Raw genomic sequence first — 282,118 nt, 5'->3', positions numbered from 1 at the left:
CCTAATACTCAAAGCTTCTTTATTAGATTTATCATCGAGCCGCTATTCTTCACGTGCTTTGACGCATTCGACATGTGACCTCAGACGAATTCATAAGGTTCATTCGCTGGTAGCTGAAAAATGTAAATGCTCGGCTTTCTTTTTCTTTTCACCCACGGAGCCCCAGTGGCCGGATGATCCTTCAGTTCTGGCTCAGAAGTGACAAGGTGGAGGAATGCCTGATTGTGGTGTGATCTGATGGCCGGTGGCTTGTGTGTGTGAAAGGGTCTCAGCCGCAGAAACGCACCCCCCCCCCAGCCTGTCCTCTCTCCTCAGGGAACGAATGGACCGTCTTGCGCTTACCATCCCTATGAAGAAATGAATAAAATAGAAATGAGACATTCAAGTGACAGCCCCAGCTTTAAATGATGCTGGCAAAAGCCATGAATTGTCAGTGGGTCTCTCTGCTCGCTTTGTTGATGAAATGAAAAATGTATTGTCAGGGAGAGGATGATTTTTTTTTTCTTTTTTTGAGTATAATACGACATGATGAGTGCCCATCTTGAATTTTCGGAATATGTTTCACATAGGGCTGAGAGATAAACAATATCATATCATATCACACTAAATTTATGTTGGTAATGAGGATAAGCTCTGGGCAGTTTTTCTGGATATAGATGAGCTAGTAAGTCTGTCACTGTTTAGTTGCGCAGTTTTATGTTACACAAACTTTTTATTTTAATTTGAGAAATACTACCATGAAATACACATTGAAACTCAAAGTTCTTCACAAAAAACGAACAAAATAAAAGTTTAGTCTAACTTGAAGAAATGACAGAAATGTATTACTACTTTATACTAAAATGTACTTTTCAATGTAACTACAACAATCATCATCATTATATATTTTTAAGAAATATCATACATCCACAATATATAAAAAAACGAATCTCCTGCTAATTATCATATATTCATTCAGTTACATTTTAAAATATGAAATAAGTTCAGTTCAATCAATTTAACTTAATTCACTTTAATTCAATTTAATTTAATTCACTTTAATGCGACATTTATATTGAATCATAAAACACAGAATAGAGAAAAAATTTAAGAGAATACACAATTAAATAACTACAAGATATCCTTGGTGTTTAGTGTGAAGTCTAACAAACGAGAAGAAAATTTCTTCCCTCTTACTGTTAAATGAATAATGTGATAAATCGATATCATATGATATGGAATAAAAAATCGTGATAATACGTTTGTCGTAGTTTCAGGGCTGCATGGTACATTTAAAGGTCCTGGTGGCGCTAGTCAATATAATGTAATTCAAGTAATGTCTGTTAATTCATATAAATCTTGTGTTGCGGGTGTTTGGCCTCACCTGCCAGAGGTGACCAATGGCTGCCCTCTGATCTACCTCTGTCAAGCTCCATAATTGAGTGCTTCCTTAATTTATGAGGCAGCTTCCTCCATTAACAACAAAATCTCAGGAATTAAAGAAGAAACAGACCTTCGAACGCTCGTGCTGTGCTACGGATAAGGAACAAACCGTGATAAATGGCCGAGCGCATCTGCAGCCTTGACTTTGAAAAATACTGTCTCTGAATTTCAGGTCAGACTCTGACAACAATTAGGAGGAGAAGAATAAATAGACAATGACCCTTTTTTTCTGCTGTATTTCCCTTTGCCATAAGATGCAGGAGAACATGATCTGCCATTGACAGGATGTACATATGCAAGGGAAAGCAGTCAGGGCTGCTCGTTGAGCGATCATATCATTAAACTGCTAATTTTGCAGTACGAGGCACAAGGGAGCTGTTTCTGGCATTAGCCTTGCTTCTCACTGTCTCTTCTGTACAGTAAATCTTGTGCTAAGCATAAAGCCCATTCACTGCTACTAGTTACTACAGTATCTTATTATATTTTTAAAATGTCAAAATTGACATTCAGATCCTTAATTCAGATCCTTTGTCTTTATTGTAAAAGATTAATCAGTGCTTGTTAATGCAAAGAACAAAAACTCTGAAACATTTGTCCTTTTATGATGAAGTTATCCAACAGTGAAACATATACTGTTGTTTTTCGTAGTTTTTTTCCAGTGTGAACATGCACTAGACAGATGATTTTAACTGCTTAGCTCACATCTTGAATGCTACTTGCCCATGACACAACGTTCGAAAAACAAATAATAAATAATAGTCTGGTATTTGACCAGAATGAATACAAGACTGTGAAGTCATAGCATAAAAATAGTTTTGAAAGTTGTAAAAATTGTCACGTTTTGTCCTGTCTCACATTTTTTTTTTATTGAAAAGCATGTTGTGTCATGAATGGTTCATAGCGAGCAGTTTAGTGTGATTCACAAACAAATGACTCTTATGAACCGGCTCATTTGAATCCAAAACACACATTGTAACCAGATTCACAAATTAATTACTCAACATAATTTTTTTTTGTGAATCAAACAAATTATTGCACCTGACATTTTTTTATTTAAAGTTGAAAAAATGCGGTATATTCGGTATGTCACACCCACTATTCAGTCAGCTGGTAGAAAAATTCAAGTCCCTTTTTCCCATTGATTTTTTTTTTTCTTTTTCAGTTGGAAGTACATGCTGTATTTCCGTAATGTGGTTAAGAATAGCAATTCACGTTAACTTGTGCCTTTTTCACATTTTATTATGTTCATTTTTTGATAAAACACACATGCAATCACACATAGCAGACCATAGATAAAGCAGTACATTTTCATGGTTATAGGTTATGAGGCCTATCTCTTTTTTTGATGAGAGCATATTGATTTGGGCATTTCTTGTGGGCTGCAACTTAATTCTCTCTCTCATTTCAGAAAATCCTCAAATTCACTGCTTACAGCAGCCTTTTAGCAGCCACAATCCTCTGCCTGAATAAATGACATGACTATAAGCTTCCCTAGATGCCATGGTGTAAATGTATTAGCTGCACTAAGAGACCTACTCCTAGTATAATTATGTTAGGAACCAATAAGACAGCTTGGAAATCAATATGCTAAGACAGACAGCGAACAGGGCATGGGCAGTGAACTGGGGATAGATTAGGCTTGCAGGTCCCTGGCTGAGCATCGCTAGCATTTAAGCTAAGTTAGACTTATCGTCTTGTGCAAGGAAATCATCTGGGCTTTTCCCTTACAATACTCGGGGCGCTGGATTAGGCCCTGTGAGCAATTATCTTCCTCTTTTCTAATTACACGATTTTGACCAGTTAAATCCTGCTCATTTTAATTTCCCTGATTTTTAACTCCCCCCTCCTTGTAATTCCAATCAATATGCAGTGTCAGTTCCCTGTAAGTAGTAAAATGTTCTGCTCCGGTAATTAATGCATGCTCTTCAATTACTTAAATTTAAGCCGCGATTCAAGTGCCGCCTCTCAAAAAATGAGCTAAAACTCATAGATGTGATAAAAACAGATATTTTAATCAGACGTGCTATGATTTTCTTTTACCCTCGTATTTGGTTACGGGCGGTGGAATAAGTAGTGCGATGTGTTTAAAAGGCTCTCTGTGTAAACAGAGACAGAGCTGTAATTTATATTCAACTAGAACTAAAATAAAAAGCAGTAGCCGAGGAAACAAAAGCTGTCCTTTTCTGGTACAGTACATCTGCTCAAACCCAATCAAGCTTTCAAAGACATGGCAGCGAACAATAGCCCCCATCAGCCAGGAACAAAGTCACAGACATAAGTGGTCCGAATAAGTGTGCAATTTCTGCCCATATGACTGTCCTGACACAATTGCCCTAATTTTCTTCCTTTGAAATGACTGATAAAAGACTTAGGTAATTGCTATGGAGACAGCATTTCTTCTATCAAGGAAGGAGGGAGGGGGGGGGGTCGCAAGTAATATTGCCTCAGGGCTTAGGGACAGAGTGTCAGTTTCTGCACAGTCTTATATTAATACTTGTGTCCTCTTCAGCCCCACTTCCCAAAGATCGTATTAAGTGATTGTGATTCGCCCTGACGCCGTATCGGAAATCACTCAATCAAGCGAGCCTCGGACACGCCGGAAAATATACAAAAACATGCCGGTCTGATTTTCCTGCGGTCACGTGACCGGACAATGCCCCGATGTGTCGCTCTCACATGGCAAATGACTTGTGAATTAAAAGGGGGTCGAGGCATCCATGCTCATGAGGAGACGACTCACCCTGATGCTAGCTCTCTGACCTGTGTCCATTCAGCGCCTGACCTTGTCCCCTGAAATCAAACTTCATTTATCGGCCTGATCTCTGATTATCTGGATATTGCACCACGCGGTTTGCCTAGTCGGCAAGCGGACCGCTAATGGGGAGGCTGAAACCAGTGCAGAGCATCATGGGAGCATTGACATACAAACTAATTGCTGCCATGACCTCAGATTACATCTGTTTATTGAAAGCAAAGCCTTCCTCTCAATTATGTGCTTTCTGTAAAAACACAAACACTCTTATTATGAGTCATTTTTTGTACATCTTTTTCGTGATTATTTCTGGATTCAGACCCAAGCAAGAAGCAGTTTTTTTTAGTAATGCATTATAAATATGTCTGTTATTTTATGAATACGCATGCGTGTACATAGTCTTTTAATATATGCTTATGCACATTAGTATATTTATTTATTGTATATTTATTTAGATTTGCTATATTTCATATATAGTAAATACATTTTGTTATATATTTAATATATACATAAACTAAAATGTCACATTAAAACACGATTTAAAAAAATATTTTATCATTAAAATTATGCATTTATTGAAATATTTGTATTATTATTATTTTTAAGAATTTTATAGATTATTTAGCGGACTTGTGCAGAAAAAGCTGTGTTGATTTGTGGCCCATCAATAAATTCCAAGTAACTGTGAATCAGCAAAAGACACACATTCACACACACATTCAGGAAATGGGACCTCTTCTGTCCTAAACTGTTTACCCTCCTTCTTCCCTTGCAAGTGTCCACAAGCTTCCCTCCTCGGCCACCTCAAACTGACAGGTCCTAAGGTGCTGACTTTAAGCACAGTCCAAGCCCAAAGCAAGTGAATAATACACAGTAATGAGTTAATCAATACGTATTATGCTTTGGTTGGTACTAAAGTGAGAACAGAACCCAGAGAGCACAGGAGCACCGAGTAGCGAAGGGTTGGGAAAAAATCAACACTGCGACTGATCCAGATAGCATCAACCCTCCCCCAGGGATTTCCCTATTCAAGAATCCAATTTACCATGGCTGATTGACACGGATTGGATCCCGGGGAATCGCATAACTCTTTTAAGGCCCTAATAAAAATCGAATGGATTTCTGCGCATCTTGGACCGATTTCTAAACTTTTAATAAACTGTACTGGTCATCCGCAATTAGCATTCGCTGGCTTTGTGGGTAATGTGGTTTGGTTATCGCTCATGGAGTCGGTGCATGTGGAAGAGTGCTTTTTCCTGATTAAACCTACATGAAGACACAGTGTCCTTCCTAAGTGCACCTTAATGCTCTAGATGCACTTTGAAAAGCACCAGTACTTCCTCGTGAGCCACAACAGGCCGGTACTAATTGCAGGGAAAGAAAAAATTTACAGTATGCCTCAACATACACTAATTAGACCATAACAGACAGAACAAAGAGGTTTGCCCATTTGTTTGCTGATACACAGTCTGATGCATATTTTAAATCTGATTGGCTTATGCTATGCTCTGTGTTCCTGACAACAGATATAATATATAAAAAAGTATATGATGCGTTTACTTATTTATTCGCTTATTTAGTCATTTTTGTGTAATATTTTATATCAGACCTTATGCCGGTTACTTGATATTGCGGATGTGTTGACACAATGTCATTAAACAGACTGGCTTTAGGTAAAAAGTGAGCGGTAAAATAATGTGAAGCAAAGGTAAAAGTTAAGTCAATATAAAAGTTTCATCCATATACATGAATTTCCATTGTTTCAGAGCTAGCTCTACATTTTAACTGAATAAATATAATTGCTCTCCTAAAGAACAGATTTATTCTGATTCGAAACAATTTTGATAAAAAAAAACATTTTGACATTGTTTGAATAAAAAATATTCCACAAAACAATTGAATTTAGTTATGACTGACAAATATGCATCACTTTATGTTTATTAGTTTGTTAAAAGCCATTGCTTCGGCCAACAGAATATATTATTGATCAATAAAATAATTATAATTTAAATCTGTTGACCTAGCCAATATGAATATGACAACATTGTCATGACGTTTATAGAAAATGCTTGTTATAAGAACAGTTTTTGACTCAAAAGCGCTATAGTTACTGAATAACAGTCTTTGTGACAACTAGTGCATGTGACAAATAGCTCCGGTTTATCCTATAAATTATTTTGCTGTTATTTTTGGCCTGCTTAGTGTATGTTTGCTGAATTAATGTTACGTCGGATGGTATTTGGATTCTGTGCTGAGGCGATGTCTGCTTGATCACGCCATCAAAATAGTTTTTTGTTTATTCACTCCTGTTGTTTACCACATTGCAAAAAACGTATCTTGGATTCAAATTATAGTACATTTTACATTGATTCATGAGATACTTGCCCTTTGCATGGACGTTAGCACATTGTTTGTTGTTTCTCGGTGTTCTGTGACAAGGAGGCAGGTAAAGATGGCATAGTGGGTTTTTTTGGTCCGATTTGAACCTGCTTTGAAAATAGCAGTAATCATTGTATTTATGGTGAAATGGCCTGCCATAGGGGCATAAGAGAGGGAAGCACAGTCTGGGGTAGAGATGTAAAATAGGCTCCAACAAGTAATTTTATGTGCTACGTTTTAGCTTGTCATCATATTACCGGCTGCTGTAGTGGGAACGCTGGAGCTGGAAGAGTAGAATACAGAGCCTATCATTCTGCACGCTGAGCTGGGGAGGCAATTGGGAGGGAACGCAGCGGGAAGCTTTGATGTAGATTGACAGATTAATCATTTCCAGCGTCCTGTGTTCCTTCCGACCTTGACAGCACCAGAGACTCTCAGAAAAAAAGACCCCAAAAGGAAGAGAGAGAAGCAAAAGGGTACAATAAATTCAGGCATTTTCATCCTATAATGTCCAGGAATTAAAAGCAATAGAAGTCATGATAAGCCGTTCTCAGAAAGACTCTTTCCAATTACTCATTGGTCTTTTTTTTTGGTATAGTGGCTTTCAGTTCGTATCCGTCGGAGGCGGGACGTGATTCGTGTTTAATACGATGTGATATGTTTTAAGGTGCAGTTTCCATTGTCAATGAACATTTTAATCTTTAAAAGTAGAGTATTTTTTCACCTTATGCATTCACGCAGATGTTTGGTTCTTCAAAGAGTTGGCTTGAATCATTTAAAGACGAAATATTGCTCTTTAAATCTTTCCAATTTAAAGGAGATTTTAACGGTAATAAAAGTTTCTTACTGGCAAAGAAATTGCACTGTTTTCCTTTAAAAAAAAATGAAAGCACTGGAAACATGAAATCATAATATGGTCTTTTAAAATTCTTTAATAATTATAATAGTAGTAATAATAAAAAGATGAAAGAGAGATAGGATATGCATTTCTGTTATTATTTTATATATATATATATATATATATATATATATGTATATGTATGTGTAATACATATATATATATATATATGTGTCTTTAAAATATATATATATATATATATATAATATGTGTATATGTAGTATATATATAAATATATATATATATATATATATATATATATATATATATATATAATTATTGTGTGTGTATGTATATGTGTATGTATATATATATATATATATATATATATATATATATATATATATATATATATATGGATATATATATATATATATATATATTTTTTCTTTTTTTTTTATTTTTTTTTTCATTTATTATTATTTTTTAAATTTATGTTGTTTTACTTTGCTTTTTACTTTGACTTTGACTTACTGCATGTTGATAATGTAGTCATGAGGTGGTCACAGGAGATGCATTTGACATGCACACCTGACAACTTGTGATCAGCTTTACCTTATGTATTCACATTTAGCACTTTGCCAGTCACCCTGCACATTAAAATAGTTTCCTTTAGCCACACAACATGCTTTATTTTGCTGGGCTAGTGACCCCATTTCCCCTTTTTTCTTACAGTGGACCAACCTCTGGCACCATAACCTTTGACAGGTATTCAATAGCAGTCTTTGAGATAACAAGCCAGGGGGCACTACACTACAGGCTGGTGCTGGACTGCTCTGGGCGAGGAAGATGTCATGTTTAGTTTGTGTTTAAGTAACCTCGTGCTCTCCTGTTGTGATAGATGGCTCTTTGGGATGTAGACACATGCCAATATTAATGGAAAGCAGATCAAGACCCTTCAATATGTTGGATATGTAAAGCTCCCGCTCAGGGCAAACTCATCAAGGTTATGGATTTTAGGTGAAGTGCGATGCTCATGCCCTCGATTGAGATTTCATACGATTTAACACGGCCGATGTCAGACGTGTTGAGACGGATCTTTATGCGGGCCATTGATTGGGGGAAGTCAAACAGTATTGAGTCGTACACGAGTCCTTGTGAGCCTTGTGAATGTTATAATAGAGCAGCGACAGTTGAGGGAGAAATAAAGCCGGAGAAAGAACGAGCGCGAGAGAGGGAGGATGAAGCATAATTGACTATTGCATTTGTCCTGGCCCCGGGTCCTCGCTCTATCATTAAGAATCAGTGCATGTTAGTGTCATTATGCAAAAAGCTGGCAGATGGTGGTGATCACTGCCTGGTGTGTTTGCCCAAACAAAGAGTCTATTAAAGCAGACTAAATCACTCACTCACTCACTCTCGCTCTCCGACACACACACACACACACACACACACACACTCACACACACTCACAGAGCTCCTCGGAGCTGCCAGCAACAGCCATCACCCACTACTTCCTAGCTGTGATTCATAATCTATATTGATGCCTCAGAGACAGCAGGCTATTGATCTAGCCCTGTCTATAATCCTGTACCATATCCACAGCTTGTTAGACATCTGTGGGAATATAAACCGGGTTTTCCATGCAACTTAGAGAGCCTGGGCAAGTAAGAGGAAGAGCGGCATCGGGGTGGTGTGAGAGACGCCCACCCCATCCGGTTCAACGCCTCTGCCATAACAGAAAAACTTATCCTCTGTCGAGTGTTTCAGGAAAATAGGATATCCTCCAAAACTCTTCATTCCCGCTGAGGGAGAAGTTTCAGTTCAAAACTACTTCTAGAGAGATATATCGCAGATTGGCTGTGCTGAAACTGTAATGAGTGTGGTAATGTTAAAGAACCGGATCAGAGAGATGGACTTTCATACCTGCCATCGTGAGAAATGATTCAAATCGACTGTGAATTTGAAGAATGTGTGGATCAGAATAGAAATGGTACTTACAAACGTCATGCCATTTTGTCTCAATTTTCTATCTTAATATATATAAAAATTGCATAACTGTTATATTTGGGGTTTTAAATATTAAAAAATTTATTTATATATATATATATATATATATATATATATATATATATATATATATATATATATATGTGTGTGTGTGTGTACATGAATATTTTATGCATACATCATATTAATATTAGTGTACATAACGTACACATATATCATTTTTTACTTATTTTTTCAATTGCTTTACATAAGCATACATAATTGCATTTTTAAATGTTTGCATAGAATTTTGATATTCACATATTACCATACATTTATTATAGTATTACCAATATATTTTTGTTCATCAGATATTTGAGTAATCAGCCTGTAGTGTCCTTTTTGACTACATTATTCCATTCTTCCTTACATAGAAATATTGTACTCAAGAACATCCTTTCCCTTTGTGTGTGCTGTACTCATTAACTCAGTGAAGGGACCATATTAGCAGTTGTTTTTATCTGTGAAGGGTTAGTGCAATGAAAATGAAAGTCCTATGGTTGCATGCAGGGTAAAAGCAAGCCCATTGTTCTACTGTCAGACTATAATTTCCTCAGTCCACTACAGTCTAAAGACAAATGATGAAACGGGTCGAACGAGGGTGCTTAACCCAATCACATATAGAGCTCTGAAAGAAGAGTGACTACAATAGTGACCTTCATTAAGTGTACAAATAATTAGTTGACCTTAGCTAATAAGCATTTCCCAAAATAACACAGGCTGTAAAGAATGAAGTGAAAAACTGCCTGACACACCACGTCAACACTGTAAACAACCACCGGAGTGCTGAAATAGGGCTTTTAAGGGTCTTAAGCTATAATGAAAACCAAATATTCTTAAAGGAACAGTTGAGGCCAAATGGAAAAACCTGTCCTATACTCATATTCACAATGTCATTCACAATGTTATTATTCTCAACTCATACCTGTATGGGATAAATTAAATAAAGCTAATATTAAATTAATTACAAATATTAATTATAAGGACCTTTAGTTTAAGTCAAAATGACTAAAACTGAAATTAAAGTACAAAAATAAAATAAAAGATAATTTTAAAACTAAAAATACAAAAAATAAAAGGTATTTAACAAATAATGGTAATACATTAAAATTCAGTGCTGTACAATGTTATTTAGGCCCCAAAGGTCTTTAAAATGTATTTTTTGTGTGTGTGTTTTTCAGAAGAAAGAATTGCACAGATTAAAAGTTTGGTATGACATGAGAATGAGTATTTATGAAAGAATTCCATTTATTTTTGAGTGCCCTGTTAATTTTTTTTAGAAGAGGTCCAAGCTTGTTAACCAAGTTAGTTTAGATGCTATTTTTAACATTTGTCTTTTATTTTACAAAAAGTAATTGGCCACACTTCACAAGACATTCATTTGTTTAATTTCAGAACCGCAGTATGACATCAGGCATCGCTGTCTCTAAATTCTCAGATGATCCTATGAAGGGTCCTTGGAAACTTGTGTGAGTGCATTGCCTTATTTCCCATAAGAGGAGTAATTGTCTCTTTGAGTTGGTTCTGTTTTCATGGTTCTTAATTAACCAAATAGACCTTCCCTTCCTCTCTTCTCGGAAGATAATTTGATAGGAAAAGTGATCTGTTCTAGTTAGGTCTGAAAACAATTATATGAAATTGCTGCTTTTGGTCCACATTTGCTTGTCGCTACTTCTCCCCCATGCCGATCCAATCTAAGACCATCTGAGCAAATAAAATGATATTTACCTCATCTTCTGTTACAAGCTTTCAAAATTACATGGCTTCAGGAAAAATCAATACGAAATAGCAGCTTAGCTGCTGATATATACTTAGGGAGCATGCTAACTTTTCCTGTGTTTGTTCTCAGTCTCCCAACTTGGCCCCGCCCCTGAATAGAAGGAAAAAAGGATTTACGCCATAAAAAGTCTCTCAATGACATGCCGAGGAGATGCTTATAAACTACCCACGCTCGCTCGCGTAAAGCGAGGCGCCTGTCCAAGCGGCTAACCTTTAGCATAGGAAGGCTGCACTACACGTCTCTCAAAGTTCAGGCAGAAGAAGGGCTGCCGACCCGACGGATGATTTGAAGACTCAAATACCACTTTCATTTATTATTTATCCCCGGCAGGACGAGGGGGAGGGATGGGATGCGGTGGGAGCATCATACCTGAGCTGGTAATGTAAAGAAATGGCCATTTCTGGGAGGATTGACCTCAGGGAATCAAATCCCGTTAAAGGCCTAGGAAAATTGCTTAATATCCAGGGCTTAAATAAGTTGTGGATCAAAACATTTGGTCATGATGAAGGGGAAGCAAGCAAAATCTTTCCCCCAAACACTTATTTTTACGCTCAAAATGTCGTTGATAGTTTAGTGAGGAGTAAGTAGCTGCTAGGTACATACAAGATCTACATACTTCAGAGAATCTGTTCAATTTTAAGGATATGAAATGTAAAAACCAGCCATTGTTTTGTTTCACATCATACCTTTAGCCCACGGGCACCTCTGGGTGTCATAAGATGCAATTATCTTCTCTCTCTCTCCATCTCTTTCTCTCTCTCTCTCTCTGTTGATGCTCTTGGGAAGGTAATGAACCTGTGTAATTGCGGCAGAGTGTAATGATGCATGTATGTATGAGCCATGGCTTTGTGTTCTCTGTTGAATTTTTATCAATAAGGGAGATTGGATTAATATTTCAAAGTTAATGTTTTTGTTCAAGACTTTGCACGAAAATAAACATGATTAAGTTTCACAGACGCTTGTGCAAAAATAACAGATCTTTTTAATTATACCCTTAATAGCTTTATAGATTTTTGAAAGATAAATTCTTATTGGCATTTTTGTAATTATAGGTCTTTATTGCTTTTATGAAAATAATGGTCAAGGCTCATTCACTCTTTGTTAAGTCCATGGGCAAGAAACATTTCCATGTGTCCTGAGCAAAAACAATTTCAGTGAAATGATTTATTCATTTGAAGATAGCATTCCCTATCCCTATTATAAAATATTTTTAGATATAGAATTTCATTTAATTTAAGCAATCTGCCTATATTTACTCAAATTGTGTTTTGTGGCGTGATTTTCAGAATGACTAATTTAATGTTAACAAATACATTGAGACTGTGTGTTAATAAAAAGAGAGAGTTGGGTAGATTAATGATTACTGCTTTCAAATGACATCAAGACAACTGTAGTTAGCAACATAATACATTTTGTTACACATTTTTGGGTAATATAATCAGACTACTTTTGGATTACTTTTAGATTACCTAGATCAGATTGACCTAACTTTTTTATCACATTGATTTAACTAGAAAAAAATCTTGTACCATATTGACACAAAAAGTATATTCCACTTGTTATTAACAACATTAAATGCTTTGAACATTACATTATGTTTAGGTTTCCCAAACTTAGCTTCATGAAGGAACTGCAGAGGGGTTGTGAGTTTAATGAAAAGCTCAAAATTAAATAGCATAATTAAATCATAAATATATAAAATTGGAACTATTTTAAAACCACGCGTTTACCCGCGTGTCATGTGTAGGTTGATTAATGAGCATTAAAAATATGAAAAAGAGGAATTAAGGACAATTATTAAATGTGACTAATATGTCCATACTTTCTTCTGCACTGGAAGCTTGTTGTCAAACAAGTCAAAATACTCGCGTGCGTAAACATACATTTACAAAACATAACTACACGTATTTTAAAATGTAATGTACTCTAGTTGCGGTTTTCATTTTTACGTAATCCAAATGACATGTAATCAGTTATATATAAGACCACAAAAAAGACCATTTTAAAGAATCCTATCAAGAAACAACACAAAATATTTAAGTTCATCCATCCTTATGCTCAGCTATCAGAGAAAAGAAAAACAATTAAACTTTGTATCGCTGGAATGAATTTAACTGAGAGGGAAGTATGCATTGATTTAGCCCTGAACTCCCTGATGAACTTGGTTTGGCATCCCTGTTCATGTATGTGCGGTTTTCTAGCACGTTTCCAACCCTGCTGCTGCTGAATTCAGCTAAAATCCCAATATAGACAATCGCCGGGAAGTGTTTTAGACCATTATAAATAAATAAATGCAAATTCCATGCTCGAAGAGACCATCTGGTTTATCTACATTTTTAACTGCTGAGATCCGCAGTCATGAAATAGCAAGCCGGGTTTCCTTTGTTTTCCTTCGCCAAATTGGTGAAACTAGCGGTCGGCTGGCACTTAAAGCTAGCAGAACTCATAGTCTGTTCTTATTAGCATTTATGCCTTCCCTTCGCACTAAAGGAAATGTTTTCCTCATAAAGAGCGCCGAGCACCTAGAACGAGTTGTATTTAATGCCCCCATGAGATGTTTCCTGTGTTTTCCCTCGTTTAATCCAGAACCATCCTTCCTGAAAACCACCAGCTTCTTAGTTTGTTGTCTTTTGTGTGCTCAGTGTATCCATGCGACCCAGTGCTCCACATGTATAGCATATAATGTATATTACAGCGCTGTGTTTTGGCCAAACGTGTCTGGCAGATGTTTGCTGGCTTCCACCGAATCGTCCTGATTGCTCTGGCCTCCGGAGGGAAGTCTGTGCCATACAGTAGCGGCTACAGCCGGTGCGGTTCTGTACGGGTCACGGGAAGGTTGAGGAACTGAAAACCTGGCTTCAGTGTTGTTTAAATGCACGTTCTGCATCCTGCTTAAGGAAAACACTATTTCTTAAAGAGATTTTCTCGCGGTGACATGAACGCATCAGAAGCAGTAGCAGGATTTCTCCATTGCTGTCCAAAACTGGCTGGAATATGGAGGGAACTGTTAAGACTATAGTGTAAATACTGCTTTAGAGGACAAATCCATCCAAACCGCAGATTGTAATGAAAGAAATATGCTTGAAAACGTTCTATAAAAGAGACGTACGGCTACACGTAAACCGCGGGACTGTGTGGTTTGTTATTTTATTTCTCCCAAGAATTTAGAGTAGGAGGAGGGCAGTTTGAAAACACATGAAATGTAATTGTTCCTTTAGCCCGTGCAGCACTGTTTTCAGATTGGACTGCTTGACTGACGCATATGTTCTTGTGTAACTTAGGTTTATATTCAATTTAGGCCCTTTATAATCAGGAACATACAGGGTCGATGTTGAAAATGGAAAATGTACCGTGTGGGATAAGAGAAGGATTTCAATTGGAGCAAAGTGTTTAATTTCGTGCCACATGTGTAGGATGACCAGACGGCCCCTTTTTTTCACTGTACATTCAAAATAGCCCACATGGTGAAATAATACTTGTCAAGTTTTATGCGGTGATTATTTTTACCAACAGAGGGCGCTGCTTGCTATATCAGCTTGAAGTCATCTTATTATTCGTCTTGATCTAACCATAACTTGTTCGCACTGCTTTTGAAATTGCGACTGGACAAGATTGAATTGCCACAGGAGTATCCGCATTGTGTATTGTTTAGCATTTTTAAATGTTAGATGTGGAATAGAAAATATCACTGATATAACTCACTAATAAGTTATTATACGAATTATAATTACATTTCATTGCTTTTTATACAGGTAGACAGAGAAAGCAAAAGTAGATGATACGACAATGTAATTAACATTCATTATCAATGTAATTGTTTGACATCAATACATAGTATATGAGCGCTTACTATGTATATAAATACACACATTTATGTATATATATTTTTAAATATTTTTGTATATACATGTAAATATATAATTTATATTATTTATAAATATATTTAATATATAAACATAATAACTTTTTCTTTAAAAAATACATGTGTTTGCATTTATATACACATAAAAAATATACACAGTATAAACACATATTATGTAAACCAAATTTTTAGTTTCGGATGCGACTAATCGTATGACAGCACTAGTTTTTGTATGTATGTGGTTTTTGGTTACTAAATTTATCTCATTATTCAGTCATGAATTTAAATATATTTTAGTGTGAACTTACTGATTAATACTGATTTTTGTGTAAAAACATTTGTACACGGTTTATTTGCACGGTTAGTGAGTGAGACCCACTGTTTTGAAAGCGTCACAGCGTTTAGGCGTTTGGCGGAAATCAACCTGCAAATGGCTTACTTATAGTTGTCTCTGCAAATTAAGTCAGATAGGAAAAAGTATTAGCACATACATGAGCTTTAAATTCCTCCCTAAGCCATTTGAGTGAAGTCATCGGTGTTGAATACACCTCTTGAAGAGTGAAAACCAGCGTGTGTTTTTCTTTTTCCATCAGTCGGCGTTAAAATGTCAGAGGCTCGTTCAAAAAAACGCCTGAAATCACTGTTTGCTTTGTGCATGTTAAGTCTTGGACGAGCACAATCACAAAATTTTGGTTAAATATTGACATTTGCACACATGTGCCATATGGATTTGCTTAGAGTGAGTCAGACTAACTAAATAAAATGTTCCGTAATTTTTCTCCCCCTTCTTTTTTTAAAGCAGAGTGCATAACAACCTGGATTGGGCTCCATTGTAATTGCTCCATTTCAAATATATATCTGAATGCTGTAAGGAGGCTTTGATCAGACACTGGGGATCATTTGTGCCTTTTGCCTTTATGTGGTAGTCACACAGTGTAAAGTGCAGTCCCTTTATGTCTTGGGCTTTGCTTTTCAGATGGATCTCTATATAAAAGTCATTCTCAACATGAAAGCCTCTGTTACCTGCCAATTGCGCCCATAAGGAATTAAAAGCGTATTGGTCTCTCAATGTATTCTGGCAGAGGCTCGGCCTGGTTATTTAGATTCCATTCTTGTCTCAGGTATAATGAATGCTCCCTTGTTAGCCTCTCTTGGAGTCCAGCGCTATAGGGAGCAGATTGTACGAGAGAAGTACTTGCTATTTTTGTAAAGCTGCAGTAACTTGCTGGACTTGTATATTATTGCGCGAAAGACCAAGCTATCTTGGGAAGGGTTAAATATAAAAAAATATATAATTTTCTTCCCAATCTGTGCTAGTGCTTAAAGCAAATTTGCTTACCCCCCCCCACACACACAGACGTTCATTCATTCAATCTTCCTGTCCATCCAGGTCTCATTTGTTTGAGATCCATAATTCATTTGTATTAGCTTTGGACATGCTCACTAATGAAACCTCTGTGGCCTTGAGGCCAGAGGGACTCCTCTGAGTCCCTCGGAAAGGCAAAGACGCATTGACACTTAGCAGTCGCCGGTGCGCGAGCCCCTAATTGGCTGGCGTGCCTGGATCTATTTTGTCATTTGAATAACTTGCTTTCGTAAGCTTTCAATTAGCTGGGAGATTGGCACAGCACTTTTGTCAGAGATAAATGAGCTGATATATTAAAGAGTATCCTTGGATGACAGAGGCTTCCCGTGCCACACCTCAAGGCCTGCTGCCCATTGATTCTTGTCCTAGTAATTCATTGGGATCATATATCTGGCGGATCACTACTTCTTAAGAAGAAGAAGAGAAAAAAGATTTTTGCTTCAATTATTTGTGAAGTTAGCTGACCTTTTAGGCTAAATTATTATTTTTTTATATATTTTTGGGGGTCATTGACTAGGATATGAATGTTCATGTCATAAATATCTAAAATATTTATATTCTGGTTATGTGTATTATGCTACAAGGGTTTTCCAGATTTTTATATAGCTATTTTTTCTTTCTAACACTAAAATAATAATAATTATAATAATAATAAAAATAAAAATAAAGACAGTAATGAAGTGAAGTTTTTTTAAATAAAATCTTAAATAGACCTCTGCTCCAGGGATAAAAATATTTTGCTTAGTCACTATATGCTGTTGGCAATTATATTTAATAATTTAGGTATCATGACACGATGAACATTTTATAAGCATTTATTTTTCATTTTGTTTTCATTATTTTGTATTTTTAATTATTATTGTAATTTTATTGTTCTGTTTGGTAATTCATCAAAAATTATATGGCTCGTTGTTAATTAATTTTCTGTTCTTTATAATACATTATTGCTTTTTAATTTAACATTAAAACATTACAATCAAACATTAAAACTTTAGACATTGACATTAACTTAGATTATTAAATGCTATAAAAACATTATTCATTATAAATTGATGATGCCTAATGCAATATTATTACATTTTGTAGTAACAGTGTCGTATTATTAGTGTTACTTATAAATTACATATTGTAGTCAAGCTTACTCCCATGCTTAGCATCATATATTATGTAAATTTTTCAGATGCTCTGACAGAACATAAAGTGAAAATGTCCATTATGATAAATTGCTACAGTGACTACCCTGGTTGTAGTGTTACTGCTTATTCATTCACAAAAGCTTTGTTGTTTTACTGTCAACCAGTAAAGAAAGTTGTAGAGTCCTGTTGTGAAGTTTGCAGGAGTTCTAGGTCTAGGTGAAGGTGATAATGCGTTTAGAGACCACCCCATAATGAATGACAGGTGAAAGGGTCATATTCCGGTCAAGAGCAAGTAAGCACCATTGTCTTTAAAGGTCTTCTGACTTAACCTGTCCCAACTCCACTCCTGTAAGCCATCCACAAATAAAACAGTTGATTTAGCCAGACCCTCCGAGTTTGATTCGAAGACGCAAGGAAACTTTGCAGGGACCTCCAAAGATCACACTTTATTCTGTCAGAGTAGCAAAATTAGATAGCAGTTCAAGTTTTATCGACTTTTCCATTGACTCTACGGCATGAAGGGCAATAGAATCATGTAGTGTCGACTGTAGCAAGAGCAAAACAGCAGCTCAGTGGGATGTCAAGATGAGAAGCGAGGGATGCGATATCAGGCACCATTTCGTTACACACAAATCCTCAAGACAGAACCGTTTGGTATAAACACATAGAAACGCTCCCATTTGCATGATAACCCTTGATTACAAGCTGTCACGGCGTGTCCGCTGGCGAAACATGTTGGTATCTCAAAGAGCCAGATTATTTTCAGACTATACAACAACCCTAAACTTTAAAACTTGGTCGGATGAGAATTCGTCGTTCCTGTGCGGCTGAAAGCCAGTACTCCAAAATGTAATTTTCCAACAAAGAAAATAAGCCACAAGTAATCTGCTCTGTAATACCTTCCAGTCCTTAAACAAAATCCCCTGCTTTTATGACATCAGCTAGACTTTTTCACCTTTCTAATGGGATTTTGAGGGAAAATGGCTTTCTGGATCACCTCTTTCAGTCTTGCTTAGAAATACCGTACGTTTTTTTATTGAGAAGCGCTTAATTGGTTTGAATGACTGATGATACATGGGTGGAACCTCGAGCCAGGTAAAATGGTGGAGAATGCGGGCAAGCCGCTGTAGGTGGATGGTGATGCATGAGGTCCACTGGTCAATTTCTCCCTCAGTGACACTTCCCTGACTGACTAGATTTTACCCCTGATGAATTACACTTGTCAAACAGCAGAGAGAAGATAGACCTGGAGTCTCATCCCTGATTAAAAATGAATTGAATTATTCAGAGCCCCCGTACGTAACGTCCTTACCGGATTTGTCTTTGTCAATCAGATTTTTGTTGGATTTAATGTACGACAAATGCTGTCTGTTAGCGTGTTGTTTTGGCAGAGGGCCTTTTATGCTCATTTTACAAGAGGAAAGCAGAGTAAATCGTGCTTGTTTGTTTCTGCGGGTCTAAATTGACGTCCTTTCTACAAAAACAAAGCCTCGGAACATATAGATTTTAAATTCCATTTCAAACAGGCTACTGACACCAGCTAACAGCCGGCATGAGCTAGTGGTCTTATGTTCCACGTGCAATAAGTCTGTAGACCGTGGACCCCTAGGACGGGTGGAAGGTAAACCTTCATAAACAAGCTTGCTGAAAGCATAGCGGGGCCTTTGGGAATGCCAATAGCCTGTCCAGTAGTCTCTTTTAGCATGTCGCTCACTCTTCCAATGTTAAGCCAGTGTCTTCATTCAGGGATCTCAGTAGTGGAAGCAGGTGAGACGTTGAATCTTTGTTCTTTAAAAAAAAAATAAAAGCTCTATGTTTACTGGTGTCCACGAGGCCTCTTTTTCTCATCAGCACTGAATATTTGATAGCATCCTTCTGCAGGTGCAGAATTTGCAGATGAAACCAAATAAACAGTTACATTTATTCCCATGACATCAGAGAGAGAGTTATTAAGAGGAAGGGAAAATTAGCATTTTTTGCATTAATTCAGACAAATTTGCCTGTGTGGAGTTTATTTTGTACGTGTTTGTAGAAAAAACACAGTACAGCGCTTTTAAAATGCTTTGCATGTTTTATTAAAGCTGCACCTTTTAAGAAGGAGGAAAAAAGAGGTGGATTTCAAGTTCCCTGCAGGTATGTTACTCATGAGATTTGTCGATGTTACCGCTATGCCTTTGAGATGTGCTATTGAGTGTCTGAATCTATCTGTGTGAGTGTTTGGATTCTGTTTATTCTTTTTGGTCCCTTTTCAGGGAAATGAAGTATGAAGCTTAGAATCAGACACACTCATCCAGATATTCTCTCCTCAGAAACTCAGAAGGGCAGTAGGAAAAAAAGATCAAAGAACGCTGCCCGAAAACCTCTCTACAAAGTAAGGAGCTTCAGAAACAAAATGTTCCGCTATAAAAAAGGTATACGAACACCTCTCAGATAAGTCAGAAAAGGTGGATTTACATTTGAGGTGGAATAGATATTCGTTTTCAAAACGACCTAACACATGGAGGCTATATGAGCCGTATAAATGTAAAAGATGATATAAATACAGAACTCATCTTAGGTCTTGCTTGTGAATGAATTTCATGCAACATTTTGATGCCTAAATATCCAAGCGTTTTTTTCTTAATTCTTTTAGAAACTTATAGTGTTTTGAAAAATATGCCCTCCCACAAAGAAAGAATATTTAATACCAACAAAAAAAAAAACATAAAAGTGACCCATACAGTTATCACTGAATCAGTTTTGTTATGTTCCATATAATATGACTTTTTATACGATAACTTTTATATGATGGCTTTTTTAGTACTTCATACTATATTTTTGTCCTTTATGGAGCTTGAGAGCCATGCTGTAAACTGCAGATGATAGATGGCAATCTACCATTTAAAATAACTATCATTTTAAATGACTGTTTTCTATTTTAATATTTTAAAATGAAAATTTTCCTGTGGTGGCAAAGCTACATTTTTAGCATTATAACTCCAGTCTTCAGTGTCATTTGCTGATTTAGTGCTCCCGAATCAATTATTATTATCATCAATGTTTAAAACATTTGTACAGGTTAATATTTTTGTGTATTTTCTGTTTTTCAGGATTTATTAATCGAAAACGGATATATATAATTTCTAACATTTTAAATGCCTTTACTGTCACTTTTAAGCAAATGTTTTTGCTAAATAAAAGCGTTATTTGTTATTAATTTCTTGCCTCAAACTTTTACATTGTAATGTTCAGTATGTGAAAATCTAGTCCTTAACCTAGTACTCTCACCATGACCTTAAATGAACAAACTACCTATAAAGTAAAAAGCTTATGGGCAGCCAGGTCACCTCAGGTCCTTGTTTTACTCATCAGAAACAGGGCCTGAGTTTTTAACATTTCTTTTTTTAGACTGTTAGATTTGAGATTTTATATATCATTGTGCATGGCATTATCATTTGTGTTGGTTGACTCATGTGTTGCATTACCTGCCCAGTCAGACTAGCTCTGATACCACAGATGTGAGCACTCATTCTATATTTAATATCTGCGTTTTAGTCACTGCATCCACTAAATAAAATGTGAATAAAACTGTGAAATGTTTACATTTTTCATTCAGCGGTTCCTGAATGGCTGTTTCTGGAATTGTGTGTGTGCATTTTGGTGGCTCCAGAAATGCATTTCTATGTATGAAATGTAATTGTGAGGAACAAATACCTCTGAACTATCAGAGAAAATCAAAAGTAAAGAAATAAGAAGCCCATTTTTCACAGTTAGGATTGTCACAGGCTGGAATTGGCTTTGCCCCGTTTCCAGGATGGAAAGGAGATCTGTGAGCGCTCTGTCAGACATTTATTAATCCAGCAATATCTATTGGTGTGCGTGTGTGTGTGAATGTGTGTGGACTCAATCAGTGTGACGTCTGTTACCATGGTGCTTGGTTACAAAAAACTTAATTCCAGATCACCTGGAGTTCTGATTGCTGTGGCAGTGTTGTGGCCTCTTACAAAGACGTTTGCGGGGTGAAACATTTTTCATGTTTTTTGGTGTGGCTCAGTGTCCTGTGTGTTTTAGAAAGACTTTTTTCAGGGGCCTCTGCTTCTTTTGTATACATAACATAGCATAACCCTGAACCACAAAACAAGTCATAAGTATCAGTAGTATTTTTTAGTATAATCAATAAATCATTGTATGAGTAAAAATGATCGATTTTTTTCGGTCATTTTTCTATCATAAATATAACAAAAACAAAAATTTTTATCGGTAATATGCAAGCTAAGAACTTCATTTGGACAAGTTTTTTTCTCAATATTTCGTTTTTTGTGCACTCTCTGATTCCACATCTTCAAATAGTTGCATTTCGGTCAAATATCGTTCTAACCTAATAAACCATACACCAATGGAAACTTGTTTATTCAGCTTTCAGATGATGTATGAATCTTACATTTAAAAAAAATATATCCTTATGTTTTGTGGTCCATGGCCACATATAATTTAACATATATAAAATGTCCTTATAGCCTATCTAATTTATATTTTACATAAAATATGTGTAGTTAGGAAATATACCTTTGTAGCCATTCAACATTACAGTTAAATTTGTAAAATTAAAATATTCAGTAATCATATTTAACATTTGTTAGGACTATTTAATGAATATAATATATTTTAGTAATATAATGATGTTTCAGTCTTTATAGTATCAAAGTTTATTTTGTGCATTCATTTTCACAATGAGAAGAAAATTGCTAGCCAAAGCATTTAGTATCAATCAGACATTACCATACCATTACTACTTCAGGAACATGAAAAATAATACATTTTTGAATTAATATTGTTAATTATTTAAACATTATTTTTGACAGCTCTAATAGTTAATATTCAAAGAAGTAAATTCATCAATGTTATATTGTCCCATTGGGTGAGTTTTAGGGGCAAAGTTAAATTTTCTGGCCGAAGATCACAGTGAAAACAAGCCTTTTGGATTAGGTGCTGTATCAGGTGCTGCCACCTTGTTGGTAGAAAAGGGGCAATAGTGAGGACAATGTGACTACAAAATTGTAAAAAGTCAAAATTTGCTTCTACACTCAGACCTGGCAAAGTCTCTCCATTCCAGGGTTAGGAAATCTAAACAACCCTCAACCAATATGATAAATTCTCAATGTTTCTCTTTGTTTTAATAACCTTAACAAAAGCCAGGCTCTTTCTGAGCAGCATAATAGACAGTCTGGAGAGTGGGATGTTTCCCTCCCCCTCCGTTTTCTCTTCTTCTCCCTCTTTGTGCCATTTTTAATTTTCTCTCGTGTTAGATTCAGCTGCTTTAAGCTATTTTGTTTTTCCAGGAAGATCCGTCGCGCTAGTCTTTCCAGCTCCAGCGGCTGCAGCCGCCATCCATTTTCCTTCTTTGCTCGACTCTCATTTTCTGGGTGCTTCATTTTGAATCTCACCCCAGGCACGCCGCTGTGCCCTGAAGCACTGTCATTGCCGTTGCTTTATGTCCAGCGCTTTCTATTAGATCCCCTCCATGCTGCAAGAACCCCTTTTTTTATTCACTGGCCCCCTCATTTACATTTTATTTAATGAGGAGCCTGATCACCTGAGCACATTCATCATTCCTTCCTGCACATGGGACGTGCTCCTAGAACTGGTGCATCCCCTCCATAACTCACACACACACACACACACACACACACTTACAGCCCAGCCCCACTGCACACATCTCAACCCTGTTTTATTTTGTAGGTCTGCTCAGCACCAAGGCTTTTATTGGAACGAGCTGCACTTTCTAATAATGTTCTTTATGTTCATCTTTCAGCCTCTGGGAACATGATGAGCTACACAAGCCATATTTGTAACCAGACATCTATTCAAATTATTTTTTATTTTTTTTGCTCATTCCTCATTTTCATACATATCCACTGTGGTGTGGTATTATGTATATATACATGTACATACATACCACATCACAGATATATCAATATGTGTGTGCATTTTTTTTTCTTTTCTTACAGTTATAAGTATTCATTAATATAACTACTAATCTTAATACTCAATACTTTATATTTTTATATATATTTATTGTTACTTAGTTCTTTTCACTCAGTAATTTTTTTCCACTCTATTTTTCTTTGCTTACCCTTTTTTTTTCTTTATTGTGTATTTTGGTACCATAAATAATGCTATACAGTTATTGGTGATTTTCTCTTTTTTTTCATCCTTACCCCTTTCAATTCATCTCCCATATGGTACAGTATTGTCTGAGTGCTTTGGCTTGGTCTTATAGAAGATATATAATATTTATGAATATAGCTGGCTTATATATTCACTTACAGGGGCGATAGTTACGGGTGTCTGTCTCCATTTACCTTGTGTTGGATTCACATCAGTCCTCAGAGTCAGTAAAGTCTAACGCCCCATCTCTAGACGCATAGCCAAAGCATTGTATTGTAAATTTATGAGTACGTATTGCACAAAAATTCTCATGAGAAACTGCAATACTGTAAAATAGTTTTCCTTGGACAGCTTTCCATCATTTTCAGTCCTTCGTTTCTTCTTTTTTCCAATTTTTCTTGGCCCACCTTTACCTGTTTTTCTAAACCACTTATTTATGTTATTTCAGACTGTCTACTTCGCTCCATGGACATTGTATTTCATGTCATAATGAAAGACCGCAAAAATTTAAGCCGCACGCTGCAAAGAAAGAAAGACTGATTCACAAATAAACTAACTATGCATAATTAGGCAATGGATACTTGTTTTTTTCATGCTGTGTCTTTGATTGACATCCATGGATAAAAGTATTCCGGGCAAGACTTAATTGCATTTGTAAATATAATCAAGTTGGGTAGTAATTAGCGTTGGCTTTACAAGTAACCCCTAACAAGTCTAAATGAGTTTAATAGAGGGGTTACTTACTGTCTCTTTTACTTTCTAAACTGCAGACTTTTTTTGCTTGTATATATTGTTTTATCTGTGACCTGTGTCGTGTTTACCTGATGTGAGTATAGACTCGATGTTGAAGATCCTTAAAAGTAGAGACAGTGGGAATGTTTGGAGGAACGCATCTAAACTTATTCCACATGTTATCGTCTGGTCCTGGTGAGGGGCGCCATGGTTACCTTGGAACTTTAACTTTAAACAGCTGGAGTATTTGGATTGTGAAATTGCATTGCACTGCCTAAATTCACTTAAGATGAAAGCCCTCGCTTGAACACGGCAGCTCTGTTTTCTGGCCTCGAGTCAAACGATAATTTGAACTTTTTGTCCGTTTATGAGAAATGGCTTTTGTAGGTAGCCTGTCAGAGTCCTATCTGATGAGATTGTGTAGGTCTTAAGCGATCATGCACATAGGTGGGAAAACGAGACAAATGCAAATTTTCTAAACTGTTCTGTACCGTTACTGTTAATTCACCCTGAATGAAAAACACCTTCATGTTTTTCCAAACCTGTGTGATGTTTATGGACCCTTTTCGTAGACTGTGATCACACTTTTCCAGTTATTAACATAAACAAATATTTTTTTTTCTTCTTTTTATAGCTTCGTGTGTATTTCTTGTAAATGTATTGCACATTTTAAACCCCATATTTGTGTACAATTTAATTGAAAAAAAATATATATATATATATATATATATATATATATATATATATATATATATATATATATATATATTAATTGATACTACTAGTTATTTGCTGGTTGCGAATGTGTCTAGTTCAAAGTTCTAGGCTTAAGGGAGTGATAGCAAATTTGATACGTAATAGAAATACTATTGTGGATTTTATTTTTCTAATGGAGCAAGAATGCACATAAATAAAATAAATAAAAGATTATATATATATATATATATATATATATATATACTCAGACTCGGAAGAATAAAATATCTATATATGTTTTTTGGGTTTTTTTGCTGTTATTTGTCCCAGTGGTCTCAAACTTTACACTGACATCCATAGGAATGGATGAAAAAGTTTGTTCGCTACTGCTTCAAAGCAAGGTGTATGTCTGAGCTTTTGTTTTGTTTTCCCAAGCTACACATGCATAAAATTGACATTCTTTAATGAACTTCTAATTTTTGATCTAATTGTTCGTACAGTATCAGTGCTTCATCAGTACCATCAGTGTTTCATCGTTGAGCACTGAGCCGTTGATTTTGTCTTATGTCTGTAGAACAAATGTTTGTTGTTTTATCGTTTATTTAGTTTGGATGTACTTTTATGTTTGTTTTCGTAAAACATCTCCACAGTTGGCCTAAAATGCACGAGTAAACATTATTTGTTTTTCTAAGTTGTAGTTACGGAGGAAATGACACGACACAGCTGGTCATGTGATCTCAACATGGCGGCGTCTTTTTCTTAAAAGTACTATTCATTCGATTTATTTGATTGGTTTGTTTAAAGTGCACCCAAGTTGTTTTGAACTTTGACTTTTCAAACAGTCAGAATCGCTTTTGAACAGGTTCTGCTCACGCTCCACGGTTGTGTTTTTACACTATTCGCAGAGGCATTATACATCACTCCTCGCTCTTTTAAGTAGCCTAAAACCCTCGCAGGTAAGCTGTCTCAAAGTATGCCTTTACATCCAGCTGAGATGTCAGCAGCAAATTCCTGTCTTTTGAAATTCAACTCCCAGACAGGGCTAATATACTGGATGCCTTCTTATTGATTGAAGGGGGAGGGCTATTTGACTTAAGGTGGGTACAAATCCGCATGCAGGGGTGATGCCGGAGCTCCAATCAGCCTGATTGTGATGCTGTGAAGCTCTGTATGGCTCTTTATACCGTTTCCATCAATACCCAATGGGCTTTAATCAAGCCTCCGAGGAAGCAATCATTACTTTTTCAAATCAAACCTATGAAATCAATAATTCTGCAAGTTTAGATGACAGTAAGCGCAAACATGCATATCGTCCAAAGGTTAAGGCGCACTGTGCGCAAACAGAGATCACAAGAATTTTAAAAGCTACGTTCGTCCATTATTAGTGCTGTCATAATGGACAAAAACAGATGGGGGCATTGCAGCTGCATGTAAACAACTGCTCTTCCTTTGTGTCTGAAAAACGTAAATCTAAAAATGTCCCAATTGCTCTCAGCAGATGTAATTGGAGCTGTTTTTCAGGCTGACAGCAGCGCGAGGTGTTTGTTGTTGTTGCTGCAGTAATTTGCGTTGTATCAGCCTCGCTCTCTACGTCTGAAAACATTAAAAACCACACCAGGCATCAGAGCTTATGGAATGGAGATTCATCCCTTTGAAAACACACACACACACACTCACCCTTACACATGCACACACTCGCAGTGCATTAAAATGGAGATCATCACGCATAGTCTCCAGGACTGGAGGGACCAAATATTTGTTTTCTCTCCCCTGAAGTGCACTCTTTCACAATGGCCATATTTACAATAATCTCCATGAGTGTGACCTGCGTACAAAGAAGCATGCTTGCACAGTTTCTCTTTTTCTGAATCTTTAATTAAAGAGCTCTATTGGCGATAAAGGTTTATGGTTACTCTACCATAACCATGTTCATGATAACAATTCACAGGCTTCATTTGCATTATAATTTCAGGCTGCGAGCTGCTGTCTTGCGCAATGGCAGGAATCTGGTTTAAATTCATGAGGGTGTCCCGCGGACACAAGAGCCAGATTGGGCGGCATAGTAGAGCCGGGCGGGAGCGGGGCGAGACAGCTGTGTCATAACACTGGTGCTCTGGGGCTAACTGTGCCGAACTGTTGAAGCCATGTTGTCATAATCCGTGTTCACTTCACTGGGAATATTTGCTGTGGCTCGTGATGTGAAGTACAGTGTGGGGACTGTTTGAGTAAACTCCTGGAGATGGAAAGGCGTTTGTACTTTAAATGGACTAATGTGACTAATTTTTGGTTTTTCACAGATGTGTCACAGGTACTTAAAAATGTCAAAAAAAAAATCTGAATGGAAGAGGCGTATTCTGGTCATGATATCTGATGAATTGCATTTTTACTGTATTTTGGAATATATTTAATATCAACAAATAAATAAAAAAAAATAAGCAGCACATCAATAACATATTTGTTTGTGAAGTCTTGGTTGTACCATGAAATTGTTGGTTCTTTTTTGTCAGCGTGATTAGAGTGTAAGGCCAAACAAAGTAGATCTTACCCCAACCCTTCTCCATCCAAGCTCAGATTGGTTTAAAAGGTAAGATACATATCTTAAATGGGTTCTGTGATGAGTCATTTAACAGACCTCCACAAGTTAGACAACAAGATTCATGCCAAGGATCCATGGTACTCAGAAAACACTTCTCATTTCCCACAGTGCACTGTGCGAACATGTAGAGATTAGGTATATTGAATGTTGCTCTTTCGTTTTATGCCATTTCTGAATAGCACTCTCACGATTATTTTCCCTTTAGATTTCAGCAAATCAATCAATTACCTTCATAATGGCTGTTCAGAATGCTCAAGGTAGGACTAGTTTTCTCTCTGTTATTATGAGGAAGTGTACCGTTCCTCCTCTGGCCTTTCAAACCCTCACAAATACGTTTCTAGTTTCTTTCCTCCAAAGAGTGGGATTAAAAAAATAACACTGCGTAATCCTACTCTCGGGTACACATAATAGCTCCTTAATGTCATGTATTGAGAATTCTCGCTAGGTTTCTGCCTTGAAGGTCTCATCAGTGATCGAGGAGTTGTTCTCAGAGGGGGCTGATTTATCAGTTTACAGGAGGTCTCATGTGCCTAGAGTGGACTGAGGTCCATATGAGGTAGCGTGAGATGTTTGTTTTGCTCTGCGGGATATCTGTGACTTTGAAGGATGATTTTGTAGTCTAGTGAGTGGAGTAGGCTGTCATCTGCTCATAAGGATGTAGTGCAATAGACATCCTTCATCCCTACTTCTGATGCAAATGCACAGATTTATCTTGGATGAATCATGCGAGATGAACATGCTACAATTTGCAGCATCAGCAAAATTTTAATTTTTTTTTGTCCAAAATAATAGGCATTATACGAAATGCACGTTTTTATTTTATTTTTTATGAATTAGATATTTCTCATAAAAGATATTTCTCATGTGTAAAACATCTTTTATGTGAATGATATCTTATTCAGGTTAATGCTAAATAAAAAAAAAAACATGCAGTTTGTATGATCCCTCTTATTTTGGTCAAATAATTAACATTTTGCAATCACTACTGTATGTGCAATTTCTTTTTTTGCATTTTGAAATATTGATTTATTTGTATTGATATGTACTTATTCGTGACGCTAAAGCAAGCAAGCCTTATTTATTGGTGATGGATGACTTTTCTTTTTTGCATTACGTTTGTGTATATGATTTTTCAATTGTTCTTTATATAATAGATCTGTGCCGTTTTGTAGTCAGATTAGGTTATTTGTAATAAAATAAATGTGATGGCATTTTATTTTATAAAAAAAAAATTAAAATGTATAATAAAACATAAATTGAATGTTTCATGAACGGATTTGTAAATGTTGTCTAAGCTGTGAGCTTACATAAATGATTCATGTTTTAAATGCTGTCAATATATTGATATTGTACATTATTGATATTGTCTATGTAAATGTATGAAAATGCTTGAACCACGCTTTGCGTCGGAATACTAATGAGATCACGTCAGATATATATGCATTTCCAGGCAGGTCATCGGGAGGACAACTTACAGTGTATGCAAATGAGATGGAAACGCTGGAGAATGGTGGCTTCCTGCCTGCTGTAAGCATATTGGCTTTATGTCACCTTTTGGTGGCACCCGTGTTGCAGACACATCATTTTAGAGCTCTAAATCCTCGTATTTACTTTGCAGATTTAGGTGAGGTACAATGTCTGTGGCAAAATCCCTGTTTTAATGAAAAAGTTGATAGCTTAAACCCCATACTTTGATCTTTCAGATATTGACTTTTCGAGCATAGACATGTGTAAGCAAACATAACATGCATGAATCAAGATGATTTTACCAGTTTTCAATGTCTTTCATGGGCTGAACTCACTTCATAAGACCCTATAGTAAAGCCCCAGCTAGAAGAATGGCTTAGTTAGTAAAAATGTACCCAATTACCCTTCAAGCTTTGAAGAACATTAAATTAAACGATAAAGTCTCCTCTGCATGGTCTCACAGTGTTTCCCTCAGCACCACTGTTGTGTGTTCTTACCCCCCAGGAAAAAAGACAAGCTAATAAACCATGTACACTGTCAGCGAGCGAGGGAATGGATGCCTATGAGCGTTCCAGGTACATACTCAAGTACACAGCTCACATAGCAGTGCTTTATACCTTTAGTGGATCACATTATTTTTCCTCCTCACCAGCTCTCTTCAGGTTGCACTTTAGGTCAACACTCCAGTTTTTTTTTTTCTCCCCCCTCAGGTTGTCTTTTGCATTTTCCCGTCAAAACACACAAAAAAAACCCTGATGGAGGCGTGGCTGCCATTGCTGATTAATTAATCTGCTAAAACAAATTTTTACAACCTTTTCGTCCCACCGAAAGGGTGTTCTTTGGCATTACCGATGCATAAATCAGGCAATTTGATGATTGCCGGCGCCCCAGCTAATGTTATTTCCCTGAAACAGATAACAACAATAATAATATGCACCTCATCTAGAGCTCATAAATATTGTGCTCAATCTCAGCAGAGAGGCTTCATATGCATAAAAGAGCACTTAAAAGATGTGTGTGGATGGGGCTGGTGAGCGGAAAGCCTTTTGTTGAGAGATGAGTTCAACATGGTGACCTAGCCGCTGCCTAGCTATGCATATAAAAACAGGAGCCGGCATTAATATCTTCCCTAATGACCTTGCAAAATGAAAGACCATTACCATGATGATACCACCATGGAGGCCTTGATGTTTTCTTACATTCTAAACGAGCACAGATTCGAAAACGTAATGAGAACACATGTATCGGAATTAAGGTGAAATTATTTGTATTCTTGATTTTAAATGAGCACCGTGCCGGAGTAACATTTCTCATCTGGGTTAGTAAACAAACAGATACCTTTAAATCAGCATGACAAATGCAGCCATTGGCTAAGTTTATTCTCTGTAGGGTATCCAGGGGACGCGGTTCAAACGCCTGCACATTTTCTTATGAGTAAGGAGTGTGGGGTGAAGTTATTTCTCTAATTCAAGGACACATTGCCTCCACGCTCTTTGAATGAGAAGTCAGTGGACTGCGGTCGCATATGCATTAGACGTTTCCAGAATTCCCCTTGCTGTTGAGTGACATTGAACTGGGATGGAGACATGTGACGGATATATATGTTTCCATACAGCGAATGAGGACATCAGCTGCTGATGAAGCAGTCGTAAGCAACATTTGCATGTTACGTGATGTTTTTATTTCACGACGTAGCCCTGACTTACACATCTGACTGCTCTCTCATTATCGGTGCTTATTATAATGACCCTTCAGTCTGTTCGTTTTTCTCCGCCACCATAAATAAGCAATTTATGTTCACATGGCAACCGTTTATCTCTCGGAGCACAACCGCACAGGATAAAAAAATAACCACACAGATTCTAAATAGTGGAAGAATAAGCATTTATTACATTTTTGACCAGTAGTACACTTTACATAATAGCACAAAAATTAAAGTGCAGTCACCATGCAGAATTTAAATGATCACAAGTGCTTGTTCCCATTAGACCTACCTTTTTTAAAAAGCGGAATTCTCATCATCTGTATTTAAAACCCAAAGTACAGCAGCTTTCCTTCACCTGATTACAGTTTTTAATATCCAGGTTGCGTTAAGGAAGATAAATTGCCATCCCAGCGCAATCTGACTGCTAACACAGAGACGATCTATTACAATATCAGCTTTTGTCCACGTCTCGTCTAATTAGATTCTCAAACGGATACCGGATGAATCAATATTTTTAATTTCGCTTGCCTCCTCTTCACCACATATTTGACGTTTGGTTTTTAACGGAAAACAAAACGACAGAACAAAAGGCAGTAATTTATTCGGAACGAGCGCCGGTTTCTGCAGACGAGCTCGGTAACAGACTGCGGGCTGCAGGCTCGCATCGCTCTAATTAACATGCAGATATGCATCACCTCATTGGCAATTCAAATTGCGCTTCCCTGTAATGTACCTCAAAATTGTTCTACTTCAAACATTGCGTTTGATTTGCAAAGCCCCCTGGGTATCCCATAATGTCTCCCTTTATCCAGACCATCAGGCGTTTACTGAACAATCTGCTCTGACTCAACTCCTCCAACAGCTTGTCTTCTCCAAACCCAGCCTGGTTGGTCTGGGACGGGCTTTGTCCTCTCCTTGGCGGGTTTCCTGCATGGCATCCTACGCTGTTAAATATGGTGGCTTTCTGGAAGACTTCATTTCCATGGCACACGGGCAGGCAGGCAGGCAGGCAGGCGGGCGGACGCGTGTCTGTCTACTCAGCACATTATTAGCATGCAGTGCATATCCACAGTCATGAATGCCAGCCTCCCATTAAGGCTCCGTTTTGGTCCCTCCCACGCTCCCGTTTGCGGAAGTTCTGATTGTTGCGTATGGAGCGCACGTGAGCGTTTCGCTCACCGCCGATGGCAGGGGGCCCAGAGGAGCAACAAGTGGCAGAATCTGCGGTGTGCAGTTATTCAGCGTGTTCGCAGCAGCAGGGCTGGCATGGCGCCAGATCTGCCATCTGCTTCCTTCACACGCGCTTTCCCTTCCTGCCAATTTGCTCATGATGTTACGTGCCTCCCATCCTCATTTGCATGTCAGAAACGGGCAGCACGCGTTCCTGCCCCTGCCTCAATGAGGGCTCTCTGGGGGCCAGGTGGCAGGTTGCCCGATCCACGTTGGTCAACGACTACGAAATCACACAGGAGAAAATTTTGCAAATTAATAATACTTGTCCAAGAAAAACTCCTTGTGTTAATGATTCTTGTAGCTATATCCTTTAGTCTCCTCCATTGATGAGTTCAGTGTGAGCACTGAAACGAATCCTGCTCACATGGGAACTTTTCCTGCCTGTGAAGACCAGTATTGTTTTCCCGTCGGGATGCTGCCAGTGTACACACTCAGCCACTAAGCTCCTTACATGGTTGCTCGCTACAGCCGTCTGCTCCTACCTCCACGAGCTCTGCCACCTAGCCAGCCTTCTTCCTGCTTCCAGTCTGCTGCCTGTCTGCCTTCTGCTTGCCCGGGAGAAGGAGGGAATGCTGTGGGATCTAATGCGCACGAGCCGTTTGAAGCTGCGGAAAAGTGAATAATCAATTAAGTATTGATTTCTTGTAAGATTTTGTAAATTTCAAGGCAAGACAAAGAGGATAGCTTAAGGGAAGAGCAGCAGGGACTTGGTGTAAATTAGCCAACAAACAGCGCGGCGGAATAAACTAACGGCTCATCAGGATCAGTCTCTCATCGCTCCTGACGGAATTAATGCTAGTTTGCGTGAAGACAATGACGCTTTTTTAAATGAGGAAGCCTGGCGAACGAGACCTTAACCCAGCCGCGCAGAGCCGGGCTAATTACACTTCCCGGCACAATGGAGCTCATTTGAATGTGGCTATGCAAATCGCATGCAGCTCATTTTTATGGATCAGAAAGCCAGCCATGTCGGGAAGAATTAAAGGCTATTATGCGTGCAAAGCAGTTTATTCCCCCCCCATTACATGAGGGAAAATACTCTTGAAAATGAGAGAAGCATTGGACTGTCTTCATAACTCAACACAAAAGATCACACAAGGGACCTTCAAAGGATTCCTCAGTGTTTCTTCTCTTTTTTTTCTATTTTGGATGTGGGGAAAAAACGTGATCAAATATGCGTGTGTCAAGCCCATTACAACGATCCGTGGATACTGATGGCGTCCTTTCCGATTGATAATTATCGTCGCTGGCACACGGAGCCGCGCCGGCGTGGATGGGGAAAAAACGAGAGGGAAATGTTAGCCGCTAATGATATTCAGCATGCAGAACATGTCATATGCATGATGACAACTGGCAATTTTAATGAAGCCTTCGTTTTTTTCCTCCCAGAAAACCGGTGCGGACTGGGAAGCAGACGAAATGAGCAAAGTTCTGCTTGTCTTTATTCCGCCACAGATTACTCCAGTGCCACCTCGTTCGAATATGCAATTCTGCGCATAAAAGATAAGAAAAAAATAAATACTCTTGAGGCAGCCAAGGGCAATTAATGAGCTGGTGCGGATGAATCAATGCTGGATGTTGCCATGTTTCTCCTTGTTTCTTCTCCCACAGAAGCGGTTCAGGAACCTCCGCGCCGTCCTCCACCGGCTGCCGTCTGTGTGTTTGTGGATTCTCCAGCCTTTCCAGCCGGGCGCGTGCCTCTGTTTTGCATATATGCATACGCTGTGTGGCGCTGGAATGAAGGGGGCATGCTAAACAAGCAAATTTACATGTCTATGCATAATGGCAGGGGGTGCCGAGGAGGGCGCGTGCTGGCAGGGCTGAGGGAGGAGGGGAGAAGTACAAGAGGATGTGATGTAGGGGAACACCTGCACTGAAGGATCTTGGAGGATCTTGTAGAGGAACATTATGACAAGCCCCTGACAGCTCCCCCCCCCCACCACCTCCTTCTCGTGGGAACATACCAGGAGGTGTGGCATGATTACGTCTCCTCGCCTTGCCCACGTGGAAACATACCTCGCTGGCACAGATTGGACAGCTCTGCTGAGTGTGGCACTGACAGTCCTGTGGGAAACCCACTGCTTCATTCACGCTTTTTCTCTCCCGGATCTTGGATGGATGGTAACTGTGACTGTGTGAATGGACATTTATGGATGCGTTGTTAAAAGCTTTCTTCTTTCCGGAAGTTTAAACAAACAGGAAATTACATTTTTTTTCAATAGTGTTCTCATTGAACATTGAAACGCTTTTTTTGATTCTTTATTTGCGGTCAAAATTTTGGACACACTTGACAGAATTTGTTTCCTGTTTTCTTAAAAGAAAACAACACTTTTTTTAATCTTCAGACTGATGATTGAACAAATATATTGGGTCTACATATTTACAGTGAAACACTATTTTTATTATTTTCTTTTTTTTATGGAAAAGTTGGATCAAGCATTGAAGGAAAAGCAGCCAGCACGTGACCAGCACATACTGGGACTTCAATACTGATGTTAAAGCATCCCAGGATGCAACTTGCAAGTTGGCTTAGAGCTGGAATCTGGCTATATTGAGAAAACATAACACTATTTCTGATATGGGAAAATATACTATTTCTGATATGGGGTTTTCCTCCATAGTTCTTTACTTTACTTTACTATTATTAAGTGACATGACTATGGTTATGAACATGACATAAAAGAAGTGAGGAATCGTGCTTCCTAATTATGAAACTTAAATATTACAACTTTACAAATGTTAGTTATTAGTTAACTAGTTAAACTAGTGTCCACAACATATTTTATTTTAATAATAATAATATTTAATTTAATTATACATTTTTTTATTAAAATTATTCTTTGTTTACATAATACATTGGGATTAGTCAACTAATTGCATTTTAACTGTAGTGTCATTACTACTAATAGTAATCATAAAGTATCATAAAGAAGAGTTGCTTTATCTAAATCCTTGACTTGACTGGTACTGTTTGCTTTTAGGAGGATGCAGTATGTATGCTTTCAGTTGTATAACTGAAGTTCCTATCTGATCACAGTATATTACTATACAGTGCATACTCTTGCACAGAAATGTGTGCTACACAGTTTAAAATTTCCATTTCTTCATTCAGCAGGTGCTTTTATCCAAAGTGCCTTACAATGTGTTCCTTCCGAATGAAAACTTTGTCCTTGGCATCATTAGTATCCTGCTATGGCAGTTGAGCTATGTGTGTGCTATGATGTGATGACTTAAATGCATTCCCAGAAGTTTCCATAAAGCGTAGTTTAAAAATCTTGGTTGTATTATAAGTGAATATGAAGTGATACAAACACTACTGTTATTGTGATCAAAGGCCTACTAAATCAACCTCCGCTGTGTTTGTTTTTTTTAATACCAGTTGTTGGTTATGCACAATTATCTGCAGACTGATCATATCTGTGGTTAATGAAATGCAGTCTTCAGTCTGTGGCTCTTGAGATCACCTTTGTGATTCAATCAGTCTTATGTGCAAATGAAAGTAATTTAAAGGATAAAGCAAAGCATTAATGATGAGGTCATTTACAGCAGACTCATTAAAACACTATTATACGCAATTTCCTGTAACAAATTTCATTCTGAAGATACATTACATTGGAAATAATAAACTAGCTTACTGCCGTTTAATACAATTAGTGTAACATAATGCCATTATGAGCCTAAAATAGATGCTGTCGCACAGAAGCAACAGCACTAACCTCTGTCTAAATGAAAGAATATTAAAGTCAGCGGCGGTATGACGTCTCTTTGTAATAGCCATGTCTGGGGTGCAATATGACAGCAGAAATATAATGTTTCATAACTGACAGTCTCTGGGTTTGTGTTGCCTGAGGTCGCATGGGGCGAACAATAAAGAGTAATTTGATTGATGGAAAATTGGAGTGGCCCATCCAACATGTTTCACCCGAGGCCTCGCAATAGCATGTACACTGGCTGATGATGTTTCACGTTTTCAGAAACTCCATTTGTTTTGTTCGGATCTGTTGCTGTATCTGGCGTTGTGGTTCGTCTTTGATATGAGACTTTAATTGTGCGGCACGGACGCATATTAGAGGTGTAATTGAATAGAATGAAAGAAACAAAAAAGGAGAAAGCCGAAGATGGATTGAGTAAGGGCTCTTTCTTTTATCAAGACGCCCAGGGATCTTTTCACACTCTCCCACTCTCTCTCTCTCTCTCTCTCTCTCTCTCTCTCTCTCTCTCTCTCTCTCTCTCTCTCTCTCTCTCTCTCTCTCTTTCAGGCTGCGGTGTCTGGACTCTCTTCCTCTGAGTCAGCCATGACATCAGCAGCAGTAAAAACGGTTGTGAGTGATAAATAGATGCAAATTATCAGGACCCTCATCTCTGCTATCCATCAGATTATTCTAGCATAAGAGGACAGCACGTTTGCATGAGAAAACCTCTCCTCCCGAACAAAAGCTTTTTCATGCCACTTTTTGTGCCAGTAAATATGTTTTTCATATTGAGAGGAAAATATCTTTCAGTGATTGATTAGGAAACAGACGTTTAACTGACCACATGTTGTTCGTTTTCAGCACCAAACGACTGAGTCAAAAAGGTTGTGCTTTTCAACAGTTAAAGTTTTTGTGGTCTTTTGTTGCCTTGCACCACTAAGATTATATTTATACAAGACACGTTAAGGCTGTTCTGTACTTTATTTATTGTTGTCTGAAAAAAGAAAGGTTTTTAAGAATCTTGTGCCACAGATACCTCCATTTTAAGACTGTGTCATGTTTAACTTAAAGATACAGTACAGTATTGTCATGAATTACTCGTGCTTATGTTGTTCCAAACCATTTTTTCCAAACTGAACCATAGTCCAATTCAGTTCCAGTTAATGGGGATTTTAGCTTTCAAACTTCAAAAATAATGCAAATACATCATAAGACCGAGATGCTGCTGCGTTCCAAATAATCTGAAGCCATTTGATTGCTTTGAGTCAGAAGCTAAAAGTTAAACTGTTTTTGGGTGAACTGTTCATTGTTTGAACACATGCGCAAAAAAGAATTTACAAGATTTACTGGGATGACTTTTTCTCACTTTGTTCTGATTCCATGCTGGAGTGAAGTTTATAATATAAAAAGAAACACTTGCTTGGATATAAAAAAAAAATAATAATAAATGTGTAAAAAGACATCTGACTGTATCACAGCAACCTCCACAACACTTGTTCTGTTCTCTTATTACAGAATGGATTTCTGAGGGCAGTAGGAATACAGTTGTATGATTTAAACCAGCAGCATGCAGTATTTATGATGAGGGCTCTCAACTATGTCAGACAAGTAATGGGATTCTAGTCATTTTACTGTAGGATTAAAACGGAGAGCGGATTTTTAACAGGGAAAATGAATTGAGTATTGCAAGAATACGCTTGGAGAAAAAAAAAAAAGTGTGGAAGACGGACTCCCCTGTTTTTGATTTGTGCAGGCTCGGCTGTTTATAGTGGAAGTGAAACCGCTCACATGTGTCCCGCTGCTGTCATGCACCAAGCTATCAGTCGAAAGCTTAGCTGAGTTCGGAAACACATGCCATATCCCGTAACAAGTTACTGACTTGCTCCTCTGTGAGGTCTGAGGTGACGGCAGATTTTCACTTTGAAATCTTTTGCCACACTGTAAATCAACATTTGTTTAACTGAAACTAGAAAGTTGTTGTAACATGCAGTGATTCAAAACTGTAGATACTTTAAAAGGTGTACAAATTAAAACACCCTTATGCCGCACTTAATTGTAAGGTGTAGAAATGAAACCACACTTAATAGTCAGGTGTAGGAATAAACTGTAATAAGTAATAATTCGAAGACATTTTATCCACCATCATTGATTACTTATGAGCTACAACAGGTTTTACGTCATCAGTGAAAAACTCTAATTAATTCTGTTCTTGACAAAACAACTTTAGATGACTTGCAATGTAGTACATGAGTCATACGACCCATAGTGCCTTGTTAGAATTTTTTGTTTTTACTTATGTTCTTGTTTTTTGTGTATATGACTTTGGGGTAAAAAAAAAAATAAAAATCTTCTTTTCATACAAAAATGTATTATATGCATAATATAAAAATAGTGAGTGAACCTGTGTCTGAATTCAAACATCTGATTTTGTTTGCACCGTTTTTGAAAAATCATTATTATTTTAAGAAAGCTAATATAAACACGGACTAAGCTGCAGAATTGCAAAAATAACTAAATGGCTAAAAATGACTAGATTTTGCCTTTAAAATTGCAGCTAGGATCCTGTTAGGCATGAACATGACATCACATCACCGTGGTGTTTGGGAGAGCTAAATTTGTCCGCTCCATACCCGATTGGTTGAAAAGTGGAGCGGGCATGTCATTATGTCCTTAACCTGCCTCTGCTCCGCTCAACAATCTTTGACTTAGTTCTATCAACATGATCCTTTGTGTGTATTGTAAATATAGCCTCTCAGAATAAGACTGCGGTATCATTGCATTATTCAACAAGGATCCGTGAGGCATGTTAAACGCGGCTGCTTTCAAAGCCAGCTCTCATCACTTTACCTGTAGGCATTGACGTTATCCTGCTCACTGAAACATTAAAACATTGAATTTTTGTTTTAATGTTTTAACATTTACTTTAGGTCGAATTTGAGTTTTTGAGTTGCCAGTTCCTCCAGGGTCTTTATAAAGTCGCAGCTGTAAATATTTTAATATGTACTTTTGAAGACATTTTAAATATCTGCAATAAATTACGGATATTGAGTATTATTTAAAATGTTCTTTTGTTTATGCGCTTTTCTTTATTGTGATGTATTACATGCATCTCCGCAGCCCTTTTTTCATTTCAAGTCTGTGGCTCGCTTACAGAAATTGAAGTGATGTGTTTATTATGCAGACAATATAATCCACAATTATGCATTGATTATTGTACTTCATAAATTGAACAAAGCAGGGGTAATTAGTCTCTGTCAGCATGAAAAGACAAAAGCAGATTGAAGTCACTTAATTGTAATTCGATAGTTCTTCATCAGAAGAAGAAAAAAGCAATATGTATTCATAATGAACTAAAGATTCGATGCATTAAGCAAAAGCAAGTAGATAAACTACTCCATGTACCCTAAAAAGTTTAATTCTGATGTATGTAAAAATATTTTTGAGAGCAAACCATTCACAGGTTAATTTCCCCAATTTTATTTTCATTTTATTTTATTCAATTTTTTTCCTGATTGACTAACCGATGGCAGACAAGAAGAGTGTTTGGGGAAACCTGTTTAAAGCAAGTTATTTTTGCATTATTTTTTGCACTTCCGTTTGGTGAAGCTAGTAGTGCAGTTTTGACATATTCAACTTCACGTTTACTTTCATCTGGATTTCTATCTGTATTTCTTCATTTTGCATGGCAGAGGCTTTAACTCTGTCAGATCAAAGGCAAGGAGAGATCATGTTAAAGGTGTATTTCTAGCCCATGTACATCTCTCTGGCAGCTTCAGCGGTCTCCTCAGAGATGGCTTTGGTACAGGCTTTATTTTGACGTTATATAGTGAGAATCTACCAAGCCACGCTAGTGTTCATATTTCAATTTGACGAGGGGCAAAAAATACAGGCGTAATCTGCCACACAAAAGCAATGTCATTACAGATGTGGCACATTATTCCAAAGTGGCGAGTCGTGCGGCGGGGAGACGCAAGATAAGGCAAAGAGAAAATATCAAAAGTGGTGAGTGAGCACTAGAATTCGTCACGGACAGATAAAATGTTCAGCAGAAAATCTTGAGGATGTGCCAATGTTTCTTTTTTCGTTCATTCTCCGTCTCCTCCTTTCTGTCTTTTAAGCTTTATCTGAGACACAATGAATGCGCCAATTTTATCTAAATAGACAAAAGTGTGGCAGCATCTAGCTGCTTTCTGAAGGCTGACCTTGACGGAGGTGTTGCCGTCCTATCTGTGCCGAAACCAACGGCCTCCAAAAGACTGTTGGCTCAGTTCTTCTCTTAAATCGTAGCGAGGTGATGTAGATCTTAAGTTAATCTGTCAATATAACACGGAGAAGAGTACAATCAATCCCACATTTTTAAAGTTTACCCCCCATAGCCGCACTAGAAAGCTGGGCTGTGTTTAATGTAATAACGGTTCAGTTTTGTTTAAATGTCACACTCGCACATCTAATCTTGCTGGTTTATTAGTTCCTTTTTCAACTGACCTTACTTTGTTAAATGCCACATGAGGTCTGGACCTTGTTTTTCACTTGCAATTATTCCATGTGTTAAATAAAACATTATTAAATATGTACAGTAATATACAAGGGGCATATTACACAAAAGAAAGTGTGATTCCTTTATCACTAGCATCGCTAAACTTGTAAAAACAATAACTGTTTTCGAACTGGTTTTCAAGTATCTGTCACCGGCCAGTTAAACAAACAGCCCTGCCCATCAACTCATTCCATTGGCTCAGCTGTTGCTATGTTAGGCTAGACGGAATTATCAAAAAGCAGCATTTTAATAGTTCCAATGTGTTTAGAGTTTTCGAAAGAATCAGCTCACAACTGTTTTAATTATATTTTTCATCACATATTATGCTGCAATACAATAAAGGATTTTAGCTGAAAACTACACACTTCAGCTTTAAAGAGAATCAAATCAAAAAGCTTAAAATGAACTATTCTGTTTGCTAAAATCAGTTTTGAGATGCTCCTGGTGGCTATTGTCCTACTAAGAGTGTTTTATTTTCTTGTATGATTCATTTTCTTAATCCTATCTCCCATGATTCCCCAGGTGGCACATTGGCGGTGTAATGGACACAGGAAGTGCAGGCTCAGCATGCAGAAATTCAGATAAGCACTCTATTAAAAATGGAGTCTTTAATTTATTGATCAGTGAGGTGATGAGTTGGATGTGATGAAGGGGGAAGGAATGTGTGTGTGAGATATTTTAATCTCTATCCGTCACTTATTATTAGTCGTGACGGAGTTCTGCAGCACATTCTATGAGGAATGACAAGTTTGGGCAAGCCAGAATCATCTAGTTTCTTTGTTTCTCACACGCAAACAATTTCTGAGTTCAGACTCAAAGAAACAATTTGTGCTTCCTATTTGCCTTTTTTATGACGCTATTCATCTCTGGTTTGTTTATTTATTTCTACCTCACTTGCAAATTGAAAATATAGTAATCTGATTTTTTTGCCATGTTTTTTTATAATAACCGTTTCGTTTTATTTAAAAGTTAAGACACCTTAGCAGTAGTTTAGTATTTACAGGCCGAACTGCAGCATTTTGGATCTTTGCACAAAATTTTCATCATAAATGTTTGCATGACAAAAAATAAGTATCATTACACTGCCTCCAAAACCTTTGTTTGTCATAAAAAAAAAAATCAGATCGGATTGAACAACTTGAACAGTTTTGCCAATTGTATAATCATCTGAGGTTTAAAACTGACACCGGGTCATCTAATTTTTGCAGTTTCCTATTGGTTTCATGCTAAACACCTTTTGATTTGAGATTTTTCTCTCATACTTTGTTCATTGAAGTCTTGGTCCAGGCCTTGGGGTGTTTATACCTGTTTGCATTTTGTTAGATGCTTAACATGAGATGTCATTTCAGAAGCTGAATAAATGCACTTCCAATTGCAGGACCAGGTGTCTTGGACACATGTCCATCCAGATAACTGACAGGAAGTTTAATGCAGTGACGGAAAACTAAACAAATGAATAAATCGGAGCGGAAAGCATCACAGCATGCCTGGACAAGGCCAGTGGGCTCCGGTCTATCTGAGAAGTGAAACTAACGAGGCTTGGCAAGTGGAGCTTCGCAACTGAGGCACGGATCTACATGCAAAGAGAGAGAGGTCAGCCGAGGCCTTTGCCTCCTGGACTTCGCCTCAGTTGTGACAGTTTATGAAAGCAGCTTTTACGTGAAGCAGAGACAGAAGCTTCTACCATTAATGTGATGTTGTTGTTGTTTTTGATAAATGCTGCACTTACAACCAAACATCACGTTTATATGTGCATTTTTAACATTTAATTTCAAAACTTAAAATAGCCTCTTCTTACTCTTTTTACTAGAGGTTAAAACATGGCGACATAAATGTTAGTTGATGGGGTCTGGCTTTGCAGTTGACGCTCATTAAGGTCAAGATTCCGGTCAATCAGAATAAACCCTTTACAGTAAGGTTTATTTTTAAACAATATTAGGTTTAATGATATATATATATATATATATATATATAAAAATAATAAAAAAATTATTTAACAATTTTCAGCCGCCATTATTCCAGTTTTCAGTGTCACATGATTCTTCTAAAATTTTTACTGTTTTTGTCTCAAAACATTCTATTTAAAATGTTTTTCTAACATGCATGACTTCATACTTGATTGTATTTGCTTGTTAGCAATTGTTGTGGCTAAATTAGCAAAACCTAAGCCATAAGGTGTGTTGCTGCTCATCAGTGATGATGAGATTTTATTTTTTTGTCTTCCATTCATACTTTTTTTCATGCTAATACTTAAAGCTAAAGCTTTTCACGGACAGGAACATGTGCTCAACAGCTTGATGGCCATTAGACTACAGGTTTTGATGTTTCTGTAACACACAGCTGTGGTTGTTAGAGATATCCTACAGGCGACTGATTGAGTCAGAATTAGATCCTTTAATTTGGTAATGTTGAGTAACCAACATCTGGAAGTTTTATTTCACTGCAATTTCAGACTCCGAGGCCGTGAGAATGGATTTCATTCAGCCGCAAATCGGACAGATGCGATAACATTAGGTTAAACGAAATGTGTGTTAATTTTTGAAGACTGGCTTTTCTAAAGCAATTTAGATTTTCTCTGTTTGTTGATATTCTTTTAAATGTGACAACTCTGACATATGTTTCCACCACAGATGGATGAATGTGTTTTTTTTTCTTGCTCCCCCGAAATGGTTTCATCTAGACAGGTGCTTCCTGTTCTACCCTGACATGAAATTAAACACAAGTCCAGATGTGCTGCCTGTAGACCGTCCATAACCGCCGCGCTGGGCATTTAATCAAAGAGCAGAAAAGGAGACGGCAGTAAACCGCTTGCTCATGAAAGAGAAATATGTGTCGCACTAGTACGAGTCCACGTTTGGAAAGTCAACTTTCTCTGAACCCTGCGCGCTTTTGTTTGGAGCTTGACACCAGACAATAAACAGAACTGTCTGTGTTTTTGTCACTAATATGTGGACATGTTTGTGGCGATTCTGTGTGTGAATGTGAACTCTATACTCTTTCTCTTGGGCTTGTCAGTTTATAGTTATTGATATAGTATGTGCACACAAGCTGCTAAAACATGGGAAAATATAGGAAAAGTTGTGGATTGTGAAAAATCCACTGCATGGATGAAGCATATTGAAGTTCCGAAGGTCTGCAACCACACTGAGATAAGTTTAGATTCAAGAAGTAAATTTACATTTGTTATTTTATTGTTAATTTAACATATTCTGGTACATATAGCTATATAAAGAATTTTAAGACTAATAATAAAATTATTAATTAATAGTTGTAGATTTTTGTATTAATTATTATTTAATAATTGTATTATATAAATGTGTGTGTGTATTTGTGTTTGTGCATATATATATATATATATATATATATATATATATATATATAATTTTTACATTTATTATACACAGATATATATATATATATATATATATATATATATATATATATATATATATATATATATATATATATATATATATATATATATATATATATATTCCGAGAAGGTATTTTTATGATGAAAAATGTTTATAATGCTTATATCTAATGAAATTTTAAAAAAGAAAAATAAACGAAAACCATAATAAAAATTCTAGACAATCACTCCTGAAAGGTAAGCGATAGACCATTGTTTAAATCTGGCTAGTTAAATAATGTTAAGAAAAGGGCAGATATAGACTGATAACCAATATGGTTCTGTTTTATCACACATTGCTTATTTTCACTAGTGAATCCCACATACAAAAACATAATACTTGACACAAAATGATCTTTGATTAGAGCGCATGAGTGTATTTTATGTTTGATGAACCAATATTTTTCATTTCTTTTTCTCTCTAAGGGAATTCAGTCTTTGATGTGACTGCTTCTATGCTGGTGTGGCGTAACAGAGGCCTTCAGGTTTCCTTGAACATCCAGTAGGATAATAAAGCTCCAAAAGGTCAGCCATGATTGATGCTTTGTTTGCCTCTGTCATTTTCGATTACTGGACTCTGATGCTCTCAAATGAAATTGTCATATTCAGTGATATATACAATTTTCTGTCTGAATGACATTTGCCCTGTTTGTTTTTTTAAACTGTACAAAATTTAACCACGAACAAGGAGACATGCATCTGATTATTCCCTGTGCTTTTGTACTCCTACATCCTAGTCATTAGCGATCATTTGTAAGAATTATCAATGCGCTAAAACGCCTCGTGCTCTAGAATTACCGTCCTCTGACAGCTCGTCATTCATATTTTTAAAAGACGCTTTCTGTGTCACATATGCGAATGACGAGAAACATGCGCTTTTGCTTTTGTGCCAACGAATCGGGGTCGGAAATGAGCCACGGGGCCATTTAGAGTTTGTTTTGTGCGTTCGAGTATGTGCGGTATCATTCATTTGAGAGCCCGAGAAAAAAAAAAAAAAAAAAACCAAGCACGCAGCAAATGCGAAGGTATTAGTCAGGTGGTTGCTTTGCTTTATGAGAGCAACTGAGGGATATATAGCTCACCATGACTCTATTAAAAAAGAGACCTGTGCCATTTGTGAAAATAGAGGTCATATACGCTAAGGTTGCGTGATACCAGTAAAATCAAACTTTTTTAATAACCAGCTATAGATCATTTCCCCCCCCTCATGTGAATCTTAAACCGCGAGGTCAGTTTAGCAATGCATTCGAAAAGCAGCAGAACGCCTTCAATAAACGTTATATCAGATTTGTGCTGCACGTTCAGAATTATCTCGCAGATTTCTAATCTGAATGACTGAGCGATCGGGATGAAGCGTTATATTTCTCCCCAAGTTTCTTGCTAACATATATTCTTTCTTTATGTCACACATCACCCCTCTCTCTCTCTCTTTTAAAGATACGTACGACTAGCGGCTCTCCCTCCCTGTGCCCTGGGCTAGTATTTTTAGCCCTCATTTGTTTGAGGGGTTTTTAATCTGAGGACATTGAAAAGTTGTGCCCTCTGTGAAGTCGTCAATCATGCCAGGAAGAGAAGTGTGGGTTTGTGTGATTTGTTATCTGTTATTTCCCTCGCTGTGGAGAGAGAGTGTCTCAGTGCCATGCCTGTCCTTAAGGCCATCACTTACAGAGGACCACTGTCTGTCAAAAAGCACCCGCAACTTTAAGGGCTGCCTTTGTTGGCTCGGACAAATGAGGGTGACCTTTAACAATAAAATAGACACCCACCGAGAGGAATGAAACAGCAGTTTAAATTAAGAGCGCCAAGCGGTCATTTCAAACGCTTCCTGTTGAACCGCGCACGGGGCGAACGGAAAAAGAGTTTGAAGTTTTGAAGTTGAACTTAATTATACAACACAATGTGGCCAGCGGCCGTCAATAATGAAATCTACCTGGTCAGATATATTGACGAATGAGAGGAATAAAACTTAATGTGTCCTGAGGCGCTCCGGAGAGCTATCAATTATGAATGCTATCGACAGGGCACATAGCAAAGAAGAAATGGAATTATTGCACTTAAAGGCCAGGATGAGTCCGTTCTTTTTTTGTCTCGCTACAATGAATTACAAAAGGCTTCAAAAATCATTTATGAATATTCTAGAAGGGCACGCGGATGAGATAAGAAGTGACTGCGAGCTTTGATTCTCGCCTCAGATTAATAGCGACTTCAAAAAGCTTTGGAGAGTGGCGTGGCGTGATGCTTATCGATTGTGGCTGTGTTGACAATATTTTGGTGTATTTCAAAGGCACAGTCAACTGGAATCATTGCTACAGCTGTATGGGGTCAGGCCATGCGGGGCTCACCACATTTTTATTTTTGCATTTTTTATTAATAGATAGAAATTAGTATGCAGACTATTAGGATACTGCAAGCATCATTTCTGACTTTCTTTTTCATCTCTAGCTGTGATTTTTTTTTTTTTTGACTTAAAATGGCTAGTTAAGCTAATTCAGTTAAGCTAGTTACAGTAATACCGTTATAAATTTGTGAATCTTAGGATTATTTTGTCTTCTATACTAAAATTGCTAAATGTTTTTTTTTTTTTTTGAGGTAGCAAGTAAACATGCATTGTCAAACATTTAATCGGATGAATTCATTAATAAATTAGTTGCTTCTAAGTTTTAAATAATAACATTTGTATATGTATCATTTAAATCAAAGTCATGCTAAAGTAACACCTGCTCTGACGAGCTCATTTTCAAGCTGATTTATTTAGTTTTTTCCACACAAACGAATAATTGATGCAGAAAATGTTGTATTAATGAGATTAATACCTTTAAAAAAAGGTGTATTTTAATTGAAAATAGGAACTAAGTTGGAAGACTATTTTCACTTAACTAGTTTCGGGCAGATTGTCAGTTGTTTTTATGTTACACATTTCTACAATTTATTAACTATACTACTTTTAATGGTCAGTGTTTTTTTTCTCTCTCTGTTTCATTGTGACGCTACAATACTATAAAGTAAACTAATACTTCATAGTATTAACATATTTTTTTTCCTGGGAAAGGTGGTTCAAGAAAGTTTTATTATTTATTTATTACTGCTAAGACCTATGCCTATGCAAAAATTGCATTCAAATTGAAAATGTATGTAGTACGTGAAATTTTCACTCGACAATTAGCCCCAGCTACCCCTCGGATAATTTTTCGTACTGCTTCAAGGCAGTTGAAATGCTGTTTTCTATTTTAAGAGTCAATTTTTGGGGGGAAGGGTAGTGTAATCCATTTATTATTTCTTTGTATGAGTACACCTCTGTAATTAAAGCCTCAGAGATGTTTACTGGTTGGCCAGCGATTAAGTTGAGCTTGAATGCTAGAACAATCTAGTGGAACAAATAAAGGGCTATTTATTGCAGTCTCTGTTTCTGCTTAACGGAGTGGAGGTAACAGCTTCACAGGTCTCTGGTATGGACCTCAGACCGCTTCCACACGTCTACCTCGCCTTCTCTTCACTTTCTCCCTTTCCCTTTTACAGATATAAGATGAATTATTGAAAGCTTTAAGGTTTCGGAAATCCTCTGAATTTCAAGCACCTTTTCCATCTTTGTCAACTTCAGAGGCCCTTACTGGAGCAAGCTGGAATCTATGTGTAACCTAACACTTTATTCTACTGATGTATGTGTGTGGATGTGCTAGTTGACCAGTGGAGCTGCATGCTTGCTCCAAAGTCTACATTTATTTATTTATTTACATAGATAATTTATAGTATCAGCATAAGTTCAGTTGAAAAACAGACGTCTTCTGCTCTCAAACAGCAGCATGGCTGCAGAAGTTTGTGAATCTTGTGAATCAATTGGAGCAAAAAAAACATCTGACCTTTAGTGACCTCATGGTCAGTGTCACAAAAATGCTTACTTGATTAGTGACCTAGAAATAGTGCATGCTTTATTTATGTTTCTTTCTTGTGTTCAAACCCTAAAACTTTGCTTCCAGTTTTAAATTAGATTTAGAATCCCAGATTTCCAGTGCAGCCTCTGATTTTTGGACCCCACTGTATATGCAGCTGCGGCGAAGAGGTCTGAAATATCGTTTTAGTTGTGATGTGAAATGACGAATGTTCTGTTGGGATTCGGCACATTGCGCCCAGCCAGAGAGTGAAGGTTTTAGAGGTGTGCTATGACGGCAGATTGGATGATACTACTTGGCACTGTAGAATATTTAAAGCGGAGAGCCTCAGCATGTGTGATAATGCTTTACTCATCTGTAAGGCTCCATGCTCCCTGACTCTGCCCAGCACGTCTGCACGTGCTCAAATAATTGAAAAATCATGTATGGGGTGAGAGATATGTGCAGCACAGAGCTGAAGAAATATCATCAGTCTCTCAATCTCTCTCTTTTTTTTTTTCTATTGCTTTCACCCCCCCTTCCCCCCACCTTGCCGCAAAGTCCTTTGTCTGCTCCGGCCTCAAGTGCACGAGTCTGGACGGATGGTAATCAGAGACGGAGTGGGTTAAAGGTTGAGTTTAATATAGCAAAATTAATTTACTTGATTCCTGGAGTCAGATTATAAATCTTACTTATGGTGAACTCCGCCCTTCTTTATCAGAGCCCGAGCTCATTTATCTATCCAATAAAACTGGCCACATGTGTAATAGTTCCCCCTCAGAATTTAATTTTCCCTGCGTGTTAATTGCGAAGAATGGTCCGAGCCGGGTCACTCAAAAAACAAATCAATAGCTCCAAAAGATATATTCAAATGTGACCCAGAAAAGCATTTTCCCATTTTGCCTATTGATTTTTATGTTGCTTTTTCTAGCGCGAGATTATTTTGTGTAAAAAGGGTAGACCGGAACATGTCCGCTTGCAGCTCACGCAACGCTATATAAGGATTAATGCAGAACACTCTTTAGAAAGCATTTGTGTGATTTCATTTTCTTTTCTGTGGTTCAGTGAGGGGTCACTGTTTGTCTTAATCTTAAGCTAAATTTGTTTTAATGCATTCTTATTGTGTGCGTGATCATGGGCGCCTGCCAGATAATCTCTTTTAGTGTCATGTGCAAATATCATCAGTAAAAATGCCATTCTCTGACAAGAAGGGAAACTCAGGGGAATATTTACAAAGAATGAATTGTGCAGCTTATAGTGCTGCTTATTTGAATGCTCTGTGTTGTTTTAGCCACCCATTCGCTGAAGGAAGGGAGTGGTCTGTATAGATTAAATATTGGTGCAGTTTCTCCAGAGAAGTTTGTATTTACTGTTTGGGAAGTTGACATTTTGGCATTTTGGTCGGAGCAATATGGCAGTCTACCGTTTGTACAAAAAAATTTGTAAAGTTTTGCAGCTAAAACTGTACTTCTACAAAATTGTGGATATAGAATGCGCAAAATTGTGCATATAGAATGTGCATATATATATATATATATATATATATATATATATATATATATATATATATATATATATATATATAGATATATATATATATATTGTCCAATAATTGTCCAATAATTTGTCATTGATCGCCACCCATACCACTGTACCACTGTGTTGTGCCATTCATGCAAACATACATACAATCTTTTTGACATGACTTAAATACACAATATGATCATTTAAATACATCTCTGGAATACTTGATTCTGATTAGTCAGTTTTGTTTTTATTTAAGAGGTGTTGATATTTATGTTTTTTTATTATTATTATTTTTTTTACATTTTACAACAAAAATGTATGAAAAAATGGTACTTTGCCAATTTGCTTCGCCCAAACTGGCGTGAAAACACATCTGACATTGTAATTATTACTTCCCACTGTGTAAATATGTAAAATATTACATCTCATCTTTTTGCTAGGCATCTTTTATAGTGGACTATTTTTACTTTTTTTTTGGCAGATATACAAATATACTGCAAAGGTAAGATTATAAAACTAATTTAAAGTCTAATCAATATTTCTTTCTGTTGAGTAATCATAAAAAAACATGAGATCATTTACAGTCAGCTAGCCATTGCGATATATTATTCAATTAAATTATGTTTGCACTGAAAATAAATCAAATGTAAATATTTAGACACATTTAAAGCCTGATCACCGAATATTATGCTGGTTTGCTGTTACTCTGCTCATAAATGGTGCAAACATTTAGTGATACGAAATTTCCCTCTGATTTCTTGATTATAATCTCACCCACTAATATGTTTAATGGATTAAAGCAACAAGCAACAGTCAGCAGTTGCCTTTTTGTACATTTTGGTGTTAGTGGATTTAGCGTAGCTAAAGAGCTGTGTCTAAGCCTGTATTGGCATTAAGGAGCATGATTATCTATGTGGGGGAATCCCAGCATGCACTGCAAGGTGACCCACCTGGGCGCACCGGGTTGGACCACCTAGCTAAATTCTGCTGATGCATCCGCTGAGAAAAGCTCCTCTCGCGCAAAGCACATTTGGCCGTAGTGATAAGAGCGAAAGGGTTCAGGTCGGAAGGATGCCTTTCTAGAATCAGATTCCTCTGCTCTGCCCACATTGTCATTGCTAATGTTTGTCTTGAGGTAATAAAGTGTGTGTTTTGTTTGCTTACCTTACCGCTAATGACGTTAACCTAGTTCACATTCGGTCACCACCCCTCAAACTCACAAAAGAGAGCGAGGGGTACTGAATACCTGAGCTACAGAGAGAATATGACTTCATGTTTCTCATAAAAAGGGAGGAGAAGAATCTTCCAGCCCAAAGCCTCTTGTGTATGTAGGATTACCATGATGGATAAGGTGATTACTGTATGGTTTGCCAATTTCTTCCAGGCAGAGCCTGTGCGTAGACTGAAATAGGATTTCCTCATTCAAATTGTTGTCAGAAGTTCTCGCCTCTAACCCTGAACTCTGTTGAAGTTTGGAACATCTATCAGATTCACCCTCCAAAATGAGATTTCTACCGACTCGTTAATTTCGCGTGCAAGCGTGGCCTTTTCTTTCAGACCTGCGGGCCACTTAGGGAGGGCCCTGTTATTCATTCCTTTTGAGTTAATTCATCTCGCCCTCCCTTTATGTACTTTTGCTATCGATAATTTCCCTGTCTTATTAAAGCTGCAAACAGAAAGTCAGCCATCCATGTCCATGTTTAGCCTCCCCAGATAAAGGGGAGAGTCCATCTGGATGCTTGTGAATATACATGGACCGCTTCCATCCGGGCTGGCCGAGGATGGCCGTGTATATTTGACTCCTTTCAATTGCAAATTGCGAGTGTATTCCTCTAGTGAGGTGCGTCACCTTGAAGAATGACTCCTGCCCCCATGGGATGGTGCCAAACAAGTCCTTCATTCGGAATGATAATCAGCCATAGCTCAAGAAATATCTCGCACCTACCTTTAATGGTCTCTGCTGATTAGGTTTTAAAATGAAGGATCATTTCGTCCATTTAGTTTGGGGGGGAGGGGGGGAAGCAGGACTGAACGCTCTATTCAGTAGCCAAATGAGAGGTCAAATAAATGTGCATTCATGTTTTTCTTCTTCGTATGTTTTTTTTCCCTTATTCTCTGCCGAGAATTAGTTTCGGAATTAGAAGATAAACTGTGATGTTGTCGAAAATTACACAGCTGACGTTTTCAAGGTTAAGTAAGGGGAAAGTTAAGAGAAAACATCTTTTCAGAGTACTTGTTGACCGCTAATATCGATTTACATTCATAGTAAATGCTATGTTTTTGTGTAAATCTGTATTTGCTATTGGATTGCGTTTAGTGTGCGTTTGTGTGTGTGTGTTGCGGAGCGTTTCTCTGGGTGACAGATTGAAGAAGAGCACTGTGGGTTGAATGATGGGGGGAACATGACGACGGGGAGCGTTTGCTGGATTCTCATTCGCGGACAGCCGCAACTGAGAAAATGAGGGCTGCAGCAGCAGCATTGCAGCAATATGAATGATACATTACATGATTGTCTTGGACTGAACCCCGAGAAGCATGCAGACTGCAGATGCTGACTTCCTCCCGTGGTGTCATTCTCCATTTTCAATCTCTGTGTCCGCCCTCCGACGTACTCTGGCGCAGTTCGAGTCAAATATTATTGTATGGTAACAAAGAATATTTACTAATTCTCATGCTCAGAAATGGGTGGAAGTGGGGTTGAATGTTGAAATAAAAAATGATGACTGTAGAAATGAATGTTGTTATTTATATATAATATATATCCAAATACTTTAGTTGCATAAAATATGAAGAAATGTAATTTATTTACAACAAAATGAGCTTATTTACAAGGGTATGACACAAAAACAATTTGCATAACCTGCACATATATATGTGATATCATATTTTGCATAATTTGGATTTTTGTTTTAATTCTGTATGCCATTGAATTTTGCAGAATATTTATATTTCTGATAAATGCTTATTGAACCTTCTATTGCAACTAAACAACTGCTTAAACATTGATAATAATATTATTATATTAATATTATATAATCTTTCTTGAGCACTATATCAGCATATTACAATGATTTCTCAATGATCATGTGACATTGAAAACACGTCATGGCTGCTAATAAAATATAGCGTGGCCATATTAGGAATGAATTATGTTTTGAACTGTATTAACAAAGGTCACAGGTATTTTAAATAATAATAGTATTTCACAATATTAATTGTTTTACTTTATATTTTAGAACATGAATACAGCCTTGGTAACCATAAGAGACTGAAACTGTGCATTATGTTGCAGTTCTTAACAAATGCATTATGTTTCAGTTCTTTTTTTTTTATTTTTGTTATTTGCCAATACCAAATATTACTTGCACTTGGCATTTGGCGAGTGTTCATTTCAACATATTCACTCTTGACTGGAACAGTTATGAAAACATAAGTGCAGAAAAATAAAATGATATTGTCAGGAATGGAAGCAAGCCTATGTTTGATATGCATTTCAAAGGTCTAAAAAGGCCAAAAGTAAAGACCCTTCCCCCCTGCACCCTTCACCCCCTCAGTTAATTATTGAGGAGATGTCGAAAGGATACATGAGTGAGGAGCATTCAAGCTTTCATCACTGTAACCTTTCATTGTATTCTTTTTCTCTCGCCTTACCTCGTCATTGCGGCTAATAAAAAGCCCGGCCGGTGTCTCTGAAAGCCAGAGCAGTAATGAATAGGCCTGATTAGAGAGACTAACTGCCCTGAACTTTACATGCATTTTCAGACAGTGTCAAACAGTGGTGTTGATTGGAAAAAAACCAGCAAATATTCCTTGGCTTAATTTTTTATAACCACACCACTTTTTGCTTGTGTGTGAATAGAGGGCCTTTTATCTCAGACGTGGCCTTTTGATATTTTATCTGGGATTTCTTTTAGGGCAGCAAATATACACAATTAAACGTAATTGTAAGGAATGTGCATTAGCGAAGATTGGACCTGAACGCCCTTTCGCTCTCCGAGTGACTGTAATGGTGAATGTATGTTTGAAAATGTGAACACTGCTCTTGCTTTAGCTTATTAATTGATGCAGCATGCAGAACTGTGGAAGCCTGGGAGTGGACAAAAAAAATGTCACTTCCTTTAGGAATTTCTGCTGACATGGAAGCTTATTTCCACCACGGTATAAAAAAATTTAAGAATTGAAGAATTGTGAGATAAAAACTCAGAATGAAAAAAGCCAAAATTCAAGATGTAACCTTAAATTTTAAATTTGAAGGAAAAAAATTGCATTTGGCACAGAGGTAAGATGAACACCACAATTCTAAATTCATATCTCGCAATTGTGAGTTTCCATCAAAATACTGAGAAAATAAATTTTGAGACAGTGAATGCAGTTCTGAGGAAAAAAAGTTTAAATTGAGAGCCGTAAACCTCTAATTGTAAGTTTATAATTTGCAGTTTTGAGAATGAGTCTAAATTGTGAGAACAAATTACAAACTCCATTTTTATATTTTTATTCTGTGGCACAAATAGTCTCCCATCTTCTGATTTTAACTTTGCCAAAAATAAAAGATGGAAAATAAAATATATATTTTTTAATGGATCTTTTTTAAATGTACAAACACTGACAAATATCGTGCTAGCACACTAGAAGGATTTTGTTGTTGTTGTAACCCGCATCAGACCCCACACACACTTTTTTTTTATGATTGAAACCAATCCCCCCCTCCCTCCTCAGCCCCCAAGCCCACCGCATCATGCTAAAAAGAATGACTGCCACAGACTGATGACTTTCAATATGCCTGCGTCTCCCGCACTAGTGAGTGGGGGCAGGGAGGGTCAGCGGTAATTCATAACTGCTTTAAAATTGTGTGGAGCACTGGCAGCAGCTGTCAGGGTGGCTGTGCAGAGGCTCTGAGTATGTAAATGTGGAGATAGGGAGTTCTCCTCCACAGGCCTCCTTCATCCCGCATCAATCAGGGCTCCTGAATACATCAGGGGTATTTTCATTATACCCTGTTATTTACTACATCAGGACAAATTACCCTGGCAGTCCGGGCTGCTTTTTCTGGGCAGGCCGATGCGGCCAACTGGGCCTCGGCGCTGGAATCTTATTGTAAACATTACGGGATAAATCTCGCGATTGAGCACATCAATCTCACTGTGGAGTGGACGGCGGCCGCCAGCACTGCTGAGATTGTTGTCCACGAATTTTCGGGGTTTTTAAATATCGGATCTCTCTCTTTTGGCCTCTCGTGCTGTTCCTCATCTTCCATTTCTCACCCTTTTCTTTTCTAGAGGACATTTCCCATCCCGCTCCTGCAGTCTAATTGGGATAGAAAATAGATCTCAACCCTATTGGAGCGATAAGGGCTTTTACAAGTGGGGAGTTATGAGACTCAATCCAGACCTCCGTCCTGCCTTAACCAGCGCTAGTTTCTATGCTAATGTTCCTCCCATCACGATAGATTAAGCAAACACAAACACGAAATGAGGCTGGATTTGAAAGTAGACGGCTTTCTCCTTCATTTGTAAGGTGTATATGTGAGATCAAGTGCACCTGCTCTTTTTTTCAGTGTGGGCTCATTCGTTCATCTTTCTTAAACCCCTTCGCCTTTAATAAGAAGCTCAGTCACTGACCTGTCATACTCTCAAAGATAACTGCCTATCTCCATCTTCATCTGAGTCTAATCCAGCCTCCAGTTTGGTGCAGATAATACAATATTTGTAATTAAATGTGACTGCGTCTGCTACTGTGTCACTTATTTTTAATGGACAGTTTTCATGGTTACTGGTATATAGGGATGCTCAATTTCTGTGCATGTTTCAGAAGATTAGGTTGTTTAGGATCTGTTAATAAGCCCTTAGGTTTTGTTTGGGGATCTAAAATATCAATAATAATAATAATAATAATAATAATAATAATAAAACAACATAATTTAAGTAAGTGTTATATTGTCTTTAATAATCTTAAAAAAATTGGCATTGCTGCAGCTTGTGGTCTAAGAGATTTGGATTTAGCATATTTATTTTTTACGGACATTAGTTTCATATATTTATTGTATTTATATAATAATTTAATTACAGTCATGTTTCGGAAAAGTCTACAGCAGGTTAAAGCTTCAACAACATTCATTTTGCTCACCAAGCTGCATTTGTTTGATCAAACATCCCTCAAAATCATTAATGTTGTAAATATTATTACATTTGAAATAATTGTTGTCTATTTTAGTATATTTTAAAATGTAATTTATTCCTGTGATGGTAAAGCTGAATTTTCAGTCGTCACTCCTGTCTTCAGTGTAAAATGATCTATGATTTTGATGCTCAAAAAACATTTGATTAATAGAAAGAACAGCAATTATTCGAAAAGGAAATATTTTCAATTCCTTGCTGATTGTATGGTAGTGCTTGTCATATTGGTTTTGAGCAAAAGATACGCTCAAGCTCTTAAAAGAATATGAGATCGTAACAGAATTGATAAATATTTGTGTTTTTTAAATGGATTCATTTATTTTTACTTATCATGGTTTCTCTGTCTTCCTTCAATCAGTCACTGATTAGAACCACTGAATAAACAGAAGCTATGTGAAGTATATACTACAGTGCATTGTCTGAGATGAGTTCCGATAAGTGAGATGCAAGTCTGATAATGAGACACCTAGCTTTGCTTGGCTATAGTTTGGGGACAAAGTGCTTAGAACGTAACATCTTCCTCCTTGAGAGAATCTGGGAATGCTATCAGTTGAAATAAGATTTTATTTTGGGAAAACACAAAGCAACTTACAAATGATGACAATAGAAGCGATGAAAACCAACATATATTTTGAAGATGGGGGATGATATAAGTAAGTGATATAAGTACAGTAAATGAGATTTTTAGATGAATTGTCCTTTTAAAAAGTGTAGTCTATAGCAGTTATGTTTTTTCAGATTTTTCTATAAACATTTTTATAGAAATCTATGGTATGTCCATATTTAGACATGCAAACGTATGTGCTCATAACGTGCATGAGTCTGTATTATGAGATATAAAATATATTTTTTTCCTGCTACGATTAGTGTCCAAACATCTGGCACTAATTGGCACTAAATTATATCCCCAGTATGAAATGAAGGCCAGAGATCACACAGTCTGTGAGGCAGGTGTCTGAGTGATCAGCAGATATCACCGTCTCCAACAGCCAAGCGAGGAGAGGGGGGAGAACTCGCTAAGACCCTCTCGGGGAAGGGGAAGGAGGGGGGTAATGTCTAACGTGACATAATGAACACTGAAGATATGAGGAATACAGATGGTAGGAAAAATCAATACCAAATGCATTGGATTTACCACGGCACGGCTCTCTGTCATTAAACGTAAAGATTTGCTTTGCTTTGGTGTATGAACAGCATTATTGTGTCCAGAATATTTTACAATGTCCACGCTGGCACTAGTGCGAATTTGTGTTTTTCTCTAGAATTATCGGTCATAATTACTTTAATTTGAATCCAAGCACGATTACGATAAACTGTGCTTTGCCTTTGTTTGTCAGTATTTGGCAGGCCTAACAGCAAACCAATGACACACTTGGAGAAAATAAATACGTGACATACCACACCACACAAAATGTACAGAATAATTTTTTAAATAAAAAATATAATATGATCATTCACACCAATAATCATGACTATAAAAATAACTGCAACGATAGTAGTGTTCACGCTTTAAGAATTGGCGGCTATGTTGCTGCTTCAAATGCTCAAGCTATTGCAGGTTACGTGGATTCTGATTGGCTCTTGAAGCCTGTTTACATCAAGGATGATAGCTATAATGACAACAATAAATATAAAGTTTTAATAATCATTCTGTGGCAATAGAGATTATGACAAAGAGGAACTGTGCCATTTCAGTCACTTTCAGTAATGAACAATAAATCCGTGACAGCCAATCAGAATCCATCCTACTTTAAAGTTATCATTATATTTGTAGTTATCATTCTTTACAGTTAAACTTTAGCATTTGTGCCATAGTTCTCGTCAGTGGTTTGAACAGGTCTTGAGGCTTTGTTGTTAAATTGCGTTTATTTATTTTCTTCAAGTGTGTCATTGGTTTTCTGTTAAGTCTGACAAGCACTGTGTGTGAAGTAACGCAACAGTCTTCATCCCTCATGTCGGTTTGATTAAATCTTCCCGCATTTGATAAATTGGGCCAAATTCATTAGCGATGGGTGTGTGTACGGCTCTGGGTCAGGGCCAGCCCTCGCAACCAGACGGGTGGAGAAAGAGTTCAGAGGTCGTCAGGAGAAACTTTGCTACTTCTTAACTTAATAAATCCTGACAACCTAATCATGGGCCCGCCTTTGTGGGGTTAGCCTCCACAGATGGTGGAGTGCGGGGCGTTTAAAGAGATCTGGAGGGCCGGAGGATGAGAGGGAAGGTGCGATTGGAGCGTCTGGAGAGATCTCCAGGAAGAGAGAGGCCAGCGGGGAGCATCTTAGCAGGGGGGAGAGAAGGGTGACACGGGCGGGGACCACGGGGGAGTCTAAAGCACTTCCATCTCCTGCCATCTCCTGCAGCTTCTGATGGGAGAATATGATAAGGCCCCCGCCAGGATAATAGGCCCCGGCAAATGTCGAGGCCTGTGAAGAACACGAGGCTGGATCAAGTAGCTGAAGCTAACTTCAGGGAGAGAGCTGAAAGCTGGGAGCCGGGGCTCGCGGCTCGGCCGTGTAGGGGGCTCAGCGAAAGGGCGGGTGTGTGTATGTGACAAAGGCCATGGATGAAGGCGAGAGCCACCTACAAAGCCCAGGCTGTCTGGCAGGATTTGGGTGCCGTGTTGCTGGTAGAGATGATGCTCCCCTCTGATATCCTGGGGGAGATTATAGCAGAAGAGAGAAGATAAAAGAAATCTATAAACATGCAACTCCTCGTCTCTGCACCTGCGTGAGCTTCTGCGTCTTGGAAGTATCTTTGGTATGACAGCTCGTGTCTCTTTTTCGTTCCACCTTTCCGTCTTTCCGCTGGCGGATCTTAATAATGGCCGCTCCGTGACACGGGTCCGTGGCCTCTTCTGTTAGTGGCTCATTTGTTTCCCTCCTCCTTTGATGGCTCCGTTAAAATATCTTGTGGGAGTCTCGTTCCGTTTATAAGGTCTATTGATTCAACTCTTGCCACAATCTATTATGCTATTGTCTTGCCTTAAGTGTCTCATCTGTACTATTCATGAACGGTCCACTATATATCAAACCCATGTTTGCTTTAGGAAATAATAGATATGCTTCCATGTTTTTATTTATTTTCAGCCTGTAATTTATGTTCTCTGAATTCGGATCTAAATAGATTAGAGAGCTCAGGCGTATTGGACTGCATGAAGCCGTGCGTGGACTGACCAGACGATTGAAGTTTTCCAGGGTCATGAGATTTTTGAGTGCTTTCTAAACACGTATTGAATCTTAAGTTTTACTGAAGGCAGACACGTCACGTAAACCTTAATGTTTGGAAAATTCCATGTTTTTTCTCAACAGACTCCTCCAACACACAGCCATGTATCATGCTACTGAACATGCTAAATGTAGTTTTTCGAAGGTTATGGTGCAGATTGGGATATCTTTGGTATTTACAATCCAGTGGATTTAAGCATTGTGGTTAAATAAACTGCAGTTTATTCGGAATTTTAGTTGGGATCATGCCAGTGGAAAACAGCTTAATGGGCAAATTATGCTATTCATGTATCAAGCATATAGCTGATTTGGAAGATCTATCTAACTATCTGTCTGTCTGTCATATAACAATGGTGTTTTTATATACAGTGTATGCTCGATACATTCCTCCTAATTTACAGTGTTTTAATTTATGCTTGCAACTATTAGATGCGCCTTTAATCATTCACTTTTGTAAATGTTCTCTTGGTGACAGAGGGAGACTTCATTATTAGTTGCTTTGCATTTGACATTGGCTCCAGGATGTTGTTGGTGGTGGGGCAGGGTTGGGGTATGGAGGTATGACCTCGCTTAAAGCTCTTTTGAAGGCAGTGCTGAAGTTTTGAAGGCAATCTGAAGTCAGGTATGATCAAGGTATTGATTGCCTTGAAGAATCACCTCAGTCAAAATTATTAATGAACTAGCAACTAAAATCATTAATGAGGACAAAATATTGTGGAATAAACAGCAAACTACTTTCCCTAGGCATTATTAATTGATCCTGGAAGGAACTGAGAAAAAATGAAATGTTTGCATAAAAAATAAAGCATGGTTGTGTTAAAATATATACGCTACCATTCAAATTATATATGTGTGTGTGTGTGTGTGTGTGTGTGTATATATATATATATATATATATATGTGTGTATATATATATATATGTATATATAATGTATATATGTGTGTACGATTTAATGTGTAAGTTAATGAAAAGTGACAGTACAAATTACAATAGGTTTCAATTAAATATTCATAAAAATGGTAAGAATTTATAATAATAATAATAATAATAATTTTGTTAGCACCAAATCAGTGTATTAAAATAATTTCTCAAAGATCATGTGGCACTGAAGACTAGTAATGATGCTTAAAATTCAGCTTTGTCATCACAGGACTTTTTACATAAAAGCCATATTAAACTCTAATAATATTTTACAATATTACTATTAATAGAAACAAATGATTTTAATTCTGGAATAAAAGCAGAGTTTGGATTTTCAGCTAAAAAGTTTGACAGAAAGCTGAACGTCTGCTATAGTGAATGTTAAGGGACTCTGTATCTCAGTAGAGATCTAATATATCTGTATTGTATCTCTGTGGTGACCCTTTGGTTCTTCAGCATGAGCTTCATGCTGAGATCACGGCCTTTAAGGTGCCTGTGCACTGTCAATCCAGCCTTCATTAGCCCTCTCTCAGAGCCACGCCATACTGCCCCATCTCTCTCTCTCCTCATCTTTGATCTCTTCATGCTCGCTCACTTCTGCATCTGATGGGGGGAATTAGAGATAGAGAGATTCTGGCCGTTTCGCATGGACCCTGACACAGTAGAGCCAAATGATGAGAGAGGAACAGAGCAAGAGAGATCACGCAGTGCCTTAATCCTCACTGTTTCCCTATATGACTTACCAGCGTTGTTCCTAAGCTCAATGGGACACTGTAGAAATGCTTTAGACTCCCTGTAGATGAGCAAGAAGAAGAGGTCAAAGACATAAAACAATGTTGGTCTTCAGCCTTTCAGCCTTTTTCTGCATTAGGGTGTTTCCTCGGTGGCCACTTTTGGCTCTGTGCACAGTAATTAAATAAATAAATAAATCTAAATAAAACACATTTAAATATTTTGTTTAATTTTAGTAATTGTAAATGTTTGCTATTTGTTGTTTTTTTTCTTTTCTAAAAAATAAAGTGTCATAAGTTTCTTGTATTCTCTAATAGAAGTTGGTACAAATGGCATTTAAATTATTTGGTGAATAAAATTTCTACTTTTTCTGCTCAGGCATCTCATATTTGGCATTTTATGCATTGTTCATAAATATCTTGACAAACTATTGCATTCCTGCAGCTTGATTTCTGGGATATTTTTTGTTTGTATGTTTTTAATCCCATGCCCTTGATGAACAAATACATTAAAATTATTTTTTTAGTGGGATATAATTTTTGTTTGTTTAATACTACAGTGCCAGCAGAGAATGCTTCAAAGCTTTTCAATATTTATTGTGTGAAAAAATTCCACATACTTTTTAAAACAATTTTATGCCAGTATATTGTAAATTATTTGTCCACATTAGCAAGTTTAAACCTATAATATTTATGATGTATAAGACTAATTATACTAATATACTAATTCTAATGACTAATAAATGTTCGTTTGAGACCAGGTAAAAACATTTAGTTTAAAAAAAAAAAAAAAGATTCCATGCCGGTTTATTTTTATCTCCATATAAGAAATAAATAAAGTTTCCAGTTTAATAGAATTCAATTACTGGGACATAAACATGGCTGTAAAGTTAAAGAAACGCACATAAATGAATTGGTGTTAGCTGTGGAACTTTGCCTTTTATTTAGTTAGACAAGCACATTTTCTGTATTGTATGCCTCGGAATTGCACTTGTTGTGAAAAAGAAATCAAAAAAATAAAGCCAGATCGCGTGGTCATGTTTTATGACCTTTCCCCAGCTTGACTGTGACTGGCGTGACCCTTTCGCAGGCTTCATAATACTTGCGATTCTATACATATGAACGCCATAACATTACCATGGCCACTTTTGCTTTTTCACGCTCATACGGCATGCGGATGTTTTTCTTGGTTTCCCTGCCGGGGCGCTCACGGTAATCAAAATAATTCAGCAAATAAATATGGCAATCAAAACAGACGGGCAGAGAAGCACTCTGCCTTATTTTAATGCATATCAATTTGATGCCTAGGAATAGTTGCTGCATATGGCGGCGAGAATGGAGATGTTTATGCCGAATCTGCTATTTTCATCTATGCGATTTTGTCCTTGTGGTGTTTGTGTGTGTGTGTGTGTGTGTGTGTGTGTGTGTTCCCACAGGGTTACATGCCGCTGCCGACCCGTCACACTGAATCACACCTACATCTGCGGCTTAAACGTGCTCCCAACTCAACTTTTCACGCGTATTCCTCCAGCCTCGACCCGTTTGCGGTATGATTTGCGGATTTAATTTCATTCTTCCTTTAAGATCTAACATATATGCTACACGACAAATATCTAGACATCGCACATCGAAGCGGCCGGGTAGCGTAGGCATCTCTGTATTTTGGTTAATATCCTCAGGAGATTGCTTTAGATATTCCTCGATAAGGCAAATAACCGTGGATCAACATCGCCCGCCTGGCACAGTTTTTAAACATAGCGTGCCGCATAAATATTTCACTGATTTGTTTATTTATTTACTCGAGTCGTTTTATTAGAAGGAATTTTTCTTGGAAATGCCACAGCTAATTTCCTGGCGTGGGGCGCAAGATCGAGAGGCCCAGGCAGAGTTATGGCGTACACTGTGCATTTGTGTGATGTGAGCCAACACATTAAACTCACAGGAGAAAACGGCCTCAGACAGAGAAGGAGAGAGAGAGAGAGAGAGAGAGAGAGAGCAACAGTAGCTTTGTATATCTGCAGAGGAAATACCTTTTTTCCTCTTTCATTTGCCTTGCTCGCCTGCAGCTGTTTTAAGCATGACACAGGCAGTGTATCTAAGGAAGAGATATGCGCCGCATTAAACATACAAATCAGCAGCAGACTCCGTAGCCTGAACCCGTCATCGCTTGGATATCTGATGCAAAATTAAAGCAGATATTTATACCGAAACCAACATTACGGCATTAGTTTTCACAATTTTCCCTGAGCCCTTTTCTCTCTCTTTCTCTTTCTCTCTCTGTGTGTGCATGTTGAATACATATTCATTTACTTTTTCTTATGTCAAGAAAAAAACACCTTCAGCGATGTCAAAAACCCAGCGATCACAGGCTTTCCGTTTTGTTTTGTTTTCATTCTTTTTTTTTTTTTTTTCTTCTCCCATGAAAAGATCCTTCTGTTTTTTGTCGGCAAATGTAATGTCATCTTTCTACAAAACGCAGCACGCCCGTTTTTGAATCTGTCATATATCTTAAAAGTGCGCTTGTATTTTATGGCTTGCTCGCTTTTGTGTTTTAAAACAGGAGTCAATAGGTAACGTTCGAGGGGGAGCATGTTTGTCAATTTGCCGTCATTCTTATTATTTGGTTTCGCGTTTGATCTCGAAATAGATGTGTCTTCACGAATTTGCCTGCGGTTCCTTAGAGTGCAGCAAAGCATTGTCTTACAGAAACAAACTCCGCTTACGTAATTCATTCCTTCTCTTTTTCTTTCCAAATGAAAAAGTATAAATTGTAATGATGGTTCTAATTGGTGGCAGGTAAAGAAATGGTAGGGAAGAAACTAACTAAAAACATGTTTCTGTGGCTCAGCTGTTTTTAAAATAATTGTTCACTAAAAAGCCACTTTTTCTAAGAGCATAGAATACCGCTTTTTATTTATTTCACATTTAATGCACGCAGTTTTAAAGTTGAGTGAAATGACACATTCTGATTAAATTAATCTGTTCAAAAATTATTTGCACAGCAGCACTTTTGTGGTACTTTGTTTGTTTATAGAGGAAATTTTAGTTAAATGCTATTATTTCTTGCTATTTTTTTTCGTTATGCACGGGACGTTCTGGAAGCAGTCTGTTCCCAAAAAACAGACCTTTTATTTTTATTTATTTATTTTATTGTAAATAGGCTTGTACAACATCTCGGCGATGTTAGTTTATGAATATAAAAAACTGAAACCTAAAAATAAAGACCGTTTTAGAATGTTAGGATGTTATAACCAAATAAGAACTGTTTTTACTGAGCAGATACAGATAGTTTTTATTTAAATTGTTGTTTTGTTATTCTGATATTAATTTGTATTTTTAATTGACCATCTTAAATAGCTTTATTTATTTTTTTTATAACAGGTGTGGCTAGACTATAATTTAACTCTTTGAAATGATGAGCACTAAAGTGTTTTTTCCCATCAGCACATCAACATTTAATCATAAGCAAACTGAAATTGGTGCAATCTACAGAATGCACAGTCAGCAGGCTGCCATCAATAATTGCCACAAAAGATATGCACAACTTGGACATTTGTCACTATTTTATTGGATCGAGACCGTGAAGATGAGACGTTTAATGATTGGTGGAGAAAGGGAAGAAATAGGAATAGGACGAGATCTGTGAAAACCTGCAAAATGTGAGTGTCATGGCTTAACATGAACGAAAGTACCGCTAACCGCTAGGTCAACTCTGGCTATAATAAACGACCCATATGAACTACTTTTGTGATAGTTTTGCTGTTCGTTTTTAAAGCGTGGCAGTATAAAATCTGTCATTTGTCAACAGGTGGCGAAAAAAAAGTCTGGCACTTCTTCCCAGAAAGTGCATCTTCAAAATCATAACAAGAAAAACAGAAAGGTAAACAAACCACCATAGCAATGAGCTTTGCATTTGCTGTTTATTTCAAGGAAAATGAAGAACAGGCAAAATTTCTGAATTTTGCAACCAAGTCAAGTCATTTGAAGTGTGCTTTTGTGTATGTGTATGTATGGCACGTTTAAGTTTACATCTACTTGTCTTACAGTTGTGTTGTTAAACCACAGTTAAATGCAGCTAAGATGAGAGATCTATATGTGTGTTCACGGTGTTGTCATAGTTGAATTTACAATGAACAGAGCCCTTTGGGTTTTTTCCTATCTACGTACCACTCATTTCAGGTTGTTTCACAGCACTCTCTCTCATGATTTAAGATGTCCCCTACAAAAGAAAAAGGTGGAAAGGTTTGATATTTAGTCAATTTTAATACATTTTCAACATACAATAATAATCGCTATAGTATTTGTAATGATGTTTTGTACATTTGTACAACTTATCTCAAACAAAAACAAACAAAAAAACAATAACAACAACTTGATTTAATATTTCATGGATAATAGCACAATGTTAGACTATTTAGACTATGGTGCAAGGTTTGGATTATTTATTTATTTAGCAAAGATGCATTAAATTGATCAAAAGTGACTTTACGTTATTTAAAAAAAAATATATATGTGTGTGTGTGTGTGTGTGTATATATATATATATATATATATATATATATATATATATATATATATATATATATATATATATATATATATATATAAGCTATATATATAAGCTATATATATAAGCTTTAAAATGATATCTTAGTCAAAGTCATACCTTGAAAGTTGAGAAAATAGCTTTTAAAGTTTTTTACCCATTTTTTGTTTATATCGATTGCATTTAAAGGTGTAAACTATTTATTTTTTAACTTAATTCAATCAAAGACATCTGCATATATAAAAATGCTATTAAACCAGGCTGAAGCTCAAATTATTTAAAAGTATATATTTGAATAAATGTTTTAAAAGGAACTTTTACAAAGATTTACTAAAATCAGAAAGATTGAGCAGAGGTGCTACATTTTTGCTTGTGAGAGGCTGTGTGTGTGTGTGTGTGTGTGTGTGTGTGTGTGTGTGTGTGTGTGTGTGTGTGCCTAAAAGTAAGGTAAGGGATTACTGTTAATTTTTAGGTCATTTAATTACAGCTACTTAAAAAGTACTTGCGTTACATACTGTAATTTAAATAGTTCTAAAAACAATATCGAGTTTTAAGTCTAAATGTACAGTCTAAAGATGAAACTGAATTCAGCGTATTTAACCCTTTGTGCACAGGAGCATTCAACAATATTTGATTGTGTAGTCTGTATGAAAGGTAGCCGAAGTCATTTAAATTAATGAATTCAAATTGAAAAAAATGAATATTAAAAGCATAACTGTTTTAATATAAAAATGTTATATAGCCTAGAATAAAAACAGCCAGAAATCTTTGTCAGCCTTGTCATCACAGGAATAAACTACATTATAAATTATATTAAAATCGTTATTTTAGATGGTAGTAATATTTCACAATGTTCCTTTTTTTTACTATATTTTCTATTTTAAAAAAATGCAGCGAACATGCAGCGAATGTATAACTGCCTTCGAACAGTAGTATATTATTACAGTATTTTACAACAAATTTTGACAAATGTTTGTCACTTAATTTGATTTTGTTCATACGCCGTCTAAAGCAGTAATATATAATGAGCCCTTTCAAAGTGGTCAAGTGGACAACTTTCATTCTCACAAGCACATTCTCCCCTGTATGTGTTTTTATCCTCTTCCTTTAATACATAGAAATACACTTTTTCTTTCTTACACATGTGCACAGATGCTCTCTCGCTGTCTTTAGTGCCGTGATGCTGCTGTTTCGTCCTTGTTTCACCCAGTGCAGCTCTGGATTTTTTGTTAAACCCCCGTGGCCTGAGGGTCAGATGCTGGGCTGTCTGGAAGGAGAGAAAGAGGGGGAGAGAGAGAGAGAGAGAAGTAGTTTTTTGGAAAGACTATCTCAACTACCAAAAGATCATCCATCAGGGAGTATATGCTCCACATCAACCAGACAGGCCAACATAGAAACTCTAAGCCAGGGCTTCCCCATGAGAAATCCTTTGTGTTCTTGCATTTCACTTCCCATTCTTATTACATAAAAATAGAGGTCATAAAGTTTTAAAAAATGTTTACCCTAAAACACAAAACAAACAAATCATATGTTGCTGTCAAGAAATGTAGAGTTTTCAAATTTGCTTTATCATATATATATATATATATATATATATATATATATATATATATATATATATATATATATATATATATATTGATATATATGCATTAACGTGAAAATAATTTGTGCTAATTACTTTTATGGAGCCTCTGAAATATCCCTTTAAAGCATTAAGTCTCACACTTCCCTTTCACTGTATGGAAAAGAAAGCGGCTCAGAGATGAAAAACATTTCCTTTTGTGTTCAGTGAAAGAAAGAAAACGGCATTAAAATGACATGAGGTTTTATAAATGATTTCAAAGGTAGTAGCACCTTGTTTGGATCTGGTTTGGGCTTCACCACCAACTGTTGTGATTTGAGCGGTTCTCCCAGCATTCCCTGCTTGGCCATTTCAAAACTAACACAGCCTGGTCTCGGTATAAATTTCACCCCCCCCCTCCCCAAAAAGAGAAAAAAAAGCCAATCCCTGGCCAAAGGATGATATCGTATTCATGCACGGCGGGGTGCAGCTCCAATCATTAATCTCCGTCCAACATGTGAGAAATCCTAGAGATGAATAACCGGGCAGAGAGTGCGGCGTGACCTCTGAGCTAGAACAATGGACCCTCATGTGCTTTCCAGCTTAGCAGACAGTCCGGAATTTCTGTTTGGAAGCAATAGCTACTGTCTATATAATATTTAAGGCCTATTCATGGAGTAACTGGCAAAGAATAAAAGGGCTTCCGCTGCTCGCATCTGCTGGAGAAGGATGTGGTCCTGTGCCTGCTCCTCCTCTCCTGCCTCTGTGCAAATAGCACAACATAGGAGACAGTTGTTTCTGGCTGCCCCTATGCCTGTCATGGCTGTCAAGAGAAATCCCATGAATTATGACTCTTCCAGATGTAAGAGATTTCTAAGTTGCCTTGAACAGCCTGCGGTTTGTGGTGAGAGACAGACAGAGAGAAAGAGAGCGAGAGAGGAGTCCATACTTTGTCTCATTTGAAATGCTCATGGTCAGTGTTTTTTCCTCTTTCTTTTAACTCTGTGATTTTTATTTCATTTTTCCCTCTTTTTTTCGGTCTGTTATACAAATCTGCCATTTTGTAACACTTAAGCAAAGCTGAAAAAAACCACGCGGTTCAAAAAGAAAAGGAAAAAATAAAATGATAAAATCACTTTATTGTTTCCCAAAATTATTTAATGAGAAGAAAAACATTTTTTTCTGTTTATTTACGGTTTTAGGAAATTTAGAAAATTCATTATGAACACCTAAAGCAGTTTTGTTTTACTGGTTTTGTTTTATTCACACTCGGAAATGTATAATGCAGACGTTAAAAAGCTTTATGTTAAAAACGATTTTCTTTTATTTGCTTATGTTGTAATGCAGTTCAAAAGAAAAGAAAAAAACTATGTTTTAAATCAGTTCATGCATTTATCGACAAAACAATACATTTTTACAAATATAAATATACATGATTTATATCATGTGATTCTGTAACTTGAATTTTCACTTAGGAGAATACTTTTTTTTGTATTTAATTCGTAGTTTGTGTTGGCAACTAAACTAGAAACAGATTCTTCTTTCTTTCTTTCTTTCTTTCTTTCTTTCTTTCTTTCTTTCATGTTCATCAATCCATTTAAACATGTGCACATAAAACATTCACCTGCTCTCTCTCTCTCTCTCTCTCTCTCTCTCTCTCTCTCTCTTTCACACTCATCAATTCATTTAAGTGTCTTTTATAACACACACACGTAGATATTACTCATAACTTTGGCGTTTAGTCAGTGGTGCTCATTAAGACTTTGGGGAAGGACAGTTTATTTGAAATTATTAAAGCATTAGGTTCACTAATGTATCAGTTTAAAACAAAAATCAATAAGTGAAACCCAATCTCGTTCTCGTTGGAAACTCTTCTGGCTGGATATGTTTTCCTCGCTCTGCTCTTAAATGGTAATGCAATTTGCCATCACTAAAACCTTCCCTGTAATTGCTGATTGCCCTGGTCTGAGCTGAACTCACGTATTAGATATGCTCCAACTTCTTCCCTTCCTCATGTCACTCACACTCTTTGATCACTGGAACCTTCTCAAGCACCTGGACAGTATTATTATTTCTCATGTCAGCTGTCACGCTAGTCGTTGCTGTTCCACCTTACTTAGTCTGCCTTAAACACTCTTAATGATGGGCTTAACATCGGTTTCCCCAAACCCTCTCCGTGCATCAGTGTCCCCGAGTCCTGCATGGAAATGAAACGAACTAAATGAGCTTAATTAGGAGCTGGGTGTATCTGTGTGGCTACTTCAACATCTGCTAGCGATTGCAGGGGATTCGTCTGATCAGGGGTCAGGCTACGAGAATCTGGAGGTATAATTGTTTTAATTCAGCAGTGCGTTTACCGCATTGGGTGTTTACGTGTGTATGTGTGTGCGTTTGATTATGTTTCGAGAGTTCAATGCAGCTTTTCTTTCACGTGTGACTCATGAACTTCCCAGACGGGGAACTCTGAAGGGATTCTTAAAGGGATAGTTCACACAAAAATTCAGTCCTATCATCATTTAGAGTCCACCAAGTTTAACTTTCTTTTCTTTTACGGGCCCCAAAAGGATATTCTCGCTTTTCGTGTACTATGTTATAGAATGTACAGTATATAATAGAATATTATTTGTGGGAATTAGCTTTTTTTGGTTTTTATTTTCATTTAGATTAAATTTAGATTTTTAAACTAAAATTTTACATTTAAATTAAAACTCAAATTAAAAACAATAACAATTCAGATATAAATAATTAGATAATAGTAGGTCATTAATATAAAATAAATAATATAAAATAATTAAAATACTAATTCAAATTATTATTACTTGTATAATACTTTGTAATCAGTAGAATTATTAATATTTTAAATTAGCTTTTGTTTTTATTTTCAATTTTATTAATGTGGTTATGCTTTGTCAAAATATTTTATTTAGCCTATCTTTTTTTCCCTTTTCAGTGGCGTTTAAATGTATTCTCTTTTTTAAGGTTGTCTTACTGTATGTTTATTCAATTTCAGCTTTATTTCAATTAGCGAAAACATTTTTAAACAGAATTAACTGATGCTTACATCTCACAAAAAATATCCTATGACTTCAGAAGGCTTAGAATATAGTGCATTTTATCATTTTATGTTGTGTGATGGCATTCACTTTCATTATATGGAAAGAGTGGTCTGAATAAAAAAATGTTAAAAGTGCAATGTGCATTTGGAACAAAACGAGGGTTATTTTTCTGTGTGATGTATTACATAAAAAATTGGGTTTTGACAGGAAAGTGTTTAAAGAAAAATAAAATGGAAAAGAGAGAAAAGCTAAGAGAAACAAAGATGTCAGATTATAAAACATAACATGTTTTATGAACTATATTTTATGCTCATTTGATGTGAGCTTTATGCAGACAGTCCATCCCTCTCCACCTCACAGGTGCCACTTCCTCAGTCCTGGATCTGTCATCGCATTTTTTCATTACAACAAGCAGGATCCTCCTATTTTTCTCAGAAATGCTTAATATATTCATCAGCAACATGTCCTGAAGCTGCGGAAGTAAGTCTTTGTTTCATGTGAATTAAAGAAGCAGTGATGCACTGCAGCTCAAAACCTGCCATGCCCTTGAAAAACTCGACTAAATCAACAGGATTGCGCTCCGGTTCAGCTGAGGAAATGATTCTGACGCTCAGAATTTCAGCGCCATTAGCATTCCGATGGCGGCATTAACTTTAAGGCACAATCTGCACTGCTTTCAAGTTGAAACGGGAACCCTGAACTGAAAAGCAGACAGTTTTGTGTAGCATTAGTGGCACCACCAGACAGCTCACCTTCCTCTGGTCTTTCCTTTAAACACATCTGCGCTTTCTCCACCTCGTACCGTAAAAAAAAAATGCTCTGAAAAATGTCAGGATTTACAAGGTGACAAAAAATGACATTGCGGTGTAGCCAGAGCGCGCGCTTTTGTGTTGATAGAGACTTCCTAAATGGACTTTGGGGAAATTTATGAGGAAATGCAGCAGTATAAATGTATGAACATAGAAGGTGAGATGCTTGGTTTTGTAAATTACTCAGACTAAATTGAACTCAGTTGTATAATTGTAAGACTATGCAAAATCAATTGCGCACATGTTTTTTTTTTTTTTTTTTTTTTTAACACCTAATTGTTTACCAAGGCCTAGCGGTGGTCCTTCTTATCTGCGCTCTCTTTATTCCACAGTTAATTACAATCTGGTATAATGAGAGATTGACTTCATGGCAACACTTAAGGCTTTCTTTGAACTATTTTCTCCTCTTTTGTATCCTGTTACCCCGCGTTTCAGTTCTGTTAATGAGTCTGAACACAATTAGCCCAGCATTCTGACATCTTAATTGCTGCTATTTGATCCGGGAGATCGGGTTCCCTCACAGATGCAGCACTTAGCTTGATCTTATAGATTATTGCACCCGGAAGGTTCTTCTCTTAAATGTAGTTAACAGGTTGAGAATTAATGACTCTTCCATCTTATATATCCTACCATGGCTTTTCACTTAATATTTCATATATGCAGATATTCAGCCTCTCACTGACAATTCTGGCCTTTTTTTTTTTTTTTTTTTTTTGTCCTTTCCCACTCTTCTTTGGCACCGTCAGAGTTTTGCTTTGTTGTCATGGTGCTGAGCCATCACAGTTGTCTTGGCAACATGTGTCAGTTTTCATGGAGAGCATATAAATGTCATGCAAAAAGAGACGATTTGTGAATCAAAGTCTCTGCTGCCAGGAGTTTGTATCAGCTGGGATCCGCACAAGTTGCAACCTCTTCCATAAATACCACAGTGTTAACACACACACTCACACACACCTGTCCTGGATGTGTCACCGTTTTTATTTTCCTACAAACACGATTACAGCATATTTTATGACTATTGCTTTCTCTGCTCTTAATGACAATTGTGATTTATGATTATTATTATCATTATCATCATTATTGTTATTATTATCTATTACCCAATTTCTTAGGATTTTTGTTTATGAATAAAATATATTAGCTATATACATTTTAAATATTTTAGGAATGTAAAAATATATATAAATATAATATCTTGTAAAATATAAATATATATATATTGTAATAATAATAGTATGCATTAAATATTTCATATATATGCAGTTATTATTAGTAGTATTGGTTTTATCTCAGACCACTTTGAATTTACACAATTTCTTCCTGGAAACAAGACCAAAATAATAATTATGAATATGAATTATTATAATTATTAAAATCTAAATAATTTATGAAAGTAACTGATTAAAGTAACTGATTGATTTATATTTAATTTCTCTTTATATTATTTGTTTATTGTATTATAAATAAATTGTGTTGTGTAATAGGTTGTAAAAACAAATAATGATAATTTAATATTAAAAATTATTATTAATATTATTATTATAAAACACTCATACTTACCCTGGCTTGGTTGTTTTATATCAATATTAACATGACCTAAATATAATAATCATTTTAACACTATTACATAAAGCTTAAAAAAAAAAATATATATATATATATATATATATATATATATATATATATATATATATATTTTTTTTTTTTTATATGTAATTGTTAAAATAATTATTATATTTAGGTCATGTTAATACCATATATATATATATATATATATATATATATATATATATATATATATATATATATATATATATATATATATATATATATATATAACATGACAATATAATTATACATTGTATCTAATAATGAAAATTGTGATGCTGAAGTTACTATTAATAATATCATCATCATCATCATCAAATGTACAGTATCAGCAGGCTTCACATCTAGTTTGACTTAAAAATGAGTTTGCTTTTAAAGTTCCAAGCTTTGCTTTGAAAGTTCAGAAGGGATGTGGCACAGTTTGGCACCCAACCATGATGGAAGTAATTATTTTCAGACCGAAGCGAGGATTCATCGAGCATGTCCAGCTGCCGCCTCCACTAAAGCACCGAACATGTAAATATTGGGGACCTCGTCTACTTCCTTTCTTTTCGTTTTTTTACATGTCCAGTGTGGAAACTTTCATATTTGACATAGTTTAATGCTTTTTGGGTTTGTCTCCAATTTACAAAGTGAATTGGAATTTATTATAAAGTAAATTGAAGTTTTTCATCTAAAATGCCACAAGGGTCTGTTATATGTGTGTGTGATAGCTTGACTTATTGATTATGGAGCACGGTGTGCCCAATTTCAAAGAGAAGAGTAGCAGTCGCCATGTAACTTCAGAGAATTCATTTGACTCGCTAAGGCCCTTCATGAGAAACATATGTCTGTATACTACTTCAGGTAATAAGATCTGCCTCCACTTGTAATGAAAGGGCCCTGTACCATCCACACACACAAACACACCACCATAAAGTGCTCCACCGAACAAAAAGAAAAGGAAAAGCAATTTCTATTTTTGCTCTTAGCTTCTCGGTGGAATGAAATCTTGAGAATTTTTCTGGATCCGCCGCTGTTCTCTGTACTCTAATAGTGTCTGTGTGTGTGTGTGTGTTTGTGTTGGAGAGACTGAGAGTTATCTATCCGCGGTGTACAGATTTCTATCCGAAGTGTTGGGATGCGGTACAGTGTATCAGAGAAACACTTGTGCTAATTTATCAGCACATGGTGCGGATTGACAATCCGTCTGCCCCGAGGGCTGTGGGAAATCAGAGAGAGGGATTGAGAGGCAAAGCGTGAGAGAAAAAGTCGAGGATGATGGTGAGAAAAGGATGAGTTTGCATGCGGACACCCTCAGGAGGGCGATTATCTGTGTGTGTGTGTGTGTGTGTGTGTGTGTTTTTTTTTTATTCCTCTCACTGTCAATTCTAGGCCGCGGTCATCTTACAAGGCCCGATTGAGTTTCAGCACCAGTTCAAAAGACATAAGGTCATCCTTTATATTCAATGGAGTGTTCTGTTCAAAACAAGTGGTGATTGTGTTGCATATTTGTGTGTGGTATGCTAACTCATAAATTAGTATTATATTATTCAGAGGGTGTTTTCACACAGTTTCTTTACCATGCTGGGGGGAAAAATCTAGAGAAAGATGATTTGCTGGTTTGGGCACGTTTGTAGTGGATCAGACAGGAAGGACCTGCTGGACCATGCATCTTAAACCTGCGTAGACTAATTTATTTTCATTTCATTTAACTAGTTTAGATTAGTTTAGTTTAGTTTTGTTCTGTGTTGTTATTCAGTAGGATAAGGGGACAAGAAACATATTTAATTTTGGTTCTTTTTAGTCCATGTCATGTTACACTATTGTCCTGCAACCCGGAGCACAAATTATAATAATTATTCATATTTTGTTAAATAAAAATTTTTTTAATTGATAAATTTGTATTTAATCCTTATATTAATAATATTGTTTATAAACAAAAATTATATATATTAGCTTAATAATTCTACGTTGTTGTAAATGTTATTAATAATTAAAAATTGCATATTACAAAACGTTATACAGTAGGAAAAATAGCTTAAAAATGACATTACTGACACTCTATTCTCCTGTTTGATACGGTTCAGTGCTTTGCCACAATGTGCATTGTTAAAAACACTATATAAATAAAGGTGAAATAAAGGAATATATTTTTTATCCTGATTTGTGATGTTGACAGAAGATAGAACGTATTTCTGCATGAAGCTGTAGCAAAACGCTGGATTTTCAGTTTTTTTTTATTTTTATACATTTCTCATTTAGTCATCTCCATAAGTCTAAATTAAACTCATGTCACCCTTCCCTTTGCGGGGTAACAGCCAGTAAGTTTTAGAATTGCACAAATGTGACAATAAAGTGAGCCTAAGAAAACTTTGAATAGGTATAGACTCGAATGTGAAACTAAAGTTTAATATGTGAAATGCTTCAGCAGTTATGTAGATGCGGTAGTCGATGTCTGTGAGTGTGTTTGTGTGTGTATATGTGTGAAAGTGAGGCAGTGGAGCTTGATACACTCCATGTTTAGAGGTCGAGGTGACAGAATGGCAACCTACTCTGTCATGCTCTCTCCCCCTCTGATTTCTCTCTCTCTCTCTCTCTCTTCTCTCGACTGCTCGGCCTGTAGAAGAGATGCTGGTGAAAGATATAAACCCTGTTTTTTGTATGTGCATATCTCTCCTCACCCGTCCCTGCATTTCAAATGTAAGAGGGACAGACAGAGGGGGTTACACACCAGCCGGCTCAGTGACAGCCAACCCATTGTGTTTCAACTTTAATAAACAAAATAATACAATAAACATAACTGATAGAGAGCGCGCAAACATCCTTGTGTCTGAGGAGAACAAAATGGAACTTTCTGAAGCAAAACACTTTTGGTGAGTAAAACTTTCTTTAATCTTTAATAACAGCATTTCGAATCCGGGAAGCGAGTCTCCTCATTTATTCTAACTAGTCGCCCCTTTTTTCCGCATTTTCTAGGTGAAGAGATGTCACGATACTTTTTTAGGACAGAACAACAAATAAACAAAGGCAGGCGTATTGAAAGAGACAGGCAGAGAGAGAGAGTGTGTGTACAGGTAAAATATCTGCAAATGAGGTAACATGTTGTGACAGCTGAGCGAACGGTGAATAGATGTTAGACGCAGACTCTGTGTCCTAAAAGGGTGACGACTCCGCTTCATTTGGGTTTCCCACCCTGTATGATAACACGGAGTGGGATTAAAAAATGTGCAGGTGAGGCCGCGTGCAATAGCGCTCCCTGTCACTGCGCCCCCTTATTAAGATAAATATTGCGATGGGAGGATTTTCAGCAGCGGCTGGAAAAAAGGGACAGACGCATTTATCTTCCCTCTGTTGGTGTTTTGGGTTTGTTGGGGAAATAGGTTTAAGCCCCTTTAACTCACCCCCAATGTATGGAAATGTATGTGCATTTTTAAAGTGGGGGGCTAAATTTATTTCCCCCTACACATTCGAGAAGGAACTGATAGACCCACAGATGGCATGATAGATGGACATGTACATATAGAGACAAACAGACAGCAAACCGCATACATCCCATATAGAGCCCCCCCGTCATCCTGCAGCGTCCCTATCACCTTAACATAATCCATAGTTTTACATATTACTGCTGCCCTGGGCCTCTGAGATAAGATTTTATATACGTGTATGTGTGTGTGTGTGTGTGTGTGTGTGTGTGTGTGTGTGTGTGTGTGTATATATATATATATATATATATATATATATATATATATATATACACATACACACACACACATTACATATACACACACATATAGGAGACAGAATATGGGTATGTGTGTGGGCATGTATATATGTCTATATATATATATATATATATATATATATATATATATATATATATATTTATTTTATATATACATTTCTTTCATATCTATTTGTATATTTGTATAAAGGTAAAACCGCTGTTTAATGGTTTAAAACGATTGTTTTTTTTTTTCAAATATGTTAAGGTTTTGATGCATTATTTAAAAAAAAAAATAGTAGGAAAGAAAAACAGAATGCTAATGATTTGTGGAAAGTTAATTTGGGGTTTGTAATTAAAATCCATTCAACCATTAGGGAAATTCAGAGATCAAACATGTTTATTTGATTTTATGCAGATATTGGCATAAATTGCAAATATTGTTTACCGGCTAAAGCCGGAAATACGTTTCCGGTGAATTAATAGGAACTACATTGCGAGAGTGATATTGCATTAACATCTCAAATTAATCACCTGAAATCATAATGGTTTAGTTTTATATGATAACACGTTGTAGGATTTTATCCGCTCTAAAATGGGAGAAAAAAAAAATCCGTGTTGCCTTCGTTCATTCAAAACTGTTTTATTTTCTTAATAAAAGCTGTTTTGAGAAATGGCATGTTTTTGAACGCGCAGGATCAAAAAGCTAATATTTTCTTCCTCGCGTGTTCTCCGAGCTTTGTGTTCATTCCAGACACATCTAGAATGAACTAGTTTAATTTAATCTTTTTGCTTGGGGTGGGAAATATTTTCTGTTCTTATTTATTTTTTTATTTATTTAATTCTTTTTTTTTTTCCCGGTGGTTTTTCATTTCCAAGCAGTCTGATTCGGGTTGTGAGTCACAGCTAGCCAATTGTCTGTCCTCCATTTCCACTCAAGTAAGACACATGATGTAGATCCATCAACGGCACGGCCCACAGAAAAAGTGTGGGATCTTTTTTTGCCCGCCGTCAGCAAGATGCGTAAAAGAATCACCTTTTCTCCATTTAAGCGGAGAGGAAATTTGCAACACGGCAGAACCCCTCTCTATAACCAAATGTAATGCTCAGGATTTATTTTCATAAGGTGCGCACGTGACTTAATCCCTTTACCGAATGTTTATAGGCCGGTGGCAGAGTGGAGGTTTGTGGGTGAACTAGCATCACAGCGCTCAAAGGTCCTAGGAAATGACCTGCAGTCAGCCAATTGAGGATATCCTTGAACTTGACTGAGGCAGAGAGAGGGAGGGAAACGACAGGGCTGGAGGAAAACAAAGGCGACCGGGCCGCAGCTACCCACAGCCTCAGCACCGGCCTCCCTCCGCAGGGTCGGGGGGCGAGTCCCGCGGGAAACGGCCGGGGAATCTCGTAGGTTAAACCAGAGGGGGGTGGGTTATGGCTACGTAAGACCTTCTGACCAAAACACAGACCCGTCTGACCCAGACCAGCCGAATTTGCTTTTAATAGCCAGAGAAAAAGACAGTCAGAACAGCGGCTAATTGCCCGTGTAAGAAAACCAAAGGTCTTTGTTGCAAATTGGCAGAAAAGCATCTGCCCTGAATTTGATAGGATCCCCTTAGTCACACTTGTGTCTATTATACAAAAGCTTAAGCTATAGCTGCAAAATGTGTGTGTAATTGTGACTGAGTTTAACTGCCACCCGCGTTTCTTAATGCAACGAGAGGGAACCCAGCAGATTCAAGGTAAACAATTTCAGCAAACATATCAAATTCTGTGTATTTTATTGTTGCTGAAGCCTCATGTATTTTAATACTGGTAAAGTCCCGGCTGGATTCCAATTAAAAACAGGTTTTCCTCTGCCCTGAGGGAGAACGGCTAATTATTCTGTTGTGGCGGAGGGGGGTATATTAGCCGTACACAGCTAATATACAGTACACTTTCATCTTTTGTGTTCTTTATTCAATTTTAATAGTGTTAGCTCAAAATAATTGCTTAATTAGAGTAAGTGGGTAGAGACAGAATGGGGATGCTGCTGTCTCTGAGGAGAAACCTGGAACTGCAGAACAGGCTCTGTGGATTTAATACAGCCCAGGCCTGACACTAACCTTGAGAATGTGGAACGCTCTTTCGGCTTTCTTCTGGGGATGGTGGGATTTGGTTGTGTTGTGTGGATTATATTTGGTTTGGTCTTTTTTTCCCCCCGGTGAAGCCCTCAATATAGTGATATACAAAGATCTCATTAAGTATTTGGACGCTCAAGCCACACTTAAAACTTGTGTGAATGTCATTGAGTTAGAAAACAAAATATTAAAGCAGGTGGTATCGATTTGGAAGAAGGGAAAAAAAAACCCAAAAACATATGACTAAAATAAGTCCGATTTGCAGGATAGAGGAAAAATGAGTTGTCATTATACTAAAATAGAAAAATAGGTAACTCTTTAGAATAGGTAAAATTTGTTAACTATTAATTACGACTTTTCCCTCAGTAAATTCTTAATTTGCTAATTATTAATAGATAGTAAGGTAGCACTAATTAATGACTAGTAATATGCGTCCTAATAAGCAACTAATAGGTGTAACCGTAAAATGAAGTGTTTCTGAAAAAAAAAAATAACAATAAAAAATTAAGACAAGTTTAGAGACCAGATTGTAGTCTATGCAAAACAGCTTTGCCACTTTGTTTGATATTTTGGATGCAATGTAACTTTATTCAGACATTTTAAGTCTGACGTAAAGAGTAAAAATACTAATTTTGTTGCTCCAAATTCTTTCTTTTAAGGAACATTAAAGACGTCATTTTGAAGAATGTCTAATTATTCTTCTCTTTTTTTTTTCTGTGGGGTTCAATGTTGTAGACTGGACTAATGGCTGCTGAAAATTCAGCTTTGCATTACAGGTATAAACTGCATTTAAAACTATATTAAAATAGAAAAAGTTATTTTAAACTGACACATTGCACCCCTTTGACCATAATTTTATGAAGAAAGCGTCATCTTTTGTGTTCCTCAAGAAGAAAGAATTAGGTTGAGTAAACACTGACAGAATTCTCATTTTTAAGTGAAGTGGAATCCCATTTGGGGCCACAACATTCTTAAGGTCCTAAAACATTCGGCCCATTAAAAATGAACGCTTGCAGATATGAAGGTAAGTTTAAAAACAGACCATCTGAGATGCCACAACAGAATAATTGTCCGGCCGGCCAATTGAGTGTTATACAATATGTAATATATGGGTATTTTGTACAGCCTCCAGTCACCAAGATGTTTTCAATTTAGCATGGCTCTACGATCATGATATCACTTTCTCTGAGCTGTTCCAGATCAGGATGGCCACAGCCATCCGAGGTGATCACCTCGTCCAACTCAAAGGCTTTCTTGAGGAAGAGTAATTCCACAGTTGCTGAGGTACTGAAAAAGCAATCTGCAAAAATACCCCAGGGTCATGTCTTTGGTCGGATGATTTGTGTGAAATGTCATATATTAAATATAAGTTCGACATTGAGCCACACACTGTAAAAAGTGCTGTTTCCCCCCAGCCGCGTTTTAGGTCAAAGCAAATGGTCACAAAGGAGACAGAACTCTTCCACCGTCACACACACGCACTCCATCTTTCCAATCTTAGAACGGGTGGAGGCCAAAAATGACACGCAGCTGCATTTCATTTGCAAATGCGAGCAAAACTTTTTCTTTCATTTGCCTTTTTTCCCCCAGAATTCACAATTCACTCCAATTGACGTTCTTCCTTTTCCTGCACCTCGGTCTTATCTGGTGTGGGTTTCATCTGCCATGCAATAAGAAAAGGACAAAGCTTGTAACTAATTCATAAAGTCCAGCCGTCTCTCGAGAGGTGCCGGAAAGAGAACGCTGTCTCTGGGGATGTCAGAAAGTCAGTCAAGCCAGCAATCCTGCTGTCCATTCGACTCCATGAGATATGACAGAAGAGCTACAAAGCATGTCGTTCTCAAGAAGGACAATTGATGTTTTCCTTTTTTTCCTCCCCTTGCTTTTTTCTGTCTATGTGTTGTTTGTTTTCGAATAACGTTTTTTTTTTTTTTTTCTGGAAAGTTTACTCTCGAGGCAATTGTGAAAAAGCATTTTGGATGGTTCTCAGCTCTTGCCGTACTTTAGAAAACAGCGTGGAAATCTATTTACCTCATATTACTGTACTTATTCTATTTGAACCGGGGTATTTTGGTTTTGTTTATACATACATAAATACGTTAATGGATTTGCCCTTAGAGTCTATTGTGGGCCTTGCTAATATCAATTAATTGACTTGATGCATTTGTCTAAAACAAACAGGAGTCTTTTTACCCATGCAAATTACTCTGTAATTCCATTTTCCGTTGGTCTCGTACAGCAGGTTTAGTGATTTATCAATTTAACCTTCAAGGTGTTCTTGCACAGGTGTCTGAAGTATTGAAATGAAGCTTTGAACACATGCAAAGTATGTAGGAGAGGTCAGGATTGTTTGTTTTGAAATCTACAACACCTAGACTGTGTAAATTGTCAATTACAAAGTGCTTTTGTTAGACTTTTTTACCACCGGAATTGTTTTCCATGATTTTGTTATTGAACCGAACATTTAAAACAACAATTTATTTAAAAATGGGAATCTTTTGTAACATTATAAATAGCTTTGCTGTCACTTTGAATGCGTCAATGTTGAATACATTTATTAATTACATTTAAAAAGAATTAAACAAGCAAATAAATAAATCAAACTTTGGTTTATGGTAATGTATGTATGACATGTCAGACAGTGTTTGCGTATATGTGTGCTACTTTCAGAATTGGTTGCTTACGCACTCAAAAATGGTCAATTTTTGTCCGTCCAGTAGAAGTAAATTGTAAAAGTAGTGTTAAAACCATATGTCTTACTTTTTTAATAAATAAGTTTGCCAACAAAATGAGAAAATAATGATTACAATTGTTCCAGTTCATTTAAAATGAATTAAATGTAGTTCAGATTAAAAAACCTAAACGTGAAACACGTCTTTTTTTTCTCATCAAAATAGTTTTGAAGTTTTAAATCCTATATATTTCTACACAAAACTTCTATAGTCACCTATAATTTAATTGAAGATTTCATCCCTGTCCCGAAGTGGTTAAAATAAGGGTCTTACAGATCACCCATATTACAACCATCCCAGGTCTCCCCTATATATATGTGCACCCACACATGCTGTAAAACTTCAAAGCAGAACTCAAACTATACTGCCGGACTAGCTGATGTAGGCGAGGAACAGCGTATTGTTCAATTGTGTATGGGAGGAGATGAAACGGAAACCGTCTTGAGTTATTTGTTTTAAATTGTAATGTTCCCAACTAGTCTTTAATCTTTCATTAGTGCTGCACAATGTCTAAATTCGTATGAGCTAAATCAATCGCTACCTTGAGGACTTTGATGAGTGTGTTTTGCTTTATTTTGATCCTTCTTTATACATTTATGAGCATTTTGAGGATGGGGAAAACAGAAATACGCACCAGAGGCATGTGTGATGTGGGCACATCCAAGAATCCATAATGGATCAGACAAGAAGCTCATTATGAAAATTTGCCTTGGGTCAGACTCTTGGTAGCGCAGGATGGCGAATCTTGAACAATGCAGGTCTTAAAAGGGAGAAGGATCAAAGGGCCCAAACAGGCCATCACAATCCAATTGAAATGTTTTCTGGGCATCATAAGGAGGTAATGGATGGACGCACAACAAAAAAAAGGTGGCCATTTTGAATGCAGCCCAAATTACAGTGTGTTGAAGAGTAGATGGAAAATTCACATGACAGACTTCTGCACTTCTCAGCTATGCATTGTGCTGGGAATGAAGCCAGTCATTATAGACGCCCGAATGCATCTCGCACAATTCCGTAATGAGCCTAAAGCAATTTTCTGTTTGTGTTTTAGTCACAAGGATTTGTATATAATAGGTACAATTTCAATATTTTGATATAACGGATCCATTAAATTCTTAGCTACTCTAAACACTGTCATTTTGTGTCTTTTCCAGTCCAAGTAATGTGTCGCCCAGCTTCTACCTGCATCCAGTGGCGGTTCTCCTATCTCCTGTGCAGTGCTGGTTTGTACGAGCGGTCTAGGTCAGGTTGGCGGACGGTCGGGAGGTCATCCTGCCCCCTTCAGCCCCAAGTACGTCCACCTCTCACACCAGTGAAGAATATGTCCTTATGCATATAGACAGCATGTCACACACGTATAACATCAACCTGTACAATGGCATGTTGGGATCGGACAGGTACCAGAAGTGTGTTTATGACATGCGTCAAAGAAAACTATCTGACCTTGTTTAAGCTGCTGTCAAAGAAGTCTAAAAAGTCAATGAAACCAAAATTTGAAATTCTGCCATGCTCATATGATTTTAAATTTGGTCGACTTTCTTTGTTACAGCAGGAATTTGTGACGATGTTGTTCTTTTTCCAGTGACTGAAGCATTTAAACCCAATAAATGTCCATATAATGGCACTAAATATCAAGACTTCTTAAATATAGATAGCTCTGTGTAAGAAACACACTGAAGCTGTAAGCTGTGTGAGCTTCGACCAGTCAGTTGAATTTGATTCATGAATGAATCATGTTTTTGTGAATCAACTGATTCATTGAAAAGATCCGATTCAAAAGAGTGGTCTGTTGGCCGTATGGCTTTGGAAGACTTAGAATCGTATGCCTTGATACTTTTTTGATACTATTGCATCTTTTTTTACATTTTTTAATGAAGTCTAAGGCTCTAGTGCTCATTCATTGTTGATTCAATGGAAAAGAGCAACCAGGACATTATTCACAGTTTGTACAAAGTCATGCGGTTTGGAAATGATAGAATATTTTATTGTGAGCAAACTAATCTTTCGGGCTCAATTGTACAGAATCCTTTCAGCCCAAATGGGTGAGGACACGACCACAATGCGGTGAGAGAGTCTTTAAATAGCAGCGTCTCAGATGCTGTTCTCTGTTCTTACATGTCATTTTGTACAAGTACATTCAGTTTGTCTGAGAAAGACTGAGACAATTTCATCCGGCCATTATTTGCAGAATCCTATCTTTCACAAAGAGCTGTAACTTCAGAATTTTGCCTTACACTCTATTGTAATTTTTTTTTTTTTTTTTTTTTTATGTTAATGTTCAAATAAAATAAAATAAAAAATCAGATTTTTGAGATTGTTAGACATTGTCTCTTGTCTAGGGGTTTGTGGTAACAGGGTTGATGGTAATTTTAAGAGTGAACCCAAAATACGTCCGCTAGTTAGTTTATGGACATTAAGGCAACGCAGATGATATTGGATCACTGCTGTCAGTCATTTCTAAGAAGCGCACACCTTGCGATATGCATCGTTTATTTTATTTTTTGAAGACGTCTGTTAAGGCACTACACATTCAACAGCTCTGTGACCCTGCGACGGAGCGAGAGAAAGAGAGGCACACTCAGTCATGCCTCCTGTGAAGTGTTGTCTCTCTTTATAGCGGTTCTGAGCACATTGATTTTACTATAGTTTGGCATTACCTGCGGTAACTAATGCGCGGGGGTCTACCCTTCGGGAGCAGCTGGACTCTGCGCATTAATTCGGAGCCCCTGTTTGAGTACGCCACAGCATATGCTGTCTTTTGTCTATTATCCTTCTCGTCTGTTATTCCCAAATATTGACATCGGCCGTTTTTATTAGCGCTAACCGCTCGCTAGCCTCCCAGCCTCATGCACGGCTCTATTTCCTGCTATTGATTGGCTTCTTCAAGCCAGCAGGTAGCTGTCCTCTCAGGCTGTCCTGAGGAATCACTTCCAATGACTTTATACGCACAATTTACACGGTGCGCTTTAAAGAGAATATTATCCTCAATCCAAATCGTTGCCCCCTCCTTCCCCCGACCAGGTCAATATCCCACAATGCAGTGTTTTGTGCCCTGTCATGTGCTTGTTATTAAAAGCAACAGAAATCGACATTTCAGCAATATGTCTCTCATAAAATGATGGTGGCGCAGACAGGCTGTACCCCTTACATGTTATTATAACAGAGCACTGTTGTGGTTTGTTTACATAAGACGTTTCTTCGTGTACGTGTGCAAAAAGGATCGTTCGTGATGTGCTAAATATAATGCGAACAAGGTTTCCGAAGTAATCCGTAAGCAAAAAAAAACGCTCTGCGCTTTGGAATGTTTTTGATTACGCTCAATCAGGCGACAGACAACAAAGAAACTTTCATTTTAAGAATATGAAGTGAAAATAAAAGGCAGAAAACATTTCGACCGGCACAGTATAACATTTAACATTCCAAACATGGCATTTTGTGTCTTTTTAGCCCCCCCCGCCTTTCTTTGGGGTTTAAAATGGTTCACATTAAAACCTTCAAAGAATTTTTTTTTTCGACAAAGGTCAAAAGTATAACATAATTATACCGCATAACGGAGCTATAGGAAACATTCGCTTCAAAACACACCGCCTTCAGCAGCAGCAAAACTGTGCTTGTTTTTATGGAAAAAAAAGAAATGTATATCTTGTTAAACGGACGTCAAATAGGCAGCGGAGAGTTTGTTTAATTTATTCAGCTTTCATTAAGCCTGTAATTTGGGTTTGTTTGAGCTGCCTCCCGAGGAGAGTTTTGCTTACAAGTGAGTCAGCGAGTGCAAAACACACAAGCCCACCTGTGAGGAGCAGCCTACGCCTTACACCACGACTAAAAGCTGCAGTTCAGCTAGCTTAAATACCTCTCAGCCGATGGTGAATTCAAAATCAGCCCGTGTGACATAAGCGAAGTAAGCGGAAACAAATAGTGGAGGACGACTTGTAATTCACGAATGCCAGTGATAACTGGCGTACGTTCTGCTGGACTACCTTTTTGCAAAAAAAAATATTTGCACTAGTGCTCATAAACAACTTTCTCATTTCTTGCTTTCTCCTGAGCCGAAATGTAGACTGTCACAAAAGGTGCATTCATGGAAAAAAAAATCCCCTCACCCGGATCCTCGGTGGCAGGAGATGAGCTGCTCGCTTCCAGAATTAAATTATTTTTAAATGCAGCTTATACATTTTACATGACCTGTGCTTCCTATTCCTCTCTCTCCTTCTCCCTCTCCCTCTCTCTCTCTCTCTCTCTTCTCTTTTTTTTTCTCTTTTGAAGAGCACAAATGGGGGAGTCAGGATGTGAACCCCAGGAATCACAGACTTGCTAAAAGTTACCCAGTCCGGCCTTCTCATGCACCGCTCCTGTCCGAACCCACCTGAAAGCCCCTGACCTGCTGATTTACCCTTAGTAAAACCTGTCCATGGCGGACTGATCCGCCTCCCCCCGTCTTGAAAGGACTGCAGAAAAGACAGGACTGCCAGTCGACGCTGCAGACACACAAAGGCAGGTGTGGTAGGCGAACGGCTCGTGTGTTTGTGTTCGAATACTGCGGTTTGCTTTCTGTGCCGTTTCTGTTTGTCTGGGTTTCTCAGTCCCTGTACTGTGAGTGTGTGTCTGTCTCTCTCTCTCTCTCTCTCTCTCTCTCTACAGTCTCCCACCGAGTGTGTGTGTGTGTGTGTGTGTGCGTGCGTGTGTGTGTGTCTGGGGTTTAATGCCAGCAGGATAAAAAGGAGGCTTTGCAGACTAAGGTTTGATGTGCTGTTTGTCTTGGTTTGCCTCTCGCTGAGTGTTGTGGGGTGGTTCTTTTGGATTTATCTGCCTTTCCTCTGTTCCCTCCTGTCGAGGAAAGGCAGAGCAGACGGAATACGGTCCCGGGACATTTAATCTTTAGGGAATTTCATGGTAGTTAGTGCTTGTCATCGATGGAGTCAGATGTAAAATACTGGTGTAGGTCTATGAGTGTTTCGGACGTATCCGAGGCCAGATTTCCGAACGGCGTAACACGTTATCTCCCCGTTCAGAAGATGAACCGGCTTTGGCTCTTTTGGGAGACTTGAAGCTGAAGATTTGAAGGCTTTTGTGCCTGTGTATCTGTTATGTTTATTCGGACCATATGTGTTAGCGTGTGTGGGTGAGTGTTGTTTACATGTGCGTTCGTCGTGTGTGTGTGTGTGTGTATACGTGTGGATGTAAGGATGTGCGCGGTGGAATTTCCCCAGGTCTCTTTTTGCCGTGTTTTTTTATTGCCATTGAATGTCAGGGAAGTAATCAAACCCATCAGGTCAGTCGGGTCTCAGTCCACTGACAGGCGTACAGTCAGGGGCATTCATTTCCAGAGCGCAGCTGCTTCCACACTCTGACACGACCGTGTTAGTCCAAACCCTGCGTCTTTAAAGCCTTGTCCAAACATATTTTAATGCGGTTCATATATTTTTAGGCTGGGTCGCACTGTGTGACGTTATAAAGTTTATGATCTGACAGATGGTTTTTTTTTTCTTATTTAAAATGATTTATTTGGCTGAACGCATCTCGCGGGACACGTATTAAATAAATGAATCGACGGTAAACGTAGATGCACACAAATAAAATGCACGAAAAACATTTGATAAATATGCCCCTGCCTTTTTGAATCCGTACCAAATGCAGGTTAATACAGAAAATCATTTGTTAAATAGAATAATCCCCCTCCTTCCAGAGATGACTCTTAGGCCTTCATAAGTGAGCTTTAATATTTTGACAAGCTGTTCAATCAGATGTTTTAAGAACATTAAATGTGGCAGGCTGTCTGTTCCCCTGGTTTCTGTGAAATGGTGTGTTTTCTGTCTTTCGTGACCCATTTTCCTTTGTTCTGTGTATAAACGTAACCAAGACACACGTAACCCCTCCTGAATGATGTCGAGAAGGATTAGACCAGGACCGGGCCCTGACAGACATGCTCATGGAACAGTAAAAGTCGCCTGTTCAACAAAACGCCTTTCCTTTCCTCTTCCTGCATTCTCAAATAGTTTGACATGCGGCTGATTATTTTGATTCCTAATTACACTATATATAAATGCGAAGTATAAGTGAACCTACTTCTTTGCACTCATAAATAGTCTTTATTCAATGCGTGGATGTGAAGCTTTTATTTTTTCTTAGGAAAGTTTTTATTGTAATTATTTTTTAGTATGTGTATTTTGAGTTGTTGGTTGTTTTTTTTTGCATATGACTACAGATATATTTAAATACTGTACCACATTTAAAGGCATTTTAATAGCTCGACAGCTTATGTTGTGATTTTTCCAGTCTTACGAAAAGTGCTAAAAAGATTTTGCAATTGTTCAGGTACAATCCTGCCACTCGTTTAGATTTTGTTGTATTTTTCTTTTCATTATTGATAGCTGTGATGTTGGATTTCAGTCTGAGGAACATATTAAAATATTTTAAATGAAATTGTATTATCGTTTTAACATGTACACTCCCCACGCATTGCAAAAGTAACAGTCAAACTCAGCTGAACGTGCATATCAGATTTATGTACATTTTCCGTGTGCATGCATCGTATGCGTGCATGCATTTATGTTATACGTGCAACCTATATGATGCACCCCAATTCCCACAGACAATAGGCTCCCTCCCCATCTCTGTGCATCCTCTCATCTCTCTCTCTCTCTCTCTCTCTCAAAGACACAGTCTGCACCACAAGCTCTGTTCTGAGCCCGAGCAGGTTGCTGTCAGTTTAAAAATGACTGTAATAAAAGTGACCATGAAGATGGATTTTGTGATTTTGCGTTTCTAATCAGTCATCTGTGAAGAGGACTTTTGCTTTGATTCAGCAGTGCCCTGACAGGTCAGATTGATAGTGCACAGGGGATAAAAAAAAAAAAGAAGAAGAAGAAGGAGGAGAAGAAGGAGAAGAAGAAGGTTATTAACTGTCTTCCCATTAAAGTTGGGGATCTGGGTCTGTGGCCAGTGAGACAGGCGTGATTTAAGCGGAAACCTCTCTCAGGTGAGAGGAGAGAGAGTCTCATTGTCCAGTCTCACTCCTCACACTTCTGCACCAGCAGATTAGACTCAAATTATCTCCTCTGCAGCCCTGGCGGCGAGAGAGAGAAGCCCCTCGCAGTGCACGAATGACTGCTTGCATGCATATGGAGTATGTATGTAATCTTATGGCCGATGAGCAGGACGATACAAAACAGACTAGTTAAATGCTTTTGCTGTTATTTAGTACCTTAATGTATTTAAAATATGAATATATTAAATTTTTTTAATCATGTACAAAATCATGTATGTATATATATATATATATATATATATATATATATATATATATATACACACATTTGTTTTAAGAATAGAATATGTTATTTTAAACAACAATATTTTGAAATATTTTTATTTCGAAGTCCCATTCACTCCACAGGCTAGGTTCAACTCAGCTAATAAATGCGTTGCTTGAAAATGATTCTAAAAACACGCGCATGAAAGACAGCGCTGGCAGGAGAGACATATCGCAAATGAATTCAAATCGCACAATGTGTTTTGTGCATCTGACATATCATAGGAAGAAATCAAAGCACAGAAATTGCTCGCTTTAGAAACCCCAGCGAAGGGCTGTCAGCACCTCCTCAACATCAGCGCTTTCAAACAAAGCTCACGGACGGGCGCTTACCTTATGCATGACAATCCATCGACTCCCTTTAACCAATCCACAATCACCTTCATACACCTCCAGCGCGAAGAGGAGACACGCAGATTTTATTAACCCCCCCCTCCACCCCTTTTTTTCCAAGTGTCCTTAGTGCTGCCACTAGTGAAATATCAGTGCAAACAGACTCCAGCCTTTTTCTGAGACACCAAGGAGTCGTTCTCAGCTGTCTGGCCCACGGGTGCATTTTAAATGTGAAAAAGCCTGAGATTCTCATCCATGGGGTTCAGAGCCGCCAGCTGACTGTCCACAAACCCAGCGCCGCTACACACGATCCCGCTATAACCACCAAAACAGCAGAGATTTTCCAGGAGATACTTAAACACGTTAGTCACTCGCTTAATTGATGCTTTAGTTGAGTTTTATTTCCTAGTAGCACAAGCTTCAGGCCTGTTAAATATTACATAACAGGCTATGATCTATAAATCAATCGGTAAGCCTTACTGATTATTATGATCAATAAGTCATCTGTCTGGCTAATCAGTTTATCTGACACTTAGACATATGCAGATGACTGTATGGGATTGAATCGCTTCCTCTCGCTTAATACGTTGCTGTTGATCTTAGGTATATTTATTTGGGAATGCACAAAAAAAAAAAAAAGCTTCGCCGTTCATGTCTGATGCATCCTGACATTCTGTTTTTTTGTGACTGAGCGCTTTTAATTTGAGAGCGTGAAATGGATGTTACACAACTAATTATTCAAACGAGCTTGTGTTTCGACAGATTAGTTTATTTGTTAGGCTAATTGCTATGTGATTCACTTAAGAATGCAATTTAATTATGTAGATCCACACAAAGCATTTGATACAAATTTTCCCCAGGTCGAAAATATCACATACAGATATCAATAACCATTGTGTTCAGCTTTATGCATTAATTATTTCATGTTGTGTCTTGTGACTTTTGACATGATAATTAGTATTTTTGTTTCATAAAACAAGGATTGAAAATCACTTACCATCTCATTCGTGCATTCCCTATAATGTACAGTAATTGATTTGTTTAATAAATTGGTCATTAATATTTAATAGCGATATTTTATTCACAAATGTGCAACGCGCACACTATTCTGACACGAAACAATACCGTGTTTCTGCTTTTTCTTATAGGCAAAATTCAAGCCGCTTGACCAAGTTGACTGCGTTATCATCCAGTTTGGCTGATGGGTTTAGAATCTGTCATGTTGCCATGGTTTTGCTCTCTTGCCTTTCCTGTGCTGACCAATGGTAACCAGGTAATCCGCTAAATAGAATGCACCACTACGTATGGGGGAGAGGGCAGCTTCTAACCCCCGGGAGAGGCAGAAGAAAACATCTAGCCATGTTAAAGACTCATTTGAACAGAGAAAGCTGGAAATGCAATTATCTAGCACACAAAAAGACAAATAATTTAATAAAGTTCATAAGAAGAAAAGCACAGTTTCTTCTCTGCTTTAGAGCATTAGCCATAACCCAGTGAAATATACACTCTCCTGAACAGGGGCGATGGCTCGAACTGATATGTGTTCTGAATGATTCTGGTTTTAGTGTTTAAGTGCAGCCCGCTCAGTAGGTGCTCTGGTCCTGGGGGCTTAATCTCACAGAATAGGGAGGGTCCCGGTGCCTTTTCGGTTACAAACAGCAGGCTCATTTGTAATTATAATTAATTAGCTCATTATTGATCGAGTCATTGATTAGATCAATGGAGTGATTTTGCATGCTTAATCATCTTAATCCATGGATTAAAAAATAAATAAAAGCAACAATTATATCATTTTTAGTTTACGGTTATTTATTACTAATAATTAAAACAAACAAAAATATTTTTTTAAACAGTCATTGACGTTTTCATTTATTATTATTTCTTTATTTTTAAAATATATTTAGCATTCAAATGATATACCGTAATTAATACACAAAGCAGGCGGCTGTAGATTCAGGGGCTCAGCAGATGGAGAATCTCCTGCTTTAGGATAGATGGCCGGAGATGCAACTCCTGCCCGTTTGTCTATTAAAGAGGGATCAACAATGAAAACCTCCGCACCACGAGGAGCAAAGGGCCAAGTGGGAGGGGGCAGTGGGGGTGAATGGACTCAAAGAGAGGACCAAGTGTGTCTCTGAGAGTGTAGTTTAGTGTACATTTCCCGATGAGATCGACCAGCCAACTGAAGTCACTTTTCAACCAACCATTTTCCCCTCTCAAACGTCTCGCTAAATAGTCCACAGTCACTCTCATTGATTTTCTTTATCAAATAAACAGAATGGCACCGCGTGCCCGGCCGCCTCCCTCACCCGTGATCCCGGGACCCGGCGGCTGGGAGCCTGTGTGAATTTAGCACATCTAAACGGTAACGTTATAGAACGCTCATAACGATGGCTGTCGTTTAAAACTCTTTCAGAGCGGGGCATCTTTTAGCCTGCCAATTAATTAGTATTATTATTATTAATTTCGTAGTGAAATAGGTAGGGGTAAATAAAATCACACACACCTTTAACGCTAAACTTTATTTTGATGCAAATTGCTTACTGTTGTTAGCAAACGTTATTGTTTTTTTATACGTACATATAATGCAATAAATATAGCTGAATCGCTTATTTATGTTCCTACTGCTCTCTGCCACTTCGTTTTGTTTCTCGTGAAAGGTGAAAGTCGTGCTGATACCGGTCTCATGTCGTATATGGATTTTCGTTTATATAATCGATCGAAATGTCCCGATACATTGATCGAAAGTGCGGTGTTTTACAAACAAGCGTTTGCGAATCTCGATTTTACGTTGCCGGTGATTTTGCCACGACGCTCACAAACCTTGCATTTGTTTGTGCCGCACATAAAAGCAAATTAATAAAACGTTAACTGTATACGAGCGCGCAAAAGCGTTGCGCCGGGCGCTTCTTGCTCCGTTTGAAAATCGCGAGAACGCTCTAATTGTTCAAATCATTCTGAATGACATGTCATTGCGGTATATGAAATTAAAGTTAGATAAGTCCGCATTGAGGGAGGCTGCACCCAATCCCCAACTTATTTCCCATTTTGTGTTCCAGCATCACCGCGCTCCGCTCTTTTCAATGACAATGTGCCAAATCTAGGCATTTTCAAAAGAGTTTCCATATGCTATAAGCGGAGCATCACAGAGACAGAGGACACCGGGATGCCCTTTTATACCAAAGGTACAAGCGATTTATTTTCTTTTTATCTGGCGTTTATAAACAAGAGATGGGAATATGTAATGCTTAAGAAAATATAACGTTTTAAACAGATTGCACGTGAAATATGGGGCTTTAGTGCGACTGTCATTTTTAAAAGACAAAAGGGAGCTGATCGGATACAGATGACGGAGATTTGATTTTTTTTCCCCCCTTATTTTTGTGGTTGATGTTAAGCATTTTCTCCTTGTTTTAGAAAGAGCTCTGAGATTCCAGTGTGGGACATGTTCGAAACGATTTGACTTTTAGGGGAAATTACATCGGTATCTCTTGACTTTGAAATAAATAATTTTGTAGCGTAGTTTGTACTTTTATGGCTATTTTGTTGTTGTTGTTGTTGTTGTTGTTGTTTACTCCGTGCGATCAATTTTGTGAACACTTGCCTCGCCGACTTTACCAAATAGTGCCACGAAAAGCGATTTTATAGCTAATCAATTGTGTTTTAAATACATTTAGATGTTTTCGTTGTGATAATGCATGCTCGGCTACGTTTGTTACAGGCTAACGCGCGGAGGTTTTCCCTTCATCCGCAAATAGGTAGTGAAAACTTTCTTGAAGTGTGTGTGTGAGAGAGAGTTCATAATGTTTAATGGGACTTAATTCTCCGTTAGCAAAGCATTTCGGACAGTGTTTTATGCGCCTACAAAGGGTCAGTTGCTGTCAAAAACGTGACCCCTCAGACCCCAGAGGGCGCCAGGCGGTTTGGACAAACCTTTCATTTGTGGGGCAGGACAGTCATTCACTCATTCAGCACGAGCAAAGAAGCGAAAAAGAAACCCTGAAGTCATTGTTAGACGTCGTGCGTTTTAGAAAGACAATTATAAGAAATCACATGTCGCGAATTGTGTGATGATTGCTTTATTGACATTTCGCTTGAATCAATATTCATGCACTTTTGATAAGTCTTAACAGCCAACGCTAAAAAATGTCATAAAGAAGCGAACAAAGCTCGTGATATTGTTTACACATCCGTGTGTCCGAAAGTGAGGAAAATACATCGCGGTGTGACGAAACACAAACAAACAAATAATCGCCGGCGATAAATGCTAGTCACCGTACGCTGCACGCTAGCTTTTACCGAACAACAAAAAATAGAAATAAAAGGAAATAAATCTCAATATTCGCTCATTTCAGTAACGTGCGGTAACAAAATACAACCTTTAATTCGTTTCATGTTAAATGACACGCGAACAAAGCGGTGTCCGTCAGATAGCCTGAGAGAAAGAAGAGCGGAAAGTACGAGGGTGGACGCGAGCACATCAGAAAGTGCTACAGACTAAGATAAGCACTATATCAGCCACGCAGCTTCCACTTTCTCCATCTCACAGCCCAAAACAGTTCAAAAGACAGCACAACTCTTTTAACTGCGCTAAATGTATCCGTCAAAGTATACTTGCATAAGAGGTGAGACCTTTAAATCAATAGTTTTAAAGTCCTCCGCGCGGTGTGCAGCAGAAATACAGTCGTCACTGGCAAATAAATAACCTTTACTCCGCCGCATTTGCTTTGCGTTTATATGAAGGTACGATCTGAAGCTCTCCGCGTCCTATTGCGAGCTCGTCTCGGTCTTGTTTCTGTTCTCTCGTTCATCCTGCCGAAACACCACTTGGGTCTGGCAGGCACGAGTCCCCCGAGGACTAGAAACAGTGGATCAGGGGTGAAGAAGTAACGCCTCTGTTGACCACCTCTCGCCCATCCAAAGACCCACAGTAGACATGCCAATCCAAGGGCTCGTGTTTTACTGCAAACACAGCTCCGGTAGGCTATAGCATCCTTATCGCGCGATCCGGAAACAGAGCCTCGCTCAATTCAACCCCTTCGATTTTTTCATAAAGGAGAGCCGATCTTTTGATTTTCTTCACGATTAACATCTTGTCGGGTCTCCTTTCAGTGGCGACATTTTAGGGGATCCAAACCGCCTAATCAATGGCAGCATTTGCATGCGCGTTTGAATACGAACTAAAAGCCCGATGACTGAAACAGAAGGATGTAAAGTTCATAAGCCAGGCGTAGGTTACTGTGGGCTTTAACTCCGAGGCCCGTTTACTTTTTGAGGTTTATTTTGCACGCTTTCTTGTCGATAAATATTCCGTGAATTATTAGGCTTTTTAAGTCCAATTTAACGTCACACATTTTTGTTTTGCGAAACAGATGCGTGGTTACACGACGTGCCATTAAATATATCTTAGAAATGCAAAACTCACATCTGAACGTTCTCTTACACGAGGCTACAATACAGTTACTGAAAATCATTTAAAACACATAGCATTTACAAGCGACGCGATCTGCCCATTTAATCTGCTCAGATATTGACATTTTACACGTGTCACGCGGATAACAGTTCATAATAATCGACACCTGTACAGTATTTTTCCTTTTCTCTTCATTTGCGTTGCATTTCATTCTTTCTATTTAGTAGCTACTGTTCTGTGGGAAAAGCAAAAAAAAAAAAAAAAAAAACACGTTCCAATATACGTACATATATATATGTGTACACATATATACATTTACAAATTATTTATTCCCTACAATGCAAACGGATGTTGACGAAACACTAGTGCCCAAATGCATATTTCTGCTTTTTGAAATCTGTGCATTTTCATAAATTCGAAGCGTCTCGAATGATTCATCATTTGTCTTTAACAACAACAAAAAAATATATATCGAGAAGGAAGCGTTGCTAAAAGTACATGATATGCAGGCCGACTGCATTGCAAACAAAATCAGATCTAATCGTGTTTTTTTTAATAACAGCACGCAGATTTTAAAAGTGCCATACTGTAACACGTCGTGTTGAACATTTCTGAATTTATTTGTTTTTTTGGTTAAAAAAAAAAAATCAAACAAACAGCTTTGATCACAGGTATGACTCAAAGTACCAAAAAAATCTCTTATTGTCCCACAAAATGTTCCAGGCCGTTACAGGACGTCTTGCCCACCGAAAAAAAGATTTTCCCCCTATTAGATCATTTTAGGAATCTGGCTCGCGCAGCCCTTCGGCTCTCCAAGTTGAAACAGCGCGTCATTTGCAATGTGGAGACTGTTGATCACCTCACTAATTACGTCTCTCTCTTTCTGCCTCGCGCGCGCTCTCTCTCCCTCCCTCGCGCGCTCACTCCCTCTCTCTCTCTCTCTCATTCCCAGAGTGCATATCGAGAATAGACACACAAAGACATGCGCACTCAACTTAATCAGCCATTTTTTTAAACAGGGCTAAAACGATAATAATTAGCAGAATAAAGACATATCGGATTTTCATTTCCTTACCTCCTTTCCCTTACCCCTCCACAACCGAAACTGCTAGGCAGTCGTCGAGACATCTTTTACACAACCGGACCCAAAGGATCGACTCTTACTGTAGTACTTACGCTTTTTCCAATAAAGTTGGAGGATTATTGTTACATTTTTTTTATTTTTATCCTTTTTGTTACCTACTCGCGCTACCATTGGATGTGATTTTCTTCAGAAAAGCAAATATCAAGAGAAGAAGCGGAGGGAACTGCGGGGGAAGAAAGTAAGTTTTTTTTTCCCTTCAACTTTTATTGAGTAGTTGGTGTTAAATTTAGGTCGAGTATTGATTTTCTTTCGCGACTGGTTCTGCCGAATCTGCGCTATTCCGCTGTCGGATTACGGCTTTATGTGATATAATTTCGACAAATGTCAGCCTAAACATTTTCCTCTCAGTTTGTAAAACAGACGTTTTGCCGAACAGCCCCGAACTGTCAGGCGATGTTGTCCTACCGTATCCACCGTAAACCCTTTCCAGGCTCCGTTTCGTTTCTTTTGCGAGCAAACCGCCGTAAAACGTTAAGTTTCGCTCTATTTTCTCCCGTTATTGGCTAACGCGAAGTAAAAAGTGGACAGATTATGTACGCTCGCGGCTGTTGTGTTCGCCTCAGGAGTTGGACTCGCCTCATCGCAGCGAACGCTAAATAGCAGGGGCTTCCTTAACGTTTGACCAAATCGCGCGCCTCGCACCTCAAACAATACAAGTCATAACATTTCGTAAAAAACAAATCAGTTCGAGAAGGCAGCGTCTCGAGAGCCGCCGATCTATCCCGCAGCAGCCAGAAACGCGAAGGCTTACGTTTTGACACGACGACGCGAGTCGCTCCGGACCGGCGTTTTCCGTCACGCGACGCTATCTCGAGACAGACTCGAAAGCTGCACAGTTCTCCGCAGATAACTAAAAGACGCTTCTTCGTGCGTTTCTGTTACCTGCAACGTATAAAAGAGTCTCTCCGCGCTGCGGCTCGGATGATGGTAACGATAGGAGGGATTGAACTCTAACAGCAGCCGAGGGTCTCCTCTGCCATATCCCGGACTCCTCCGTGTCTGTGGCAGACGTAAAAAACGGAATAAAAAGGACCGAAATCACTCCTATTTTCACCAGAAAGCCCGCTCCGCGTTTAAACTACTCGTGTCTTCTGTCTTGCCCGTGAGTTTCCTTCTCTTCTCCTTTCATTCTCCTTTCGCGTTTTTTTTTTCCTGAGTGAATTGTCTCCGAGTTTATAGCAAGGTCGGTAGATTCTCAAAGTTGAGAGTTTTCGTTGTTTTTTGGTTTTTTTGGTGGTAAAACGTTAACATTGGCGTGGCAGACCGTGGCATGTGTGTGAGCGCTTGGCTTTTGGGTTGATGGTGAGCGTGAGACAGAGTCTTGGCTCCGATTGGAACGCGACAGTGACAAGGGCATCGATCGCTTCCATTGAGAGCACAGAAAAAACACAGGCAGTGGGGAGGCAGAGCACAGAGCCGCGGTGTGTATCGCTGTGTGTCTGCGCTCTCTGCTCTCTAAACCAGCACATTTTCGCTGCCCGGATCTCCGTGTTTGTAGGATTTTCAAGTTGCTTTTGGGGGGTTACTCTGTACCTTTGGCGGCATGTTTGCTTGCTTGCGTATTAAACGAACTGCGTTTGATTTTTCTACGTTAGACATTGTGGATTTGTACGCTTTTTGTATTAATACGATCCTTTGTGGATACCTGGATTTGTTTGCAAATTGGAATCGCACCGGAATTGCATCTGTTTTTTTTTTTTTTTTTTGGATTCGTTTTTCAGTAATATAGTTTTCTTTTTTATTTAGATTTTTTTTGTTACAGTAATAACACACTTATTATTATTATTATCGTGTACATATTTATGCATTGTATGTAAAAGTGTTTTCTCTATTTTGGTATTAAACTTACATTTTCATCTTGAATTATTTGTATTCTTTTTAAAGAATAAAATGCTGCGTTCCATTCGGCAATTTCGATGCTGTTCGACAGCAGCTGCTAGATGTAAAAATCTTATTTTTAAAAAGCTTGCTTCTGAGATCTGCTGTCACAGAAAGACACAAAAGGTTTAGAAAAGATGTGGTTCAGTGCATTCGTTTGCATTAATGTAATTAGAAATGTTTCTTTAAATACAGCCGTTTTGTGGCACCACAAGGCATCTGGATCTATTAAGCATGTTTTGATTTAATATCAGATGTGTTTTGCGTTTTTGCGTCCACATTATTTTGTGCGGTGTGCAGATTGTTTCGAGGCAGCGCGGAATATCGTGAAGCCAACGCGAGGAGCCTTTAATAACTCTTGAGACATGTTCTGCAGTAAGATTGGCTGAGGCTTCTCCTAGGGTCGACAATGTGTCATTTCCATGAAGCCAAATTGCCCACTGCCTATATGATATTAATGTGCAAATCAATATTTCAGGGATTAAATTTCCCTTCTTCATTTTTTATGGTTTCTACCTCAATAAGTCTCAAGTCTAATAGAAGAGGCTGGATGATTTAAAATCCGCCTCTGCGGAGTGGCTTGCTACAAGCCTATCACAGCGTTCTGCTGTTCAGTACCGAAACTCCTATGGCAACGTGCAGAGGTTGACTGCCACTGCTTTGTGACATTAAGACACCCAATTTGGCTAAAAGGCTGAGAGATGACTGCGTGTTCGGTTGAATGCTAATACGTAGTTATCCCGGTATTGATAGTTGTAAAAGAGAAGCCCCATTCAAACACACACACACACACACACACACACACACACAAACAAGCTGATGTTTGCATACACATGCATGTAGAGACACACACACACACACACATATAATATATGCACAAAATTGGCAGCTTCCATCGCTGCTGATATCAGTTTCTTCCCAAAATGCTGCAATATACCTTTTTTTTTCTGTGAAGGCCTTGTACGGGGTAAGACGGGGAAATACGGTTTCTATTTTCGAATGTGGTGATATGAACCATTTAGAGCACCAAGAGCTTCAATTCACCGGAGCACGGCTTGTTATTTCATTGCAGTCGTGGAAATTCGTTGTTGGTCAGCAAAACTGAGAAGAAGCAGGAAAGATTTTTTTTTTCTGTTTTCTTTAACCCTGACATTATCATAGTCCTCTGAGCTTTCTGCTGTCTATCATTAGGTGTTTGTTTTTTATTCATCTTGCACCATCTGGGCTACGCTTCACAGAGCGGCAAGAATTTTATGTGAGATATAATTTTTTTTATTTGGTCTCATCTTAAACCTTTGAACAGACCAATTTAATTTCGCCAGGACAGAAAGAAAAAAAAAATGTACATGGTGCAGGACAAAGGCCTTTTTAATCTGAGTGCGGCTGTATGATTTCTTTTAAGATTCCCTGTCTGTTACGATTTCAAAAGCTTAATGTCGTTGTGATAAGATATTGTCCGTTTTTTGTTTTTTTTTGCTGTCATTTTCTTGAAGTGCTTTTGAATTTTACATCAAGAACAATTTATTTTAGCTCTGTATTTTATGTACTCAAATGTCAGTGCTTGTTGTGGTTTCCCGAGCACATTAACTGTTTAATAACCTCTGTGTGTGTGTGTGTTTGTGTGTGCACTCCTCATAGATAGCATTGAGAAAACTGTCACATTGTTGTTAGAGGAACTATAGGGCTTTTGTTGTGGGCCCAATTGAATTTGGTTCGGAGGATGCAGTACTTGCCCCGGTCCGCAGAGCAGTGGGTGGAAAGCTGAGAAGTCAGGAGCTGGCTTAATGTATTAAGGGGGGCCTTTTTGTGTCAGCCCCGAGGCATTTCTGAGGCAGAAAGAGCCTCCCCTGCTTAGAGGCTTTCTGAAGGGTTAAACACTTGGATGGGGTTCAAGCTCCATAGCGCCTAGGGAAAGTGCATTTGAATATGTACAAGTTTCATGTAATTAGGACTTAATTTTATTAACATATGCAAATTGTTAACTCAGAGGTTTGTTCAGCTGGTGGAGATCAGCTGAGCACAAACGGCTCATTGTTCCTGGGGCAAATAATGGATTTGGAGTCGGACGGTGGCAACGCATAACCAGCTATCTAATTTAAGTCGTACCATGGCGAAATTTCATTAGTAGCCATGGAGATGGGGTTAATTGTGCTGACTAATGGCCCTGACTGTGGCGGTGGCCCCCAAAAAACAGCAAAAGCACGACGACTTACTTAATCTGCCTCGCGATAACACTTGTTTAGACACGTTTCCCTCATGTGCGAATTTGCATATGCAAATCCGGGGTCTTCCTGATCTCATTCGTCATGTCGGGCTGTCAAACGCGCAGAAAGACAATGAAAGCGAGAGCGAAGGCTGTTGCTGATCTCACCACAGAATGGGCAGCATTATTCAGGCCGACAACATTCTTTCATAATTTGTTTCTGATTAATAGACCAGACTGAGGCTCGTTCTGTTCAGGGCTTTTTGCAAAGAGAAGGTCAGGTCAGAAAGAGTTTCCACAGCAACTAAAGATCTATTCTTTTCCCTTTGGCTAATTAAATCACATTCTTAAGGCCTCTCCACTTTTTTTTTTTTTTTTTTTTTGAGGAGAGTGGAAGAGGATGGAAAAAAAAATACTGTTGCAGATAATCTCTAGTTTCCTTCAGCTATAGATGGGGGAAGCCTGGTGCAGTGCTAGTTCTCCTGAAGTAATCCTGTTTTTTGACAGAAATGTAAACTGATATAATTGCTTTTCAGGAAAGGGAATGCAGGGTTTGTACAAGTGTAAAAAGCATCGGAAAAGGATTAGCATTTTTTTGCATAATGCACAGCGGCTTTGAATGGGGCACTGAATGGTTGACTGAGTGACTTAGATGAAAGCGAGATGGAAACGGTGCCTTCTCGTCCTTTCTTTCCAGGCCCCGCTTGTCCCCAAAGATGTTTGTCGAGGACTTGAGACAACAGGCACAGGCTTCATATTCCTGAAGCCTCCCAAGATGCCTGCAGATTTTGTCATCATGTGAAGTAATATGTATGATAATGGTGTCTCTCAACTGGTAAATAGCAGCCCGTATGCTTTATTCAGTAGTGTTCAGGCACAATAGCAGAGCTAGGGAGTGGATTTTGCAGAGATGGGATTTCTTTTTTCCTCTAGTGTCCTCAATTTAAACAGGAAAGGTTTTGATTGAACGCTAGAAATGTGTGTTGTACTTCCTTTTTTATTTCTTTTTGTTCTTTTACAGTCCTCAATATAAACAGGAAGGGTTTTGATCGAGAACACTAGGAATATGTTTGTAATCCTTTTGTTAAAACATTCCAAGCCTGAATTTTTGTGTGTGTGTGTGTGTGTGTGTGCTTGTGCATGTGTGAAAAATAAAACGCTTAATACGGCGCTCATATATTATAGATGAGGCGTTTTGGAGGACGGTCTGATTCTAGCTCTAGTTTTTTGTTTTGGGGGGGAAGGTGCCGGTGTGACGTGAGCACCGCTTCCCGTGATGTCAGCGTCACTGACATCGCGATCTGTTAAATGAACGCAAGCTGCCGCCAGAGACGTTTTTTTCCGTGTTTTGTTGTGTTCTGCGAGGCCTTGATCATCTTTCACTGACCTTTTATAGACTAGAGCTATCCTTTCATATGCAAATGATTAAGGGAAAGGAATTGTAGCCGGGATAAGTGCTCACAGGTTATCACGAACAAAACGATTATTCTTCTTTTCTCTTCTGTTTCTTTTTCCCGACCATTCCAGGGGTGAAAAGCAAGCAGCTTTGAGTCGATTGTGAAAGGTGGCGATGTCAGTCTTTTTAACCCTGGCTCCAAAGAAAAGGATACACCGTGGATGACGCTTCACGTCTGTTCATTTCAAACAAGGCTCGCAGTTAGACAAGTCATGCTTTAGTGTCTGGTTGAATCAGGCGTGTACTGACAAGCTCAACCAGATGTTGATGCGGGCCCGGTTGCCAAGTGAAACTTGTATGCTGTGGATTGTCCCCCTTTCCGCCCCCACCGGCCCTCGAGATGTGCTCTCCTTGCTCCGCAGCTTGGATGTAGTTAAAGCGTCTCTTCCTCTTCCGCGACTTACACCGCCATTCCCCCCGATGTGTGAGAACACATGACTGATGAGGACATGGACATTTCAAACAATCGTAAGGGTTGTTATGAGAAGGACTTGTTATCGTGAGGAAATGTAATTTTTGTCCTCATTGAGAACTTTCATTTTTGAGCGCAGTTATCTAAATGTTTTTGTTGCTGTTGGTCCTCTGCCAGTCAGGATTACATTACTTTTACTGTCAGCTTGCGTCTCATCGGAGAAGGGGATTTTTCCCCTTCGTATTCTCAGGCCTTCTTTGGTTTTTTGTGACGCCTTTGCTACAGGATATTAAAAAAGAGGGGGAAAAAAAAAACAAATCTAACTAAAGCAACGTTTAGGCATTTCACTGGAAAAGGCGGTCATGTATGGAAATCAACAGAATAGACCAAATATTGTGTACAAAGTCTTTTTGAAGCAACAATTTAGGTTACAGAAGAATAAGAAAAAGAAGAGCAGGACATTTAACTTATGTAAACGCAGCTGTGTGCATATAGCCTTTTCTGAGCCGGTGAACTGCGTTTTGACTTCACAAGTTTTTCAGATACATACGTAGTCATTGTTGCAGACTATTAGCAGCTAAAGACCAAAAGGGATATTTTTTGAGCAGGTAGCTGTTCTTTTGTATGAATTTAAAAATATTATATTTTAGCATTTGGCCGTCTGTTTCGTTTTTTACAGACGTTTTTTCGAGATACAGTGCGACAAGGTGATCTCATGTGAAGATTTGTGTCTCTTTAGATCACAGCAACCAAGTGTGCATTAAATATCATACAGAGGGATTGTCATATTGCGCCAGCTGTTGTAAAGCACCTCATTTCATGTCCAAGTGCAATTATTTGGGGAACGGTTGAGCTTAACTGTGACATCCTCTTACGGTTTCTCCCTCAATATGTCGATAAAACTTTACAGGAGCTCCATTCAGACAGATGTACACTCAAAAATGGTGCGCACCCTCGTTGCCGATCTCAGCTGGATAACAAGCCCATTATTAGTCGTCGAGAGAGGGATGAGACCATAATTGAATATGTATGACCGGTAGTGCCTTATGTAAACAGATAAATGAGAGCCTGCCCTCATGAATATTCATGCCGCTTAGTTCATCTGGCCCTGTGATGAGGATATTAACATGGCTGTTCCACCTGTGTGTATGTGTATGAAGAAAAAGCAGTTTTCCAGACATGACACTGGCCCAGTGTTTGTGTTAGTCCAGAGGCTGAGCAAGAGAAGTCCCCGGAGAAGTATTTGGTTAATGCTAGACTTCTCATATCCTGTCTCGCTCTGGTCTGGCTTGTGCGTTGGAATCATCTTTAATTATTTGCTTTAAAGGGGGTTAGACTTTCCATCAGTGCAGATGAGTGGCACGGACTGAAGGCTGGTTTTGTGTGGGCGCTCGAGGTCCCGACGTGGGTCGTCGTCTTTTTAGTTTTAATGACGTGTAGCGAAGGAACGAGATTAAATGCGCAGCTAGCGGAGCTCACGTTAGAAAATCGTGGTCACGAAATAAAAAGAACAAAGTATTGCATTGAGCCGAGAGAAGAAAGATAATGGTGTCGTCTGTATTTTGGGCTTTTGAAGAAACAATGATTTTCTGCCTCACCTTTTTTTTTTTCTGAGGGAGATTTCTTTTAGTTTTATACGGAGACAATGGGGAGCCCTGCTTGCCGTGCCCATAACCATTTAAGTTATGGACAATCAAAGAAAGTGTAATAAAAAAGACCTATGGAAAGCGTATGAAAAAACCATTAGGGAAAATTGAGGTCCTTTGGGGTGTTTCATATAAAATCAAATCAGAGGCCTTTGCGAAGATCAAGCGATGCATATGAACAGTGGACCGGAGGGCTGTTAAATCTGACGATGGATGGGGGCTAGACGAATATTTGAGAAAGCCCAGATTATTTTCCATTTAATGCCTGCGAGTCTGAGATTTGTTGAAACAAATGTATATGTGCCATTTCAAGCGCTCGCATCTGGGCTTTGCATTTCAAAACACTCCCTCACCGCAGCTTTATGCTTATTACTGCATGGCATTTGATAGCAAAACAAATCATTCTTCCCCCTGACTATTACCATTCAGAGCTGTAGGTATAATGTGTTTTCTTTGCTTTAATTAGTTGGCTGTTATGCTGATCCAGAGCTTGTTTTCTCTTCTAGGTTGTCATTGACCTTAAAATACCCCCAGTGTCTTGTTGAGGCCTTAGCGATCTGAAAAGCATAACACAATGTGGCCTTCCCCGCTGCAGCTCGCTGATAATGTTACAGCCGGGCCAAAGCGGCCCATATAGGCTTTCAAATGGCGTAAGTGGCAATAACCACAGACTCTTTTAATGTTTCTCTTCATTAGCACTTCTCACGGATGTTTTTTCGGTCTCTTGCCCTTTTCATCTGAGAAAGAAACAATTTTTGGCTCCCTTATAATATGCCATTAAATTAATGATTTTTTTAATGAGTCAAAAAAAAGGATTAATCATTTTACTACGCGCGTCATTTTGTCTGGTGATTGTAGGAAGCAGACGGAGCGACGTGACTGCCAGATTCGTCGAAATTAACTTCGAAAATTGAATCGGTAGTTTGCGTGACATTCCGTTTATTTGATAATGGAATATTGTGGCCCTAATTTCAGCTCATTCTAATTACATCTGACAGTTGTTTGTTTGGAGTGAAATCCAATTAAAGTGTACACTTTTCAAGCGGAATACTCCGGTTCCTCCTTAAAGAAATAATGACCCCATGATGGCTCTGAAAATAAATGTTTTTTTGTGGGCATACAAGGGTAAACTCACAACAGCTGTCAGAACAGAGTTTGTTTAAAAAGCAAATGCCTTTGGTCTAAAGTTCATTTGGAGAGCTCTCTAATTAAATATAGGCCCAAACCTTAAGTTAATTAGTAATTCTCTGGCTCCAGAAATTAGGCAGATCTAGAGCACGATCTCTTGTACTGCCATATAAGGCATTAGGGCCTGCACGGGAGAACTTAGTTAGCAGTAATTCATGCTTTAATAGATTGTTTGACATGTTTTGTGAAATTCCTGCGTGAAGAACGCTAGGGTTAGCGCATAGCTAGCGGCGCTGGAATGCATGCAGGGATACCTGGCCTGTGATTATGTTTATAATACTAGATAATTACAGGACCGGCAGGCTGGATGCTCCGTCTTTACTGAGCAGCTTGAACTTTAAACTTTTATTGTTTCTCGGGGAAAATGACAGCACGGAAAGGTCAAAATCTGTGCACGAAAAATGGGCTCTCGTTCCAAATGGCGCCTGCTTACCGCTCCCGGCCCACATGGTAGCGTGTCAAAACATTCATCAGGTTAAAGTTAGTTAACAGAGGACGACCGTAGAAATATAACACCTGTCCGACAGGCTTAACGGGGTATATTTTTAGATGGCTTGTTAAACGGTGAATTCACCCCCTCCCGTGTGTTTTTTGGAGGTGAAATATGTGGCCTGTGTTTGACTTTGTGTGTGTGTGTGTGTGCGTGTGCGTGTGCGTGTGTGTGTGTGTGTGTGCGCGTTTGGTCCATGCACCCATCTTTTCTATGTAAGCCATGTTTGTAGGACTTATTTGAAAGCAGCCAGCACAAAGCATGTGATTACATGAGCGTCACTCTTTCGGACAACTTCAATTGCAGGACTGATGTTTTTTAATTCCGCTTTATTTATTTTTATGTATTGGAAGGGGGCAGCGCTTTCAAACAGATGTGGGTAAAACTACGATTTATGTAACTGGTAAGCGCTTTCATATTGTATGTATTGTACTCCACGAGAACATGTTTGACCAGTAGATTAATATTTATTTAGCACAGGGAAATCAAGGGATTAGTCAGTCATCATTTTAACTCTAATCCTGCTCGGCAAAAACTAGACAAAGAGGGTGATTACTGAACACGGACTGGCAAAGCTACAATTAGATTCTCTGCTTTTCTTGTTGAGAACGGGAAAAAAACACACACACAACACATACGCACAAAGGGAAAACGCTCTGAACTTTTTTCCCCCCCTCCTGCGAAGAGGGGAAAAAAAAAAAAAGCAAAGCAGAAAGCAAACATATTCATCACTCGTGCTTGTGCGGACAGCAGAAAGATCACGAGATGAATTCACGTCAAGCCAGTGAATCAGAGAAAACAGCTCTAATTTTAGTCAGTGCCTCCTCGGAGATATGCGCGTTTCTAGTGAGTCGGTGTGTGTTTAGTCATATTCTCTGTCAGTGCCTGTGCGTGTTTGTATTTGTTTGTGTGCCATTACTATAAAGAGGAAACAGCATATCTGCTTTACTAATTAAGCCGTAAGACTCACCAGGGGCGACGCATTGATTTGCATCTGGCTTATTTCTCTTAGCAAAACACACACGGCAAATATGCCTGATGGGTCTCAGGTGGGCAAACTTGCGTGGTTGTCTCTGTGACGCTCTCTAACTGTTGAAGTTAACTTTGCAGAGCTGAAGCCAGAGAGAGAGAGGTGGGGTTAAGGAGATGATCTGCTGTGTCACGTGGACACGGGCACCAGAGAAGATGTGAAACCAGATGTGGGGTGAAAAAAAGGCTAAAGAGGAAGACTAGTGGGGAACCTGCCAGCATACGTTCCCCTTTCCCCTCCTTCTCTTTTTCTCAGTTGAAAAAGAATGTTAATGATTTTTTTCGCCCCCCTGCGCTCCTCCAGAGACACAGCCTCATTGTTTGTCGCGAGGACCTTTTCTTTCAAACTTAATTACCTTCTCCCCTTTTTTCGGTGACTTGGACTGAAAGTTTGCACTGTGTCGGGAGAGGTCGTCACACATTCTTTTTACGCTCCTTTTCATTAATCCGGGGTGTGCAGGCATTTTCTCTCCGTGTCGGGACGGTAGGGGTGGGTAATGGAAGAGCCTCGGAACGATCCGCAGGAAGCTTAAAGCCGGTTAATGCAGTATAATAGTCTGGACATAGACTGGCCTTTGTTTGTGCGGTTCATTTCGAATCAGGCGTAATTAACTCCAGAGTGTTTCCAGATTGCCAGCGAGGAGAAATTGCAGCCTTCTCTGCTTTGAATTGAGAAAAGACATTAGCTATGTAGATTATGTTTCCCTTTGATACCGGCCTCTCCTGTTAAAAGTTTTCGAATGGGAGAGGGAGTCGTATAAACCCAGGCACTCTTTTTTTCCCCTCATTTAAAGGGTCTTTTTGAAGTAATTTTGTATGTAAAACTCACGTCACGTGATGCGTGTTTTTTTTTTTCCAGTTTTCTTTCGTTTTTAGTACAGTAAGATTTTAGAGATTTGAAAACGGGACTTTTTTCGCGCTTAACTTGTTTTGTGCTTCAAATCGTTTGACTCTTTTGTTAAACGCCAGCCACAGAAAGGTAATTTGTACAACAGCTAAATAGTCGTCTTTTTGCTGATGTGGATTTGCCACACCCGACAGTAATGATATGTTGCGTATTGAAAATGAGGCCCTTAAATGTGGTTATGGCACAGGGGAGATATCCTGCTTCTACTGTTACACCTCTGGGCATCGACGGGGTCGGGAAAAGCCTTTGTGAAAAAAGGGTCATGCAAAACCGCTTTTTTTCCCCCACTCCTTTTCTCACTCCCCTTTGCAATTCTCTCTTTTTTTGGACTTAAACAAGAAAGAATTAAGCCTCCTGGTGTCCTTGGAGGCCAGAGAAGCTCTTGATGTTTGGATAATACCACTTTGATGGATTTTTCATCAGTTCTTTCTGCATGGCAACAAATAAACAAGTATAATTAGACTTGTGAAGGCCCATTCATGCCTTTGTTAGGATTAGATATATGTGCAGTTTGCATGCTGTGACTCTCCTTTGTCTTTCCCTAACTCACTATGACATTTTGATAGAGGATTTGGTGTTGAGAAAAGCCCCAGCAGAGGCTGAGGTGACCTTTCCTAAATCGGATATAATTCCGAGGCGTTTTACCTATTTTTCCAGGTTTTTTTTTTTTCGTGCTCGTATTGCAGTTCCACTTCAGTAACGCGTAACACATATGTGCACGCTAACGTTTAACGTTTGTCTATGTCTCAAAAAAAAAAAAGGACGACCTGAAAAACTATTTAGGGAAGAAAGGGTGAGTGAAATCCTTTTTCTTGTGGCTGGGTTGGTTCAGGGGGAGTCTTAGCACTCGGGTAAACCTAGCATTCCTACTCCATTATTCCCGTCTCTTGATCAGATCACATTCTTTTTAATCACTTCACAGGCAGCGTCTCCACAGAGAACCGAGAGAGAAGCCGAGACAGTCTTAATTAAAAAACAGAGGTAGAAACACTGTTTGCCATCTTTTTCTTCTAATGGGAACGGGAGCCATTTCCATGCAATGAGATCTGTCCTCATTGTTTTGAGAGAGCGTTCTTTCAGTTCCAAGAAAAAGAGCTTAGTGTTTGTTTTTTTTTCCTTTTTCTTTTTGTAGCCTTTGCTTTTTAGACCGAATAGAAGGAGGGAAAGTAAGACAAGAGAGAAAAGCTGTTTCACAGTTAAGTTACAACACGTTGGAGGAATTATAGAACGGTGTATAGAAAAAGGTGTTAACAGAGGAAAAATGCAGTCAAAAAGAACATAGAGCCCCTTTTAATAGCAAAGTACGTACTTAAGACTAGTTTCTGCCTTTTGGGTGGAAAAGCGAGTATGTTAACAATTGAGATTGAGCTGGTTTGAAGAAAGATGCCTGCATATGATTCTTTTAAAGTCGTTCTTGTCAGGCATCTTGAGCGCTTGAGGATGTCTGGATAATATGCAGTGACTTTGCAGTAGCAAACAGTGATTTATATATTTATTTTTGTGAGAAGAAATTGATGGGCACACTTAAGTTACCGGGCTGATTGTCAATGAAACGCCTTCTGATGCAAAATATCAATATGAAAGCTAGAGGTGCTCTCAGCATCCCCGGATACTTGCCTCGTATCAAAACAAGCGTAGCTCTGAGCTGTTTAGCTCTTTTGTGCCTTGCTTTATAATTCATAGGCATGTAATGATTCACATGCATAGCCAAAAATGTAGAGACACAGGCAAATCCAGAGGAGGCATCTCTCTCAGCACTTCAAGTGTCAAGAAATGCATAATTCATCTCAAACTGCGCGTTTTATGTCCGGACCCGCATTAACTGATGTTGTGTGTTAAGATCCGAAGGCAAGCAACAAACACGCACAGTTGAACACACAACCTCTGCATAAATTCTATTTTTCTGCTACCTGAAAGAAAGAAAAAAGAGAATGAGGAAGCCGGTTGTATAATTACAGCTTCCATATTGTATTTGATACCCTTTAAAGGCTGAATTCAAACAGAAACAAATCACAGGCAGCCGCTGACAAGGTAGACACATGAGGGAGAGTGTGTGTTTTGTGAAGGTTGCTTGTTTTATGATGTGCAGTGGGTTTTGTGTTAACGTCGTTGGAATGTTGTGTGCGGCTCACACACTCACCCAGCGCCCACAGGCCCTGGAGGCACAGCTGCTGGCTCTGTGATCTTACACCGGGAGATGCAGAAATTATCACAGGAGAACACTGTAATCTAGCCCTCGCTTCCCTGCCAAACGTGTGTTTTTGGAGACGTACATTCCTCTCGGCTTGCATAAATGACCCCCCGCCCCTCTTCGCCACTGCACACATACACACCTTTTTCTTTTCTTGTGTGAAGCTAATTCTAATAGGTGCTAATTTTGCACTAATTGCTGCGTAGTTTTGCTCTCAGGGCATTTGGGAGCAATCTCAGGTCTTTATTTTCACAGCAGTGCATTGTGCAGATCACCCCCACCATTTGTTTATTATACAATTTAATTTTAACTTCATTAATGTGATTGCTTATTTGCATTATTAGCAGAAGTATCCTAATTCTTTATTTCTCTATGCGTAATATACATATGATATCCCAAACATGTTTATCCAAGGCTTAATTTAAATGACTCTCAATATTGCTTTGTATCAAAACAGGTATCTGCGAAAAAAAAAAAGAATTTGCACAGAGCTATGTGGAGAGGGCATGGCTGTAATTGTTGTTTAATTTTGCATCATCTTTTAACCTCGTTTCCATTTAGAAAAAAAAAACGCTTTTCCAAATTGCATTGTGTTCGATAAGCTATTATCAGATTTCCTATATTCTTGAGAATAATTAGAAAATAAAGCCTGGCGCAGCAGACAGGGCTGCCGTTTTAAAATTCTGGGTCTGTCTTGAGTGTATTTCATTTTAATTGAAAGCACAGCAGTTGCAAGCCCGTCATTGTTGGCCTTCACCACAAATCTCTAACTCTTCTGCACACACTGATATCACCCTTAAAATTTGGAGCAGCTGGGTTTTTCTTTGCTCTCTGGACCTCATTCGCCGAGCCTGGGCATGGTAGGCACATACGCTTTAGATCCAACTCTATTTCAGTGTCCAAGCTCTGTCCCAGTCTTTGAATCTGCATTGCCAGCCTTGAGAATAAATTGTCTGTGGTACAGAAGAAAAAAAGTATGATTGAAGGGTTTTCATCAGCAAGGTGCGCGTATGATTTGTGAAAGCCAGGAGAGACCCTGATTGAGGCAGTGACGGTTGGGAGATGGGCAGCCATCCAGGATAGATAACATCGCGATGGTATTTCAAATGGTGTGCTTTATGTGCTTGGGTTTTTGTGGGCTGCCAAGGATGAAAAATGAAAAACAAAAAAAGTGAAAAGAAATTGCGAGATGGCCCTCCCGGGGTGACTGGACTGGGTGTGCTAAATATTAATTTGAGTTTGAGGTGATTGTCGGAGAGGCCAAAGCGTGGGTTAGAATTTGGATGGCTGCTTAATCAGGGCTTGTTAGATACCTGCTGGGGGATCTCTCAGAGGGAAGATTTGGTGTAAGCTGATTTACTGAGTAACATAGGAACCAAAGAAATACCGCCTCTCTCTGCCAAAGTGGTCATGATTTGAATGTGGTTGTCCACACCCCTTTTCTTTGCTTATTGTAATTATATTGCAGTGATAAAGGGGCTCACAGAAACATTTGTGTGGGAGTGGTCTGATTTGAAGGGGAGTGCTGCACGTGTTATTGAAAAACTCTCCTACTTAAACCACTTTTTGTAACAATTGAAACCTCTTGTTAACCTCTGCTACAATCAATGGAGTGTCTGTCTGTGCATTTCAAAATCATATAGCCTTTTTTCTAGATTGGTCTCCTTTGCTCATTTTTGAGCTGATTTACGAGTAATTGCCGCACAGGAATGCTCTCTGTATCATCAAGGACAGCACATGCTGAAGATCAGGTGCGCCATCATTATACACGTTCTAATATGTCTTTGCTCTCTTTTGTTTTTTTATTTATGCAGGTCCCTGACAGGCTGGATGAAATGAGATCCCCATGTAGCGATTACCATGGAAACTTGTGATTCCCCTTCTCTCTCAAGGCAGGAAAATGGGCAGCAGATATCAAAGCTACGTGAGACGACACATCTTGATAATGAGGTGCCAGAGAAAGTCCCTGGGATGGAGCCTGACAAGGAAAACAGCCCTGCGGATGACAACCTGAGGACGGAGGAGAGCCGTCGAGAGATCGTGTTGGGATTGAGCACGGAGAATGCGATAGGTGCGGCCACTAAAGAGATCCCCTGCAACGAATGTGCCACTTCCTTCTCGAGTTTACAAAAATACATGGAGCACCACTGCCCGAACGCTCGCCTTCCTCTTCTGAAGGACGAGAATGAGAGCGAGGTCAGCGACCTTGAGGACAGCGATGTAGAGAACCTGACAGGAGAGATAGTTTACCAGCCAGATGGCTCAGCTTTTATTCTTGAGGACTCCAAAGAAGGTGGCCAGAATGCCCAGTCAGGGGTCAAAAGCCTCTTCTCCCCAGCACTGTTTTCAAACTCCCAAACTGCTGCCGGGGACAAGACTGAGCAGTCGGCCACAACCCCCATGTCCTTTTATCCACAAGTGATCAATACCTTTCACATCGCTTCATCCCTCGGGAAACCATTTACGGCCGATCAGGCTTTCCCAAATACCTCAGCATTAGCAGGAGATGGTCCTGTGTTGCACAGTTTCCGTGTCTACGATCTCCGACACAAGAGTGATAAAGACTATCTTACCATTGATGGCGCAGCCAAAAACTCCTGTGTGTCCAAAGATGTTCCAAACAATGTGGACTTGTCTAAATTTGATGGTTGCATTAGTGATGGGAAAAGGAAACCTATTCTGATGTGTTTCTTGTGCAAGTTGTCTTTTGGTTATAGTAGGTCATTTGTAACCCATGCTGTGCATGATCATCGGATGACCCTCAATGAGCAGGAGCAAAAGCTCCTTAGTAATAAATATGTCTCTGCCATCATACAGGGCATTGGTAAAGACAAAGAACCTCTTATAAGCTTTCTGGAACCAAAAAAAAACAATTCTGTGTTACCACACTTTTCTACTGCAAACTTTATGGGCCCTGATCCAGGCATTCGCAGCCTGTGGAACACCTTTCACATGGAAAACGGTGATTCCCTGCAGGCTGGTTTCGCCTTCCTGAAAGGAAGTGCCAGTTTGGCATCTTCTGCAGACCAGTCGCCCAGGAGTGCCCAGATGCCAAAGGCTGAACTAAACCTCGGGGTTGCGGCCACCTCAGCACGCAAGTCCCCTGTCGGCTCCGTGTCTCTCCAGCGTTCGTCGCCAGGGGCTGGGTGCAGGGATCAGGAGAGCAACTGTGAACGGCAGAAGGACGTTAGCACTTTGCATGCCAATGGTGAGCTCCCCATCAAAAGCGAGCCCAGAGATGCGGCCGACGCCGAGGAGGACGAAGACATGTATTTGAACGAGCTCGATGACGATGGCGTTTGTGAACTTGGGGATAGTACCAGTAGCAAAGATTTCCCTCTCTTAAACCAAAGCATTTCTCCTTTATCGTCCAGTGTGCTAAAATTTACTGAAAGGGGTACTACTTCCTCTGTGACTGTTGCCAATGACCTAGAGAAGACAAAGCAAGCTGCTGCCGGCTTGGACTACAGCAATGACTCCATGAGCGGAGGCAGCAAAGACGGCTGCGACTCCAATGGCGGCAGGGATGGCAGTCCGCCATCTCTTCCTCTCGACATGATACGGCGAGACGACGAAAGCCCAGGCCCTCTGCACCAGCATGCTGCCACTCCCAGCACCCCTGGCACCCCCGGCCCAGGAGAGGGCTCTCCTGGAAGTGGAATTGAATGCCCCAAGTGTGACACTGTCTTAGGTTCCTCGCGTTCACTTGGTGGTCATATGACCATGATGCACTCACGGAACTCCTGCAAGACGCTGAAATGCCCCAAATGCAATTGGCACTACAAGTACCAGCAGACCCTGGATGCTCACATGAAGGAGAAGCACCCAGAGTCTGGAGGCTCTTGTGTCTATTGCCGCACGGGCCAGCCTCACCCTCGACTTGCCCGGGGTGAGAGCTACACGTGCGGCTACAAGCCTTTCCGCTGCGAGGTGTGCAACTACTCCACAACCACCAAAGGCAACCTTAGCATACACATGCAGTCGGACAAGCACCTCAACAATGTGCAGACGCTGCAGAACGGAGGAACGGAAGCCATCTACAACCACGCTGCTCCTGTGTCCAACGCCACCCTGACCGGTTGCGGCACGCCCTCACCCTCCAAGCCTAAACAGAAACCCACATGGCGATGCGAGGTCTGCGACTATGAGACCAACGTGGCTCGCAATTTGCGCATCCATATGACAAGTGAGAAACACATGCACAACATGATGCTTCTTCAGCAGAACATGAAGCAGATCCAGCACAACTTGCATCTGGGCCTGGCGCCGGCCGAGGCCGAGCTCTACCAGTACTACCTGGCCCAGAACATCGGGCTCACCGGTATGAAACTGGAGAACCCTTCAGACCCACAGATGATGATCAACCCCTTCCAGCTTGACCCTAGCACTGCTGCAGCTCTGGCTCCTGGTCACGGTGAGTAGTTTTCCTCCTTGGATATGCTTGTCACTCACTTTCTTTTGTTCTCTGTCTCCTTCACTGACTCTGGTCTTATTACTCCTGTCATTATTGTGTCCTGCTTTCGACCTGTTCTGTGATTTGAGCTGCTATGTGAGAACATGTTTCCTAATTTTCTTAAGTTTAGCCCTCGTCTTAACATGGACTGTACTGTGCAGATTGCTTTCACACAACATACAGCAGCAGTTTTATTCTTTCACTTTGTCAGTCAAGACCAAACACAGCCTTTTCTGCTGTTTCTGAAAGCCGATGATACCCTTGTGCATTAAACTCATGGATCTTTACCTCCATACGTAGTATAAACTGACACATATACTTTATCATGTCAAGAAATGTTGTTTCCACAAAAAACATTGTCTTTCATCCAGCAACTCAGAAACTCTCATCTAACAAAATGCTATATTTGTACCTTGTCTTGATCTTGTGTAATTATTAAATTCAAAGCTTTTTTTTTCCAGGGGGTTGAGGGTATGAGAAATGGTCTAGTTTGCTTCTAAAAGTGCAGAGATCAAAGAACTAAATTACAATTAGATGTAAGATGATCTGTTTTTATCATTTTAATTTTTAGGACTAGTGTTGAGCCAGGCTCGTTTTATATTGATCAGTTTTGTGTCTTTAAAGAGAGAAGAGGAAAAAAAACGTGCCTGAGTACAAACTCAGGAATGCCTGGTAGGAGTAATTAAAGCTATCTGATGAGGGAGTTTAGAACTTGAAAGGGATGATTGTAATTGATCCTGATTCAATCCTATTATAGCTTTTTATAGTTAAGGCTTTATAAAAGCCATACTCCTTACTGGGGTTTTATTTTATCAAATCCTTTTGTATGGGTGCCCTACACCAGTCTCTCAGCTCCTTTTAAATTTCATTTAATAATAAAAAAAAAAAAAACCTTTTCTTTTTTTCTCCTCCCTGTAACTGTGCCCCACCTCTTCCCTTCACCCCCCACCCTTCTCTCTCTCTCTTTTTCCTTGTCTCTCCCTCTCTCTCTCTCCCTGCAGTAAATAATGAGCTGCCTGCGGAGCTGCGTCTTGCGAGTGGTCAGCTAATGGGTGATGACCTGTCCGTCCTCTCTGCTGGGGAGCTGTCACCTTGCATCAACGACCCGCTGCTGAAGCTCTTCCAGTGCGCGGTGTGCAACAAATTCAGCTCTGACAGCCTGGAGGCCCTCAGCGGGCACGTGGCAGCGGAGCGATCGCTTCCGGAAGAGGAGTGGAGGGCTGTGATGGGAGATGTCTACCAGTGCAAGCTGTGCAACTACAACACACAGCTCAAGGCCAATTTCCAGCTCCACTGCAAGACAGACAAGCACATGCAGAAGTATCAGCTGGTGGCCCACATCAAGGAAGGTGGCAAAGCCAACCAGTGGCGTCTCAAGTGCATTGCAATCGGCAACCCTGTGCACCTGAAGTGTAACGCCTGCGACTACTACAGCAACAGTGTGGAGAAGCTGAGACTGCATGCGACCAACCAGAGGCACGAAGCGGCGCTGAAGGTCTACAAGGTCAGCTATGCTTTACTTTGTGTTGAACTGTGTCATGACCCACTGTACTAGTTCTGTGTGTTCTCGGGTGTCACATGGGTTAATATTTACTTTTTGTTTAACTTTTTATTGCATTATATCTATTTTATCACTGTATTTCAAAGAGTCAGGCCATGGTCAGGAGACTACTGTACAAACAGTGAACATTTGTTTTCTAGCACCTTGTTTTTTTTTTTATGATGTCAGATGTCATTAGTCCAGCTTTAAATTTGATTTGGCCTTCCATGCTCTCCTTTTTTCCAGTTTCCTCTACTCTCTTTCCTGTAAAGACAGGAATATGCCAGTCAGCCTGTTTACACGATGCCTTTCAGAAATCAAACCTAATTGAATTTATGCCAGAAATATCAATATTTTTAACAGTTGGCCGCTGTGGTAGCGCTTCACTGAATTTTCACCTCAGAGGAAAGCTGCCCTATCAACCAGTGTATAACAACAAACATCATTTGAACAACTGACAAATTTTAAACACGTGACTGCGTGTTTATTAACATGCATGCATAAGAAAGAGAAAAAAGTTCATATTTTCTTTAGATCGTCCCTGTGTTTAACTTTTTTTTTTCTACATACAAATGATCTTTCAGACATTTCAGACATTCTCTTTCTGATTTGTGGGTCATATTTGACTGTTTTGCTCAAGGCCTAAGGCAGATAACTGATCCACAGAGGTGGGGGTTGAACAGAGGCCACTGCAGCCTCATCCTGTTCTTAAGTGCATTTGGGTGTTGACTTACTGGACTTGTGTGATTGCCTGAAACAATAATACTAACATCCTGAAATCATAGACCAGCATCACATCCCAGACACATTAGTGGACTCCTCTGGATAAACTGTATTAACTTAATGAGGATCTATTGACCAGCATTAGTCACTTTTGACTTGTGTGTGCTCGTAAGCCGGACTCAGCTGTATATTTAGAAAAGTGAATTTAGCAGCTGACAATGGCTAGACTGCAAACAAAATTGGCAGCCTTGTAATGATAGCAATAATGCGAACAATTCATTACTCTGACTCAATTACACACATAGTCATTCAAAAAGGGTTTTTAAAAGGAAAACACAACAACTGTCACTTTCACATCGAGAACCTCCTTAAAAAGAGTTGAGTCAGAAACAAATGTGAAAAAGGCCTTCTCGGAATAAAAAATGGTGGGACTTGTTAGAAAGTGTTAGAAATACAGCGCAAGTAACTGAACAACAAAGAGCAAATCCTCCAATGGGTGAAGTCAGCATGAGGCAAATAAAGGGCTGAAAGAATCGCATGTGGTATTTGGAGGCCTGGCATTAAAGACGCAGTCCATGGGAATGTTTTGAAATCCTTAGCAGTTTAGAAAGGGGTGGGGGGTCAGGGGGCTTGGCTAATTCTCTAAGCAAATAAAAAGGCTCCATGGCAACAGAGAGCATTTCGGATCACATCGAAAGACAAATAGATTGGAGATTAGAGGAAGAGAAAGGCCTAGCTTAGCTATGATCTTAGTAAGTCTGGCAGTAGATTTGTTTCTTCACGTGCACGTGTGGTTGGGTCACTGCCTGATTATTGACATGATTGTTTGCGTTCATCATGAAATGTTTAATTCGAGTTTACCTGTATTTTTCGCAAAAGAGATACATTTTTAAAATCTACACTTTCTTTTTTAGAACAGCAGGTGGCTATGTAGGGCATGTAGAATTAAAATACTCCCGATATTGTAATTTTAATGTTGAACCAGCATATACATGTAATCTAATCAAATCTGTAGTTTTGTATGGTTTTAATTAGAAGTAATTGCTGAGGTAAAAAACTGAAAACATTAGCACTGAAATGGATGCCCACTTTTGAGTTTTATTGGCTCCCACTTTAAGAAGTGTCAGAACAGGTGATGGGGCTGAATTTTGATTGCGAGAGAGGGGTGTCCATTTGACACACAGGGGGTGAGGGGGTTTGCTCTGGCTCTCTCATCTCTTTGCGCCCCCACCTTTACCCAGGGAGAGGGAAATCTGTTCTACAGATGCGGCTTCTAATGCTTTTGGCAGGAACCGGCCCGTTTCGCTCATGTATATTTGGTAGTAAATGTTGTAAAAAAAGAAAAAGAGGTTTCGTTATTTGACCAGAAAAACACCTCATCTTTTATGTTCAAAGGTGAAAGGGTAGCGTGCTAAAGAACAAAGTATTGATGACCTTTCCATATGAGCCCCAGAACACAAAGTATCTTTATAGCCCGAAATGATTGAGGATACAAACAAAAAGCATATTCAGTATTTTTATTGCAGCTTTGTACCTACATTTTTTTAAGGAGGGGAGTTCAGATTTTCCAGACATTAAAAAAGGCCTCAATTACATTAGCAGTGCAATGTATTTTTTTTTTTTTTTTTTGTGAAAGGCTAAGCGGTTTTAAAACTCCCAAGCCCACACCTAAAACAGCCTTGATTTTTTTTTTCACTGTTATGTTGTAATTCGGCTGTTAAAATAAATACAATACACATTCTTGACCTCGTAGTGTTTGGCTTTAGCTTACAATAATGATATATTGTCGTTATACAATTATCGTTAATAACCACTCAAATAAACGCAGATGTAGTCAAGTGTAAATCTGTCAGGGCCTTTCAAAGGCGGCGTAACGCTTGATTAAGAAACGGTGAGAAATGTGTTTTGCTCCAAAGAGCCGATTTGCACTGGGCACTTGGGTCATTTGAAGCCAAGAATGTTCATGGTCAGTGTGTTGGAAGCGGGGGGAAAGCCAGATACCAACCTGCACCTGTTCACCAGGTGGTCCTCGCCATGCTCTTCTCTTGTATCTCCCACTCTTTTTCCCTCCCCCTCTGTTTGTCTTTATTCCCTTCTCTCTCTGTACTTCCTCTCTCCGGAGGCTTCTGTGCAGCACATAAGGATGTCCAGTATGTATCCCCCAGTTGCGCGTCAGGAGCTATGAACTGCTTAATTACAGCAGCCACCCCCTCCCGAAGCATCCGTCATCAGTCAAGCAGAATTTTGTGTCTGTCTGGAGTCCAAGGCTCCATTTCCATATTTGTATTTTCTTCCTCCTCCTTTCTTTTTTTTCTCTCCTTGTCTCCTTTCTCCCCGTTTTGAGCCACAGGGGCCGTGGCACACATAATGCACCTCTCTCTGGCGGAGGCAGGCGGGGAGATGGAGCCGCAGCGACTGGCTTTCCGTGGCCTTGTCCCCAGGGAGAGGCAGATAGCCCATCTCATTATCCATGATACGGATGGCAACACCATTGGTCGGGGCAGGGAAATGAGAGGGGAAATTAAAAGAGGGGAGCAGAGAAAAGAGGGAGGAGGAGAAAATGCGAGAGTGAGGAGACTGGAATTTCAGATTTATCAAAGACTTATCCCAACCCCTTTTTTGACGTGTTTTTTTTTTTTTTATTATTCTCATCCAGAAGGTCAGTATTTCCTCCTCATTTCCCCCTTTTTTCTCTCTGCCTTTTGCTCTATCTTTCTAAAGCAAGATGGCTGCCGGTTGATGGGCACATTATATTACAGCACATTCATTACTGAAGGTCAGCCTCACTCCTTCTCATTTGAAAATCAAATGCCCCATATATATGCAGCTCAAATTATTGTCTGTCATTTCCCCCCGATCTGATGGTAAAATGGACAGGAGATTGAGTTGAGGGTATTTGCATAAAAAGCCATTGTGCTATAGAGGAACGGGGAGGATCTGTTTTGCATGCACCTTCATATAGCATCATCATCATCATTGGCGTTTTCCCTTAGCACACATTGCATTTTATTTTGGGTCTTTTTTCCACATTTTATTAATAAATACGGCTGGAATCAGACCAGCGAGCACCAAAAATTTAAATTCTGACATTTAATCATTCTCATGTTATTTCAAACCTGCATGACTTACTTTCTTCTGCAGAACATTGAAACACACACATGCATGCACATAAAACAAGATATTTGAAAAAAAAAAACGCGTTAGCTGGTTTTGTCAGTATAGTGAAAGAGTCAATTTGGTCCAAAACTTTCTGTGTTTCATTAAAGAAAACTCCTACAGGTTTGAAGCAATAATACAAAATGACATACTATTGGGTGAACTGCTGCTTAAAGTGCTTATTATTTTTTATAGATTTGGTTTATGTAACAGTATTTATTCTAACGCTGTCTTTATAATTAGACATGATCTAGAAAGCATCCAAGCCTGGGAGGATATGAACACAAAAAAAAAAACTGAAAAGTGGACATTGCCTGGTCTCAGCTGTTTGTCAATAAGAGCCGGTGCGCCACAGTACCAGAGGACTTTGCGCAGATTCAAACGGCCTTACGCAAGCCCTCGCTTTACTTTCCAAACGCAAACAAAACCACAGGCTCACAAATGCGTCCGTTTATCCACTTACTCTCTGCAGGCATAAAAGTATGTCAGCACTCTCTCAGCCTCCCTCTCTGACCCAACAGTGGGGCCAGATTATTCAGACGCTCTCGTCTTTCACCTGCACGCGGATTACAATGGGAATCTTTCAGGGGAGGGCGCGAGGGGGAGGGGGTATAATTAAAGCATACAGACAGACGAGTGTGGGTGCAAACACAAAGCCCAGGCTTCAGCTAGGCCCTGCTGTCATTAATCCTCATAGATATTAATAGGTATTTCTCCCATCATGCCCTCCCCGCTTGTAAGCAGATGGTCATCTCCACACCGGCCCCACAGGACTAACGTTTGCTGACGGACAACTTAAAGCATTGTGCCCCAGACACCCCTCTCTGTTCGGTTCTTTCCTGCTTTGCTGTTTTCTTTTCTTTCCGTCTTGCGAGATGAGTGGGGGGCCGCCATATGAGGATGCTCTGATATTAATAACCAGATGTGATCTTCCTGTTGGCCCTGGGTCAGAGAGGCCGGCCAGGTCAGGCCATTTGTCTCTGTGCAGGCACTGTGAAGGCTATTGAGGCTGACAGGTATGGGAACCATGGCAGGGGAAATAAGACTTACCGAGCCCTGAAGGGGAGCGTGGCACTCCCAGGAACAAAGAGTGGCAGGAGTTTGTCATTTTTAGCCCTTTCCTTTCTTTTCCTCGTTCTTTTCTCTTTTTTTTTTTTTAACCATCCTCCTTTTTCACTCGCCCCCTCCACCCGTCCATTTCTCATGGGATTTGGGCCCAGCTTAACAAAGGATGACTCACAGTTCTCTGATAAGGCCAGCCGTGGAAGGACTTGAATTGCAATAATATGATATTCTTGGTGAAATAGCTGGCTGAAGGTAATTAGCTTTGTTTTAACTCTCCAGACACAGACGGAGAGCAAACATATGACTTTGTCTGGAAAGCATTATTGGACAATAAATGTATGCCTGAACATCACACGTTCCCCTGAGGTCTCCTCTGTAACTCAGCAGAGATTTTTCTTCCACTGCTAACCTTTATTTTCCCGGTTATTTTATTTAAGTAGCTACACACGGGCTGCATGTTTAAAAAAAGAATCATCGTCCGGAAGATTATTAGGTCGGTCAACAATTAACGGCAAAGAGAGAGAGAGAGTTTGCAGAAAAGATTGGAATTAAGATCAATATTGACGTGTGTCGTTTAATAAGAGCCGCGGCCCAGAACGGATGCCCGAGTGAAGACAGAGCAGCAGTCATGGGTGGCAGTTTTTGCTCACATTAACAGACCTGAATGCAAGAAAGCATTCCTCAAGTAATTGATTTTAAACATTAGGTGCTCACTGAATAGATAAGTAGAGTGTGATATTCGATTACAGAGCAAAGAACTCATTTAACCTCCTGTTCTTTCCTGGCCAGGATTTCCAACACAATACGATTTACCTCCCCTTAGGTTCAGCAGGATTAGACTGCTACTAGTAATCCTTAATGCTTTGAAATAGATCTGATAGAAGTCCCACTCACTTGTTTGGGATTACACCCATGATTTTTTTTCCACATTTAGTTAAATTAACCCGTCGAATTATCATTTTGATAATTGTTAAAAGCCTTTCCGTCAGATCCGGATGGACTTTTTGTTTAATGCAGTGCACTGTAATTACAAATATTCCAGCGTTCGACTGCTCACCTTAGTTTTTCCATTAATATCATGCTTTACTAAATGCCTCCAAGCCTAATGGTTCACCTAAAGGTGCAGTGTGTTTGAAAAGAAGGCTGCTTGGTTTTTGTGATTCTCGGAGAACAAAGGCAAACATTTCAGTAATCTTCAAAGTGGCCAGTGGTATGTCGAGTGGACCGTGGAATGCAAGCTATGGCTAGGGCTTTTCAGCGAAAAAACAATAGCTTTCCTTTTATGGGTTGTAACTGCATAAACTGTGGTTGAGGCATTAGCTGTATCAGTTGTATCAGCTTACAATACCGCAGTTTGAATTGATGTGTTTATGTGCATTAGAAGCACTAGAACATTTCTATTTGTCTGTATGTATTTAAGGTTCTTAATATATCCCTGCCGGCTCTTGATGTGTGGGTTAGTGGGTGGGTAAGGTGTTATTTACTTAGACGCTTTTGATACGGCACAGGTTAAAAGCGTTCACCCCTACAGGCTCGACTCCTGAAGATCTTCGTAGGCAATATGCAAAGCATTGGACTAAGAAGTGCTCCCATTGAGGAGTGAGAGCAGCAAAGCAAGAGGCAGGGCTCTTTAAACAAGCTCCTCTCCGTGATCCCTGTGCTCTCTTCCTCCCTCCCTCTTTCCCTCCCTCCTATAATAGGATGCAAATCAGAGACCCTCCTCTATGTTGTTGTGGAAGGGGAGAAGGCAGATGGAACATGAAAGGGTTTAATGTTTAAAAGTATGAATAGGGAAAGCACGCAGCGGTGAGCCGGAGCTCATTCCACTCTTATCAGATACACAAGGTGGGAGATTGTCTCATCTTTGCATGGGCTCATTTTAAAGGAAAGATTTCAGCCCGTAGACCATGCATCATAATTAGTCGGAATGCCACAGTCTCGTACTGTACCGGCAGAGGGTCACACGCATGGATCATCCTTTCCTGTGCTTCCCACCTGAGACTATGAGCTCATAACTCTTTGTTTGCATTAAAAACATATGCTGAGATGTAGGGGGAGGGTTCTAATGTATGAACATTTTTACTTTTTAATTTTGTTGCACATTGTTCATACGGTTTAATATATATATAAGAAACATTTTATTGCAGTTGAATAATTAGCTAAATTTTTGTAACTGTACAGTATTTCCTGTGTATTAAGACAAGTCTTACTATCATTATGCTGAGCCACTGGCACAATTTAAACCAAAAAAATGGCAAACTGTACTGTATTTTCATTTTTTTTTTAAATATTGAATTTATTTCATTTAATTATATATTATTAAATATTGTTCATTTATTATTATTACATTGTACAAACAGACATATCAATTGTATGTAAACCATGTAAATTATTTAATTAAATATATTATCGCTTAATTATTAAAAGTGTCTATACTATTAAAATCTTTTTTATTATTATTATTAGCTGTACATGATGTGTTGTATTTAGTCAGACTCTAGTGATACATGTCACATAGTCTTACTCAAAATAAAGTTCTGTGACTTGGATCCGGTTTTGGCTAATTGAGAAACCTGATTTTAGGCTTACCTCTATGCTCAATTGCAGTAAAGCTATTTTTTTGTGATAGAGTGGCATCGAGATGATGGTGGAACCTCTGGTCTTTTTCACCTTCTGATGGAGACAGGCAAAGCTTTTAAGGGTAATGGTAAGGTCAGTGGATTTAATGGGAGAGAAGTGTCCAGGCGACAGATTTTAAATCACCATAATATAAATACACCTCCATTTTCATAGGGAGTTTGCTTTCTTTTAAAGCAATTTGAGGAGCAGACGAACACTCGTGCCTGTCTTAGCGGTTGGAAGGATTAGAGGAGTGAAGATTAAGGACTAGTTCTTAATCTTCCATATCAACTACAGAGGTGAGAGGTGATATGCAAATGGAATTTTCCATTGCTCCTGCTTCATGTTTAAGTCCAGTGATTCTATTATGTAGACACAAGGTTAATTTATCAGGCTACCAATCAGCAACAACAGGATGTCATCACCAGAGTCTCGTGGTTTGTTTCAAAACTTACCTAGACAGCATTCTTGAACATTAAAAATGTGTAGTCCTTTTACAGAGTTGGTTCGCTGTGTTGACAGTCTTTAAAATACGAGTATTCTGACTTTGGTGGTTGTGTATTCCAGGTGCCAGTTAACCCACACTGTTCTTCTACTTCAGGACCTCCATTTGACCTTCGATAGAGTCTGAAAGTCCTGTGAATCAGTGGGAAGATTTAGGAATACCATTGCCTGAACTCTGTAGTTTTTTTTAAAGTTTTTCATTCATTTCCTTCTGTCAAAGGAACATTATAGTAGGCCTAATGATATATGCCAGATCAACAACATTAGCACCACATGGAAATATTTCTCTCCACTCGTCCTTCTTCATCTGTTTACTGTTCAACAAGAAGCGTATGAAACTGTGGCGTGATTGGTTCCCAAAGCCCTGTGTGCTGTTTGCTTTAATAGTGAGTCGACAGGAATTGGCTCTTGCAGCAATCAATGAATTATTGCGTTGTGGATCAATCCACATATTAAAATGCTGGTAAAACACACACACTCAGACTTTGACGTGATTAATACGAATGTAAATGTACATGAGAAGAAAAACAATATTTTCAAAAAAACACACAGAAGTTCTTTTAAGACTTTCCGCAAACCGACTGTCAATTCGCAGATTTATGTGTTTTTGGTGGATTTCTGTTTGGACCACGCTTGGCTGGCCAACATTTACATGAACTGTTCCAAAGTCATGGCGCAGACTGCATCGACAAATGGAAGGCCTTATTGCGAACGGCAGTAGTCACAGCTTCGCAAAACCAGTGTCCTTGGGAAAATGGGGCGTATGTCGTCCTGTCCGGTCCGAGTGCGATTACAGTAAATGAAAGGCTTTGGACGGACGATACAGCAGTTGTGGGTTTATTCATTTTGGAGGGACCCCGGGGTGTGTCCCGCTCTCTTTACTGCGTCTCCACAAGCCACCTCAGACGAGAGTGTGCTGCTGAAAGACACATTGTGCTAATTCACTTATTTAACTTGGCATCCATTTGCAAGGATGATTATTATTATTATATGACCTAAGCAGCTAACCATACAGCCATGCGCTGGCGGAATGTCCTAAGCCATAATTACATACGATGAACCAGACGGATTCGGAGGAAAAAAATAAATAGGGGAGGTAATTTGGGGCTCTTTGATGCATTCCTTGGGATTTGTTGAGGTAGGGGAGAGGGAAAGTAGAAAAGAGATGGTTTTTCTCTCTTGTTTTGTGCCTGTAGCGGAAAAGACAGTGGCCTTGTGCGCAATCTCTGAATGGAATGTAGGGGGCATACCTCTCGCAGAAGAATTTCGCTCAGGTTGCCAACTCTTGCGGTACCCATGATATAACATTACATTTATGTCTTCGGGCTCAATAGCGGTTACTGGTAACATGTGTTTGGACGGTGTCAGCATTGATGGAATCGTATACCTGGCCAGCCTCCAAGTAAGGCTGGAATGTGTTTAAAATGCTTTGAGGAACAAAACAAGCTTTTGTTTATTTTCTCTTTTTTTTCGCTTGGGGTCCGGAAACCAGTGCCTCTTCGAAAGCATACAAACAAGAATTGAAAAAAAGGTGGGAAGAAACCAAAATATTGAGCTGATAGGATTTATTAAAAAATGCTCAAGAAACATTATTATTTCATGAATGTTTTCTTTTGTTGGATTTTTTTCCTTCACTAATGACCTCAAAAAAAATTGAATGCCCTAATTTGTTTTCGTTTAGGAACAACATATTTTTTAACCCTTCATTTTTTTCTTTTCTTGTCTGAAAGAGTCTTGTCATCCAAGTAGAACGGAGCGAATAAACATCCAGTCTCAAACAGCCCTTATCCATATTGTGAATGCCACTAATGAGTCTGTTTTGTCACTGCAGGCAGTACAAATGAAACCAGTCTCCTACTGCCAACAGCAGACGGGCAGAGGGGAAGGCAACGAGAGGTGTTTTGTAATCATTGAAGTCAGCATAAATAAATAAGTCTCGTCAGGTTAGGGAAAAACACGCTCCCTGGGAATTGGGGCCTAGTTTGACAGGTGATGGGGAGTCCCTGGTGCTTTGATTTGCATTGTTTTGGCAGCACGGTATGATGGCGTCTTTGCTTTAGAGTCGCCCAGCTCATGCCTGATTAGGTCCTGAGAGCCCAGAGAGAGCAAGAGGTGGGTGTTCCTCCTCAGACCCCCGTGCCAGGGATCCCGTTCGGCTGGGTGTGCTCTTTGGCATGCCGAGGGGCACCCGGGAACGATAAGTTAGCTAAAATGATTGGACCCCGTGGGGTTTTCGACTCTTGGTTGTTTGCCAAATGCTAATCTAGAACAATTACCCATCAAAGGCGAGAGCGCTCTGCTATATTGTCATAGATAGCCTCTTCGCCACCCACAACAACAGCACTTGGAGCAGTTTCAGAGATTTTCTTAGCGCTTGACAGAACCACCGCACAATTTATCCTCCAGCTTTCTGCTAAACCAAGTCGAGGTGAGAGAAACCAAAGTCTTATTCTTTTTATTTATTTATTTTCGTAATAAATAGGCCTTCTTTTCTTCGCTAGCAGCATCCTGACTTTTCGGTGGGCAGAATCTGCTACGGGATGCCACAAACATTTTGAACTTTGCAGGTAGTATATAACGGCTTTGTGAGTCTGGCAGTACTAAAAATGGTAAGCTTAAACCTCATAAATCAGAAACCCCAGGCTCAAGTCTCTGAACAGCTTGCACCGGTGCCACAGGGGTCTATAAAAGAAGGAAGAAAAATACTCGATTTCAATATAGGTCTTGAGCAAACAAAGCAGGAATGCTGATAGTGAATAAATTAATATTTTCTAGAGTTACGCACACTTTCGGCCTTTAAACGTTAGGCATGTCTGCTCGCATTGTATTTTATTAGGACCATAAAAATGGATACTCGGCTGCGATTGTGATTCGGGATAATTTAAGATGTGCGGTCAGCCCCATTCACATGCAACACAAATCTATTTCATATTAGTATGAAAATATTAGTAATGGAGGCTGCTAAAAGGGGCTACAACTCAGGATAAGATGCACATAAATGCAGTATGAGGATATGAATGCGACAATAGCTAGCCAATAGCCCTTGAGCAAATGCTTGTTTATTAGCGATAGTTATTCATCCTAATGAGGTTTAGTCATCATGCAGAGAAAACAAATTATATTGCTGTTTTTCCCAGAAAACATCTTAAGTCTAAATGGAACATTGTGTCTTTTGTTTCACTAACCGTACGACTACCTAAGATGAATTTGTGATGCAGAGGTTCCATAGACATCTGGTTCTAAATGAGAAATTAGATTGATCTTGTTTAGTTTTTTTGATAGGTCGAGCACATTCTCCTCTTAATTTCCTCACAGAAGAGGCCCAAGATGCTACATGTAGCGGTTGTCCTTGAGTGGCAGGACCCTTCGAGAGGTTTATGTGTCACTTTGGCCGGGTTCGAGTCTGTTTACAAGGAGGCAGTTCATACAAGTAGCCCTGCATGTCTTCGAAGGACTTCCCTTTGGAAAGAAACAAAGATAGCTGTAATTAATGACCCTGAATCTGTGCCAAAAAGGCTTTCCTCTGACAACTTCAACTTAATTAAAGCTTAAGACGTTTCAATGGCCACAGAGAGCCCCTTACGGAGCGCGGCCCTGCAGACTCGTGAGAAAATTCTGCCGAGTTTATGAAAGAAAAGATGTGTGTTACCACTGGTGCCATGACTCTAATCCCTGACAGTCCAAGAATCTGTTTTGTCAAAAGGGTTTTCTTTTAGCCGGCTCACACCTGCAGGCACGCCGGTACTTCCTTCGGGGCTCGTAGAGGGCCGGTTTTGTGTTTTAGCGGAAGATCAGATAATGGAGGCCTCACTCGGCCTTTTGTTTTTACGCATTGTTCATTAGTCTGGGAGTACTGTAGGCACACTTGATATGCTTGGCTTGCCTGGGGAATGGGGAGGGAGGAGGGACTGTTTGCAGGACTGGGGGCTTTGTATGTGTGTTAGGTGGAGGGGAGGCCTACTATGGCCTTGCATGGTGCACTGCTGCACAATTTTAATGCAAAACTTTAGCCCAAATTAAAGTGCATAATTGTCAGGCAGGGCTGAATGCAGGAGCCCTGCTGTTTGAAACACATTAGAGCTGAATAGAACAATACGCAAAGCTGGACAGTTCGGATTTCGCCTACAAAGCACTGTTTTAAATACTTTCTCTCTCCTTCTGTGTCTAGCCTCCGCTTGGAGTCTCTTGTCAGAATTAACAAGCTTAGGAAGCCCCACCAGCTCAGTGTGTGTGTGCGTGCGCGCTTGTCCCTAAAAAGACCAATCCAGTTTGGGTTTTGTTAGAGGCAGAGGGGGAAGGAGGCAGTTCACCTTATTCGTACCAGTTGACCCACTGGAAGCCAGAACGCCAAGTGAAATAAAGCATTTCGGTGCAGTTTAATAGCTGTAAATAGTAGCCGAATTAGCATGAGAAAGTAAACAGGATTTCCTCTTAATCTTTAGGAAAGATTTAACACTTTTGTGTGTGTGTGTGTGTGTGTGTGTGTGTGCATATTAAAGTTGGGGGACAGAACTAAAACTTATTATTCTGATTATTCTAAATGTGTAACAGATTTATAGATTATTAGAATTTTGCATTTTTGAAAATGTTAGAATCCGTCTTCAAAATATTACCAACATGGTGGCAGTAAAAGCACTGTGCGATTCTCTCACACACACATACAGTGGGGCCTGAGTAACAGGGGTCTTTGTGTCAGTGGAGAAGAGAGAGAGAGAGGCCACGCGGGGGTTTAGCTTCCACTCTCGTCCGCTAATGCACCACAGGCCTTCATACGCCTCTCTATACACACACACAAAGCAGCATGTGAATATTTAGACTACATAAACCTGAACTCGTGTGTGTGTGTTTAAACTGTTTCACAGCCCTCCATTCGCCTTTATGAGCAGGATGGAAGCCGAGGTGCCTCTCTCTTACCGAATGAAGCCGCAGACCTGTGGTAGTTTTATGGCCAGGGCCTGGTAGATTTGTTTTCTTATCTTTATCGCTGCACAGATAGTAAATTACCCCCGCCAGATCCCATCTTCTTTCATCCCCTTATCCCTTTCTAAAGTTGCACAGTCCAGACTTAAAAGTTAAGCTGGACTTTTTGTCGCGGTAAATTACTCGTATGTCCCGGATTACGCGATGCCAGGCGGAGACGCGTTGGCTCGTCTCTCCCTCTGCACCTCGCTCGTTCTCCCTCGTCTGTCTTTCCTCATCGGGCAGCCCCTCTAAAGCACTCGGCTTTGACAATCTCTCTTTGTTATCAGTATTTATGTTTGGGACAAAGCTGGAAGGAATGCATTTCATGTCGGGAGATTATTACGGAGGAAAGGAAGTATCTGTTTCATGTAGGTGCTGTCTCAGCCCGTGAAACAAACGATGGCTGTAATTTCATGTGAAGCGTATAGCCCCTAATGACTTTTTCCCCTTCTCTCTCTCTCTCCCTCTCTTTCCATCTGTGCTCGCACCTCCTCCCCTCCTGCAGCACTTGCAAAAACAAGAGAGTGCGTGTAACTCGGAGTCCTGCTACTACTACTGCGCGTTGTGCGACTACTCCAGCCGAGCCAAGCTGAACCTGCTGCAGCACCTCCGTTCGGTCAAGCACCAGCAGAGCGAAGGCCTCCGCAAGCTGCAGCTGCACCAGCAGGGCCTTCCTCCCGATGAAGACAACCTCGCCGATATATTCTTCGTCAAGGACTGCCCTCCGAACGAATCCGGTGAGTACACCATTTAGCCCACTCCCATAGCACATACCTCCTCCTTCAAAAACCCAAACCTGGAGCACCTCTTCTCCCGATGTAAAACATGCCAGCTGCCTAATCTCCCTAAAATGAACATGTTGTTCCTATTACGGACCGTCTTTTTATATCAGTACCACACTCGGCCCTGTACGCAGTGACATCTTTAGCAGGCATGCAGAAGGTTATGAAACTCTACCTTGGGAGGATCTCACAGTGAAATTCTTCCCCCTGGAGTGAGCTTTAATTTCCTTTCTCATGACCAAAGCAATTTGGCTTTCATTTAAAAGTTTTGGAGCTGCCAGAAGCTAATAAGTGTAGCAGGACTGTAAAACATTCAGAGACGTACACCAAAAAAAAAAAAATTAATAGTTTTATTTGAGAGGGACCTGTAATTTAAAACATAAGAGTGAGTCAGGGTCCAATGTATAATAATGCCCACGTTAATGCTGCGCGACCAAATGAACGCTTAACTTGTTTTTGCTTTGCCTGACCTGGCCGAGGGAAACGACTAACACGTTTTCAATGGCATTCCAAAGCTGAATTAATCTCTGTTCCCCAAAGTGTCCTGTTTATATATGAACTCCAGAACCAGATGGGATTAAACGGAGAACCATATGTGAAACTTCAGCTCCAAAACTACCCATATTGGAAATAAACGAGTGTGTTTTACATTTGGCATTAATTATATCTGGATCAAAGGTGCTGCAGAGTCGGGGTGCACCAAAGGACCAGTTAGATAAATCATTATTTTGCTTTTAGAAAGACACACAACATATAGCCTCAGTTCCCTAACCTTCTATCTTTGCATGTGAATATATTGATATTACCATTATTTGTGCTTTAAGTACCAGAAAAACAACATTTGTATCCCACATACTGGTTTATTTTTGGACTGCCGCTAGTAAACACCATATCATGTGTATTTCTTTACAGCATATTCAAATTCAAAGGTTATTCCCAAGTCTCACCTTTCCCTCCTAGCGTTTCCAGCTATAGCTCATGCCTTTTATATTTACCCCAGTCCTTCAGAACGGCGCTAATGTGTATAAACTAACAGACTCATTCAGAATTTATGCTTGCCGTTTAACAACCATAGTTTTTTCCACTTGTACGAATGTCAGACCAAGCAGACGAGGTGGGCGGACTGCAGACAGAGTACATTACAGAAAAGATAAACCCTTTGTCGTTGTTTTTTGGTGCTCTAGGCGGACTCTAGAGCAGCTAATGTTTTGATTATACACAACTACGCTTGGTTCAGTTAAATAGTAACTAGCTTTAATAGGTTCGACCCTCAAGCGCAGCGTGTACGGAGAGTTAGAGGGTGCCGTTTTTTTTTTTTTACAGCTCCAGATCTTAGTAGGAGAGAGATTATTCAGGTAGTTTAACCTCGTAATCCTAATGTTTGAAATGCTTTCAAACAGGCCCAACACAGGCGAAGTTAAGGAAATGGATCGCTGGCACCAGATAAATCACAACTTATTTTTGTTAATTGTTCCAACTGGCAAGTGTAAGCGATAAATAAATAAATAAATAAAAAGTTATCCAAATGCCAGCGCAGGATGGAAGGGAGGATAAATTGGCAGGGCCGGGGGGAGTCTGCCCTCCCCGTGACACAGTGCCCACTGCGTTCTCAGGACCGGGCCGGGTGCCTGCGTGTATGTGATGGTAATAATTTGTGTCTCTGCTCCAGAGAAAAGGTCCTGGAGTAAGCAACATTTCAGCCCTCGCTGAATTACAGCTCTATGTTAAAGGGGGCCTGTAGGTTTTCGTGGGTATAACTCCTTAGTTTAGCATTTTCTGGTCATTAGTCAGTTTCATGAAGAGAGGGAGAGAAGAAAAAAAAGAGATTTATTTAACTGCTGACCTGTATCTTTCTTTTAAAAGCAGCTCTGTGGAAACTCGCCAAATAATTATAAAACCATTTGGGAATAAAGGTTAGAATGCCATTGACTTCATGTACATGTGAATGGATTTCGTTAAACAATTTTGATGCCATTTTTAAGACGTAATTAAGGGGAGATTTTGTGGCGCTTACGATGGTTAAATAAAGGAGAAATGCATTAGTGCCAAAAGCCACACTCAGCAAACTACAGCCATGCCGTAGCACGAGGGCCATATTTCCGACTGCTTATTGTTTAATTAGACTACAAAAGCACGCTGAAAAGGGTTTGCGCAGCAAAAAATTGCCAGCGTTGTTTTTGTTGATAAACGCAAAGCATTAAAACATGGCCATGCACACAGTTTAGACTTGCGTTGCGTACGTCAGGGAGACAAGAAATCGTATATCCTGGTCTTAGTGGCGCAATTTCTGTGGTGCGTGATAATGAATCCGACCTCTATGGGCCCAACGTGCTAAATTAGCCAAACGAGACTAAGTATGGCAGATCTCTCGCAGTGCACTAACAGTAATATACCCTCCTAAAGAGACTATATGAGCCCATCCTCCCTGAGAATCAGACTGCCAAGTCTCCCAGGGTGACTGTAATTCCCTGCGCTCGGGACCCAGAAGGCTCATCATTTACACAAGGTAAACATCATGAAGCTGAGAATTTGGAAAGGCAGTGGGGTTGTGTGGTTAAGCATGTTTTTGAAGTGGCGCCCCTCATTTGTAAATCACAGCCCTGCGTATATGAGGCCCCTGCAAACTCATATTTTACGCAGATGCGCGATATGTAAGAATGTGCAAAACGTGACAGGGTTTTGTTTATTACCTTTTAAATTATATTTACACAGATTATTTCCGTCGCGGAATAACTACTGCTTGGAATTTTCTCAGAAAGTCAAATCGATAGCTTAAGTAAGGATATTTGTGGTAATATTTTACTTATTTTATGACTCTTTACATTATTTACATTCTTTGCATTATATATTTGATATCTAAATATATCTGCTATATAAATATTGAACACATTTATATTTATGATGAAAAGGTTAAATAACAGCAACATTGTCTTTGTGTGTGTGTGCGCGCGCATGTGTGTTCGCATGTATTTTAGCCCTTAAAAAAAGACAAAAGAAGAAAGCACTATAATTGCGTGCGTGTGGAGTGGGACCTATTTCTCTGCCTTGTAGCTTGGCCTGTAAAACGCCTGATGGGCTTGTTGATGCATAAAGGGCTTTTTTGCATCCTTGGGTTGCTTCTCCATTTTGTCGTGGCTCTCGGAGAGGAGATGGGATCTTATGGAGGTAATTATTTCTGAGAGTCTCCCCCGCCACACTTACCCCCCTCCTTCCATGTGTATTAAAACTAGGCAAGAAGAGGAGACCTTTGTCTGGCAGGGGCTTAAACAAAAGGCCTAGCTGACTTTGGAGATGAACAGGTCTTTAAATGCTGCTGCCGGATGGGAGCTGAGAGAGCCCCGCATGTCCCACTCTTTTGTTTCTTCTGAGTGATAATGCTTCAGGAGGTTTGCAACCAGGGCCAAATTACCACCAATGCAGTGAGAACCATTTTCATGGCAGCTGTAGGCCAACAACATGCACTAATGGACATGCTCTCTGTCTCTTTCTGGTATAGATTGGCGTAAAAAAAGAGAGAAAGAAAGGCGTGTTTTGTTTTAGCCTGACGCAAGCGTGTATATGAAGAGGACTGCATGCTTTGTTCAGTTACACTCTGAATGCGATCCTCAAAGCTGCTCTTTGTTTTTCCCTGTGGTCGCATTCTCATCTGCCTGCATTTCAGCGCCATGACAAGATATTTTAACGGTTTAGGTTATTTTTTTGAGGGCACACAAGCAATTATAACAGTTACTTTTCAAGATCGCATCCCTAGACAGTGTTTCCAGGGTTTGTGGCCATAATTTGTAGCCATTACATAAACTGAAATGGGAAAGCAGTGAAGTGAAAGATATGACATACAGCCAAATCGGTCTCATCATTCTGTTAGCCATGGGTGATGTACTAATGCAAGGCCATCCATTTTCCCTTTGATTCCTTACACAAAGCAGGAGGCGCAGAGGCGGCCACATTCCACTGTGATTAGACGAAGACGGGCCAGGCTGCAGGAACACAAGCCTGCGGTGTTTTTTCACTCTCCTGCTATCGTACCTGTGGAAAGTTTTATAAAAAACGAATTCCCAGAAAGACAGAACAACAGCAGATCAGCGAGATTATCGGTCCTGTTTGAAATGACCAAGTTTTTGGTGTAAAAATCATTTCTACAGTAAGCAGTGCCATCGGCGTGATTGCAAAGGAATGCTTTTTCACAGAAAATAGGCCATCCCTCGTGAAACACGATCTTCACCAAGAGAGGCTTTTTGTTGATGGACATAAATTGTCTCAGGAGATCCATAGCCCGACCCCGAGTTTATATTGCTGTATCATTAAATGGAGACAATACTCGATGCTCAAATATTTTTTTTTTCATGTCATAATAAGTCAGTTATGCGTATGTGTGTTATTATTTTTGCAAAGAGCAGTGATTTTACCAGAAAAGCTCAAAACCATTTTTCAGATGGCAGGCACTCAAGATTGAGTCATTTCTGAATAATTCCGTCCAATGCTATCATAATTATTCTGCGGTTTCTGTGTGCAGAAAGTCCAAAATTATTTTCGAAAATAGCCAGTTAGTGCTTTTGAAAAGACATGTTTTAGAACCAGCGTCCCCGTTTGTTTTTCTTTCAATGAGATTCTCCTTCGGAAAGGAGTGATACAAAAGCTAAATTGCTACCTCATGTTTTCACAGGCTGTTGTGGCCACTGACAGTTAAAATTAGCAGAAATTGCAATGATTATTCACATTAACATACCTGACTTTAAACCATTACGCTTATTTAAAGTCCGAAGGACATGTTCTTTGCATACTAATGTATTATTTCACACCATAGGGACTTTTTTGTTTATTTGGTTAGTGGCCGTGACAGGTAGTAAACATCCAGGAATGTGATACCTTTAGAAAAGCATGACAGTTTCGATTTACATACTCTTGAAAAAGTAGGCCCTCTTTTGTTCATGCCAAACAATGCTAATAAGCCCCGCATAGTGAGCAGGCGACTAAAGGGGCCGTGTTTTAGTAAATGTACAGTACACATGACCGCTAAAGGTGTTAGCTGACAGCCTACAGAGACTTGATCTGGTCTTAATTCAAACAGGGAGAGGAAAATTGCGCCGTGGCTTCTTCATTGTGTGGTGACTCCACTGACACTAACCATAGGAGATAGTACAATGCTCTCTGTCACAGGGCATTAGGGGAAACAAGGCATTGTCAAAGCTTGGAGGACGTCACAAAGACAGGCAGCATAGAGCTCTGATAAAGCAGCAATTAACTAATTGCCTCAAGCAGTACAACAGCAGACTAGTGTTATTATTAATGTGTGATAATACGGATGGATCTCTCACACGCAGATACTTCCACTGAGTTACACTTGTGATGAGACTGCAATAGTGTGACGTGTGTGGCACCCTTGTCATTAGCTATCATCTCCGAGAGAGCGCTGGGCCCTGAATCCCTTCACTTCTGATTAGACGGCAGGCCATTGATGACTGAGGCGTCCAGGTGTCAGGGTAAAGTTAGTGACCCCGTCCTCCCCACTGCATCTTGCCTGCAAGTAATTAGTCCTGACTCCAACCATCACCCCTCCAACCATCAGCCCTCTGTTTCTCTCTCTCTCTCTCTCTCTCTCTCTCTCTCTCCTCCCCCTCCATCTCTCACTGTGTCTCTGACCTTGCATCCAAATTATGTGTGTGGGATGTTTGTAAAAAATGACAGTACATAAATTTTGTCTATATATATATATATAATCAGTGTGTGTGTGTGTGTGTGTGTGTGTATATATATATATATATATATATATATATATATATATATATATATATATATAAAAAAAATGTATATGTGAAGTTTATTTGAAAAAACAGATTTTTTTGCAAAAATCACTAAAAAGTTTATAAAGATATCATGTTATTATGTTTTATTGTTTGTTTATTATTATGTTTTATTTACTTTGTTAAAATAATTGAGATCGAGAATAATTGAAATGCACAATGAAAACCATGATCTTTAAGAATTGCTAAAAACTGACTTATCTTTTTTTGCAACTGATCTCTTCATAAATGTATCTGTATGATTCTCTAAGATTTTTTTTAGGTAAAATAAAAGCTTTTGTAATTATTGTAATATATTTTACAATTATTTTTAATCGTGTGATGGAAATGCTGAATTTTCAGCAGCTTTTACTCCAGCCTTCAGTGTCACATGATTCTTCAGAAATCATTCCAATGCTGATTTTATGCTCAGTAAAATGCTCATTTTTTTTAATCAATGTTAAAAACTCTTGTGCAGCTTAATATTTTTGTTGAAGCAGTGATACATTTTTCTCAAGATTCTTTGATCAATAAAACATTTAATAGAATGGTGTTCATTTTAAATACAGATCTTTTGTAGCATTAGAAAAACAATATAAGTAATAAAATAAATATCTTAATGATCATAAATTTTGATTCTATTTTTTGATTATATATTATTGTATATAATAATGAACATGTAAACATAATGTATCATAAAGTTATGTTTAGAATTTATCAACAATTTCTTAACTAAAATGTAAAAAAAAATAAATCATTGTATAATGAACAAGCATTTATTAACTCTGAGCATGTTTTATTTTTAAATGAACCTAGATTAGTAAATACAGTAAATAATGTTGTTCATTTTTAGGTCATGGTACCTAATGCATTATCTAATGTGCATATATGTACTTACACTCTCTGTTTTATTAACACATGCATTTTCAGTCTCTTGGGTTTAGCGTAGATGGTGCATTGGACTGTTTATTATCTTCTCTCTCTCTTCTGCTCCCCGTCTCGTTCTCTGATAGAGACTGCTTTCCTTGTTTCTCCCTTTCCTTTTCCCCATCCACCTCATCCATCACAACAAAGTATGGAATTGATAGGCGGTATTGATTATCCATAGCAGTGCCTAATCGTGGCTAACCGTAGGAAGCTTTACAAATTTAGCCAGCGTCGGCAAGGGCCAGTGATAATGCAGCTGGGAGTTTAGACTTAATGCTGTCATCATGTTCTCTTACAGCGACTGACCACCGCATGTTAGACAGCATCCCCCCTGGACCAAGGAAATGACTTAAGGACAACTTGAAACGCCATTCGCAATGCATTTAACTCCTGTAATGTGACATATTCCCTGAACATTCAGGTGGGAATTGTTGTGAGTTAGGGATGGTTAATATGTTTTCTTTCTTCCTTCATAGCTTTGCATACGTTGGCAGGAAAAAATAATTTTAAAATAAGGCAGTGAATTATGTGAAATATAATCAAGGTCTTTATTAAGACTGTAAAAAGAATAAATTTTTCTCACATTGTATTGAATGTTAGTTCTTAATATGTTCACGGCAACACAACAGAAATATTCAAACACGTCCGTTTCAATCCAATTGCATAAATGCAAACGTTCACATTAGGCTGCTTTTTCCCATCTTTTTTTCCCCCCATGTCTGCTTCCTGCACTGATGAGTAACTCTATTTAATAGGCTGCCATTATGCAGGCAGATTGGGAAGTTGACTGGGAAGTGCTCCTAGCTATTGCTGCATTTGAACCCTGTTAATATATGCAAATTAAAAGGAGTCGGGCCTCGGGATTGGTCCTGTTTTAAATAAAACGCGAATCTGATCAAGGCAATCTGCAGATGGGGTGTTATCAGAGGGAGCCGGAGCAGCGGTTGATGATTCCTCGCCTGTATCTCTCTCTTCCATCATACTGCACTGCATTAAAGAGACATGATTCATCAAGCACAGGCACTAGTATTTTATGAAATTTCGCTCTCTCTAGGGCAAAGGCTTTTTTCCTTAATCAGAAGACAGTGGGCTTGCTTAAGTAGAGTGCTCCACTCCGCGGTCATGCCGGATTTTCATTTAATTTGTTTGTGTAAGGGGGTGGGGGGGGTGGGCATCCAGGGCAGGTGTGTATGAGCGCGTGTGTTCCCCATTATGTTTTACGGTGCATAAACTTTATGCACGCACCTGTCAGCGAACGTATCAACGGTAGAGTTTACTTTTAAATAGGAGGAGCAGCTATTATTTCTGATGGGAATTTAATGCGGTACGTACTCTTAGGAGACTCGCGGATGCGACAATAGGTAGCGTTAAGTACTGTCATTGAGGCGAAGGCCTGTTGATTGTTCATTGACTGTGTCTAGGTGTGCTGGAGTGCTTCTGTGGCATTTGCATAATACATGGGCCAAAAAACCCTGATGATTTCGAGCTCATTTATAGCTCTTCAGCCCTCACAATTACAACCAAGGATACCTGAAACAAGCATCCCCTCCAGGGCTCGACCAGCTCCTTTGTGTGTAAGCGTAGGGGTTAAAACGGCAGAAAAATGTGGCTATTTTTTTTTCATTAGCCGCTGCTAAGGAATATCTTCTTCTGTGGACACCCTCTCACAAACCAATTAACTCGGTTTGAATAATTCATCATTCAGGGGCAACCGTGGTCCAAAAAGGAACAAACTGATAATAAGATCCAGATCCCAGTATGTGCTGTGAAGTAGGACAGCGCAGACACCTCCAAACCTTCAGTATGCATGAAGAATCCGTGCCACAGAAGGTCATTTTCATCTCTCTCTCATTGTCACATGCTTGTGTTTCTGATAATGCCACATACCGTACACACTGATTCTCTCCGCTATAATACACCTCATGCCTCTGTCAGCTCGCTTTCCCATGACCTGCTCTGGAGATCGGCACAATACAGTCACTTCATCAGGGCTTCCTCTCCACCGCCACTGCTTACAGCTATAGCTCCGCTCTTATAATCTCACCATTCTTCCCAGAAACTATTCACTTATGACTTAATTAGTCATAATTTTGAATGAACAAGGAGTCAGGTGATCGGGGCGAGAAAGGAGATGGAGGGATGAGAAAATGGGTGGATTGATGTGGCGTGAGACTGTCTGACATTCCTGCGTGAAAGGATCATCTAACAGCTGAAGCTCGTAATCCAGCCCTGTTGATAGAAAGACATCTTTCAGACCCCCTGGCCATGTTCGAGAAGAACTGTCCGAAAGGCCCCATGAAATCGCTCAGCAACATCCTGTATTAAAGGTATTTCCTATTGAAACAGGAAGTTTTGTGGCATATGTGGTATTGAATAACTTCTGCTATGCATGCTTTTATAATAACATGTTTGCGTCACTATGATTAGCTTAGGCTAATAGCTTAGCCTGCTAAAATAGCACAGAATGACCAAGAAAGACTAGTTTTGGTCATATATAATAATTTATTATGATATGTTGACATTATGACAAAGCATCTGTTTTCCTTGAAGAGTTTGGAAACATTCTCTTTGAAATCTTTTTTTTAAGATCTAAGCATCTTCCTCATCTCCTCCATGTTTCTTTCTTCCTCCTCTTCTCTTGCCCCACCCTACTGGAAAAGCCATTAAGGCGTTGTCTCAAGCTTGTCAGATCATGGCCAGGCAGAGGGGAAATATTCCATCTGAGCGGCACACTGTCTTCAAGTGCTGCAATTAAGAGTGTCAGTCATGCGGCCACAGTCCTGTCTGACTGTGAGGGGACGGGGGGGTCGTCAAGACCGTGTGACCGAACACACACATGGCTGGAAGCGAGCAACCTTGCCCTCCCCGGTACGACACCGCCGCTCTGTTTGATAAAGGAAAACAGACGATTTGTGCAGAAACTCCAGCGAGTGCAGAGCCAATGAGACACTCTTGTGGGTCAAGTGCTGCATTTGCATTTTGATGGGATGTTATCGAGTAATTAATGCACTAGTCAGAATGTATTACCCCAGGAGTGAATTGAAAGGTTCATTACCAAATCGCCCTCACTCCAGGAATAGGTATTTCTCCAGGCGTTTGCCTCTGACATGTTGTTCTTCTCTCCTCTCTCTCTCTCTCTCTCTCTCTCTCTCTCTCTCTCTCTCTCTCTCTCTGTGTCTCTCTGTCTCATCGTGGCAGGCTGTAGAGGTGAACAGTGGCTCTTAATAAGGGCATTCACTTTGGAGAGCGCTCGTCATAGTAAATGTACACATCAGGGCCTTGCCTCCTTGTCACTTTAATTGCTTCTGGAGGTTCTTAACAGGCCAATCTTCATCAGCCCAGGCCATGTTATGAATAACACGGGCATCGGAGGAATTCATGCTTAATAAAAGGGACCCAATTTATAAAAATGGAGTGCATTGTTTACAAAGCACACAGAAAGAAGTCTCCACGTTACAATTTTCCATTAGAGAAAGATGAAAATGGGCTGGGTATTGCCAGCTATGTCATAATACAAATATTATTATTAATTTAATAAATATGAGTAAATATAGAATTTCAGGAGTTTAAGAAATGAAAAGATAATTTGCAAAAACAGATATAATTTTTTTATGTTATTTATTTTTATTGTGCTTTATTGTATTAGTCTGTATTTTTGTTGTTGCTATTTTTAACCTAACCTAAATTAAAATAACCTAACTTGCAGTTATTTATATATATATATATATATATATATATATATATATATATATATATATATATATATATATATATAGATTTTGGATTTTTAAACAGAGTTATCGCTTCAAATTTAGGATGTCATGGCAATAACGATTAGACCATATTAGTATGCATTGCTTTTTTTGTCTAAATATATTTTAAAAAATATATATAAATACATTTTTGAATTTAGACCATACAGAATATTAAAATAATATATTTTGACAATCTTTAAAAAAACAGATATTAATTTATTTTATTATTCTGCTTTTTTTAAATTAAAAAAATGTTAGAGAAATCTAAAATATGGACATGCATAAAAAAAAATCCAAAGACCTATTCTAAAATAATAAAATAAAAAATAACTGATATACTGTGCATGCCAAAGATATACTAGAATTCCATTCTTGATGTATAATGCATAATGTTTATGTACTACAGCAAAGCTTGTGATAACACTCAAAGTATATTGCAACTGAATATACTTTACAGCCGGGTGTATACTACCACCTAGTGTGTATTACAGCTGAATGTATACCATTACTATAGTATGTAATACACCTCTAATTTCTCTGTAGCCTCACTTATTTGGCCCCCCTCTCTCTTTGCTGCCAAAACCAGCAGCGTACAGAGGGAAATTTGAGTGTGCTATGAGATTAAAGGCTGAAATCAGGGCCTTGTGAGCAATCATCAATTCCCAAGAACATTCTTTCATCTTCCATTCTTCCACCCTAATGCTAACGGTTTCATGTCACAACATTGTTGTTGCTTTTATCATCCTATAATAACTCTCCTGCAAAAAACAGGAGGGAGATTGGAAGAAAAAGAGGCTAAGAGGGGCCTGTTCTTTCTCTGCCATCACTGTAAATTTACACAAGGCCCTTTTGCTGTCACTGGAGCAGTTCTTCTTATATTAGCGGTCTTGTCTTTGGCATGGGCCTAAACCCAGATATATTCCACCAAGACATTTATAGCCATTGTTCTGTTTTCCATAATGAAATCAAGCATTGTTTCCTGCCTCACATGTTATTTTGAGCCTAATAGCCTCAACGGGTGCGAGTGTGGTGTCTCTGATTTGTGCGTTGGGGACAAAATGGCGACCTGGTAGGCTCACAAATCCCCTGTCTTCCATCATCCGGCTTGTCCGTCAGCGGGGCATCAACGGCACCAAACTGCAACCCATCTCCCGGCCCATCAGCAGGTCTCACACGCCAGTGAATTCGAGCCTTTTGTTCCCACTTGGGCTGATAGGAATGAAGAGGTAGACCACGGAAAAGCAGAGCAATTTTCTGCTATTTAAGCTTGGAGAGATGGCGCTCCTTGGGAAGTGTGTGTATATCTGTGTGTGTGTGTGTGTGTGTAGAGGCGTTTGGAGGGGAACGAGTTTGTATGGAGTCATTGGATGAGATTTTTTAGATTTAGGCATGCATGGAATTGGGGGTGAGATAATCGAGGATGTGAAATTGAAACCTGTCAGCTAGCGATGCCGTCCTTTAGCCCAACACCACATGTACACACGCAAATCTCCAACCGGTCTGCCTTTTTTTCCGTTCTTTTGTGACTCTCGATCTTGAAGAGATTTGTAAGCTACACAAAACAAAACGTTTTAGACTTTTGTTTGTCTGCTTTCCCTATTTTCAATATATGCAACTTGTACTCGGTTACAACATTCTATATAGTCCTTGCAAGACCAAAACATTGCAACACACTGATAAAAACTGATGTTTAATTGCCTTAAAAACAATGGCAGAGTTAATTACCTAAAAATGAGAGAAAAAGACAAACATATTGAGTGCTGTCTTCCCTGTAGCTATGTCAACAAAGCCACTAAGAGAGCTCCCTATGAAATATGTCATGTTGTATTATTTTAATTACTGTTTGTCAGTGTAATTTTGCTTAAACTTGTTGTTTTTTTTTTGTTTTTACCCCAGGTTATAAAATGTTATATGGGTGCTCATTATTAATCTAATTTATTTGCTCGTCAAGCAAGCCATGTGACGACCAACTTCCTGCCTCCAATGACAATTGCAAACAGTAGCCTCCTTTTAAAGGTATAATCACCCATCTCTTCTAATTAGGGGAAGAATGTGCGCTAGATACAAAGGGCTCTGTGAGGATGCAGCCCCGAGCAAGCGATAACTCCCATGCCTCACTGCAGCCTGATCTGGGATCGGCTTTTGGAGGCGGTATCTGACATTAGATTAAGGGAGGTTATTTGTGGAGGGGGAGTTACTCAGGTTACATTCCTTTAAGGGAAATGGCTGGCCGGCTGGCACCCTGTCTTCATTTCACAGGCTGGTAAAGTGAGCAAGGCCCTCTCGTATTATTCACCGGGGCAGGCTGATCGAAGCTCGGCTCGATAGCACTAAACCAGCTCATGCTCCGAAGATTTGTCTTACAAAACCTTGAAAACTGCTCTGAACATCCATACATTGATTTTTGTTGGCGGGGATCTCCGGGGCTTTCATGTAGAGGCAGGATCCATGCAGGGATGAGGAGAGGGCTTCCCCCTTCGCCAGAGTGTGCCGGCAGAGCAGGGGGATTCCGTTTCAATAACCCGGCCGAAGGAATTAAAAACACACAGGGCGACTAGAGCCACAGCACTCAGTTATGCTGAAGTCTGCTGAACCCATACACACACACTTCAACACCTTTTATATGTAAAAATTGCATATACAGTATTGTAGTGACTATTGTAAAAAGCAAAAACTGTGCTGTGTGTCTGTGCTTGGACGAATGCAAGGCACGCTAAGCAGATCGGTTTCTTCTGGAGTTAAAACAAAGCCTTTACATTTTACAAGTATGACTTTATATCACACAATATCAATTTTCCCCACAGCCTGGCTTTATATTTTGCTATTTATATATGTATCTTAACATCTCACAATTTGAATTTATATCTATCAAGTTTATATCTATATATTTATATCTATCAAGTTTATTTTTCTCAATCTGGTATAATATCTCACAATTCGAAGTTACAGTATATCTAACAATTTGAATTTGTTTCTCTCAATATTGCACAATACCTCACAAATATATTGACTTTAGCTCACAATATTTATTAATATCTCACAATTTTGGCATTTTACTCATAATTATGATTTTGTATCCTATTTTATATTTCATTTCAAATTTACCTGTTTTTTTTCCCCTCTGAGGTGGAAACAGGCTTTCATAATTTCTTTCATTCTCCCTTGTTCACTCTGTCTCTTTTTGTCTCTTTCTCCCTCTCCTTCAGTATTAATTCCTGTGCCTTTGATGTGATAAGGAAGTGTTAAATCAAAGTGAGGCCTAATTACATATCTTGGGACCGGCTGGTTGTAAGGCATTGTTCATACTGTTAGAAGACGGGTGGCAGCGAAAGCGTGTGTTAGGGGAGGGCTCAACTTGTGTGTGCGCGTTTCTGGCTGGCAGCTGCCAGCATGCGTGCCACCTGCTATACATCTCTCCATTAGCATAATCACTCTCCGGCAAATGGCAATAATAGTGTCATGCACCTCTGTGTAATTGCTGCTGTCATAATATGTGCCTGACGATTGTGTTTCCTGACTCGACATGGAGGGAAGCAAAGATCTCTGGTGCCACATTCACACTGAAGTGCCTTTGATCTGAGGCCCAGGAAGGACATCCCTCTTTTAGTCACTCGAAAAGCACCTTATCAGATGCAAATAAGAGGCTGCTTTTTGCATCACAGAAGGTTACGGGTTTTGATCACAGGGATTATTATTAAAACTGTAAACATGCACATGCTGGATTTGTGCTATACATTGCACAGTATAATCTTGCTTATACATTCCTAGGCAAAGCTAGTTATAAAAGAAGGCAAAAGAAATTTCAGTCTTGTCGGACACTGATGTTTTACATAATTAGTCCATTCACATTTTCCTTTAAGGGACAGCTAAAGCAAGAAGATGAATAGCTAATGATCGCATAGGCCAGGGGCAGTGAAGTGCGAGCGTGAGTGACAGCTGCTGTAGCCATTGTGACAAACTCAGACCCTAATTGGGAGAAGGAAAATGGAAGAATCGGAAAGGGAGGGTGAACGGCACAAACAGCAGACAAGCTAAATAGAAATTCTAATGGATTGCATGCTCTGCTTGCTGACACCTCATTGCACCTAACATTGCTATTTTGCAAGGGTGGCAAAAATTATACATTTACTAAGATGACGCATGCATGTATTTTTCTCTCAAGACAGGGTGCGGGTTGTGGTTAGCCACCCCATTGTTTGATGTATGGCGACCAAACCGGGCTATGTTTGTGTAATAGAAACGGATGGAGGTATCGTTTTGAAGATTTTGTTTCTTTTTCATTATTCATATATCCTTTACCTTTTTGACATTCTGACATTCAAGGACGCAGGCCTTCGTCTTGGATGGTGGATGATAAATTCTGAGCAATCCCTCCCCTAATCGTTCAGAGCAGGAGGAAAACACACTGCCTTTTTAAAGCATCTGTGTCTTAAACTGTCATTGATTAAATGTTAACTGATATACTCCAGTTGGCAATCTTGTTAGAGCTTCCAGTAGCCAAGATAGACAGTTTAGAGTCCCGGCTGATCAATATTACAGATAAAGATTTCATCCATCAATGAGCTCCCAAAACAAAAGGTGTCTGTTACCTGATTAGGCCGGCCAGAAAGTCTCTTCCCCTCCGGACTGCCGACGCAGCACAAGGAGTTCCATTCGATCGGCTACAAACATGGAGCCCATGTAATTACAGCGCCAAACAGTTCCGCAGATAACATGCCTTTGACTTAGCTCCGGATAAAGGTTAATCTTCCTCTGTCTGTCCAGCGAGATGGGTCTGGGCTTTATATATTTATTTAAGTCCTCCGCTAAGGCCAGGGCCAAGGGCTGTTAGCGTGGAGCCTGGGAGGAAAGAGTTAGAACCTCCTGCATACCAATGCCAGTGCAAATGACCGAATCGATGGCAGAATGGCCACTGCTGTTTAAGAGTATCAATAAATGTTCCCTTATTTCCTCCTCAATGGCTAAGTGTTGTAGTTAAAAGTCCAACAGATGTCTTAATTGAAAGTTAATTTTAAATCAATGCAGAAAGTCATTTAAATATTGATCGCGCTCTTTTGACTCAAATTGTATGCAGACCGCCCTGGCCCCGGCATAATTCGTCCATCGTTCCTCTTTTTTTTTAAAACAACTTTGTTCAAATTCAATCAATAAGCCACAATTAGTATGTTGTGAAACTGCCATTGACACTTCCTAAAGACCCACAGGCAATTTAATTGTCTTTTCTGGCGCAGAAACAGTGCCTCCTTAATTACAAACTATGTTTATGGCTTTTTAATTGTGATGGGTCATTGTAAAATCAAACAGAAGATCTCTCTAATGCAGAAGCTTCATGTTCGAATGCCTTCCTGTCCTTTCATTTCAGGTTTCATGGCTATTAAAGAGACTTATGGGCCCCCGAAAGCAGGGCATCTGCTGTACTTCTGATTTTCTCTGTATCAGACAAATGGAGGCAAGAACGACAGCCGATGGAAGGGGGAAAAAAATAGAGAGAGAGAGAGAACAGGGAACATTGTCAGAGGCCTCTGTCTATCAGGGTAATCTTATTTATTTAAAGCATATGTCTGCTGGTACTCCTTTGTCAGGGTCTATTAGGGGGCAGTGCAGCCCATATGACATTGTTTAGCAAGTAATGAAATGGACATTTTTTGCATGTTTTTATAGAGTTGGAAGGGAGCACACGGACTCATTCATTTCCCTCGACGGATGCCATCTCCTAGCCATCACTGCAGATCGAGCTGCACGGCTATTGTCAGGCCCGTTTCCATTCAGAAATTTGGCCCGAGATTTTGTCTAATTAGATGTGGCCACAGAGAACTTCGTTTCTATCCTGTAGGAATCCGCCCAACGTTAGCATGGCCACCGTAACCCGTAAATGACCCCTGTTTTGATCAATCATAATAACTTGCTTATGGAATTTGCCATTGTAGTCAGTTTTGGTACTTTCCAGTCCACGTTTTTCCCTCTGTCTTTTCTTTTCGAAGGATGATGCAGCTCTCTGTGTATATTTGAAAAATCTGCATGCGTGCCAGACCGCCTTTCAGTCGTCTGTGTCTCCTTGCTATGCGGTCAGGGGTTTGGCTGAGGCTTTCTGGGTTTCCAGAGCAGACCTGCACAGGGGTGACAGATAGGTCTTATTTGTCTGATAGAGTTGAGCAAGAAAATAGATCTAGAGCTGGTTACTTCATTAGGTTCTCTCATTGATTGAGCCTCCTGCTGAAGTGATGCTGCAGCCTCCTCTGATAACTGCTGGTAATAGAACAAAATGAATTCTTATCACAGAGATTGGAAAGGCCATTAACCCTGGCCTCCAGTGCTTTTCAGACGTCACAGACAGGAAGCCATGCGGTGCGCGGGAGGAAAAAAAAGCGCCATGCTCCGTCTGAGCCGAGGTCATATTGGCGGCCGTGTGTGAAATTTCCAGCCCTTTTGGCTCCTGTGTAGATGAAACGGCTACCCGGGCAGATGTTTATAATCATGTCTTGAATAAATATTGGATGGAGAATAATAAAAAAAGGAGAGAGAGTGAAAGAGAGAGAAAGGAGCAAGGAGGGGGGGGGAACGAAACGAGGAGGAATCTTTTTATATTATTTTGAAATACTAAAGTAAGCCCGGCCACGGTGCCTCCTTTCTCCGGATGCCTCAGGTGATCCGAATGGCACGGACACAAAAAGCCTTTTTGTGTATGATGCAGGTGTTTGGGGTTTGTGTGTAGAAACCTTTGAAGATGCATTCTTTAAAAGATTTAATGCTAGTTATTTGGAACCATTAATATCCCCTGTGCAGGCGAGTGCAGAAACAGAAGTCTGCAGAAATGAAGGGGGAAATTTGTGTTGGTGCAGCAAAAGCAGAAGCTTTAATCTTCATCATGTTTATTCATTTGATGGAGGTGATTAATGTTTTTGAGTGCATCATACATCACAGAAGAGCTGGTAGCGTAGAAAAACTTTCTTGGATGAAAGTAACTGACAGCTACAAAAGACATTTTCTGATTGCTGATGCGTAAGGTGTACTGCAGTGAAAGTGTGCTTGTCTCAGAGAAAAGCCACTGATAGTGACCGTATGAAGTAATGAACACTCTTAAGTATTTACTGAAAAATCCTATATGAAATATTCTTTGCATTATTAGCAAACAAGTGCTAAAGCACCATTATTATACATGGTTGTTTGATGTTTTTGCAAATAAGATTAGTGCAGTGAAATTTATGCAAAAAATTCTAAAGGAATCAGGATTTAAAAAATGAAATACTGCAAAATATTAGACACCAATTATCACAAAATCTTTTGGTTAATGCACAATCTACTTGGACGTCTCCACAGGTCCCTGCAGCAACTGTGTAAATGTGCAGAGCAGCTTTCTTGTGTCTCCCAGCAGCAGCAGCAGCACCGCTGAAGGGAAACGGGCCCGCTCTCCGCGTGGATGTTTAGTATTTTAGACATGGTACATTAACGGCATCTGGTTAAGATCTAAATGCTTGTTAAATACACTGAAATTTGGAAAAAGGAGGGAGCAAGAAAAAAGATTTGAGTAGGGGGGGACGGTGGATCAACAAGTCAGTAAAGCTTATTATCCTGAAAGTATTACAACTGGCCCTTAACAAAGTAGTACAGGGTTTCGAGTTTCAAAGATTCCTTTAAAATGGAGCGGCTCAAATGAAAACCATGGGGGGAAAGAATGTGACATCATGAAAACCGTGGGCAGCTCAGAGCCAACCTGTGGTGTGCTGGGAAATTAGTGTTCCTTACACCTCAACAAGACCAGACAGTCCAGAAATCATAATTACAACCAGATTGTTTTTTCACAAACGCTGAGATCAGTAAAATTATAAAAAACGACAATCATGTGAAGAACTGTTTTTATTTATTTATTATTATTAATAATAATAGTTTCTTAGTTTGAAGTTAAGTGTAATATTTACTAAAAAAAAATATATATATATATATATATATATATATATATACACACACACACACACATAATACTGGTTGTAATTAGTTTTAAATGTTGTATTTAAATGAATACTACAATTTATGATAGCCTAGCTACACTAAGTTCTTTGTTAAGAACCATAAATAGTCTAAGATGGAGGTGGAGGACACATTTTAATGAGCACAGTCATTTTTGGGGGTATCCACGGTTGTGTACGGTGGTTGTCTCTTTTACTGTCCGGATAATGACCGGACTGAGGTGTGTTATAGTCCCCAAGAGGAGAGAGAGGTAGCAGCTTGCCCTCCACATCCGTCATTACGCTCTCTCTATTCCGGACAGGCCCGGTGCTTTTAATGAAAAGAAGTGTCGGCTGTCATATTTATACATTTCCATGGGTTCCTTTTCAGTTTTTTTTTCTTCTCTTTTTTTTCTTGTAGGTACGGTTAGTTGTGTAAAGGGAACCGGTGCATTTTGATGAGGCCAAAACACAGCCTTGCTTTAATTGTGACGCCTTCTTGACCCCGGTCTCCCTCCAGCGTGCCGATCATCCCACATCAGAGCAGGTCTCACGGGAGACTGGCGAACAGAGAGCCGTCGGAGATGTGTGGTTGATGTGTTTGCGGGTTTCGCTTGAAAGGGATGGCGGGGGCAGTAAAAGTTGTCTATGGCTCTGCTGTTTGCGATTAAGTTTGATGGGCAGAAAGTCTGCCGAACCCCCCTCGCACCCCTCCAATGCTGCTGACACGCTGCCTCTGTAAAGCATTCAGATTACTCAAACTGTTGCCAGGGTCAGGCACGGGGCAGACACCGCTATGATGTATAGGAAAGCATGTCTGGGAGTTTCTCTCGCTCTTGAAATGCATACCAGAAAAACTGCAGAACACCCTGCTAAAAGACGAGGGAGAGAGAGAGAGAGAAGGACAGTGGAAGGAAAGGGGGAAAAAAATGCAGTCTGATGAGACCCAGATGATAGCGACCCATCCTTTTCTTCCCTTATTCCTTCTGTTACTACCTTCATAATTCGCCCTTTTCTTTTTCGTGACACTCCATGTTTTATTAATGCATTCCACGATCGCCTTAAAAATTTGATGCCCCCTCGAGGTAGAGACGCTCACTAGCACTTTGACACTTCATTTCCCAGCTAGGGGGACTGGGTCAGTAAATCTAGCCGACTGAAGAGAGCGCCTCACGCTGAGGACGAGTGCTGCAGGAGGGAGGAGGAGAGGGGGCAAGAGAAGGGGGAGGTGCCACAGCCTGGCCCCTGTACCCTTAGGGTGTGACATTGTGCTGTGGTGTTTGTGTATGAGCGTGTGTGTGTGTGTGTTTGTGTGTCTCTTTTATTAACCGACCTGAAATCTGGTCATGATCACAGACATCCAGCTGGTCCTAACCCCCATCTGCCTACTGAGGCAGAGCACTCTCTCTCTCTCTCTCTGATTAGCCCTCTGTCCTGACACTGGCTTAAGCTCCGTCCAGAGCCCCTTTGCCCCACAATGCCGCCTTCCCCCACAACACTCACCCCCAGTCCTGCCTCAACTGCAAAAGAAAGGAAGTGAGGCAAAAAGAGCAAGAAACATACTTCATGCAATGAAATGTATACATTTGAAGTGTAGCCTAGCAGTATGTTAAGTTAAATAGTTTTAATGGTAGTTTTTCTTCTATTATCTTTAAAGTGCACATCAGGATAATTGCGGCTAAATAAATATATGTCTAATGCGTACAGTAAAGTGTTGTCAGTGGATTCAAATTACAATCAAATGCACTGCATGATTTGATAATTAATTGTCTTTTGTAATTATAGTTATAGGCAAATATCAAATAGACTACAATAATTGTAGTTAAAAATGTGTTTTTCTTCTTTTTCTAATCTTTTTGAGGACACATTTCTGCACAGCCATTTGTGTGTGTTTGTGTGTGTGTGTGTGTGTGTGTGTGTGTGTGTGTGTGTGTGTGTATATATATATATATATATATATATATATTTATATTTATATTTATATTTTAGAATTAGATTTGTTTATAATCTATTAGAATTATTCACGATTTTAGTAGTAATGAAATAATTACATTTATATAATAATAATATTTTTAAAATATAAAGAAAAAAAAGCCACTGTATTCATGGAAAAGACACAACAGCCTTTTCTGTCCTAAAGCACAAACGCTGCAATTTATGCCATTTATTTTTGTAGAAATGCGGTATGTACATCTAAAGATACCCCCCCAACTGTCTTACACACACACACACACACACAGACAGAGCCTTTGTTGCAGGATGTATTAGAGCACACCGTCACCGCATGTGCGCCAAAATAGCAATTTTTGCAGCTGGCTGCCAGCAGTGACAGGAGATATTTCATCCTGTTGTCAGAATATTATTAATAAAACATCAGGACTAGAGTGCAGCACAATTTTTCCTTTCAATCACTCCCAGCATCTGCCATGAAAATTTCATGCTGTATATAATTTCCACTTAATGTATTGCACTTAAAACGTCGGTGCCAGCGCCGTGTGGGGAGTTTTAAAGGGTTAATTATATCATGTATCTACAGAGTCGGGGCCCCTCTGCTTACCAAACAATGACTTGAGTGATTGTATGCAAATATACCAGTGACCTTTTTGCCTCCCCGTGGTCAATTTATATGGTTATTAAGGTTTTATAAAATGGATGAGCGCAGCACTTTGAACGCCATTTTCCTGCCTCATGTTGTCCTAATTTATTTCATTTCTCGCGGGGTCTTCCGAAATATGTTTATTTCTCCCCCTCGCTCTCGCTTTCTGTCTCTCTCTCTTTCTTTCTTCCCCCGTCGTGTGCCGTGTGATGGAAGCTGCATGGGGTGGAGGGGGAAAGACAGGAGTGGTTATCTGGCATTACTCAGCCTGCTAAAAATTCATTAAAATGTGACATCAGCGCAGTGAGAGACAAATGCTCTCTGGATGAAAGGGAACAGTAGGCCTTTCAGGGATTAGAGGCGCACGGCCTCGACCTATCACCTAACAGCATAAACAGATTAATCCACTGGCAGTGCTGCAAAGATACACAGAATTATTAAACACGAGGGGTGGGTGGGTGGGGTGAGCCTACAGAAAAATTTCCATGTAATCTGCCCAGTGCTAACAGTCTGGAGAGGTGTGTGAAGAACATTCATATTTCAGAGTGTCCCGGGTTTAGTGAAACCAAACGGACCCCCCTGCACCAGTGTCTTGTGGTATATTTTGTATACACTCACACACACACACACACACACTCACACACACACAATCACACACACATGCGGCAGACGATTCAAAAGCAGTCGTCCTAACCTCTAGTGGGTAACCAAGTGCCCTTCCTGTGTTCAATTGTAGAAGAACCAGGTGAAGACAGCGAGGAATCCCCACGAGCCTCCTCATTGGCCGCGGCCGAGGACAAAGACTCGAGCAAGAGGGACGCCATAGAAGGCAACACAACAGAGAAGGACTCCAGTAAGACCTTTAGTTTTGGTCTTTTCTTTTTCCCTGGTACCCTCTCTCCAGTGTCGCTTAGTCACTAACACACACTGCTCTGCTCCTACCTGTTTTGCTCTTCCTTTCTCTTCCAATGGGGCTTTTCCTGCTAATAACAGCTGCATGTGTGGGTTGCATGTGAATGCTATCAGTAGCCTCCCGCTGACCCATTTTAATCATAGCCATCTGATGGCAGAGATGTGGATAAAGGCAAAGAATATTCCGCAGTGACCACCCAGATTATTTTTTTTTTAATCAAATCAGTTTGTGCGCTTGTAATTTTTAAGCGCCTTTCATTAATCTTTGCTGTTCTTGCGATTCCTCTGATGACATATTAGTTTTGTATAAGCATAGGATTAGATAGCGCTCAAGTGTATAGTTCTGTAACCTTTCTTTTTAATTCAGGCAACGCACCACCTATCAGAGCTCATTGTCCTCGAACTGCAGCTCTGCGTACACGTCTGACTGGTAGCACATTAGCAAGGGCAACAATCCTTACAAAACAGCGTTGTGTTGAGATCAGGAAACAGCCCCTGGAGCTAGCATCTGGCATCACTACCTAAGGCTCTGTTATATTTGATTTGCCAAATAAGAATTCATATGTGCTTTTTTATGTATGAGATGGAAATATATGGTCGAAATGAATATTACATTAGGCGTCTTTTCATGCACACCATACCTAGCTACATAATGTTGGGTTCAATGGAGCAGAGGAAATGCTGAAACAGGACAGAGCCTATTAGTTTAGCCAGTCGTTTATCTTTTATCCATATAGCCATGACAGGCTTGTCTGAGGGAGCTCGTACTCAATGCATTTACATGACCTATTACATGCGGCGTCATTTAATGCTGCGGTCGAAATGCAGATCCTATACTTAAACTAGCATTCTTAAACCTTAATGTGAATATATGCATGCTAACTTTTGCATTGCGATTGCATCGTTTTCATTTTTCAAGACTGCAGTGTTCAAATTGAAATTAGAAAATGGCTCCTTTGTTTTAATTTTTTTGTAATCCATTACTTTGAGGAGCGGTCAGAATGGGTTGCTTTGTTGAACCCATATGTTAAATGTGTTTTGGGCCAAAGGAATAAATCCCTAATGTGGGTTTGAATATAAAACATCAGAGTCCTGCATATTAAAGATTATATGTAGAGATATTTACAATATTCATCTTCACAGGCAGCATCTCTCAAAACAGTCCATTTACTTTGTCATTTTAATCTAGTGTCACTGTGGATTAATTATAATCCAAATTGCATTTTCCATGCAAATGTCTTAATCTGGATCAACTCCAGATTACTTTGTGCTCTGTTTAGATGTAGCATGGAAGCATGTCAGTGTGTTGGCTTTAGGGTAAAGGGATAATTCAGCAAACACAAGCAGAGATGAAAATTAGCTGTCATTATTGCTAAGAACATTTTCTGCATACCTGCTGTAAATTAGCAGGGAAATTAAATATTGTTTTCAAATCAGCTCCTTATGAAATTTAAAATAATGCCGCTGAATTAAATAAAATGCAAGACAGATCAAATTCTGCATATTTACCAGTAGCATTTGCATGTTTCCAGCTCAGAAATGAGCATTTATTCAATTTCTGTCTTTGTAGATGTTTGATTAAAATAAATTAAAAGTATTTGCATATTTCATTGAAGCCCTACAGCTATGATTTCTGTTACTGACTTAATCAATTCAGAGAGTCCTGTAGGATTTGCCAAATATGACATCCGTCGGTTTACGCCTCGTCTGAAGTGCGATGGCAAAGCTGATGGACTTAGATGCCTTATTTTTTTTTTTATTTTATTTTTGTGAGAGCACAGAGAAAGTGGGGCTGCTCTGTGCAAGCCGAGAATTTAGAGTGTGGTATTCAAATGTTATCTGCTGAACTGTAGGTCACACTAATGCGTAACCTTAACCTCTTGTCCTTGTAAATCACTAAAGTTCTCAGAGCGTCCCAGGGTCCTGCTTTATTTATTGCCCTGTCACCTCAGCCAGACTGGCTGGACTGAAGACCAGTAAATTGAATAAGTAAATTTATGATGCCTTTATCAAGCAAGTCCTGTGTAATTGGCGTTTGCAGGGGAAAGACATTTTGAAATAAAATTGCTTGTCATATACAAGCACAGTACTATTTTGCAGATCTTTCGGAGGGAGGCTGAGCTACTGCTGTTTTTGTGTATATGAAATTTTAGTCATGTTAGATTGCGCTCTGAGACATAAAATGGAGAAAATCGAACCTTGAAAATGAACAGGACTAGAAATGGCCTTTCTCTTATTGAGGACCATCAGATAGATAACATTAGCAAGGTTTTTGTTGTTTGGTTGAATGATCAGAGGTGTTTAAAGAAGCCTTGCGTAGGGTGCATGATTTTCAAAATCCCATTGACAGTTGTAAATAAAGATGGGTGGCCAGTCTGTGGCTTTGGTCCCTGTAATGCAAACAGCTTGACTGTCATAAATCACCGTTTGATTTATCTAATCAAGCAAGGTCCTGCTTCTCAAAGACATTTGTCATTCGGATGAGAAGGGGGGCTGTGGTGTCACAATTATTTTCTCTATTGCTTCATTGCACTGTGTGTGTGTCTGTAGACAAAGAAAAAGGGCACTCTCATTTAGTGTGAGGTACAGACTACACAAAGAGTCTACCCATTGAGTCTTCTTGACATAATATTACACACACATAAAGACAATTGTGTGTATGTGTGTGTGTGTATTATTGCTGTCAGTGGATTTATAATGATTAATAGCATCCAAAATAAATATATATATATATATGTGTGTGTGTGTGTGTGTGTGTGTGTGTGTGTGTGTGTGTGTGCATTTACATGTTAATAATTTCAAAATATATACAGTACAAACACATTATGTAAACCAAAACTTATTTTCTTATTTTAAATTACTTATTTTCTTATTTTAATTACTAATTTTACTTGTGAGATATATATCTTTGGAAGCTATCTTTGGAATTGTATAATACTTTAGTTGACAGACTTGTGCACAGCAGAAAATGTGTGTGCTGCAAAGGCATTTCATACACTTCTGTCCCCATTTTTTTTCTGAGAGTCGAGTGTGTCCATCTGCAATGCACTTTAAATGTTTATGAAAGCAGAGAGTTGATTAAGAAAATAAATCATATAGATGGATTCTCATGTAGAGCAGATTAGCCCCCAGACCATACATTTACATTCAATATGATGGCAATCAATGGAAGGGGCCTCATTGCATTGTGAAATGTATTTGCACTCGGTTGTCCAGGATTCGCCTCCTCACCCGGGAAATAATTTAGTTGCAGATTGACTGGAAGATGGCGAAAATTGAAAGTTAAAATTAGAAATCCTCGTAATAAACAGAGGGGGGAGAAAAAAGGTCAGATGATGCGGTACAGCAATGAGATTGGGGAGCCTCGCAAATGAGGTTTTCTGTTTGTCATGAAATGCATGTGACATCCCCCCCCCTCAAAGCAGCAGGGATATCAAGGCCAGGAGAGAAAAAAGATTACCTAGCTATTTGAGACTGCAGACCATACTCTTGATACTCTTGGAAATTTGTATTGTGCCCTTGTGGTTTTCCTCCTCTTGTGTCACTTTCTTTGGCAGGCTAATATGTCAGGCTCCTGATATGTAAGACCACAATAAAATAAGGAGAATGGTTTGTAATGCCAAGAATTAAAATGCATGAACACGCAGCAGATATTGAAATGTACTTTAAATAAATACAGAACAAAAAAAATACTCTCCTTTTTTCCAACATCTTTTTTTACCATCCATTTTCGATGACTGCTTTGCTAAGCTTTGATTCATAAGAGTAATACACACATTTAGCCTAGAGTGACCAGATTAGAGCAAAAAACAGCGAGCAGGGCTTTCTTTGTGCACTGCATATGCAGCGAGAGGATAAATTGCATTGACTGAGGAGGCTGGGACACTGTCTGTATCTGAGGATACAGGGGTAATGAAAGATTTATCACTCTGTGCAGCATACTCTAAATACAACTGGGGGCTGATTTGCTGAATTGAGCTCAGCTGAAATGGAAATAACATGGCAACCCCCTCTAATACAGAGTGTGAGGCATGGATATTCAGGGGGATGCTGGGAATGGTGATTTGGCTGTCTATATCCCCCAAATGAACTGCATAATGGTACCGTGACCTGCAAAGCAATAACAATGAATTCAAACCTCTATTTATTTGCGAATATCTTCATTCGCTTGCTTTTGTGAGTATAGATTTTTCTCTTTTTTGCTGGATTCTCTAGTATTCATGCTCAAAATCAATACACACAATTTGTCTGTGGTGTAATTCAATTAAAATTCTTCTTTAATTTCACCTTTTTGAAGATTTTTTTCTTATTGAATACATGATGTCCATTTCATTTGCTACATAATCTCAGTCTCAGATAATGTGAGCCACTCCAATAACCTTTTATCAGATCTACATTCCTAACAATAAGCTTATGTTACCCAAATGTGCAGTCTTATTAAAGTGAGGGTCATTGTACCTCTGTCAGGAGATTTTCAGCATCAGGAGTCCAGAATAAGCTTGTGACAGAAGATATCCTATCTGTTTATTCACAGGAATTAATACACTGGCTAAGGAAACCCTGGGGACTGCTACAGCAGGGAAGCGGTCGCTTCAGCAGGAGAAAGAAAATGACACTCCACCCAAGAGGCCCAAATCAGCTGAAGAGAAGACGCTGTCCAATGAGCAGGTTAGTTACTTTGATCTGTTTTCAAAAATAGAACAAGATTGAGAGTAGTGTATGAATTAAATTCTTGCATTAGATTATATTCATTCACTTTATATTAAATTATATAAAAATCACTTTCTGAGTGGTACAGAACTTACTGAACCATTTATTAAAAAAAAGACTATTACAACAGGCAGTAAGAAGTAGTTTAGCAGTTTAAACATACTTCATGTAATGAGGACCAGGCATAGTCTGAAATGGTTAATGTCAGCATCCTTTGTAATGTTCAAATGACAAATTCCAGACATTCACGTTAGTTCATTTACTTATTTACTTCATTAGGTTTTTAATTACATTACATGAAATGAAAACTAAAGTGAATTGGAGGAAATTCGATTTTATAGACATTTGGAGTCTTGTTTTGTTTGGAATTTGATTTCCTTAAGGCATCATGTTGCAATGTCACTCGTGTACAGTCAGTTTAAGCAGTGCTATAATGCATGGCAATGTTATGATTTTCTTTTTCAGGTGCAGCAGTGCCCGTACTGTAATTACAGTAACAAGGATGCAAACCGTTTACAGCTGCACATCATGTCCCAGCATTCCATGCAGCCTGTCATCAGCTGCCCCTTGTGTCAGGATGTCCTCAGCAACAAGATTCACTTGCAGCTGCATCTCACCCACCTCCATAGTGTGGCTCCAGACTGTGTGGAGAAGTTAATTATGACAGTATGTGCAGCATTCATTTCCTTTAAATACAAAAAAAGAAAAAATGCTTAAGCTGTCAGCCTTACTAACTAGATCATACTCTGTCAGGGCTGGCAGGGAATAACTCAAATAAGCATTTCCCAGGAATAACATATTCTCCAAAAAATATGTTATAAACTTGAAAGTTCATCTCCTAAAAATAAAAAAAGAGCAGTTTTGAAAAATATCTTTAGAAAGTCCTTATAACTTTACTTGATTTAAAGCTTAAAATGGAGCTGTTATTTTGGTAAATATTTGTTTAATGTTTATCTTATGTTTATTGGAATCTGTTAAGGGACTGATGTATTTTTTTCTTCAGGTCGCGGGCCCAGATGTTACAGTGCCCAATTCCTTGCTGTCTACATCATTACAAGACAAAGTCCCATCTTTGATGGATTCTTCAGCTGTTATCCCTGAGGGATCTGGAAAGCCCATGGGTAAGCACATATATGCAGCCACAGTGTCATCTGAAATGTATGAATGGCATTTCAGAGGATTCCTTAGAAAAGTCATAATAATAGTCTTTTATAATGAAAGGATTTTGAAAGAAAAAAACTTTCCTTTTTCTGATTTTTAACAGGAAACAGCTCTAAGGATTTGAAAAACAGCATAGGCCAAGACAAAAGTGAGGTTGAACTTGCCAATGAGGAACTCAAACCACCAAAGGAGGCTGCTGAGGCCCCTGACTGGAAGAAAGCAAGTGGTCAAGACAGGAAAAGCCCAGACTCCCTGCAGGAGCATCTAACTGACCTGCAGAAGCGGCAGCAGCTATCAGTCTCTGATCGCCACGTCTACAAATACCGCTGCAACCATTGCAGCCTGGCTTTCAAGACTATGCAGAAGCTTGAGATACATTCCCAGTACCATGCCATCCGTGCAGCCACAATGTGCAGTCTGTGCCAGCGCAGCTTCAGGACATTCCTTGCCCTTCGAAAGCATTTGGAGACTGGTCACCCTGAGCTGACTGAAGCAGAAGTACAGCAACTCTGTGGGAACCTGCCCCTAAATGGAGACATTGCTGAAAGTGAGATGCGGGCTCTGGAAGAGGCACAAGCCTTTGAGCATGATCTAGACAAAGATGAGGAACTTGACCAAGAAGGCAAGGCTAGCCCAACAGGAAGTGACAGCAGCTCCTTGCTTGATGACATGGGCTCAGAGCCAAAGCGGACCTTGCCTTTTAGGAAAGGACCAAATTTCACCATGGAAAAGTTTTTAGACCCCTCACGTCCATACAAATGCACAGTATGCAAGGAGTCATTCACCCAAAAGAACATTCTCCTTGTTCACTACAATTCTGTCTCACATTTGCATAAGCTAAAGAAAGTAATCCAAGAGGCCTCAAGCCCAGTTCCCCAGGAGACCAGCAACAATGTTGACAACAAACCATACAAATGCAATATATGTAACGTTGCTTATAGCCAAAGCTCAACCCTGGAGATTCACATGAGGTCTGTACTTCATCAGACAAAAGCACGAACCGCCAAAATGGAGAGCAGTACTAGTACTGGGGGTGGTAGCAGTGGAAGTTCTACATCTAAAAGCCCTGTTCCACTCAATCAGGGAATTGCAGATTCTGCAAATGCACCAGTACCCTCTAACAAAGAAAACACTGTAGATGCCAAAGACGTTACCATGAAACAAACTACTGATCACATCCATGTGCAGCCTACCCACCCACCAACCCAGTCACCAGCACAGCTTCAGATGCAACTGCAGCATGAGCTCCAGCAGCAAGCTGCGTTCTTTCAGCCACAGTTTCTCAATCCAGCTTTCTTCCCACACTTCCCAATGACACCAGAGGCCCTACTGCAATTCCAGCAGCCCCAGTTCCTCTTCCCATTCTACATCCCTGGTGCAGAATTTAACATTAGCCCTGAGCTAGCATTGCATTCAGCTGCATTTGGGATGCCTGGTATGACTGGATCATTCCTGGAAGATCTGAAGCAGCAGATGCAGCAACAACATCAGCTGGGCCAACAGCAACAGCTCCAACTTTCTCAGCAGCAAGCTCAACAGCAGGCCTCCCAGTCTCAAATGCAGCAGAAAGCACAGCAGCAGAGTCACAAGCTAAAAAGCGAGTCCAACCACATTGCCCTGTCTGAGATTCAGATGTCCAGAGATGCCGAAGAGCACCTAGAAAAGCAGGAAAGCAAAGCAAAGCTGGATATAGCTAATGATATTGACAGTGCAAAAGACACTAAAGACTCAAGAAAGCCAAAGTTTTCTGAACCTCTAATTCCTCCACCACGCATCATCTCAGGAGCTAGAGGAAATGCTGCTAAAGCACTACTTGAGAACTTTGGCTTTGAATTGGTTATACAGTACAATGAGAATAGACAAAAAACCCAGAAAAAGAATAGAGAGGAAGAGCTGACTGACAAACTGGAGTGTGGGCTGTGTGGAAAGTTCTTTTCCAACATGCTTATTCTCAAAAGCCATCAGGAACATGTGCATGGGCAGTTCTTTCCATATGTGGAGCTGGAAAAGTTTGCACAGCAGTATAGGGAGGCATATGACAAGCTGTATCCTATAAACCCAGCATCTCCAGAAACACCCCCACCACCTCCACCACCACCTCCTCCTCCTCCTCCTGCTCCAGTGACCACTCTCTCTGCCACTACATCTGTAGGAAAATCGCAGACACCATCACCTGCACCTCTACAAACTCCTCAGCAAGCCCCACCACCACCTCCACCACCACCGCCGCCGCCGCCTCCACCACCCACTGCACCTCCTCAAGTGCAGCTCCCTGTTTCTCTTGACATGCCAATTTTCCCACCACTGATGATGCAATCAGTGCAGCACCCTGGGCTACCCCCACAGCTTGCGCTGCAGCTTCCAACAATGGACTCTTTATCTTCTGACCTCACACAGTTATGTCAACAACAACTGGGACTGGATCCAAACTTCCTGCGGCAGTCTCAGTTCAAGCGTCCTCGCACCAGAATCACAGACGATCAGCTAAAAATCCTCCGTGCTCATTTTGACATCAATAATTCTCCCAACGAAGAACAGATTCAAGAAATGGCAGATAAATCTGGCCTTCCACAGAAAGTCATAAAGCACTGGTTCCGCAATACACTCTTCAAAGAACGTCAAAGAAGCAAAGATTCCCCTTACAATTTTAACATTCCACCCATGACCACACTGGAAGATATCAGACTTGAATCCCAAGTGAACATGCTAGAGTACTACAGAACTGATGCTACAACGAACAAAAGGTCATCAAGAACACGTTTCACAGATTATCAACTGCGAGTACTCCAAGATTTCTTTGATACCAATGCTTACCCCAAGGATGATGAAATTGAGCAGCTCTCAACGGTACTCAACCTGCCAACACGAGTGATTGTGGTGTGGTTCCAAAATGCCCGTCAGAAGGCCCGCAAGAGCTATGAGAACCAAACAGATATGAAGGACAGTGAAAAAAAAGAACTGACAAATGAACGATACATTAGGACCAACAACATGCAGTACCAATGTAAGAAATGCAGTGTCATTTTCCCCCGAATTTTTGACCTTATTACTCACCAGAAGAAGCAGTGCTACAAAGATGAGGATGATGAAGCTGAAAATGAAAACCACTCAGAGGAATTCATAGAGAACAATGAGCAAAGTTCAATAAAGCCAACAGAGTCAGCAAAAAACTCTGTTTTAACCGCAAGCAGCTCTGGATCAAGCTCTCCCTTAATGCCTTCACCTCGACCTGATGTAGGGAAGTCCTCACCCAAACCTGAGCTCCTCCATGAAAAAACTAAATTGGGAGAAATTTCCTCTTTACAAACCCCCAAGAACCTAAATGAGTTAAAATCTTCCAAGGCTTCAACCCCACAACCTCCACTACAAAAATTACCTCAACCACAAATGTCAAGACCCCATTCGCAGCCCCAGTCTACAACTGTCCCATCAAGTCCTCTTTCTATTGCACTGTCCTCTCTTAACAATAGCCTACCACCTCAAATGTTACAGTACCACTGCGATCAGTGCAAAATTGCTTTCCCAACAGTAGAGCTGTGGCAGGAGCACCAGCACATGCATTTCCTGGCTGCCCAGAACCAATTCTTACACTCACAGTTTTTAGAAAGGCCACTGGATATGCCCTATATGATCTTTGATCCAAATAACCCTCTTATGACTGGGCAACTGCTGTCTGGAGCCCTATCCCAGATTCCAACTCCAAGCAACTCTGGCCTTGCTGTGAACTCTAACTCTGTGAAACGTAAATTAGATGAAAAAGAGGATGGATCTCATGAAAAAGATGGCGTTAATAGTGCAGAAGATCAGCACAGAGATAAACGTCTTAGAACTACTATTACTCCAGAACAACTTGAGATCCTATATGACAAATATTTGCTTGATTCAAACCCAACAAGAAAGATGTTAGATCATATTGCTCGATAAGTTGGCCTGAAGAAAAGAGTGGTCCAGGTATGGTTTCAGAACACCCGAGCCAGAGAGAGGAAGGGACAGTTTAGAGCAGTTGGGCCCTCTCAGACTCACAAAAAGTGTCCCTTCTGCAGAGCACTGTTCAAGGCCAAGTCAGCTCTTGATAGCCACATTCGTTCAAGACATTGGCATGAAGCAAAACAGGCAGGCTTTAGTTTGCCCCCAAGTCCAATGATGCCTCAAGATGAAGGAGGTCAAAGTCCCAATAAGTATAATTTTGTTGACTATCTACAAATGACCACAAAGACTGAGATGAATGACAGTGAGCCTCCAACTGCATCTTCCACTCCAGTTAAACCTTCCGAGATGGCACTAAAACATGTATTGAGCTTACCATCTGTAAAAGCAGAACATAGTGATGAATTTGAGGGGCTTAACTTGAGCTCTGCAGAGGCCTCTTTTGATGCCAACAAAATTGACTTTGATGAGACCTCCTCAATTAACACAGCGGTGAGTGATGCTACAACTGGAGATGAGACCAATAATGAAGTTGAGAATCTCACAATAAATGGAGGTGAAAAAATGATTGAGAACAGAATGAGTCTAGCACAAATCTCTGACATAAATGATGATAGAATCCCTTACAACATGGTTAGTCCAGCATTAAGTTTCTCTGGCAATGAATTCTTCAGTTCCAGAGATGATGAACTAGATGATAATGCAGACAAGAGTGAGACTTCAAGTCTGGCTGATCCAAGTTCACCCAGCCCATTTGGAGGTTCAAATCCCTTCAAGTCTTCAAAAGCTGGTGGAGAGAGACCAGGCCACAAACGTTTTAGAACCCAAATGAGCAACCTACAGCTAAAAGTCCTAAAGGCTTGCTTCAGTGATTACCGCACACCTACTATGCAAGAGTGTGAAATGCTGGGCAATGAAATAGGACTCCCAAAACGCGTTGTGCAAGTCTGGTTCCAGAATGCCCGTGCAAAAGAAAAGAAGTTCAAAATAAACATTGGAAAGCCATTCATGATAAGCCAGGGCTCCCCAGATGGGCCAAGGCCGGAGTGTACATTATGTGGCGTGAAGTATACAGCCAGACTTTCGATTCGTGATCATATCTTCTCGAAGCAGCACATTGCGAAAGTGCAGGAAACCCTGGGCAACCAGGTTGATCGAGAAAAAGACTATCTTGCACCTACCACTGTCCGCCAGCTTATGGCTCAACAAGAACTTGACCGTTTGAAGAAGGCAACCGATGTACTCAACTTGCCAGCCCAGCAGCAACCTGCAGTGGACAATAATGCACTTCATGGCCTTAGCCTGCCAACTGCCTACCCAGGAATATCTGGTCTCCCACCAGTGCTTCTTCCTGGTGTCAATGGGCCATCCTCCCTTCCAGGTTTTCCACCAAATACACCTGGTGAGTTAGTATGACAAACACAGTGCAGTAGCTTAATGAACAGTTAATGCATTTGCTACTGCCCCATTTGCTTCCTTTGAAGGACTGCGACATTCACTGATTCAATAAAGACTTAATGCATGCATTCACTGTAACAATGTGGAATACTTTGAGTTTGACTCTGACCCTTAAAGTTCAGTTGATTTTTATTTGTGCATGCTTTCCTGGTTGCGTCTTTCCTTCTTTTTGTTGAATCCTTGTTTTGATAAAGTGCTTGTAACAGTTTGGATCCATAACAGGGGGATAGCCCCAAAATAATGTATTGCAAAGTTGAGGAGTGGTTTTGCAGTCAAATGTTTCAATACTATCTATACCACTGTATTTCAGCTTTAGCGTCTCCTGGTGCTGGCATGCTTGGGTTCCCTACTCCAGCCACCCCTTCTCCTGCCATGTCTCTCAGCAGTACCCCAACCAAGACTCTTCTTCAGACACCTCCTCCTCCTCCTCCTCCTCCTCCTCAACCCGCCGCACTTCCTCTTCCTCCCACTCCTTTGGCAGCAAATCAGACTGAGCAGCACATAAAAGAATCTGAGAAAGACAAGAAGTTAGAGAAGCCCAAGGTGAAAGAAAGAGAAGCCGACACTGCCCGTCCCGAGACCCCAGTTGTGAAGAAAAGGGAAAAGCCCTCGCCGCCACTTTCGATGCTAGGAAAATTGGGAAGTGAGACCCAGATGGATCCAGCACAACTGCAAGCACTTCAGAATGCCATTGCTGGTGACCCAGGCTCCTTCCTAGGGGGACAGTTCTTGCCTTATTTCATCCCTGGCTTTGCATCTTGCTTCTCACCCCAACTTCCTGGCGGAGTGCAGGGGGGATACTTCCCTCCTCTGTGTGGAATGGAGAACCTGTTCCCCTACGGCCCTGCAATGCCGCAGGCTATTGCTGGGCTTTCTCCAACTGCCCTGCTGCAGCAGTACCAACAGTACCAGCAGTCCCTCCAGGATTCCTTACAGAAGCAGCATCAGCAGCAGCAGAAACAAAGTGAACTGCAGCAGAAAACGCCCCCTATGAAGTCAACGAGTGCACAGAGCAACTCTCTCAAACCAAAAGAGGCTATTGAAACTAAGGATGATAAAGGCTCTTCAACAGAAAGCACAAATGAAGATCCCCAAACGAATACCAAAAGTTCAGGCTTTCCAGATGCATTTATCGTTCCGTCCATCAAACACGAGTTTATATGCAGAAAGTGCCAGATGATTTTCGCTGATGAAGACTCAGCAGCTCGCCACCAGAAGTCCTTCTGTTACTTTGGTCACCCGTTTATCGATCCGCAAGAGACAGTGCTTCGCAAGGCCGTGAGCAAGTACAATTGCGTAGCCTGCAACGTGTCCGTCAGCGGGAACGAAGCACTTGGCCAACACCTTCAGTCGAGCTTGCACAAAGAGAAAACAATCAAACAAGCAATGAGAAATGCCAAAGAGCATGCTAGATTATTACCTCACTCAGTCTGCTCCCCTTGTCCTAACACCACATCTACCTCGCAGTCTGCAGCTTCTTCTAATAACACCTTGCCTCATCTCTCTCACTTGTCCATGAAGTCCTGGCCAAATATTCTTTTCCAGGCCTCAGCCAGGAAAGCTGCTTCCTGCCCATCTGCTTCTCCTCCTCCCCTTTCCTTGCCTTCAACGGTTACCTCAACTTCGTGCAGCACCTCAGGGGTTCAAACCTCACTACCCACCGAAAGTTGTTCAGACGAGTCTGACAGTGAGTTAAGCCAGAAGCTGGATGACTTAGATAACGCGTTGGAAGTCAAGGCTAAGGCGGCGTCCGGCCTAGATGGCAATTTCAGTAGTATCAGAATGGATATGTTCAGTGTGTAGGTGTGAAAAACGGATCCCTTGCTTAAACGAAAAAAGACTTTTAACTGCAGTTCCAAAGTTTCTCTAACCCAAAAAATTACAGTACCAAAAGATTGACTCAGGATTGTTTTTCCCATATTGATATGCTGGCAAGAAAATGATTGATTTTTGTTATGGACAGAACTGTTGCAGATGCTTGACTGAGCTTATATTGTATACAAAAAAAACATGGAATAGGAAAACTCTCACAAGTTCTTTTGGAGCTTGATTCAAGCCAAAAATTCTCACGATAGCAAATTGCACCTCAGCTGGATTGATTTCCAAATGCTAGCATGTACTGTATGGGATAATGATCCAGAACTTTCAAAGAGAATTTCTCTTAGTTTAGTTAGGTGTAATTCAGTAGCTTTAAATTCTCAGGTCAGAACATAACATTTCTCATTTGTTGAAACAGCAACGAAGCCTGCTTATAAATGGCTTTTACCAAAACATGTCAAGCTTTATTGGAGGCATTTCCTTGATGTGTGTAGTGTACCAAGAGACAATATAACTGTTACAGGACAACGCGCATATCCTTTTAGTTTGCCCTACGAGAGAGTATGCTTTTACCACTGAGGGAATTTAGAATGGTGAATTCATGTGTATGCCCCTGTGTTTGCCAGTTTGTATTGCCACAAGCTGTATTTATATACAACACCCTTTTTTCTTGTAGAATATACTAATAATCTGTGCCAACTCTTACCTTCTTTCTTTTACCTCTCATCACTCCCTTTTCTGAAGAGGTAATAATTCTAGTTTTGATAGACTCTTGAACATTATGTGAATAGGACATTTTTTCATTTGTGAATTGCTATACTGTTACGGTACTTGCTTGTGTCTGGACTATAGTGCACTTATTTGATTTCATTTTTTTTTTTTTTTTTTTTTTTTTTTATTATTATTATTATTTGAGGTAGGCCATGTCTTAATTTAATAGATATCAGTTTTTCTGTGTTTGTTTGTTCATTTGTTTGAATTATTATTTGTGTGTAGTTCAGCAGCAGATTGGTCCACATTTGTTAGACGTTTCAAACCTAACAATCCAGAGACATTTAACAATTGGTGCATCCATGAAAGTAGTACTGTATACTTGAAAAAGTGCAAGTTGGACAAAATGTGTTGAAAAATGGTATAAACATTTGCTTCTTTTAAACAAGAAAGCTGCTTTTTTAAAAGGGGGACAAAGCATTTGTTTTATAATTTTTTTTTCTTTTCCTGTACTTCTGTAGAACTGAACACAGTGTTACCCCTATACACTGCCATATAGTGGATAGGCTGTTTCTTCCATTCTACTTTGGGCACTTCTGTTAATGTCATGAACATAGACCATTTTCCATCATATTTAGTGATACTTGGATTACAAAGTATTATCTTATGACGTTATGCTGCTACTGTGTAATGTTTTTTTTTTTTTGTTTGTTTGGTTTTGTTCATTTTTTTCTAAATCGCTTGCCATACATTTTCTGCTTCCTACTAGACAGAATACTGATTCATCACAAAGTACATTGCTTTTACTATTTTTATTTCATTTTCTTTCATTTTTGGCTGTGTAACTTAAAGAATGTGAACGCTGTCAAGGGTGTTTAATTTTTACGAATCACTTTCTGGTTTGATACAGTTGGACAATGTGATTCATTCCAAAGTAACAGAAGGCTTAATGTATGAAAGTTAAAAGGCTCGTGAACAAAGAAAGCTAAGCTGTTGTACATATTCGTAGTTGGCTGTGCATGGTACAAATTTATTAATATGAAGAAATGCAAAAATGTATTGCTTTTGGTATTCCTATTCTGAGATGAACAAGTAGCATGTAATGCAACTGTTTGACAGGTTAAATCAAATCATGCTTAAAAATTGTTTCAAACGATGAAATTAAGTAACATTTCATTTTACTTTATATTGCTGTACAGGTGTTTTTTCTGTTTAAGGTAAAATGTCACAGTTTTTAATTCTCTTTTTTGTGGACTTTTTAATGTTCTTATTTGGATTTTTAATATTTTAACGCTTATTTTAATCCTGAAGACACTTTTTGATTGTGTTTCACAAGAGACATCTTTGCCTCCTAAGGTGCAATCCTGCCTCTGTCCAAAACATGAGCGACTGTCCTGATTCCAAAGGCTTTTAGAACTCGGCTTTTGCCTTTCCCTGAATGTGGAACAGCATTTAGAGACTGAGCTGTCAGCTAGCACCGTGCGCTAAGGTGTTAGCCTGGACCAGAATGCTTCCCACACAAAGGACTGGTAAAGCAAAAAAAAAAAAAAAAAAAAAAAACAAAAAAAAAAAATTAAAAATTAAAAAAAAAAAAAAAAAAAAAAAAAAAAAAAAAAAAAGGGAAAATACAAAAACAAAGGATGGTCCAATAATGTAATTGTACATAAATGTTGCAACTGCACAGCAGCCAAAAAACCTTTCTACGGATGGATAGTGTCAAGCATAGGAGGACAACCTTCTAAAGGTTGATATTAGGATTGTTCTTCTGGATATCAAAGGGATGATCAAGGCGTAATCATATTCTACACAATACGTACTTTCAACGCCTGGGTAACATAGGAAATGCACCCCAAGGTTTTAATAAAAAAAGATGCCCCTATGGCGAAAACTTTAAATAAACTAAACCAAAAATGTTATTGATGTTTTATATATAGAGAGTAGTCTCATTAGTTTTTGTTACTGTAATGTTTGAGGTCTCAGCTGTACCGTATTACGGTAATAACATGGTTTTGAAACTTTTTTATTTTGTCACAGACCTGTTGTCATAGTTGAAATGACGTTTATTGTAGATGGTATTTGAACAACTTCTTCTGGAAATAGTTCATCAAGTATGTTTGTTGCTCATTGTTGTGATACATTAAAAACTGTATCTGCAAACCACTTCTGTGCCTGGCATCACTGTCTATGTTTCTTTGTGCTTTCACATGATTTCTGCATTTTAGCTATCAATAGCGTCACAAGAAACCGACACAAATTCGAGGAGCCCATCCTTCCCGTCCTTACCCTGAGCTCATGCTGCCAATGAGCTAGAGAAGAGGTCACATTATCCCTAAATCCACACTGAGAACATTTTTAATTTCACATGGTATGCCTTTACATGTTATTTGGTTGTAATCTGGCTTTATCCAGATGCAATGGATTATCTGTAGAAGTGTCAATCTCAAGAGCCTTTCTGCAGGTATTTGTCTAAGCTTCTCCCCTGGAAGAGATAATGGATTATTCATCAATCTACCAAGCAGATCATCCAGCCGCGAGTTTTAACTGCTTTTCAGCAGAGGAAAAAAGGACTTTGTGTCTAATCGCTAGTCATTTTTAAAACTTGCACAAAAAAGACTGTGCATAATTATGCTAAATCGCTTGCTTTTAAAACAAACCAGACGCAACTTAGTAAGGTCTATCACATCTCATTCAGCAGTTTCTCTTCATGGTCCAACTGCAGCTAACGTTTTCCATTCCCGTTAGTGACTAGGAATTGATTCTCCAGAGTATTTATCCCAGGTTTGATCAGCAATTCCAAATTAGTCATATATATTATATTCTAATCAGTGTGTCCCACAAATCTTTTTTGCAGCCTTCGCTTGGATGTCATTCCTGTTATTTTTCCTGTATCTTGAGGGTCACACTATTCTGTGATTGGATAGGGTTTGACCTTTGGAAGAACAATAGCAGAAGGCATTTCGTTCTGCCCTCTCTCCAACACCTTCTCTCTATCTTTCCACAGTTGTTTGCTGACATTTAAGACTCGGGAACAGATCCCAGTAGCTCTGTACGTATCTTATGCCATGTGATCTTGGTAAATTGTTCTATTGTTTTGCTGTGGAGTAGGAGAGGACTGATGTTAATCCACAGATTTGCACTAAAGGAGTCCGTCTGCCCTTGATATTTGCCACACATAATTATCACTAAAATACTGCATTTTTAGATGTTCGAAGATGATTGAAATGCCATCAAATACTTGGAAATTGATTATCGCATCAAGTAAATCTGTCCATACGGGATGCTTGTCATTTAATGGCAGTACTTATACAGTCAAAGCGATGCAGCTGATGTGTCGTATGCTAATATTTATTGACACATTTATGGTTGATATTTTCTCAAGCCATTTGTTGGATATGGGGAGAGTAAACTGAATAAAAAGTGATTGGATCTTTGTCTCTCATGCTGCTGAAATCCCAAGTGTAGAATACTAATTCCTGTATTTGGTCCCTGAACTCAGGTCTTTCATTTTAAACAGATTCAATTATAATTAAATTCTGCACATGGGAATATATCATTCTTGCACGATCCCTAATTTACTGTGGCAAATATTATATTATCCTAAACAAAAACGCACCAGTCCGGTATTTTTATTAATCCTGTTTTTTTGTTTTATCCACTATACATTCCCCTATAGATTTCTATTTTATGTCCTTCTTTAATCTTACCTCTTTTTTAATCTCCTCCTCTCACCGTTGATCACACGAGCTATTTTAGTTTGTTCTTTGATTCATAAACTTGCTCTGTTCCCCACACCTGTGCTTCATTTACCATGTGCACCTGAGCAGTTCCACCAGATGTGTTCGCAACAAAATTGCTAATAATTTATGCTGGCCTGACTGTAGAGGCCTTGTATTAATAGAACATTTCTGCATTTGTGACATAGACATAGATCAGTTCTCTAATTCCAATTTGCATATATATTAGTAGTGCATTTGTGTTTGACTCAGGCATATCTGTTTTCTCGAATAAACTTTGTTTTATTAAAGGGTTACTCCTCCGCGAAATGAAAGTTTTGTCATCAATCATTTACCGCCATGTCGTTCCAATCCCGTAAAGGTTCATATTCAGTACACAATTTAAGATATTTTGGATGAAAACAGGGAGGCTTGTGACTGTCCCATTGACCATTGAGGTTCAGCTAACACAGAAAAGCATATTCTTATCTGCGTGCAGCGTTATTCTTCAAAATGCCTCAACGGTAATGGATTTGTTGAATAAAGTTGTTATTTTTACATACAAAAAGAATTCACGTTTCTTCATAACGTTACGATTGGACCACTGATGGCAGATGGACTTTTCTATGTCTTTCATACTTTTCTGAACAACAATATATTTACTGAGTTCTCACAAGATAGCAGGTTTGAGTCTGAATCCAATTCGCTCTGGCTTTCCTCACACGTTCTTGTCGATCTATACCGTCCTGTCGCATTAATGCAAAAAAGGCCCGATAAAAACAGGATTACAGGTGATACCTCATCGAGACTTAAACTTAAATACGACACATATGTTCCAAGCAGCAGACAAATATGAAGGAAAGCTGAAGGGATAAAAGAATTGTTCCATTCTGAGAGCGAAATAAGCTTCTAACGTTGCCAATATCCATGTAGGCGATGTGCTCAACAAACACAAATATCTAAGGAACGGAAGAGTAAGGAGACCAGAGAGATATCTAAATAAGCCAGAGAGCTATACCTCTGAAACAAATGCTGGCAAAAAAAAAAAAAAAAAAAAAAATGCTGTTTCGAACCCACTGGGACTTCCCAGGCAGATTGTTCTGTTATGTTTTCTGATATACTCCGAAAACCACACCTCCCAAATGGCTTGAGATGAAGGTTGGGAGACACTATTGCTTAAGACAGATAAAACTAGTTGTATGATAGCATCCCTCACAAAGAAATGTCTTATTTCTTTCTCCCAAACAAAACAATACTTCTCTGCTGATGTTCAGTGAATTCTAGCTGAGGCCACACATCTGAAGAAACGCGCTAAATTGTTCAACACCTGAGGCGTTGACGGTGTTTAAAGCACAGCGAGGCGTTTTGTAGATTTGATGATACAAAAGGAACGCCTCAATTTTTTTGTTAGCTTTTTGAATTGTGCATAAAGTTTCAGGTTTTGTTACATAAAATGCCTGTGTTACGCTTCAGACAGCATGCTTTTTCTTCCTCGGAGTTGAACTATTCATACTGCTGAATAGGAAAGCGGCTTTTATAACTTCCAACTTTTATGTTTCTTAAATCAACAAATGGCCGTGGATATTTCAGCTGTTTAAGGGAGGGCAGGCTGAAATAGCAGATGCTTTGTCAAAGCCGTCAAACATAAAGTCTGTTTGAATTACGCGAAATCTGTTCGGGATACATAGACAGTGCGATGCAAAAACAAATGTCCGATTTTATATAATCATAACAATGGAAATGTAAACATCCACTAGAGATGAGTATTTGCTAATCTTATTTGGAGCATTTTGTTTACAAACCTTGCGTGTGACGTTCATGATGTCATAAAGGTCTGGATGGTGACTAAAGCAAAATATTACAATCAGATTTTTTGTGCATGAGTTGCTCTTGGTTCTGTTTTCATTATTTAGATGGACAGATCAAAGTTTAAAGGAACAGTTCACCCAAAAATGAAAATTTGCTGAAAATCTACGCGCCCTCAGGCTGGGTGAGATGTGAATTAGTTTGTCAAAGCAGATCTGGAGAAATTTACATTACATCAATTCCTCACCAATGGATCATCTGCAGTGAATGGGTGCCATCAGAACGAGAGTTTGATGTTCAAGTAATTCACATGACTCCAGTTTTGCTTGTAACCTGTGTCTGATCTGTGCATATTTCTCTCCTGATTCAGACAAGACGACTATTTACTTGAGAAAGCAATATTACGGACACTCAACTCATATTTTAAGCAGTAGCAATGGTTTGACATTAAAACACTTTGCAATAATAACATTACAGCTTTTTTCCTTGAAAGGTGTTAACTTTTGGATTATTGTGATGTATTTATTAGCTGTTAGAAATCTCATTCTGACGGCACCCATTCACTGCAAAGGATCCATTGGTGAGCAAGTGATTTAATGCTAAATTTGTCCAAATCAGTTGTGATGAGAAACCAATTTGTATATATATCTTGAAAACTTACATTTTCAGTAAGTTCTCATTTTTGGGTGAACTGTTCCTTTAAATGCAGCAGTAAATTTTACCATGCATATTTATTAAAGCAAATAAATATGCATACATGTGACTTTTTTTTTTTAAGTAAACCAAGTTTCAAGTAGTAGTGAGCAGTTTTTAAGTCATATATCATTAAAATTTCACTTCTGCCACTGATTTATTGGCTTTTGAAAACTGTCTTTACTTCAAGGGAAGAGCAGAAACTTCTTGAAAGTCTCTTTGGTCAGAAAGTGTCTGCTAAGAGCATTACTGTAAATATTAATGTAAAGCAGTTTGGATTTGCTTTTCTTCACAATGTCTACTCGAGGGAAGCAAGGCCAAAACCTAAATCCTTCTCTTAATTTACTTCCAGCGCACGTTCCACTGGGACCGCCGCGAATTGAGGTTGAGACTCTGCATAATACAATATTCTTATTTAATTGTTTCTTACACTGGAAACAACACTATGGCAACCGCAGTAAACATGTCATGTTTCATAACTCTTTAAATACATTTTAAAAAGCATTTAAGCAGAGGTCTGAATTTTTACGAGCGCTTGGTTCTCTTTCAGAAATAGAGCTGACATTATGAGTGAATGATGTAAAGGTGAGCAGGGGTCCTGGTTTAACTGTAGCCCTGCTGCTGATTATATTATACTTTTTTGCACACATATATATATATATATATATATATATATATATATATATATATATATATATATATATATATATGTGTGTGTGTGTGTGTGTGTGTGTGTGTGTGTGTGTGTGTGTCTGTGTGTGAGAAATGTAAAAAAAAAAACAACTCTAACATTGAAGATAAACCTTTCTTGTACTGTTTGTAACTCTAAGAATGAAGATATGTTTTTGTCATGTTATGTTCGTTTTTTTTTGTTATGTCACACCATAGGGCACAGTCAATTTATAGATATTGAAATAATATTGGTGATGATAGTAATAACACACACACACACACACACACACAATAGCATTATTATCGCTATCATTACTATTATTAAAAATCACGACATAATATTACACATACACTCTTTTCAATTTTATATATTGTATGCATTTCAATTAATTCTTTCCAATGTACTATAACATATTCAGTGTAATATCCCATCATCTGATAATGCACACACGCATATTTATGTTGTTTAAATATTTATTAATTTGTTTATTTATAAATACGTTTTTATTAACAGTGCAGTATGTGTCAGTGGTTGTTCATCACTTTAGAAGGGTTTTAACAGTTGAAATGATTTAGTGAAAGATGTTTACAATATGTGTTCAAAGGCCAACATTCTATCTCCTTCATTCAACACAAAACATTTCCGTGTTATGCATATTCAGACTCAGAATATCACAGTCCCGCATGCCTGTTACGGACTTCTTCTGGTGCAACATTATTCATTTATTCATTGCAAAGATGTTGAACAAGAGGCCAGCCATTGTGTTCTCAGAGTGCGTTTGTGTGTTTTGGCAGTGCCTGTCTGAGTCCTCCCTGCATATTTACAAAGAGCACAGCCATATGTAAATTACAAAGCAGTGCATCACACACGCCTGAGCCCCACAAAAGACCCTCTCATTTCCAAACATGGGACTTGGATTACAAGCGTTTTCCCCTCTAACCTGTTTACTACTCGGAGTGTGTGTGAGACGGGGAAATCACAGGTCAGGGCTCAAGTGTTGATGTCACGCCTTTCGCCACCTTTATTTGAGCATAAACGCAAGCGATATTTGCATGTTTTGTCTCTCGTGCTATGTATATTTGGTTGCAACCGAACTTTTAAAATCTGCGTTATTTTAATGCAGCGTATTTCAATAACCACAAATAGTTATGAATCATGCGTTCACTGTAAATTTCTTATTGATCTCAGACTGTCCGGTGAATAAATGTAAGCCCAGGGAAACACATAAAGACAAGGTTAACTCTTGATCTGTGTCAGTGTATGAGTCATTATTTTGTCCGCAAAGCAACGCGGCCGTTTGCCGATATCTTCGTGTGCGTGTCCACGTCCTGTGACAACTCTTTATTTTCTCGATTTTTACTCTTCAATCACATTTTAATCGTTATATGGACATTGATTCATTATAAAACAGATGCTTGTCAACACCTCTGCCGGGCTTGCGGTGTTTATTTAGGGAATCGTGGGTAATGCGCACACTCATTAGTTACTCTGAGGCCCGACCTGATCATGTAGACATCAAGCCAGCACATTTGCCACTGATCGCCATAATAACCCTTCACAAACCTTAAAGTCATCTCCACTTTTCATCATCTTCATTATTTTCCTTTGTGTGTGTGTCAGGACTTTCATTACAGCCTCAGATATGACACAACAGCTTACATAAACAAAAGATATTGCTATACATATATTTGTGTGTGTGTGTGTGTGTGTGTATACACACAATTCATATTATACATAATTATAAATGTATTTATCAATATATGACTATATTTGATGAATTGATGTCTCTTGATTTAGTGTCACAATTTAACGAATCCTTGCATCAAATTAGGATTGCTTTATATCGCATCTGATATATGTGACGTTTAATATATACCCTCTGATATCTATTTTTTTTTCTATTACATTAAAATCATAATGATGTCATTTGTGCTGTACAACATTTCCAGCATAAATGCAGAGAGTAATAATAGGTATATTTGGTTATTCATATATATCATAATCTTTGTTAATATTTATAGAGATATTTCAATACAAGTGTTTTTTTATTTTATTTTTAAAAAGCATTCTTTTGCCACCACAAATAACTTGTTAGCCATAAACCTAAATCACAAATATATCATAAAAGTTTCTTATTCGTCTTCTGATTAATTCATTCTTTCATTTCAGTCGTTCAGATGAATATATGTTAACACTTTACAACGAGGTTCATTAGTTAACATTAGTTAACTACACTAGTTAACATGATCTAAGATCGAATGCTTCTACAGCATTTATTTCAGCATTTGCTGCTGCATTATTAAAATCACATTAGTTAATGCGCCGTAAATGAACATGAACTAACAACGAATGACTGTATTTTTATTATAAGAATAATAAAGAGTGTAATATATGTTGATCATTGTTCGTTCATGTTAGTTAATACATTAAGCAATGTCTAAAGTGTTACTGAATATATAAAATAATTGTATCATTCATGAGCAGACACAAGCAAATACGATTCAGAATTAGCGTGAAAGATTTTTACTCATCTCAAGGACACAGAATCCAGTCTGTCTCTAGAGAGGCACTTTTGAATTCTGGTGACCCGAGACTTCCCCTGACGTAGATATTCAGTAAAAAAAAAAAACATGCCTGGTTCTTTCCTCGTCTCTGCTTATGCCATATTCAAATATCCATTGTCAGGACTACCTGGTGTCAACGAGAGGATATCATATAATTGTAGTACTTCGTCTTGCTCAACTACTTCACCAACACTGCATCACGACTGAATAGGTGAGAATAACCATTAAAATGCAAAATTACTAGACGTGCAACCTTCTCATAGTGAAGTTGGTCTTTGTGATGAAGCACCCGACCCCCCCTCCCGCCGTAGCTGAAATTCACAAATGGCCTCTCGCTGGAAAGATGGTGTGGCGTTGTGAGCTTGGCTGGGCGGACGCTTATAAATCACCAATGGGTAAAGGGTTTTTAATGCAGCACTCTGCGCTCGCTGCCTCCATTTTCTGTCACAGCACAGTAAAAGATGAGAGGCCCGGGGGGAATACCAGCCCCCAAGATGCTCTGAGCCGAGCTGTAGGTCATGCTGTGTGCCTCTCAATGGATAAATACATAAATACATGCAGCGATGCAACACTAGGCATAAACACCGCTGTGAAATAGAAATGCATGCACAAAAATAGGTTTCAGTACGGTTAGACTTTTGAGCTACCATCAACCCTGTATGATATCCAGGAAATAATATTCAGAGGCTTTGTGATCTTTGAAAACCTCATTTCATATGTACATATTTATAAATGACAAAGTACATTTTTAATGTTTCTGTCTAAAATAACATTATTTCTTTTATATATATATATATATATATATATATATATATATATATATATATATATATATATATATATATATATATATGTATTTTAACACAAGCACACACACAAACCCACTACCTTTGTGTGTGTGTATGTATACTTTTGTAATTGTAGTATATATATTTAATCATAAATCTATAAATCCACGTATGAATTGTTCATAATTTTATGTCTATGTATTAATGGTTTGTTTATGATTGTGCAGCTAACAAATGGTTCTGTAGTAAAGTAGTGTACAGAAATGAATTAGTAAATTAGCTTATGTGCAGTTAGATTTTCTAACAAGCATTAACGTGGAATGGGAGCAAGAAAATAATATTCAGAAGCTTTGTGATGGATTAATAAATGATCGAGGGCATATTTTAATATATTTATACAAAGCAAATTTTAAATGCTGGTTTACACAAACACACCGTGACACTTTTTGCCCTTTTTTTTTATCTAAGTCAACCTGAATTCACCCCATTTAACAACATTCAAAAATGGTTTTATATTGCTATTTTGCATAATTTTATTGACATTAAATTAATCATGAATAACTTCATATTTTAACCAGTTTTTAAAAAATAATAATGATAATAACAAATGCACTTTTTATTTTTTACTGATTTTATTTTTTCACTGCTGAAAATTCAGCTTTGCATCACAGGAATATGTTTAAAATTAATTATTGTAATTAATTATTCTAAAAGAAATTACGTTTACACACACACACACACATATATATATATATATATATATATAGTATTTTAATAATATTTCACATTGTTACAGTTTTGAAATTTAAAATAGAAAATACTGTTACATTTCAAATCTACATTTAATTTTAAATCTGCATAATATTTGTCATTTGTTTAAAGATGGTGCGGCTCACAGATGGTCCTGTTGTAAATTTGTGTGTGATGTTTATATAAACCGAGCAAATACCACACAGATGCCTAAAAACGGACCATCTGTTTTTAACAAAATAAAATGCGTTTCAGAAGGAATAATTTTGCCTTTTCAAATGTTTGAGCAGAAAAGATAATGTGCGACTCTAAATTGCTGCAGAGCCACAGCTGTTGTGAATGCAAAGCAATCAGCTGGGGCACACAGAGGGCAGGCCGTCCTCATACAAGTGCAGTATCACCAGTCTGTTAAGGACAAGTCGCTGCTTTCAGATTGAAAGATATCTTAGAGTTGACTTTCATTTGGATGTGTTGACAATGACCTCTGAAAAAAACAAGCTTTGGTGAAAGGAAAAGCAAAGGTATGTCTTTTATTTATGAATAGCGGCGCCCTGGTCTCCAGCTTCAAAATATGAGGAATTTTCTAATATCAGATCACACGTGCAAGCTTTGTTTCACACAACCTTTTTCAAAAAAAAAAAAAATAATGGAGGCAAATGGGATACTGAGACAGCAGGTGAAGAGGAGAAAGTTCGCACAGCCTATCTGTAGGACTGTATAAAAAAAAAAGAACGATAACATGCATGAAAATCAATTTCCCTTCTTCTCCCGCTGATCAGAATTTCCATGTTTGGTGGGGAATTTGCAAACAGAACAAATTCGGTTGCTGAGGTTAATCTTCGCAGACACGTCTGCTTCTGTGATTTCCAGCTGAAGTTCACAGACAGACACCTTTTGCAGTATGGTTTCCATGGAAACGGGAGGAAATGATTTTCTTGGCCAGCTGCATTGAAATGAACATCTGCATGCTGTATGTTGTCATTACCTTTCAGGTGATTTGCGCTTTAGAGATTTCAGCTTCTTTTCCAGCGAGCATCTTCTAAACCATAATTTGCTCTTTTTTTTCTTTCTAACGCTGTCGTGTTGTGTTTGAATGCGCTTTATTATTTGCCTCTTAACCTTTTTTGTGGTCATTAATATTATTCTATAAAACTGTAAACATGAAATTTTTGTTGAATGAACTATTTTATTCACTTTTTATTGGCATCAAATTAGTCATGTGACAGCAGAGGCAAAATAAAAAAAAAGAACTATTTTAAATAAATGCTGTTCTTTTGATCTTTCTATTAAAAAAGGACTGCAGAAAACTTTAAAGAATATTTTAAAATATACAATAACAATTCAACAAAAAATAATAACTTCACTGTATTTTATTTATCCTTTTTATTCTTCACTGTTTCAAGACATTTTAAAGTTAGGTAAAGTGAATTATTTTATATAAAGCACTTTGAATTGTAGTGTATGAAATGTGCTGTATAAAGTTAGCTTCATTATTATTATTATTATTAATGACTACGTATCTTAAGCACCATATTATCATATCAGACTGATTTGTAAGGTATGTAATGATTGCTGAAAATTCAGCTTTGCCATTTAAAACTAATTATTCTACAATATATTAAAATAGAATCGCTTATATAGCATTGTGGTATTTCAAATTGTTTTTAAATTAAAAATAGAAAATACTGTTACAATTCAAATCTAATATGCTGCAATTCAGTCTCTTTATGTCACCAGATAACACTTTCTGGGAAGAGAAGGTATCATTCTCTTCTGAATCCCTGTAAAATTCCCTTGAGATGGGATGACTGTCATTAGGGCACAAGTTAAACATCTTTAGATGGCTGCACGCTACATTCTTCCATGTGCAAGGTTTCAATCAAACTTGCTATTTGATTATCAAAACTTTCAAAGCACTTTCGATTTGTCTTAAGCCGCAGGAAATTCAAGGGGACATCTGGAAGGATGTCTGCAGATTATTTGCAATTTTGTGTGTAGTAGACATCAATGAGAGGCCTGCTCAGACTTTGGCTGGAACCCACCTCACCTCGGGCTCATTACAGCGCAGACTGGCCCATAATCCCCCTTAATTCCTCGTTGTCGTTCATTCTCTCTTTAAGCCACTCTAGTCCGGCACAGCCAATGAACGGAGGGCCTGTGGAGGCACACAGGTATTGGCTTTTCCTTCCAGGCATGCAGTCTGTCTTTGTAGTTCTCCACAGGAGTCAGCGAGGCTATCACTTACCGTGCCAAACTCATTCCCTCCACCTCAGACGTTACCAGCAGATAATGTCAGTGCCAGACTTGCATTCATTAGCATCGGCCTGGAATTGAGAGGCCCTGTGAGAAAGAGCAGGAAGACATGGCGTTCAGCTTGTCCGTTAAAAGGGGCTTTCTTCAACTATATTGCCACTTTCATGTCCCAAGGAATGATTTTTATGAAAAAGTTTTATCTTGGAAACCATGCCATGCTTCATTTATTTATTTATTTTTTTATAGATTTTAAATGCCTTTTATGTATACACTGTATCGCCCATTTTAGTACACCATTTTAGTATATATATGTATATATATATATATATATTCCTTAGGACATGAAAGTGCTAAAAATGTATCACAACCAAGATAAATGTTTACATAATATGTGTTTGTATTGTATATATTTATTGTATATAATTATATAAATACACAAACATACAGCATATATTAAAAATATATGAAAATGTATTTATAATATATATATATATATATATATATATATATATATATATATATATATATATATATATATATATATATATATATATAATATATAATTTATAATATATACATATATTTAATATAGAAATGTAACATATTTTTCTTAAATATATACATGCATGCGTGTTTATTTTGAATGCGATGTCGAGATTAATTGTTGGATAGCACTAACACACACACACACATTTATATATATATATATATATATATATATATATATATATATATATATATATATATATATATATATATATATATATCTCTTGAAGAAAACACTTTTAGTGCTGTTCAGATTTCATGGTAATACATCAATGCAATTACATAATCTCGTAATAAATCAACGCAATTATGTATTTCAGAGGTATGCTGCAATATCTTTGGAAGTTTGACTGAAGTGAGAAACTGGGTCAATTATGGCAAGAGACACAGATGGCTGTTTGTTCCGCTGGTCAAAAGTGAACCATTTATGTTGAGAAATCAGTGGGTGTCAGGAAATGTATCTTTTTTTGTCTCATTGATTCCCCATATTCCCGGTTTAGAGTGCAAATGCCCTTCCAACAGTGAAGAAACACAGATAATTGGCCACTGTTGACAAGTTTGTCCAGTAGCTGTGTTGGATTTGCTTTTTAACCATGAACATTTAGTTAGGAGTCTAGAGCAACACATGGCAATGAACTGCTTGAAGTATTTTATCTCAGATGTTTTATTTGTTTTTAATGACTTTTGCCTTACCCAGACAAGCACACACAAAATCCCAAACACACACGCTTGTATTAAAACTCCAATATGAAATAGAGTATGTCTTTCGGTACGCTATAAGCTACTATTTAATTAAGCAAAGAATAGCTGCAAAGGGTAAGTACTAGCTTTATGCAGACTAAAAAAGAGCTCTTTAATTCCACAACTGTTAATCAGAGAACTCAACGCCTAACATCAAAGGATCAAAAATGTGTCGATTGTAATGAGCAGGATCACTCATCAAAGTGTGAATCTGGCCTCGTCCACTGTAACACCCAGCATGTATGTAAAAAAAAAAAAAAAAAAAAAAAAAAAAAAAAAAAAGCATGTGGGCAATTGGCAAAGTAAACGGTGTCAAAGTCTGCAGATTTTATTGCTGATTGGAGACAGTGCAACCCTGAGCATAAATGAGATTTGGAGAAGATGAAGTGCAAAATGACGGCTGACTCTTTGTATGAACTGTTACAAATGATAAAAAATTCAATTCTTCGCATGTAACTCACATATGGTGTTCATGTACTTGAAGCTTTCTTAAACGTTATACAAACATATACAGCTATCTGTATCTTCCTTTATTTAAAAACTTTCATTTAATGCTTAGAATAGGGTAAATCTGTAGGGGAAGAATACAAGAAAATGAATGCTGATAATAATAGTTTAAAAGAAAGCAAATTTGTTTCAAAAAAATATACAATAGTCTATTGTGTCTGGTAGAGTATTTTACAAGATTATATTTGGATGCTTTTGAAGTCATTAAACAAATGTATTTTGAAGGACAGATGTTCCCTGGCCCCGATCTATGTGAAAAAACACCAGAACCATATGTTGTGTATATTGTAAATTGGCAACCATTACCCAACATTTCCAGAACAGTGGTGGCAAATTCCTTTAATCCTATGAAACAAAACAAAGCGTATAAACATATGCTGTTGCACATTAAATATCTTTTGAACATTGTTAACCTAGTGCACAAGTAAACTTGGATAGTTCTGCATATAGTGAGAGCTACACTTCTTGGTGGTCCCGTTTATTTGACCATATGCATAATAACGTCAATGAACCCACATGAGGGCAGACCGGTGTGCCATGTTCCCAATTTTCAGTTCTTTGTCATGGTGAACTTGAGAGCAACGATTACAAAAAATGACAAAATCTTGCAAACCGCTAGACCCCTCGTGCCCAGAGAAGTGACTGATTGCCTTCACAATGGGCAATTAAAGCAATGTGGTCTGGGGAGAAGAAAAAAAAAAAAAACTGAAGTGTGAGTTTCCAGCAGGTCTGAGTCCATTTGGATGTGTTTGGCCTGAGGCATGGCTCACTGGAGAGAGTTAACAGCAGAATAAATACCCATCTTTGCAGTCATTATTAGGCTTAGAGCATAATATGCCCAAAACTTGCATCGGTCCTGCTCTGGTTTGTTACAGTTTACTGGCGTATTAAGAAGGGCCATGGAGATTATGATGGGATGTCTGTCAATCTGCATCCAACCCAAGTACCCCCTGGTGCTATCATGGCCTCTCCTTGATCTTGTGCAAATTTCTCCCTTCATAGGGGATGAGGGGAATTGGATCGTGCAGGCAGTTGAGCAAAGGCTTGTTTTGATGTTTATTCATTTGCTCAGTGCTCAATCCAAGAATGCAGAAAAGTGGACCTCTGGTACACAGTTTCTATCAAACTTTAATGAGGCTGAATAAATTAGCGACACAAATGATGTTGTTTTAGAATTTTACATCATTAACTTTGTCTCTTTGTACAAAATTCTGCATATTTCATGGCAACAAATGCTCTCGTTTCAGAAGAAGGCACATGCTTTCATCAACCAATCTCTGTGATAGACTCAAACGTTCAACTTGGTCTCAAGTTCTCTTGCTGTAAGTCAATCAGAAGGCTGTTTGAGGCAAAGTCTTAACTCTGATGCAACTCTGTTCCTACATGAAGCCTGACCGGCTCTATCGTTCCAGTCTCTACACCGCATTTGGGGCAGGTAAAGGAGACGTCAGCAATCGTGTGGCTTTTAAGGCAATAGTAGCAGAAGATGTGTTTGCAGCCGGCAGAATGGGGCATTGTGGGCCATTCCCCGCAAACGGCACACTCGGTGCAGAGGGTCTCCTCCGGACCATCCTCTTTTCTCAGTTCCTTCAGAGGAGAGAACAGAGCGGCAACACTGGCCTTCAGCTTCCACACGTTTATGAGAGGTAGTAAAAAGATGAGGAACTCAGCAAAACCGTGCCACAACAGCTCCCGGTTCAAGAACTGGAAATTGATGTCTCGTGGTCCCTGGGGTCGACTGAAAACGGGCTGCACTCCCAGCAACCTTTCGGTAAGTGTCGGATAGGTTCCTCTTTGGAGAAATAGTAGGAAGTTGACCAGGCTGACCACTTTGGTAAAACCCGTTAAGATGCTGAGCACCTTGCGGGCCTTGCGTGCGTTGGATTCTGCAGGGTGGTTGAGGAACAAGCTATGGGAGCGTTCTCTTAGCCATTTTTCACCAACCGTCAGCAGAGCAAACCAGAATTTCTGTGGCCGGCTCATGGCCCGGTACTTCTGTCCCGGGATCAGAGCGTTCTTGTACCGGATATTGAGCAGTGATTGGCCCACGGTGGCACTGTTAGAGTAGATGGTGAACCTCCACAGGAGGAGCTGGAGAAGGGCCTTGAGTTCTGGTTCCACAGGGGTTAAGAGCCCAGGCTTGAAATGCTGGAAACATTGGGTGAACTGTGACCAAACAAGCTGTTCCAGTGCACCATCCAGTTCAAAAGCATCCAGCTGACTGATTCTCAAAACCCGAGATAAAGGGCTTGGGCCGGCCTTGGCGAAAGGCTTGTCACCTCCAGCTCCAGCTACAAGCAGAAGAAGCAAATGGTTATGCATTTTTGCATTTGAGTTGAAATCACTTTTCACATGTAAAACCCGTCCTAAATTCCCTTTTAGCTGTGCAGGGCAGAGGCACAGGAGGTCTTACGCTGTTCCCTCTCGAGATTCAGTCTGAGGACAAATCACATCACAGGAGATTATCCCAACAGCACAGGCTTGGAAAGGCAGTAAACATCCGCTATGTGGAACTACTTTACTTTGACGGCTTTTTATAAGGGATCTAAGAACTGTGACGTTTGGCAATTTTTCATGGAATGTGTTTGTATCAGGCTGAGTTTATCTCTTTAAACGTGATGGTTAAAAAATGAGAGCCAGGAGCTGCGGTGACCACCTCTTAGCTTAGGACTGGATTTGGACAATATCTGAAATAAATTGGCTTATGAAAATTGCAGGAAGCATCTCCAAATCTTTAAGGGAAGTCTTTTTCGATGCTTCAGGTTCATCCGGGCCTAAAACCTTCACCCATTTAAGAATGAAACTTAAATGGACAATAAAAAGGATGCAAGATGTTCATGAATCAGTTGAAAAATTATCTGCTTTAAACACATGTTGGAAACTGTAGCTACACTCATTGTATAATCAGTCAAAACTTCCCCTTTTAGGCCGCGGATTATGGTTCGTACGCGTCGAGGTTTACAGACAAGTTCAATAGTTTCTCAGCTAAGGAAAAAATCCTTCACTGCACGGCAGCACTTGGCCAGGTGAGACAAATCATTGCGGCAGGCGACTCTGGGGATATGGGTTTTCCATGTTCTCGTCATAGGCTTTTATTGAGCAGTTTACAAGTTATGAATGAATATGTTTTATTTGAGAACATAATATTGACAGCAACATATCAATAGTAATGTGACTATTGTCAAGGGCCTGTCAATAGTAATGTAATTATGATTTAGAGGATCACATAGATGTTAGCTCGGGCAAGTAACATCTCTTATAGGACTGCTATCAATATCAGGATTACTATTGACATGTTCTCTCAGACTCAAAGTACTTGCCAAATATATAACAACTAGACACTTTTGTCAATGTGCACTGCCTATAAAAATTAAGCATTTGAATGTACAGGGATTTAACCGGAAAGCTGAAAATCCATGCGTCTTATGTAATCGGCCAAATTTGTAATCAATGTCTGTGTTTACCTCTATTGTAATCAGAAGACCTGGCCTACATGGAGCGCAGTGATTCATACACATATTGCCACTACAGTGCACTCTGGGAAAAAAAAATCTGTGACAAATAGCCCATGAAAATGTGGCCTGGCTAAAACAATAGCGGTATGAATAAACAACTGGACACAATAAGTATATTTGTAAACTGATTTTCCCATTAGCTATATATTTCAACAATATGATCGCTTTGTTATTTATAACCCAGCTGCAATTTACAGTTGAATTTTCTAGAAAATGGAGCCCCTCTTCGGGCTGCAAAATGGATGGGGAACACGCATATAAGGTTATATCAGCCAAGTCAAGGTCCTGACAAGCAGCCTTAAATGACAAATGCCTGACACCGGCACGGGCTATAAAACATGTTCTCCTGAGGCAGCCCACTGGAGGCTCAGGCCTGCAGTTCTGCAACTGATAAGCTGGGTCACAGAGTCACCTTGGGCTTAGCATTACAAGGCGGCAGGCCATGATATTCCTGCAGCGACTGGACAATTTGGAATCAGGAGATTTTTAGGAAGCCTGTGGTTACGTGACCTTGCTTTTGACATTCTGTCAGCTTTTGCATCTTTGGGGCAAGTCGGAGAAGACCTTATATCTGTTTATTTAAACAACAACATATTTTACACTCGAAGTTTTAGCTATATATATATATATATATATATATATATATATATATATATCCTTCTGAAATCTATCTAGTTTGCTAATTTGGAGTTCAAAAAATATTTTTGTTATTATTTTCAATATTGAAAATGCGCTGCTTAATATTTTTGTTGAAACCACGATTCATTGCTTTCAGGATTGTTTGAATGATTTTTGATCAAGATAACAGCGTTTTAAATTATAAATGTCTTTTCTGACCATTTTGATCAATTGAATGCATCCCTGAAAAATGTATTAATTTATATATTTAAAAAAACGATTTAAAAAAATAAATTTAAATATATGTATTTGCTCAATATTTCAATGCCTTTCATAAAAATGAAATCACATACGACAGAGGGAGTTTTATTATCCTTTACTTAAACATGTCACTTTGTATTTCCAGTGGCAGACGAGATGTCACTCACTCAAAAAAATCCTGTCTTAAACCTTCGCTTGCTTTAATCATTCGAGTGATTAAGGTTACAGAGATTCACCACCATTTTCAGCTGGCAGAAGAATTAGCAAGTCTCCTTGTTTTGCATTTAACTTTTAACTCTGTCCCAGAAGTATCTGTTTTATTACGCACACTGATGGGTCTGTCAGTTTCTGAATTTTAAAGGTGATGTCATCCTGAAATGGGATTACAGGACAGCTAAAATACCCGTCTTGTGACCGTTCTAATTGTTCTATGTCTGTATCATAAAATATGAATGCCTGCAAAAGCACTTGGGGTTCAAGGTCTGGTCCTAATGTCTCATCAGGCTGCCCCATTTCTCTAATTACCAGCGAATCGCAAGAGCCCCGCTCTAACAAAACGTACCATCTAAGAAATAGCAGCTAGGTCTGACACAAAGATATGCTTTGCTAAATCTTGTTTTCACAAAATGTAAATTATTTAAAAGAATTAATTGATTTTGTGAGTACGAAGGTGGAAGATTTAAAGCCTTAAGTACAGAGTTAGGCAGAAAAAACTGCTTAAAAACTCATGAAACATTTAAAGGCTGAGGCAGCAGGAACGACTGAACAGAACAGTTAATAAATGAGAAAATTGTGAAGATGCGTATTACGGTGTACAGAGGGCAGTCAGCCTTTGCTGTGTCCACATAAAGGAAGTCCACTTCAAAACATTTGTCTTGTAATTTTTCATCACCTTTTATGAGATGATGTATTTGCATAAAAACAGCATTTCATCTTTTTTACGCTAACCGTTTTCTTCTTCTTCTTTTTTTTTTACGCGGATTAGAAGCAGCTAAAGCAAACACAGCATCCTTATTCCATGACACCACATCACTAACCACTGCCCTTAAAATCATGTTTATGTACGAGAATTGTTTTTCTTCTCACCCTCATCCAGATTTGGCTTAGCAAAGCCATGTAATGTAATAATAAAAGCCTCCCTGTTTATATGGAAGCAGCAGCTTGGTAAACATTTTACCCACGAATGGAAGAAAGACTCGAGCTAAGTTTCAAACACATCTGCAAAGCAACCCCACAATATTGTCTGCTTTTTAAATTTTAATCCATTTAAATGCAACACTGGAACAAATCTATAGGCCACCTTTTGACCTGGGCTGAGATCATACTGCAGTCTGACTTTAACTCCATTCATTATGTTAAGTGTGCAATGCGCCACTTAGAGCTCAATCAAATCCACAGCAATCAGCTGTCCTCATTCTGTACGATGACGGCATTTCTGATCGCTCTAAAACTTCATATAAAAATTTACACTCTAAAGTCAGTAAAAATACGTCCCATAATGTACGGTGTTATTATGAATGGATTTTCCATATTGATTTTTCACAGGTGTTTTTGCATAGTGATGTCTTTTGTAGGGTTGAGGGGAGAGAAACTGCCTGTAAACTTAAATTGAACCAGCACATTTCTGCTGGGATGTTTTCTGCAGACTCTTTTTTTTGTTATTTTGCTATAATGACTGCACTTGTAGACTTGGGTGTATTTACAGTGTACTTACCTAAGAAAGTATTGGTACTATAGAATAACCCCAAGGGTTAAGATTAGCTACATGATTAATAGTTATTTACCTAATTAACGTTAACATAATAATAAGTAGTAATTGCTATTATATACCAGTGCTGCTATAATTCATAAAAAAATGTATCACATTTAAATAGTGTGAGAATAAATAAAAATAAAGAAACAAACAAAAAGACATGCCTCCATGCTTTGATTGGCTGATCATGCTGTTGATGAGCTAAAGCCCACTGATGATGGTTCTAACATTGTGTACAAATAGACCTGAATGGATCAAAGTAATGGAAATGAGCAAACTAATTACAAAGTTAACAACTATCCCACTCCGACATCAAGCTTGTGGTTTGAGTTTATGATGAAAAATGATCTGAAAAGGTGACCAGCATTATATCCTAATAATAAGGTGACAATTACAGTATCATAATCACAGTTGGTAATAGATTTAAAAAATAAATATACTTAATATCGTTGTTACTTTATTATAATAAATATTATTAACGTAAAACTTAAACGTGATGAGATCTAATGCAACCTGGTTAATAACAGAAATGCTAATTTTAATATAAACAATAAAATATGCAACAAAAACATTGAAATATTAGTTTCTTGTCGACCACGTACATTGAATTAGTGTATTATGCATTGATAACACGCTCAAATCTAATGTTAGGTTGACTGGGGAGGAAACGATGCTCTGTTGTGCACAAAACTAAATGCAGCTTGATACAGAATGTTTTCTCGCAATGTCTGGTTAACTGAGATTTGACAAGAGCAAATAAATTTAGTATAATTACCCATGATAAGACTGACAGTCCACGATCGGACTTGGAACTGAGGCGCTATTCTTCCTCCTTTTCCGGGTTATCTCGGTTAACCCCTCCTTGAAGCTGATGAGCCAATTGCAAATTGCATTTTCTCTGCACCCTTGATCACATGCATCCAATCGCAATATCTGATTGAGCGAAGCAAACATGAATAGCATCGCGCTGTGCATGTGGGAGAGGCGTTGTTTCGCGCAAGTCTTCACGCGTTGGCGTCTGACAATAAACCGCCCAATCAAAATCGATAGCACGTTCTACAGCACGTTTGAACCAATCGCTATCACGCAAGGGTGGGCTCTAGTGAGCAGCACGCATTCAAGCACGGAGGTTGTTTGTAACGGGGATAAGGGGAGAAAAGAAGTGAAACGCTCACATAAATGAGCGTTCAGACGCCATGGTAAAACGGTTTGAAAAAATGTGAATGTTTTACGTTTTGGTTTTTCTGGAAAACGTCGTGTCGACCGTATACTCGTCGCACTTGCATAGTCTACGTTCATAAACTAATAGAGCAAGTCGGTTTTTTGTATTTTTGTGAAATTATATATATATATATATATATATATATATATATATATATATATATATATATATATATATATATATATATATATGATACTTTGGAAAAAAAAAACAGTTCCCCTCTTAGTCACATATAGGTGCAGTTATATAGGCAGATTAAAGTAATTTGTTTTTACTATTCAGTCAAAGAAACTGTTCACCACAAAAGGCATCTTTATGTTGAAACACTGATGTTAGGCATTTGACAGCTCTTAGTCACGCTTCACATTTACATTTTCGTTTTTTTTTTTTTTTACTTCTTAGTATTTCTTTTTGTTTTTCACAGAAAAAAAAAAAATCAGTTTAGAACAACATGACCGAGTAACTTTTGGGTGAACTATCCCTTTAAATGAGTTTTTTTTTTAAATTCCTCTTTTGTATAATGTCCTTGTTAACAAAACCGGTATACAAGAGAGAACTTAAACTACAGTTTACAAAGAGACCATATAGAATCTGTTCATCTGAAAATGTGCACACTCTATTGACTGTTGATCAGCTTTTCAAAAGCTATTTTATTGTACACAGGATTGTTGACTATTGTGTATAGGACAGTATTCACACAATAGGCCATTTCAAAGTCCTCAAGGTTTAGTCTTCGTGAAGGTAATGATTTGAAACCTCTTGTGGATTTTTCACCATTTATAGATATTGTATTTATCACTAAAAGAGTTTGAATCCAATTGCATGTATGTTATATGTGTATGCGTAGCAACCTAGGACAGCTGGCCTTTTCCCAGAGGAGACACATTAAGATTACTAATAATTTTTTGCGATAATAGGCACAACATGATCTGTAGCTCTCTAGGTGAACATTCGCATTACCTTCCTCAATATGCACTAACTGCTATTTAGTATGTGCGGCACTAATAGATATTTTAATAATTCATCAGTATGTATTGTAAATTATTCACCTCCCTGTACGGTCATTGGTGCCGTGGAACCTAACCTAGTTTAAAGCCATTCATCCTGACAGAAGTAAGATTGATCATTTTGGCTAAACGTAGGTAGGTTATAAGTCTAAGTGTCATGCAACAAATAACATGCATTTGGCTAATATTTAGACTAAAGTCAATATAAGCTGTTATCGCTGCAAATGACCCCTAAAATGCAGAGAACAGTAAACGCCACTCAGTTTACTGAGGAGTTCATTAGCTAGACCACACAATATCGATGCCGGGGTAGCATATGAACTCCATTTCTATTCGTCTATTCTTTCAAGAATCAGCAGAATTAGATTGAAGACTGCATCTTTGCTGTCCCAGAGGCATATTATGCTGTTGTCCCTTGACTGCAGTAACCATTGTTCTAATGTACATAATTGGCAATTGAATAGATTCAGAGCATTAAAAGCTGCTTATTTGCCTATGTAAAGAATGCTTTGAACCTGGTAATATGAGCTCCAAATGCTCTGATTGAATGGTTGCAATATATAACCAGATTTATTAACCCATTTCGTTGCTTTGTAATTGTTTTAAAATAATGGGCTTTTCAAAGTACGGCTACTTATTGCTATCACTTTATGCGTAGACACGATTAAAAGGAATGTTCGAAACAGTCATACTTCGAAACGCACATAGTGTCGTTTTAATATCATGGTTACAGATATATCCACTTGTAATTACGTGAACTTATAACCATGTTTTTGTGTTTTATCAGCATGCAACATAAGCCTAATCAACCCCAGCAACCTTGTGATAAGCTTAGCTTATGGCCAAAAGGTCTCCAACCTGGAGCAGATGTTCCAAAGCTTATATCAAAGCTCAAGCTAAAGTGTTCGTTTAGACAGATTGGATTTGCAGCAGTGCGGAGGGGTTGGAGATGTTGGCTTTGTGATTTCGGCAGGATTTGGACCATCAAGCGGACATGCCTGGAGGAGGACAGTAGCTGTCTGCGAGCTGAGATCCAGGAGCTGAAAACCGACATTAGACCCCTCACATAAGTGATCCATCGCGCTCAACACATGCTCGGCCTGGATGTGAGTCACATGCTTCTATTCCCTTGCCTCGTTCTCTCTCGCTCACTCTCCATTTTCTCCCTCACCCCAAAGTCATGGGACGGTCCCTCATTCATTTTTCAAAACTCATTTTCCGCCCTTGAGCTCAGGATTTTTAATTCTGGCTTCACCTTGACTGGTGGCCTTTGGGCATGAGGGATCAACGGAGCCGGGCTTTGATCCAGCACGCCGGCATGGGACTCATTTCCAGCTCTGCCACACTGATGCGACTCACTGGGTTCGACTTGACCTCGTGGCTCCTCTGGGCCCCTCCGGCCGCAGCCGTCGAGACCCGGCTCCCTCCTCCTCTCCATCCTGAACACCTCCAATACCTCGTTCTAATCAAAACGCTCTGCTCTCCGCAGCTCTGCCTTTGATCTGCATAATATGCCTCCTCCTCCTCTTCATCTCCCTTCTCCGTTTATCACATCATGTGTGAATGCAGAACATCAGTGAAATGTTGTAGAAGGTTAGTATAAACGTTCACTTACAGCAGGTCTAGTGAAAATGAGTTGAAGGTCTGTTCTGACACCAGAAAAAAAAGCAACCAACCAGATGCTTGTACATGTTTAGAAAATTAACATTTTTTTATATTTACATTTTATTTTTAACAGACAAACAAAATATTTTTTTATTGTTTTTAAGGTTGAGCTTCTAGTAATACTTTACCGACATTTTGAAGTTCTTGGTAATTTTAACACAATAAACAAATTCAATTTTTTTTTATTTACATTTTATTACAATTTATTTAGTTGTATATATTTTTTATTTATATTCATTTATTTAATCTAATGACCAGTCATAATTTGAACGGATATATCTGCGGCATAGATAAAAATACATTGTATGGGTAAAAATTATCGATTTTTGTTTTATGACAAAAATCATTAGGATATTAAGTGAAGTGAATGTTCCATAAGATATTTTGTAAATGTACCGTAAATATATCAAAATGTAATATTTGACTAGCACTTTGCATTGCTGAGGACTTTTGACAACTTTAAAAGTATTTTATGTAATATTTACAGATTTTCAAATGGTGGTGTCTCCTAGTTATATTTAACAAACCATACATTAATGGAAAGCTTCTTTATTTAGCTTTTATTTTTATTTACCCTTATGACTGATTTGTGATCCGGTCACATTTATTATTATTTTAATTTAATAGTGAATGTATTTATATTTATATATTGTATCATTATTGTTATTGTTGTTGTTTTTTATTTACATTTATTTAAATTATATTATTATATTCATATTTTTCACAATTTGAAAATTATTTGAATGTAACAGTTTTATTGTTTGATTTTGTTTTCTTTAAACATTTTTTATTTATTTTCCTAGTTTAATTCTAAATTTTTAAATTAATCTTTATTTATTATCAATTATATTTATTTAATTATTATTATTATTAGTAGTAGTAGTAGTAGTACTACAGAAGTATCTGGTCTCATGGCATAAATGTACCTAGGTGCACTTTTAAGATAGACATGAAATACGTACCAATAGGTACATATGACTGTAGTTTCTAAACGAAATGAAGACTAGAAGCAGTAAAACTCAGATACCTTTTATTACCTTTCACACAGATTTACAGAGTTTCAAACTTACCAGTGTTATATTTGCACTTTTACAGTCAAGTGACTTCAAAACAATATTAAAATGCTGAGAGATTTGAGTTAGCATCACACATATCCAGCTTCATGTCAATATGTTTTCATAGATGGTAAGTTTGTTTGGTAACTCACAGAGAATGGAGACGTAGTTGAGTGGTGAGGAGCTCCGAATCCTGTGTAACTATGGTTGTACAAAACAGATCAAATCTGTGTAAAAGGAAGTTGAAATGACACGGTTGTATTAACAAATACCTTTTTCTGTAAGTTTAGGGTTGGATTTAGTGCATGTTTTCAACATTTAGCAACAGTCCACAGATAATCAGCATAACAAAAACCTATACCTATATCAACGTAATAAAAATGTGGCAGGGTTCACGCATTGAACCTGTGTTTTAGCGCCACCCAGTGGTCACTTCTTTTTGAAACTGCAGCTAAACATGCAGTGTGGTATGTAAAAATGCTGTTGCACAAAAAGTGCAAAGAGGTACATATTTTTATGAGACCAGGTTGCTACATTCATGTAAATTCTGCTACCTAAAAACCCCCCAAAAACCCCAAAACAATTGGGAACTGCTGATCCACAATGCCTTTGTGGGGTTTGTTCTTGACAGGTTCTCCATAGTCTCCCGTGTCCAACGTGCCCATGCCAAGATCCTGCTGCTGTACCTTTAGCCGTGACAAGTCTGCCTCTGCGCCAGCTGTGCCCATGGGGCGTCATTGGTCGTAACAAGAGTCTGTGTGTCCGCTTCAGCGCAACCCCATTGTGGTGTTAGAGGATAATAACACTCTGCTTCCTTTTGTCAGTGTGTTTTGCTGGATGATAAACACAGGGGAGTAAGGACCGGCAGAGGAGCTCAGGCTCAAAGAGGTGAGTTTGTGAAATCACAGCACAGAAGAAGGTGCAGTTGCCTGGTGTGTGCACTAATTGAAGCTCCTCCAGGCAACAACCGCAGCAAACCCGAGCCCGTCGACCGGTATCGGCAGGAGTGATGACTGGCTGCTCGGGGAAGGGTCTCCCAGGTCACTATCGGAGGTTATGTTAATTCGGTTGTTAATGACTTCCTTTTGAGTGATAATTGATCAGCTTCATTAACATATTCCTCTGTAATGCTATGCCACTCGGGCAAAGCTCTGCTTAATGAATGCTCCGTTTGATTTCTGAAATAATGAACTAATTAGACTAATTAAAATCAATAGAGGTGCCAATACAAGGTTAGGCATCAGACAGCGGTCTCTATCTGTGCTCTGCCCGAGTCACCAGCTCAGTTTAAAGGAACCTAATGCTGATTTATGGGCTCTTGATGGTCATTAGTTAGAATAAATTGCACCGAGGAGCCAAGACAGCATTATTCAAGTACAGGATACTAAGTGCATTGTAAGGTCAGCAATAAGGGCAAACCTACATATGTAGTTGAATGCCCTTGTAAACCTTTGTTAATATATCAGGTCAGAACGGCGTCGGATGGCATCGCCTATCTTTAGCTGCGCTAGAACAGACACTACGTTGAATGAGATTCAAATAACGGCATATTATAAAGGTGTTCTTTGATTTTTATCGAGACAGCCATGTCGGCAATTATTAAAGACCTTCTTGAAGCAAGGTCACAAACAATATGTTGTGATTGCATCAGACTGAGCGACGGCTTATTGCTCTTTCATTAGTTATCTGTTTTCCTCTGTGATCGCCATGGGATTTTACTTTTTATTGGCTCTTGGATGCCACATTTAGGGCAGATACATCCCTCTCCACCCCACCAATGTGCGACAGTCTGTAAAGCCTAATAAGAAGGTAGAGAATTATGTAAAATCCTGACTATTTCTGACAGAGGCAGGCCAAGCCAATGTGTATTGGAAGGGCCACCGCTGACCTAAATTCGTGCATTAATCTAAGATGTCAGTGGTGCAACCTTGATGGTCCATTTTGAGCCAGTCAGGCTGGTTATTTTTCTTTCCGTCGCCGCTTTGGGCGTTGGTCTGGGATCTGACGCCTTTTCCTGTTCCTTTCTGCCCTTATTTCAGCCGTATTAATGTTCAAAATGGTCCTGAGAAGTAATTTGTGTGATGCGACATCCATGTTTTGCCCTGTTATATATCAGTACGGACTTACTGGGCTTGTGTTGTGCACTTTTTTTTTTCTCTGCAGGGTAGTTGACCATTACTTTAATAGTTTTTTTTCCCACACAGGCTTTAATGATTGAGTAGTGTTTGTGCCAGCTTTTGCCATTCCTCTAACAAATTAGTTTACTGTGGTCATAACCTTCAAAAAGCTCATTACCATAAATTGCATGGCTTTTCATAAAGGCTGAGAGCTGCATTGACGAATCGCAAACAGGACCTTTCTCAGGACACTCAGTCCTGCTACTAAATTAGACCCACCGCTTCCCCCCAGCGTTTCTTAATCAGCTAATGTTTTTTATTCTTTTAATTTCAGCCTCTTCTGATTTATCTGAATAACTAAAACAGACACATTTATATTTAGTTTTTTGTCATGTCTAGGAAATGTGGTGTGTATGTTGCTTGTTCAGGAAATGACATCTGTGGCGTGCTGCCTTTGTAAATCCTTTTGATTTTTACTGTCCTGAGTGTGAAAAGACATTCAATGTCTTTTTATTTACGATTCAAAGAAGACCTTGGTTGTAATTAAGATGCTTTTCATTATTTGTGGTATTCACGAAAAGAGCACAGATCTTTCACATTCAGTTACCCGTGGTTGCTATCGATACGACTTATGAGAATAATAGTAGGAGTAGGAGCTGTAAAGATTTTAATTGTAAAAACACTGCCATGCATCTCATGTCCTGGGTAAAATGGAAAATTAATAATTGCAAATAATAAAAAAAAAAGTTTTGACTGCATTTATTGCATTATTGTCTGGACAAACAATGGCAGGAAGATTTATAAGCACCTTCTTAGTAACAACAACAACAATAGTGATAATAATTTATATATATATATATATATATATATATATATATATATATATATATATATATATATGTCATTAATATTATTACAATTTACAGAATAATTTTATCATTGAATGTATAAAAATATTTATTTATTTAAATGATCATTTACTATTTATTGTTATATTTTAATATAATTGTTTTTATTATTTAGTATTTATTAATTTTACACTTAGGATAATATTAAATGCAATTTCTTGTATTTATTTATTTACCGTGTATGTATTTCATTCTAATTAATTAATTTTAATTTCTATTTATTTAATGTTTCATTTATTATTATGTGAATTTGAGTGCGGTTTTATCATTTAATTTTATTTGAACCCTATTAATTATTTGTTTAGATGGTTTAATAAAATAGTAAAATTCGCTCTTTGGAGCTGTGAAGATGTTAATAAAAAAAAACTGTCATACATCTTCTGTCCTGGGTCAAAGGGAAATTAACAATTGCTTCCAAATATCATTGTTTTGACTTCATTTATTGTATTACTATCAGGAAGAACAATGACAGGAAGAACAAATAAGAGGGGCTTGATAAGCACCTTCTTAGTCAGATTGCACAGTTAAACGTAATTAAACAAGAACGCTCGTGAAAAACAGCTCCGGCTTTTCGGAGCAACCGATATAGCAGCGATTCCTCCTGGGGCTCAAAGAGAGAGGCTGTATGGAATTTAATTTCAGTTATTGTCTCTTCACGGTGGCCAGTAAGATTTTCTGTCTGAGTCGTAGCACATAATGGGAGGCTCTTGAGCTTCCTGATCACCCTTCCGTTTAGTCTTTTAAGCAAGTGCTCCATGCCTCGCTCCTCCAGCTTGCTTTTATTGTTTCTCTCTCGCAGTTTAATTCCCCTCAATGCATGCCGGTGTGGACGCCCCATCCTGCTTTACTCAACAATAATATCAAGCGTGCACCTTCAATGAGCGAGCTGTCCTGCGGCTCAGTCTCTCTGCTTAATTAGCCTCACACACATTCGGTGATACAAAAAATATGATGACACACACATACACACACACACAGCTAATTTTCCCCTCAGTTTCCATTTTGTTGTTAGCATTAATCTACTTAGAATTGCAAGGTGCACTGAGCAAAGCTAGTTTCACCTTAATCTTTTTCCCTTATGAAATTGAATAGTGGAGAAATCCTTAACATGGTTGTTTGCGAAGGTAAATTTGTTGCTTGTTCAGGAATGCTGCATAATTGGTAATTCCTTCTGAGTGTGTTTTTTTTTTTTTAAGTGCACAAGATCCATCAGTTTTCCTTCTTGTTTGTTGACTGCATTAAAGGAGTCTTGGCTGACCTAAAAAGCCAAGCATTAGAGCAAAATAATAGCAAAGAGTTTCATCTCTGGATCATGCATAAAATATTACCCTGCTTTTAATGGCTGTATCTTGACCCTTGTCTCTGAGTATTGTGCCCCAAAAAAACAAGTGTGTCCATGATTGCTCTAATGCACTTCATGGTAAGAGTGGCCATGTTATCTGGAAGTCACTGTAAGGTGACAGCTTGTGTGGCTGTACTTTTAAGAAATATTAAAGAGTAGTTTATCAAAAAATCAAAAAAAAAAAAAAATCATTCTGTTCTAATTTATTCACCTTCATGGTGTTACTTTTTCCGTATAATGTGGATTTTTTAAAGAATAGCCCTATTAAAGAGTAGTTCACCCAGAAAGTATTTATTCTGTTATCATTTAATCACCTTCATATTGTTCATTTTTTTTCTATAAAATGAATTTTTAAAGAATTCCATTGTCATTCTGGGCCAATCAAGCTGTAAAATGTCAAAAATGGTAAATGTGACTTGCATTTTATATTCCATATCTTTGGAAGCCATATAATAGTGTGAGAATTAAATTGAAATGTAAAATTTTATTCATTCATAAACTGAAGTCAGTGAGTGAGAACTCAAGAACTGGACCAGTCTGACATTTGGGAGCAAACCTTTTAGTTTGGTTTTGTGAATTGGATCAGTTGATTCATTGGGAAAATGACATTACTATTCATCTCATTCTAACTTCTTGGCTGACCTATGACTTGTACGTCGAGCTGTAACACTGCTCTCAGTCAGTCAGTTGTTTACAATATAATTTTAATACTAGAAATGTTTTTGTTACAAAAACCCATTGATCTACATGTGATGACTCCACAAAGGCAAAGAGGTTAGCTCTACGTTGCAGTACTTGCGGATATATCCGATTAATGGAGCATCAAAATAATGTCCGCTATAAACAAGCATTCCCAAGCTTGGAAAATCCAGGATACATTTTTAAAAACTCTGACTGTGTTCGTCTGAAAGAAGAAAGTCATATACACCTAGGATGGCTTCAGGGTGAGTAAAATATGGGGTCATTTTAATTGTTGGGTTAACTGTTCCTTTAAAATATGTTTTCCTTACAAAACTGTAATATTACTTTAGAAGTTTTGAAATACAGAGAATGCGTTGTATTAAATACATTTTTGATACATATATGGTGCTTTTTACCTCCAAAGCCCTTTTCATATTAAATGGAAAAGTATGGCCAGGGAATTCCTTAAAAAATCTTTTTAAAGTTGTGTTAGGTGGTAAAAGGATATTTAAATTCAGGTTTGGAACGGCATGAAGGCAAGTAAATGATAATAGAATCTTTATTTGTGGATGAACTATCCTTTTGTTTTGTGAATTAGATCTGAATCAGTTGATTCATTGGGAAGATCTTGCTGTAATTAATGATTAATTTGTGAGTCAGATGACTGATGCCGTGGATGTTTTTCCATGTAGAACTGTCATATTACAGAGCATGAGTTGTATGAACTGATTTGTATTATTATTATCTGTTTTGAAACTCTATTCACTTTAATTAAATGGAAAAACTGTCCAAATCCCTCAAAAACACTTTAAAGTTGTGTCGAGATGGTAGAAGGAAATTTGCACAGATTTGAAACAGAATTGTAATTTTTTGGTGAACTGTCCCTTTAAGCTGAGAGTGAGGGGGCAGGTCTGCTGGTGTTGGAGCGAAAGCTAAAACAGGTCAGTGAGGGAAAGAGCCATGTGGTTTGGGGACTTGACCTGTGAGTAATTAACATCAGCATTGATTTCCTTTTCCCAAGAGTGACGCCTGTCACTGCACCCTTCACCCGCACACACAAATACACACCGCTATATTTCACCTACATGGCCAATGTCAAACCCCAGCTTTCCAAAACAACACCAAGCATGGTGTGGAGAGACTAATTAGATGTACTGTTTGTCTGCCATGTTAGGCTGGTGCTTTATACTGTCAGTCTCGTCTTGCCGGTGAATTAGTCTTTTGTACAAGCCCCAAGAAGTCTTGAAAAATGTCTTTAACTTATTACGTCTTCATTTTGATGCTTAATCTGCCTGTTTGTTAGTTATGCTTTGAGCGGTTCTGCACAGCCATATTCCAGCTGAGATATAATCAGCCATTTATATCAGACTTACCACTGCTTTCTTTTTAAATGAATAATCTTATGTTTTGTTTTCCCCCAAAAATCTAATGAAATAAAATAATCACTGATACAAAATTATTCCTTGCAGTAAATACACCATAATAATAATAATACAATTTGATCATAGCACCCAGCTGTACTATACAGTATTTGCTGTAAAAGGATTGATTGGATTTTCTCTGAACTGATGGTATTTGTTCCTAGCACTGTATTTTCTTCTTTCCTATTAAAGTGGAGAGTATGCTGGGTACATGTTGGGTGAGCGGCCAAAATCAAAGAGCTATTCTTTGGTAAATCACAAATCAAAGACTGGCATATACTCTAGATTTAGAGAAAGAGAGACAGATTTGGACGTCTGCATCAAAAGGCATCATTCAGAGCAGCTCTGTGTCTTCATGGCAGCAGTTACGTCAATGTTTTGATCAAAATCCCATGGAGGAAAATGTTGTATGATCAAATATTATTATCCTAATTACATTTCATAAAGTCTTTCTTTTTATCTTGCAGTTTCAATTCAGAGAACAGTAATTTAAGTCTGATGATCACAGTTTGTCTGTGGGGTTATTTGTGGAAGACTATAATAATTGTTATAGGAGTATGAAACTTTTTTTCATCACGGGGTCACCATTTGGACAGCATCTTTATAGATAGTTTGCTTCTGAATGTTTATTACCTGTAACTAATTCCTTTACCTTGTATCAAAGTGCATTAGTTTTAGAATTAATTCATCATTTTATTGTTATATATATTTTTTGTAGCATTGATATACTTTTACCATTTTTTCCATTTCAGTTTAGAAAGTTTCAGTGTCATATGATCAAAACATTATTGCTGAACATTATTTAAAAAAAGAAGTACTGACCCTAAACTTTTGAATGTTTTGTGAAGTGTTATTTCGAGAGGCGGAGCAGCACTCCTCACCTGAGGTGTGGGAAGGCTCATGGGAAAGTAAGTGATTTCAGGCAGGAACGTGTCGCCAGGGGCTCAATGGGCAGCTGCTTTTGTAGTTACTTACTCACAGTTGGCTTCCGGAAAGAGAAATTAGACACAAAATATATGTATAACATATTAGTTCATGTAACAATGGAATGAAGGAAGCAACCTGCTCCCAGCTTTAAAAGGCAACCGACTAAAATGATTCTCAAGGGTAGTATCACTATGGGTGATGCATTTTCTTCCCCTATTTCCCCTTTATCTATAAATTTATTTATATATTTAAGTGTCACGAGAATAACTCAAAATAGGAAAAAGTGATTTATTAATGCTAGCTCCCCTTTCTCTTTCTCTCTCTCTCTGTCTCTTTTTCCAAGCCTTCTCATCATTTTTACATTTTTCATAATCTCCAGCTGAGGTTATTCGGTTATGTAAACCAGCGCAGCCTAAAATCTCATGTAGAATAATAGTCTTTTAAAATAAGAGAGGTTTTCCATGTATGCAAACTTGAATTTGTTCCATAATAAACCTGTAAGATTATTGCTGCATTCATTTAGCATATAAAAGGAAGGTATTATATATATATATATATATATATATATATATATATATATATATATATATATATATATATATATATATATATAGTTCTAATAATGATAATGATGCTACAATTTTTATTGTAGAACACAGGCAAATGTTGCATAATGTATTATTATAATCCTTTTTTTTTCTTCTCGTCCATTTTAATCGAAAAGCAGAAGTATTATTGCTTTTTGGAAGGGTGAAATTTCACTTTTCAGAGAGCTTGCTTTGAGGGCGGACACAATTTTTTTCTTCTATTGACTTTTTCCAGGTTCTCGTCTTCTCCGCTTATTAGGGAAGCAAACAAATCAATATACTACACTGTGGCTGGAGTGCAGACATGAGAGCTCCGGCCCACTGTCACTAACAATCCAGCCAATCATCTGCCTCGCTCTTCAGCCCTCCTGTTCGCCCATATTTGCATTCCAGAAAGCAAGTTCCACTACAGTTGTTTTCTGCTGATCACTGACCTCAACCAGTGTTAAAAGATTTATTTTTGTTTTTGTGGTGACCACGTGTGTGGGAAATAAACCATTTGGAAACTCCTATTGATTCTGCCCTCCTAAAAAATATAAGTATATAATAATAATAAACTGATAGCATTTTTTTTAAGTATTAAATGAAAGAAAATTCTGATATTTTTTTTTTTTCTTTGTTCAGAGACACATTTGTAATAGATTTCTGGCAGATGTTGTTCATGTTTTGATCCTGAGCAACAGATCCTATGGCAGTAAAGTGCTATCATTCTTAGGGAGTGGAGCAACCCCTCCTCACGCCGCACTCCTCCTTCAAAACCCCCGTCAGACCTCCCCAGCTGGAGGGTTTTGACATCTGCTGGTTTGGGATACGAGAGAGCAGCTGTCAGCAGCAGGGAAGCCTCTTTCAGCGTCAGTTGGCGGGATGGCTGGGTGCCAGCTTGTGCCATCTGTGCGTCTGACATTTCCTTCTAATTAACAGAAGGGTTAATTGTTCTGGCAGGCTCAAATGCAGTGTCTAACATTACCCAGGGGAGATGTGTACAAGTGACAGAGTGGGAAGGTGCCGGGGAAAAGCTTGGTTAACGCCGCCCGCTACCACCGTCACACTCCGGTTAACAGTCGCCGATTGGTTACCCGAGCCAGGCGCAGGCAATTGGGCCAAGGTGTTTCTCCCCCCCCCTCCCTGTTTCTGATGAATTATGCCATGCCTCTGTAATGATGTAGAAAGAATTGAGTTTAGAGAGGCAAAGACCACTGCCTAGGGGCAATTGGGAGGGAACAATTTGCATGTTATTACTGCATATTCATAACTAATTGTGTTAGGCTTTGCTAATAGAGCAGAATGACGGATTGAAAAATTGAGAAGCTGTTTTTACAGCCAACAAAACACGCTGCCATTTCTCTCACCAGTCTACAACACCGGGCGCTGAATGATCATTAAGATTCTGAGCTGCTATATATAGCAGGTTGTTTCATTTGTCAGCCTGACATGATGTAATCTGTTTAGTTCTCTAATTTTATCTTAGTGCGTGGAAGCCATTTTTTTACGCCACTTACCATGGCACGCTATAACGCATTAATGTTTGAAAATTGTATTTCTATGGCATATTAAACAGTAACACATAAACGCTGAACGCTAATTGCAACGCGGTTGTTTGGTATCTCTAATGATGAAAAACGAAATTGTTAAAAAAATACCCTGAATAATATAGATCACTGGAAGTCAGAGTAACGCTAGGTGATCTCAGGGTAACATCGTAGTCTTTTGTTCGTCTAGGGCAATTTTGCGCATTCTGTTTGGCATGTGTTTTTGATGTGATAAGTGTGAGCATATGCATGTCATGATGAATGATTAATCGCATATCATTTTGGCATCAGAGGCGGCATGAGCGCTGATGTGCTGACACGTTAAGGGGCTGCGTTCACCGGGCGCGAACGCACATGTACGCTAGCATGCACAGGCGCCCCTGCGCACACACACGGCTGTAGTGAAGGGCTAAATGGATGCCCTCTGGGTTTCGGAGTCTGAGAGTGGCAATTTGCACGCCTCCCTTGGCCCCTGTGCATTGACTGGCTGTCAGGGGTGTGCGCGGAGAGGAATCTGGGCCCCAAAGAAAAGAGACAGGAGCCTTTTACCCAGCATGGGAGAGCCTGGAACAATCCGCCAGTGGAACAGGCTGCTTTTTGAAAATGTCTCGGAGAGGAAATGGGACTCAAATTGACTGCAGTTAGTTACCTTTCAAAAAGCTCTCGTCTATTCACAGCGCTTTCATTTTCATCTCGCACTTCACAAGTTTTTCTATGAATGTCAGATGACTGATATTTGGCAACCGCCACTGGATAAAATGCTCAAATGTGTGATGTAATTGCAAGTAATTGAAACAAATCAGGCCTGAACTCTGGTTAAAAATGGGACGTTCTTGCCATAAAGCCATTGTGAATTGCTTTGTAGTTGTTATACAGTGGACTTCAAAATTAAAATGTGTCTGTTATGCATTTTTAATAAGCAGCGTAGTTGCGGTCTTATAATTTACTCAACTGTCATGCTCCTCCAGACCTGTAAAACAAAAACAAAGCAAAATATTGGCTGTATGGTTTTTATATAAAGATTTTTTAACTTACTTGTTATTTATTTTATTTGCTTATCTACTTTATTTATTTTCCAAAATATCAACTTTTGTGTTTTGACTGAAGAAAGAAAATCATATAATTTTGGAACAACACGACAGAGTTTTACAGCAATTATTTCTTTTTACGATTTTGGGGTGAATATATGTCCTCCATGTCTACTTTATTGACACAAATTAGGATATTTTAAAGAATGTTTAACTGTTTTTGTCCATGCACTTTAAAAAAAGAGTCAGCAAAAGAAGTGGGAAATGTGTTGTGTTAATATGAAGGAATTTCCCAAGTTATGCATTGCATTGTGTTGTGTTAAAGGGTTAAAGTGAATACCCTGAAAATGTCCAGGCAGAATATTACCAATAACATTTCTATTTTTCTAGTTTTTACAATGACAGTAAATGCCACTGACTTTTTTGTATTAACAAAAGAAGACTTTTTAATAGCTTGTGTGTGTGTGTGTGTGTGTGTGTGTGTGTGTGTGTGTGTGTCAGTGTGTTTCCACAAAATAAAGTAAGCCAATCAGTTTTAGAACGACATGAACAAAGAATTTCGTTTCGGGGTTAACTATACCAAGAGTATATCAATGTCCTTTGTGTCTGTACTTTTTAAAACACATAATAAGAGCTTTTGATGAATGTGTCAACTGATTTTCTTGTACCACTGTAAGAAATGTAATTAAATATAAGGCACAATGTACTGGATTAATATAAAAGGAATTTGCCTTTCTTTATGCAATTTTTCTTGCGGTGTATAAAGAATGTCATTGACCTTGAAGAGGGACATTTTTCAAAACATCTTCTTTTGTGCTTCCACAAAATGAGGAGTTAAATTCCTTTAAGCATATTTTTATGTCCTCCCTGTTGATACTTTACTTTATTAGCTCGAGAGATCAGGTGACTGTTTTGAGACCTGCACTACTTTCAGCTAATGTTTTGTGATTTCCTACCCCCCACCCCACCTCCCCACCTCATTTTTCCACGATGTAGAGCATGTCTCACATTCCCCCCTCTGTTTCTCACCTGATTCCGCCGTCATTCTGCACATCAGTTTATCTCCTTATGCTTTTGATGACACGGGACAACATTCAGGGGAAAAGAAGCTTGCACGAGCCTCTGTGTTAGTTTTCTATAAAGCCGCCATTTACATATCCAAATATAAGCACGGGGCGCATGAGTTTTTGCAGTGGAAACATTAAGAAGCAATATTTATAGGATGTGGCTGGGATATCAGTCGAGAGGTGGTTGATAGCATGGCGCTTGACAGCTGTCGCTAGCAGCTTCGCAGAGCTCATCAGGAAACCGGCACTGCCTGCCCGCTCTGTCAGAGAAGTTTAGAGTGTCGTGCTGAGCTGGAGAGGTTCAGGGAGCCGAGCTCAGTGTGAAGGAAGTGCACCAACTCCTCCAACCCTCCATCTCATGCTCTGTCACATCAAGAGCCCTCTCTGCTGCCTGGCCCCTCTGGATCGCCTGTCCAAAATCTGACAAAACTCAGCCTCTGCCTCTCCTTTCCTTATCGCTGTTGATGAGTGTCACAGCGGTCAGGGCCTAACTGCTTCCTGTTGAGCTCTGCATGCATTTGTGCAAGTGGATGCAACTCCACAACCTGATTTATTGTTTTTGATAGTGTTTTGGACAGAGGCGTCAGCGTAGTTCTTTGCAGTTCATTCACTAATTTTTCAGATCTATCAGCCGTGTTTAAATTCTCACTGCAGCCGACCATAACACCATTTATACACTTGAAAAAATAATAACGTGAGTTGATTTCATTCTAGTCAGAAATATTTGACATCCCTGAGTCAATCTAAATACGTACATTTCTAAAAAATATATACTGTATGTATTTTTATGGGCTGAATCAGGTGGAAATAGCCGTTTAATAAAGTAACGATAGTGTAGTAACAATTTACAATAAAATTAAATTGAAATTTCAGCATTAGTTAGTGAAGAATCATATGTTTCAATTTTACCAGGTACTTTTTTAACATTTTTAATATTTTTCAATGCACAAATAAATATATATTTTAAACAAACATGATCTAACAATACAGTAGTATACAGTATTTACAAATTGACATAGAAAAATTAATGCAAAAAATATTTGTGTTTATTGTGATTTTATAATGTTTTATGACACACAGTGGAACTGTATTGTAAAGTATTTTTATTTTAGCACACATAATTTGGCACAAAAATAATTGAGGAAATGATGCATAAATCCAAAAGAAATGTGTGTGTACACACACACACACACACACACATATATACACATACATATAATACATTTGTATGTGTGTATACATATATGGTTAATATCATTAATCCTAAAATTATTATAAAATAAATTATGATTAATGATAATAATCCTGTTATGGATATATGCCTGCATTATGATGCTTTTTTATATCATCTGATAAATCACAGCTGCCATGTTTGCTAGAGGTATGTTTTATGTGGAAATAATATTGTTGAATAGCAAATAGCAAGTAGTTCTTATAAGAAAAAAAGCATGATCAAAGTATGACAAGAATAATTTGCACAGAATGCAGACAATTTCTAGCTGAAAACAATGATTTAATTGAAATATGCACGGAGCATATATCAGCGCAGATAACACCTGGTCAAACTAGATTGCAGGTGGTTAGTGAATAAGATGCAGGATTCACTAAACAGCTGTCCCACATAAGTTGCCTCATTGTGTACTAAAAATAATGACTATAGAGACACAAGTCATACATGTTGTTTTTGTGGGGCGTTTGTGCGCCGTGTGCGGTTCAACCCCAATTCCGCTGCACTCCAGGTGTGTGGTTGAACGCCCGCCCCCCGGTGAGTGACAGTGTGACAATAATGATGCAGGAAGGAGGGGAGTGAGACACACGGGCCACACAGAATTAACAGCATAAAGAATGCCCTACTCACTACATAGTAATTATGGAGCTCACCGGGGGGTTCTGAGGAGAAAAGAAAGAGAAAGAAAGGGGAAAAAACTATACAAACTATACAATGCAGATTGGGAGATTCATTAAGACTTTCTCATTAGAGCCCCATTACCTTTGAAACTCTAACAAAGCCACAGAGGTGCCATTAGGAGCAGAATAGTGTCTGGAACAATTTTAGTCAGCTTTTCACAAGAACAACTAATGGCTCCTTATAAATGTCTCACGCAAATTGCGGGCATCTTTTGAAAGCGTGCATGTTGTTTTTACAGCTCGAATGCTCTGCTGCTAAGTATATCTTAAGTACGGTTGCTAATTTTGGTCGTTTTGAGAGGAAATATGTGAATGTTAGATGTATATTTGTACTGCGAGTGTTTTCATAAGCTGCGGTTGAAATATGTGCTGTTTACATCTCAAAGCGCGTTTAAGAATTGAAAGGCTTCAAGTTGCACTTAATATTCTCTGTGGCCTCTCGTTCACAGTCCAAAGCCAGAGGACCTATGAAGGCTCAGGTGGAAGATCTGAGGAAACAGCTCAAGGCCAAGAGCAGGATTATTCAAAGTCTGAAAGAGGAAATTAAGACTCCTTTGTTCCAGAGTGCACAAAAGAAGAATGAGGTAGGGAGACGACAAAATCCCTTTTCCCCCGTCCTCTTTGATTGAATAGAAACAACTTTTAGATGCCACTGAATTTTAACAATATTGCGTGCTGATTGCGCTCTAAGCCTTACATGTGTTGTGTATTAGGCGGCGCTTTCGTTCTGCAACAAAAGGCAAATATTGTGAACCCCGAAGGCTAGAAATGGCATCTTGACTGAGAGTTGCTTTTACTGCCTCCTACCCCTCCATATGAGGTGTCACCAAATTAAAACCACTGCTGTTTTATTGTCTGTGGGTTATGTCTTTACAAATTGATGGTTGCGGTAAGCCTACATATAAACAGTGTGTTTTTCGCCACATATGGTGCAGCCTCCGATATTAAGCATGTGAACTTAAAAATATACCATACACATTCATGAAAAAATTTATCACCCACAAACTCTGTAATATAAAACAAAAAAGCAATTTTTAAAGACGAAAATTTAATTGTTAGTTACATATTTGTACAAGTTAACAAGTTACTTGATACGGTATTTTTGTTTAGTTATTTAAACAAAAACATTAATTGACTGCAAATATATTGCAATGCTATTTAATGCAATAAATGTGTATAAGTTGAAATTAAATAAAACAATTATATATATATATATATATATATATATATATATATATATATATATATATAAACACACTCACAAATACACATACACATACAAACAATACACACACACAAACACACATTTTATATCGTAAAATGTTTTATCCTGCATCTTTCTCCTGCAAGTGATATTACTTGCTCTGAAAACTATTCCAGCTTGTTGATATTTATTCACACATGTTCTAATTTGTTACACTATTTATTGAAATTCATTTCTAATATTCAGTTTTTCTGATCTTTATTTATATGCTGTTTTTGTACGTATATTCAAAACCTCGGCAATATTGTATTATTTACAGTCATGCAAATAAGGCCATTTTCAATTTTGGTATTTAGATGGTGAAATTTAGATTCTGGAAATGCAGAATATGATGCAGATCATCACTAAACTGAGCACTAAACACGGGGATGCTGCAGGCAGGAAAGATGAGGCGAGGGTTAATTTGTGTTCCTCCCAAAGAAACACGGCTGCTTAAACTCTGCCTTCCTTCTCACCTTCCTCCTCACCATCATTATAAGTCTGCTCCAATCCAGCAGAAGAGTCTGTTTGCTCGCACAAGATCCTTTGTAATCATGCAAAAGGCAGAATCTGTGAGCTCGCCCTATTCTGAGCATGAACGCTGCTGATCTGAATATTTCTTTTTGATGTGACCTGTGTGTATGTGATCTGACAGGTGGTGCAATAAGAATGAAAAGAAAGACAAGCGTTTGACCACTGCAAGAAGGTCTGCAAGAAAAGGCACACACACTTTGGTAAAAGGTGAGTGTGTAAAGCAAATATAGCCATCATCCTTATAACCTTTAGCTGTATTGCACAGAGTGACATTAATTTGCCGCACATCCAAAAAATTAGGTTTTTAATGAGAAACTCACAGCAGGGTCACTGATTGGCTATGATCATAAGCAGTGAATAGAGCTCCTTATAATGCACTCGATTTTTATGCCCGGTACTTAAAAAAATCCCTTTTTCCAGACGCAGAACCAGAAATTGAAATGGTGTTATACTCAATAAACCAGTATGATGAGAAGTGAATTAGCCTATCAGGACAATGATATTGTCAGTTCGGCGAGTGAAGGTGTTGTAAGTACTGTAGCTTTTACAGATGAATCTCAGTGTGGCTCAGCAGTTGTCTGCTAAGCAAGAAGAAAAGGTTTTATGATACAGCCGTCACCTGCAGGGATATATCAACTGGATATTAAGGAGCCTTTTTTCCCTTTAATTCAATTTCAGCGCAGCACCTCTGACATATAATCTTTAATTGAGGATGGATTTATCACTGTTTCTCCAAAAGCACACAGATAAACATTCTGATATGGGCTCTGGACAGTAATGAGGGCATCAGGAATGGGCATGGAGGGAATTATGGTTATGCAACTTCCTGTGACCTCATCAGTCAGGTTGCATCTTCGAGTAACATGACGTAGATGATGCGCTTTAAACAAACACATCTAAATGAGTCTCACGTCTTTCTCTCGGTGCGATTTTGACTCGAGCAGCTTGGGGTAATGATTTTTATGTGGTTTTGGAAAAATGATTCACAGCGCTATTGTGTTAGATAATGTTTACCAAAAGTGTTATAAGACACGATAAAGAACGTCTCACCTTTTTATATCCCCCCATGCCTATTTTCTCATGTAGCAATAATAAGCATTAGGGGGAAAGTGTTACACGTTCTATTCTACTCTATTATTTTATATTTTATTTAAAATGTAATTTTTAATCTTGGCTCACTTATTGCCCAAATTATAAGCATGAGCATTTGACATTTTTGTTTTAGACACAAGTCTAAAACAGTGTTTTGTATCAGAACAGCAGAGAGGTACTCGCATGCTGACAGAATTGTTAAATATTTGAATCGTTTTATTCCTTTATAGTGCAGTTAACACCCAAATACACATACACATACAAACAATATATACACACACGCAGACACACACATTTTTTTATATATTTTTTTTATATATTTAAAAAAAAATTCGATGAATATTGCAATTATTTTATATCGTAAAATGTTTTATCCTGCATCTTTCTCCTGCAAGTGATATTACTTGCTCTGAAAACTATTCCAACTTGTTGATATTTATTTACACATATGTTATACTATTTGTTGAATTAATTTCTAATATTTTCTTCTATTATTCTAATCCTTATTTATATGATGTTTTTGTACATATATTCCAAACCTTGGCAATATTGTGTTATTTACAGTCATGCAAATAAAGCCATTTTCAATTTGATATTTAGATGGTGAAATTTAGATTCTGGAAATGCAGAATATGATGCAGATCATCACTAAACTGAGCACTAAGCACTAAACATTGACATTTTTAAAAGTCTAAAACAGTGTTTTGTATCAGAACAGCAGAGAGTTACTCGCATGCTGACAGAATTGTTAAACGTTTGAATCGTTTTATTCCTTCATAGTGCAGTTATTCAGTCACTACACTGAATATATATGATTTGTCCAACAGAATATTTGATTCGCAGCATGGCTGGCCTTTGATAAGAGACAGGGTTGTGTCTCTTAGCTCAGGGAGTGCTGATGGAGCCAAGCAGATTTGTTTCAGCTGTTAATACCAATCAGGTCAACACTTTGAATGGATGAGTTTTATTCCCCGAGTGTCCTTGAATGGCAGTAAAACTTTAAAAATGCATTAAAAACAAATTTGTGCAGCACGGGGTTCAAACCAATTGCATGGCTCGCTCTGCTCCGGTCCCTGGTGGTGCGTCTGCCAGAATTTCCACTTGCAGCGTTTTTCGTTTCTTCGCAAAGGTGATTTTATTTGTTTCTCCTGTTTGTTTGTTTGTTTATTTATTTACTTACAGGGTTAATTTCTTTTTTTGCAGACGCTCTATAGCGAACAATAAAAGAATAAGCCACTTTACTTTCCGTATCCAGAACCGAGATCACATCTGATTACGCATTCATATTGCCGCCGAAGCGTGCAGATTACTCACAGAAGTATTGATTTTCAAGCGCTTGCAGTACTATCTGTCTGCATATTAATATGAAAGTCTTGTCTTTCTCCCCATGTTTAATTTCTTTATATCTTCATAATTGATTAATGTTCTTTTGTGAGGAAGGAATGAATAATTTATAAGCCCAATAGCCTCCGGCTAATGAGAAAATGCTTAATTTCACCGAATGTGTCTGTGTTTTAAGAGCCCCACTGCTGTTGATACTTCAGATGAACACTCCAGCAACCTTCTGGAATAAGAAGCGAGCTGGCATGAGCTGGCAACGGGATAATTACGTCTAACTGGCATAATGGTAATGAAAGATTGAAGAGATCTTGTTGAGAGAAAGCACCTGATTGTTAGCATCTGTTTTACAGATTCGATGAATGCATTTTTAATTGTCTCTACTAACCGACAGCCTGGCTGCCGGGCTCCCATTGAAAACGTGCCAGCTACAAAATGAAGCAAATTGAATGAACAGCACTTATCGTTAACAAGGAGCGTAATTAAATATGCAGATAGGTGCAATAATATCATTAACCTCGTGGACTAGGGCCGCGCGTTCCTATTCTCCTCCATTCCGCACGTGCTGATCAAAGGGGCTATATGAGAGCTCGCTGGAAATGTGCCAACAAGATGTTTCGCGTTTGTCGCCGCATTAACGTCTGCATGTTAATGAACTCGGGATTTCGCTAATGACTGTATTATGTGCTAAGCCTGATACCCGCACTTCACCGCTGCGAATTATCAAAGCAAAAGTGCGACGTCAAATCCCAGATACATATTTTCCCGTCCAAGTGTCAAGCTGTCAGAACAAATATTTATCTGCACGTGTGCGTTCCTGCATCTGTTTGCCTGGCACTGATGCTGAAGTAGAGAAGTGCCGCCTCTGCTAATTACCTCATAATGTGGCATATTGTGATAAGCTACCAGGCGTCGGAGGTGTTTACCCACCGAATCTTGACACCGTGCCAACCGGTGCTGACTGGCATCGCTACGGTCCCCTCCTCCACCTGCGCGTGGGGACACAGATGCCCTCTTAAGAGGCAGAGAAAAAGCTCACTTGTGTTTGCTAAGGGCTCTAATGTGCACGGCAGGGAGAGCTAATTGTATTTGCATCTAAATGGGAGTTGTAATTCTCATCAAGCGCAGATGGAGGCCGAAGCTCAGTGTGTCTTTATAAGGGCAAGTTTCTGTGACAAAGCCCCCTCTGCCTCCAGATTACAGTGGCACCATGACCATATTTATTCTATTAACTAGCAGCCGGCTTAGATTTCTATTTTTGCTCTTTCAAGCAAACTAGCCCAGCTTTTTGCGCTTGTCACAGCTTTAAGCGGCCTGTCTCCGGCTTTTCATTTTAGTACACATTTAGACATGGACGTTTACTCTTTTTGTGTTTTTCTTGCAGCCGTTACTGTTTTGACAACGTCCTAGAACTGTTGAGTAAGGTGAATATGGTGAGGATGAACGGCCTGCGGTGCGTGGATGAGGTTATTTAATATGGCTGAAGTGGCCCGTGTTTATGTAAAGATTAAGGGTAAATGGCCTCTAATTGTGCGATTTATTTCCTTTAGTTTTGCAGAGTGATTGTTATTGCATCTGAGTGTATGAAAGAGACAGTGTTCCCGGTGGTCAGAGAGCTCCACTGCAAAATGTGGAGCCGTTTTTTTAAGCTAACCGCAGCTTTTGACATTTATTATGAATGTGGGATTGAGACAAGATGGCTTTGTTGCTTACAGAGGTGGAGAAAGCCCGTTCCGTGTTCGTATAGGATGGAGGCCGGCTTTCCGCTGCGGTCAACGCATCACAGTCCTCTATACGTTCCTGGCAATATACATGAAATGTGGTGTGAGAACCACAGGCATGTACTTAAAGAGACAGTGGTACTGAGGGAAACCCAGACATAGATTTATGCTTAACAGGAACTCATTGTGACTCGTGCCAAATGTTTAATTTGCTGTGACACAGAGTGCAGAAGACAAAACACATGACATGTTTACCGCATTTACAGCTTTGAGGTTTCCCAATTAAACACTTAAGGGTTTTACTTGAGCACACTGTATTTCATTTCATAAGTTTTTTTTGTTGTTCTTTGATGTAGAAGCCTAAGGAAATATACTTTTATTTAGTTATTTTTTTATAAAAATATTCACTTATATTCAGTTTTTTTTATAATTTGGTAACACAGTATAGGGACCAGTTGTCACTATAAACTACTAGTTGCTTATTAGCATGCCTATTATTAATATATTGGCTGTTTATTAGTGCTTATTATACATATATTCTGCACGACCTTACTAACTACTAACTGATATCTCTACCGTATGGTTGAGCTTAATTTGATAAAGAATAAATCTATCAAAAGGAAGAGATGAGAGAGACTTTTTGTCACAGCTGTACTGCCCCATCTCTTTGTCTTTTGTTGCTATGAGAGGTTTGGGTATTTCCAGTTTTCACATGACAGCAGCAGTTTACAAACTTCAGTCAGTCTCAAAGAAGAAGTGACACTGCCGATCACTCATCAGATAATAAAGTCAAACAAGCAATCAGGGAAGTAGGGATGAAACCATATTTTAGGGAGATCCGTTAAAGAACAGAAATGTAGCAAAATATATGAGAAATGCACAAATGTTTATTTACCATAATTATCCAAAATCATGCATGACCGTACAGTTGATATGTCTGGAAAAGACATAATATAGCATAGACACTGCCATACGCTTATATTTAGTAAGCCTATTTAGTAAGCCTATTATAATTTTTTTTTTTTTTATCTTTGTGGACCCTGAAGGTTAAGAAATGTATCCAAGACATTAATAAAGTTGCTTATTATTACAAAATAGCTCATGAAATAGTTCTCTGAATTTACATTTAAATTTACCATGAACTGACATCTCAACCATACAGCAGAGTTTCATAAAAACATAAATAAAAAAAGTGCTGGAGGGTATTTATTAGATGTCTGCTAATAAGAATTTTAAGTTAAATAATTTTTAATTAGCTCATTTTAGGAGTGAAAGTTAAATGAATAAGCAGCAAATGAGCAGTTTATTGAATCAAAATTCACAGTTACTGATTTGTTAATAGCAAGAACATTACTTAAAACATTTAGATAACAAATAAGATAAATGTGTAATTTTTTTTACCCCAACAGTACTAAATTTAAGGGAAACATATGCATATGCAATATATATATAATATATATCAGAAACGCGTTAAGTGTATACTAATACAAAATAAGCACTATTTTTGCTTTATCTAATCACTTTTAGTTTTGTCTCTTCATTTAACTGCATGTCTTGAGGCTATATTAGTGCATGCACATTTTATAAATTAATATCCATTGTGACTGGGGCAGTCAGTGTGCGCCTTTTTTCTTTAGTATAAATCTGTTCTCTTTTATTTCTAGTAAACAACTGCAGTAAAGGTATTCTAATTTCCTCCTCCTTTGCCATAACAATATATTTGACTGTCTTTCTTGTTTTTCAGATACTGAAAATAAATGAATCACCCTAGAAAAAAAAGCTTTTTTGATGAAATAACATTAATAAGGATTATTATTAACTTAAAAATACAAAATGAGAAAAAAAAGCCTCGGATTCAATCTTTTGTCATTGTTATAATCGTATACCTGCTTGATAAGGACAGTTTTTCATGTTTAGTGAAGGTGTTTGTGTTTTCGGGGAAAGAGAAAATCAAGAAAGAAAGAAAAAAAAAACCAAAAGGCCTGTTGTCCCATGTGGCCTATAGCCCTGTTGTACCCTTTTGTCTTGTATTTTGGCCACAGGCTACATGAGTGACTGAGCGATCAGAGATGGCACAGCAGACTTGTGGTACGAGTGAAATTCTTCTGTTCTCGTGTTTTGTCTTTTATGGAAATTTCAGTGTTTGTCTAGCATGTTTTTCCAATTTTCTATGAAATATCCGCATATCTGATCTGATATGACAATTCTCTATTAAAACAAATAAGTCTCCAGCGTCTGAAAACCTGTGGCTGCTCTGCTGTCTTTCTCTCCATCGTGATAATCCTCGCTGGAAAATCCTCGGGACAGTAAAATGCAAAGCAGCAGAAATGAAAGTTAGTTCAAAGTCATTAGAGCATATTAGTTGAGGTAAGCAAGTTCCCAGAGGGCCTTTAAGACACAGAGTGATTAGGTGACGGCTTTCAAAACACTGTTGTTCTCTTGGATGGAACGAGAGAGAGAGAGAGAGAGAGAGAGAGGCGGAGCGAGAGTTATGCCGCTTGTCCCGCTGCGCTTCCTCCGTTAAATCTTGAGGAGTTAGCAAGATTTAATCCCATTTCTGCCACCGCGTCCTCACTCACGGCCACTTTGCATAAGAAGTGTCCATTACGCACGCTAATGGGAAAGTGTGCTTTGAATTGAGCCGGGGGTCTTTGCATCAGACTCTAAAAAGCACACCAACACACAGCCCTAATGGGAGTACATTGCCATGAAAAGATAATTTATCAGATTTGCTGATTCACCAGTCCTGTGCCCTTGTCTGATTGTGTAAAATGATCCGTCCTCTAATTACAATCCATCCCATCAGAATTGCAAATAGTGGTGTCCTCTTGGGGTGGGCGACGGTTTTGGGGGAAGCCAAGGTAAAGGGGAGATAATAGATTCACTTGAAATGTCGTCATATCTCGGCGGAAGATGAAGTAGCATTCAGGAGATGTACATTAGTCTAAATGATTTACTCTCCTAACGAGTCTAATGTCTTCCTTTGATCGGATTATACGGGTCGGACTTTGATTTATTTCAAGCCGCTTCTGAAAACATGCGGGTTACATTTGAATGCTTTCAGAGTGCTTGACACCAGCTGTCTGAAATGCAAAGTGAGATATTGTCTCCCACATGTGTGTTAATAAGCAACTTTTTGCGCACATAGTCAGTCGTTTCATGACTTTATGTTGGCTTTTTGCCAGATTTAGGACTTAATGCATTAAAAACAATGCTGTTGTTTTGGGGAAAATGATTTATTGTCTTTATAGCACTAGTTTAGTAAATGTTTAAGACATAAGACATTATTATTATTTGCAGATTATGTACTGAAAAAAAAGACTCATGAACAGCCTATTTAAGAATGATGCATACAGAAGTTCTCAAAATAAACTGTGACGTTTGCAGCTCCAGATAAATTTCATATTTTTGAATAGTCGATAGAGATGAATATTTCTAGTTTTTTGGTGTTTTTCCAGCTTCTACGTTCCCGATGGGTCTAAGGTTTTTCTGTTAGCTTTGTTACCATACTTAGCAGAAAGAGATGGCCTAGTCCCTTGGACCTAATGAGTCTTTTATACACTATACTCTGCACATAAATGTTTTAAAACTCTTGTCATAACATTCGCTAGCTTACACATGACAGCTGGTATCTGTTGCTGCATATCTGTCCTGAATATTTTATAACCACATCTCCAAACCCAGAAAAATCAAAACCAGAAAAGCTTTTTTTTCGTACGGCATATCAAAACACACTTTTAACTGAAATCGAATGACTAATTTCTGAGTACCTAAGTAGTTTAGGATTTTGAAGTTGCGGGTTTTCAGTTCTCAAGATGAATGACATTTTGATCGTCAGGATGGTTAGAAACCATAGAAACAGTTTTTAATATATTTATTTATTTAAAATTCAAAAGAGTACATTTAAAATAGTATGTGACAAAGTGAATAAGAAATATTTTAAATGTTTTCTAGGTCACTAATCAAATAAGTGAATTTGTGACATGATATTCTATTTCTATTCTATATCAAATATTCTATTTTTATTGGATAGATACATGTCTTTTTGTGTGTTTTAATTTTATATATAGATTATTAAATATATATATATATATATATATATATATATATATATATACATTTTTTATATATATATATATATATATATATATATATATATATATATATATATATATATATATATATATATTTTATATTATATATATATATATTAGAACAATAAACAAAATTAATGCTGACCATTTTTGTGCATAAAACAGAGCTTTTTGCTTCAGGCTCCTCAATCTTGACCTTGCACAAATGTAGAAGGTAGTTCACCATGGTAACCTGGATCTCCAGGCTTTGCGGTTAGTCCATCATCTCAGCCCTCTTCATGTAGTACTTTTATTGGCTGCACAATTGAAATGTCATGCTTGGCCAACAGAGGAGCCTGTAATTTTTAACGCGTGATTAAACCGTCCCTGCTAAATGGAAAACACTGCCTGACCAGACAACAAAATGGTTGGGAAGAGAAGCACGAAGGTGCAGACAAACGGAGCAAACTGCTGCTGTTTTTTAAAGACGTGCCTGAACGTTTTTTGCATATTTGGGCACGGGGAAAAAAGTGTCGCTGAGGCACGCCATCCAGCACATCAAAGCCAGAACATGTCACTGATGTAAAGGAAATCAGGTTCAAATGAATATTAATGAGCGGAACAATTACCTCTGGGAAATGTTGTCTGCAGCTTAGCTTTACTAACATACACCTCACCTTTGGCTCTGTGGCATCAGAGACGGAATCCCCAGCAGGCATCTCTGCTCCAGCTGCTGCTATATTTGGATGTCATTTCTGCCCTCGCTCTCCATCAGTCTGTTACTGCCTCCTCTCTCGCTTTCTCCTGTTGTTTTTTTTTTATATGTGAAACATGTGAAAGGAAATCTCCTGCCTGCAATATCTGTGGATTTGAGAGCTGTGTTATATGTCAGGTGGGATATTTTGTAATACATACAGCAATATTAACACAACAAATAGGGTTTTCATTATTTACAGGAAACGTCTGAGGACCGCACAACAATATCTACCATAGATTGTTTGCTTCATAAGGCCCCATGCTGATATTCCGCTACACTGCAAATGTTTTTAATGAGTTATACCTTTTTGAAAGACGTGGCAAACTTAGCGTCAACTTTCTGCTCCACTGCCTGCTGGACCTTTGCTTAAAACTGTACGGTATTCAGCAGCAGAGATTAGCTTAGATCCATTGATTGAACTTTAAAAGAACTCTCCGTGCTGAGAAGAACTCAAAAGGTGACTGGAGTTTAATACACAGCTCCTCACACTTTGAGCTTATACCTACACATTCCTACACATTTCTCCTCCTCCAGCTTTAGCAAGATTCACACTTTAATGCTAATGCCAGTATGAGCTTTATATAAGGATTAGATTTCCCCGAGTCTGCTTTCACCTTGAACATCTGACTTGTTTTAAGAACTTTTGACTTGTATGAAAAGTAGCACAAATTTGTTGTTTTAATTGTGAGTCTTTGTCTTGAATGTTTGGCGCCAGGCGTTTCGGAGCCGTCTTAATGTTAATAATTACAGCCCTGATGATGGAAATGCATCAGAAGTGATTCGTCTTCATATATGTACAGCTCACTTTAAGTGCTAAAAAGCCATAGGTCAGTTTTACACCGAATCGACAAAGCCTATTGATTTATCCAATTTGGATTTGCCTTGTCTTTTGCACATAAACTTCAAATATGCTGTTCATATGGGAATGGTGCCATTGATTTCCTTAACTTAAGACCAAATGCTAAAGATTTTTGGATAAGCTTCCTCATTACTTAAGCTAAAATCAATAAGGAAGAGCATCTTTTAATGAACGAGCGGTTTGTACAGCAAACTGCTGAAATGGGCCCCTGTTCATCTGCCGTCTGGCCGATCGATCATGAAGGTCTTTAAGCAAGGCGCAATTGGTTGACATTGTGGTTTATCCTTCACGTCAAAATTCACAGCCCTCGGAAAGTGAAGCGCAGTCAAAGACGCAACAGGAGTTTTTTCTTTCCTGCCGGTTTCTCCGCCGTGCTCGGTGAAGTATGAAAAGCCAGTTGGAGATTTAAAAGTGCTGTTTGTGCACAGACTGTGAAATATATTAGGGATTGTTTTGATTAAATGTATCTCTGTGAATATTGGAGTCTTGAATTTTAATGGTGTATTGTGTCATCGCTTTTGTATTGGTTGCCTGAGTGTGGGAGCTGGTATCTGATGGTTTAGATCAATGAGGAAACGAGAGACAAGGAGATGTGAGATTGACCTCCCATATAGAACACCTACAGCATCTGCTAGACTAGAACAACCCCTGCTGTGCGCTTAAAACCTGCTACTTCAAACTCGCACACAGTTTTAATTGTTCTTGGTGATAAGCATGGATTCAATATACTGTTAAAAAGTAAAAGTTTTTTTTTTTTCAACTGAAAGCTGTGATCAAATGGAAGTAGTGGCAGTTCTTTTATTCCAAATTGTGCATTGTACAAAATCTACATCAGGGTGTAACGTATTAAAAAAATAAAAAATAAAATGTAGGGCTACTTGGTTCTGAGCATTGGTTGCTGATTGGGCTCGACTGGAGAGAGTAGAGAGAGATGAATATGAGCTTGAAAGAAAGAAAGAAATAGGACCTATAGGATTCCAGGTGAATTTTGATTTAATGCAGACTTGACTGAAACACCTTGATTATAGTGTTTCTAAAAAAAAAAAAAAAAAGGTTCATATTTGTCTGTTGTGCATTGGATATGAGGTCATACTGGTTTGAATCAATGGGAGAAGAAAAGACAAATTAATGTTTTGGTATATTTACGCAAGGAAATTTACAAAATATCTTCATGGAACATGAACATTAATATCCCAATTATTTTTGGCATTTTGAGGATATGTTACCAATTACATAATACAACTCATTCAACTTTACAATCATTTCATTTAGCTTTCTTGTACTGTTTTTGCTTAATTCTAGATATACTGTAGATTTAATCCTTACTTTTTTGTCCTTTACTTTTTTTTTAATGCAGAAGAATGGCTGAGGAAATACCTCTGCAAGCTTTTCCTCCAAAGGTGTCACAGTTTTAAAGTCATAAATATGGAAACGGCATAAGTTCACATCACGGAAAAGAATCAAAGCCTATTGTTGTATGTCCTTTTCTCGTGTAAAGTTTGCTTTAAATGTCACACATTAGCATATGAACTTTTAAATGAGCTTGTTTGCTCAGTAATGCTGGCATGTAAATACAGATATTGAATGCATAGGTTGAATAAGCGAGGTCTGGGTGAGACTTTGGTCTTCCCAATGTTAATTAAGGCACAACGAGGGATCTCTTCCCTGCTCCAATGCTAAGATTGACTGGTTATGTGTGGTTCTAGAAAAGTGCTTTCAACTCGAATATCCAATAGCAGCAATGGAAATGATCTGTGCTGTCTTGATTTAGGCAGACGTGATTGACAACCATCAATCCCAATATAAAATGCTTCATACATTATTCACATTTTCTGCTATCCCTTGTTGTTGGAGTGTTTTGTGTGTGTATGTGTGTTTGAGGTAGACGGAGCAGACACACAGCATCTGGGGACCAGCAGTGGTATCAGGAAGACAGAGAAAGAGAGAGAGAGAGAAAGAGAGAGAGAGAGACAGCTGTGCACTTGTAGGATATGAAAGGAAGATGACTTGATGAGAGGTATCAGCGTGTAAAGACAGTCTGATACATGATATGTACAAATTCATATACACTTCAATAATAACTGCCATTCGCCAGCATTGTATTTGCGTACCACCATTATAAGTAGTAGTATAAATAGAAAATAATATATATACATTATACTGCTGTTATTTATATAGTTAATGTTATATAATACTTGTATTTCTACTGCACACGTGTGTATACATCCAAACTTTATTTTTTGAGAAATATGTTCAAATTATTTGTTTAAATATATAATAATTAAATGTAAGTAAAAAGGACAATGGAATTATTGTATACATGATAAATATGACAATTTATTGTTGTAGTATTAAGGTATTCACTATTATAATACTAGCAATGGTATTATACAATTCAATATATATTATTATATATATATTATATATATTATTATAGTATAGTAGTATTAATAAAGTGAGTACTACTAATAATAGGTGTGTTTGTGTGTATATATATATATATATATATATATATATATATATATATATATATATATATATATATATATATATATATATATATTAGTACTACTACTACTACTACTACTACTGAAAAATAACTTTTTAAAGAACATCTATCTATCTATCTGTCTATCTATCTATCTATCTATCTATCTATCTATCTATCTATCTATCTATCTATCTATCTATCTATCTGTCTATAATGTGTATATAATGTATTTTGTATATTTTTTTAATTGTTCAATTTGGTTGATCAGTTTAAATTCTAATTTGTTTGAAACCAAAATACTGCACTGAGAACAAGCAATCATGTAATTGTACTAGTCTGTATTTCACATATGCTGCTCTTCATCTTCTTTCTCTGGAATATTCCGTGCATCTAATAATTATACATAAATTTTTCCACAATAAAATGTGAATTTATAACATGACGTATAAATGGAGACGACTATAGACAGGGAACAGATGGACACAGAAGTCCAGACAGATCGAATTATGTGTGTAATTATTTCTTTTCTGCTTTCATTTTCTCTCTTTCTCCCTTTCTCTCTCTCCCTTAGAGTCCTGTAGTGAGGGGAAATGACATTATGTTGCCCATACCTTCAGTACATAAAAATGATTTAATATGTACTCCGCTTTCAGCATCGAGTCGCAGTGATGTCAGTCCTGTGGTGACTCCCTGTTTTTTCTCCCCCGAAGTGTTTAAACGTAAAAGTGTGGTAATAAAGCAATTTAGGATGTAAAATACCCCAGCCGTTACCTGCAGCAAAGCTTCCCGCCGTCATTACTGTCAGACTTGAAAAAGCCAGTGGGTCTGCATGATAAACAGAAGGCCTGATCAGATGCCGCAGTGGCCTAATCATGTTTGTAGCGCTGAATTCCTTAACCTTTGAATGACCTGACAGAATGGCAGTGACCCAATCAGAAAAACCTAATTGAATCTACCTTGTGGCTGTGCGATTTATGAAAAAATGAAATTGAAGCTGAAATATGTATGCGCCCGAGCCAAATACCTTATGAATTGCTCAGTGCTGCCTACCTATTACAAATACTTATAAAAAAAAATCATGGCTGGCTTTCTCATTACCCTTCAGATCCTTTGTAAGGATATTCCTATAGGATAATCTGATTTATTTGCAATTTTCTTTAAGCCGCTTAGTGTTTACTTCTAAGATTAATATTTGCAGTGTTATTAATACCCAGTTGTAATTATGACAGATAGAAATATGTATTTTTTTTGTTTAATCTAGAATTCCCCATGTGACTGCCTTGTGCTTTAAAAATGGCTGACGCCTACAAAGACTGGGGAAAAATGTGTAGGTCTGAACAGAATGTTTGATGGAATTGAAGGAACCATCCTGACTGATGAGGCGGACTGTCACGCTTTAAGTTCAGCCCAAAATGAAAATTCTGGCATCATTTACTCACCCTTGTGCCATTTCAGACTTGTAGGACGACGTCTGTGATGTCGTCAATCTGCTGTTTTGCATAAAATGAAAGTGGATGGAGAAGTTTTCTGTAAATTGGAAAAGAAAAGTTGTTCAACTGAATTGACATTTTTTTGTGTCAAGACATTTCTTGTTGTTTTATGTTAAATTGAAAACAACACTTTTTAAGATGTAGACAGCAATTTCAACAATAGGTATATATTGTAAATTATATTGTTGTATATTTAATATAACCTAAGGATGATTGATTGATTGATTGATTGATTGATTGATTGATTGAGATTCCAAAAACTGAAAACTGATTGCGACAGTTATAGCTTAAGCAAGACTACACTATTTATTTCTGTAAGATGCTAGAAGTGGAACAACAGTATATTTTAATAATAAAAATGGCTAAACATTTCTGAATCGATGTGAAAAACATACAGTATGATTTAGTCTTTTGCATCAAATGTTCACCTGTAATAGTTAATGGACCTATAATTGAAAGATTTTGTTTTCTTGATGGAGTAATTGTCCTTTCAGCAGCCCACTTTTAGTTTCTTAAACACAAACCACTGCGCTGCAGGTTGAATATCTGTGCAGGGAACAGAGTGTATCTGAATGTTTTGTTGTTTTAGCGGAGGCCCTGCAGGAGTGCTCTAGGTCAGGTAATTTTAGCTCTGGCTGAGAAGACCCGGTCCACCGCTTTCTTCTTCCTCAAATCGGATTTTGCTGTTCTGGAACAGAGGTTCCTTCAGAACCTGCAGCGCTGTAATGAGGGAGACGCTAAAGCCAAGGTGAAGCTAATGATGCTAACAGACTCATCTCAGCAAAATTATTGATGTTCTGCCACATTTTGTGTTTGCAAACGAGGCGTAATGTACGAGGAATAAAAGCAGTATTTCACGAATTAAATAATTGATGTCGCTCGCTCCGAATTAAAGCGTTTTCTCAAACGATCACAACATCCAAAGTTTGCTCTGTCAGCCTTGAAATATGATGTTTTTCTTTTCTTATAACCACCTTGGTCTCTGGCATCCTTTCATAATGCATAACAAATCTATATGCCGTTAGCTCATTAGGCTCTGCTCTGTTTTCCCACATGCCAACCAAGGACAAGCAGCCCGTTGTTTGGCTGAAGTCTAAAAACAATAATCATCTCTGTAATAACATGGCTAATGACCTTTAATTGGAATTGAGCTGAGGCTTAATGACTATTAGCACCGGCTGACATTACGCCTACTCCCCCTGGTTGAGCGTGTGTGCGCGAGCGTGCGCGTGTGTGTGTGGGCTACTCGGCGAGGGGCAAGACAATACAGTAAATAGTGAATTGTGAGATGCAGCCAAGCTTGTAGAAAATAACTATTTGAGGGATGGCGCATGAACTGAACGCTGTAATTTTGACAGCTGGCAAGGTGTGGTGAGGCGGGAGCCGGGGTGAAACCTCGTATCTCAAGACCGTTGATGAATGACTCTAATTAAGGGATGAAATCAAGCATGTGAAGACAGGGGATCGCTTTAGGTCGCTGTTTGGTAGTTTTCTGCTCCCGGTGCCGGACTCATCCATCTAAATATCAGTGTTTTTTGCTCTCTTCTGAGTGCTGGAGGAGGGGCAGAGGAGTTTTGATGGGTCAGGGACGGGCAGGAGGCCTGGGTGAGGGTCACGTTTCACATTTTTCTACAGTGTCCTCTCTCTGGATGTCCTGTTTTGTCTGTCATCAATTTTATTTGATGTATGTTCACTTAATCTTTGTTTTTGCTCAATATGTTTTAGTATGTCTGAGAGCTCTTATCTCTATTTCTGTTGACATTCTTTTTGGGAGCTGCTCATTCAGTCTTTGTCCTATCTCTCAGTGTTTCAGAACTCTAGGACTTCAAAACCTACTGAACATCTACCTAGACAACATTTTAACGCCTCACTGGTGACTTAAGGGGTTAATTCCGTAATTGAATCACCTTCTTGTCATTCCTAAATATATTATTCTCTATCTAGAACAGAACATTCAGGCAGCTGTTGTCATTCAGTTTCATTGTCTTGGAAAAGAGCAGCTTGGACATTTGTTTAAATAACTATTTTGGTCAGACATCTTTAAAATGATGTAAGCGTCAGTACTTTTTTTCTCTCAGGACTGTTGAAGGCTATTCTAAAAGGTAGACAGGAAAAAAATTCATGTTGAGAAAAAAATATATATATATATAATGTTAATTAGTATACTTATTTTAACAACAGAAATAAAATGTATCCAAACAAGAATGCTTGAGTCTAACTAAAAATGTGTGTTTGTTTGGCATTAATTTAAATGTTTTTTTTTTCTTTTGCAGAAAATGACTAAAAATTCTAATTCAAATTTTTGAGGGTGAACATTAATTAAGAACATTTGTTACAAAACAAACAAACAAAAACCTCAAGATAAGAAAATAGCAATAATTAATCCAACATGTTGGAGAGTATAAGTAATAAATGTTGATGAAAGAATAAATAAGATAAAAGAATCAAAAGATAATTATTCATAATGTGCATTGTAAAACATTATATTATCTGGTAAATAATTGTAAAATGTAAAATGCATAGTGTAACAATGTTAAGTGTTATAATGTGGTTAAAATTATTTATGAGTTTGCAATTGACAATGCAATATAAGGTGCATTACAAGGCATTAATTATGTATGTAACTACTTTTATAATTCATTATACAAATTCTAAGACCAAAATATGTATGTGTTTCGGTTTATTGAGTGTTTACTTTGGAACCAAAAAGAAAAAGTGCACTTTAAATACATAGATGATGCAATTAATAAAAAAATTAAATAAAATAAAGTCCGGAATACTGGACATTTGTTAGAAGTCAGAATAACCTTATAAAATGCTTATGCTAGAGAGCATAATTTTGGACATACAATATGTGAGTCAAGTCACTGATATTTAGTTCCGGCTGACTATGTAGGGCATTTCATATCAATCATTTTGTGATGCTCTATTTTAGTTAGGATGCTGCATTAGAAGTCAGATATGTAGGCTTTGGAACAAAGCGATTGTTTGCAGGTCTGCCGACAATTAGACGTGCCAAGCTGCAGCACCCTCCAGAAAGACCTGGAAAACCTTCATCAACAGAAGCCAAATTAACCAAGCAGCTCTCCGGCAGCCGGCAAACAAAGCTGCGTACACAAACAAAAGACTGATGAATAAAACAGGTGACACATAGAGGGTTTAGTAGGGAGGAAGGTGGGGTTTGAGCTGGGCATTGGGACCTTTCATCCAGCAGCAAATGGTGGCCTTTGTTAATGAATTCAATTTAATGTTTACTGTTCTTGAAGCTCTCCTGCCTCATATCCTGGCAGACTGCTTACTAACAAGACTGAAAGTCTGGCATTACGGCGTGTGGCTAAACAGGTCCCCCAGGGAGAGCAGCTTTTCTCTCCTTCCCTCTCTCTCAATCCCTCTCTTCCCCTCTTTCTCCCTCCTCTGGCCTTGCATTAGAATACCTGCTCAGTGAATCGCTCCTCTCTTTTCTCTCTCTAACACACACACACGCCGGTGAGCAGAGAGAGCCACCAGCAGGAATTTCCTGTGTTCGGTGGCACACTGACAGTTTTATCTACTTTACTAACTGCTTTTACATGTCTAGAATGAATAATTGACCGGCTTCAATAGGCACAGGACACTCGCTCATTTAAAAGCACAGTGAGAGGAGATATGAAATAGTAATGACTTCTAAACTTACCGGCGGCATCTAATTTCTATAATTGTGTGCCGGCTAAATGGGGTTTATTCCTTTTTTGTGGACCATACGAGGTTGTTTTCATAGTAAAAACATTATCGAGAGCTTCCTCGTACTGTATAACCACGTGCAATCCTCCTGATTTATGCATCTTCGCCTGTCTGTACTGCTATACTAATATTTATAGCTGCGTATATGCATGTATCATTATAGATACAGGGGCTGATAAATTAGTTTGCTGATGACTATTTTATATCACAAATCATCAGAACATTACAGCCTGCTAATGCAAATCCTCTCTCCCTCTCTCTCTCTCTCTTTCTCTCTCTCTCTCACCGGCGGTGTGCCGGAGCAGGACCACAGCATTTTAATAATGGTCATTTGTGCGATTATTCCGAAGCATCCGTGGCACGGAGGAAAGGGGATTTCTCATCGCCTCCTGCCCGCGCATCTGCGGCATTACTCAGTGTGAGCTATTGCAGGAGAGCTCATTGCTCTCAAAAATCAAAGTTAAATGGGTCATCTATCATCTGAATTTGTGTCTGGCTGACTTGTCTGAACATCACAATGATTTATGGCTCGAATTGGAGAAGTCAACCATGCATGTTTCTTAGTTTATCGTTTTATGCTGCCTTCAATTAAACCTCTATAAACAGGATGATGGCTTTACAACGTTGTCCGGCAATAAGGGCGATGAAGGTTTTGCATAAGGACGCGTAGCTTTCAGTCTTGTAATGTCTCATGACTTTTTCCGGTTGGGTTTAGAGACGTGCAGTGCAGCGTTCCGGGAATGAAAGAAGGCTTGTGTTGGTCCTTCCATTTTTCATTAACTAAATCCTGTAATTTGATCATTCTGTGATACTTATGACAGTATAATGTCATTAAGGTACGATCTTGATTATTCCCCGCTTGCATCAACAAGCAAATGCCACCTTAATGATCCGCCGTTTGCTTATTGTATTCCGCTTATTATTTCCCATTTCTCATTATTGCCGTCATTTTTCTAGATAAAAGTGCATGCAGAAATTCAATTTTCTGAGCCTGGAATCCAGGGGCGATAACATGTTTGCTGATTAGAACCTGAATATATGGAATTTAGCATGGCAGTTGAAGAGTAAATGGTGTTGGTGTGTGTATCACTAGGGAATCATCTCTGTTTTTATGCTCATTGTGCTGCCTATACCGTACATACCTAGACTCGTCCTCAAAAAATGCGGCGATATTGATATATGTGCTGTGCGTTACTGTTTAATGCGGGCGGTTTGTTTGAGCTTTATTTATATCTTTATTATTCACAGTGATGGTGTAAGCGGTGCGTTTATTGACAAAGGTATACCCAGGGAGATACCATATTGAAAGGCCCAATTACCTGTATTCATCATTACAGGTTTCAGGCTGTGCAAAACATGCTTTGATTCTTTGTTTAGAAGGTTTTATTTCTGTCAAGACAGCAGGAAAATATGTTTAAATAAATCCTCGCTCTGTTGTTTTGGTGTAGTCAACTTTAAAAACCAGTGTGCTAACAATAATGGGTCACGAAAAGCATTTTATGTAGCTTTTGTTTTCTTTTCTGAGAGCCTAAGAAGGCTTTTGTCTCTTTGGGAACACATGTCACATGTGGAAAAAAAAGGCACAAGGTTATTGAAAAATTTAGAAGAGGAACTGATTTAATTTTCACCCTTAGCACAACGAGGGAAAGTGTAAGGACCTTGGCATTGGCTGAAGAGGGTGAAATTAATCAGCGTGCTATCTCTAGTGAGCGCCAGTTAATCACAGGCCTCAGCATTTTATTAACAAAATGATATATCTGCTTCAAATTACCATATCAGGAAAACTTCCTCCCCCACCCCATGCGTCTCACATTTTGTCATTTGAAACGGAAACTTGATTAACAACATTTTTAGTCAGGGCTGTGAAGACAGAAAGAGAGAGAGAGAGATGCAAATGAAAAGGGAAATAATCATAAATATTATACATATTTGGGCTGGGCCTTGTCTTATGCATCCAAATATAAAATGTCTTATTTGGCCTGATAAGCAGTACTACTGTATGATCAAGAAACAAATAGTGGACATGCTGGTGGACAGGGTTGAGTGCGGCACCAGGAAACTTGATATTTATTTCCACACTCATTTCTCATACAACTTTTATATTGAGATTATATATTCAGTTCATCCAAGAACAAACCTGCCTTTGGAGAAATCATCATTTGGTAAAAAGTAAACCTACATTGACAACGTTTTTCTGAGCTTCAGATATTTCATATGCAACAACCAATCATATTTTCATTTATCCTTTTTGAGAATCACTTACTCTTGTTTTGAACAATAGCAGCTAATCTATTACTAGATAAATCTCTCAAATATCTCTTAATAAACCAAAATAGTGAGTAATATTTAAATGTCTTATAATAACAATAACAACAGATATTTAATTCCTTAATAGAACAATAGTTTCTAACATTTTAATTTCTTAATAGAACAACAGCAACTAATATCTGCTTATATTTAATCCCTTAATATAACTTAATATAAGTGACTAATATTCAATGCCTTAATGGAACTATAACAATTTATATTTAAACACTTAATAGATCTATAATATTTAATTTCTTAGAACAATAGAAAATCATATCTGGCACTCAAGGTGGTTATTCAGTCTGCAACGGTTTTTGAAAGTGTGTGTTTTTCGGTCATTCCCTTCCAGCGATTGGTTCAAAATCACATGCAGCCACATAAAAGATGAACCCAGTCTCCATCTGCGAAAGTGATGAAAAATACTGCTTCTTTTTAACTTAGATTTACTAGCTGCATCTCTGCCAAGAGACAGAACCCCCTCCCTTTGCCCCAATACACTCATCCTGCTCATTTTCAACACATTTAGCCCAATTGTTCCAGCACTCAGGACCCCGCCATGCCCGGTGCATGCTGGGATCGAGGAGATGCCGAAGAGGTGCGTTGGAAGACCCTTAGCATGCATTTATTTTCAAAAATCAGTTAGAACAGACTGGAAAAGTCAAGTGTGTGTGTGTGTGTGTGTGTGTGTGTGTGTGTGTGTGTGTGTGTGTGTGTGTTTGTAGTTGGAAGCACTGAGCTGTGGCCGTAAGTCCAGATGTGCGTACATTCTCATGGGGAGGCAGCAGGAAAGAGAATCTGAAGAATCATCAGCCCTTAAATTTCATGCATCACAATTCATATGTCTGTGAACATTGTATGTGATACCGAGCCGCCCATTCCTAGATAAATAAATCGCAGATGGTGTACAGATCATAGGGAATGGTTGTTGCATGGGTAATATGCTTCCGTTTCCCATCCTGCCTCTATAACTTTTCAGTATTGTTTTTTTTCCGCATCCTCTATAGTTAAGCATACACTTGACCCCAGGGTTGTTGAGAAATGCTTTAGTGCTTTTCATTGTTTATGAGACATAGCACACTAGCAAACATGTTTAAAATTGCACAAATGCATGGTTTTACTTAACTTACACCTAATGTTGCCCATAAACGTACAAATTAGCAAAAATTAGCCACCTTGTAAAATACGTACAAATTGGTTGTGAGACTATGTTGAGAATTCAGCAGGCTGTTGAATTAAACACTAGTTTGCTTAGGCTAGGAAAGCATCTTAAACCAGGTAAAAAAATTTCAGCAGGGTTAATACCATTTTATGTTTGCGCAAAACACAAATCCTAACAATTATTCAGGGTTAAAATTCATATATATATATATATATATATATATATATATATATATATATATATATATATATATATATATATATATTATAAATATATAAATATGTTTTGTCCCAGTTAACCTGAATTCACCCTACATATTAAATTGAAGCCTTATTATTATTATTATTATTATTATTCATTATTATTATTATTATTATATTATTATTATTATTATTATATTATTATTATTATTTATTTATTATTATTATTATTATTATTATTCAATCTTTAAGAAACTGCTGAAAACTCACATCTTTCAGCAATACCTGACCTCATCATAAAAAAAAAAAAAAAAAAAAAAAAAAAAATCTCACTCTCACTGTCTCTGTCTCTCTTCTTATCCCCTTGTTTATTCCTTCCTTCTGGCATGTACTAATTTGAACACTCCCTGTGACTGGGTGTTATAAGCACTTACACTGTCTGTTTGTCTCTCTAAAAAAATGAATCGCTGTTGTACTCTCAATTGTAAGTCGCTTTGGATAAAGCGTCTGCAAAATGACTAAATGTAAATGTAAATGTAAATGTATTATTACTATTATTATTATTATTATTATTATTATTAAATAACTATTAAAGCAAGACTACACATTTATGCAACTGAAAACATGTTTACGCTTACTAGACTAGATTTTTTTATTATTTTATTTAAAACTATATGATACATATGAATATATTTTTAAAATTAGTAGTATTATTATTTTGCTTGGTTCATTCAAATTTCACATATTCCAAAAAAATAATAATTCTGACAATTCTATACATGCTGTATAACTTCATCATTTAGTTGTTAGACATCAGACATCTGTGCTTTGTTTCACATCCATGCGCTCTAAGAAGCCAGACTAGAATGAAAGGGAGCCCAAACTGTTTTAATGGAGCGGATCCTGCAGACACACAGGCGGTAGACTCATCCCCATACCTTCTCTAAAGGAGGCAAATGCCTCTCCTCCCAGAGCACGGGGCCTTTGATCAGTGCCTGTTGTTATATGTAATGATTTTGCTGCCGTCTGTAGTACAGGCCAGAAATGAGAGCAGCTCTAGTTCATTATAATAGGCCCATCGATGCCAGGCTTGTATCAAACCCCTTATTGACATCATTCAGTAATGTGTGATTTATTTTATTTGCTCATTTTCTGTAGTTGCATGTGGAGGTTGTACTTTCAAGGCAAGAGAGGCCTTTGAGGAAGCCTCTCATCTCCAAATGTCAAAGTGCTCCCTGCGCACACGTGCGAAGTGCACACACACACACACACACACACGCATGCCCGATTTGCATATGAGTGGGGTTTTTGGTGGCATGCCAGGGCTTCACTGAAGAAGACATCAGAGATGAAACCGAGTGGTTTTTTCCCACCTGGAGCTAGCGCTGATTAGCCCCAGAGCAGAGAGGGGAGGAGGCCGACATGAGCAGCTGTGAAATTACAACCTGCTTAATTTAATTACCCGTGCTAATTAATTCATATCTACAGCCAAAGGAAAAGGACTTGAGTAAAGAAGTCATTAGCCTAATTACTTAATTAATTGTCTGTGGCGCCGTCCCATTTGAGCTGCGTCTTCATTATCTGATGTTTGGCCTTGGCACCAGTTTAGTATGTTTGATGAAATCTGGTCCCGGTGATAATTTCTCCCCGTCACGCTCCTGTAATGAGAGGTGTGGAGGCTCCATATGGCGGTGTTTGCGCTCGAGTACCCGTTGAGAATGTCACTTGCTGATACTAAATCACCCAGCTTGAGAGAGTGTTTGTGTGTGTTGTAAGAGGGATCCTGAGGTATAATTTTGACTTCTGTTATATATGTGTGTGAGTGTATATTTGCTAGATGCTTCAGTGATGGGATGTTTATTTTTGGTGTGAGTGTATATGCTTTCCCATAAAGACACTATATATAAATGTGTGTGTGTGTGTGTGTGTGTGTGTTAGCATCCAGCATTGAGCAAAGATTCCTTTCTCTCTCTGTTTTTTTTTTCTACTTCCACCTTCGCTCATTGGAAATATGTTTTGCTACTTACAATCTCCAAAAACATACCAGTGCACGGACAAAATTCACTGCAGTTTCCAGCTGAAATGATAATAAAGCATCAACAACTTGTACGTAATCATCTGATTATGGGAGCAGTTTATCATTTAAAACGAGACTTTCTTGCACAGTTGGTTCAAAATGCTTTTGCATAATTTTTGCATCATATAAGCTGCTTAATTTGCATGACTTTACTGTTGTAGTAAACTTGCTCAGTAGCTCACCTGGTATAACATTTTACTCGCAAAGTGGAGCACTCAGTATAAAACTTAGAAAACATGAGTCAATATAAAACAGCTCAAAATCTCATATGAGCTAAAATGGCATTTTTGCTGCTTTATTTCACATTTGCTTTTGTTAACATTATTGGTTACGTGTAGGGTGGTATCGCTATTCAAACACAATAAATCACTCAATTTTTAGCGTGACTTACCAAACATTTATTTTCCAAACTTCCACAATATGTACAACAACCAACATAACAAAACGTTAGACGCTAGATTCGTGATCATATGTTTAAGATAAAACAGAACATGCTTTTAACGCAACTTACAGGACATTTCACTTTGAAAAACTTTGCGAAACATGGGAAAGTAGCAGAATATTATTCTTCTGGAATGTCGTCACAGCCACATTTGTTTTATTCTCCAGTGAGCCTGTTTTTACTCCATCTACAATCAGTCACTCTTCCTCTGTCTCCGCAGTCAGCTCTTTTTCTCTCCCAACAGTTCATCAGACCATGCCACTTTGGCATCTCTCTGCCATGTACCGCCTGCTGCCAGCTTGCCAAGACATCAACCTTAACGACCTGTGACTATTCAAAGGCCTTTTCATTTACAGTCACAGGGCTATTATTAAATACAGAGTGTGTGATTTCTGAGCTGCTGACATCACCAACCGGACTGTAGGGATTTGACATTAGTTGTTTTATGATAGTTCCACCCCTTTGGTTACAGAAAGTCAGTGTTTTTTTCTGTTTGAAAATGATAAGCAGACAATCACAGACATAGTAGCTTTCTTGAGATGCATGGACAAATGGGTCAACAAATTATTCATAATAAGATCAATAACATGCATTTAGAAAATAGATTTCAGACAAACGTGTTCCATCTTTAACAGTTGATATATCATATTTAATTCTTCATGCTCATTTCCTCTTATTTTCATATGTAAATGTTTTGTCGTCATCTGAAACCCACTCAATGTTAATATTTAAAAACACTCTTAAACTATTTAATAAAACTGTCAAATGCAATTTTTAGCAAACCTCAAAATTAATATCCTAAATATAAAATAGAATTTTATGAGAGGCTGCTTTGCTAAGATTTGTTTAATGAAAAGCACAATACAAATAAACGTGAATTTAATTCTATATACACTCTTAGCATTTAAAATAATTGATTCAAATGCTTTTGTGTGTTTTTTTTATTATTAAGACGAAATAGCAAAATAAAATAATTTATTTTTAATAGTAGGATAAAACATTTATCGCTGGTACATTTGTAACAACATAGTGTTTGATAGCACCTCTAAGTCCAATGTTTAACTTTTGGGCAAAATTATACTTATTTCTATACTTATCTTATTTATGGCCCCCTCTGCATTTTAATTTTGGTCAAATCCAGAAAATGACATGCATCCAGCTTTACTTGTTTGTCTAAATGTTCAAACAGCGACTGTGGGATGATGCGATTCCATTTAGCCATTTCCTACATGGCAAGAAAATAGCATAATGTCACTTTATACATGGGGAGGTTATGCCTATCTTATACATTTAATCTGTTTGCATTGTTCTCCAGTTTAAGTATAATTTTTCACCGTACCTCTGAAGAGAATATCGCCACCGCACTCTCATTTAGGACGTTAGCATACAATATTGAATTGGGTATATTATTATCCCGAGAACATTTGGCTAACTGCACTTTTACGACCCCTGTGTTGGGTTCTCGGGCGAAAACGGGAGTGGCGAGGGATGTTTTACGCTGCTGTGGTGACTTAAGCAATTGGATAGAAATTGATTGAGAGCGTTTGTCCGGAGAAGGCCTGGTTCGGGAAAAGCTAGATATAGGGCTTAATAACCAAGGCTTTGGTTCCAGTGTCAGCTCAGATTATATTATATATTCAAGTGATACCTAGTGTTTGTGCTGAAAGCTAAAAAGCTTTTCCCCCCTGTTCTAACACCATTGGCTGTGGTTTCTGGGAAAGCATTATGTTCGTCATTTATAGACTCCACAGATGTGCCTTGAATAATCCTCATTTTATGGAGCTAATGGATCGTCAATGTGATCAATTGAGTTACGTCTATTGATAGAAAGACCCACATGTGTGAAAAAAACATGCATGTACGCATGGAGCAATTGGAATCAGATGGATCTCTATCACTCTCTGAGGAAATTTAACCAAGAAATGTATAAATTGTATGAAGCAACATCCTTTTCCTGTCTTTTCTCCATCGTACACAATAAATCATGAGATTGCATCCATAGAGTCCATTTTATAACACGAGACAAATCACATGCTTTCCACATGTACATGGCTCACCTGAGCTAGCATGAAGGGAGATTACTCTCCCTTTGTCAGAATCATATAATAAATCCGTTCCATTCACTGTTTTTTTGTTTTTCAGAATGTTGGTCATTTTGCAGGAGCTTTGTGTTTGTCTCTTTACCAGGCTTCGCTTTTGCACGTGGATACGAAATGAAATTTTGACCTTGACGACCTCTTGGCCTCTGTAAGCCCAGGTGCATTATGGGCTTTATAGAAGCTGCCATTGTAACCTTACTATTTACTCAAAGGCCTGTGAAGAGGAACTACATGGACACATCAATGGTTTAATTATTTCGAAGGCTGAAGCTTTATGCTTGCGTGAATCAAGAAGGTTATTATTAATAAGCCGTGTCAAAGATGAATTGTATTTACTTCTGTACTGAATCTGTGCATTGTGCCAGACGCTGTATGGCGGACAGACCACGCGGGCAATAAACTGCAAAGGTTGTTCCGCTGAAACTCTCTTTTCAAGTTTTTAAATCTCTGTTACAGTGATTCAAAATCACGCACCTTTTTCTGTCACTTTAAACTCTCGGCTTGATGTTGAAATGCCCTTGGTAAATCGTTTTATTTCATAAAGTCCAGATGGTTTTGAACAAAGTATAACTAGCACATTGTCCCTTTTCTATCTCGTTAAAATCTGGAGTGTAGGAAGAGCTTTGGCCAATCAGGGATTAATGCGGGCGGGTTTCGCAGTCAGGAGATTCAATACTGGACTGAATGGGACATACAGGCCCAGCAAAAAATCTCCTGGGGGACTTTGATTGGCAAAATAATTAGCTTATTATGTCCTTTCCAGATAGTTCCCTTTCTCTAGCTAAAGCCCTCTGAAATAATATTTAGGTTTAAGCCCTCATTTCACATTTAGCAATTTGATATTCTATTTGGAGCGCTTCCGTTCAGCGGGGGTCAATTGAGACCTCAGAAATTATAAAATGAAGTTTTCATCATCTGATTTGTCGGTCTGAAGACTAGGTCTCTCGCTGTCATGCCTTGCACAGAAGTAGGATCCTAAATGGTTATCAATTTTCCCCATTGAGTCAGAAGAAGCATGACATTTACAGTTCTTTCCGTGAGATAATTTTAACAGATTTTTCTTCTGTTTTAGAGAATTTTTTGAAATTGAGGTTGATTGATGGTGCACTGCAAAACATAATTAAGGAATGTGCTTATGTCTAAATGAGCTGGTTTAAGTAAATTAAAATATTATTTGATTTTGCAATTATAGGGTGCCACCTGTTACATTAAATAATTAGTCCACCTTTATTAAACTGCTCAGTCGCACTTTATTTATAACAGTATTATTATTATGATTGTTTTGATAATTAGTAACAAAATGTTTTTTTCTATTTATAATGTGTTTATTCCTGTCATGGAATCCTTTTAATGTCAACGCAATCCTTCAGAAATCATTCAAATATACATTTTTATTTATTTTTATTAATTGAAATGGAAATCGTCTTTTTTGATGTAATGCATCCTTGCAAAATAAATGATTAAATTCACTGAATTATATGTAATATATTTGTATATAAATGAATCGATTCGTGTTTTGCTGAGGGTGAAACTGCAAGAGGAAGAATTTTGCAGACATAGAGAGCTCACAGGTAGACGGTGGATAATTACAAGCGCACCTCCAAGCCAAAACCATCAGCTCACAATGCCAACAAAACATTTTAACCACTGAGGTTTGTTTCTGCACACCTTCTCTTCTATTCTCCCCGGCAACACTCCCACACTCTTTTTACTGCAACTCTTTCTGACCCCCATTCACTGGCACTCTCAACTTTGCACAATCCTCTGCGACCTTCCTCTACACAAATAAGACACACAGAGAACAAACTCCACAGCCTCAGAGTTCAACTATGAGAGAATAAGCTGAGGGGAAAACGGGCCACGCAGACAACAGTGGCAAACCCCTCAAATTTGTCACGATACTCCAAGAAGTTCAGAGATTCGGGAAAAAAAGGAAAAGAAAGTGACATTAGCATTTTTTATCCATCCGGTCACAAGACCTGTTGATGAAACCAGGGGTAAAAATTACAAGGTTCAGGGGCCTTTCGTTTGAAGCTCCTTCAAGGATTGCTCTAATTGCCTTGTGGTAGATGGAAATGTCTAATTAGCTTCTACTAGTTTTTTAGCTTCAAGTCTGTGTGTGCTGTTCTGGTTTGTGTACTTTTAAATGTGTTTGTAACACATAAGGTGAAATGAAAAATCCATAATTCTTTTAGAATTTTTAAAAATGTAATATGCTATATATTATGTTATATTTATACATTTAATCTATCTTAAAAAAATCAACCCCAACCCTCGACCCCTTTCTCTTATTGATACATTTTCTTTGGGATATTGTTTTTATTTGGAGACAATTTATATACAGATTTTCTCCTTCTTCTGATCAATCCACTGAATATCTTAATATCTCTGAATAGCTCAATATATATTTTATTCTATTCCATTCTATTGAAGTGGAGAACCCTTTAATACATCTTTATTTTACCTCCCCCTTAAGTCTCATAAAAAAGAGTACTAAAGCAAGACACACTATATGATACATTTACATAAAAAACTAAATAAAATAAAAAACATTTACAAACAAGATGAAATAAAAATGAATAAAAGAAAAATGTAATCAATTCTAAAAACAGGTATTATTCATTTAGAATAAAGTGAATGTATTTTTTTGATACATATTTAGGCTGCATATTTTTGCAGGAAAATCATTTTCCTATTCATCTCTCTTCCTTTCTTTAACAGGGTGGCCGTCGGCTGTCAGTTGCGCCTCTGCGAGAGAATTTTTTCCTGCTCCAACTGTCCTCTGTTCTCACAGTGCTAGCGAACCCGGCATACCCTGCCATCTGCGCTGACTAGACCCATTCAGCATTTATGTCTGCGTGTGTGTAAGAAGCGAACATTAAAAACTCCCTCACACATCCCACGGTGCCTGAGAATGTTCTCTGGAGTCCTCACAGTCACGGAGTAACTCCTCTGTCTGCTGTGGAACCTCCTGAGGCCATAAACGCTCCAGTCACCGCGCATCTGCTTTGTCTGCCAGATCTTCCTCTCTGTTGTGGGAGCGTTTGCACAATACCTCTTGCCTGTGACATGACAGGGCAAAATGACACCGTTTTAACGCACCCTTCACTGAAACACAGAAATGCAAGGAAGATTTGGTAGCCGAGAAAGCTGGAATCAACAACACTTTGAATTGTAATATTTAGCTAAACTGGGTCATTTCTATGCAGTACATTTTCATGTCCTCGCTTTACCCTAAGTGTCTTGATGGGTAAATGCTAAACTGTATTAAATAATTAAAATTAGTTTTGATTTATAACAGTTTAACAGTTATATGAATGTTAAATCATTTTAATTTGAGTGGATGCTGCATTTATTCTCCCCAGCTTGGCTTGTAACTTAAAAATTGGCAATTTATTAAGAGAGCTCTTTTTTTTTGTCTAATCAAAATGTTTCATCTATTTTCTTGGGAATATTATTTACTGTAATTGCAAATCAGTTTATGGAGTTCACTGATCATTTAAAATAAGAAAACTTTCACAAAATTTCTCTTTCTTTTCATTTTTCTAATCACCATAACTTCAAACTATTATTTTATTCTTTTTTTTGTATTTTAATGTATATATATATATATATATATATATATATATATATATATATATATATATATATATATATATATAAAATGAAAAGGTACTGCATGACAGGAATGACCTAGATGTGTTCACGCCATTTGATATTTTTGTTATGTTCTCTTAAAGATGCACAAACAGAAACACACACACACACACACACACACACACACACACACACATATAAAGAGTGTAAGAAGGGCCCAGTTTCTCTTTGATAGCCATCACATTCAATCTCCTCTCTCCCCCATAATGAAACGGCGGCCATTTTGCCCTCTCTCAGTTGTGAAGGAGTGATGGCTGTATGTTTTTTGACAGCGTTTTAAAAGGCAGCTTTTGTTGCAAATACAAATCCTGAACCATGTATTAGTAATAGACTTTTTCCAACACGTTCCCACAAGTGTTGTTTCTAATGGACAGAGTGAGCCGCGGAGCTTTAATCTCACATTCAACACAGATGCGGTTGTCATTGGAGCAGACTCTTAAGTCAGCTCAAGCGAGCACTCACCAACTTAAAAGAGCCAGGTGTTCAAAATCATTCATTGTTGTCAAAGACGGTTTGGGGCTTTAGCTATCGGAAGAAGCCGTTCTCTGAGTTGAAGGCATTTGAAAGCCGAAATTTCTCTGTAAACTCTCTTTCCCCACAATTCCCAGTTTACTTGCTATCTTTAAAAAACATTCTGCCTTTGTGTTTTCTCGATGCGGCTACAGACCTGACAGTGATGTGGAATTTACTCATGGGTTATTTGTCAACATGTTCTACATGTGTAAACTAGAATGAGGTTTCCTTAATCTGACTCATAGAGCTTCTCAAAACTTTTTGCCTGTCTATTCTGGAGACGCTTTGCTACATTACATTTTCATATTTATTGCATTTTCTGGGATACTTCCATTTACATCTGTCTGAAATTTTGAAAGATGACAGTTCTCGTTCTGAACTTATAACCCTACGACTATTTCTAGCTCTGGTCTAATTAGATAATATAACAAAAAATTATTACGAAAGAAAATGATTACCGATTGCTTTATAAAGCAGGTATTCTTACCATACAGTCTGAGGCACGTTTATTTGTACTACACATCTGAAAATAACAAAAAATGACCAAAGTGATTTTAATGTTAAATAGATAAAATATTACCAGTACAGCAAAACAAATTAAAATACATATGAAATATCCTTTTACATACATACTGGCTTCCTTTGTTAAATCTTTCAGATTGTAAAAGAGCCATTTTTCTGAATGTAACTGATTTGAAAATGTACTTCTCTTAGTGTAACCTAATGATTCAGGTTGATTGGGTCATATTCATATTTTTGACCTAATAAAACCGGTTAATTTCGATGTGACCTCTTGAAATAAGAAAATGTTTCACTAAGACATTTTGTCAGGGAAAATACAATGAGCTTGACATTTGCCTTTAAATATTCCACCCCGATCTTTTCTTTTGGAAAGGTATACTTTTCCCCCATTTATTTAAAGAGTTATTTTTTGAATTCTTGTTGGAAACAAAGTGATATTGTTGTTTTATTAAGCATATTATTTTAGATATTACCACTTGAAGGACATTGTTTTAAGCATTATTACAGATTTAGCATTTTTGGGTGATCTATTTGTAAAGGTGAAAATTAGCTTAGTTTATTAATGAACTTGCCCATCTGTTTATCCACAAAACAGCAGTTCACTCACCCAAGGTTGTGCCAACATGCAGCACACGCTCCAAAACCCTAGCAATGCCATTTATTTTCCTATAAAGATTATCACAGCCAATACTAAAAGCTGCCTGCATCCGCAGAGAGTTTGTGCAGAGTAAATGAAGGACTTTTGCTTCATTTGAATGTCATTTAGTGCTGAGATGTGAAATAGTGAACTTAACGTTTTATGACTTCCATTGAATAATAAATGAGAACATTAAGGAAGCATACTAATGATGAATATAATTGGCTTTGGGTTTTCCTTTAAGCACTTTTTGCAGATTCTTCGTCCACCGGCGCATGATGGGATAACTCGTTTAGAGTGTCCAAACATTTTGCCCTTGAGAAAACAAAGTCATTGGATTTTAGCAGCTGCTATCCGACCGCTGAAGTTCCTCAACACACCTGATCAGATTTAATATTTCCCTCATTATCTATTCAGCTTCTCTGTGGGGTCTTTGTTTTAATATTAATCGCTAATGTAAGATCAGAAAGCAAGCCCAATCACTACATCTAGTTAATAAATAATGACGATCTTTAATACTTAAGCTGTCAGATTGGATAAATATCAAGATGGACAATGAGCTGTTTGCAATCAAGTATCAGAACAATACAAATGTGTTTTGTCCCTCTCATTGAATTTAGTTTTTCTCTTTGTTTTGAGTTTGATCTTTATTTACCCAGTCGTGTTACGTGCTGTTTATTGATAAAGAGCTGCTACTCGTTCTGAAGTAAAAATCGATATGCTTCACAGGATTTCACGCGACCTTCTTATGCTAAAATCTTTTTGTTTCATTTTTATTAACCTCACTACTTCTCTCCCCCTGCGGGAGTCTTAAAAGGATGTTCGTGTTGATTTTAAGGGCATTTAATTTCTCTCCTTCTCTCTTTTAGTTGCAGGCCAGCGAGGAGAAAGTTAATAGCCAGGGCTTAGAAGTCGGCCAGCTCAAGTCCAAATTACAGGAAAAGACAGAACAATCTCAACAGCTGCAAGATCAAATTCTCAAGCAGCAGGAGGCTCTAAGTAGGGCAAGCCAAACTCTCAAAGACACCAGGAAAGCAGCTGGCAATAAGGTAAAAAGAGTGTCTCTCTCTCTTTTTCTCGCTCTCTTTCTCGTCCCTCCTTCCAAAAAAAAAAAAAAAAAGAGAAAAAAAGTGTCTCTGAACTTCTCTCCTCCCCTGTGATGCTGAATTCCCAGGATGTGTTGTTTAGAAGAATACGGAGTCTATTACACAAATTTTACAGTGTCTTATCTAAATTTCACCATTCAGAGACAGCTTGTATTTGTGTTGGCGTTCGCTGAAACGCGTACGGTACCGTATTTTTGTAATCACAGAGGACTAACTTTGCGTAGAAAGGAAACAGCTCGACTGTGTCAAATCCAAACTGGCAAAGGATTCAGTGTTTTAAGTGTTTTCTCAACAGAGCAAAGCTGTCTTCTTCTTTTTGCTTTAAATGAATATCAGATGAAGAAGGGTGGAAATGTCCAAGTGTGAAGCTCCAGATGAGTTAACCTAATTTTCCCTGAGACAAAGTAGATGTTTTAGCGATATGCATTTAAATCCTCCGCTGCACAAACAACTGGCCGTTTAACCTCCCGACCCCTGAGAATAAATATATGTATAGGCAAACACAAGTGTCTGGCGATGGGTTTCAATTAATCTCTGGGACTTTTATCTTCTTAGGCAAACCAAACAGACGTTAAGTTCTGCATGGGTCCCGTTACTGTTTCCACATCTGGTTCTGTTTCGCTGCGAAAACCTTCTCTCTGATCTCATATGTTGAACTACTGTAACTTTGCCACTGTCTGTTTCCTGTTGGAAAAAGGGGAGAGGAGGAGGAAAAATGCGTCGAACAATAATATCTTTTGTTCCAGAGAAGTTCCTCCGTTAGCGCAGCTGAACAAATACCCTTAATAGTTTGGTTTGAAAGAACTCCTCCCATCGCCGGTGTCTGATATTTATGCTTTCAGCGGCGCTGGACCAAGCCCTTGGTTTTCATTTCTCTGGATTTGTTTGAACAGATCATCCCTTCCACACAGAAGAACGAGGTACACAGAGGGGTTTGTTTCTTCCCCCCTTTCCGAATGCTACTAAATTAATAAGACGTCAAAGACAACAAAACCCAGTGTTTTACTTGCTCGACCCTGGCCTCCATTAGTGAGGAGACATGAGGGAAGATAATTTGTCCCTCTGAAGTTAGTGCACATCAGAGGAGAGAGACAATAACAAAGGCCTCCGCGGCGGGGGCCATGATGCATTCCATTCCTCCTCACATTACCCATCAGCCCCTGCTGCCGACTGGCCAGAGTGACTTACATGAACTCTTTGATAAAGCATTTTATGTGATAATTTACAGAGTCAATATAGCAAAGTTTGTCATATTTTTTCTTAAAATGGGAACAAAAAAATATTGTTTGCAATAATCAACAAGGTCTACTGTAATTTACATACATATATCCTGGAAATGTGAAAAGGTGTGTAGGATTTTATATATATTTAAATATAAATTATTTGGTTAATAACATGATTGTTTATCATTGTATGATATAAGGCTTTATAGAAAATTAAACTGAATAATAAAGAATTATATGATTATTAATTATATAATAATATATCATATTTCTTTTCTTAAAATCACTCTAATATGCTGATTTAGGTTGTTAACAAATATTGCACACCAATGTTGAAATCAGCGTTTTTGGTGTTGTTTATTTATTTATTTTGTTAATGCCATACTTTCCAAAAATGTATATATTTTGTAGATATGTATGTATGTTGTAATTACTGTGACTATTTTGGAAATGCATTATTTTTCTAAATTAGTTTCTTCTCAAACAATGTTCACGTCTTTTATCAATATACCTAATATGGCTTTTATATATTTTTCAACATTATATTCATTTTAAAATGTTTAATAGTTGTGATGCACATTTTCTCCTTTCATCTTCGCATTTAATTAAACACATTTTAAAGAGAGATTCCACCGGTAATTTAAGCAGACGAAATTGACCCTGGCCTTCAGAATGACTTTGCAGTTCTCCTCAAACGTCAAAACCCAAACTCTCCTCGTAGAAGAACTCTTGTCAACTCTTTGAGTTCACAAAGTCTTAATAAACCGGCTTCTCCATAAATATTGGATGTGAGTGTCACTCACTCTATTTGTTTATTTGCTTGTTTGTTGGTTGGATATATCACACTTATTCCCAGATCTCCTTCTGTTCTCTGTATAGGATGTCTAAACGTCAGATGGGATTCTCTTTTTGTCAGTATTTGAAGCCGGGGAGTGCGTGCAGGGAGGGGCCGTGGAGATACGAGATGTAGTGATTGATTTAAAAATACCTCCTCCTCTCTGATTTCAGGGGCTTCCTGTCCATAATGCACGTCTTTTAGCGTAAAGTTCTCGTCTAAAAGTTGTGAGTGATTGACCCAGTTGGTGGTGGGTTGCGCTACGTGCTAGCTGCTTGTGACATGTTTCGCTTTGCTAAATAATCAACAAAGGCTTGCGGCTGTCACAAAGTGGCAGCAGCGCAACTTATCAAGAGTGCAGTTTATAGTCGTATTTCGCATTATTTTTGTAATACTTCTTATGCGTCTCGTCTAATGCACCGTAATGCGATTCCATATATCGTTGACCTTTATATTGGGGTCAGCTTACTACTTCTAAGATGCGCTTGGATTTTATTACTTTTGCTCTGTAGCAAAGAACATCTGTTCCACTCTGCAGAAAATTCAGTTTAGTCTTAAAATTATTTATCTGATGGTCTAAATGAGCTTCTGTAGTCTGACATTTAATTTGAGTTTGGAATATCACAAAGGTACAGTGGAAACAAAGTGTATAATAACAACAAATACGCCGTTGTTTTGCTACCTCCGTTCCAGCATTTCTAATGTGCTATAAAAGCTGATTTGCTTTTAATGTTTCATGAGAAGGTTACATCCTTCTTTTAGGAGCGATGCATTCACACTTTGCTTTTTGTCTTCGTTTTTCTTTTTTTTCCCTTTTTTTCCTCTATCCCCGTGCTTTCAGATGCGGTTAATGTCAGTCGCTGTGCACTGGAGCACATCAGATGTCAGGCCTATGCAATTGTGCTACAATGAGCCTGTTAAATGTGCTTTGGAAGGGTGTAACGCAATATATTATGCATGCATGAAATGTACAAACACAATGAAATTATGCACTACAGATATGATACAGTTCTCTCAAGTCTTGCGGAGGCACTCTGTGATACATTTTAAATGCAATTTTTTTTTGTGGCCACCGGCAAAATGATGCTGCTGTCTAATGGTGCATTCATGGACATTGAAAAACACGCTTACACGTACACACATGCAATGACGCTCGCACACTCACTTTGTTGTGCATGCTTTAGATGACCTGTGAGCTTTTCGAATACCTAGAATTAGTTCTGTTTTTGCATTAAACTCTGTATTTTAGTGTTCGTGGCCTTTTTATGTCATGATTGTTTTATTACAAAAAATTTATAATTAAATATAGTTAACATCAGTTAACATGAACTAAGATTGAGCAATGCGTCTACAGCTTTTATTGATTTTTAGTTCATTTCAACATTTACCGATACATTGTTAAAATGCTTGTTAACATTTAGTTAATTCACTGTGAATTAACATGAACTAGCAATGAACACTGTATTTTTATTATCTAACATTAACGAAGATTAATAAATACTGTAATATATGTGTTGATCATTGTTGTTTATCTCAGTTAATGCATGAACTAATGTTCATGACACCTTATTGTCAAGTGTTTTTTTCCCTTTGTTTTCCCTTTTGTTAAATACAATTATTATTAAATATAATAATTATTTTAAACTATGATCATTTAAACAAAGCCAGAACTAATCATTTAAAAAAAGTTAATTATTTATCAATTATTACACAAATAGTCATTCTGCGTCGTTGACATAATTACATTTTTAATTTAATTAGTTTTATTTAACTTTATTTATTTTATTTCATTTTATTAACCAAGGTGCGAAAAGAGTAAATCAAATATAATGCAATAAGAAGCGTGAAAAGGAAAAGAAAAATAACAACGAAAAATGTCACAACCAAATAATATCACTTGTCAGCAGAATGTTTCCGTCAACCTATAATTTACAAAAGGGAAAAAAATTGTATTGTGTATTTAGGCTAAATTAAATGGCAAGCGTGAAATTAAGTAATTTAAAGTTTAAAATGTAATTTTTAAAAGTACCTTTAAACAATATCATGGAATGTTGAGTTATATTGGAATGTTATGTTTATTTTTGGGAATAAACAACAAAAAATGACAGAATTCGCATTCGCATCCGGTATTAGTGTACAAATAGTGTAAGTAATATTGGAAAATGCATTTTGAAGTACTTTATTTGTTAAAAGTGCCCAAACACCCAGTCACATTTTATTCAATGCTCTTTGTTTCTACTTTTTCTACTGTACTCTAGTTTCACTCGAGGTTCCTGTTTTGAGCATATTTAGAGGTCTTGAACTCCAACCAGACCCCTTCTTCATGTAAAATATCAGCTTCGCTCAGAGCCGGAGTGTTTGCCCTTGCTCTGAGCTACAATGCCTTTGCTACTTAGTTTCAGAGTTGAAGGCATCAGCCACAGACAGATGGCCAATACAAAATTGTTTAAGCTCTGTTTCGATTGATCCTGACTATGTTTGCATAGGCCACAAAAGCAATTATTTTCTGAATATAGCTTTGAAAGGACAGCCAAAAGCAAACAGAAATGCAGGAATTAGTGCAAATTGGAGACATTGGCGAGTAGTATTGGATGACAGGTTAGCCCTTAATGAAGGGGAAACTGCGGTAATTAAATCTCAGGCTGCATTTGTGTGGCTCTGCGCTGTCCAGCCGCTGGAAAGGCATGCGGGAAAAAGTGGTAGAAAAAAAAAAAACAACGTTTCGCTCTAAAGTTGCTCGGATGCTCCGTCATTTGAGACTGTTCTTCATGAGTGCAGGGTGAAGGTCAAGGAGCTATCTTAACTCCATCAATCCTGCGGACAGTTACAAACGACCTTTCACATCCCATAAGCTGCTATATATGCCGAATTGGGGGCGATACATATTTCTGTGTTTAGGGGACGGGCTGCGTAAGAGACGCGTTCTTGCGGAGGAGCAACGAGCGTGGAGAGATCGGTTCATTCACCCCCCGCGTGATGATTGAAGCTAATATCTCATTTAAAGAAAAAGACTGGTGTTGCAGAGGCTGAGATTGAAGATGTTGTTGAAAGCACAGATGGACTCTCGGAATATAAAGAGACTTATTAGGCCTTGAAATCGAACACAAAGACAAAAGCAAATGCGATCAGTGAGAATACATTAAAAATGCAGCGTATTTGTAGCGCCGTGTTGTCTTTGTCAAGCTGTTATTGCTAATATTATATTAGAAAAATAGCGGGATGCTGCAAAACAAGCGAACAGAAATCTTTGTTTCACAAAATCTTAAATGAAAATTAACATTGCGGTTGTCTGTGATTTGTTTTTTACAGATTTACTAGAGGCAAAAAAAAAAAAAAAAAAACTGTAGAAGCCTCAAAGGAATTACAGAAGACTATTGGAAAAAAAAAAAAGCTATTGGATTTTGAAAAGGAGGCAAGTCTTTGAACAATTTCTTTTTCTTTGTTTACAGATGTAGATATAGATATCACACACACCAAAAAAATCAAAATAAAATAAAGCCTCCAGTCTGACAGCATCCTTTTGTGTTTCACGCCACATTGTCTGTAATTGTAATACGATGTTTTGGGAGTGTTTCACATGTGTTTGTTTCAGTGGCATCAGCAGGTGGAGAGACAGACATGCTGGAACCACAGGCGGAGGGTGAACCAGCTGCAGGGTACAGCTATGAAGTCTGCCAGGTTTGGAGTGTCTCTCTTTATACCCTATAGAGATTATTATTTTATTTTTTTTCCCCTTTAAAAACACTTTTAAAATAGATTTCCTGCCACTTGGAGCCATATATTCCAAACAAAAGATTTTCAAAGTACAGGACACGCTACCTGTACAGTGTTCTCAGCCCCATAGCAAACAAACACACTCTTTTTTATTTGGTAGGGTGCAGTTACATACGGGATAAAATGCTTTATTTGACAATGTGAGAACAATTTTAAATGCTTTTGGTAAATATAGTGGAACAGGAATTTATTTGTCATTTCAGGTAGAATTAGATTTGATTTATTATTGTTTTATCATGTTTTATCTATGATTATGAATTTTAAATGGTTGTGAATTTTTTTTGAATCATTTGAAATCAATATTTAGCATTTTATTTGATTATTATTTTGACAGGCTATGATCAGCTATGCCAAGTGAGTTTTAAATGTTTGTGTAAACTGGGATAAATACAGTGGAAAGGGAATTTATTTTCACCAAAGCATCTTATTTAGGTGGAATGAGCTTTTTTACAAATTGTTTTGACATGAAGTTGTTTGTTGGCTGTTTTTAGGTGGGCATGCGATTCTGCAAGGGATGAGGTTGAAGAAGAAGAATTCCCAGGCAGCACAGGAAGAGATGGAGGAGGAAACATTAAACCAGCAAACCTCTTGCAACGAGTTCTCAAAGAATAAAAATAAACTTTAATACTATAAACAGAGAAGCCCTGTGGAAAGAATTGAGACTGAGCCTTTTATGACTTCATTGACTTCTTTTAGGTGTTTTAGTAAGAACTCTGGAAACACTAAATTTGGCCTAACGCTAAAAATGTTTTATAAGTGTTTAAAAGAAAAGGTGTGTGTATTTTTTTAGTGCTTTATTTATATTTTTTGCAACAAAAAAAAGAATGTTGTTTTGAGAAAGGATATTAGAGATAGATGTATATTAGGGAGCAATAGATGAGAGACTGTATTCAGGGTTTTCTTTTCTTTTTTTTTTTTTTTTTGCTCAGCAAGGTGCTCAGCCTTTTTTCTTTAGAGGTGGTTTATATCTGTGTGTGTGTGTGTGTGTGTGTGTTGAGAGTAGAAGGTGTGCGTCCTCCCTGACCCCTCCCGCATCTTTACCGCCACCCATCTGTTTACTGACTCATGAAAAATTCATGAGTGTGTGTTTGGGAGCAGCGGAATAATTTTCAATATTTAGCCAGGCTATGAATACAGATGATGTTGAACTTTGGTGTATTGCGGCGGCGTACGTGAAGGTGTTTGGGTGCGTATGCGTGTAGCCGGTTTCGTGGCGGGCTGAGGTCAGCGGGCTTAATGAGGGGGTGAGGCAGCCGAGGGTCCGCACGCATGCGCTGAGTGACACCTGTGACTGGACAGTCTGGAGCTTCAAAGCCAACTGCAACTCATGCAGCAGCTGTCAATCAAACAAAAGGTAACCAAATGCAATTCACGGAAAGGGATAACTCGGTGGATTAGAAATCAAGCCATTGATAAAATGCTGTGTCATTTTATGCCATCTAACTGTTATTCTGATATAAAACGGTGGGGGAAAAAATATTTTCTACTGCTTTGTTTGATTTTAGTTTTTTGTTCTAACAAATCATAAAAGAGTTTGCATATGCTTGTCTTTTGCTTATTGCCACGCACACACACATGCAAATATATATATAATATATATGTACACACAGTATACACACGCATTTAAATGTAGTAATGTGTAAATGTATGTAATGTACAATTATAAGTCAGAATATGCAACTGTAAATTAGAAAATATACCATAGATGAACATGAATAGATATAAAAATAAATCTAAATATGTAAATGGACATTATAAAATATATACAGAATTAAATCTGATATATGAATGTACATTTATACATATATATGTGTGTGTGTGTGTGTGTGTATATAACATAAAATAAGGCCCACTCAAACACTCTTTTGTGAAGGTACTGTAATGCATCTAAAGTACAGCACAGGTGTGCTGTGAGATTAATTAGGTTTCTCTTTCGGTGAAATAGTCTCGAAATGGACCTCTATTGTTCATTTGTTTATTTATTGCGTTGTATTTTAAATAAATTTAGCATTTGCTCAGCTGATATTACACTGCAGGTGTTTAGTTTGAAGTGTTTGGCGACTTTGTGGCATTTTCAGATGGACTAAAACTCAGTGCTTAATGGTATTTTCCACAGCTGCAATGTTTTAGCCTACTTTGTTTTAAGGTCACACTCACTGCGCTGTTTGTGAAGCACTGGCCCTGAACCCATCATTAGAAGAGTTTGTAAAACAGGAGTTTGAGCACGGCGAGAAGTGCTTAATTGATTTTTAAAGATTAAAGGTTTGTCCTCATCATAGATTAAAATCAGTCAGGGCAAGAAAACAACATTGCTTAGCATTAAAAATCTTTCGCTTACGCGCACCACCACGACGGCATGTGATAGACACAGATAGCAAAAAGATTAAATAAGCCAGCAAATTTAATGTAACGGCTTCAAGGTCACTTGCAACGTGGTCCTTCGTTAACAAGCCTTCAGAAAATGCCGTTATAACTGTACATTTTTTTTATTACAGTCACAAGTGCACCACATCAAAGTCATTATGCACTGTTAATGTCATTTATCAAAGAAAATGAAAGACAAGCGAAAGAAAAGCTCTTTAAAGTTATAAAACTATTTCCATTAAAGTACCATAATCTCATCAAATTCTGAAGTCACAAAACAGGACATTCATACAGAGTATTTGGAACATGAATTCATCAAAACAAAATTAGTAAGCAAATAAGGTTCCGGAGTATTTGATCACGATGATTAGGTTAGACATAAATATGCTTTAATTGTACTCACGTCTTCGAGGGCTTTCAAGATTCATTTGAGAGCGCAATGGAAACCTGATGACATTCCAGATAAAAACTTGAATTTAACCACTCAGTCTAGTGTTGAGATAATTTCTCTCTATGGTTCAGGGTCTGAAAGCCCCTGGCATATTACACCGACCCTCTCATCCTTCATGTTCTTTAGCCAGAATGATTTGTCTGTTTGCTATGATAATACATTATATTCACTCAGTTTACAGAAAGATCTGCAGATACGCATTTTGCACGTGTCTCTGTACTTACCCTAAGAAACGCAATGTCTCTTTTCACATTCATTCATTTCTGGAACAAAAATGTCTTATAGGTTCAGTCCAGAATCAAACTCTTTTGATATGCGCTCCATGTAAAAAGTAATCTTGAATGACGAATGTAGGTTTGTGGCATTAGTCTCGTGTTATTATTGCGGCGTTCAGATGTTCAGATGGCATGCTAGCTCTTGATCCTCTCATGCTAACTGCATTACGGGGGTCGATCTAAGTGCACGGTCATATTTTACAACTTTTAGGGTCCCCGCCCCGAGTTTTGGGCAAATTTAACATTGTTCTTGCATGCTAATGCACCGTTTCCAACAAAATGCCATAGTTACTACACTTATTGATACTACATTAAACCAGTAAATTTTCATTATGGACTTGGCTAGCTTGACACTGCAAACCACCGGCATCTAAAGGAGGAGGAAATGAAACAAAATGACTTACAGAAAAGGAATCTGAAAGTGAAGCTATTAAAAATGGTCTCAGAAATGCCCTACGAAAAAAGGCTATTTTACTCAGTAGAATAACCTTTGTAACTATGACAGTTGGTGGGAAATATGGTTATCGTGCAAGAAACTGTAGTTTATTGATTTTTGTTGTTATTGTACACATTTTGTGATCGTGTCTGTATGTTTTTTTTTTTTGCTGTTTTAAAGGACCAGGCAGAAGTCTGAATTTTAAGAGCAAAAATCTCCAGCCCCGAAGTCTCGCTATGTCCAGAAAGTCATCCGTATGGAACACCCTGAAGAGGCAATGGACCAGCTAACAGAAGAGCTCCAAGCAGCCCTGGACAATCTGAAGAGCCAGACGGGGGAAAATACACCAGTGCCAGGAAGAAATTGAGAGATTAAGAGAGAAAATGGACAGCCACCAAAAACGGTTTGTAGTCAAAATGGCATCAGAGCTCTTAAGAATAAAAAATTCACTTCAAAAATAATTTTCTTGAACATAACCGTTTTCTCGTTTTCAGAAGAAAAAAAAACGTCCTGAAATGGAAAAATACATCTAGATATATTCCCTGAAAACAAGTTTATTATCGCTTATAATGATTATGCTAATTACTAAGTACATTAATCCCGTTTCAAGGATGTATTACTGGTAAAATCCTGGCTAACAAAATGTTTTCTCTGACCTTTTTCTCTCTCTGTTTTTTGCAGTCTCTGCAAATCAGGTTTTAGATATTCTGACATTTCTCTGCATTATTATTCTTTCAAGGTGATATGTCCATTTGTTTGGTCTCATATTTCACTGTTTAAAGAAAACTCAGTTTATTTGGAGCGTACACAGAATGTACTAATAATCTCCCAGCATTATCCCTGCCAAGCAATTTTGTGCTTGCGTCAGGATTCATTAATATTGGTTAGCCACTGCAGTTGCCCTGTTTGGGGCATCCTTGGGTGACAAATGAATCAAGCACCCCTGATGTCACTTTGGTTTTGCGTCTTTTTGAAGACATTTACAATGCCTGGCAACAAATGAATCATTTTTATTGCAGAAAAATTTAATTTGTATGAGCTAAACTGCAGCCTACAAGGTCAGACTGGTGGAATATAATTTTAATCAAATCAAATTTAATTTGTGCTTTATAAAAGAGTTACCGATTTGAAGAATGACTGTATTTTATACTTTGTTACATTCAGTAATAAGACCGATACTGTTCTGTTGTTGAGGGATAAATCTGTGAGCAGTACAGTGGCTAGTCTTGAAGCACTCCTGCTTTCTTTCATTTATCTTACATCTGAAAAACTTTTTTTCTTCTCCTATTTATCTGCTCGAGTGGTACTTCTCAATTGAATATATAACTTGTCTCCTATTGTCTTCATGAATATAAAAGTTTATAGTAGGAGAAATCCGGGATTTCTAAGCAAATAATTGCACGACGCAGAGTGAATAAGAAATTCTACAATATTTATGGATCACTCATCAAATGATCGGATTTGTGACAATAATGTGAACTTTGTACAGACAGTCAGATGTTCTTGTTGCCGTCGAAGCGTGAGATTCTCCTTGGATCATTCTCAAATCGTGCTAAAGAAGACGATTATCAGGTTGCACACAATGCAGGTTTTTTTTACGTGAGCGGATATCAGACAGATATAATTCTGTGAAAACAAGTGTTTAGCTTTGCTGTGAGACTCAGCGTGTTTGTTAACCCATCATTTAGTGACTGATTCTCAGTACAGGTGCTGGCAGACTCAGTCTTTCACAGAGAAATATAAGAATGTGCCGAGTCAGCATATAGAGGCCCTAAAGCTGATGGTTCAGTTTTTGTACAATGATGATGGACCTAAAGCAACTAGACAGCCGCTTTCAATAGTTTTAATATCATAAAAGATCAGAATTTGTGCAAAGGTACTGGGGAATGATTTAATGATGACTTTTTTTAAAAATATTTTTGTCATTTTAATTACATTTTTAACCATTATCTAATTAATTATATACATTTTTTTAATGATTTATTTTTAATATAATTTAGATTTAGCATTATGTTTCTTTATTACACTTCAAATTTAACGTTCATTGTTAATTTAATTTTGTGTTTATATGTGTGTGTGTAAAATGGATGTTAAAAGTTCTTCATGAAACCAAGTGATGGTGTATGTCCAAAACATCTTATTACCACGGTACCTTTTTATACTTTTCGCTAGCGCATATACTGCATTTATAAAACACTTTGTTTATTACATTGGCATCAGGTGAACTCCTGTTGCTCAGTTATAAATACCAGCTTATTTTATACACCCATGCGGAGGAAGATGCTTGTGTTTTTTCCCTTTAATGCAGAGATATTGGTTTCCTCTCAAGATTTCAGAGAGCTCAGCGTACACAAGTTTAGTTCAGATAGAAAGTTTAGCATCACAGTGAAAGGCTGGATCATGTCAGGTAACCAGTAATATACTTACCGTCTCTTTTTGCTCCAGCAAATTGCCTTGCGGTGTGTTTTATCCTTTAGCAAGTTGGTCTCCTCATCGGCTGTTCCTGGTATCTGTCAATTACCCTCTCTCTCCGGCATCCGCGTAGCCTCTCTGTCTCCAATCACAGCTCATCGACGGCGTTCTCAGCGAGCGCTCCAGTCAAATGTTTGTTATGTTAGCGGCGCTCGCCAACACTCCCAGTCGCCCCCTTAAAACCTCATTCATTTGGCCTGTCTGACTCTGAGCCCTACTACAACTACGCTGCGCAAATAATTAAAGGCTTTAGTTAAATACATAGTTGGGGTATTTGGAGTCTAGGGGATCTGTAATAACATTTGCCATTATTCACTCAGGCTTTGATTGCCTGACAGAAACAAATTAGGCCCCAGGATTAATTTCCAGCAAAACGTGCCAAGTGAATGCAATTGACTCCAATTAAAGCATGAAAGGACACTAAATATTCAAATCAGCGGAGCCGGTGATGGCGGGCCGATAAAGAATGGTGTGGAATTGTGCCAAGGGAGAAAACCAGCCATTCACGGGCACCTGAGGGAAAATAACAGGCTCTCATTCAATAAAGAGTAGCTGGGGCAACAGACGTGCGTTTCTGCTGCAGAACATGCCCCCGCTGGCATGTTGTTGTTGTCAGGTCACATCAGCGGCTATTCACGGGCGCTCAGCTGATTTGAATATCAAGGCCACATTAAGACACCTAAGTGCTTATGTATTATACATGCTAAGTGCTTGTTCAAGTTTATGCGGGGACACGTTTTGTAATAGGCAACGTTGTCACATACATGAGCGTAATTAAGGTGATTAAATAATAATGTCCCAGAATGCAAATTGCAAACTGATGGTGGCATCTGCAAACATAACATGTGCACTGTTGGGACTGCTTGTAGTGTAGTTATGTGAGATTAGTAATGGATTCATTTACTCATTTGCGAATTGAGTATGCATTTAAAAGAGTTTGATGTGCTGTAAAACAACTAATTGTAACTTGTAGAGAGCTTTTATTGAAGTGCCTCAATTTGACACTGAAATACATCAACATGTGGCTGGCCAGTGACTGCTGTTGGATGATGAGAAAATCAGTGAAGAAAGTCAGATGAATGCTATTATCCTTGAACATCGGGAAAAAAAACTATTAATAATATGTGGGATGTTCACCAAACCTTGTGTTGTTTGCTGGTGTCTAAGAATCTTAACATTAAAAACTAGCAAGTTTATTTTTCAGAAAATCTTGATTGTTTCATGCTTGCAATTTCTTGCAGGCTTTGAAAAGAGAGTATTAAGGGAGAGAGAGTTAAAACTATCGGGCATGACAAAACATGCATGTTTGTTTGGAACAGCAGAAAATGGCCAGAAAAATTGTACATTATAAGTTGACCTTAGGGAAATACAGTATGTTCAGTTGGTTTTTTTTTTTTAAGGGAAAATCCATCCAGTTTTAGATCTAAATTGGCAATGGTTTTAGGCCTAGTCTGTCTCAGTGGGTTACTCTGTATGTTGGCTTTGCAGAGGACTGAGGAGCTGAAGGTTCTATGCTGAAGTTGAGCAGGTGTACGTGAAGTTAACCCTTAGAATGGAAGAGGTGTCTGTGAATGTGACAAATCTCAAAAGGCAGAAAGAGTCCATAAACATGTGGCTGAAGAAAATTTATCCTTGAGGAGCGCACCTGAGCAAAATTCCTTGAAACCCCCCCTAAACCAACTTTATACTTTTGTATTTAACTATCTGAGCCTTGATCTTTGCTCTTAGATGTAGAATAGGTGTTGGCTGTTTGCTATTATTGTTCATGTGCAAAATTACAGGTAATTAATTATAATTACTAACAACCGTTACCTTAAAGCTATATTATTAAATGAATCTTTTATCTTTTATCTTTAATACTGACAGTCAAAACATATCTTTAAATGCTAATATTGAAATAATTTCAATCCAAATGAGTAATTATATATATATATATATATATATATATATGAAATGAAATGTAAAAATGCACCACTATTAATATTTTTAATATAATGCATTATTATTATTTTGAATGAACATACTGAAAAGTGCATTTCATCAGATGGGACCGCTGTCATGGAATGACTCATTTGCAATGTGTGATTAAAAAATAGTCTCATGGGGGCCAAGTAAATGCTGTTTTCCAGTTTTTTTCTTCTTCTTGTTTTTTGGCTGATGATGCAAATCATTATGACATATTACTCCCCCTCACGTTTTCAAACTCGCTATGGACTGGCCTGTACAAGACAGCCGAGCCTCGCGCGTGTACAATATACACAAACACACACGGGCAGGAAGTACATCTCACCTTAATGATGGGCTGTGTGATGGTGGCAGCTTGCGTTTGTGAGTGTGTGTATCTGTGTGTGTGTGGTAATGATGCGATGCTGGCTGGGCTGTCTGTAGAGAACTCCTCATTTGCAGTCTGGGAGGCCTTTGTTGTTTTGTGCAGACAGTGTTGTTACGCATGCAGGAATGTCTCATTAAGAATTAACGTGGGCATCCTCAGTAGCGACAGAAGAGAGCGAGAGATAGATCAATCCCCACCCCAACGCCAGCCGGCCCTCCAGCCCGAGCGCCTTGATTATCAGGAGTCATTTGAAACCTCCCCATTTGTCCACAGCATGCTGGTTATGATCTCATTCTAAAGCATGCAGGGCGACTATCTCTCTCGGTAGAAACATCGCCAACCGTCCTCACTCGCTCATTACACCGCCGCTACCAATAAACACCAGGTTGCCGCCACAAACGGATGTGTCCGTGCTGCCGTTTTGATGCTCCTCGAGGCATGTAAAATAATTGTTATGTATTCTGTCTGGATTTGTCCTTTTCTCCTTAGATCTACAGTGGAGTCTATAATTTCGTGTCAGACAGTAATGTCTTATTTGAGTGCTTTTGAGCCTGCTCAGGTTGCCGGGGACGGCGGTGTCTTGCCCATGCATAAGATCAGTTCATCGTTTTATCCCCTCGTCTCTGTTCATTCCCGGGTGTCAAGGCAACAGTTGCAGTTGATGAGATGAGCGTAGATGCTCCATAACTTCAAAGCCTCCCGGAGAGCGGCACGCCGTATCGATTTCCCTGGTGTTTAAAATGTAAAACGTAAAGATTTCGGTGCGGTTTGATTGGAATTGGTGTTGACCGGCCATAAGTGATGGATTGCATTTGAAAATCTCCTTCCCGTGGCTCAACGAGGGGAAAAATCAGAGGCAAAGGAGGAAGTGCCAATGACCATGAGAGTTCAAGTGGCTGATTGAACTGTTTGAAGGCAGCTGGACCGAATCAAACCAGGAGAGGAGAGCGCCATCGAAGAATCCTTCCAGACTTCAACAGCGTAGGTGAAGAGAACGGCCCTGCCCCCTTCCCACTTCACAAGAATGCCACGAGCCCTTGGCATGGCTGAATCGCATTCTCCCGCGTTCTTTGTGTGACCCATACATGCACTCCAACTCACGAGTGCACCATTGTACCAATGATCGATCGAGCGCATTCCTGTTAAGTGCATGCGATTCTCGTATTTTGAGCTTTTTTTGCAAGGTAAATACCGTAATGTTGCTCTAACATCATTATTTGTAAATTTGGTCAAAATCTTATCCTTGAATCTATTGCCTGCGTCGCTTATTGCTGTGTGTTCGCCTCTGCTTTACATGAGTTTTCTGACCTCAGTGGTTGGAAGCTGTTAGCTGGCGGTGTTTATTCTGTAGCATTAAGGCCGTCTGGGCGTTAAAATAAGCTGAGGAATAATACATTACATGCAGGAATATAACTTTATGCCGCAGCCTGCGCCTATCCAGCAGAAACGGCAGCCGCTGATTGGCTGGCAGTGACATGATTTATGATCCTGTTTTGCGCATCAGCAGCGCAGGGGTAGCCGTGGCGAGGGCCTGCTGGAAATGATACATGGCATTCTAATTGAAGAATCCTCGGCGCATCCTTCCTACAGTTGGAATGTTTAAATGCGAACGCTGTTAATTCAGGAAAGGTGAAAAATCGCCGCTTAATGGGGTGAATGATGGAGGTTGAGCAGCCTGCTGTAGGCTGCGTTCATGATGCATATACAAAAATGACTATAGGAGAGCAGAACTCCCTCTCTGAGCTGTATCAATGGATGGCAGACCTCTCTTTGAATTGCAGGATTTAGAAAGCGGCATTAGCTCTGAAGTATGAAAAATAAGGTGAACAAAATGGATTCGACCAGCGATCGTTTTAAAAGTACTGCATTTCGTATTTCTTGTAAATAACCATTTACTGTTGACCATACACCACAGCACTTCCGTATTTTGTTGACCCTGGACCAACATTTTTATCTAAATATTCTGTCTTGACCATTAACCTAACCTTACCTATGAGTAATGCCTAAAATCTGAGGAAATGATAGATCAATGACACTGGTGTGCAAGCACCACTGATTGTAAACTAAAAACTGGTTCATCAAATTTGATTGGTTAATCACGTTGTTTCAGGGTCAACAGAGACGTTGATCCAGGAACTTCACACTCAGAAAATCAGAAATCAAAATCAGGTTCTGCATACACCATATGTGACCCTACACTACAAAACCAGTTTTAAGTAAGTATATTTGTATCAATAGCCAGAAATACATTGTACTGGTCAAAATTATTCATTTTTCAAAAAATCATGTGGATATTAAGTAAAGATCATGTTCCATAAAGATATTTAGCAAATATCCTATTGTAAATATATACATTTTTTTTAGTGATATGCATTGCTAATTTGGACAAATTTAAAGGCACCCTTCTAATAATTGTATCTTGGTGAAATATAGACCTGTCCTGCATCATTTCCACAGATCAGTAGAAAATCTGATATATTCAGCTTTCAGATAATACACAAATCTCAATAATAATAATAATAATAATAATAATAATAAACAAATCCTTATGACTGCTGTTGTGTTTCATAAAATGTCTTAATATCTATTTTAATTTTAATATATAAAGTGATGTGAATTTAACAATGCATACATACACATACACCTGTATATTTATATCGTATCGCATGACATTTTAAAGTAGAAAGACATAGTATTTTCATGTGAAACAATAACCTGTTTTACTCACTTTGAAGTAATATAGCATATGTGTGTATATGTATGTACATACAGCAATACAGTATACATGTATAAGTCTGCACATTCTAATAATTCTTTTTGCTTATATATTTACAATAATGTTTTATATTATAAGTAACATCAGATAGAATTTGCACACTCATTGTTACGTTCGTACTTCCCGTAATATACATTTTCATTGCTTTAGCCGCCTAATGTTACAAGGTTTGCAAGAAGTGTGATTCTGTCCATTTCTCTGCGAGTTATAAATTTTAAATATGATGGAATTATCAGTTAGCTGTTCAGACTGAATCCCCGGAGTGGGCTGGTGCAAAACTCTTTTCCAATACAACCAGATTACTGCAGATAATTGTGTTACATAGAGTATTGATTGAAAAATTGTTGTACTCCGGAAACATCTAAACACACAATTTCTCTGCTCTCTTTATTGCGCTCTGTCCTACAATGGCCCCTGTATTCTGAGAAGCACCTCTCAGCGATCAGAAAAAAATATGAATTATATATGTATTGTAATAAAAGAAAATCTAGAGTTGAAACATCAGAGAAATTACTTCTTCACAAGAATCTATTGATCACTTTATATCAAAGGGGAATGTTTGACATAAGATTACCTGCCAGTTTGAACATTAGGTACACTGTGTTATAGCCCGGGGCCGTTGTACGTCTGCCAAAGGGACTGTAAATAAGGCAAAAGCTGTAAGTACCTCTGGCTTCAAATCAACGCTAGCCCAAACCAAAAGCAAAGGTAAACCTTTATTTGATGCAGTTTTTTAACCTCCACCCGTTCGTATCCAGACTCACGCCAGAGATTGAATTTAAAAGCCCCCCAGATGACTGAAGCTGCCTCGGAGGTTAGGATGATGACACCTACAGGGGCCGTTTCGTATAGTACCCCTCCCGGCCCCCGTCCGGCTCAAAGTCGCACAGATGTGAGGTGGAAACAAGTGTCCGGTATTAAAACACGAGAACGGACCAAAGCGCTCGTATTCATATGGCCTCTTCGCTAAGCCGTCAGAATTAAAAACATGTTTTCCTCTTCTATGTGCCGGCGGAGCACCCTGGCGCTCTTAACAGACAAATTTCAGAGGTGGGGCTCGGTGAAAAGCAGTATCCCGTTTATGTACTTCTAGCACTCTTGACCTCTACCTGTGTTGGCTGGTAAGAGGAGCAGAACAGGCTATACACAATTCATTTGCTCTTCCCAGTTCGCTTGTAGGATGTACCGAAGGCTTGAAGGCTTACACTAAAACTGATTTTTTGATTTTTTTTCCCCCCCCTTTAAAACTAAAAGATGAATTTTTGATCAAGCTTTTCTTTTGCACCGCATCTATCTCTACCTATAGTTATTGATTACGCAGATTTTTAACAAGATTTTACCTTGAGGTTTTCGAATCTAGTTGCCGTGTTTGCGTTTATGAAATATTTAGTGGTTTTATTTGGCTCTTCAATTTCCTATGGCTCTTGTTTAAACAGTTTGGACCCTGCAAAGCTATAAATTAATCATTTGTGGCCGTGGATTTTAGTATTCGGTTTTTAGTTGCCCCTCTTTGAAACCTCCCCCAAGCCATCACATCTGATGTCCTTTATAATGCCGCAGACATCCGCAAAAACCTCAAAGCCTTGGTACACTATATATTCATTGCCACTCAGTAAGCCTCAGACAAAAATCATCCCCCTTGAAATAAATGCACCTGTACATTTGAGCACGCGGCGTTTTTTGTTTGACCACAGTAGCACTGAGATATCATGTAGGTTGTATCCAGCATTAAACCAAATGTAGAAATTCAACACCCTTTTGAATATACATCCGCAGTGATATGTTTTGTATGCACACTTGATATTGATGCATTAAATGTACTAAGTGCAGAGCAGTGTTTTGTTTCTTGTCTTCTAGGGCATTTGTGTCAGGCACAAAGCAAAGAGTGCCATCTATTGATGGAGACAGGAATTTCTATTTTGGTGAACAAAAGATAGGTTTTCTGCACTGCCTGCTGTGTTTTGTAGGGAAATTATAGCTATCAAATAATCAAATTTAGTAATATAAAAAAAAAACAAAAAAAAAAAAACTTGGAATCAGTGCTTTGTGTCAAATATCATATACTCTTAAAATTATATAATATGATCAAGGATTTTTTGTGGCACATTTTAAATATTGATTTGTCAGTAATCAAATGAAATGGAGTAAGTGAACCTCTCTCTTCTCCCTGTTTCTTTCTTTCTTTTTTTGTGTGTGTGTGTGTGTGTGTGTGTGTGTGTGTGTGTGTGTGTGTGTGTGTGTGTGTTAGTAGTGGTGTCAGAGGACTGGGCAGTGTTTGAAAGCATTATGAAAGACCAGACCGGAGCCTCAGGCAAGTTATGCACCACCCAGCTCCAGCTCACATTTTACAATTAGATATATTAGATACTTGTCATTTAGCTGATGCTTTTATTAGCTGAAGATTGTAATTTCTGCCTCTCTATAACAAAAAAGAAATTTCCTGAACATGCTGTGATCAGTGAGTTGGTTAGTACAGCCCAAAACTCCCAGCGCTGGCTGAATCAGTGTTCCTGCATCGGTCGTAAAAATTTTGAAACCACCGCAATACCCTCGTGTTTCTAAATTCATTTGAGTCAACATTAAAATGACTTACTGTAGATCAGTTAAGATGTTATGTTACATACAACGCAAGTATTTTAATTTAGAAAATTTGAACCTTTGTGTACACTAATTAGTGTAGTAGTATAGAATTAATTTTACTGCGCACACCACCACAGGTAACATGGTAGCAATGTTCATTTTTACTTTTTTTTTTTTTTTTTGGACTCATTCTTTATTACGTTAGAGTGAGAGATTTCCAAAAGAAGAAAATTTGGGCACATTCACGTTGCCACACAACTTAAAATGTTACATTTGTAACTGCTTAATAGTTTTGTTTGTATATATCCTTTTTTTCCTCACTTCAACAAAACGTCTTTAAGTAGTTAAAGACCTTTAGAACTAGTAAACGTTAAACTGTCCATCAAGGGTGCCAAGAAGCTGGAGATCAAAAAGGCTACTGTTCAAAAGTTTGGGGTATATATGGTTTTTCAAAGAAATATCCTCTCCAAGGCTGCAGTTATTTTAACAAAAAGGCAGTAATGACAAAGCTGAATTTTCAGCAGCCTTTACTCCAGTCTTCAATGTCACACGATCCTTCAGAAATCACTCTAATGTGCTGATATGCAGCTCAAGAAACATATTTATTATTATTATCAGCGCTTAAAACAGCGTTGCTGCTTAGTGTTAACTTACTTTCATTTAAAATGTTCTTTTTTAATGCTTTCTTCCTAGTTAAAAGTGTTTAAGAAAGATAACAGCATAATCAACATTATCAGCGATCTCTGTTGAATAAGCAAAAAAGCTTTACTTATATCAAACCTATTTCTTTAAAGGTTACTTTTGACTCTTCGCTGGAAATCCTGTGTGATTCCATCCCGTCTCATCTTACCGGAACTACCTACAGAGTTACATCTCACCTTACTGCACCCCGGCCTCCAGCTGAGCCGCCCCTCTTCCTGTAGGCTCCCTACTTCTTTCTTTCTGCTGTTGTGTGTGTTTTGAGTCAGTGTAAGTTCACAGCATCTGGGTGTAATCTGCACATACGTCAGTTTCAGAGCAGCATGCGCTCCTGTAACAAATGCTTTGCCCTTTTCAGTATTTAGTTTGATCTATGTTTGCCGGGTGACTAATCAGTCTAATTTAGGGTTTCATTTTTTATATATATTTTTTTTTTTGCAAGTTGTTAACATGCACGCTCACTGCTCGCAGACTGGATCTCATGTTTGGCTTAGCACAGAAATGTTAATTATTAAGCCAAAAGCATGATGCCAAATGTGTTTCAGCTGTTTCTGGGAACTCCCTGGTTCCTCCTACTCATTCTCATGCTCTCTTTGGCTGGGTCCCGAAAGACGAAAAATGCTGCCGTCGGTATACAGAGATAGGATGGCAACAAGGCACTACCAGATCTATCCTGTCCACTAAGATACCTTCATGTGCTTGGATTTTGGAGGCAGCAAAAACTTCTCTGCCTATGATATCTTACAGTTCTGTGATTGTAATTTGGTGGTTAGTGGACAGAAAATATATTTTACTTATTTATTTGGCTAAAAATCGAGCATTGACATCTCTAAATGTTTTTTTGGTCAAGCTCACTTGAATGTGTTTTTGAATGTTAAACTAGGTTATAATAACCAGGGTTATTATAGGTAAACTAAAACTACAATTAAAACGATTCATTTTTTTTCTCTTATAAAAGCATAAACATGAACCAAATAAAAAATGTATATGAAAGTAAAATTAAATAAAATATACATTTAGAGTTTTTATTTATATGCTAAAATAATTTAAATGCATTTACATACATTTTATAGAATTTAGACATGTATATAAAGGAAATATACAAGAATAACTAAAATCAAAGAATCTAAATTCATATCAAATGTATATTATCAAATGTATAAATGATTCTAAAATAAAATTCAGTGCTGTTCATAGTTGGTAAATATTTTTGATGAATAGAACTTACTGTGACTTTTTTTGTTTTATTTTAGTACATCCTTGCTAAATAATAGAATATATTTTTCCTTTTTTTTTTTAAGTACAGACCCCTAATTTTTAGTGTATACTTATCTCCAAAGCTGATCTAAAGTTATTTTAGAGCATTTTACATTACATTATTATTCATTTGATTCTTGCACCAGTCTTGGTGGTTTATGATGTACATGAATTTGTATAATGATATGATAAGGCATAAGTATTACCTGTGTGAAGGTGGTTTACAGCATAAGGACAATTAAAAAGGCTTAAAAAACATGCTGAATGTTTTTTTTTTCTTTTTTTTTAATTCTAAAAGTGCAGGAACTTTACTGAGAGTTGGGTTTAGTGGTAATATCATTATAGGCAAATAGAAAATACAGTATGTACAGTTTAAAAACCATTACACCAATGGAGAGTCTCCATAAACCCCCTTTTCCAACATGTGTAAATTCACACAAAACACTACTTATTTAGTCATTGACTAACCGATGCCGACCCTTTTTTTCTCGATTCCTCCCCCTCCTTTTTCCCTTTGACCACAATCACAGTTCTGCCTGTAAAAGTGGTCAGACATGGCCCACTCAGTAACATTACTGAAAGTTCTGTGTTGAAATGCACCGCACATACTGCATGTGCTCTGATAGAGCATTTCTGAACATGCATGTCACTCTCTCCCTCGACCAAGCTCAAATCCATCCTGACATACTGTTTTGAATCGCTACTTTCCTCTCAGTGGTCTCCACAGCGAGTGGACTCACGCTCCAAACCCTTTATTAAAGCCATTTCTGCACAACAACCTACATGCACTGCAATTATTCATAAACCATCATTCAAACCGCCAGCAATCTTTCGAGCTCCATCATATAAGCTGACTGATTGTGGCTGAATAGGCATTTGTGAGGTGTGTGTTTAAGTCTATTTTATCTCTTACCCCCTGCCATTTGACTGCACTAATGCAGAGGAGGGGTGACCGCACGCGCGTTTGAGCCCCTCGGTATGTCCAGTGGAGGTTGTGGAAATTGTAATAATTTGTTGTATTGATCTCTGTTTGCCACGGCAGCCAGTTCCCATTGTGGCCGAGCAGAAATAGACACTTCATCGATTCCCTCTTTATAGCCAGACTTCCAGGCTTGGGAAACGAGGCTCCCTGCTGCCGCGGGTCCCATTGTCTCCTATGCAGAGAAATTTGAATGACCTCTGATAAAACCATCTTTACTCCGGCCCCCTCGGCGCGAAGGAAAGCTCTGCCTTAATCCAACTTCAGGACCGCTGCCGCATTCTCTGATTTAAGATTAGCGCCCGCTACCTGGTGGGCTTGCGAGGGGTGTCATTACGGCTGATTTAAGATGCCACAGTTACAGTGGGACCGAAGATGGATGTCAGAAAGCTTTGTGCGAATGACAGTATTTGAGAGCGCTCTCAAGTTTCATGCTAATGTCGCTGAATGAGAGTCATTATGTGTTACTGTGAGAATGGAGATTTGATCTGGATCAGAATAACAGACCTGAGAGCACAAGAACTTTCTGGGAAAAGATTTATGAGTCATTCTGCACATTCGGCTGATGCTTTGGCCATGTGTTGGTGTAAAGGTTTTTATACTTGAATGGGGGCATGTCGGGGATGTGATACAGCGCTTTATGTTGAAATTTGGTGCTCTCGTGGGGGTGTGCATCTGAATTGGGGATTGTGTAATTTTCTTATCCAATTACCAGCCCTTTATACAAATACTTTAATAGTATTTCTAACAGTGAAAATTGGTGTAGAAACAATTTCATTAAGAAACAAAGAAACAATTAATATATATAATAATATATATAAACAATTAATATATATAATAAGCAACGTGTGAAATTAAAATCTGAAATATTTTATTGTAGTTTAAAATAATGTAATCCAATAATCTTTGTTTCCAAAATTGTATTATTAATTGCGCTACAAAAGAGTATTAGCATTACTTAATTGTAATAATAATAATAATAATAATAATAATAATAATAATAATACATTGAATGTTTAAATGAGCAAATAACATATTACTTCTTTTTTTCTCAACTTTTGGACGTTCCCTTGAAAGTTTTCTGAGGACTCCTTCCTTTGGACCTATCAAATTTTAATATTCATATTTTTGTACTCCCTTACAATATTTCACAAGCTCCATCTTATCATGCTCATTAAAACTGTTTAAGAGGTGTTGGTATTGCAGTTGCAGGGGCTGTTACCATGTTTTGCTGGTGGTGGAGCAAGAAAAATGCAGATGCTCTGACTTACAGCGACTCCTTGCTCCAGGTAAAACCATCCTACTCCACTCCCTTCTTCGCAGAAAGCGCTACCAGAAAGAAACTAAGCCAAAGAGCAGGTGAGAATGACACACACACACACACACAGTCTCCAAGTGTGACACCCCAAACATCCATAAAGGCCAGCGGAGTCTGTTCCTACACTTCTCACTCACAGCCTTAAAGGTCAGCTGTGTCCAAGTCCCAGCATTCACGAATCACACACACACACACACACTCACCTAACGACATACACACGTAAGCGCGTTCACCGTAGGGCCGTGACCGTGGCTTGTTTGTTTATTTATTCATGCACTTGAAGCCCCTGTCAGCAGGCCGGTTCTCCTCGGCAGGAGGTGAACTAGAGGATTTGCAATGTTCTCGGCTCTGATTAGCAAGGAATGTCATGTGACAGCACAAGGATTATCTTGTTCTGGTATGAGAGGACTAAATGTGGAAAGGTACTTTAGAGCCTTAATTCCAACATGTAATATTTCATAATGTCGTACATGCTGGTCTCAGATTGGATAACTGTTGTCAGGTAGGCGCTTCACAAAGCCTGAGACTTCATTAATCCAGGTCTCTGCAAGTTCCTTTGAAATCATTTAAATTCCCTTCAACTCCTTCTGTCTTTTTTGTGGTTAGAAACTTCCAGCGATAAATAATTAATGCTCCTCTCTTTCTTTTTCTCCCTCCCTTTCTTTTCTTTGAGGTGTGAGGTAAGCTAAATACACCGGTGGCTTCACAAAGGTAAAGCTTGAGGTAGCTTAACCGTGACTGGGAGAGATCGGGATCATTTTTATGTGTCGTTTGATCTGTGATGGACCCTGCGCACGCTCGCTAATTACGCTGGGCTGAGACAGTGTCATATCGACCACCCAGCGCTCTCATCACCTCTGGAAGAGAGACAGAGAGCAGCGAGAAACGAGAGACAGAGAGAGAGAGAGAGAGTTATAATCACCTACCTCACACCTTCACTTCACACATATCACGCAGCAACACTTTCTGGTTTGGGAAAAATCAAGTATTTATTTACCTCATTGCCTTTGTTTGCTTAAAGGGAAAACGTTCTGCGCACTAAGCATACTAAGGACGGATTTAAACACACACGCAAGCGATGCACTTGTATTTTGGCACCCATATTAAAAGATAACGAAATTCATAGTGCTACATAGCCTAGTTTCAGTAAATTTCGCAAAATGCTCTGGGAATCTTTTTTGTCTACATGATCTTTCATTGTACTTTACGAGTAGGTTAAATAATGGAGCAAACTATAAATAAATAGTCTAATTCTCATTTTCCTATTCTCACTGCTGTTCCTAAAACTTTTCTTTCTTTAGTGAAGGGCGATGCGTTTTCGCATACATGTTCCAATGTATTTCTTTTGCGGAAAATAATTTATGGTAAAGATAGCATCAGCCTGTGTTTCAGCACAACAGAAAAATACACAGAAAAATACTCTTGGAATCTCTTGGAATCTGAAGCACTGGAGTACTCTTTTTGAGGAAAATATAGAGAGAATGCTTTAAAAGCTATTTATTAATATCATCTTTCATCAGGCATTAATGGAGCAACTAATTCACCGAATTTACAACATCAGTGCTGAAAAAAGCTGGTTTGCTGGTCTTAGCTGGTTTAGGCTGGAAGTAGCTGGTTTTTGCCTCCCCGCCTGGTGAAACTGGTGTTTAGCTGGATTCCTAGACTAACCAGCTTAGGAAGTGGTCAAAAGCCCTCTAAAACCTGCTCTAACCAGGTTGGAAGACCAGCTAAAAAACAGCTTAGGCTGGATTGACCATTTTTTCCTTCTCGGCAACGCACACATTATTTAAAAAAATTCAAATAACCAGTTAATACTGCACAATTTTATGGGGTGATGGTATTGTATAAATTTATACAGTTTGATTTCACCAAATCAAAAATACGAAAACAAAAAAATTATTGCCAGACTGTTGGTTTGGTTTACAGGTTTACGTATGTGCTTTGGGATCAATTCCACATAAAATATTTACCAGCGAATGTTAATGTGATGTAAAACTGGATTCCACAATTATCACATTTGTAATATTAAAGGAAATATTCAATGTAGTAAATCTTTTTATTGTTATTACAGAGCTACAGAACGACTTTCTGTTGCTTCTACGCCGCTTACACACTGTGTGTGTGGTGTGAAACGGACCCAATTGCTGTCAAACTCAAGGTTTTAAATATTCATCATTAATGCCAAAGCAGCTCTGGATTAAGTGCGTGTAGATTTAGCAGCACTAGTGATGGCCACCGCAGACAGGCCTGTTGAATTCAATCCATTTGCTTCCTCTTTTATTTCAAGCAATCCATAGCCGTGTTTATTTTAGGGTAAAATTGCCACCTACATTGCAAATGAATCACGCCACCCAATCCTTAAAAAAGATGAAGCATCTCCGGTTATCCGATCAAAGCTTTTAAATAGTAAAAACAGCAGCTGGCTTTGTCGGCAGCCCGGATAAATCTATATTACAAATTGCTTTTGTGAGAACTGGATGAGCAGCCGATTTTTTTGTATTGAACTTTTGTCCTATTCAGTGACCACAGTGGGAAAAGGATACTGATCCGCTAGCAGGATCAATACAGACCCGGAACGCTCTCTAGCTCTCATTCTTCAACACACGCACACACACACACACACGCATGCACACGTTTTGTGGAAATACTTTAAACAAACACAGAAGGGTGAGATGGGCAGGTGGTTCACCAGACAGTGTCGAGTGCCCTCTCTCACTCTTATTGTGGCATTTTTTTGTCCCGTTCATCCGTCATGCAAGCGGACGGTCTGATAATGCACGTCATTTTAAACACAATCATCTCCGTTCGTGTTGAGGTTCACGTGTGTCGCCTCATTACATGTAATAGCGTGATGAGATGTGTGTATGGATTCATAACATTAAAATGTCAAAAGAATTTTAAAGAGTCCATTTCTCGCCCTCTTTCGCTCCTGTGTGAAATGAAGCAGTTTGTGTAGCCGTCTCTATCTCTCTCTGTCTGTTGCTCTGATGGCATCATTACTCCTAAGTGCCCACCCTGGCGCATCAGCTGTCAAATTAGCACGCTGCGTTTTAATGATTCACCTCATCTACCAAATAAAGCGTACCCATTGGCTCATTATTGATCTTCATTTACCCTGATTGGTCCCACTCTCTGGAATGGCACCGATTAAAAATCCTTTGGAAACGCACAGTCGGAGGAGAGATGATGGGTGAAAGCGGGCGCAGGGGGGGAAAGAAGAGGTGCCGGCTTAATGCAAACATGATTGGCATGTTCCCGGTTGGTGTGCGCGGTGTCACAGGTCGGGGTGCCGTGTTTCCGTGTCCTTCAGGCCTCTATTAGTGAGCCGAATGCAGCGGGCTTATGGCCGTCATAAAACTACAGTCCCTCACCATAATGGCCATTGACATTATCAGCACAGTCATTATACACACTCACTGCTAGAAAACAGCAACTGGCGAACTGGATAATTTGACTAATTTAAAAGCTTTTAAATGAGGCTGACTGTGCGATTGAAGGTTTAATTGACTAATCACGTTATTTAGATGTGCTTTCTACCTGTGATATAGTTTCTGAAGTGCAGCTATACTTCTATGCACCTATGCTTTGTAATAATGCTGATTTAATGCCGCGTGCCTAAATGCAGCCTCAGCAGACTGATGTGTTTTAATGTAAGCTTGTATTTTCCGCAATATTGCTCATCTAATGGTGGTAAGGGCGAGACACACTTCTCTGCTTTCCTCAGACACTTTAATTAGCAGCTCCCATTAAAGGTAATACACATTTGCCGTGAATGAGCCCGTCGTCCGCATCAAGTGATTGCATTCCTCTCCACCATCAGATGCTTCCCAAATGAGGTTCTGCTGGAGGAAAAAGAAAAAAGGAAAGAGAGAGAGAGGGAGTAGGTGAAGATTTGTAATCGCAAGCATGAAGTTTGAAAATAATATTCTCGTTCTCTCTTTTTCCCCAATGTGTTTTCTAAATTCATTTATATTAATGTCACAAATCTCCTAAGATGAGGGCAGATGTTCTCCCACCCACGTTGCACCTGTGGGACTGGTGTTTTAATTTAGCCTGACTTCACTGCAATAAACTTTTATATCATTCTTTTATTAGGTGTTAATATTAGACTACCTCTCAGCCCGCTACGGCTTTATCCAATGATTTTAATAAGCACTACAGGCTTTTTTTGGACTAGCAAAGAGCAACACTTACATTTCTACATGTATGCTAACTTCCATTCGCTCTTGGTGTTTAGCTGGCATATGCGTTTAGTATGGATTGTCTATCCTGGATTCACGGTAGTGGAGAACAATTGGCTTTTGTTTTTAGGTTTTTCTGTTACAATGGAAGGCTATCAGATGCTAGAAACCTTGTCACTGATTCAGCTGGTAACTTTCAGTAATTATGTTGTACAATCACAAACTATTGAGCTCATTAACGCAGTGTTGTTTTTCTTTTCCAGGACAGGGTCCATTTTTCGGTCACTAAACTTTGCGACTCAAAACTAGCTGTATTCATTCTTTAATATCCTTCCAGGCCTTCCAGGTTTTTGCTGTGGACACATCAAATATTTTAGTGAGATTTAAGCCTAGATCCCCCAAAGGCAGAACTGTGAAAATGTAAAAAGCCTTTGTTCGTCGGTTTTTACTGGGCTGGCTTCCTGTTGTCTGCTGTATATTTTTTCTATATGAGTGAGTGTGTGTAAGTTAGTGTGTTTGTGTTGCACCAGCAAATGTTAAATTGTAACTTGAGCAAGACCACAATAAGAAACCTCAAAACAGGCGCAGACACCGACAAGCAGTAGATGAATGCCATTCAAAAGTTTGGTATCAATACTTTTATTTTTTAATTTTTTATTCATTTATATTTTCATATTTAGATATCTTCTGCTCACCAATGCTGTGTGTATTATATTTGAATACACGTAAAAATATATTTAATAATTTATTAAAATAATAAACATTTGTTGATATTTCATACATCATGCCTTCCCTATACTTCAAAGATAGCAGCTATTTTTTTTCTGAACCCACTGCTTCAAGCAGGGAGGCATCTTCTCTCCTGGGTAAGCTTTGTATAAACAATAAATAAACAATAAATACTTGATTTCGCCCAACTTATGGTATGAAAACAGGAAGCAATTTTCAGCCTAAAGTAATAATACTGTGCTGTAAGTCCTATATTTTCAGCTCTTCTTCATTTTTAGTTTTATATCTTGAGTTCAGAATTAATTTACCATCAACATATTTCTTTCCAAAGGCAACCTCCATCCTCGGTCTATAATACACATTGTCCTGTCAGTGCAGACTATAAATGGGCTTTAGATAATTGCAGGGGGTTTCTCTAATAGCGGTCAGGGTGAGCAGAAACGGGGCCCTGTCTGATGTAGGCACGCTGCCTGGTTCATGAGTTCTCTTTGTTCCTGTGTGAGTGTTTTTCTATGGGGCATTAAACTTGTCTGTCCCCCAGCCTGAGAATATGAAGCCAACCTGCCAGCGGATTATTATGGCTGGAGAAATGGTCAAGCTTGATGAATCCAAGGGAAATTGGCTTTGAAACAGCCTCATCTGCTTGGGTCAAAGCCATTACTTGCTATATCTTCTAAGTGGATTTTGAGTGTTGCAGAATTAGTTCAGAATTACCTCTACTGGACAGACATTTTGCCGCCTGCTTATGTGAAGCCACAGCAAAGCGATGGCCATTTGTCAGTAATTGCAGAAGTGATATTTTAATTATGCGCACATGCATATTGTCGGTGGTCTTCTCTATGTCAGTGTGTCACTGAATATTTTCTCTGTAGAGCTGATGCTAGGCCTGTTCTTCATAGTGTTTTTTGTATGCATCATGACTTGCATTCAGTAGCACAATGGATTTGTGCAATTTTTTATCATTGCATGGATGATAAGCCATACTGTAAAAAATACATTTTGTTGAAAAAAGTCTTTTAGTTTAATATGTAACTATCTAGATAGATAGATAGATAGATATTATATTCCACAATATTATATGTTATGCAATGAAATGTACAGTATACAGTTTTGGTGTTTACTTTGCTTTAACTTTTTGGTGGAATGTAACTAAGTATATTATTTTTTAGAATATGAATTTTTGCACCATATAATTATATAAATACTGTAAATATTTCAGTAATCGCTGCCTGCCGCTGTTACTGTGTACCTTTTCAGGCATTCCTACTGTGTGTTTAGGCCAGACATTAATTTGGAAAATATATTCCATTTAATGAAGCTTGACTTTGTAACACTCATCATTTTAATATGTCAGTGCAGTGAGGGTCTTGTGTAAGTGAGGGAAAGCTGGTACTTTCTGTACCAGCTTTAGAACAGGGTAACAGAGTGTGGTTTGTCCCCTGTACCTTTCTGCATCCCATCTGTGGCTCCCTGCTGTTCCTACAACACCGACCAATGCATACACACACCTCATTATCTCTGAGTAACCTCTGCAGGCAGGAAGAACTATTGCTTATGTTGATTTGTTTGTGTTGTTGTGTGTTGCATAAGCTCCTGCACTTGCATACTGAACTCTATGTGTTTATTAGCAGGAGTCTACAGTGGCCAGCCTCACAGCTGAGCTGGAAAAGATGCAAAGAACTCTGTGGCCGAAGTACACTGTAAACAATAAAAAAAAATTACGGTGAAAAACTGGCAGCTGTGGTTACCAGAATTCTACCATAAAAAAATACAGTAACAATGTTTTAGGTTTTACGATTTTAAATTAAATTTACAGTTAAATACCGTTATTTTATTCTGTTCATAGTCATTTTTACAGTGTATATATTAAGTTTGGATTGTAATGATGTAATGACGTCTGTTTTTTTAAGTTAGGTTCCATTTATGACAGCATAATTAAGACTCATTTAACTCAGCAGAAAGCATTCAGTGGCTTAGACAATCAGAGAATGACTCTCCAGACAGATGTTTGAAGATGATAGAAGTAATGAAATAATAATTGGAGATGAGTAACTGGTGAAGTTCAGTTCAGACGAGGGTCAGCTATAGGGGATGGATTCATTTCTAACTTGTACCAATTGCTGTTGTCTGCTGAATCATTCCTGACTCATTTTCAGTGATTTTCAAGCATCTTACATATTACTTAAGATTGTATTTCTCAGCTTCTTAATGCTTTTTTACTTGTATAACTTCGTAAACATTTTCTGACTTGTGCTGTAAGTTTATGCAGGGGCCAATTACTGTCCTCTCAGCCCCGCCTTTATGAAATGATTTTTACAAATCTCATAATTCAGAAAAGCACGCTGTGCTGTGATTGGCCAGCTATCCAGCGTGTTGTGATTGGCTGAATACCTCAAGCGTGTGACAGAAATATTACACTCCTTATCTTAAAAGTAAAAAAAAAATCCAAGTAAAGGTGTAACTAGATAATTATTTGAAGTGAGACAATTATTTATTTATTTTACATTTTGTTCCTTATTTCCCAGCATGCAATTGTGCTTGCATGGATTTATTTGCAAGGTCATGGTTAAGTCCTAAACTGCACCTGGAGAACTCAAATCTACATTCACCTTCAGTCACAGCTCTCCTTTGTGCAAAGGTACAAGTGCCCTTCATCTGTCGTTGTCTTCCTCCTCCTCACCTTTCAAACGTTTATTCTTCAGCTACAGACGGACACTCTCAGTCATGCATGTTGTCTTCATTCAAAGGTTTGAAGGTCAGCTTACTGTTGTCTTCTGCCTAAGTTGTTGTTCTTCCAAGACACCCTTTTCCCTGCTTTCATAGAAATGGTTCAGTTTGGGAGATTGTGTATATAGCTAACAGTAAGAAATAAGCACATTTTGAGTCAAGCCACTCCAGTAAAGACAATAGAGGTACTTTGAGCTGACACAAAAGCCCTGACAAACACATGGGCCGTGCACAACAGCCGTGAAGGCCGAGTACACGCTTTTACCCCATTGTTGTGCGACTCAGAACAGGTTTGGATGGACCTCCTCCCCCTTCCCTTTGCAATCACGCATCAGCTTTTACTGAGGTCTATTTACCATCCGCTCCTGATTGAAAACACTCATCCTCTCTGATTGAAAAAGGCCACACATATCAAGACGGAAGGACATGCCATCCCTGAGAGCTGATTGGCTGTGAGGAAGAGAGCTCTACAGCACGCTCTTGTGAAGGGCATTTTGGACTTGTCGTATAGGGGCTCGCTTAATTACTTTACCCAGCCCTGTTTTAAAGTATCTCTCGTTCTGTGTCTCCATCCCGCCAATTATTCATCACTGAAGTGCCGTTACTAAGGCATTAGGTGGTCGCCATGAAAATTGTTGCTGGTACTGGAGCAATTAACGAATCCATTAGTGTTATCTGTAAGGAATCGCATGCTCTCTGACTGCTCTTGGTTTTTAAAATGTAACTGTGTCGGTGCCGTGAGGACACACGCATACATTTTTACATCGTAAGTCTTAATCCATCACGTTCTCTACTTGTCAAACTTGTATGTTTAATTTAGCAATGTGTCATTATTAATATACATATTTAACTAATTCATCATCTGTGGAGCTTTTTAATTAGTGGGATTGATTAAATTTTAATGCTGTGTTTAACAATACATGGCTGCTATATTTTAATTCAAGTAGTAACTATGTTGCTGATGCCTCCCCGAGCATGCTTGAGCCCGAGGCCTCTTATTTTAGCTTTTGTATGTGATTAAAAATTTAATTGCTGAACATAAGCAAATGTCTAATAGTTTATGTTAACATGTTCATTTTTTCTTTATTAGTAGAGCCTCACACGAACAGTTGCAGACTTTGTCAAACCTCCTAACACTTTGTATTAAACTTTAACTCATAGCTTGTCACGATAGTTTTTTAAACCTCCAAAGGGTCACATGACAGCATTTGACAGGGATAGTACGTGCTACTTTTAGTCAGGGAATACACTTCATAACAACATGATAACAACCCCTCACAAAGTCACATTCAGTTTTGTTTAATTCGGTTTAAAATTGGAGCACAGTCAAAAAAAAATTGCCTTCCCGGTCTCCTTCAAGTCATCTGCATGGGGTTTTTTAGTACTTTTTTTTTTACCTTTGTAAACCTTTTTGTTTTTACCTTTGCTAAAAGCATGTCATCTTTTACACTGAAAAACATTTAGTAACGTTTTTTTAAGTTTAGTTAGTTAAGTTTAGTAATTCGTTTTAGCTACATTTTAAAAAGTTGAAAAATGTTTATTTAAACGCAGCTAAGATAATTGCATTTACCCTTTTTTCAAAATATCTAATTCAAACGGTGAAATAAAAACAATTAAAATTAAAGTTCCCAAATCAGTAAATTAATTTACGCTACAGAGGTGGCACAGAACGACACAGGAGTGGCATGTAGGTATATTTACAGACATCTAATGAGGCTTAGATGTGACATGGATGTTTTAAATTAATAAAAATGTTATGAGATTAATGTTTTAAAAATAACGTTTAAAAAAAAAAGTGACTGAAATGGTTGCAGTGTAGAGCGCTGGGGGGAATGGATCGCAATAGTAAAATAACTTTGGGGGGTGAGAGTACCAGATCACAGACCCCCGGACCTCTGGGCCTTTTTCACTGTGTTACCCTTCCCCAACCCCCCACTACCGATGCCCCTGGCAACCATAATTAATGCCCTTTTTTGCTCAGGCAAGCACCACTCACATTTTCTTCAGGAATTGTAAAAATCTCCTTAATATTATTAATAGTTCCAGTGAATCATGCTTTCCGTATGCACTCTAGTTGTCTGTTGATTCATCTTCAGTTAAGATTCCAGGAAGTGATCAGTCACTGGAGATGTCCAACGCCTTCACACATGCCCGCATTCATCTCCAGCCTGTCTCCCTTTTTTTTTTTTCTTTCACCACTCTTTCCGTCTCTATCTGTATGTTTTGGATTAGAATAATTCTTTAACCCGTATCTCTGCCGAATGTGGAAGCCTTCCCATTTTCAAGCTTGCGGTGTCAATAGCTGCTGTTTAATCCCCGATCCCCCGAGCACCAGAGGTTGACACATGATACAACACAATTGTCTTTATTTCAGTGGCGGAGTGACATCCCTTCCATTCTATTTGCCTCTCTCTAATCCATGCAGATGTGAGACCATTCAGTCTGAGGTAAAGAAAATTGACACAAATCACTTTTGGATCTGTGCGTGTGTGTGTGTGTGTGTGTGTGTGTGTGTGTGTGTGTGTGTGTGGAAAGCAAGAGCGTGATATACAAGACAGCTTGCGTCTGCATTGTCGGTACTGCTTTTTTTTCCCACTGCAAAAAGAGGTTTAATATGCAAAAAGGCAGTGAAGGGTAAATGTGTAAGTGTGTATGAGTGAGAGAGAGGGAGAGATTGAGTGGTCTTACGAGCAAACAGCCATCTAAAGGTGCTTAACTCCACAAAGCTCTACAGCACTATTCAACATCTATTCAATGCCACTGCCAAGATTAAAAACCTGCATGTTCAGAGTCATGTCATCCTATAGATCCTCATCTGCTTTGTAAGTCAAGCATAAACTACCATTTGAATGTTTACAGAATATTCACATGCTCCACTTTCCTGTAATTGAACTCATATCTTGTCCTTACGCTCTAAAAGGCTCTTCACGTGAAAAAAAAAAAGTCCATGATTGGTTGCATATAAAATCTCTAGTTGGTTTAATGAAAGTGCTGCAAATAAGTCATGTTGCGTGTGGCAACTCCTACAAATAGAAATATATACATTCTGGGGGTGGAAAGGCAGTGTAAATGCGGTTTATGCATTTTACGGACACTTCTATGTAAATAAATGGGCATACCTTCATACATTTTATCAGTTGCTCTGTTTCAAAGCATAGCAAGCTGCCTATGCAGGCAACATCTTAAGGCACTTTTTGCACCAAAGCTGTTTAAAAGGTTGACAATTTAACTTACCTTACTGTACAGTAGATGATTTTAAAGTCACACTTTATGAATTGTTCACAGACAGGCCACATTCACACAGCAGCAGAGTTTGGATGCCGGTCACACACAGTTCGGTTATTTCAAGTGCGACAAACTCACACCTGTAAATTCAAGCGCGCGTCTACTGTGTGTTACGCGTTTTCACGTGTGTTTTGGGTAATTTACAGTAAAGGAGACATAAGCTGAGTGTCATCTTAAAGTTTTATCCCGTCAGTATTCCACCGGAGCCGCTCCCGTCAGTTTTGTGCTCAAATGCTCCGCGCTCCACCTAAATTTAAAAAGCTGCTGTCGGTTAATGAAGGTCTGAAGAAAGAACTCGCGGCTAAATTAGACTCTTGTCGTGTCAGAAAGTGATAAGACTTTCAGTTTTACGGACATGGCCATCTTTAATATTAATTCGGTCGCTATGGTTACTGATAAGTAATACGAGTTTGACCCCCGCTGCACGTTCATCCTCGACGCGACTGTAAACTGCTGTGTGAACGAGACATTACGAGACTCACACCAGTAAGTCAGTCGCTTAACGCACTGGGACCAGCTTATTGAAAAAATAACTCCAAAATGACAGCACGGGTGAGATACATATTTCGCCTGATATTTGGGTGTTCGATGTGATTTATACACACAAGAGTGTTATATTGTTTATCTTAGCAGCATATATTAGAATCAATTATGTCTCCTATGTGGAGTGATTTTTCTGTGGCATGAAGAGTTGTTTGTGGAGAGTTCTTAAGATTCGATTTGAAGATTTGTTCTGAAGTTTTTACCGGCTTTGAAGAACCAGTTTATAGTTTTTGTGAAGTTTAGGCTTAACAGTGTTCGGTTCTTGTACATCAGTATTATTCATCTATCATTTAATATGATTTTAGGCGTTATTTTTGGGTAAGGTTAGGTTTAGGTGTACAGATATGGTCAAGAGTAAATTTTAAAATGTTGTTCCAGTTTCAGCAAAATAAGTCGACCTATGAACACGTTGAAATCAGCAAAATCAGGATATTCGAGGGCTCACTTAGTTTTGGAACAGAAATTGCATACTTGAGTTGCTCTATATTATATGAATGTAATACAGATTTACCAGAATATAAATTACAGTATACACCATATATATCATTGTTGTCTTTGTCCAAAGTGCACGTCTTCATGGGCGATTAACAGCTAAATTCTGCTCTGCACCTCACACAAACCTACTGTATTCTACCAGAAAGTACAGTGGATTTGGATTACTTTTGGTACTTTGTTTTATATCCATTTATATTCAGTATAAAATGGGTAGTTTTGGAGTTAGGTTAATGGGTCTAAAATCTAAATCGCTTTTTGATAAAATGCATGTTTGCTATAAAATGGGAAGGTTTAGGTTCGGGGGTTAAGTTAAGGGGTCTAAAAATCGAAAATGCTTATTGACATAATGATAAAAATGCACTGATATCAAAATCTTAATCATATAAAATATACGCAAAAGTTTTTTAGCTAAAAATACATGTACGTTTTCAAGTGTTTTAGCATCAGTAATAAATGTAAATTTGTAAATTTTACGTGTTTATACCTGTATATAAACATGAGATCAGGCTGCTTTGTCATGTCACTAACTCTGGTTCCCTCAAAAAAGTCCCAATGGATTTTTTCATTGGCTTTTTGACTATTATTGAAAATAATTATTAAATATCTCAAGCTTGAGTTAAAGGGTTAGTTCACCCAAAAAATCTATCACTAATTACGCACTCTTATGTTTTTCTAAAACCAAAAGAAGATATTTTTGATGTAATCCAAGATTCTTTTCACGTTGTTGTTTTGTTTGTTTGTTTTTTTTTGCCTGCTGCACACAGTGAAGTATGCATATCCAGATCTTTTATGCACGTTTCTGAGAAATGAACGCATGATGTGTTTTGTAAAGACAAATGACTGCTATCAGTCTTCCTACTGTCCCCAGCCCTAAAACTAGCTCTCTGCTTCCTTCTGGAGCTTGTGATGATGTGTCTGTGAATTTATGTGACCACTTGTGCCATTTTGATCGATATATCTATAGATTTCCTTGACTTCACACTTGTGAAATCTCATTAGACTGTTGCCACAGAATAATTTCCGTGGCTTTGAGCCTTTGCAGGCGGCCACTTGAACACATTGGGAGGGGATGCCTCATATCTCAGAGCGTAAATGTGCGCGTGTGGCACAGTGGTGAAAAATATGGGATATATTAACAAAAGAGCTGAGCCCGCCTTTAACATACATTAGACAAGGTCCTCTAAAGCACTCTGTAGTGCAGCAGTAATTGACACACTATAGTGAACGCTGTGTGTGTTTCCTTCTCTCTTAATCGCCTTTCTTTAATCTCTCTTCTTGGTTTGATTCTTGCTGTCTCTCTTTTTCTCTCTGTGTGTCTCTCTCTCCTCCATCTCTCTCTGTAGTTGTGCATACAGAAAGCCACTTATTGGTGATTACCCAGGAGTGGATTTGGCTGCAGAAGGGAAAGTGATTTTGCTGTGTTGGCTTTGATGAGGCAGAATAAACTGTCAAACATATGGGGGCAGGTGACAGCGTGATGGACGTAGCCAGGGCAGAGAAAATCGTAGCAGATTAGCACTCCCATATTTATTAACCATCAGTAAGGGAGACTGAGAAACAGACAGGCTGGGAGGAGATATGCCTTGTCATCTAAGAAGACAGAAATAGTCTTATCAGTTTACTCAAGGCTCCAAACTGAACATTTGCATTCGATACATGTTTTTACATAGATCCGAATGTCTCATTTTAGCATATTTTTAGGGTAACACTTTAGAATGGGTAACAATTATTCACTATTAACAATGACTTTTCCCTCAGTAAATTCAGTAAATTCTTAATTTAATTAATAGTTAATAAGGTAGTTGTTAAGTTTAGGTACTGGATAGGATTAGGGATGTAGAATAAGGTCATTAATATGTGCTTAATTATTACTAATAAATGGCTCATATTGTAGTAATATGCATGCTAATAAGCAACTAGTTAAGAGACCTTAAAATAAAGTGCTACCATTTTATTTTTATTTTCATGTTGATTTTATGGTTAAATAGCCCCATCATTTATACTGTTACTTATATAGGTATATATATTATATACTAGTTACTATATTATATACATTATTAAGTTTTCGTTTACACAATACATGTATACTGCCCATATTTATTAAGTATATATAGAAAAACAAACACATACATGTATTTATCTAAGAAAAATATTTAGTTTACATATTAATAGAATATAAATATACAAATTTAGAAGTCCTCTTTTTTAGGATGTATAGGAAGTATAAGAGAACAACATGTTTTTACATTTACATTTTTTATTTATTGTAGCTGAATAAATCTATGAAAATGAACACACTTAAAAGCAAATTAAAAGGTTACATTTTTGATCAATGTAGTCTTGGTACACATAAGAGGCTATTTTTACAAACAGATTTATTTTTAGATATTCTTCAAAATGGATAATACTTTTGCTATGTTTACCCCAAGGGTAGGCGTATGGGGTCATTTTACCCCAGAAATGGTTTAAATGGCGCCGTCTCATTTTTATTTCTCTTTTCTTTTCTTTTTTTTTTACTAAGCAACTGGTTTTTATTTCAGAAATATGGTTATTAATATGGTTTTGGTCTGCCCATAACCATGCTAATGCTACATGCTAAATGATCCAAACTGAACCTTTTTGGTCCACATTTGTGTTGTGAAAGTCACCTACAAAGAATAAGATCTTATAATGTCACGCCATGTTACCCCTGTGCTGCAGGATCTGCAATCAGATCTCACTTTAGTGGACAACATTGTCTTCTCTTTCATTTTATTGTACACGATGCTGCAACACAGAATTCTGTACAGCCACACACACACACACATATCTAGCCCACCCCCCATTAGGAGAAACAATCTAAATGTTAAACAGGTTCTCTCCTGAAGTGGTCCGCATTCCCCCTCCTTTGAGAAATTTGGCCTGTGGTGCTTTTGTCAAGTTGCCATTGTTCTGTCCGACACACATGGAAACAAAAGAACGATGTGCAATTTGGACCTAATCATAACATCTGTACTTCACTGCTATTTACATTTTCTCTATCAAGGCGGAGAAGAAATGTTAATTTTAGATGGGTCTTTTTATGAGTGGTAATTACTGTCATTAAGAACGCTCGAGAGACTCCGGGGGAGCCGGGACTGAGATGTAGTTTGACGTGTTGTATAATTAATACTGAATTAATGTCTTACTTTATGTGGCGCTGGAAGAAAGGCCCTTAACAGCTTTGAGAGGTGGCTTGTGCCATTGTCGCTGCACTGCATCCAAGAGAAGACACACACACACATACTCAGTGTTTGTGCACTGTAAATCAGGGTGGTCCGGTCTTGTCTTTTTGTTTCTCTCAATGGGTTTCTTATTGTTATTGTCTTGTTTTATGTAGTATGGTTGCCTGGCATCTTCAAACCTGAACATTTGAAACATTTTGTTTGTCCTTAACAAATACCGTGTACCATGTCGTTACTGTAATAATGTGATTCTGATTCATACGAATTGTACTAATATGAGATATGGTATTTTTATATCACATTACTCTTTTGTGATTTACCGCTCTTGAAAAGGAGCTATAAAATGGATCTGTTTCTGCAGTTCTGTACAAGGGACTCCATCTGTGTGTGTGTGTGTGTGTGTAGTTGTGCTCTTTAGGTGAGTCTAGCAGCGCTTCAAGCTTATAGCTGCAGCCGAAGCAGCTTCAGAAACCTGTCAGAGCAGCATCCAGAGAGCGAGAACTGGGACCTACTGTTGGAGGAGTTTGACTTCAGGACACAGGAGGTCACAGGTCAGAGAACTACTCTCGGTCTTGCTTTGTTTTTGCCCATACTTTTAGATGTTGCACTCACAAACACAACCTCTCTGGTCTGGCACACTGTACACCTGTGTGTGGGCTGCCCTCCAGGCCACAAACACAACCAAACCCTGACACGTCTGATGATTTTGGAGGTACTGCAGCACATCCTTTGGTCACTTAGATATAAACATGCTAATGACATATGCTCAAAACTGAACATTGAAGACATTTTACAGTGAAGCTTTTTCTTATTTTTTTTTTTACTTTTGAATCGCAATAAAATACTTAGTTACATGAGTATTATAGAATTTAATATAATATTTTAAATGTAATTATTTATATTTTAAGTTTTATTTTAATTTTATATATTTGTTTTATGTGTTTTTGTCATTTTAATAGGTTTTTATTACTATTTAAATTTCATTATCTTATTTTTAGTTTTTATTTATTTCCATTGAATTAAATTTTTTTTTAACTTATTTCAGTTAGTGGCCAAGACTACACTTTGTAATTTATTAATTTAACAATTCCAATCTTTTTTTAAGTCATCTAATATTTGTTTTATTTTAGCTTTATTGCTGTTAAAAACTGTTTTAAAGAGTTTTTGTTAATAATAAAAACCATGTCAGTAAGCGCAATTTACTCAAATTACAAATTCTAAAATTTTTCTGTTGGCTTCAAGACATTAAATTGTGATGAATGAACAATTGATATTCTTATTATAATATAAGTAAAAAATTAAAGGTTATACAATAATCAGAAATAAGGAGGAATATGCTTAATTATCTCGACAATGTCAGAAACCTATTCATTCTCTTTTTGCAAAATATACATTTTTTTAATCAATTTCTTTAGACTTTGATATGAAATCTTACCTTAATATCTTCTTAACGTGTTTTGATGAGATTTACCAAACTAGAAACCACATTTCTGTAGAAATATACATCTTTCTTCACTAATTCTGCAAGCTGCATATTAAGAATATAGTCAACCCATAACCTGGGTTGATAATACAGCTGAACATTTAACACTCAATTCAAAGGAATTCCTGTAAAAACCTGTTAGCATTCAGTTTTATAGTGTGTGTTAGAATATGAGATCAGATGCCAGCACCTGTACCTCTCTGTAACGGCATTTCTTTGGAGATGACTAAAATGTATCTACAGGAGGTGAGATAACTGACAAACCAAATGCACACGCTTATAATCGAAATTGCTTAATCTCCATTTTAATCATCATGTGGCTGCCACCTCTAGGTCTCCGTTCTCTCTTTCTGTATATCTGTTTCTCCTTCTCTTTCCCTCCCCCTCTTCTCCATTTGCTCTCTCTCTCTCTCCCTCTCTATCTATATAATCAGCGCATGGAGTTCTGGATGTAGCATATATTCACACAGCGCAGCCATGCATAGAACTGCCCCCATTAACTTAATATGCACAAGGTCCAGTGTTCATACAGCCTCTAGCCATTAGACTGAAAATCATGTAAAAACATTTGACACGGAGCTTGAGAATAGCCACATTATGGAAAAAATGGAAAGAAGACAGAAGAATGAATCGCCGATTGAATTGAGTCATCATTTGAAGTTCCCCTCTCTCTTCATGAGTGTTTTGAACTGCGTAATTCTCACAAGTGGTGTCTAGACAGAGTATGTAGTGACTATCTCAGAGTCCTAACAGTTTCTGGAGAAATATTAGGAGTCATGAATCACTTCGGCACACAGCAGCGTTTTATATGCACAACATATGGCTTACAGAACATTCAGTGGGGATTCTCTCTTTCTCTCCCACTTCCTCTTGCACTCTCTCTCTTTTACTGTCTCATTTTTTTCTCTCTGCCTGTGTGCCTCCCTTGCTCTCCCCTGTTCAAAAAAGGCCTATGTTGGATTTTGGTTACTGGTCTCTGGTATGGGATTGTAGGTGGAAAAAAAATACCTTAAACGGATTGTTTTATCAAACATGAACTACAAAAAGCTGCTCTTTTGTGTATAATAATAATAATAATACAGTATGTGTCTGCACATATAGGAGTAAAGATATAAAACTAATGAAATACATTTTAGTGGAGCAGTACTCTCCAAGTTCATGTTATGTGTCATATTATACAAAATAATAATACAAAATAATACAAAAACAATTTTATAGGCCTTATACCCCTAACTTGCATTTGTGTTTTAAATGTATCGCTTCTGTATGTTTGCTAAATTTTAGCTTGTCCACTAATAAGCTCTACACATGTGGTTGAAACTAAACACATTTGTTCTACATTAGTCTGTGCCGTCTGCTTTTGTTTCAGGTGGGGTCCCAGTATTTTGATTGAATCCAGTTATGAACTTCGACCATTTTTGCGAAATACGTGCATGCCTTCTTGGAGAGACAGAGGGGAAAAAAGAGGGAGAAAAAATAACCCTAAAGAAAGAAGTTTTAAGCTGACACCCATGTACGCTCTCAACAGGACTTGTTGTGCACTTGGAGCCCAGTAGAAAATCAGGATCAGGAGCTCTGTAATTGAATTCACCTGATTAGAATTCCACCCCCACGAGAGTGCGGGAGTCTCATGTATGGTTAGCATAATAAACAAGAAAATCTGAGACATGGGAAAGCGGGAACCACTTCTTCCAAGCATACTGAATCAATTAATAGCATGTAGAAGGAAACCCTGATTATGTGAGCAGAGAGCTGGGCCAGCGAGAGAGGAGACTGGATTCTGGGCCGAGGTGGTTATTATTAGTGATGGAGAGAGTGTGTGTTCATATAGTGTGTTTTTTGGGTGTGCTTTGATCCCGTCTCTCCCTCGCACAGCTGCAGCAGTTAAGCTGGGCCCTGGAGGAATCCCACATAGACACCGCTCACCTCTGCCAGGAGTGCACACCGCTGGTCAGCAACCTCAGTCGCTGGATCAAAGAGCACAAGTATGTGGAGCTACCTCAACATGGACACGCTTAAATGCGCACACACCGTGTCCAGAAGTTTTCCATTGACATTCCCAAGTTCCCAGAATTCTCACGCCTGTCTGGTGCGTCACATGGATACTAGGGCTGGGGGATGTAGTTAAAAAAATCGTCATATTTTTCAGAATTTTGACATTATTTTAAAAGATTTCTTAAAATGTGTTATTTTTCGATTATTTTGCACAGACAGCCAATATAGTTAAAAGATGGTTCACCCAAAAATGAAGATTTACACTGTAAAAACTAATTCTGTAAGCTTTACAGTAAAAAAAAAAAACCCAGCTGTGGTTGCCGTAATTTTACCGTAAATTTACCATAAATTTAAGCTTTTAAGTTAAATTTACAGTTAAATAATTTTATTAACTGATATAACATTACATTACCAACAATAAATGCAGGTGGTGAAGAGAAAGTCACTTGATGAACCAAAGCCCATCACAAGCAGCATTTAAATATGAACATATATAGAAGGTATTCTATAAGGCATATACAGTGGCATTCACCCAAACATCATGGTGAGACTCATCACACTGAAATATGCAATAAACATTACATGTAACATACAACCCTAATACATAGATATAGACTTATTTCAAAGTAAAAAAAATCTAGTTCAAGGTTATTCGAACATTGACTTGGACATTTGAAGTATTATCAAAGTGCAGTATAGTCACACACTTTAATCAAGCTATTATTGTTGCTGTTTTGCGACAGGATACACACATAGCAGTGGCCAACCCCTTTGACGACAAACAAAAAAACACTTTTTTGTATTGCATGACAAATAATTAACTGCACTTGTAGCTTTTGTAAAATAAAAAATTGACACACCCAAAACTGTATATGGTACTATAATGGAGACAAATTACAAAGACTATTCTGGGAATGTCAAATTGCATCACTTTAATTATGTGTGCCACAAAATAATTTATGTACTAGAACATGTCAATTGTGAACATAAACTCATTTAATCACCTTAATCATAATGTCTTATTCAGAATAATGAAACAAAAAAAGTGGTAATTAATGGTGTCCGTTTAAACATACTCATTCACATCCTTAGTAGGTTTTCCAAGATACATGGCTATTAAATGAATGAAACACAGGTTTGGTACAAATTAAGGGGAAGTAAATGGTGACAGAGTTTTCATTTTTGGGTGAACTTTTTCTTTAAGTAGAAAGTGCAGTAGCTGCAAGTGGTCTAATAACTAGCTATTACTTCTAGTTTTGCTCTGTCCAGCAAAAATACATTTCTTGTCCCTGAAATATTTTAAGTCTCCTTGCAGTCATTTTAAGTGGGGTAAGACACACAGAAGCTCATTCCAAGTATTCTACTGTGTCAAAAACGTAAGTAAATACAAGTTTATTGTACATCTATATGCATTGTCGCATTATCAATTGTGGTGTCATGAAAATCAGGCAGTTTTAAAAATATCACCGAGCTACCATGTAAACATTGAGCCTTGCCTCTTCTCTAATGCTGTCTAAATCTATTTAATTTTTCTTTATTTTTTTCTCCCTTCTCCCCATTTCCCCTCTTTTTTCCCTTTTTCCTTCATTTCTCTCAGGCCTCCCTGGTTACTATTACCGTACATATTAAACACGTTTGCCCTCCAAGCACATCGACAAGACCTCATTGCAAATGAGCTTCATAAAACTCAGCCCATATTTCATATCACTTTTGAATGGCGAACAATGGCTTTTTATAGTGATGTCTGAGGTAATGCTCATTGAAGGGTTATTGCCTAATGATCTGCGGCCCGGTGGCACGACAACCTTCCTGGACCACCCACATTTTGTGGTTTGGTTGAATAATAAAGGATTACATTAATTTGGCTAGTTAATTAAGAAATGTCAAAAGAAAAATATCAAAGCCCCCATGAATCCCCATGCAGCCTTTTTGAAGAGCAGGACAGGCTATATCTTTAGAGGTCAACCTTGCTTTTTTGTTCTCTTTCTCTAAGTCTGTACTTGAAGAAGGCACACATTTTCTATGCTTTGTTTCCCTTTGTATCTCTCTCTTGCTCTGATTACAACTACAGTGTTTGATTTGCAATTTAAGCCCAATCATGATACAATCAGCTCTGATGAAAGCCATTGAGTCTCGGATCATTGTTGTTACATGCTGTTTAGTAATGCTTTATCGCCCACGATTACCTTCCCGGGGTCTAAACTCAACAACATTCACGCACGCTTATTGAGTTCCATTTGGTGCGTTGTTCAAAATCGAATGTTGATGATCTTGATGCTTAAAGAGAAAGAACTGCTTCATATCGTAGTTCTGCCTTCCAAACCTAACATAATCCATGATGACCTTGTCTTCCATGTTTGTCTTTGCAGTAATGTGATTTAGAGCAAAGGAATATGAATGCAGGGAAAGGCCCTTGTTGACACTTCGAGCTGAACTGCAGCACATTGACAGTCAACAGCAGGTCAAATCAAAGCGTTTAACACATGGAACAAGTTTATGCATCTGGCTCCCCGTAATACAAAGTGCATTGTTTTACGT

General features: G+C 38.3%; 2 protein-coding genes and 2 long non-coding RNA genes across 10 annotated transcripts; 2 read left to right on the top strand and 2 right to left on the bottom strand.

Annotated features, from left to right (window-relative positions):
- Nucleotides 1-64,159: 64,159 nt before the first annotated feature.
- On the bottom strand, nt 64,160-88,148 carry LOC122329423. Its single transcript, XR_006247907.1, has 3 exons — nt 88,028-88,148; nt 65,931-66,057; nt 64,160-64,463 (listed from the first exon to the last, which is right to left on the bottom strand). It is a non-coding gene; the product is annotated as an uncharacterized LOC122329423 (long non-coding RNA).
- Nucleotides 88,149-93,757: 5,609 nt separating this feature from the next.
- Nucleotides 93,758-165,646, top strand: zfhx4 (zinc finger homeobox 4). The gene is given in 10 exon segments (XM_043226395.1): nt 93,758-94,762; nt 109,799-112,398; nt 113,439-113,941; nt 127,512-127,743; nt 149,526-149,642; nt 154,236-154,369; nt 154,877-155,077; nt 155,415-155,532; nt 155,676-160,901; nt 161,268-165,646. Coding segments are annotated over 9 exon segments (10,578 nt in total). The 5' UTR covers nt 93,758-94,762; nt 109,799-109,844; the 3' UTR covers nt 162,761-165,646.
- Nucleotides 165,647-178,522: 12,876 nt separating this feature from the next.
- On the bottom strand, nt 178,523-185,575 carry pex2 (peroxisomal biogenesis factor 2). Its single transcript, XM_043225603.1, has 2 exons — nt 185,443-185,575; nt 178,523-180,811 (listed from the first exon to the last, which is right to left on the bottom strand). Exons 1-2 carry the CDS (start codon nt 185,444-185,446, stop codon nt 179,877-179,879), a joined length of 939 nt encoding a protein of 312 aa, XP_043081538.1. The 5' UTR covers nt 185,447-185,575; the 3' UTR covers nt 178,523-179,876.
- Nucleotides 185,576-185,778: 203 nt separating this feature from the next.
- LOC122330250 lies at nt 185,779-246,909 on the top strand. Of its 7 annotated transcripts, none has more exons than XR_006247983.1 (9): nt 185,779-185,866; nt 187,684-188,002; nt 188,386-188,489; nt 190,248-190,504; nt 203,581-203,715; nt 205,030-205,115; nt 236,932-237,111; nt 242,536-242,904; nt 243,492-244,942. It is a non-coding gene; the product is annotated as an uncharacterized LOC122330250 (long non-coding RNA). The 7 variants fall into 7 exon arrangements; XR_006247989.1 differs by having other exon boundaries at nt 185,780-185,866; nt 187,870-188,002; nt 243,492-244,945; XR_006247986.1 differs by having other exon boundaries at nt 185,800-185,886; nt 243,492-244,943.
- Nucleotides 246,910-282,118: the final 35,209 nt, after the last annotated feature.

The sequence above is a fragment of the Puntigrus tetrazona genome, chromosome 24 (assembly GCF_018831695.1).
Source record: "Puntigrus tetrazona isolate hp1 chromosome 24, ASM1883169v1, whole genome shotgun sequence".
NCBI classification, from domain to species: domain Eukaryota; kingdom Metazoa; phylum Chordata; class Actinopteri; order Cypriniformes; family Cyprinidae; genus Puntigrus; species Puntigrus tetrazona.
The sequence above is the reverse complement of the archived record's forward strand: the minus strand, read 5'-3'. Positions and strand labels throughout refer to the sequence as shown.